This window comes from Pongo abelii, chromosome 6, assembly GCF_028885655.2.
Source record: "Pongo abelii isolate AG06213 chromosome 6, NHGRI_mPonAbe1-v2.0_pri, whole genome shotgun sequence".
NCBI classification, from domain to species: Eukaryota; Metazoa; Chordata; class Mammalia; order Primates; family Hominidae; genus Pongo; species Pongo abelii.
In genome coordinates this window covers 40,976,657-41,252,639 of record NC_071991.2, presented here as the reverse complement: position 1 = coordinate 41,252,639, position 275,983 = coordinate 40,976,657, and the positions used below count along the sequence as shown (strand labels likewise).

Here is a 275,983-nt window from a genome sequence, read left to right as displayed (position 1 = left end):
ATCCTGATTTTTAACCCTGAAAAAGTTATTTATCTCTTACAGTATGTCCTGTTTAATGTAAAGTTAATGCTTGCTCTACATGTTTTTTGTTTTTTGCTTTTGTGTTTGCTTTTACATGTACTCCAAGCACATGCTCTACATGTTTGTTATAGGAAATAATGTGCATCTCCTATAGTTTTGTTATAGGAAATTGTAGTTGTTCAAATATGCTCATTGCAAAAAATAAGGGACATTTTATAATAATAATTGGGTTAGATCATCAAGAAGATATAACAGTCTTAAATTTGTATGAATCTGGCCAGGCGCAGTGGCTCATGCCTGTAATCCCAGCACTGTGGGAGGCTGAGGCGGGCGGATTACGAGGTCAGGTGTTCGAGACCAGCATGACCAACATGGTGAAACCCCATCTCTACTAAAAATACAAAAATTGGCCAGGCATCGTGGTGCGCCTCTGTAATCCCATCTACTCAGGAGGCTGAGGCAGTAGAATCGCTTGAACCTGGGAGGCAGAGGTTGCAGTGAGCCGAGATCGTGCCACTGCACTCCAGCCTGGGCAACAGAGCAAGACTCCATCTCAAAATAAAAAAAAAAAATGTTTGGAACTAATAGCAGAGCTTCAATAAATGTGAAGCAAAGACTGACAGGACAATTCAAAAAATTGGAAATTGTAGGCTGGGTGCGGTGGCTCACGCCTGTAGTCCCAGCACTTTGGGAGGCCAAGGTGGACGGATCGTGAGGTCAGGAGTTCAAGACCAGCCCAACCAACAGGGTGAAACCCCGTCTCTACTAAAAATACAAAAATCAGCCAGGCATGATGGCGTGCACCTGTAATCCCAGCTACTCAGGAGGCTGAGGCAGGAGAATTGCTTGAACCCAGGAGGTAGAGGTTGCAGTGAGCCGAGATCGTAGCACTGCACTCCAGCCTAGGTGACAGAGTGAGACTCCATCTAAAAAAAAGAAAAAAAAGAAAAGAAAAATTGAAAATTGTAGTGGAGATTTTAACATTCATCTCTCAGCAATTAATAGAAAAACTAGACGAAAAATCAGTAAGTGCATAAAAAACTGGAGCAACACTATTAACCAACTTGACCTGTTTAATATTTATAGAACACTCCATAAATAGCTAAATGCACCTTTTAAGTGTGTAGAATATTTTTATGCCAGTTCATAAAATAAACATTGATAAATACATTGAAATGGTATAAAGTTTGTTGTCTTAGCATAATTATAAATTAGCAACAGATATCTGGAAAACCCAAATATTTTGAAATTAAGTAACACATTCTTTTGAAATTAAGTATACACTTTGACTCATGGGTCAAAGAAGTAATGGTAAAGGAAACAAGCATATTTTGAACTGAATCAAAATAAAAATATATATCAAAAGGCATTGAATGCAGTTAAAGTAGTGCTTTAGAGAGGAAAATTATAGCATTGCATGCTTAATATAAGGAATAAAAATATAAGAAAAGAAAAAGTATAAGTTAAATTATTTTAGCTTCCACTTTAAGAAGTTAGGGGGAAAACTAAAAATAATAGCAAATGAAATAATAAAGATAATTTTGGAAATCAATTAAATAAAAGAGCTAGTTCTTTTTTCAGTTTATTTATTTATTTTTGAGATGAAGTCTTAACTATGTTTCCTAGGCTGGTCAGAAACTTCTGGGCTCAAGCAATCCTCCTACCTCAGCCTTTGGAGTAGCTGGGGATTACAGGCACTCAACACTGCACCCAGATAAAAGAGATGGTTTTTTTAAAAGACCTGTAGGGTCTAGCCCTACGAGGCTTAGCGGGTGTTCTCCCCGTGTGTGGAGACAAGAGATTGTAATAAATAAAGACACAAGACAAAGAGATAAAGAGAAAGCAGCTGGGCCCGGGGGGCAACTACCATCAAGATGCAGAGACTGGTAGTGGCCCTGAACGGCTGGGCTCGCTGATATTTATTGCATACAAGACAAGGGAGCAGGGCAAGGAGGGTGAATCTACGAAGTGATTGACAACATGAAGCAAGTCACGTGATCATAGGACAGGAGGCCCTTCCCTCTTAGGTAGCCAAAGCAGAGAGAGAGAGAAGGCAGCATACATCAGCGTTTTCTTCTATGCACTTAAAAGAAAGATCAAAGACTTTAAGACTTTCACTATTTCTTCTACCGCTATCTACTACGAACTTCAAAGAGGAACCAGGAGTACGGGAGGAACATCAAAGTGGACAAGGAGCATGACCGTTGAAGCACGGCACCACAGGGAGGGGTTTAGGCCTCGGGATGACTGCGGGCAGGCCTGGATAATATCCAGCCTTCCACAAGAAGCTGGTGGAGCAGAGTGTTCCCTGACTCCTCTTAGGAAAGGAGACTCCCTTTCGTGGTCTGCTAAGTAACAGGTGCCTTCCCAGACACTGGCATTACTGCTTGACCAAGGAGCCCTCAAGCGACCCTTATGCGGGCGTGACAGAGGGCTCACCTCTTGCCTTCTAGGTCACTTCTCACAATGTCCCTTCAGCACCTGACCGTATACCCGCCGGTTATTCCTAGGTTATATTAGTAGTGCAACAAAGAGTAATATTAAAAGCTAATGATTAATAATGTTTATAATAATGATTGATAATTGTCCATGATCATCTCTATATCTAATTTGTATTATGACTATTCTTATTCTAACTATTTTCTTTATTATACTGAAACAGTTTGTGCCTTCAGTCTCTTGCCTCGTCACCTAGGTGATCCTCTGCCCACAAGACCAATAAAATTGGTAAACCTGTAGCTAAACTGATCAGTCAAAAGAAAGAGAGAGAACACAAATTACCAATATCAGGAATGAAAGAAGATAAATCAGTAGAGATCAGTAGAGACATTAGAAGAAAAATAAGGAATTCTGTTTCTAGTTACAGCTGCGTACCTCCTATTGGACCAATCTTCCCATAGATAAAAACTAAAAGCTCTGGACCAAGTACAAAAAATAACTACCTAAAAGGTACTGGAGAACACCCTAAGAAGGTAGATACCAGAGGGAAGAAAAGAATGGGACCCAAGGGGTTTCCCATTGTCATGGGTTTTCTGCTTGAGGACAGGCCCCAGTTGTTACTCTCAATCTTACTGGCTTCAAAAACCAGAGTTTTTGATACATAGTGCATCTGGAAAGTGGGGGGAAATCCAAGAAAGGAAATCCTCCAAAAAGGAAAGAAGTAAGAGAGAAGGAAAACCAAACTATTTGTGTGTATGAGTTGCCCACATTTCTGGCTGACACCTGAAACATACGTGTGTCAAACCTTTTGAGCCATCTAAGACTCAAAAACTGAAAGGAGGCCAGGCACAGTGACTCACTCCTATAAACCTAGCACTTTGGTAGGCCAAGGCAGGAAGATTGCTTGGAGCCAGGAGTTCAAGATCAGCCTAGGCAAGATAGCAGGACCTCATCTCTAAAAAAATAAAATAAAATTTTTTTATAGCCAAGCATGGTGGTACACGCCCATAGTCCCAACTACAGATGTGAGGCTGAGGTGAGAGGATTGCTTGAGCCCAGGACTTTGAGGTTATAGTGAGCTATGATTGCATCATTGCATTCCAGCTAGAGCAACAGCGTGAGATAAGGAAGGAACGAGGGAGGGAGGGAGGGGAAATTAACAATATCAGATATGAAAGAGGAGGAGTTATTACAGATCCTATGAACATTAAAAATTCTGAAGATGGTATGACCTTCACAGATGTCCTGAAATGAAGCAAAAGGTTAAACTTTAACACCTCCACATTGTATATCAGCCACTCCAGGAGGGAACCACGACCAAGAATGAAACAGTTCTTTTCCACCGAGGCAATTCCTGAAGGAAGCGCCTAAGCCGGTGGGGTAATGAGCATTTCATTCCTAGGCTGTGCACCACAGCAACCACCATCCACCTATGAGAGGAAGGGAGGGAAATATTTGGAGAGAGTCTGATTAGATCTAAGATGTATCAGTAGCTCAACAAAAGAACAAGAAAAAAATTAATTAGGGAAAGCATCCTGGAAGATGTCCTAAAAAAGTAGTATTTAGGCAATGGAAAAGAAGAGCATTTCCAGCCAAGGAAATATTGAGACAAAGCACGGAGTTACAAAAAGGAGGAGCTAATTTCTAAAATTATTGAAACTTTATGTGGATTTCCAAGTACCTTGTTTTTAAAAAAAAAAAAAAAATATTTTGAAATAATTATAGATTCACAGGAAATTTAGGAGAAAAAATGTAAAGAGTAGTCCTGTGTACCCTTCACCCAGTTCTGCAGTGGTAACATCTTACATAGCTATACAACAGTGTTGAAACCAGTGATGGCAGTGACTGCTGCCATCATGGCGACTGCAGCTGGGAAGTGTGGCTGGAGCTGCACATGCCATGGAGCCAGTGGGAGCCCTGCCCCTTCTGAGTTGGGACAGCTCCCAAACTGCAGCTGCAGACCCAGGCCTCCTGCTCTACAGAGCAGGCAGGAACCCTGCTCTCCTGGGCAGAGCTACAGCCACCCAAACTGCAGCTGTGGATCTGAGCTTCCCTGGGCTGTTGGTGGAGCCAGGAACAGGCAGAATCTGCTCTCCCAGGTGCAGCTGCAGCTGCCCATGCCCACGGCTGCAGACATGGGCCTCCTGGCTCCAGGAAGCAGGCAGGAGCTGGGGATAAGCAGGAGCCCTGCCCCATCTGAGTTGGCAGGGTGGGAACTCCCGGGTGCAGCTGTGGCCGCCCCCTTTCCTCCGCCCAATCCCAACATTCCTGCAGGCTCGGGGGTGTCTTCTCCTGCTGCCTGGCATCTCTCCACTCCCAGCGCCTGCTCTGATCTCTAACTGGGGATTGGGGCCGAGCCCTAGGGCCATAAATGGCAGCAGGAGGCAGATTGATTCTTGGGCAGAAAAGGACAGGTCCCCAGTAAGGCCCCACCTTCAGGCCAGGGAGGGCCTGAAGACTGGGGGCCAGGCTGCCAGTCCCATCACTGGAGTGGGGACTCATGGTGCCTCTTCCGGGTACCCATGGCTGCCCATGGACCAATCAGCAGGCCCTTCCTCCCCTCTGAGGTCCATAAAGCCCTGGGCTCAGCCAGAGCAGGGTAGAGGATGGCCAGAGGAGGAAGAGGGCAGAGAGAGGATGGGAGGACCAGCTGCAGAGAGGAGTACCTGCTCCACTGAGAGCTGCAGAGATGACCTGCTGGCAGAGAGGAGCCACCTTCTCTGGAAGAGCTTCAGAGACCTGCAGAGACATTCAAATGACTTGCCTACGGAGAGGAGCCACCCTCTCCAGGGCCTTCTCTCTGCTGAGAGCTGAACAGTCAATGAGAAGACCTGCCTACAGAGAAGAGCTACCCACTCCTCTGAACTATTCTAACACTAAATAAAACTCTTCTTCTTCACCCTTCACTTGCCTGCATACCTCATTCTCCCTGGACGCAGGACAAGGACTCAGGCAAAGGCGCCTCGGCCACAGAGGTTTCTGACCAGAAAAGTTGACACCCCAGAGATCCTGTAACACCAGGAAGTTGACATTGGTACAATCCACAGAATTTATTCGGATTTCACCAGTTTTATATGCACATTTGTGTGTGTGTATGTGTGTGTGTGTGTTTGTATAGTTCTATGCAATTTTATCACATTTCTATTCATCTAACCATCACCCCAGTTAAGATTCCAAACAATTTCATCACAAGGATCCCTGCTACTTCCCTTTCATAGCCACAGTCAGTTCCTGTCTTTCCTGCCAGACCCTATCTGTAAGCCCTAGCAACCACTAATCTGTTCTCCATCTCTATAACTTTATGGCAAGTATGCTGTCTTTTCAGTTACAATATAGCTTTCATTACAGCCAATGTTACTTTGTGAGAAACTTAGTAGCATCTTCACCTTGGATTTTTAAAGCTTCTAATAAATTCTTTCATTTAGTAGTCAGATTATCCAAGACACTTTATACCAAGGTTATTGCAAACCTACTGTCGTTAAATTTCTATTCTCCAGTTCTTCCTCTTACTCTGAAGGATGATTTTTTCCAATGCTTTACAAAGCAACTATGACAAGCAGATGTGAGTGATTTTACTTACTTTTTTTCTTTTTCTTTTTTTCTTTTTTTTTTTTTGAGACAGGGTCTCACTTTGTCACCCAGGCTGGAGTGCAGTGGCAAGATCTTGGCTCACTCGAATCTCCACCTTCCGAGTTCAAGCGATTCTTCTGCCTCAGCCTCCTGAGTAGCTGGGATTACAGGCGCCCACGACCACAACAGGCTAATTTTTATATTTTTAGTATAGACGGGGTTTTCCCATGTTGTCCAGGCTGGTCTCGAACTCCTAACCTCAGGTGATCCACCCGCCTCGGCCTCCCAAAGTGCTGAGATTACAGGTGTGAGCCACTGCATAAGACTGGGTAATTTATAAGAAAATGGCTCACAGTTCTGCAGGCTATACAGGAAGCACAGCGCACCTGCTTCTGGGGAGGCTTCAGGGAGCTTTCAATCATGGCAGAAGGCAAAGGAGGAAGCTAGAGTCTTACATGGCAGGAGCAGGAGCAAGAGAGAGAGTTGGAGGGAGGTGTTACACACTTTTAAACTACCAGATCTCTTGAGAACTCACTATCACGAGGACAGCACCAAGAGAATGGTGCTAAACCACATTTTCTTAATCCAGTCTATCATTGTTGGACATTTGGGTTGGTTCCAAGTCTTTGCTATTGTGAATAATGCCGCAATAAACATACGTGTGCATGTGTCTTTATAGCAGCATGATTTATACTCCATGCAGCCATAAAAAATGATGAGTTCACGTCCTTTGTAGGGACATGGATGAAATTGGAAATCATCATTCTCAGTAAACTATCGCAAGAACAAAAAACCAAACACCGCATATTCTCACTCATAGGTGGGAATTGAACAATGAGAACACATGGACACAGGAAGGGGAACATCACACTTTGGGGACTGTTGTGGGGTGGGGGGAGGGGGGAGGGATAGCATTGGGAGATATACCTAATGCTAGATGACAAGTTGGTGGGTGCAGCGCACCAGCATGGCACATGTATACATATGTAACTTACCTGCACGTTGTGCACATGTACCATAGAGCCTAAAGTATAATAATAATAATAATAATAATAAAATCAAAAAAAAAAAAAAGAGAAAGAGAATGGTGCTAAACCATTCATGAGGAATCCACCCCCATGATCCAATCACCTCCCACCAGACCTCACATCCAATACTGAGGATTACTATTCAACATGAGATGATATACAAACTATATCACCATTCTACTGGAAGCAAAGTGATATTTCATTGTGTTTTATATTTGCATTTCCTTGATGAGTACGGGTGTTGAGCATCTTTTCAAGTGCATATATATATCTCCTTTGGAGAAATGCCTGTGTAGATCCTTTACCCCTTTTTAAATTGGTTTCTTGGTCTTTTTTTAAAAATGAGTTGCAATACTGCTTTATATATTCTACATACAAGTCCCTTATCAGATACATAATTTACAAAAAAAAATTATCTTATTCTATGAGTTATCTTTTCACTTTCTTGATGGTGTTCTTTGAAGCACAAAAGATTACCAAAATTGATCACATTCTTTGTTATAAGAAAACTTATTTCCATAAAAGAAGTAGAGAATATTAGTAAGAAACTACTCCCCAAAAGCACCAGGCCCAGATAGTTTCATAGAGAAATTCTACTGAACTTTCAAAGACCAAATAGTCCCAATGTTTTCTACATTATTCTAGAACATTGAAAAGGAAGAAAAACTTCTTAACTCCTTTTATAAAGCAAGTATAACACTGATACCAAACCAGATAAAGTCAGCGCTAAGAAAGAAAACTACAGGTCAATGTCATGAATATTGATGCAGAAACATAAATATTAGCAAATGGAATCTAACAACACATTAAGAAAACAATGCACCATGAATTAGTGGATTTATTCCAGGATGCAACATTGGTCCAATATCAGGAAAAATTCACATGGTTCTTTCCATAAATGATGAAAAAGCCTTTGATAAATTTTCATACCTTTTCATTATTTAAAAAAAAAAAAAACCTCTTAAGAAAAAAGGAATTGAAGGAGACTTTCCTAATATGACAATGTTTACACACATATGTACATATACACACACATTTTAGTTTTAAAGTCAATATCTTACTTAATGGAAAACACTAGAAGTATTTCCACTAGGATCAGAAACAAAATAACTATTTTCACTACAGAGAGAAATCCAATCAGTCAGAAGAATGAATAACGTATAAGTAACCCTATTTCCTTTTCTTTTTCTTTTTCTTTTTTATTTTTTCTTTTTTTTTTTTAGGCAGGCTCTCACTCTGTCACCCAGGCTGGAGTACAGTGGCGCAATCTCAGCTCACTGCAACCTCCGCCTCCCAGGTTCAAGCGATTCTCATGCCTCAGCCTCCCAAGTAGCTGGAACTATAGGCACATGCCACCACGCCCGACTAATTTTTGTATTTTTCAGTAGAGATGGGGTTTCACCATGTTGGCCAGGCTGGTCTCGAACTCCTGGCCCCAAGTGATCTGCCAGTCTTGGTCTCCCAAAGTGCTGATTACAGATGTGAGCCACTGTGCTCAATCGTAACTATTTTTGTTTGCAGATGATATGATAGTAAAACCTGAAAACCCTCAGAAAAACAAGGATAAAAATAACTCAAGTAGTGACATGATTTATTAAAAATGCAGGCCATAAAGTTAATATATGATGATCATATCATATATGCCTTCATAGACACAGACATTAAACAGAGGACAAAAAGGCAGAGAAAACCCTATTTATGATAGCAACAAAAAAGATTAAATACTTGGATTGAATTTATCAAGAAATATGCAAAACCTATATGAGAAAGATTTGAAAACACCCCTGAAAGATACAAACACAGACTAGAACACCACCATTAAAAAAAAAAAAAAAAAACCTCAACATTATAAAGATGACAGTTCTCCGTAAGTTAATTTATACATTCAATGCAATCTCAAAGAAATTACCAACAAGCTGTTTTAGAGCATTAGACAAGTCAATACTTAAGTTTATATGGAAAAGTTTATATGGAAAAGCAGAGATTCCAGAGTTGCCAGGAAAACAATGAAAAAGAAAAATTGTGAGGGTAGCCTTATTAGACATTAAAACATACTATAAAGCTGCCGTAATTAAAACAGTGATACAGGCACATGAATAGATAAGTAGATAAGTGGAATATTATGGAAAGCCTAGAAATAGACCCAAGTACTGTACATATGGAAATTTAGATAGAAGCCATATCTCAAATCACTGAGGTAGACATTTTAATAAATGGTGCTGAGAAAACTAGGTAGCCACTTGGAAAAATGATAAAATCATATTCATACTTCACACCATAAATGAGAAGAAACTCCAAATGGATTAAGAATCTATATGTAAAAAATAAAACTATACAAGTAAGAGGGGAAAAAAAGACCATAGGTGAATTCCTATTACACTTTGGAGTAGGAAAAGGTTTTTAAAACTATGACTTCAAATCTAGAGGCATTAAAAGATTGATAAGTTTGGTCAGGTGCAGTGGCTCATGCCTGTAATCCCAGCACTTTGGGAGGCTAAGGTGGGCAGATCATGAGGTCAGGAGTTGGAGACCAGCCTGGCCAACATGGTGAAACCCCATCTGTACTAAAAATACATAAAATTAGCCAGGCATGGTGCCAGGCACCTGTAATCCCAGCTACTCGGGAGGCTGAGGCAGGAGAATCGCTTGAACCTGGGAAGCAGAGGTTGTAGTGAGCCAAGATCATGCCACTGCACTCCAGCCTAGGCAACAGAGCAAGACTCCATCTCAAAAACAAACAACAACAACAACAAAAAAGATAAATTTGACAGAAAATTAAATTTTAAAATTTTGCATGACAAAAGCACCAAAAACAAAATCTAAAGACAACTTTCAAAATGTAAGAAAATATTCAATTTGCAATATATCTTGTGGCTGGGTGCACAATATATTATGTGGCTGGGTGCAACATATCATGTGGGTGCAGCCACATGATGTATTGTAGGGCACTTTAGGAGGTTCAGGAGGGAGGATCATTTAAGGCCAGGAGTCCAAGATCAGCCTAGGCAACATAGTGTGACCCCTTCTCTATAAAAAAAAGAATTAAAAATTATCCAGCCATGGTGACATGCACCTGTAGTCCCAAGGAGGCCAAGGCAGGAGGATCACTTGAGCCCAGGAATTCGAGGCTGCAGTAAGCTATGACCACATTGCTGCACTCCAGCCTGGGTGACAAAGTAAGACCCTGTCTCCAAAAATAAAAATAAATATATCATGTAAAAATGACTAATATCCCTAATTTATAAAGAAATCTTGTCAGTTGAGGGACAAAGAGCCAAAAATCCAATACAAACTTGGAAAAAGACATGAACTGACAATTCACAATATAAAGGCCATGAAAATTATGAAAAAAAAGTGTAAACTCATTCACTATAGAAAAATACAACTGACATAATACTTTACACTTAGGCAAAAATGTTAAAGTATGACAATACATCCTGTTGGTGAGGCTGTAGGGAAATAAACCTCATTGCTGGTGGATTTTCAAATTTGTGAAACTCTTCTGAAAGGTAATTTTGGCCATGTCTAACAAGCTAATAGGTACTTTTTGACACAGCCATCCTACTTCTGGGAATCTACTGTGAATATACAACTTTAAGCTGCGTATTATGAAATATGAAAATATACATCCATGAGCATTGTTTTTAATGCATAGCATTGGAAATAACCTAAATTCCCATTTTATAGGAAATAGGGGAAGAACAGAGAAAAGGAAACAGAGATGGAAAGTAATCCTCTGAAAATACCAAGTTTTATGGTTTTTATTTTGGAACCAAATATATGTTATACATAATTTAAAACAAAAATTTAAATTAAAAATACATTTAAACATCAAACTCTAAAAACAAAGGAAAATTGAAACAAATGAGACTAATTCTACATAAAGTTAGGACCAGGTGCAGTGGCTAACGCCTGTAATCCCAGCACCTGGGGAAGCTGAGGTAAGTGGACTGCTTGAGTTCAGGAGTTCGAGACCAGCCTGAGCAACATGGTGAAACCCCGTCTCTACTAAAAATACAAAAATTAGCCCAGTGTGGTGGTGCACACCTGCAGTCCCAGCTACTCAGAAGGCTGAGGCAGGAAGATTACTGGAATCTGGGAGGTGGAGGTTGCAGTGAGCCGAGATCATGCCACTGCACTCCTGCCTGGGTTACAGAGTGAGACTCTGTCTCAAAAAAAAACAAAAAAGAAAAGGTAGTGGTATAAACACTTTAAGAAAGATTATCGTGTATTTATGGTTTTTTTCCTTTTCTTTTTTTTTTGACACAGAGTCTCACTCTGTCACCCAGGCTAGAGTGCAATGTTTCGAGTTCCGCTCACTGCAACTTCCGCTTCCCGGGTTCAAGCAATTCTCCTGCCTCAGCCTCCCGAGTAGCTGGGACTACAGGTGCCCACCACCATGCCTGGCTAATTTTTTTTTTTTTTTTTTTTTTGTATATTAGTAGAGACGCGGTTTCACCATGTTGCCCAGGCTGGTCTCGAACTCCTGAGCTCAGGCAATCCAACCACCCTGGCCTCCCAAAGTGCTAGGATTACAGGTGTGAGCCACCACGCCTGCCTTTTTTTTTTTTTTTTCTTTTGAGACACAGTCTCACTCTGTCGCCCAAGCTGGGAGTGGAGTGGCTCAGTCTTGGCTCACTGCAACCTCCACCTCCCAGATTCAAGCAATTCTCGTGCCTCAGCCTCCCAAGTAGCTGGGATTACAGGCCAAGTGCCACCACGCCCAGCTAATTTTTTATTTTTAGTAGAGACAGGGTTTTACCATGTTGACCAGGCTGGTCTCGAACTCCTGACCTCAAGTGATACACCTGCCTCGGCCTCCCAAAGTGCTGGGATTACAGGTAGCATGAGTTACTACGCCCAGCCATGATTATCATGACTTTAAAGCACTGTATTTTAACTATACATCTCATGACAAAAATATCTGCAAAGAAATTATAAATTGAATTCAGTACATTTCTATTTGGAGTAATATTATCATTTTGATGTTATTATAATAGTTTATATATTTAATGTATATGTGTGTATTAGGATAAAAGACAATAAATAATTATGTAAGTGTTGCTGGGAACTAATGTTTTCACAACAAGAAAATGGGATGCAAATACAAAATCAAAGAATAAAAACCTAGTAGTCTTTATTTTGAATTAAAAGTATTGGTAATAAGTCTAGAATTAACTTATTTTTTCTCCCAAATAAATAAATATTTCCAGGCCAGGCATGATGGCTCATGCCTGTAATCCCAGCACTTTGGGAGGTAGAGGTGGGAGGATTGCTTGAGCCCAGCAGTCAGAGGTTATAGCGAGCTGTGGACACACCATTGCACTCTAGCTTGGACGACAGAATAAGACCCTGTCTCAAACAAACAAACAAATAAACAAATAATATCCTAGCCCTATTTACTAAAAAGTCCTACAAATAATGATAACCCATTAGCAATGAATATCCCTAGTGCTCGGATTGTGGTCTTTTTTTTTTTTTTTTTTTTTTTGAGACGGAGTCTCACTCTGTCGCCCAGGCTGGAGTGCAGTGGCACGATCTCGGCTCACTGCAAGCTCCGCCTCCCGGGTTCACACGATTCTCCTGCCTCATCCTCCTGAGTAGCTGGGACTACAGGTGCCCGCCACCACACCCGGCTAATGTTTTGTATTTTTAATAGAGACGGGGTTTCACTGTGTTAGGCAGGATGGTCTCGATCTCCTGAACTTGTGATCTGCCCGCCTCGGCCTCCCAAAGTGCTGGGATTACAGGCGTGAGCCACTGCGCCTAGTCCGGATTGTGGTCTTTAATACCATTCCTCTCCAAGAGAAACCAGGGCTCTTTGAAGAAATTATCATCTCCAGATATGGAACGGGAAATATGAAAAATGAACCTGAAATATCTTGTTATATCTGAAAGCAGGAAAGTTATCAAAGGCTACTGGAATCACGTTAAAAGAATGCAGACATCAACTGGACCCGGCCAAATATGAGGCAAATTTGAGCATCAAAATAAATAATGACTATCTTGAATCAAAATTCATTAAATCTATATGAAAACCGATGAGTTCATAGTGATAACTACAGAAAACACATTTCCTGATTCTTTTTGGTGGTTGTTAGAACACCAACAGTGTTCTGAATATAGGTAAGTAAGGAAAAACAAGTAAGCATTCATCTGCATTTTCTGCATGTATTATATTTCATGGTAACCAAATAGCTGATGAGGGAAAATTCTTCTGAATAGAAGAATTACAACTAATAAACAAAAGGAGAATGACAGATTTATTTTATTTTATTCTATTTTTTTGAAGCAGTCTCACTCTGTTGCCCAGGCTGGAGTACAGTGGCGCCATCTTGGCTCACTCCAACCTCTACTGCCAGGGTTCAAGTGATTCTCCTGCTTCAGCCTCCTGACTAGCTGGGATTACAGGCGTGCACCACCACACCTGGCTCATTTTGTATTTTTAGTAAAGATGGGGTTTCACCATGTTGGCCAGGCTGGTCTCCAACTCCTGACCCCAAGTGATCAGCCCACCTTGGCCTCCCAACATGCTGGGAGTACAGGTGTGAGCCACTGTGTCAAACCCAAGAATGACAGATTTAGAAGATCACCTGGAACAAAATAGGCAGTTGGGCATATAGGTTTGAGCTTCAGAGAGCAATCTAGCCTGAAGGTACATATTCAGAAGTCATTAGAATATGACTCATGATGAAAACTTGAGGAATTTGTGGGAATCCAGGAGGGGACTGAATGAGAACCAAGGGTGCAACTGGCCATACTGTCAACACAGAGGGCCAGGCAGAGGAAGAATAACTAATGAAAGTGGCTAAGCTGAAGTAGGCAAAGATGTATGAGGAAGAAACATGGAAGGATAGGTTAGTGCTGCATAACGCAACGGGGGAGAGCTTCATGAAAGCAGGAAGGAAGGGGGCCATGGGGAGAAGGGGCTGCAGAAGCGGTCACCATGGCAGATGCAATGGTAAGGCTAAGTAGAGTGACACCTGGGAAGCCCACGCTGGCAGTAGGGATCTTCAGTTACGGTGGAGGACGGAGGTAGAAGCCAGACTTTAATACACTGAGAAACACTGAGGAAAGTCTGTTGGTAAAAGAAAAAAAAAACAGGGAGAGTGGCCTGAGAGCTATGTAGATTCCATGAGAATTTCTAGGAGTCAAGCCAGTTTATAACCTCACAGGGTCCTGTGAGGACAGAGTCAGACAGAATGAGCGAGAAGGACTGCGCTTTGTGGTCCAAAAAGTTAAGAAGAGCCTGGGTGTGGTGGCTCATGCCTGTAATCCCAGCACTTTGGGAGGCCAAGTCAGGTGGATCATCTGAGGTCAGGAGTTTGAGACCAGCCTGGCCAACATGGTGAAACCTTGTCTCTACTAAAAATACAAAAATTAGCCAGACATGTTGGTGGGCGCCTGTAATCCGAGCTACTCGGGAGGTTGAGGCAGGAGAATCACTTGAACTGTGAGGCAGAGGTTGTGGTGAGCCAAGATTGCGCCACTGCACTCCAGCCTGGGCGACAGAGTGAGACTCTGTCTCAAGAAAAAAAAAAAGATTCTGGCTTGATGGTATCAAAAAAAATAAACATTATTAAGATACAGCTGCTGAAACAATGATTCCCCAAAATACAGTGGCTTAAACAAAAGAGATCTCTCTATAGAAGACCAGTTAACTCTCCCCTACCCCTCATACCTTGATAGTGTTGGGGACAGAAGCTTTTTATTATCTTTTTTTCTTTTTTGAGACAGGGTCTCACTCTGTTGCCCAGGCTGGAGTGCAGTGGAACGATCTCAGCTCACTGCAACCTCAACCTCCCAGGCTCAAGTGATCCTCTGGCCTCAGTCTCCCGAGTAGCTGGGACTAGAGGCATGTACCACCACACCCGGCTAATGTTTGTATTTTTTTTGTAGAGACAGGGTTTCGCTACGTTGCCCAGGCTGGCCTCCAACTCCTGGTCTCAAGTGATCGGCCCACCTCAGCCTCCCAAATCGCTGGGATTACAGGCGTGAGCCGCTGCACCTGGCCCCACTTTTTTTTATATTGTTGCCTTATTGTGTTCTAAATTTGGGGTCAGTCAACTGTAGCCTGCAGAGAAAATTCAGCCACTCCCTGTTTTGGTAAATAAAGTTTTCCTGGAACACAGCCATGCCCATTGTTTACATATTGTCTGTGGTTGCTTTCCCCTACAACAGCAGAGTTAGCAGCTGTGACAGAGCCTAGGTGTCCCATAAAGCTGAAAATATTTACCATCTGGCCCCTTACAGAAGAAATGTGCCATTCCCTGTTCTAGGGTGTCGCCCTCTTCCACAAAGGCAAAAGAGCATGCCACCATGTCCACTGGATCTACATTCCAGCCAAAATGGAAGGAAACATGAGCAGTTGCAGGAACACTCTTGTCTTTTAAGGGAATGCCTTGGAAATTGTACAAGTCACGTCAATTTGCATACTTCCAATTAGAACTTAATCTCATAACCACATTTTGCTGCAAAGGAGGCTATGCAACATGGTCTATTCTGGGCAGCATGTGTCCAGCCAACATCTGGGGAACCAAAAGCAGGAGAGTAGATATTGAGGTTGATTCCTTGTTTTTACCGCAGTATTGTATTAAACAGCCAACTTCACTGGGTGGACAACTACTACACTACAAACACTTAAAGAAGTGGACAAAGTCGAGTTTTCCGATGCAAATAATAGGAGATGGCTAAGTTTCCATATGTAGCTTAGACAAAAATTAAAATTTAAGTTCAAAAAGACAAAAAAATCAAGGATAAGCATTAAATGTATAGATTCATGAAGTAGTTGATACTTTACCACATCTTGACGTCCTGAAACTGAGAGGGAACTTTGAAACTTGAAGGAGGCATTGGACTGAACTGGAGTGGTGGGTGGGAGGGATGGGCTGATAATGGCCCTAATAGCCAAGGACATTGCCAGGCAATTGGAAGAGCAGGACTGGATGCGGGGAGATTCGCCACATTCTGGCCTGGCAGATGAGCTGGGTTCACAGCTGAGTATTTAAAGCCAAAGGGGGCTGGGTGCGGTGGCTCATGCCTGTAATCCTAGCACTTTGGGAGGCCAAGGCGGTCAGATCACCTGAGGTCAGGAGTTCGAAACCAACCTGGCCAACATGGTGAAACCTCATCTCTACTAAAAATAGAAAAATTAGCCCGGTGTGATGGCGGGTGCCTGTAACCCTAGCTACTTGGGAGGCTGAGGCAGGAGAATTGCTTGAACCTGGGATGCATAGGTTTCAGTGAGCCGAGATCGTGCCACTGCATTCCAGCCTTTGCAACAGAGCAAGACTCCGTCTCAAATAAAATAAAATAAAACCAAAGGGAATAGCAGAGTTGGGGGAATGCCAGGAGCGTCTGCCCTAACAAAGGCAGTGCTCTCACTAAAGCCAAAAGGGAAGCTGGAGTTAAGGGTTTGGGGTGGAAGACACTGCAGGGAGTCAGCTAATCCTGATTTCTTACTAGACATCACCCTCAGAGCTAGTGTATGAACAGTTAGTGTTTTTAGCTACCCAGAATCCATTTCCCTTGCTCTCAATACTGTTCCAGTTTCTCTGGAGAGAACTCCCTTGCCCCACCCAGTGCACATGATTTGTGTGGAGCATCAGACCTACTCCCTCCAAATCAAATCATGCTTTCCTCTGGGACACTGATTAACCCGGAGGTAGTTATGTAGCCTAATCAGAATGAAGGTGTATTAGTCTGTTCTCTTGCACTGCTATAAAGAAATAACTGAGACTGGATAATTTATAAAGAACAAAGGTTTAATTGGCTCATGGTTCCACAGTCTGTACAGGAAACATGATGCTGGTGTTATGGGATCTTTGGGGTGTCAATTTCCTGGCCAGAAACCTCTGTGGCCAGTGGCACCTTTGCCCAAGTTCTTGTCCAAGTTCTTGTCCTACATCCGGGAGGAATGAGGTATGCAGGTAAGTGAAGGGTAAACAGGATGAAGACAAGCTTTATCAACTGTTAGAAGAGCTCAGAGGAGACCAGCAGGGGATAGCTCCTCTCTGTAGGGAGGTCATCCCGTGGAGTGTCCAGCTCTCAGCAGAGAGGGGGCCCTGGAGAGGGTCACTCCTCTCTGCAGCTGGTAGTCCCGACATATCTGCAGGTCCCTGAAGCTCTCAACAGAGAGGGTAGCTCCTCTCTGCAGCTGATCGTCCTGTCCCGTCATCTCTCTCTGTACTCCCCACCCTCTGCCCTCCTCTGGCTGAGCCCAGGGCTTTTATGGACCTCAGAGGGGAGGACGTGCATGCCAGTTGGTCCATGGGTGGCCATGGGCAGCCAGAAGAGGCACCAAGTCCCCACTCCAGTCTGCAAGACTGGCAGCCTAGCCCCCAGGCTTCAGGCCCTCCCTGGCCTGAAGGAGGAGCCTTACCAGGGACCTGCCCCCTTCCACCCAGGAATCTGTCTGCCTCCTGCTGCCATTCATGGCCCAGGGGCTCAGCCCCAACCCCTCTCCTAGATCAGAGCAGGCCCCCAGAGAGGAGAGAGGCCAGGCATCAGAGGTAGACACTCCCAGCCTGCAGGGAAGTTGGGGGGCTCTTCCTGGGCCACTGAGGGTGTAGGGTGCAGAGATGCCTGGGTCCTGAGCCTGGGAGGGAGGCCACAGCTGCACCCCAGGAGCTCTTGCCCCACCAACTCAGAAGGGGTAGGGGTCCCCTTTGTCCCGGCTTCTGCCTGCTCCCTGGAGTGGGAGGCCCAAGTCTGCAACTGTGGTTGGAAGGCTGCATCTGCACCCGGGAGGGCAAATCCTACCTGCTCAGGGTCCCCACCAAGAGCACAGGGAGGCTTGGATCCACAGCTGAGGTTTGGGTGGCTGCAGCCCCACCCAGGAGGGCATGGCTCCAGCCTGCTCCATAGAACTGGAGGCCTGGGTCTGCAGCTACAGTTTGGGCAGCTGCAGCGGGACCCAGGGAGCTCCCTCCGCAACTCAGAAGAGGCGGGGCTCCCACCAGCTCCATGGAGTGTGCAGCCTCTGCTGCAGCTGGCGTGATGGCAGCAGCCGCTGCCACTGACACCTACTTGGCTTCTGGGAAGACCTTACGAAACTTACAATCCTGGCGGAAGGGTTAACAGACTCAACTTACATGACCAGAGTGGGAGCAAGAGAGGCTGGGGGGAGGTAAGGCACACTTTTAAATGACCAGATCTCATTACCAGCACCAAGAGGAAAATCTGCCCCCATGATCTAATCGCCTCCTACCAGGCCCCATCTCCAACACGGGGGATTACAATTTGACATGAGATTTGGGCGGGAACACAGATCCAAACCATATCAGAAGGGGATGCAAGAAAACATTTTACAGGGCTCCAAGAGGGGCTTTAGCAGGCACTCTTTGCCACTGAATTTGAACTTAGGAAGATATGGCGGGGGGGAAATGCCTGCTGTGCACATCTTGCCAGAGAGATTGTGTCCAAGGATTAAGCCAACAAGGAGTAGTTGACAGATGTACACAGAGAAACCAGGTTCTGGGACATCACTTGCAGGACTGAGACTAGCTGTGTCTGGAGCCAATGCTCCCTTAGAATTTCGTTATTGCCACAAATCAATTTATTCTCTTTTTGTTTAAGCCATAGTAGATTGAGTTTTCTCCCACTTTAAGTGGAAAAACATCTAATACTACTAGACCGCTTAAATTCATTGTGTCACTTAATTTCACAACACCTGTGGGTCGTAGGTATTATTCTTATTTTATACAAATGAGGAAACTGAAACTTAGAAAAACTTAGTACCTTGCACAATATGCACAGCTCCTTGAACAAACTTTCAAACTCATATCTAGTTCTGAAACCCCCAAAACAACACAATAGAGGCCCTCTTATCCATTTAGTCTGCACATAGATGATCAGCTAACCACAAAAGTCAAAATGAAGAATTACTTAAAAATTCTTACACGGGTTGGGCACGGTGGCTCACGCCTGTAATTCTAGCACTTTGGGAGGCCGAGGTGGGTGGATTGCCTGAGGTCAGGAGTTCGAGACCAGCCTGGGAAACACGTGAAACCCCATCTCTACTAAAATACAAAAAAAAAAAAATTAGCCAGGTGTGGTGTTGTGCGCCTGTAGTCCCAGCTACTCGGGAGGTTGAGGCAAGAGAATTGCTTGAACCTGGGAGGCGGAGGTTGCAGTGAGCCGAGATCACGCCATTGCACTCCAGCCTGGGCAACAGAGTGAGAATCTGTCTCAAAAAAAAAAAAAAAATTATACCCATGCCGAGTGCGGTGGCTCATGCCTGTAATCCCCGCACCCTGGGAGGCTGAGGTAAGAAGATCGCTTGAGCCCAGGAGTTCAAGACCAACCTAGGCAACATAGTGAGACCCTGTCTCTAATTTTTTTATTAAAATAAAATTTTTTAAAATGACACACGCATACCTCACATAATTTAAGCTAAAACACATAAATACATATTTCATTGTCAATCTTTTCCATAGATTCAAAGCATTTATTTGAATATATAACTGATGATTAGAAGTTGGTGCGCGTGTGTGTGTGTGTGTGTGTGTGTGTGTGTGACAGGTTCTCACTCTGTCACCCAGGCTGGAGTGGAGTGGCGTGATCACAGCTCACTACAGCCTCAACCTCCCAGGCTCAAGCTATCCTCCCACCTCAGCCTCCCAAATAGCTGGGACTACAGACATGCACCACTACACCTGGCTAATTTTTGTATTTTTTGTAGAGACAAGGTCTTGCTATGTTGCCCAAGCTGGTCTTGAACTCCTGGACTCAAGCGATCCATCTACCTCGGCCTCCCAAAGTGCTGGGATTACAGGCATGAGCCATGGCACCTGGCCTAGAGTTTCATATCATCATTTCTGCATGACCCACACCAGGCATCATCAAGGATTTCTAATATTTATTTAAAGGAGAACTTTAAAATACTTTCAGAGTATTTTGAGTGCAGAATCTACATTTTTTCTTTCCAGCATTCTACAGTTGCTTTCCCACTTCTAATCCAACAGCAATTTTTTAAATGATCCTCTTCTATCAAGTCTTTCCAAAGCATTTAACTTAATTTTCTTAGAAATAACTTCTTTTTAAATTAATTCATGAGCTTATATATTTACTTAAATTATATAATTACAATAAAAAATATAACTGGCATTGGCATACATAGGCTGCATTAGTTTGTAAGGCCACCCAACAAAGTTCCACAAACTAGGTGGCTTAGAGCAACACAAATGTATTGTCTCAGCTCTGGAGGCCGGAAGTCTGAAATCAAGGTGTCAGCAGGGTTGCACTTCATCTGCAACCTGGAGGGGAAGGCTCTTTCACTGCTTCTTCTTGTCTTTAAGTCATTTGCTGGTAGTCTTTGGCACTCCTTGGCTTGTAGATGCATCAGTCTATTTCTCTGACTTCATGTGGCCATTTTCTCTGTGTGGGTGTCTGTGATGATTAATATTGTCAACTTGATTAGATTGAAAGATGCAAAGTATTGTTCCTGGGTATGTCTGCAAGGGTGTTGCCAAAGGAGATTAACATTTGAGTCAGTGGACTGGGAAAGGGAGACCCTCCTTCAATCTGGGTTGGCACAATCTAATCACCTGCCAGTGGAGCCAGAATGAAAGCAGGCAGAGGAACATAGAAAGACTAGACTGGCTTAGCCTCCCAGACTACATCTTTCTCCTGTGCTGGATGCTTCCTGCCCTAGAACATTGGGCTCCAAGTTCTTCAGCTTTGGGACTTTGACTGGCTTCCTCGCTCCTCAGCTTGCAGATAGCCTATATTGTGGGACCTTGTAATCATGTAAGTCAATATTCCTTAATAAACTCCTATATCCTATTAGGTCTGCTCCTCTAGAGAACCCTGACTAATACAGTGTCTGTGCATCCAACTTTCCTCTTCTCATAAGGACACCAGTCATACTAGATAGGACTCCCCTAATAAACTCATTTTAACTTGATTACCTCTTTAACGACCTTATCTCCACAAACAGTCACATTCTGAGGAACTAAAGGTTAGGACTTCAATGTGTCTTTTTGGGGGGGACACAATTCCACTCAGGGTAGTCCATTCACTACCCTGACTCTTAGTGAGTCCATCACCCAGGTGGTGGGAAAAAAAGTGGGTGTGCCATCCTAAAGCTGTGGGTAATTGGCATGAGTTAGCACATTTTGCAGAAGAAAAATAAAATACTGGTCAATAAAAGGAGTCAATAAAAAAAACCCACTGCAGATTACAGAGGAAGCCAATAGGGGTGGAGAGGTAAATGATGAAACAGATAGTTGAATTATGTTTCTGGTAAACATTTTAAATAGCATTTTAGATCACTGCTTCCTTTTTCAAAAACAAGGAAGATTTTCCTGGGCAGTCTCTTCTGAGGAAGGAAGAGTTCCTTCAAATCTTTTTTTTTTTTTTTTTTTTTTTTTTTTGAGATAGAGTTTCACTCTTTTTGCCCAGGCTGGAGTGCAATGGTGCGACCTCGGCTCACTGCAACCTCTGCCTCCCGGTTTCAAGCAGTTCTCCTGCCTCAGCCTCCCAAGTCCTGGGATTATAGGCATGTCCCACCACGCCTGGCTAATTTTGTATTTTTAGTAGAGACAGGGTTTCTGTATGTTGGTCAGGCTGGTCTTGAACTCTGGACCTCAGGTGATCCGCCCACCTCAGCCTCCCAAAGTCCTGGGATTACAGATGTGAGCCACCGCGCCAGGCCATTCCTTCAAATCTTAAAGCGGATCCAGATGCATCTCTGTCAAGGGTATATGGGTTGTTGTTGTTGTTTTTCTGCTATAATGGAAAATATGGGAATCCTTCCCCAGCTGTGTGTTCCTCACATTCAGAATTTTAGAAGATACATATATTTTTCTGATGTTTTCAAATCTCTCTCCCCTGTACTTATAAATAAGTTCACATTTAGATTTATTCTCCTTTTTTTTTTTCTGGATAATTATTTCTACCTGTACTTGCAGAACCTTACTCAGTGGCCCCCTCTCCTGGTGGCATCTCAGAGGATTTCATAAATAGGCTAATGCACGCTAAATACTGTACTGTCCTGCTTCTGCCTGAGATCCTTTCAAAACTACAACATCTTGGTTGGGTGTGGTGGCTCACCCCTGTAACCTCAGCACTTTGGGAGGCCAAGGCAGAGGACCTCTTGAGTGCATGAGTTTGAGACTAGTGCAGGCAGTATAGCAAGGCCTTGTCTCTACAAAAAAATTTAAAAATTAGCTGGGTGTGGTGGCACGCGCCTATAATCCTAGCTACTCAGGAGGTTCCACGGGAGGCAGAGGCTGCAGTGAGCTGAGATGAGCCACTGCACTCCAGCCTGGGTGACAGGGTGAGACACCATCTCAGAAAAAAAAAAAAGTTGAAGGGAGCTGGCTTGCCCCTTGCATCATGTAGGATGCATGAGAAGGCACCATCTTTGAAGCAGACTGAGCCCTCACCAGACACTGAATCTCCTAACACCTTGATCTTAGACTTCCCGGCCCCTAGAACTAAGAGCCATAAATTTCTGCTCTTTATAAATTACCCAGTCCAAGTATTTGTTATAGTAGCCTGAATGGACTATGACCATACATGATGTTATTTTTTGGACTGTAGTGTTCATCAGCTCTTTGGAGATGACCATGCCAGACCTCTCTCCAGCAGTTCTCCCCGTGGGTACATGTACTGTGACTTCTTCCTCACCTCTACATATCTGGCATTCACCGCCAGCTTCCTGCCCTTCCAGGCAGCCTTACTGGACCGGATCCAAGGGCACTGTCTCCTGCATGGCCCATATCTGATCCATGGGAAACACAAATGCATCTTGGGACCCCTCGGCATGTGTGGGCTGACAGCCGACCACTGCATGCCTTTTTCAGGTGGGAGGTAAGTGACCAGAGAGTCTCCACGTGCACCAACATACCTGACAAGCTCCCCAAGTGGCTGGAAGCCTGTAGGCATGAAGTGAAGAAAATGGGCTGCGGAAGCTTCCCTTAGTGGGGAGGAGGTAAACTCACAGCACAGCAAAACCTCTGTCAGAGATTTCTTTTTTTCTTTCTTTTTTTTTTTTTTTGAGACGGAGTCTCGCTCTGTTGCCCAGGCTGGAGTGCAGTGGCGCTATCTCGGCTCACTGCAAGCTCCGCCTCCCGGGTTCATGCCATTCTCCTGCCTCAGCCTCCCGAGTAGCTGGGACTACAGGCGCCCGCCACTACGCCTGACTAATTTTTTGTATTTTTAGTAGAGACGGGGTTTCTCCGTGTTAGCCAGGATGGTCTCAATCTCCTGATTTCATGATCCGCCCGCCTCGGCCCCCCAAAGTGCTGGGATTACAAATGTGAGCCACTGCGCCCGGGCTTTTCTTTTTCTTTGATATGGAGTCTCACTCGTCGCCCAGGCTGCAGTGCAATGGCACGATCTTGGCTCACTGCAACCTCTGCCTCCCAGGTTCAAGCAATTCTCCTGCCTCAACCTCCCGAGTAGCTGGGATTACAGGGACGCACCACAATGCCTGGCTAAATTTTTTTTTTTTTTTTTTTTTTTTTTTTTTGTATTTTTAGTAGAGACGGGGTTTCACCATATTGGCCAGGCTGGTCCTGAACTCCTGACCTCAGGTGATCTGCCCACCTCGGCCTCCCAAAGTGCTGGGATTACAGGTGTGAGCCACCGCGCCTGCCCCTTTTTTTCTTTTTTTGAGACGGGAGTCTCCTTCTGTCGGCCAGGCTGGAGTGAGGTGGGGAGATCCCAGCTCACTGCAATCTCTGCCTCTCAGGTTCAAGCGATTCTCCTGCATCAGCCTACTGAATAACTGGAACTACAGGTACGCCCCACTGTGCCTGGCTAATTTTTGTATTTCTAATGGAGACGGGGTTTCACCGTGTTGCCCAGGCTGATCTCAAATTCCTGACCTCAAGTGATCTGCCTGCCTCAGCCTCCCAAAGTGCTGGGATTACAGGCGTAAGCCACTGCACCCAGCCTCTGTCAAAGATTTCTTCACCAAACCCTCCTTCCACTCTCCAATTCCTTCTTTTTATTTCTTTATTTTATTTTTTACTTTTATTTTTTTTTAATTTTTTTTTTTAGATGGAGTCTCACTCTGTCGCCCAGGCTGTAGTGCAGTAGTGCTATCTTGGCTCACTGCAACCTCTGTCTCCCGAGTTCAAGTGATTCTCATGCCTCAGCCTCCCTCCCAGAGTAGCTGGAATATAGGCACACGCCACCATACCTGGCTAATTTTTGTATTTTTAGTAGAGACGGGGTCTTGCCATGTTGCCCAGGCTGCGACCTGCCTGCCTGGGCCTCCCAAAGTGTTGCGATTACAGGTGGCTCCCGCCTGATTCCTTCTTATATCCTTGGAGATCTGTTCCTAGAATTTCACATTAGTATATCTTGTTGTCCTAATCAAAATCTATACTTTCATATCTTGTTACACATAGGAGAAAAAGAGCTAAAAGAATGACACAAAAATGGAGCTGGAGCCTTAATACACCTCCTAACTGTTAATCTGTTTGGGTGGGGTTTCTGTCACTTGTGGCCTACAGCAGTCTTACTGTCCCCCCAACCTCCCACAGAGTTCTTCACGTTGAAGAGAGTGACTACTTTGTAGAATGGGAAGCTCTTACTCAAAAAAGTAGAAACTGAATACAAAACTAGAGTTTAGAAGGATAAGATAAATAAATCAATGCATTCATAACACATCATTACAAGAAAGTGAGGGGGTTAGAGGTCTCATCTTTAAATTCTACTCTCAAGGACATGGAGAGCCCTCTCACAGGCTTTCCCAAAGCTCCTCTGGGTGTACTGGTCTGACTCAGCAAGTGAACATCTGTGGTTTTGCCTAGCCAGCATCCCTTCTAGCAGCAGCACTCAGCATGTCCTTTTGGGGAATCACTCTTTCCTCTTGTGGTTTATTTAAAGTGACTGCGCAATCAGACCCCAGAGTTTGGCTTATGTCCTAGGCCTTGCCAGTGAAAATATGGTACCTCATCAGTGGCAGTTATTTTTCCAAGAAAGGACATATCATGGCCCAAAGGGCAGCAGCAGGGAGGGGTGGATGGAAGAGACAGATAACGAACAATAAGCTAAATAAACAAATTCAGTCAGGAGCTAAAGAAATAAGTCACTCAGGAGTGGGGCAGGTGGCAATTTTGAATGGAGCGGTTAGGGTAGTTCTCAATGAGGCAGCATTTGAGCAAAGATCAGGAAGAATGAGAAGTAGTCAAGCATTCCAAACAGACACGAGCCTGTGCAAAGACCCTGCAGCAGAGCCCTGTCTGCCTTGCATAAGAAATAGCACGGAGGCCAGAGTGACTGGACCAGAGTGAGCCAGTGGGGAGGCAGTAGCAGATGAGGTTGCAGGGGTAACAGAGGAACACATCAGGCAGGGCTTTGGCTTTTACTTTGAGTTTGGGAAACCACTGGGAAGGTTTTGGGCAGAGAAGGAATTGATCTGGCTTTCTTTTTTTAAGGTCACTCAGGCTGCTGTATGGGGACAGGCTGCAGGGATACCAGGGAAGAGACCACTGTCATGACCCAGGTAGGAGATGATGGAGGCAGAGGTAAGAAGTGGTCAGGCTCTGGGTATGCTAGGGAGATCCAACCAACAGAATTTTTGGGCCCTGGAGGTGGGACGTGAGAGAAAGGTGAGTGCCAGATAACAGCAAGGTTTCTGGCCTTGACAACTGGAAGATGGAGTTGCCATCGAGATGGTAATGCTATGGGGAAGAGATCAGGGGCACAGATTTGGATGTGTTGAGATTGAAATGTATTTTAGAGATCCAAGAGGAGGTATTAAGTAGGCAGCTGGATAGAGGAGTATGGAGTTCAGGAGGCAGGTCCCACCTGGAGATAAAAATTCAAAGCCAAGCCTTCTCTCTCTGCACTCAACAAAACCTCACTTAAACAGGCTTGTCAGGTCATGGAATACAGTACTAGAACTCTTTGTTGGGGAAAATGCCAGTCAATCTTACCCATCAGAACGCTGCCTTTAAGATCAAAGAGATCTCTTTCCTTCAGCCTAATCCACCTCTCTCCCTGGTTTCTCCCCTAGCCCCACTAGGCTAGAAGCTCCTTGGCTTCCCCCACATCAGGATCCCCAACAAACCCATTCCCAGGTGGATAAGAGCCCAGGAAGTTCCCTAGACCACGTTCACTACTTCCTAGTTACCCAAGAGCAGGACATCGCAGACACCGGCCTCTTGGAATATTCCCTCCGCTCCTCACATTTACAGGAAGGACTCAAGCAAGCCTCGGCGCCAGTTCAGTCGGCCCGGGGCCACTAATACCAATGGGATCCAGCGGGTTCTACGAGGTGAGCGGGGGGCGGATAAGAGAGATGCGACACCCCCCCGGCCCTCCCTCACGCCGGGGCCAGGCACACCGTGAGGGGCCCAGCCACTTCCATACGCCCTCCGGTCGGCGGGCACCTACCACCCACCCCTCGCCACCAAGCTGGGTGCAGAGAACAGGGCAGGCGCACGGACGGTTCTTACGGCCCCAGGCGCCAGACCCAGGGCACAGAGGCCGGGATCTCACGCGCGACCGCACGAGGCCGGGACCCTCCCTCCCCTTCCGTCCACTCCTTTCCCCACCGCCTCCGGTCCCCTCCCGGTCTCCGCCACCCCGCTTCGGGGCCCCCGCCCCCCAGCCGGGCAGCCAATCGGAGCTGGGATCCCGCCCCGGTCCGCAAAGCCGGTGGCGCCCGGAGGCTGCACGGAGAGCGGTGCCCGCGTCAGGTGAGGCGCGCGCGGGGAACGGGGGTCGCGCGCAGGGGAGCGGGGGTCGCGCGCGGCTTCCATAGAGCGCTAGGGCCTGAGCTCGAAGCCCCAGGCCCGCAGGAGGCCCGGGCCCGCGGCCGCCAGAGCCGGGACGCAGCCTGGGCGCCGCCTGCCCCGCCCCGCCCCGCCCGGGCCCGGAGTGAGGAAGCGGTCGGAGGCCCAGCAGCGCGGGTCCCGGCAAGGGGCTTTCTCAACTACACAAAAGACAGTCTAGAAAATTAAGTCTCCATTTCGGTTAAGACTGCCCGTAGTTTCGGTTTTTATGTAGAGCCGAGAGGGCAGGCTCGGCGTCCGCGTGCCGCGTAGTCCGGCGGCTCCAGGAGCGCCAGCGGCTGGGCCCGGGCGTAGCCACCGCAGGGCCGCTAGCTCGGCCGGGATCCGCCTGGGATGCCCTGGGGTCTGCTCCGCTGGGGCGAATCCTGGGGCGCCGCGCGAGGCACTTGGCCTCTCCTAGCCCCGCTTTCGTCTTTGGAAACTGGAAACTATCACTTATTTCACAGACGGTGTGAGGGTTACATGACGGTGTTCTGTAAAGTGTACTCTACATATGAAGTGCTCAGAAATATGGCTAATAATGAGGGTATGTATAAACTACTTAAATTATAAAAAGAATGAGACATCAGACTTACAATTTTGGATACTAATTTTTTTCACTTAACGTTCATTATGTGATAGGAGTTTTCCATCCTATTATACCGCTGTGCGATCTGATCTTGGGCAAGTTAACCAACCTCTTGGTGCCTCGATTTTCTCACCTGTAGAAGTAGGGTAATCATAATGCTTACTTGGTAGGATAGCCCTGAAGAATAAGTGACTTAGCGAACATAAATAGCTTACAATAGGGCTTTCAGCATGGGAAGGATTCAGTAAATGTTAGCTGTCATCATCACCACCTACAAAGGAAGCAATACTGTGCTGAAAGTTTTTCCATCATTAACGTAATTTCTATAGTACGATTTCCAAGAAGATATTAAAATTATGGAAATAAAGGTATTGGTATATTGCTAATTATTTCCTAAAAGATTGTATTGATAAATACGCACATCCTGCCCTTAACGAGATGCATTCCAGAAAAACAAACTTAAGTCAAATGTTAGACAAAGTATCAGAAGGGAGATTCTGTAGCCAGAGAGCTACAAATTACAATAGGGTCTGTAATTATCCTTCAACTTTTTTAGGAATAATTCTCAGTGTGTTTTCCCACATTTCATATGTAATTTTTTTTTTTTTTTTTTTTTGAGACAGAGTCTTGCCCTGTCGCCAGGCTGGAGTACAGTGGCGCGATCTCGGCTCACTGCAACTTCCACCTGCTGGGTTCAAGCAATTCTTCTGACCTCAGGTGATCCACTCGCCTCGGCCTCCCGAAGTGCTGGGATTATAACAGGCGTGGCATAAGTCACCGCGCCCGGCCGATCTTTACTTTTTTATTCTTTGTACCCCCTGCCTATCCAGTTAGCATCTGATTAAAGTCAAAGATTTGCCACTTTGGGCCACATCTGTTAATTTTCATCTTTGTTATAATTGTATTTAGTTTTTGATCTACACTGCTTATTACTCCCAGTCATTTTTTATAGAACTGAAAATCTGGTAAAATACTCAAAATTGCACGGACTTCTATGTAGAGGCGACACTCCATCAGAACCGTGGGCCGACAGGGAATCCCACTGTGCAGGAGCTGCGTGCATTTTCATTTCTGATTTTCTTTGGCGTATCCAGGACTCTGATGACATGATCATATATTTATCAGTAGTAACAGGTTGGGCCATTTGTTTTTTGTCATAAATCATATATTTAAGATTTTAGAAATAAGTTGATAGCCATGTATTTTGGAATTTGAAAAAGACATTTCATTACTCAGCTTCAAATTAAGCTTTAATCAAATAGTGAAACTTTCCATTAATGGACAGTGTATACCTTTTTGTGTATTTAAAAAAAAACAAACACTGAATATAGTGCCTTTGTGACGGGATTTTAGTTCCTGACAATGTTCTCTTGAGTCTTTTTTTTTTTTTGAGACGGAGTCTCACTGTGTCGCCCAGGCTGGAGTGCAGTGGCGCCATCTTGGCTCACTGCAACCTCCACCCCCTGGGTTCAAGTGATTCTCATTCCTCAGCTTCCTAAGTAGCTGGGATTACAGGCACGCACCACCATGACCAGCTAATTTTTATAGTTTTAGTAGAGACAGGGTTTTGCCATGTTGGCTAGGTTGGTCTCGAACTCCTGACCTCAAGTAATCCACCCACCACGGCCTCCCCAAAGTGCTGGGATTACAAGCGTGAGCCACTTCACCCGGCCTCTCTTCCGTCTTTGAGCTGTGAGCAAATAGCTACATTACATGAGCTGCTAGATCTGCCTTATGGTCAGAAATGAAGGTTGAACTCTCAGGAACAGTGATATATATACACACTGATAATTCCAAAGTACAATGCCCCAAATTGATCCACAAAGGAATTAAGGTCATTTGCAACAAAATCACAGAATAGTAACAAATAAATAGAAGATAAATATGGCCAGGAATTGAGATGAGAGAAAGTATAAATACAAGAAACTATTCCAGGGGAAAAAAAGAATAAAGTGTTTCAGTCCTATCCAAGAGAATTTTCTGTGATTATGAAAATGTTCTATATTTAATTAATTTACATTCCAGTAGCCACTCTGTGTAGCGGCTCCCTTATAGGTCAGTGCAGGCCTATATTTTTATAGTTGAGTCCCAAATTTGTTTCTAGAAAGGTAAACTTGGTCAGTTACATGGTTCTTGTCATTTGAAAGTAAAACATACATGGCAACTTCATTCATTCATTCATTCATTCATTGATCCCCCAAGTGTTAATGGCCTTGAAGGAAGCAGAGCCTTTCCTGATTCTCAGCTATAAGGAAAATTTTCTGTGGACTTCATTATCAGAGCACCTTGAAATGTTATTGCCCTGTGAAAGTCTGTTCAGTTTGGGGCTAGGAGGGATTCAGTCAGTGAAAGTGGCATAATTTGTAATGTTTTTTAGAGTTTTGAATAATTATGCTAACTAACCTTTATAGAAAAGTTTAAAGTATATAGATAAGCAAAAAGAAAGTAGTCACTAAAAGTTTCACCACTTAGAGACATAATTACTGGTAATATTTTGATGTATATATTTCCAGACTTGTGTCCCATGTAGCTATTATATTTTTCTCAATAGATCCCAAAGTATCCAACTCCCTCCTGGGCAAGAGTTGCTTTTACTTTTACCCTTAGGCCTCTGAGGCTGGCAGCTGGCCCCACCTGAGAGGGTCACCCTCTCCCTAATCCTTCCCCATACTTCTGCGAGTCGCCTGGCTTTGGAGCAGTAATAGGTACTTGAGAGGGCCTTTGAGGAGGAACGAGGAGGAAGGTCACAGCTGTAGTTCATTCTGTGTGATGCGTAATCCAGGCTTTTTCAACTCTGGCACTGTTGACATTTTGGGCTGGATAACGCTTTGCTGTGTATGTGTAGTGGGGGTAGGAAGGTGTCCTGTGCATCACAGGATGTTTTGCAGCATCCCTGGCCTTTCCCTACTAGATGCCAATGGCACATACCCTTTTCCCCCCGAGTACAACAATCAGAAATGTTGGCGAGAACTACTGGGTTAATGAAAATCACTAATTTATTGCTGACAAAGCTCTAGAGTTTCAGATTCCAATTTGCATGTGGGAGAGAGACTGAAATCAAAAGGGAAACATAATGTAAGCCAAGGAAGCTGTTTAGTCCTGGCCGTGCTATTAATTTACTGTGAGATTTTGCATCTCTCCCACGTGCAAATTGGAATGTGAAACTCTAGAGCTTTGTCAGCAATAATTTAGTGATTTCCATGAACCCAGTAGTTCTTTTTTTTTTTTTTTTTTTTAAGATGGAGTCTTGCTCTGTCACCCAGGCTGGAGTGCAGTGGGACGATCTCGGCTCATTGCAACCTCCACCTCCCAGGTTCAAGCAATTCTCCTGCCTTAGCCTCCCGAGTAGCTGGGACTACAGGTGCACGCCACCATGCCCAGGTAATTTTTGTATTTTTAGTAGAGATGGGGTTTCACCATGTTGGCCAGGATGGTCTGGATCTCTTGACCTCGTGATCAGCCCCATGGCCTGCCTCGGCCTCCCAAAGTGCTGAGATTATAGGCATGAGCCACCGTGCCCAGCCCTTAACCCAGTAGTTCTTACTGACATTTCTGATTGTCATGCTGGGGGGAAAAGGGTATGTGCCACTGGCCTCTAGTGGGGAAAGGCCAGGGATGCTGCAAACTGATATACTGCCAAGTTTATCAGTTGGGAATCCCAACAGTGAAAAGCATAAAAATGAAAGGAATTTTAAGGAGACTTTTTATAGAAGAGTGGGCAGGATTGGAGGAGCCAACAAGTGATGGTGAGGCACACAGGGAAGAGCATCAGTGGGCACCATCCCCTCTCTCGTTTAAAGGGGTAGGGAGAGAACCAGAGCTGGGAGGAGGGGGCTGGAGTACTGCTGGAGGAGCCACCCCCTTCCAGAGCTGCTGTGGCCATCACAGAATGCAGCCACTGCCAGAGCAGCAGCCTGAGGAACCAGGCAGGGGGAGTACAAGTACCCCAGCCTGTCTCTTTCTGTTCCTTGCCTGCTGATCTCCTCCACTGGCTAAACCCAGGTGGATGCTAAGAGTACAGTCAGCCTGCCTGCTGAGGAGGGACCACCGGGGATCACCATCCCCAAGTGATCCAATGTCTTTCTGCCTCTGCAGAATGAAGACTAGGGGGGGCTCTACTTCTTAGGGATATTGTGGGAATAAAAGGAAATAGGCAAAAAATGTTTTTAAAAAACAAAGCACATACTGCGCACCCGTGGGCCACTACTGCTTTTGACCCCTGGCTTTGTTTTCATGCAGTAATGTCGTGTCATTCTCTTTTTAGGTGCTACAGGATTTCTTTAGGTTTTTTTTCTGTCCACCATATTCAACTCATGTGTGCTGTTTGTTGTGCTGAAACAAATATTTGCTGATGCTTGAGTGAATAGTTGAATATTTTATATAACTCACACTTATACGTAATGATTTTTCTTGTAACTTAGCTGTTTCTCTTTTACAAACTCAGAAAACCTCAGACTTTGAAAAGGCCTTGAAGTTCCTCATCTGAAATCTGAGAACTTGGAGCACCTTAAAAAATCTAAAGGAAAACAAAACAGTGAAAGAACATGATATAGTCAGTGTAGAGAATAAAATTATTTATGTAATTAATATTGAGGATGCAGATAACACATTGTGAAATCTTGCTTGTAAAAAATCTTGATCTGCTGAAGAAAGATGTTCTCTCTAGAGATCTTTGAAAGCATAATTATTGAGCTTTTAAAATGTTAGAAACAAAAGTTAGACCCACACATATTTTGGCATGTGGAAGATTTGCATTCCTTCTCCTGCCCACCCCCTCCCACCCCCGCCCCCCGCACTTGTGAGTTGTGCCTGTGTACGCAGTTCCTGTAGCACTCGGCTGGGCAGAACTCATCTTTCAGCACTAAGGGAACATAGTTATGATCTGGACCTTCTGGGGGTGGTCAGTGCCCAAGAACAGGTATGGGACTCCAGAAAGTTCTGCTCTCAACCCTATTTTGAAATAGAATTACGCATTGCTCTACAATTATTTGAGTTAATAAGCAGCTCTTTTCAAACGTGATTATGCCCTTCCAAGTTTAAATACACTAGACTTTAGTGAAAGTAATTGACCTCATCTCATTTCGCTCCTGTTATATTAAGATCACTTTCAGTAAACGTAGAAGCTTTTGAAGTGGTGAGGAGGAGGTAGAGGAGGGACATAGAGCAGATGGGGGCTGGAAAAGTGGGGCGGGGAAGAGAGTGGCTTCTCTTTGGCAGAGTACCAAGGAAAAGCCCTATCTGTACAGCACCTTTGTGCCTGGGACCTTGATGGCTGCAACCTGAGCCTCAATCTAGTTTGCTTGCGGAGCCAGAAGAGAAGCTAAAAACCTTCAGTTAACCAAGCCAGACACCAAGAAAGTTAAACCGAAAGAGAACCCCCCACCCCCCCACAAAAAAAAGAAGTAAAGTGGGTTAAAGTGATACCATGTTAGCACAGAAAGAGAACATAAGGGTCATCTAAGTTCATCTGCCCCCTCTTCTATTTCAAGGTGCAGAAACTAAGGCACAAGGGACCCCGCGTCCTGCTCTTGATCACATAGCTAGTGGATGCCAAGCCAGGTCTAGAACTCTGTTCTCTGGCATCACAGGCTGGCTCTTCATCCCCTAGAGAGATAGCTCATCTGTGTGCACCTGAGCCCGTTGTGTTTTGGAGTCAAAGCAAATAAAGGCTCAAACTCCAAGACTGTTTTGCAGACTGGCTGCAGGAGATATGGGGGGAGGAGAAACCTGCTTTAAATTGCTTCAAGCAAGTTGTTTCTGCAAAGATGTTGACTTTATTCTTCCAACTTTCTAGTCAGCCATTGCAGCCTGAGCTGTTATTTGTCATTATGCAATAATTCAGGAACTAACTCAAGATTCTTCTTTTTAAATTATTTGTTTATTTAGAGACAGAGTCTTGCTCTGTCGCCCAAGCTGGAGTGCAGTGGTGTGATCTCGACTCACTGCAACCTCTGCCTCCTGGGTTCAAGCAATTCTCATGTCTCAGCCTCCCGAATAGCTGGTATTACAGGCTCGTGCCACCACCCTCTGCTAATTTTTGTAATTTTAGTAGAGACACGGTTTCACCATGTTGGCCTGGCTCGTCTTGAACTTCTGGCCTCAAGTGATCTGCCCGCCTCGGCCTCCCAAAGTGCTAGGATTACAGGGGTGAGCCTCCACACCCGGCCTATTTATTTATTTTTAAAGTGGCTGCTCTTAGAAAGGCATACCATGTTTCTGGATGGGAAGGCTTATTAATTCACCCTAATTTAATGTATAAATTTGATGCAATCATAGTCACAGTCCCAGTGGAATTTTTTAACTTGGTAAGATGTTCAAAAATTAATGAGAGAACTTGAATTACCAGGTATTGAAACACTGTAAAGCCACAATCATATAAACAGTATGTTATAACCATGGGAACAGAGGTCTGTGGTACAGCAGAAAAAGTGAAAAAAAGAATAACTGTATTCATAGAAATTTAAGTGTGGAGTCACTGGGGGAAAGGATTAAATATTCAATAAATATTGTAGAAACAACTCAACTATTTGGAGAAACGTAAATTTAGAGCCTTATCTCATGCCATATACCAAAATACTATTTAGATTTGATTAAAAAATAAAAATGTAAATAAAAGTTAAGGCCAGGCGTGGTAGCTCATGCCTGTAATCCCAGCATTTTGGGAGGCCAAGGTGGGTGGGTCACCTGAGGTCAGGAGTTCCAGACCAGCCTGGCCAATATAGCGAAACCCCGTTTCTACTAAAAATAATTAGCGTGGTGGTGTGGTGGTGGGCGCCTATAATCCCAGCCACTCAGGAGGCCGAGGCGGGAGAATGGCTTGAACCTGGGAGGCAGAGGTTGCAGTGAGCCGAGATCCCACCATTGCACTCCAGCCTGGGTGACAAGAGTGAAACTCTGTCTCAGGGGGGAAAAAAAAAAAAGTTAAAAATCTAAAAGAAAATAAAAATGTATCTATTTAATATAAGTCTTTTGGGAAAATATTTCTCAGCATAATACTAAAAGTTAGAAAACAGAATGTTTTTGTGTTTGACCATTTAAATACTAAACCTTTGAAATTTAAATAAAAAAAGAAAAACTAAACAAACCAAAACCTTTTTGTTACAGGATTAGGTCTTAAATATTTTAAGATATATTAAAATACAGAATAAAGTTCCTCCTTGATTCTGTTTAGAGTTTAACTAGTCCTGGCCAGACGATGGGGAGGAAAGGAGAGGGAGCTGTGTGATGGGCAGGCAGAGAGTTGGAAGGTGGAGCCAGATCTCGCTTGGCCTGGGATTGCTGCCTCTCCTGACAGTGCATCTTATCGTAAGGGGGAGTTGAAAGCAGAAGGGGAAACAGCACAGAAAGGATCTGTCTGGCCTTTACAGTTATGTGACCATGGCAGGTCCTGCCAGTCACTCACAGCTCTGTGAGCAACTAGCTGGGGTACCCCAGCTGAATGTGCTTTAAAAACAGCAATATGGCCAGGTGCAGTGGCTCATGCCTGCAGTCTCAGAACTTTGGGAGGCTGAGGCAGGAGGATCACTTGAACCCAGGAGTTCGAGGTTGCAGTAAGCTGTGATCACGCATGCCACTGCATTCCAGTCTGGGTTAAAGAATGAAACCCTGACCCTGGAAATTAAACACATAAACAGCAATGCCATTTATTCTAGGTGGTACACCCCTGATGCCCAGTGTACGAGTTCCATTTAGGCTTCTTTCTTGTGCATACGCATCTCTCCACATCCTTTCGTTTGTTTGTTTTCTTTTGTTTTGCTTTCCCCAGATTATGTAGGAAAACAATAAAGTTCATAAGTAATGTTTTGTAGACCACTTTTATAGGAAAACTTTCCTCTAAGATCTCATTAGAAAGGAAAAGCAAGTAGCCTGCCACCAAGCACCTGTGCCAGCACAACTACACTATGGAGCACCCAGATAAAGTGGCACTGAACGCACTGCAGCCTCCTAAGTTCAGAAAAGAAAGCTCATTAGCATCTACACTGAAGATGCTCCTGTTCTTCACAGCTTTAATGATCACTGTTCCTACTGGGTTATTTATATTTCACAACTAAATCTTATATATTTGGAGGCACCCTTGGGATGTCCAATAGGGACAGCTGTTTTTATGCTGCTATTGTTGCAGTGGTCACCGGCCATGTGGTGTTGGCCCTCTTTATGTATGTGGCCTGGAATGAAGGCTCATGACAGTGGCATGAAGGCAAACAGGATTAAAGTGAACATCACCTTTTGATAGCATTAAATTCATTTTTTAAAATGATAAATGCTGGAGGGGGGACATCTGATTTGAATAAAGTTGAAAGAACATGTTAAAGTCAGTCTTTAAGGAGTCACCTTTGAGTAGTGTAAATTTTGATCCTCCTAATATGTTGGTTTGTATATTCAGTTTTAACTATATGAATCTCATTTGCAAATGAGAATTTGGAAAAGTTAAATTAGTTACAAATAGATGTGTTAATTACAAAAAAAAAGAAAGGGAGAGCAAGTAGTAGTGAGATTTCTGCAAGGTCAAAGGACTCAGGGCAGTTTCTTCTGAATGTAGTTTGGGGGCTAGAGAAAGAAATAGGAAGCAGTAGAATTGCTAGGTCAGATTGGAAGTTTAAGAGCTATTGCTACACTACCTTCCACAGAGATGCTACCCACTTGTAGTCCCCCAATAATATCAGAGTGTATTCCTGACCACACTTTAACCAACACACTCTGGCAAACATTTTGATCTGTCAGTCAGATAGGCCTTCTTGCTATAATCATAATTTACATTCTGTGATCGTGATTGAGGGTATCATTCTGCCTGTTATAAGAGTTAACTGAATTTCCTTTTCTGGGAACCAGAGAGCAATTTAGAGCTGGAGCAGACCTTAGAGATGAAGTCCAGTCATTCAGCCTACAGCCTATGACCCGTTTGACCGTCTTTGTTGCTTGGGTAGTTCAGGACTGACAGGACTGGACACCAGGTCTCCTGTTTATCATTGAAGCTGTCTGGGTGAATGTAAGACAGGACCTGTCAAGGCCTCTGGCACAGCCTGGGTTTGAGTCTAGAACCAGAAAGTCTGGAAACTGCAGGGCAGTGCCACAGTGCCTTGGCTGTGAGGCAGGGTGCTTTACCCTCCCTGAACTCCAGGCATTTTGTCTGTAAAATGGAATTAATACTAGCTTTTTTTTTTGCCAGAGTTCTAAGGATTAGGGTTAATGTGTATGAACTAGCTGACCCAGAGAGGCTCACATCTGTTCTCATCCTCCTCACATTTGGGTGTTCTGTTATCTGACTCTGTCACTCACGTGCAAGCTCCAAGGGAGACTTGAACAAAAGTTCTTAAAAACAGAAGTAAAGCACAGTAGGGTGTTGGGGAGGGCATCTCTGTGGGGCCTCCAGGTAGCCAGGGGAGGGCGAGCAGAGCGTGCTTGCTGGGGACCCTCTGCTCCTGTGTCTTCACGCACCCTCCACTTAGTGCTGGCACTCTCACCCCACCCACCACGTGTGGGTCAGCTCTCAGTGTCTTAGTTATCCTTCTGAGATTTTTTTTTTTTTTTTAATGAGACAGGGTCTCTCATCTGGGTACAAAATAGTTTGGGGAAAAAAGAGATAGGGTCTCTGTCACCCTGTGAGTGACAGAGGTGATGACATGTGACGTGTCAGTGACTCATGTCACTATCACTCTAGGCTGGAGTGCAGTGGCATGATCATAGCTCACTGCAGCCTCAAATTCCTGGGCTCAAGCAATCCTCCTGCCCCAGCCTCCCAAGTAGCTAAGACTATAGGTGTATGCCACAATGCCTGGCTAATTTTTTAATTTTTTAAGTAACGACAGGGTCTTGCCATGTTGCCCAAGGTGGTCTTGGACTCCCGGGCTCAAGTGATCCTCCCACCTCGGCCTCACACAGTGCTGGGATTACAGGTCCTTTCTGAGATATTTTATGCATAAAAAGACATCGTACCTATACTGCCTCCCCAGGATCTGAGAAGAAAGTCCACTTTCTTTGTCACATTCTGCTTTTTTGGAATTTTTCTTCTAGTAGGTTCCCTTTTTCAGATTTTTTTCAGATGTGAAAAAGCTCCAGACTGCAAAAGGAAAGGCATCATGTGTGCTGGCCAGGTTGGGTCATGAGACCCGCTCTCAAAGCAGGAAGGAGCAATGGGAAGAGAGAGGGGAGGGGAGTTGCTGAAAGCAGGCTATTTTCTTTTTTTTTTTTTTCCTTTAAGACAGAGTCTCACTCTGTCGCCCAGTCTGGGAGTGCAGTGGCTCGATCTTGGTTCACTGCAGCCTCCGCCTCCCGGGTTCAAGCAGTTCTTCTGCCTCAGCCTCCCGAGTAGGTGGGAATTACAGACATGCGCCACCAAGCCCGGCTAATTTTTGTATTTTTAGTAGAGATGGGGTTTCACCATGTTAGCCAGACTGGCCTGCAACTCCTGACCTCAGGTGATCTGCCTTCCTTGTCCTCCCAAAGTACTGGGATTACAGGCGTGAGCCACTGCGCCCAGCCCCAAAAGCAGGCTATTTTCAACACAAAGCCTACACGATCACCCATGCACCCTTCCCCGTGTAGTCTTAAGGTTGCCAAGGTTTGGTTTGGTTTGTTTTGGAATGGGGGTGGTTATTTCACTGTCATTCATGGTTCTCATCCCTGTGCTTAACCAAAGAGAATAAGATCAAATGCTGTGCTGGGTCCAAGGGCAGGGGTTGCCACAGCCTTCCCTTTTCAGAGGCCCTCTGCCCTCTGCAAGCTAGGAGTGGTCATCGGCATTGGCTTCCTGGACAGCCTATGCAGGTGGAGGGGCTGGAGAGGCATCTGTAGTGTATTTTTCATCACCTCTGGTTATCCATTTGCCTGACCTTGCCTGCCCAGTTTTAGTTAAAATACAGTGGCAATTCTAGTGGCTCTAACAAGTGAGGGAAAAAATTAATCTTTACAGGCCTCTGTTCTACTGTCATTCCAGTGTTTGTCCAGGTGTGGCTCCTGACTGTCTGTGTGCATTTACCTGGATGCTTGGTGAAAATGCAGATTCATGGCCTCCCCCCCGACTCTTGGCCTTCCAAATCAGAATCTGGGAGTGAAACCCAGAAATACGCATTTTCAACAAGAATCCTAGGGGTACATTAAAGTTGAGGACCCCTGTTAAGCTGTGCTGTTGCTGTCTTTCTTTTCCTTCACTCTCTGGTCTCCCCTCATCTCCTCTTGTCACCCCTCCTTCCTTGCTACCCCTGCTCACCTGTTTGCCCCCTCCTTCCTTTGTCTTAATGCTGAGGGTCCGGAGTGGCTTCTTGGACTATTCTTTGAACATATTAAATTGCCGTCCTCCAGAAACTCAGCTAGGAAGAAAAAAAAAGTGTATATTTTTTATTGCCTTGCTTGTCCCCATTTAAAAAGCCAGATAAAAAGCTGTCCTCTTCAAGCACCAGTTTTGGGAAGTGCATCCTTCCCATGGAGGCATCCCGATTGCAGCTGCTCTTCCAATGTAGGAGACAGACCTGGGCTTGGAAATGCCCTTCTCTAAGGAAGCATTGCTGGTGTGACATCCCAGGGAAGTCAGCTACCACCAGCCCCAAAGTAGACACTGGCCTGGGTATCCTTGCTGGAAGGCACAGGTGGTGAAGGCATTTGGGAAAGATGAGACCGATGGGACAAGAAGCAGTGGGGGAGCGTGGGGTGGAAAGGGGAATGTTTGCGTGGAGTTTGGGTGCGTGCCACCAGGGACCTGAACCTCTGCTTTTGTCTTTACAGTGACCAAAGGAAGAGACCAAGATGAATACAGAGGTGAGTTCTTTACAAAGACCAGTTTAAGGGATGCTTTTCTTATTGTGTCCTTCATTTCTCCTTTGCAAAGTCTCCATTCCCCTTCAGAAACATCAGCACAAACTTGAGAACACTTCCCCTCTAGCCTACTGATGTGCACGTGGTTCTGGTTGATGCAGGAAGAACTAGGCCCCTCTAAGTTCTTATCTGTGTCTGTCTGGCTTCATTCGAACTTACCCACTGCAGCTAATCCTGAAACAACCCTCCCTAGCTCTGGCTAGTAGTGGGGCATGGAGGTTGCTGGGCCCAGATCCCTGCTTTGTGTTATTCTGGAAACACTTTCTCTGCATTGTCTCCTTGGTGCTCTCACTTCCAGTTCTTTGATGCATGGAGATGTCTAGCTCCTTATCCTTTTGTTTTTTCCTTTTGTTTTACCCATCAGCCCCTTCCTCTGTTCACTCCCTTCCAAGTGGAGCCTAGACCTTGAGGTTCATCACTTCAACCACTGCTGTGCTGATGCCCACTATGCTTTTCCCACTTGTCCTGTCCATCCACACAGCAAACACAGAGGCCGTCCCCACAAGAGGGGGGTCTTGGGTGAGTGGCACAGCCTTGTGCTGTTTGCAGCTGGCAGATGTCTCAACACCCTTATCTGGTGCTCAGCACCACCTGCCAGGCCGCCTGTCACTCTAGGCAGCTCCTTGCCAGTGCCCTGAACCCCCAGCTCCAGGCTTCATCCCTCTCCCTAAGCTCTGTCCTCCTTGAAGGTCCCCCTCACTCTTAGCATCAGGATCCCTTTTCATTTTACAGAGGAAAATGTAAACATTCCATCTGACATCATCTCCCTCAATTCCTGCCTCTCCATTTGTCCTATTCCTCCTGTCACAGTGCAAGGGATGTTTGTCAGTGAGAGAGTTCCAGGTTGTGAACACCAGAAAGCCTGACTTAATGTGGCTTTTTCCTGGAAGTCCGGGTGAAGGGCAGGCTTCAGGGCTGGTGGATCCTGCAGCTCAGTGACTGCCTCAAGGATCCAGGAGCTTTTCATCTCTCTGCTCTCCATCCAGCTGTTGGTTGCATCCTAGGGCAGGTGCCCATGTGGCAGCAGGATGGCTGCAGTGGCAGTTGGGGCCACACATGTTCGCATTCCCTTTCATCAGCAGGAAGAAGTGGCTTCCGGCAACTCCTTCAGGGGAGTGGAAGCCTTATTTGAAGCCCCATCAAATGTCTCCTTCGGTCTTATTGGCCAGAATCAGGTCTTGGACCATAGTGTGTCTGAGGAGCAGGGATTTTGTGATTGGCTTCAACTACTCAGGCCCATCCTGGAGCAGCTTCCCCCCTGCCCCAGGGCTGGGTGTCGAAAGAAGAAAGGGGGATGTATCCCTGTCTGGTATGAGACATTCCTGGTCCATTTTCATACTGCTATAAAGAACTGCCCAAGACTGGCTAATTTAAAAAGGAAAGAGGTTTAATTGACTCACAGTTCAGCATGGCTGGTGAGGCCTCAGGAAACTTAACAATTATGGTGGAAGGCAAAGGGAAAGCAAGGCACCTTCTTCACAAGGTGGCAAGAAGGCAAAGTGCTGAGCGAAGGGGGAAGACCCCCTTATAAAACCATCAGATCTCGTGAGAACTCACTATCATGAGAACAGCGTGGGGGAAACCACCCCCGTGACTCAGTTACCTCCACCTGGCTCCTCCCTTGACACACAGGGATTATGGGGATTACAATTCAAGATGAGATTTGGGTGGGGACACAAAGTATAACCATATCACCTAGTGACGGTATACCCTTCTCCTGCTCTGAAACTGCACACTCCTGCCTGCTCAGACCTTGCGCCCCCTCCTTAGTTATCTCCTTTGCCATCTGCATCATTAACCTAATTCCCACTACCTCTTTCTCATCGATATTTCAAAATGCTTTCTTCAGAACAAAATGACACCTCACATCTTGTCAAGTGACTGTTATCCTTTCTTTTTTTTTAAATTTAATTTAATTTTATTTTATTATTATTATACTTTAAGTTTTAGGGTACAGGTGCACAATGTGCAGGTTTGTTACATATGTATACATGTGCCATGTTGGTGTACTGCACCCATTAACTCGTCATTTAACATTAGGTATATCTCCTCATGCTGTCCCTCCCCCCTCCCCCCACCCCACAACAGTCCCCAGAGTGTGATGTTCCCCTTCCTGTGTCCATGTGTTCTCATTGTTCAATTCCCACCTATGAGTGAGAACATACGGTGTTTGGTTTTTTGTCCTTGCGATAGTTTGCTGAGAATGATGATTTCCAGTTTCATCCATGTCCCTACAAAGGACATGAACTCATCATTTTTTTATGGCTGCATAGTATTCCATGGTGTATATGTGCCACATTTTCTTAATCCAGTCTATCGTTGTTGGACATTTGGGTTGGTTCCAAGTCTTTGCTATTGTGAATAGTGCCGCAATAAACATACGTGTGCATGTGTCTTTATAGCAACATGATTTATATAGTCCTTTGGGTATATACCCAGTAATGGGATGGCTGGGTCAAATGGTATTTCTAGTTCTAGATCCCTGAGGAATCACCACACTGACTTCCACAATGGTTGAACTAGTTTACAGTCCCACCAACAGTGTAAAAGTGTTCCTATTTCTCCACATCCTCTCCAGCACCTGTTGTTTCCTGACTTTTTAATGATCACCATTCTAACTGGTGTGAGATGGTATCTCATTGTGGTTTTGATTTGCATTTCTCTGATGGCCAGTGATGGTGAGCATCTTTTCATGTGTTTTTTGGCTGCATAAATGTCTTCTTTTGAGAAGTGTCTGTTCATATCCTTCGCCCGCTTTTTGATGGGGTTGTTTGTTTTTTTCTTGTAAATTTGTTTGAGTTCATTATAGATTCTGGATATTAGCCCTTTGTCAGATGAGTAGGTTGCGAAAATTTTCTCCCATTTTGTAGGTTGCCTGTTCACTCTGATGGTAGTTTCTTTTGCTGTGCAGAAGCTCTTTAGTTTAATTAGATCCCATTTGTCAATTTTGGCTTTTGTTGCCATTGCTTTTGGTGTTTTAGACATGAAGTCCTTGCCCATGCCTATGTCCTGAATGGTATTGCCTAGGTTTTCTTCTAGGGTTTTTATGGTTTTAGGTCTAACATTTAAGTCTTTAATCCATCTTGAATTAATTTTTGTATAAGGTGTAAGGAAGGGATCCAGTTTCAGCTTTCTACATATGGCTAGCCAGTTTTCCCAGCACCATTTATTAAATAGGGAATCCTTTCCCCGTTGCTTGTTTTTGTTGGGTTTGTCAAAGATCAGATAGTTGTAGATATGCGGCATTATTTCTGAGGGCTCTGTTCTGTTCCATTGATCTATATCTCTGTTTTGGTACCAGTACCATGCTGTTTTGGTTACTGTAGGCTTGTAGTATAGTTTGAAGTCAGGTAGCGTGATGCCTCCGGCTTTGTTCTTTTGGCTTAGGATTGACTTGGCGATGCGGGCTCTTTTTTGGTTCCATATGAACTTTCAAGTAGTTTTTTCCAATTCTGTGAAGAAAGTCATTGGTAGCTTGATGGGGATGGCATTGAATCTATAAATTACCTTGGGCAGTATGGCCATTTTCACGATATTGATTCTTCCAACCCATGAGCGTGGAATGTTCTTCCATTTATTTGTATCCTCTTTTATTTCATTGAGCAGTGGTTTGTAGTTCTCCTTAAAGAGGTCCTTCATGTCCCTTATAAGTTGGATTCCTAGCTATTTTATTCTCTTTGAAGCAATTGTGAATGGGAGTTCACTCATGATTTGACTCTCCGTTTGTCTGTTATTGGTGTATAAGAATGCTTGTCATTTTTGTACATTGATTTTGTATCCTGAGACTTTGCTGAAGTTGCTTATCAGCTTAAGGAGATTTTGGGCTGAGACAATGGGGTTTTCTAGATACACAGTCATGTCATCTGCAAACAGGGACAATTTGACTTCCTCTTTTCCTAATTGAATACCCTTTATTTCCTTCTCCTGCCTGATTGCCCTGGCCAGAACTTCCAACACTATGTTGAATAGGAGTGGTGAGAGAGGGCATCCCTGTCTTGTGCCAGTTTTCAAAGGAAATGCTTCCAGTTTTTGCCCATTCAGTATGATATTGGCTGTGGGTTTGTCATAGATAGCTCTTATTATTTTGAGATACGTCCCATCAATACCTAATTTATTGAGAGTTTTCAGCATGAAGGTTGTTGAATTTTGTCAAAGGCCTTTTCTGCATCTATTGAGATAATCATGTGGTTTTTGTCTTTGGTTCTGTTTATATGCTGGATTACATTTACTGATTTGCGTATGTTGAACCAGCCTTGCATCCCAGGGATGAAGCCCACTTGATCATGGTGGATAAGCTTTTTGATGTGCTGCTGGATTCCATTTGCCAGTATTTTATTAAGGATTTTTGCTTCAATGTTCATCAAGGATATTGGTCTAAAATTCTCTTTTTTGGTTGTGTCTCTGCCAGGCTTTGGTATCAGGATGATGCTGGCCTCATAAAATGAGTTAGGGAGAATTCCCTCTTTTTCTATTGATTGGAATAGTTTCAGAAGGAATGGTACCAGATCCTCCTTGTACCTCTGGTAGAATTCGGCTGTGAATCCATTTGGTCCTGGACTCTTTTTGGTTGGTAAGCTATTGATTATTGCCACAATTTCAGAGCCTGTTATTGGTCTATTGAGAGATTCAACTTCTTCCTGGTTTAGTCTTGGGAGGGTGTATGTGTTGAGGAATTTATCCATTTCTTCTAGATTTTCTAGTTTATTTGCGTAGAGGTGTTTGTAGTATTCTCTCATGGTAGTTTGTATTTCTGTGGGATCGGTGGTGATATCCCCTTTATCATTTTTTATTGCATCTATTTGATTCTTCTCTCTTTTCTTCTTTATTAGTCTTGCTAGCGGTCTATCAATTTTGTTGATCTTTTCAAAAAACCAGCTCCTGGATTCATTAATTTTTGGAAGGGTTTTTTGTGTCTCTATTTCCTTCAGTTCTGCTCTGATTTTAGTTATTTCTGGCCTTCTGCTAGCTTTTGAATGTGTTTCCTCTTGCTTTTCTAGTTCTTTTAATTGTGATGTTAGAGTGTCAATTTTAGATCTTTCCTGCTTTCTCTTGTGGGCATTTAGTGCTATAAATTTCCCTCTACACACTGCTTTGAATGTTTCCCAGAGATTCTGGTATGTTGTGTCTTTATTCTCGTTGGTTTCAAAGAACATCTTTATTTCTGCCTTCATTTTGTTATGTACCCAGTAGTCATTCAGGAGCAGGTTGTTCAGTTTCCATGTAGTTGAGCGGTTTTGAGTGAGTTTCTTAATCCTGAGTTCTAGTTTGATTGCAGTGTGGTCTGAGAGACAGTTTGTTACAATTTCTGTTCTTTTACATCTGCTGAGGAGAGCTTTACCTCCAACTATGTGGTCAGTTTTGGAATAGGTGTGGTGTGGTGCTGAAAAAAATGTATATTCTGTTGATTTGGGGTGGAGAGTTCTGTAGATGTCTATTAGGTCTGCTTGGTGCAGAGCTGAGTTCAATTCCTGGGTATCCTTGGTAACTTTCTGTCTCGTTGATCTGTCTAATGTTGACAGTGGGGTGTTAAAGTCTCTCATTATTATTGTGTGGGAGTCTAAGTCTCTTTGTAGGTCACTCAGGACTTGCTTTATGAATCTGGGTGCTCCTGTATTGGGTGCATATATATTTAGGATAGTTAGCTCTTCTTGTTGAATTGATCCCTTTACCATTATGTAATGGCCTTCTTTGTCTCTTTTGATCTTTGTTGGTTTAAAGTCTGTTTTATCAGAGACTAGGATTGCAACCCCTGCCTTTTTTTGTTTTCCATTTGCTTGGTAGATCTTCCTCCATCCCTTTATTTTGAGCCTATGTGTGTCTCTGCACGTGAGATGGGTTTCCTGAATACAGCACACTGATGGGTCTTGACTCTTTATCCAATTTGCCAGTCTGTGTCTTTTAATTGGAGCATTTAGCCCATTTACATTTAAAGTTAATATTGTTATGTGTGCATTTGATCCTGTCATTATGATGTTAGCTGGTTATTTTGCTCGTTAGTTGATGCAGTTTCTTCCTAGCCTTGATGGTCTTTACAATTTGGCATGTTTTTGCAGTGGCTGGTACCGGTTGTTCCTTTCCATGTTTAGTGCTTCCTTCAGGAGCTCTTTTAGGGCAGGCCTGGTGGTGATAAAATCTCTCAGCATTTGCTTGTCTGTAAAGTATTTTATTTCTCCTTCACTTATGAAGCTTAGTTTGGCTGGATATGAAATTCTGGGTTGAAAATTCTTTTCTTTAAGAATGTTGAATATTGGCCCCCACTCTCTTCTGGCTTGTAGAGTTTCTGCCGAGAGATCTGCTGTTAGTCTGATGGGCTTCCCTTTGTGGGTAACCCAACCTTTCTCTCTGGCTGCCCTTAACATTTTTTCCTTCATTTCAACTTTGGTGAATCTGACAATTATGTGTCTTGGAGTTGCTTTTCTCGAGGAGTATCTTTGTGGTGTTCTCTGTATTTCCTGAATCTGAATGTTGGCCTGCCTTGCTAGATAGGGGAAGTTCTCCTGGATAATGTCCTGCAGAGTGTTTTCCAACTTGGTTCCATTCTCCCCGTCACTTTCAGGTACACCAATCAGACGTAGATTTGGTCTTTTCACATAGTCCCTTATTTCTTGGAGACTTTGTTCGTTTCTTTTTATTCTTTTTTCTCTAAACTTCCCTTCTCGCTTCATTTCATTCATTTCATCTTCCACCACTGATACCCTTTCTTCCAGTTGATTACATCGGCTCCTGAGGCTTCTGCATTCTTCACGTAGTTCTCGAGCCTTGGCTTTCAGCTCCATCAGCTCCTTTAAGCATTTCTCTGCATTGGTTATTCTAGTTATACATTCATCTAATTTTTTTTTTCAAAGTTTTTAACTTCTTTGCCATTGGTTTGAATTTCCTCCTGTAGCTCGGAGTAGTTTGATCATCTGAAGCCTTCTTCTCTCAACTCGTCAAAGTCGTTCTCCGTCCAGCTTTGTTCCGTTGCTGGTGAGGAACTGCATTCTTTGGAGGAGGAGAGGCGCTCTGCTTTTTAGAGTTTCCAGTTTTTCTGCTCTGTTTTTTCCCCATCTTTGTGGTTTTATCTACCTTTGGTCTTTGATGATGGTGATGTACAGATGGGTTTTTGGTGTGGATATCCTTTCTGTGTGTTAGTTTTCCTTCTAACAGACAGGACCCTCAGCTGCAGGTCTGTTGGAGTTTGCTAGAGGTCCACTCCAGACCCTGTTTGCCTGGGTATCAGCAGCGGTGGCTGCAGAACAGCGGTGGCTGTAGAACAGCGGATTTTCGTGAACCACAAATGTTGCTGCCTGATCGGTCCTCTGGAGGCTTTGTCTCAGAGGAGTACCCGGCCGTGTGAGGTGTCAGTCTGCCCCTACTTGGGGGTGCCTCCCAGTTAGGCTGCTCAGGGGTCAGGGACCCACTTGAGGAGGCAGTCTGCCCATTCTCAGATCTCCAGCTGCGTGCTGGGAGAACCACTACTCTCTTCAAAGCTGTCAGACAGGGATGTTTAAGTCTGCAGAGGTTACTGCTGTCTTTTTGTTTGTCTGTGCCCTGCCCCCATAGGTGGAGCCTACAGAGGCAGGCAGGCCTCCTTGAGCTGTGGTGGGCTCCACCCAGTTCGAGCTTCCCGGCTGTTTTGTTTACCTAAGCAAGCCTGGGCAATGGCAGGTGCCCCTCCCCAAGCCTCGCTGCCGCCTTGCAGTTTGATCTCAGACTGCTGTGCTAGCAATCAGCGAGACTCTGTGGGCGTAGGACCCTCCAAGCCAGGTGCAGAATATAATCTCCTGGTGTGCCGTTTTTTAAGCCTGTTGGAAAAGCGCAGTATTAGGGTGGGAATGACCCAATTTTCCAGGTGCCATCTGTCACCCCTTTCTTTGACTAGGAAAGGGAACTCCCTGACCCCTTGTGCTTCCCGAGTGAGGCAATGCCTCGCCCTGCTTCGGCTTGTGCACGGTGCACTGCACCCACTCTTTGGCACTCCCTAGTGAGATGAACACAGTACCTCAGATGGAAATGCAGAAATCACCCGTCTTCTGCGTTGCTCACGCTGGGAGCTGTAGACCGGAGCTGTTCCTATTCGGCCATCTTGGCTCCACTATCCTATCTTTCTCATCCCCTGCAAGGCAGGCTTCTTGAAAAAGATACCTGCAGTTAATTTCTCCATTTTCTCTTCCCTGGGTCATTCTCAGCCTGTTGCAGTCTGGTTTCTTTTCCCATATTATATACTGAAATGAGTCTTGTCAGGGTCAATGATGATCTCTGTAAATTTTACAAAAATTTATTTTGTAATAATGTAGACACATGTTCATAGTGTAAAACTCAGGCTACAGAATGGAAAACAGCCAAAAGTAAGTCTCCCTATTATGTTATCTCAACCAGCCCTGCCCCACTTGGGGCTGACTTCTGGTAACCACTTTCTTGTGCCTCTGACCTCCTTATCTGAAGGCCCCTGTGGCTCACCCTGTGGCTTGCTCTAATTCTTAGGGTCTTTTAAGTTCTAAAGAAACAATAGAAGCTTTGCATTAATATTAAGCTTATACACCCTGGTCCAGGAGCAGTTCCATCAGTCATCAGTGATCTCTTCTGTCCTCTTTGATGGCTTTTCCTCTTAACCTTGTAAGAACATTCCTAGACTTGGGTCCTCCTCTGCTGTTCCTTACATATATATATTATATATATATTTTTTTTCTTTTTTTTTGAGATAGAGCCTCACTCTGTCACCCAGCTGGAGTACAGTGGCATGATCTTGGCTCACTGCAACCTCTGCCTCCAGGTTCATGCGATTCTCCCACCTCAGCCTACTGACTAGCTGGGATTACAGGAGCACCACCACGCCTGGGTAATTTTTGTGTTTTTAGTAGAGATGGGGTTTCACTATGTTGGCCAGGCTGGGCTTGAACCCCTGACCTCGAGTGATCCTCCCACCTCGGCATCCCAAAGTGCTGGGTTTACAGGCATGAGCCACCATGCCTGTCACTCATCTCAGTCACAGCTGCCACAGGGACCCCAAGCCCGTTATAACCCAGGCTGGACTTTCTGCTTTCACTTGCCCCAAATCTGCTCCTCCTCGAAGGGCCATCCGTGGGCCAGGCGCTCCAGTCCCCTCACTCTGTTCCCACAAGCCAGCAGCCAGTGACCAAGGCTGTAAATCCTGTCATTGCCTTGATGTAGTCACCAATATTTATGTGACACCACACTGTACCAGACTCTAGACCTGGCTTGATGGCTCTAATGGTAAAAATGTAAGTGTGGTACTCATGCTCATGGAACTTATCACTAAGTGGGACCACCATATCTTTCCAGTTTGTCCCTTCCTTATCCTACTTCCTGCCTCCTCATCACTTCCTCACTTACCTAATTCTTTTCTTCTTCTCCTTTGCTTTCCTCACTCTCCTCTAGGCCATTCCCTCTCCCTTTTGGAAGGCAGGAGGAAGAGACCTCAGGCACAGGGACGGTCCACACACCCAGTTCCTGACACATTGCCTCTGTTGCGCTGTGCAAGGCCTCGCTCTCAGACTTATTTATATTTTATTCATTTTCTCTCCATCCCCATTCTCACCCTGCCAAAGCCAACTATTCTAATGAATTAAGTGGTTTTCCTTTTTTATTTGTGTATGTTCATGAAAAATTTTGTTTTTGTGCAAATACCTTCTAAATTTATATACAGTAGGCTGGGTGCTGTGGCGCACGCCTGTAATCCCAACACTTTGGGAGGCCGAGGCGGGCGGATCATCTGAGGTCAGGAGTTTGAGACCAGCCTAGCCAACATGGCGAAACCCCATCTCTACTAAAAATACAAAAATTAGGCATAGTGGCACATGCCTGTAATCCCAGCTACTCGGGAGGCTGAGGCAGTAGAATCATTTGAACCCAGGAGGCAGAGGTTGCAGTGAGCCAAGATTGTGCCATTGCACTCCAGCCTGGGCTACAGAGAAAGACTCTGCCTCAAAAAAAAAAAAAAAATTGTATGCAGTAAAACTGCCTCTTTTTTTTTTGGTGTAGAGGTTTACTCATTAAAACGCATATGTGTAACCATCACCCCAGGATGTCAGGATGCAGAACCTCACCCCAAAACATTCTTTTCTGTTGCCCCTTTATAGTCACAACTTCCCCTTGCTACTGACCCCTGGCAACATATATCACCTCCTGTGTGATATACTTCTTTTTTTTTCCTGAAACAGTCTCACCCTTGTCACCCAGGCTGGAGTGCAGTGGTGTGATCTCAGCTCACTGCAACCTCTGCCTCCCGTTTCAAGCAATTCTTCAGCCGCAGCCTCCCATGTAGCTGGGATTATAGGAGTGGGCCACCACACCCAGATAATTTTAGTAGAGACAGAGTTTTGCCATGTTGGCCAGGCTGGTCTTGAACTCCTGACTTCAAGTGACCCAAATGCGTCTCGACCTCCCAAAGTGCTGGGATTACAGGCATGAGCCACGGTGCCCAGCCTGATATATTTTTAATGTACACAATTGTATTTTATATCATTTATATCTCATTCTCCATTTTTCTGCATGTTCAACATATATAGTTAATCTGCTACACAGCAGCCCGGAATGTGCATCCATTTAGTCCTAACAAAAGGCCTAGGAACAAGATGCTATTATTACCCATTTTGTAGATGAGGAAAATGAGCAATAAGTCAATTGCTGTAAGTCACAGGGGGTTAAGGAGCATAACGGAGATCTAAGCCTTGATGTTTTTGACCCATGAATGCCTTTGCTCTTGTCTATATCCAGCTAATCCCATCCATCCAGTTCAAATGTCCTTTGTACTGCACGAACAGTTTTCTCAAGAGTCCTCTCTCGGGAAGTCATACCTCCCTCTTATGAATTTCCATTGCGCTTTATGTATCTTTTGTTACCTTCCCCTCCCGCTTTGACTGTAGCTGTCAGGGTGCCTCGCTCATCTTAGCATCCCCATGGCATCAGACTTGATGCCTCATGCATAGCTTATCTTCACTAATTATCAGTTGACTAAATGATAGGATGATTCAGAGACTGTTAAGTAATCTTCTAATGCAATCCAGAGCTTGGAAGGGTCCGTGAAAATGTAGAGGAAAGAAATCGTATGATAGAAATTTTCAAGCAAAACTAGTTGTGGCCCAGAGGCTGGCTGGAGGGAGAAAGACAGAAGCAGGACCATCGGCCACAGTCGGCCTTTGATCCCAGGATGTTTGTTGAATGCAGGAATGACTCCAAGCATTTAAAGCTGGGGGCTGCCAGGATTCCTAGAGCTACTGACTTTTGCCCAGAAGTTCAGAGGACAGCCCATCAGGAAGGGTGGATAATTGGAGTTTAGCACACAGCGTGAAGATCCAGGGTGCGGTGGGAAAGCCAGGTTGAAATGCCTTGGGAATGCGGCTTGGAAGAGAGGATGGCCCACAGCCCAGGATGGTAGGGTCTTTGGCATAGAGGTGGTCATGGAAACCCTGAGAATGAGGGACCCTCATACTCTGGGGATATGGGGGAGAGAGAAAAATAGAGGGATGAAGATTGAGCTTTGGGAAATATGCACATCTTGGGCAAAATTAAGAAAGAAAGTGAAATGTGAAAAGAAAACCTCAGTAGCATGAGGTGAGAGAAGAAAGGAAGGAGTGAGTTTGAAGAAGGTCCAGGTAAGGGTCGCCCATGTCTGAAGTCCAGGAGCATGTGGCTGAGAAGAAGCCCTTGAATGTGATGAGAAGGTCTTGGATGACCCATGGTGAAGCAGGGAGGTGTGGGAGTGAAAATCAATTGCAGCAGGGCCAGGAGGGGTGAGAGGAGTCTGGGGCACTTGGGGTCATTGGACGGGGCAGGGGCAGGGGCAGCAGAGGACTCTGAGCACTGTAGAGGGAACTCCAGGAAGGGAAGTGGGAGTGAGCCAAGGTGCTATACACTGCAGAGTTCTCACCTTCTTGGAGCAGCCCTCTGATATTTATGTCTGTTTTCAGTGATGGTTTATATTTTAGATAATGAATACATTTGTGTGATTCTAAACTTTAAAGAAGAAAAAAAGAAAAAAAAAATTTTCTATGAGAAGCCTTCTTCCCTCCTAGCCCTGTTTCCCAGCCACTCTGTTTTTCTTGCTCCCAGCAAGAGCATGTCACCAGTTTCAGTGTTACAGGTTTCTGGGCTGTCCTTTCAAAGAGATTCTAAACATAGACAGTATTTTTTCCTTTGGCTACCACCCCTCCTGTTACTACACAGACTGTAGCACACAGCGTACACTAGCCTGTCCTTTGCTTCTTTCACCCGATAATCTATCTTGGAGACCAGTCCCTTTCAATACATAAAGGGCTTCCTTGTTCTTTTATTTTTATATAGCCGTGTAATACTCTATTTCACGAGTCTATCATAACTTTCATAGCCAGCCTGTTATTAATGACGTATAGATTATTTCCATCTTTTGCTTGTTATAAGTAAGGCTGCAGTAAGCCTAAGTCACTTGACTTGTGTAGCTCTATAGGACACATTATCTTACAGTTGGATTTACCAGAACAAAGAGCATTTGCATTTTAATTTGTAATAAATATTTCCAAGTTGCTCTCCATAAATTAGGTTCTTCTCTCCCTCCTGCAACATATGAACATACCTGTTTTCCCAGGCCAACCAATGTGTTATCAAACTTTTTTTTAATTCTTGCAAATAGTGGATGAAAACGACTAGCTTGTTCTGTCCAACTGCCTGGACTCTCCTTCCACCTTTTCAGCACCTGCCCTCATGCCTCACCTTGAAGTTTTTCTACAGTGATTTTACATTTTCTTCTACCCTCTTTATCTCAAAAAAAATTTTTTTTCTAAGTTGGCAGAGCACATTCCTAACTCTATGAACTCCATTTTTGCATCTGGAGTGCCATACACCAGCTTCTCTGAGTCCAAGGGTCGGGGCACAAGCTCACTCTGTGACTGTGATTTGGACCTGAGTGAGGTTTTTACTCACTTTGCTGTGCTTATGTGTCCTTTTCTGCTGTCTCAAAACTGCTCCTGTTCTTTGTTCCTTAAATACCACCTCTATAGGGCTATTTGTAGTGGCATTTTCCCAAAGGTTTAGGATAGCAGAGCACAGAAGACAACTGAAAATGGAACTGTAGATGTCCTGGTTTCTGGAAGTCCATTGCTCCCTCCTCCACTGGGCATTTCTCACTGGCTTCCTTCTCTGCAGATTTCAGCCTTTTGCTAACCTGCGTGCACTTTCCCCTTTCCTCTGCCTCCTACTGGTTCCTAGCCCCAACGTTTTAGCTGCTACTACAGAGTGGTCTAGCCATCTCTGATTTGCAGTTTCCCTTCAGAACGCACCTTCAAGATCCCTCACGTAAAACGAAGAAGCTCACATTAAAAGGCCTAACAAGTGATTTTTCTCAAAAATAAAGTTCTTCCCCTAAGAGGAGCTTGACTATTAAGATACCAGTGTTTTCACTCATATCTTTTTTTTTTTTTTTTTTGAGATGGAGTGTTGCTCTGTCGCCCAGGCTGAAGTGCAGTGGTGCAATCTTGGCTCGCAGCAACCCCTGCCTCCCCAGTTCAAGCGATTCTCCTGCCTCAGGCTACCAAGTAGCTGGGGTTACAGGCACCCGCCACCACCATACCTGGCTAATTTTTTGTATTGTTAGTAGAGGCAGGGTTTCACTATGTTGGTCGGGCAAGTCTGGAAACTCCTGACCTCAAGTGATCCGCCCACCTCAGCCTCCCAGAGTGCTGGGTTTACAGACATGAGCCACTGCACTGGGCCTTTCACCCATATCTTGTCCCTGTGTGTCAGTTTTGCAAGGCAATATTCGAAACCAAATCCTAAAGCAGTTTATAATTTAGCCTGACACACTGTGCAAGCCAGGTTTTGTATGCAAGTTTGTGTGTATCATTAACTAATGAAATCTTAAAAAGCAATTTGGCTTATTTATAGATAATGGAGCTGTTTCTTAACCTTGTGGCTTTTTTTTAAGCTGGTAAAAGCATATCCTGGTTATTATCTGGAATGTAGTAATTCAGTAACCTTAAGAATGCCATAAATATTTACCTAATAAGGGGATTGCTAGTCTTCTTTTCTTGATTGAAAGAGAAACAAATATTAATATTTGATCATTAATACGGGTTTTGGCTGTACAGATTTCTCCAGAGGCTGTCTTACTGCTTTTTGGTAATTAGAAATTACCAAAAAAACAAAAAACAAAAAAACTAGACTTGTAACCCAAAAAGGACTTACTTGGTGAAATTGTCAATTGTCAGTTGGGCACTGTGGCCACTCCTTCCTATACTCTTCCGTGACTTCCAGAAGAAAAGCCAGGAACTAGGTCTCCCAGAGTCCCCTTTTATATGTGAAGTCCACTCCCAGGACTCCCAGGAAACTTGCAAGGCTGAAGAAAGAGAGGCAGTCATAGGAGACAATTCAGTCAGATGTGTGAGCCAAGGCCAGTGTATGGTTTAGCAGCAGTGGGCAGTCAGGCTCCTTGAATCACTCTTCCCAAGCTGCAGGCTGAGAGAGGCTGAGATCCTTTCCAGATGTCTTGGCTTCTGGGCAAGTTCTGGAGAATCTCTCACTTCAATATTGAATTGTATAACAACAGTACAAGGTCTAGGAGAAAAGAAATGGAAGTGTACTGTTGTCAGGTTCTTTATAGTATATGTGGAATAGTGCATAATATTACTTTAAAGTAGACTGTGGTAAGTAAAATATATAATATGAACCCCTTAACTTCTGAAAAAGAGTTATAGCTAATAGCCAACAAATGGGATAAAATGGAATCATAATAAATATTCTAATTAATCCAAAATAAGGCAGGAAAAGAGGGGAAAAAGAACAGATTGAACAAATAGCAGGATTTCTATAGAATTTGGATGGAAACCCAACCATATCGATAATCACAATGTAAATTGTCTAAACGTTTCAACTAAAAGGCAGAGATTGTTAGATTGGGTAAAAAAAAGCAAGACCTAACTATATGCTGCCTATAAGAAACTAACTATAGCTATGAAAACACATATAGATTAAATGTGAAAGGTTGGGATAAAATGTATTATGCAACACTGATCAACAGAAATTGGGAATGGATTGTTAATATCAGACAAAATAAATTATAGGGCAAAAAATATTACCAGGAATAAAAATGGTCATTTTAGAAAGATAAAGGGGTCAATTTAAAAAAAGGACATAACCATCCTAAACATGTATGTATCTAATAACAGAGTTTTGAAATATGTGGGTCAAAACTGATAGAACTGAAAGGAGAAATACACAGTTATATACAATTATATTCAGATATTTCACTACCCTCAATAATTGCTAGAGCAAGGAGACAGAAAATCAGGAAGGATATGGAAGACCTGAACGACACAATCAACCAACTTGATCTAACAGACTTATAGAACACTCCACCCAACAATAGCAGAATACACATTCTTTTCAAGTGTGCCCAGAACATTAACCAAGATAGACCACATCCCGAATCATAAAATACCTCAATAAATCTAAAAGGATTCAAATCATTTAAAGAATGTTCTCTGACCACAGTGGGATTAAATGAGAGATCAATAATAGAAAAACATTTGGCAAATCCCCAAACATTTGGAAGAAATCCTGGAAGAAGACAAGAGCAGTGGGCACAGGAAGAGGGGCAGAGTCAGTGGGAAGTGGTGACAACTGGGTACAGAGGTGAAGAAAAGGGGCAAATCTGAGATGACATTCATGTTTCTATGCTCAGAGGCATCCAAGAAGTGAGTTTAAGGGATGCATGAAGATAATTTTTTTTTTTTGAGATAGAGTCTCACTCTGTCACCCAGGCTGGAGTGCAGTGGCGCGATATTGGGTCACTGCAATCTCCACCTCCCAGGTTCAAGCAATTCTGCCTCAGCCTCCTAAGTAGCTGGGATTACAGGCACCTGCCAACATGCCCAGCTAATTTTTGTATTTTTAGTAGAGATGCGGTTTCTCCATGTTGGCCAGGCTGGTCTGGAACTCCTGACCTCAAGTGATCCACCTGCCTCAGCCTCCCAAAGTGCTGGGATTACAGGCGTGAACCACCGTGCCCAGTGCATGGAGATAAATTTTATCAGTTTTTATTATACTGAGTTGCTGTATAACTTAAAAGTCAGTTTGATTTTTCACTGTAATACTGTTCACATACAGCCTCCAGCAGTGCACTTAAATAATATTTAAGATACTGCAGTATCTTAAATGTGGAACTCAGAAGGCTGTAGTGAAGAGTCAAAGCCTGTGGATTCCAAGCTGAGTAAGGTGACCAATCATGGTTTGCCCATTTACCTCCTCTGCCAGCATCTGATGAAGAAGCTGTGCCCTCTGAATGACTCCCAGCAGTATCAGATTCACGTGTCCACTGGAGGAGGGACCCAGGGAGGGCAGAAGTACCAGGCCATGGGCTGGGTCTGGCTTAATGAGGAAAGCTCCCTCATTATTGGAGATGGGGCAGTAGAAGTAGAGAGCCAAATTGGGGGAACACTTTCTGTGGGTGCTCGGAAGGTTTTCAACCTACAGACATGGTGGAGCACCTTCAGGAACAGGTTTTGGCGAGACTGACTTCTCTCCAAGCCCCCATTTCGGGGACTGTCTCATCCCATCCTGATGCCGTGGCTTCCTGTGTGTTTTGGGCTGGCTTCCATCTTGCTCGTCGGGACCCTGCCAGGTCCTTTGTTTTGCAGTTTTCTGCTTGATGCCTACAGTGTTTTCAGACTCCACCTTGGTCCCTTGTGTTTCAGCCCGAGAGGAAGTTTGGCGTGGTGGTGGTTGGTGTTGGCCGAGCCGGCTCCGTGCGGATGAGGGACTTGCGGAATCCACACCCTTCCTCAGCGTTCCTGAACCTGATAGGCTTCGTGTCCAGGTGGCTCACACTGTCTTTGTGCTTCATAATTTGTGGAAAGCCCAGTGAGGCAGATTAGCCGCAGGACATGGAGATTTTCCAGACCCAGGGCAGGGAGAGCCATCTCCCGACTGAGAACTGTGCTTAGGGTCAGACCCACAAGATCTCAGGTTGGGATGGGTCTGGGAACTGAAGCTTGCTGGGCCTGCAGCTGGGATGCACAGTAGGTTGGCCTGGGAGACTGGAAGACAGAGGCAGGAGGGTGAGCTCAAGGCTGACAGTTAGAGAAGGGGCACAGAAAACACATGTATGGGGCTTTGGCCTGAAAGGCTTTCAGTGTGCACCAGGGAATCCTGACATAGTCATCATGACAGCCGTCCTAGGTGGTCCTGGGCTCTACATGTGATATTTCCTTCTAGGTAGTGTTATTAACCCCCCCAGTTTACAGATAAGGAGGCTGAACCACAGAAAGGTTAAGTAATCTGCCTGAGGTCACACAGCTGGAAAGTCTAAGAACTGAAGTTGAGCAGAAGTCTGTTTCCAAAGCCCATCTTTTAAACACCATGTGTTCTTTTGCCATTGGTAATTTTGAGCCTTACTTTTTTTTTTTTTTTTTTTTGAGACAGGGTCTCACTCTGTCACCCAAGCTGCAGTGCAATGGTGCAATCACAGCGCACTGCAGCCTTGACCGTCTGGGCTCAAGTGATCGTCCCACCTCATGGCTCAAGTGATCCTCCTGCCTCAGCCTCCTGAGTAGCTGGGACTACAGACACACACACCACCATGCCTGGAGAATTTTTTTTTTTTTTTTTTTTTTTTTTTGTAGAGACAGGGTCTCCCTATGTTGCCTAGACTGGTCTCAAACTCCTGGGGTCAAGTGATCCTCCTGCCTCAGCCTCCTGAGTAGCTGGGACTACAGACACACACACCACCATGCCTGGAGAATTTTTTTTTTTTTTTTTTTTTTTTTTTTTTTGTAGAGACAGGGTCTCCCTATGTTGCCTAGACTGGTCTCAAACTCCTGGGGTCAAGTGATCCTCCTGCCTCAGCCTCCTGAGTAGCTGGGACTACAGACAGACACACCACCATGCCTGGAGAATTTTTTTTTTTTTTTTTGTAGAGACAGGGTCTCCCTATGTTGCCTAGACTGGTCTCAAACTCCTGGGGTCAAGTGATCCTCCTGCCTCGGCCTCCCAAAGTGCTGAGATTATAGGTGTGAGCCAGCACACCCAGCCTCCCCCTTTTCTTTAAGGATTCATTTATCTCCAGTCAAAATCAAACTTATCACCTTGTTTCTTCTTCCCCCATGCTCAAATTTTCCACTCACCCCTGTACACACACACACACACACACACACACACGCACCACTCACCAGACTAATCCTGTATAACATCATTTGTCAATATGAATTGTGAACTAGATACAGGCACCAGACTAATCCTGTGTAACATCATTTATCCATATTAATTGTGGACTAGGTGCAGGCACTGGGCTGGGCCTGGAGACATGGTAGGGAGCAAGTTAGGCAACTCTTTTTCTAGTGCTTTAGAGACATCAGATAAATATTTACACAAAGCATAAGTAACAATTGTGATGGTCCATGCAGAAATTTTTTCATATTTTCATTCATGGGGCCATCCTCTTCCTGCCTGTCTCAAAATGTGGCCCCACTTTTAAGGATTTAAAATGGGCTTGGAGGCACCAGGGAGACCCAGAAGTGCTAGAATCTGCCCGTGGCCAGCCTTCTCCTCCCCATAAGATTCCAAGGGAGCTGCACACAAATGGGAGAGCAAAGTTAAGATCAGGCAGCACCATAACCCCCATCACACCCCTATCTGGAGCTGGGACCACACACAGCACTTGGGCGCAAGGCTGAAGTGGGACCTCTCCTTTTCCCTTAAGCCCCAGTCCTCTGCCAGTTGGCTTCCAGGATCAGCTCAGTGGGAACACCTACACTACCCAGGTTGTATGGGAGGATGGCCAGGTCACACCCCTGCATGACAGCCCTGCCAGTACTCACACTGTTTCCCTTTTCACATACCCTTCCCCTCCTGACCTACCTGCTAAGTTCTACCTCCTCCCCAGGAAGCTTTTCTGGTATATTCCTTTCCCATCCTGAGTCTCCATCTCCTACTTCCAAGCACCACGTTTCTCCTGGTAGTCTTGTGGTGGTGGTATGTACACGTGTGTGTGTGTGTGTGTGTGTGTGTGTGTCTTCTTCTAGCTGACTGAGCTTGTTGAAAGGCGAGGATTTTAATTTGTTCTCCATGATTTCTCCTACAGCGCCTAGTACATAATAGGCAAACAATAAATATGGCTGAAATTGAGCAATTTAGTTTGGGTGGCCCCATTAGAAGAAACCTAGCATAATACTCTTTGGGAACTAAATTTCCCTGAATGCTTTCTGCCTGCTGCAGCTCAGCTGGAGCTCTGAGCGGGCTGAGGGCCTTCTGCTTGCTGGCTGTCCCACATTCCCCCATGACTGCCACCCTTAGAGGGCTACTCGCCTGCCCCAGCCGCTGCACTGGGAGGTGTACGGACTGCTGGGGCTTTGGCTCTTCGAAGACTGCAGCTCCCCCATGCTCTAGAAGAGTCAGAAGGCCTTGGGTTCCCTTCCTGCTTCTGCTCCTGGTTAGTCAAGGCTATCACTGCCTATTATGTGCTAGGCATTGGAGAAATCATGGAGAACGAATTCCTCACCTTCCAATGAGCTCAGTCAGCCAGAGGGCGGAAGACACACACACACACACACACACACACACACACACACAGACACACACACACAGACACACACACACACACAAACGTGTGCATACATACTACTGGGCTTCCTTAGCTTAGCTATAAAGTAGCTTGAAGTCACATGCCAGTTTTCACCCTAAATGTGTTAATGTATTGGATTTGGATTAGGTTTGGTAGTCACAATGTTTGGCCAAGTGCTTGGAACTGGAAGTGACCATAGAGATCACTTCTCATGAGATAAAAGTAGATTGTTCCTTTTATTTTTATGTTATTTTATTTTTGAGGAGTCTCGCTCTGTCACCCAGGCTGGAGTGCTGTGGTGCAATCTCGGCTCACTGCAAACTCCATCTCCCAGATTCAAGTGATTCTCCTGCCTCAGCCTCCCAGGTAGCTGGGATTACAGGCGCCCACCACCATGTTTGGCTAACTTTTGTATTTTTTGTAGATACAGGGTTTCACCATGTTGGCCAGGCTGGTCTTGAACTCCTAACCTCAAGTGATCCACCTGCCTCGGCCTCCCAAAGTGCTAGGATTACAGGCTTGAGCCACCGCACCCAGCTGTTTCTTTTGTTTTGGAGATGAAGTAATTCAAGACTCTCCCAGGTCATACACACTGTGAATGGTACTGTTGGCACTCAATGCCAGATCCCCTGACTTGAACCCTGAGTCTATTTTTCTCACTCCACAATGGAAAATAGCCTGGAAGTGGGAGAGAAGAAACTCATTTCTTCATTTCTGGCAGCAGATCACCAGGACCTTGTCGGGAGTAGGGGAGAAGGATGGTGCTCCTTTCTTCTGTCTACCATTGAGTTCCATTTCTCTGTTACTCTGAAATAGAAGGGAGCTCGGGAGCATTGATGGAGTCCAGCAGATTTCTTTGGAGAACGCTCTTTCCAGCCAAGAGGTGGAGGTCGCCTATATCTGCAGTGAGAGCTCCAGCCATGAGGACTACATCAGGTGGGTTTTCCACACAGGCAGTCCTTGCCTTACACAGCAGTGCAGTACTGGAAAAATGAGCAAGCAAGCTGAAACACCCTGCAAAGGAGTCAGAAGAGCCAGTGAGAAAATTACAATTGCTCTGTGACCAATCACAGAAATGTCAAAACATTAAGAAATTCTTATTGCTGGTTATAAATATATAAGGAAATGAAAAAATAGTAAAATTAATATTTAGTATGTGTAATTTGAAACATTAGAAACATTCAGAATTAAAGTGTTTTATTTCTCTGTAAAAACCCATCGAGAGTAGTTTTCAACAGTAGTGGCCTCCTTCTTCTCACCAGACAGTTTAGGATGTGGAGCTGGCATCCCTGGCGAATTATCATACTCCTTTCTCAGTTTGGATCAGCTTCCAACGTTTTCTCCTTTGTGCTTTCAATGTCATAAAATAACGGTTGAGTTCCTTTAACCCTCAGGACCTGGCAGCTAACAGGGAAGTGCCAGCTGCCTTCCTCAGTCTAGCTTCCTTCTAGGTTCCTACAGCTGCTCCCACCATGCTGTTTCCCACGGATAAGATGCTTCCTCTTTATCAGTCTAGCTCTAGAGTAGGCAAAAACACCTTTCCTTGGCTTTCCTTAACCTTTTCTGGCACTAGAGTGTATTTCCTTAAGAAAAGTGATTCTGACATAAATCCCATGCTTATAAATATTTGTACTCTTGTATCCAAAGAATGAAATCTGAACTGCGGAGCACAGAATTGTAGGTCCTTCACAGTCAGGCCCCCAGCTACTTTTCCAACGTTATTATCCTCCACGGCCTGTAGTCCACTCCCCTGCCACACTGAAATTTGCCAATTGAACAAAACCCCACAAATGCCCGAGCCCCTGCATACACTGCTCACAGTGAAATATACTCATCATGTTGCACCTGGAAAATGTCTGCTCATACTTTGAGACCCAGTTCATAGGTCCTTAGTGAAATCTTTTCAGACTGCCTCAGGCAAAGCTAGCTGCTGTGGGTTTTTTAGCCTTTATAGCTACCATGTGGTGATAGGAAATTTATTTGTTAATGTGTCTTTATTTCTCCTCCACAGTAATTGGTAAATAGTACTTAGTTGAATAAATGAATGGTTGAATATTCAAATTAACACAGAAAGTCGTCTGTCACAGGATAGTAGAAAACAATGTGGGATACAGTTCTTCCTCCATATCCCGTGGCACTGACTCCTACCCCCAGTCATGACACATTCACACACAGAAACTCTCATGCCTTTATAACATTCTGTTCTCTATTATGCAGAGCATTTTAGTGAAGCTTATTCGAAGGGTTCTTTCTCTGTATTTGTCTCGTTTACCAAAGGCAGTTCCTTAATGCTGGCAAGCACGTCCTTGTGGAATACCCCATGACACTGTCATTGGCAGCCGCTCAGGAACTGTGGGAGCTGGCTGAGCAGAAAGGTAATGTATCTTACCAAGAGTTTCTGCCTCCAGGATTTCTGTGATATCATCTTTATGCCTTTAAAACTTAACCCCATTTCAGATAGCTCCTCCTGGCTACACTGGCACTGTGGGCTCCCAACTGCCTCCTCACCCCCACACTGTAAGCACACATAGTGGAGGGCAGAAGGATGGGTGGGAATTTGCAAACTTTCAGTCAAAGCTTATCAGCTTATTTTACTCACTCTAAGGAAAAAATATGAATTAGTTTTCACCTATGCTTATGTCATGATATTATTTTGGCTTTATTCATGTGATACTTATATTGCTAAATGCTGGGATATCCTAAAAATGCTCACATAAGAGAAACTGATTGTCTTATTTGCATAGTTGGTAGTTTTTGTTGTTTCTAAACAGGAATAACCATTTGTTAAATATTTAGTATATGCTAGGAACTTGGAAACTCTGCTAAGCACTTCATATGTTATTTTGCTTAATTCTTCTAGAATCCCTTGGAGGTATATATTTTCTCTAGATGCTGTATAGAAAAACATGGCTCAAAGAAGTTAATTTGTGCCAGGTCACAAAGCTAATAACATGACTACTAAGTGGGAGGTAAAGATTTTACTCAAATCCTACTGGGCTCTTAAGTTCACATTTGTTCCCCTAAGCCATACCACCCTCCAGAAGGGAGAAATTAAGACTTTCCCAGGCCAGACACAGTGGCTCATGCCTGTCAGCCCAGCACTTTGGGAGGCCAAGGAGCTCAGGACAACCCTGGGCAACATAATGAGACCCTGTTTCTACAAAAATCTTTTAAAACTTTTTTTTTTTTTTTTTTTTTGGTGGGGTACAGAGTCTCGCTGTGTCACCCAGGCTGGAGTTCAATGGCACCATCTTAGCTCACTGCAACCTCCACCTCCTGGGTTCAAGGGATTCTCCTTCCTCAGCCTCCTGAGTAGCTGGGATTACAGGCGCCCACCACCATGCCCAGCTAATTTTTGTATTTTTAGTAGAGATGGGGTTTCACGATGTTGGACACGATGGTCTCAAACTCCTGACCTCGCGATCCACCCACCTCAGCCTCCCAAAGTGCAGGGATTACAGGCATGAGTGACCGCGCCCGGCATACAAAATTTTTAATTACAAGAAAAAAAAAAGACTCAGCTGGGCACAGTGGCTCACACCTGTAATCCCAGCACTTTGGGAGGCTCTGATGGGTAGATTATTTGAGCCCAGGAGTTTGAGACCAGCCTGGGCAACATGGTGAAACCCCATCTCTACTGAAAATACGAAAATTAGCTGGGTGTGGTGGTGCACGCCGGTAGTCCCAGCTACTTGGAAGTTCACCTGAACCTTAGGAGGTTGAGGCTGCAGTGAACCATGATCGGGCCACTGCACTCTAGTCTGGGCAACAGCGTGAGACCCTGTCTCAAAAATAAAAATTCTTTAAAAGATCTACCCAGACAAACAAAAACCAAGTGAGTTGATCACTACTAGACCTGCCCTACAGGAAATGCTAAAGGAAGTCTTTCAAGTTAAAGTGAAAACACTAGACAGCGACACAAAAATATTGCTCTCTGGTAAAGGTAAATATATAGACAAATACAGACTTCCATAGTATTGTAATGTTGACATATAAATCACTTTAGGCCAGGCACGGTAGCTCAAGCCTGTAATCCCAGGACTTGGGGAGGCCGAGGCAAGCAGATCATTTGAGGTCAGGAGTTCAAGACCATCCTGGCCAACATGGTGAAACCCCATCTCTACTAAAAATAAAAAAATTAACTGGGTGTGGTGGTGCTTGCCTGTAGTCCCAGCTACTCAGGAGGCTGAGGCAGGAGAATCACTTGAACCTGGGAGGTGGAGGTTGCAGTGAGCTAAGATGGTGCCACTGCACTCCAGCCTGGGTAACACCGTGAAACTCTATCTCTAAATAAATAAATAAATAAATATCACTTTAAATGCTGGTATAGAATTTAAAAGACAAAAAAAATACAAACTATGTTAATGGATGTATAGTATAAAAAGATGTAATTGGTAACATTAATAACAAAATGGGGGGTCAGAGATATGAAGGAGTAGAATTTTGTATGTGATTGAGTTAAGTTGTTAGTAGTTTAAAATAGATTGTGCAGTCAGGTGTGGTGGCTCATGCCTGTCATCCCAGCACTTTGGGAAGCCGAGGCTGCTGGATCACCTGAGGTCAGAATTTCAAGACGAGCCTGGGCAACATGGTGAAACTCCGTCTCTACTAATAATACAAAAATTAGCTGGGCCTGGTGGCACGTGCCTGTAATCCCAGCTACTCCAGAGGCTAAGGCACGAGAATCGCTTGAACCCAGGAGGTGGAGGTTACAGTGAGCCAAGATTGTGCCATTGCACTTTAGCCTGGGCGACAGAGTGAGACTCCATCTCAAAAATTAAATACATACATAAATAAATAATAAAATAGATTGTGCCTATAATCCCGGCACTTTGGGAGGCTGAGGCGGGCGAATCACCTGAGGTCAGGATTTCAAGACCAGCCTAGCCAACATGGTGAAACCCCATCTCTACTAAAAATACAAAAATTAGCCAGGTGTGGTGGCACGCACATGTAGTCCCAGCTACTGGGGAGGCTGAGGCAGGAGAATTGCTTGAACCCAGGAGACGGAGGTTGCAGTGAGGGAGATCGCACCACTGCACGCCAGCCTGGGCAATAGAGACTCTGCTCAAACAAAACAAAACAATACAAAACTGACAAGATGTAATGAAAGCAGTACTAAGAGAGAAGTGGATAGTTGTAAATGCTTACATTAAACAAGAAGAAAGATCTCAAATCAACATCCTAACTTTACATTTCAAGGGACTAGGAAAAGAAGAGCAAACTCAATCGAAAATTAGCAGAAAAAAGCAAGTAAAGATTAGAACATAAATAAAATAGAGAGTAGAAAAGCAATAGAAGAAAATCAACAAAACCAAGTTTTTTAAAAAAAAAATCCATAAAATTGACAGAATTTTAGCAGATTAAGAAAAAAAAGAGTTGGCCGGGTGCCGTGGCTCACGCCTGTAATCCCAGCACTTTGGGAGGCCAAGGAGGACAAATCACGAGGTCAAGAGTCCAAGACCCGCCTGGCCAAAATAGTGAAACCCCATCTCTACTAAAAATACAAAAATTAGCCAGGCATGGTGGCACGTGCCTATAGTCCCAGCTACTCGGGAGGCTGAGGCAGGATAATCACTTGAACCCGGGAGTTGGAGGTTGTGGTGAGGGGAGGTTGTGGTGAGCCGAGATTGCGCCACTGTACTCCAGCCTGGGCAACAGAGCGAGACTCTGTCTCACAAAAAAAAAGAAGAAAAGAGTAAAGACTCAAACTAAAGTCAGAAGTGAAAGAGGAGACATTACAACCGATGCTGCTGAAATAAAAAGGATTATAAGAGACTACAGTGAACACTTATACAATTGTTATACTCCAACAATTGGATAATCTAGAAAGGGATAAATACCTAGTAGCATATAACCTACTAAGACTGAATCATGAAGAAACAAAAATCTGAACGGATTTATAACTAGTAAGGAGATTGAACCAGTAATTAAACACCTCCCAATAAAGAAAAGCCTAAAGCCAGATGGCTTCACTGGAGAATTCTACCAAGTGTTTCAGTCTCTTCAAAAAGTGGTCCCAGGAAAACAGGATATCCACATGCAAAAGAATGAAGTTGGACACTTACCTTACACCATATAAAAAATTCACTCAAATGGATTAAAGAACTAAATTTAAGACCTAAAACTGTAATATTGTTAGAAGAAAACATGGGAAAGCATCATGACATTGGATTTGGCAATAATGTCTTACATACAACATCAAAAACACAGGCAAAAGAAGCAAAAACAGACAAATAGACTAATCAAACTTAAAACCTTCTGCGCCTCAAAGGAAGCAATCAACCGAGTGAAAAAACAGTCTATGTAATGGGTGAAGATATCTGCAAATCTTATCTTTGATAAGAGATCAATATCCAGAATGTCTAAAGAACTCTACAACTCAACAACAACAAACCAACCAAATAAACTGATTTTAAAATGGGCAAAGGACCTGGATAGACATTTTTCTGAAAAAGTTATACAGACAGCAAACAATCATATGAAAAGATGCTCAATACTACTATCCTTATAGAAATGCAAATCAAATCCACAACCACCGTCAGTAACCACCAGCATCAGTCAGCAGCCATCAACATGGAAGCGAGACCTTCCTCCAGCAAAAAGATGGAGGATCAGATGGTAGCATTTTTTGTTTGTTTGTTTTTGGTTTTTTAAGACAGTCTCGCCCTGTTACCTAGGCTTGAACGCAGTGGTGCAATCTCGGTTCACTGCAACCTCCACCTCCTGGGTTCAAGTGATTCTTGTGCCTCAGCCACCTGAGTAGCTAGGATTATAGGTGCACACCACTACACACAGCTAATTTTTGTATTTTTAGCAGAGATGGGGTTTCGCCATGTTGGCCAGGCTGGTCTCGAACTCCTGGCCTCAAGTGATCCGCCCGCCTGAGCCTCCCAAAGTGCTGGAATTACAGGCATGGGCCACTGTGCCCAGCTAAATAACATATTTTTAAATTAAGGTACGTACATTGTTTTCCTAAACATAGTGTTATCACATACTTAACAAACTACAATATAGTATAAACATAACTTGTATATGCACCGGGAAACTAAAATATTCATGTGACTCCCTTTATTGCAATATTCACTTTATTGTGGTGGTCTGGAATGAAACGTGCAGGATCTCTGAGGTATGCATGTAACCACATACAACCATCAAAATCTGGAAATTGGCATTGGTACATTACAATAATCTAATCCTCAAACCTCATTCAAATTTCACCAGTTGTCCCAATAACATTCTTTATGGCAAAATGACTGAGTTCAAAATCATGTATTATCTTTTATTGACATGTCACTTTTAGTGTCCTTCATTCTGGACAGTTCCTCCATCTTTTCTTGACAATTATGAATATTACAGTTAGTTACTGTATAAAATGTCCCTAAATTTGAATATATCTGATGTTTCTTCATGATTAGATTTGGGGTATGCATCTTTCACAGAAATATTACGGAAGTGGCCAGGCATGGTGGCTCACACCTGTAAGTAATCCTAGCACTTTGGGAGGCCAAGGCAGGCAGATTACTTGAGGTCAGGAGTTCAAAACCAGCCTGGCCTACATTGTGAAACCCCGTCTCTACTAAAAATATCAAAAAAATTAGCCAGGCATGATGTGGGCACCTGTAATTCCAGCTACTCGGGAGGCTGAGGCAGGAGAATTTCTTGAACCCGGAAGGCACAGGTTGCAGTGCGCCGAGATCGCACCACTGTACTCCAGCCTGGGTGACAGAGCAAGACTCCATCTCACAAAAAAAAAAAAATGAAACGATGCTGTTTTTCACATTGTATTCTGTCAGGTAACATCCAATATCAGTTCATCTAATTACTAATGATATCACTTCATTAGGTGGTGTCTGACGGGCTTCTCCATTGAAAGTTACTTTTTTTCCCTTTGTAATCAGTGATGATTTTGTGAGAAGGTAGTTTATAACTAGTTAAATATCCATTCTTATCACACTTTCTGATATTCATTTATTATTTTATATCAGTAGGAACTCATAGCTTTGTTTTTCTATCCAGTGCTGTTGTTACTTTTTATTATTCATATTGATGTCCACATGGTTCCAAATTTGCTCAGTGGGGAACCTCTTCCTGCCAGCTCCCTTGTCATTTTGTTATGTTTCCATTATTCTTTGAATTCTTGCTTTCTGGCACAAAGTGGTTAAGGCTCATCTTGTACTTTCTCTGCCTCAGCCTTGGAATTAGTCAATTCTCCAATGGCTAATAACGTTTGATGACAAGATTTGGACACTGGGTGTGCTTATGGCTTTGGGCTATCTCTGCAAGCCCTTTCAGTGAACAGACCTGGGAATATATGGATACGGATGTGTGTGTGTACTGTGGTTACCATGTGTGTTTATCACAATCAGGCATTGAGTGAACGACAGGAAAACAACCAAAGACACAGTTGGAAAATACATAGTTTCTTTAATAACCATGGATGTGGAAACACAGAGACTGTTACATAATGCTGGGGAAAATACAACATGTTCCCCAGAGTTTCATGGTGGGATGGGGGGCAGTGGGCGAAACTACCTGTGAGGAGAAAAGCTTCTACTTGTTGCAAAGCATTTTGTGCCATTTAGTTGTTGCAAAGCCATTTTGTGCCAGAAAGCTTCTACTTATCACAAGAAGTTCCTTTTGCCACGTTCACGTCTTAGAGTGGGTGGGAAGGACCCCATCCTCCCACACACCTGACATTTCTGGAGACTCCTGCGACAGACATCCTCCTTGCTCCTGAGGTGCAGGTCAAGCCCAGAGCATTTGGCAGTATTTGCTGTGAAGCTGAGTTAGACAAAGGCAACTGTCCCAGGAGCATCTCCCACTGACCCAGATTTCTGTCTGTTTCAGTGAAACTGTAGATCATAACCACACTTTGTACTTAATCACAAAATAGTTCTGGTGTTTTAGGAAGCTTCTGGCCTAGAAATGAAAAAATTTTTGTAGAGTGAAAAAATTTTTATATAGCAAAAAAAAAAATTGTTAACAGCTTTCTTTTATAATCCAAAATTTATTTTATTTTATTTTATTTTTATTTTTTGAGACGGGCTGGAGTGCAGTGGTACTATCTTGGCTCACTGCAACCTCCACCTCCCAGGTTCAAGTGATCTTCCCAGCTCAGCCTCCCAAGTAGCTGGGACCACAGGTGCATGCCACCACACCTAGCTAATATTTTGTATTTTTTGTAGAGGCCAGGTTTTGCCATGTTGCCCAGGCTGGTCTCAAACTCCTGAGCTTAGGCGATCCACTTGCCTTGGCCCCCCAAAGCGCTGGGATTATAGGCATGAGCCACCATGCCTGGCCATGTTCTTACTCTGTTAGATTTTTATGCTGCACTGCCTCCTCCTGTCTAGAACAGTAGCTAACTGTCTCCTGGCCCACAGATGCATCCCTGATCTCATCTTGCCTTTGGACACAGGTAGATACCATCTTGTTCTCTTAGATTTTAATTTCATTTCTCAGGTTTTCATTTCATTCATTTCTCTTTTTTTCTTGTTCTTTTTGAAATGGAGTCTCACTCTGTCACCCAGGCTGGAGTGCAGTGATGCACTCTTGGCCCACTGCAATTTCTGCCTCCCAGGTTCTAGTGATTCTCCTGCCTAAGCCTCCCAAGAAGGTGGGCTTACAGGTGCCCACCACCACACATGGGTAATTTTTGTATTTTTAGTAGAGGTGGGGTTTCACCATGTTGGCCAGGCTGGTCTGGAACTCCTGACCTCAGGTGATCTGCCAGCCTCGGCCTCCCAAAGTGCTGGGATTACAGGCATGAGCCACCGTGCCTGGCCTTCATTTCATTCATTTCTGTTGTAGGCTTAGAAGTAGCAGCTTCTTCAGCTGGGGTGGGTGACAGTGGTAGGGAGGCCATCCTGGCCGTGTGCCCAGGGCAGTTATGAGTGCTTCATGTCCTGTGTTAGGGGATGACAAAGTACCCTCCAGGATGCACACCTAGACACAACTGACAACTGCCCTTTTTATTCCATTTTTGTCATTACAGGAAAAGTCTTGCACGAGGAGCATGTTGAACTCTTGATGGAGGAATTCGCATTCCTGAAAAAAGAAGTGGTGGGGAAAGACCTGCTGAAAGGGTCGCTCCTCTTCACAGGTCAGTGCTACATGGGATCACAGGTCATATGTGAGGTCCAAAGACCAGCCAGATTCTTTCCTGGCTCTCTGGGACGGGAGTTTGTATTCATTTCTGCTCAAGACTCTCTGACTCAGGGCCAACTTAATTTTCCCAGATGGGATTTAATTCCTTGGTGGCCCTTGGGTAAAGAGTATATTAGAAATCTCAAGCATATTTATGCTCTATCCCAATCTTAACTAGTTGGAGATTATTTTTCAACAGGAAATTGTACAGTAAAACTCTTTTAAAAGGACTGAGAGATAGGTGCTTGGAGAGGAGAACATTTTTGTACTTCCTTGCAAAGCAAATATAATATGAAGAGCTCCCTTCCTCCTCTAGCAAGTTACAAGGACATTGGCAGCAACCACAGTATTTATTTATTTATTTATTTATTTATGAGCCAAGGTCTTACTCTGTTGCCCAGGCTGGAGTGCAGTGGTGCAATCATAGCTCACTGTATCCTCAAGCTCCCAGGCTCAAGCAGTCCTCCCACCTCAGCCTTCCAAGTAGCTGGAAACACAGATGTGCGCCACAATACCCAGCTAATTTTAAAATTTTTGTAAACGGTGTCCCCCTATGTTGCCCAGCCTTGTCTCAAACTCCTGGGCTCAAGTGATCCGCCTGTCTTGGCCTCCAAAGTGCTGGGATTACAGGCATGAGCCACCGTGCCCAGCTGACCACAGTATCTGATCTGCTGTATTTGTAGCTGTTTACTTGATGTTGGTCACTCTTTGAGCAGCTCCATTAGCAATAGGAAATGGGCATGCAGGAAGCTCCTGCTCTTGTGGCCACTTTTGGATGGGCTCCTTCTCTGGCTATATCGTTGAGCACCTGGGCCACCATTCCTGAGGGCTTTCATTACAGAAAGGAGACCCTGACATGACCTGGCACTTTTGCATGGTAAAGCCACTGATACATAGTAGAACCTCATTTCAAAATCTGTCTTCATCCTTGAAAATGGTAATATAATGAGAGTACAAACCATTAATTTGTACAAGAAACTGTGTTAAGTATGTGATGTGCATTAATCCATATGACAATCCTATAAAGTGGTATTCACTACCCCCATTAGACAGATAAACTGAAGTTCAGAGACATGAGTGGCTTCACAGAGGTAACATAGTGGTCATGAGACAGAGCTGGATTGGAGCTCAGCTCTCTAAGTGGCTGGAACTGTTGTGGGTGGCTGCTTAGTATTCTGTCCAAAGAACTAGGCTGGGCATAGTGGCTCACGCCTGTAATTCCAACACTTGGGGAAGCTGAGGCGGGTGGATCACCTGAGGTCAGGAGTTCAAGACCAGTCTGGCCAACATGGTGAAACACCGTCTCTACTAAAAGAAAAATTACAAAAATTAGTCGGGCATGGTGGCACGCACCTGTAATCTCAGCTACTTGAAAGGCTGAGGCAAGAAAATCACTTTAACCCAGGAGGCAGAGGTTGTAGTGAGCCGAGATCGCACCACTGCACAGCCTAGGTGACAATGAGACTCTGTCTCAAAAACAAAAAACAAACAAACAAGAACTAGAGCAGACAGTAACCAGCCCTGGGGAAGTCTTTTTGTTTTGTAAGTTTGATACTTAGGCCCCAGTGATTTCAAACCATATTGTCTATGAAAATTCTAATTTTTGTTTGGTTTTATATATAACATTACTTTTTAAGAATATACTCATTGTTATTAGTCATTGTTTTAAGTGAATATCAAGGTCATAAGAAATGTTTTGTTTATAATGTAATGTAACAGATATGAAGTCTTTTAAACTTAGGTTATGTTTAAGATTTTGGCTGGAGGCAGACGGGAGCAGTATCTTGACCAAATGGATTTCTCACACCAGTACTCTTTTTTATATTTATATATATATATATTTTTGAGATAGGGTGTCACTCTGTCACCCAAGCTGGAATGCAGTGGTACAATTATGGCTCACTGTAGCCTCAAACTCCTCAGGCCCAGATGATCCTCCCACCTTAGCCTCCTGAGTAGCTGGGGCTACAGGTGTGCACCGCCACACCTGCCTAATTTTGTGTGTTTTTTTTGCAGAGACAGAGTCTTGCTATGTTGCCTAGGCTGGTCTTGAACTCCTGGGCACAAGCAATCTGCCAGCCTTGGCCTCCTGAAGTGCTGGTATTATAGGCATGAGCTACTGTACGTGGCCTTTTTAGGCTTACTGCAACCTCCGCCTCCTGGGCTCAAGCGATTCTCCTGCCTCAGCCTCCCAAGTAGCTGGGATTACAGGCGCCCATCACTATGCCTGGGTAATTTTTGTATTTTTTTTAGTAGAGACGGGGTTTTGCCATGTTGGCCAGGCTGGCTCGAACTCAAGTGATCCACCCACCTTGGCCTCCCAAAGTGCTGGGACTACAGGCGTGAGCCACCGCACCTGACCCCAATACTCTTTTGAGTGTACTTTTTTGTTCACAAGATTAGGAAGACTAAGAAAACATTTAACATTGTATCAATTTTCTTGATATTGAAATAGCTCAAAGGTATTACCATTTTCTCCATAGCTATTATAATACCTTCACACCTTATTGCCACTTACACATCGGGTAGTTATAAGAATACAGGCTTGCAGGGCTAAAATACTTTGTTTCTTCTTCTTTTACCAGACTACTTTAAATCACTAAAGAGGATGTATATATATATGTATATGTAGGTACGTGTTGTGTGTGTGTGTGTGTATGTATGTGTATCTACATATGTATACATAGATGTATATATTAGAAGCCTGAAACTTTTTTATTATCTTGTTTGGCTGGATTGACTGCTGTTTCCAGTAGAATGTTTTACTAAAACTGAATTTAATAAACAGGAAAAGACAGAGATGCTTTTATGATAGAGTTGAAATTCAGCCACCTGAGTTTTCATCAGTATCATTAATCACTTGCCCGCCTACCACATAAGGCAAGGTCCCATCGTGCTGATCACTCGGCCACATCTTTTCACACCCCCGCCACCCCCGCCCCCGGGGTCCTTCTCTCCACCTCGCATTCCTGCTTCCCAGTTCCCACAGCATTTGTGATTTCCCACAGCTGGCCCATTGGAAGAAGAGCGGTTTGGCTTCCCTGCGTTCAGCGGCATCTCTCGCCTGACCTGGCTGGTCTCCCTCTTTGGGGAGCTTTCTCTTGTGTCTGCCACTTTGGAAGAGCGAAAGGAAGATCCGTATATGAAAATGACAGTGTGTCTGGAGACAGAGAAGAAAAGGTAAGTAATGAGAAGCCATGAGGAGGAGGAAATTTAAGGACATCCTAGTACATTCGCAGGTGTGATCCAAAGGGAGCCCCGAGGGGCTAGACCCTCACTCCCAGCTCCAGAATGGCCATCTGCTTCTGCAGATGGAGTGCTGAGATTGCACTTGTGTTGCCTCCTCTCATCCTCTCAGCAGCCTTGTGAGGTAAAGAAGACAAACATAATCCCATCTGCCAGTCAGTAGACAGAGGCTTACAGAATGCCAGCAGGTTGCCTAAGTCATGCAAGTCATTCATAGCATATTAGTAGTGGAAAATACATTACTTTGGCTAGGCGTGGTGGCTCAGGCCTGTAATCCCAGAACTTGGGGAGGCCAAGGGTGGTGGATCACCTGAGGTCAGGAGTTTGAGACCAGCCTGGCCAACATGGTGAAATCCCGTCTCTACTAAAAATGCAAAAATTAGCCGGTGTGGCGGTGCATGCCTGTAGTCCCAGCTACTTGGCAGGCTGAGGCAGGAGAATTGCTTGAACCTGGGAGGCAGAGGTTGCAGTGAGCTGAGATCAGGCCACTGCATTTCAGCCTGGGCAACAGAGCAAGACTCCTTCTTGAAAAAAAAGAAAAGAAAAAGAAATTATGTTAACTCTGTGACCTGATTTTTTTCCAGTGTTTTCTTATGAAAGTTTTCAGGCATATTGTGAAGTTGAAAGAATTTTTCAGTAAACACCCATCCACCTAATCCCTAGACTCTGCCATCAACAGTGTACATGTTCCCCGCAGGGCCACACATTCACCCCTCAGTGCAGCCAGAGTGTGAGGGTCTGTGTTTCAGCTTTAGCATCCCGTCACCCTGTCACGCTGTTCCCAAAACATTCTGACTTATTTCTCATACCAAGTCTTTTTTAACAAAAGCACATTCATTATTTTCCTCCCAAAGCACCTGGGCTCTGTAAATTATTTAGAACAGTAAGGGTTTTAGAGTGTTTCTAGATGCCTTTGCAGAGAGGTGGGTCTCCTGGTAGTAAAAGAAGCAGACATTGGGTATTTTACAAAGAAAAAAGAATTTGAGTTCCTGAATGAAGCCTGATCTAGTCCATTTTGAGGAGTTTCTTCTTCGCTAGGAAAAGGCAGAGAGGCCTGGCAGATGAAGGCAAAGCACATGGAACTTGGCAGTGCTGCCTATGGAGTGACCAACAGTGGTGGCCTGGGCTCTGGTGTGGCCATGTGAGTGTTAGGATCGCAGCCGTGGTCAGACCTATACACAGACAGTTGTAGCACCCTGTAATTAAAGGTAAAGATACTGTAGGGTGCTATAGGAGCACAGGGAAGGGGAACCTGGACTAGGTCAGCTTATGGTTCTGATAGGAGGCAGTGCCTTGTTTGGTCTTGAAGTTGAGTAGAAGTCAATGAGGAAGCAAGATGTTGGGGAGGCACAGGCTGACTCTCTCTCTCTCTCTTTTTTTTTTTTAATGAGACAAAGTCTTGCTCTGTCACCCAGGCTGGAGTGCGGTGGCGTGATCTCAGCTCACTGCAACCTCCATCTCCCGGGTTCAAGCGATTCTCCTGCCTCAGCCTCCCGAGTAGCTGGGATTATAGGCGCCTGCCACCACGCCCCGCTCATTTTTTGTATTGTTAGTAGAGACGAGGTTTCACCATGTTGGCCAGGATGGTCTCGAACTCCTGACTTCAAGTGATCTGCTCGCCTTGGCCTCTCAAAATGCTGGGATTACACGCATGAGCCACTGCACCCAGCCCTGACTCTCATTTTTGAACAGGAGAGGCAAGCATCAGATGAGGGGTTGGGACACAGAGCAGTTAATATAATATAATAATAACTTCTTAAAATCATAGTACTTTCTGTGTCCCAAATTGCATTTAAAAAAAATTTTTTTATGTATTTATTTATTTAATTTGATACCGAGTTAGGAGACTGGCTGACTTTCGTATTTTTGGGTAAGATGGGTTTTTGCTATATTGTCTAGGCCAGTCTCAAACTCCTGGGCTCAAGCGATCCACCCACATCAGCCTCCAAGCCTGGCCACAAACTGCATTTTTATCTCACAATGTCACAGCAAGATGGGTAAAGCTGTATACTTATTACCATTACTTATTTTTACTAGTGAGGAAATTGAGGTACAAGAAAGATCTTGACATTCTGCATTCCCTCAAATCCCAAGATTCCATATTATTTAAAAGGACATGAGAGGCCGGGCACAGTGGCTCATGCCTGTAATCCCAGCACTTTGGGAGGCTACGGCAGTTGGATCACCTGAAGTCAAGAGTTCAAGACCAGCTTGGCCAACATGGTGAAACCTCGTCTCTACTAAAAATACAAAAATTAGCCAGGCATGGTGGCAGTTGCCTGTAATCCCAGGTACTGGGGAGCCTGAGGCAGGAGAATCGTTTGAACCTGGAGGCAGAGGTTGCAGTGAGCCGAGATTGCACCAGTGCTCTCCAGCCTGGGCAACAAGAGCAAACATCTCAAAAAAAAAAAAAAAAAAAAAAAAAAAAAGACATGAGAAATTTTCTTAGGTAGACTATGTAGAATACCTCGTTTATTTTTATTCAGTGTCAAAATAAAAGTTAATCTTTGTTGCCATCTCCCAGAACATTTGCTAGACTGTACTATGAGCTTTTAAAACTAGTCATGGGAGGCCAGGTGCGGTGGCTCACACCTGTAATCCCAGCAGTTTGGGAGGCCAAGGCAGGTGGGTCTCCTGAGGTCAGGAATTCAAGACTAGCCTGGCTGACATGGCAAAACCCCATTTCTACTAAAAATATTTTTTTAAAAAGTAGCCAGGCACGGTGGCAGGCGCCTGTAATCCCAGCTACTTGGGAGGCTGAGGCAGGAAAATTGCTTGAACCCAGAAGGCGGAGGTTGCAGTGGGTCGAGATTGCACCACTGCACTCCAGCCTGGGTGACAGAGCAAGACTCCATCCCAGAAAAAAAAAAAAAAGTCACCAAATGAATTCCCCTGCCTGATGGCAAAATTAAATTAAAGACTGTTTGGCTGTGAGGTTGACACAGTCACCCACAGCCTCTGGGAGGCTGGTGGCTGCAAGGAGGATGGGTGCCTGACAAGGACATGTTACTAGGCGGTCTGGTGCCAGCAAGCACCCACTTGTGCTCTTGTGTAATCTCTAACATGATTCTTTTGTCTTTTGTCTTTGCAGTCCACTGTCATGGATTGAAGAAAAAGGACCTGGTCTAAAACGAAACAGATATTTAAGCTTCCATTTCAAGTCTGGGTCCCTGGAGAATGTGCCAAATGTAGGAGTGAATAAGAACATATTTCTGAAAGATCAAAATATATTTGTCCAGAAACTCTTGGGCCAGTTCTCTGAGAAGGAACTGGCTGCTGAAAAGAAACGCATCCTGCACTGCCTGGGGCTTGCAGAAGAAATCCAGAAATATTGCTGTTCAAGGAAGTAAGAGGAGGAAGTGATGTAGCACTTCCAAGATGGCACCAGCGTTTGGTTCTTCTCAAGAGTTGACCATTATCTCTATTCTTACAATTAAACATGTTGGGGAAACAAGAATCTTATTGTTATGAACTATGTTGGGATATTTGGGGTTAGGGGCTATGCGGTGGGGACAAAGCGAGAATGAGCGTTGGTTGAGCTGAACTAAATGCTTTGTATGTCTGATTTCACTTACTCCTCCTAACAGCCCTATGAGATGAGTACTAGCAGGCCTCTTTTTTTTTTTTTGAGAGTCTCACTCTGTCACCCAGGATGGAGTGTAGTGGCACCATCTCGGTTCACTGCAGCTTCCACCTCCTGGGTTCAATCAATTATCCTGCCTCAGTCTCCCAAGGAGCTGAAGATTACAGGTGTGTGCCTAATCCTGGCTAATTTTTGTAGTTTTAGTAGAGATGAGGTTTCGCCACATTGGCCAGGCTGGTCTCGCTCGAACTCCCAACCTCAGGTAATCCACCTGCCTCGGCCTCCCAAAGTGCTGGGATTACAGGCATGAGCCACCATGCCTGGCACCAGGTCTCTTTTCATTGTATACTAGAAAATGTTGTTTGAACAGAACCCTCTGAGATGATGGAGTCACCGCCCTTCTGCTCTCGTGTTCTCAGCTGCCCTCTCTACCCTGTAGGTTGCTGCTGCTGCTGCAGCCCACGCAGGTCATGTGCCACTGTGGCATTTCCTAAACACTCCTGCCTCTGAAGGTGGCACCCCATGCCCCAGTCACAATTCTTTAAGAGTGTCACAGAAGGAAAGAATCCACATGTATTCCTCAGCAGTCTGTCCCTCTGTCCAATTTTAAGGAAATAAAAGCCCTTAATCCCGCTGTACTAATGCTCGTAAGTGTTGGGGGGTCCTCCAGGAGGGCCTTGTGTCTCCAGGCAAGAGTGACCACAGCGGTGCCCTTTGCCCCTCAGCCCCTCTGCCTGTGGCAGCAGTGACCTGCCTGTCTGGTGAAGCTGGAAAAGGGACTAAACACATGACACCCAGCCACCTTCTCCCTCTGAACCGACATCCTTAGGATGCACCTGAGCTTGTCCATGTGGCAGGTGACTAAAGCAGACTCTTCCTCTGCAAGTAGGTGACCTGCAGCTGTGATGAAGAATTGAGTTACCCTAAGACAGGGCAGTTACCCTAAGACAGAGCCTAAGACAGAGTTACCCTAAGGCAGAGCCTAAGAGTTACCCTAAGAGTTTAAGAGCCTAAGATAGAGTTACCCTAAGAGCCTAAGACAGAGTTACCCTAAGGTGGAGCCTAAGAGTTACCCTGCAGGGAGCCAAAGGCCCGTGGGACATGACCAACTCAGCATTCCGCTGGAGGCTGTATGATCAAACAGCAAACTGTTTATCATGAATGCAGGATGTGGGCAAATTCACACTGCCTTGCCACCAAAAGGTTTGCTGAGGGACATCACGCCCTGGCGCCGGGCTCCTGGAAGTTATCTATTGAGAAATCTAGCGCCTATTGTTCAAAGGATGCGGTCTCACAAGCCTGCTGTGAACCAAACGGCTGACCGACAATTACCCGACAACCATCCTCCCACTTTCTTGCTGTCTCTTTCGCCTAATAAATACAGAGGGCTATGTAAAGCTCACGGCCCTTGTCCACTAGAGGCAAGATGCCCCTTGACCCCTTCTTCCAAATATACTCTTTTGTCTCTTGTCTTTTTATTCCCACATTCACCCCCCTTTGTTCAGTCCCCCGAGGTCCATGCAAGTTACAAGTAGCACCCCAAACAGCAACAGGATCGGGTGCTCTGCATAGTGGCATCCGAACACAGGACTTCGAGGACATGAATAAAGAAAGTCTGCTGGAGCAGAGGAACTGAAATTGACAAGGCGAATGGAGACCCCCAAACGAGTCTGCCAACAGCAGATATAAGGTCAGTGCCCTAAAGAGGTACTGATCAGTGCCGTAAAGAGGTACTGGGAGCAGTGCTTTAAAGAAGTACTAGGAACAGGAAGTTTTCTGAATCAGGGTAACAAGGGGAAGAATTTGTCTATTGAGGAAAAACGTTATGTGCAGTTGCTTAAAGTTCTGCTGAGACTGTCTGGAGCTCAGGTTAATTTGCAGACACTAACCTCCTGCAGAAGCCACAAAAGGTTATTACGCATAACCCATGGTTCCCACAGGCAGGCACTCTTGATGTGGAAAATTGAGACAAAGCAGGAGAAAGATTAAAACAGGCTCATCAAAAAGGTCTTAGCTGATTCTTAGTTGATTCTTCTGTTTTCTCCACTTGGAGTTTAGTTTGTACTGTACTTCTACCATTATCTCCTTATTATTCTGTGGGACAGCAGGCTGAATCTAAAAATCTGAAAGAATCTGTTGTCCCACCCACAGCTCCAATTGAACATAAAAAACAGGGAGGATAAAAATTGACCTATACCGCCTCCTCCAATTGCAGAAACATCTGTACCGCCTCCTTCAGTAGCATAAATAGAAACCCCAATACAAAGAATTTTACGCTCTGCTGTCATAGCTGGAGAGCCCTTAGGACCTTGCGCTGTTCCTGTTTCCGTAAGGCCTGATCCCAATAATCCACAGCAGTTTGTTCAGGAACACACCCCACTAGAATTTCAGTTGTTGAAGGAATTAAAAACTAGTGTGGTCAATAACGGAGTACAAAGCCCATGGTTCCCAGAGGAAAGAACACTAGATGTAGAACTCTGGGAACAAGTGGGGAGAAATCTTAAACAACATCAGGTGCAAAGGCATCAGGTCCCAGTAAAATCTTTAATGTTATGGGCTTTAATTAGAGCAGCCCTGGCTCAGTTACACACAGAAGAGCCTAAAAAGAGGAAGGAGGAGAAAATGTCACCTGCCTTATCACCTCCTCTTCCCTCAGTACCAATATCACCGGGTCAAAGTAACAGGAAACGGAGGTCTTACCTAAGTCTCCTCCTCCAATAGATAGGAAAAAGGACAGAGGATATGCTACAGCCATCAGTCTGTTAGATATGAGTTCTAAATTTCTCTTCAAAGAATCAATATGTCAGTATGTTCAATTCTTTGCCTTCTACTTGTAAACTTAACTTCCTCATAAAGCAACCTTTTTCGATTACCTGCTCCACCCTGACTCATTCCAGTTTCCTGCTCTGCCATAACCATTTTTCCTGTCAAACCACTCACGCTGTCACTCTCTTTAAATTAGCCAGTCGGAGTTAGTTTAGCCTGTGCGGTCTAACCCTAGCCAATAGGGGAATGACACAGCAGCAGGGGCCATGTGCATCAGGGATAAGAACCCTTTCCCCTCCCTTGTCCAGGTGTGCACTCACCATTGCTCCATCTGTAAGGGCACACCCTTCTATAGAAGTACATTGACTTGCTGAGAATTAAAAAGAAAATTTTATATTCGAGTGCTGTTTCTTTTGTGGCACCGAAACTTTACTTAAAACAACTTGGGGGCTCGCCTGTGATTACATTCCCCTCCAGGGGCAGTCTCAAGTCCTCTCTCATGAGGAGGCGCACCCCGCCCCCTTGTGGCGGCCTCGGGGTGAGAAATTAGGACCCACCCAGTGCAAGGAATAACCCAAGCTCTCAGCAAAGCAGAAAGAAACTGGCCAGCAACCTAGCTTAAAGGATCCTCCATAACAGCCATGCAAGTCTTGTGCACGGACAGAGGAAAAGACACCACGGGAGCCAGTAAAGTATTTCCTTGGTGGTCGGGACCAAGGTAAGAAAGCTGTGGGGGGGCAATGAAGTACTGCTTGGTCGGGGTAGCATAGAGGTTAAAAAGAGGCAAGATATCACACAAACCTCCAGTAGTAGAAAAGGCAAGAAATTTCCGGGGGGAAATTGGGAGCCTCACCCCAAAAGGCAAGAGATTTCCAGTGGGGAAATTGAGCCTCACCCCAAAAGGCAAGAAATTTCCAGTGGGGGAAATTGAGCCTCACCCCAAAAGGCAAGAAATTTCCAGTAAGGGAAATTGAACCTTGAACCTTAACCCAAAACCATCAAGATGGGAAATACCCCAAGCAAGACAGGGAGCAAGAGAAATAAAGATGGTAACAAAGATATCACCCTGGATAGCCCCCTAGGTCTCATGTTAAAATACTGGAAGGATAACGAAAGGACTAAACATAGGAAAAAGCAACAGATGATAAAATATTTCTGTTTTATTTGGACTCAGGGACCCATCCTCAAATCCTTGATCTTCTGGCCAAAGTTTATGTCGAATGAGGATGTAATGTGTCAGCTTCTAATCCGATATGTTAATGATAAAGGTCCAGTGTCTTAAGAATTAGGCTATGCCCAGGACTTCATGTCTAAAACACCAAAAGCAATGGCAACAAAAGCCAAAACTGACAAATGGGATCTAATTAAACTAAAGAGCTTCTGCACAGCAAAAGAAACTACCATCAGAGTGAACAGGCAACCTACAAAATGGGAGAAAATTTTCGCAACCTACTCATCTGATAAAGGGCTAATATCCAGAATCTACAATGAACTCCAACAAATTTACAAGAAAAAAACAAACAACCCCATCAAAAAGTGGGCGAAGGACATGAACAGACACTTCTCAAAAGAAGACATTTATGCAGCCAAAAAACACATGAAAAAATGCTCACCATCACTGGCCATCAGAGAAATGCAAATCAAAACCACAATGAGATACCATCTCACACCAGTTAGAATGGCAATCATTAAAAAGTCAGGAAACAACAGGTGCTGGAGAGGATGTGGAGAAATAGGAACACTTTTACACTGTTGGTGGGACTGTAAACTAGTTCAACCCTTGTGGAAGTCAGTGTGGCGATTCCTCAGGGATCTAGAACTAGAAATTCCATTTGACCCAGCCATCCCATTACTGGGTATATACCCAAAGGACTATAAATCATGCTGCTATAAAGACACATGCACACGTATGTTCATTGCAGCATTATTCACAATAGCAAAGACTTGGAACCAACCCAAATGTCCAACAATGATAGACTGGATTAAGAAAATGTGGCACATATACACCATGGAATACTATGCAGCCATAAAAAACGATGAGTTCATGTTCTTTGTAGGGACATGGATGAAATTGGAAATCATCATTCTCAGTAAACTATTGCAAGAACAAAAAACCAAACACCGCATATTCTCACTCATAGGTGGGAATTGAATAATGAGAACACATGGACACAGGAAGGGGAACATCACACTTTGGGGACTGTTGTGGGGTGGGGGGAGGGGGGAGGGATAGCATTGGGAGATATACCTAATGCTAGATGACGAGTTAGTGGGTGCAGCGCACCAGCATGGCACATGTATACATATGTAACTAACCTGCACATTGTGCACAGGTACCATAAAACCTAAAGTATAATAATAATAAAAATAAAAAAAAAATGCTGAGATTTAAAAAAAAAAAAAAAAAGAATTAGGCTATGCCCTTTGCTAGAGGCAAGGACCTGCTCTCCTTTTTCCCTTAAAAACAGATAGGGAAGAACCCAATCTGGCACCTCAAAATGAAAAGTCAGAGGAGCCAGTTCTCATGCCTAAAAATTCCAGCACATGGGATCCCCTAGACTATCTTTCCCCATTCAGTGTCCCCAATCTTTCCCCTCAGACAGCCACTGCTGCCTCAGATCCTGTTCCAAATCCCCCCCTCTACTCTCGTTATCCCTCCTCCTTAAAACCCTGACTCTTGGGAATTACCGTCCCACCCGCCTGTTCCCTCCCAATCTAAATACCCCTCTCTAAAAGGACTCCAGCGTGAGGTAGAACAGCGTAAAAAAGGATATTCAGAATTTCCCATTTCCCTCCGTATCTAAGGGTTCAGCCCCAACCCTCTTCCCTTTGAAAGAGGTACCACAAGGAGGGGTGGGGTGGGGGGCATTGGCTTTGTAAATGCTCCCTTAACCAGTTCAGAAGTCCATAATTTTTAAAAGGACCTTAAACCGCTACTAGATGACCCTTACGGAGTGGCGGACCATATTGACCAATTCTTAGAACCTCAGTTGTACACTTGGGTCAAGTTAATGTCCATCTTGGGCATCCTCTTTTCAGGGGAAGAAAGGAGTATGATTCGTAGGGCTGCTATAGTAGTTTGGGAACGTAAGCATGCTCCCGTTGAAAACGTTCCTACCATGGACCGGAAATTCCCCGCTCCAAACCCCTGGTGGGACAATAACAACGCAGATCACTGGGAAAATACGCAGGACCTAAGGGAGATGATAATAACAGGGATTCGGGAATCAGTACCCCGAACCCAAAATCTTTCTAAAGCATTTGATATACAACAGGAAAAGGATGAAGGGCCTATGAGATTCCTAGACAGACTGAGGGAGCAAATGAGGCAATATGCAGGCCTCGATTTGGATGATCCCCTCAGGCAAGGAATGTTGAAACTCCAATTTGTCACTAAAAGTTGGCCAGACATTTCAAAAAAGTTACAAAAGATAGACAATTGGGAAGACTGTCTCCTAAGTGAGTTTCTCAGGGAAGCTCAGAAAGTGTACTTGAAAAGGGACAAAGAAAAACAGAAACAAAAGACAAAACTTATGTTTTGGGGATAACAGCAGCATAAGCAGCTAACAGAGGCAGGGAAAGACCAGCAGAGAGGAAAGAGAGGGAGAGAGAGAAAAGAGGCAGAGAGAGAGAGGAAGAGACAAAGAGGGAGTCAAAGAGAGAAAGAGAAAGGCAGAGAGAGGAAGAGACAGAGAGGGAGTCAAAGAGAGAGACACAAAGTTAAACAGAGAAAGAGAGATAGAAGTAGTAAAGAGAAAACAGTGTACATTATTTCTTTAAAAGCCAGGGTCAATTTAAAACCTATAATTGATAATTGAAGGTCTTCTCTGCGACCCTGTAACACTCCAATACCACCTTTCTGTCAGTGTAAACAAGGGCGTAGCCCGAGAGCACTGAGGCCACTGATAATCCATAGCCTTCCTAATCAAAAATCCTGAACCTAGTAACCCATGGATGGCCCAAATACATTCAATCTGTAGTGACAACTGCTTTGTTAACAGAAGAAAGTATGAGGCTATTCAGTTAAAAAAAAAATGATTCAACATTAACTACTGAAAATTCCCTTAACCCAGCAGGTTTCCTAACAGGGGATCTAAATCTCAATTAATTACTATAAAAAGGTCTGACCAGACCTAGGAGGAACTCCCTTCAGGACAGGATGATAGATGGTTCCTCCTGGGTGTTTGAGAGAAAAAGACACAATGGGTATTCAGTAATTGATAGAGTTGGATATGAGTTCTAAATTTCTTTTCAAAGAATTAATATGTCAGTATGTTCAATTCTTTGCCTTCTACTTTTAAACTTCCTCATAAAGCAACCTTTTTCAATTACCTACTCCACCTTGACTCAATCCAATCACCTGCTCCACCCTAACTCATTCTGATCACCTGCTCTACCCTAACTCATTCCGATCACCTGCTCCACCCTAACTCATTCCGATCACCTGCTCCACCCTAACTCATTCCGATCACCTGCTCCACCCTAACTCATTCCGATCACCTGCTCCACCCTAACTCATTCCGATCACCTGCTCTACCCTAACTCATTCCGATCACCTGCTCCACCCTAACTCATTCCGATCACCTGCTCCACCTTAACTCATTCCGATCACCTGCTCTACCCTAACTCATTCCGATTACCTGCTATCTGCTCTGCCCTGACTCCCACCAAAGCACTCACCTCATCATTCTCTTTAGCCAATCAGAATTAGTTTAGCCTGTGCTTCTAACCCTAGCCAATAGGGGAACAACACAGCAGCAGGGGCCATGTGCATCAGGGATAAGAACCTATTCCCCTCCCTTGTCCAGGTGTGTGCTCACCATTGCTCCATCTGTAAGGGCGCACCCTTCTATAGAAGTATATTGCCTTGCTGAGAATTAAAAAGAAAATTTTATATTCGAGTGTTATTTATTTTGCGGCACCAAATCTTTATATATAACAATTTGGGGACTTGCTCTTGATTACATTCCCCTCCGGGGGTGGTCTCTGATTCTCTCTAGTGAGGAGGTGCACCCTGTCCCCTTTGGTGGCCTCAGGGGTGAGAAATCAAGACCCATCCAATGCAAGGAATAGCCTGAGCTCTCAGCAACATGGAAAAAAAAAAAACTGGCCAGCAACCTAGCTTAAAGGATCCCCACATACTGCGGTGATGACTCTGTGCACAGACCAAGGAAGGAGAAGCCATGGGAGCAGGTAAAGTATTTCCTGGGTGGTCAGAACCAAGGTAAGAAAGCCGTGGGGGTGGGGTGTGGTGAAGTACTCCTTGGTTGGGGTGGCTTAGAGGTTAAAAAGAGGCAAGACATCCCCACTGTGGGGGATTGAACCTCACATAAACCTCCAGTAGTAGAAAAGGCAAGAAATTTCCAGTAGGGGAAATTGAGCCTCACCCCAAAAAGCAAGAAATTTCCGGTGGGGAAATTGAGCCTCACCCCAAAAGGCAAGAAACTTCCGGTGGGGAAATTGAGTCTCACCCCAAAAGGCAAGAAATTTCCAGTGGGGAAATTGAGCCCCACCCCAAAAGGCAAGAAATTTCCAGTGGGGAAATTGAGCCTCACCCCAAAAGGCAAGAAATTTCCAGTGGGGAAATCAAGCCTCACCCCAAAAAACAAGAAATTTCCAGTAAGGGAAGTTGAACCTTGAATCTTAACCCAAAACCAACAAGATGGGAAATACCCCAAGCAAGACCGGGAGCAAGGGGAATAAGATGGTAACAAAGATATCCCCCCGGATAGCCCCCTAGGTCTCATGCTAAAACACTGGAAGGATAATGAAAGGACTAAACATAGGAAAAAGCAACAAATGATAAAATATTGCTGTTTTATTTGGACTCAGGGACCCATCAAAAAAACCCTCGATCTTCTGGCCAAAGTTTGTGTCAAATGAGGATGTAATGTGTCAGCTTCTAATCTGATATGTTAAAGGTCCAGTGTCTCAAGAAGGACTAGGCTATGCCCTTTTTTGGAGGTGAGGACTTGCCCTCCTTTTTCCCTTAAAAACAAATAGGGAAGAACCCAATCTGGCACCTCAAAATGAAAAGTCAGAGGAGCCAGTTCTCATGCCTAAAAATTCCAGCACATGGGATCCCCTAGACTATCTTCCCCTGTTCAGTGTCCCCAATGTTTCCCCTCAGACAGCCACTGCTGCCTCAGATCCCGTTCCAAATTCCTTCTCTACTCACATTATCCCTCCTCCCTTATAACCCTGACTCTTGGGAATTACCATCCCACCGGCCTGTTCCCTCCCAACCTAAATACCCCTCTCTAAAAGGACTCCAGCGTGAGGTAGAACAATATAAAAAAGGATATTCAGAATTTCCCATTTCCCTCTGTACCTAAGGGGTCAGCCCCGATGCTCTTTCCTTTGAAAGAGTTACCACAAGGAGGGGGGGTCATTGGCTTTGTAAATGCTCCCTTAACCATTTCAGAAGTCCAGAATTTTAAAAAGGAGCTTAAACTGCTACTAGATGACCCTTACAGAGTGGCAGACCATATTGACCAATTCTTAGAACCTCAGTTGTACACTTGGGTCGAGTTAATGTCCATCTTGGGCATCCTCTTTTCAGGGGAAGAAAGAGTAGCTCCACTCCTGCCGGTCCCTTCCCTAGGGGAAGGGGAAGGAGAGGAGAGAACAGCAGTGTAAGTGGCTGGCAGAGGCAGGGAAAAAACAGCAGAGAGGAAAGGTGGGGTGAGTGGAGAGAGAGGGGAAAGAGAGGCAGAGAGAGAGGAAGGGACAGACAAAGAGGGAGTCAGAGAGAGAAAGAAAGGCAGAGAGAGACAGGAAGAGACACAGACAAAGAGGGAATCAAAGAGAAAAAGAGACAAAGTCAGAGAAAGAGAGAGAGAGAAGTAGTAAAGAGAAAACAGTGTACCCTATTCCTTTAAAAGCCAGGGTCAATTTAAACCTATAATTGATAATTGAAGGTCTTCTCCATGACCCTATAACACTCCAATACCACCTTGTTGTCAGTGTAAACAAGGGCATAGCTCAAAAGCACTGAGGCCACTGACAACCCATAGCTTTCCTATAAAAAAATCCTTAACTCAGTAGCGGTGGTTCAAATGTATTTAATCTGTAGCGGCAATTGCTTTCCTAACAGAAGAAAGTAGAAAAATAGCTTTTAGAGGAAACCTCGCTGTGAGCACACCTCACCAGTTCAGAACTATCCTAAGTAAAAAAAGAAAAAAAAGGTAGCTTACTAACTCAAAAATCTTAAAGTATGGGGCTATTCTGTTAGAAAAAGATGATTTAACATTAACCACTGATAATTCCCTTAACCCAGCAAGTTTCCTAACAGGCGATCTAAATCTTAATGACCATACAAAGGCTTGACCAGACCTAGGAGGAACTCCCTTCAGGACAGGATGATAGGTGGTTCCTCCCAGGTGATTGAGGGAAAAAGACACAATAGGTATTCAGTAATTGACAGGGAAACTCTTGTAAAAGCAGAGTTAGGGAAATTGCCTAATAATTGGTCTGCTCAAACGTGTGAGCTGTTTGCACTCAGTCAAGCCTTAACGTACTTACAGAATCAGGAAGGAGCCATCTATACCAATTCTAAGTTAATTTGGACTAAACAAGGTCTTATTAATAGCAAAGAATAATTGAAATCCCAAACTTACAAGGTTTTTAACAAAAGTAAAATGTGCTAAAAGTTAACAGTGTAAGTGTATTATCCTAACTTATAATCTTGTGGCCTTAGGCAGTCTAGTCCACAGACATGAAAGAAGCTCACTTTGGAAAAGAATGGTTGTCATCTTTGAAAAAAAAAAAAAATAAGCCGGGGGGGGGAGGAGAATTTATGTTCAAAGAATGTTATATGATAAATTATTGTCCTGAAATAAATTAACTGGTTGTTTAAAGAAAGGGATGTTTGCAACAAGTCAGAAAGTTGAGGCATGTTGAAGAATTGTCTGTGAAAGTCGTGAAAAAAAAATGTTATAAAAGGGAATTTATGCAAGAAATGTTGTATAATTTAAAAGTAATTAGGCCTCCTGAATGTAAAACTATGGAAGAAACAGTTTATGTGCAAGGTGTATAAGGAAAGTAAAATATACCTTTGGTAAAAGGATTATAAGGAAGCATAAGAATGTAGATTTTTACCTACATTAAAAGGTTAAATAAATAAATAGATAAATATTTTGTTTTAAAGGTTTAAGCAACTTTTGAAATGTTAATTGTAAACGAAATTCTGTGTGTAAACATATTGGCTAAAGTTAAAGGGGTATCATCCAGTTTTTCTGTGAACTGGACCTTAAAAGCACAACAGGTTTTTCTTAAAGCACTAACCTGCTCTTTAACAAAAATTATAAAAGGTTAAAAAGTTTATAAAAATCTTATGGTCAGACATTAAAAATTGAATAAATATGTCTACAAAGTTTTATTAAAACTAAGCTTAACATTAATAACACACTAATATAAAGGTGAAATTTAGCTTATCTGGCATAAAATCATACACGAAGCACTGTCAAATATAAAATGGTGTTTGGCTTTCTTTGGTCTAAAAACTAATAAAAATAGGTGCTGAAGGAAATTTCTCAGTAAGAAGGCACCAAGGACTACAGAGTCCACTGCTGATGTCCCCACATCTAAAACAAAAGGTCAATTTCTTAGAAATTATATACTTGGTTTATCTTCCACTTTCCTTTCCCTCAAAACTGAAAGTCTTTTAGCACAGGTACCACCCCTAGTATTTCCTGTAAACCAGCAACAGACTGAAGATCACGGTCTCATCAAAGGGTGGAAAGAAGGAAAACTCCAGCCAGCCTGGGAAGGACCCCACCTTGTGCTGCTAACCACCGAGACTGCTGTTCGTACAGTGAAAAAAGGAGGGACTCATCACATCCGAGTCAAGAAAGCGCCACCTCCTCCAGAGTCATAGGCCATAGTCCTAGGGGAAAATCCTACCAAACTAAAGTGAAGAAAAATTTAACTCTTTTCATCTATTCTATTACTCTTTCATCTTTCCTAGCTTTATTGCTGACCATCTAGTTATTAACATAACCAAGTCAATTTTGCCTCAAACTATTGTATTTAATGCTTGCCTTGTTATACCCTGTGGGGACTTGCCAAGTCAAAGACAGCTCTCTACTTCAGAAAAGTACCTCTGGCCCTCCTTACTCTCCTCAGACTGGGCATTAGTGAATTGGGACCATTTAATCCGGGGAGACTTCGATAAAGACCCCATTGTCAACCAGGATTCTTGCCTCCGATGTAGAGCTTTTATGCTGTAGTTGATCCAATGTTCTGTGGACCACAAAAGAGCAAGGATGGACTGTCCCAACCAGTTTTTGTAATTTCCTAAAACCATACATTCTTTTTACTAAAGGATCATAGAAGTTAAAGACTTTAAACAAACTGTGGCAATTAAGACAGGATACCAAGATGCAAATGCCTGGTTGGAATGGATCAAATATTCCATCCACATGTTAAACAAAAGCAATTGTTATGCTTGTGTACATGGCAGGCCAGAGGCCCAGATTGTCCCCTTTCCACTAAGGTGGTCCTCCAGTCAACCAGGTGTGGGCTGCATGGTAGCTCTTTTCCAGGATTCTACAGCCTGGAGTAACAAGTCATGCCAAGCGGTCTCTCTGCTATATCCCTTAGTCCGGCACCCTGTGGGTCAGCCCCCGAGGGCCATTCAGCTTCCATCTCCCAACACTAAGTTTACTTCGTGTCTCTCACGACAGGGAGGAAACTTAGTGTCCTTGGAGACCTGAAGAGATGCAGTGAGCTTAAGAATTTTCAAGAGTTTATCAATCAGTCAGCCTTTGTTCATCCCTGAGCAGATGTGTGGTGGTATTGTGGTGGATCTTTACTGGACACTCTGCCGAATAACTGGAGTGGCACTTGTGCTTTAGTCCAATTGGCTATCCCTTTCACCTTGGCATTTCATCAACCAGAGGGAGGAAAAATAAGACATCGTAAAGCGAGAGAAACGCTTTATGGGTCTTTCAACTCTCATTCTATTTAGACACAATTAGAGTCCCACGGGGAATACCAGATCAATTTAAAGCCCAAAATCAAATAGGTGCAGGATTTGAGTCAATATTTTTGGTGGGTGACAATTAATAAAAATGTAGATTGGATAAACTACCATCTATTACAACCAACAGCAATTTATTAACTACACTAGAGATGCTGTCAAAGGAATAGCTGAACAATTACGGGCTACCAGCCAGATGGCTTGGGAAAATAGGATACCCTTAGACATGATATTAGCAGAAAGAGGAGGAGTTTGTGTCATCACTAAAACTCAGTGTTGTACCTTCATCCCAAACAACACCACCCCTGATGGAAGTATAACAAAGGCATTGCAAGGTCTGACTGCTCTGCCCAATGAGTTAGCCAGCAACTCAGGGGTAAATGACTCCTTTACAGGATGGCTAGAAAAGTAGTTCAGTAAATGGAAAGGAAAAATAGCCTTCCTCGCAGCCATAATAGGTGTACTTATTCTTGTTGGGTGCCGTGTCATACCATGCATCCTGGGTTGGTGCAGAGGCTCATAAAAATGTCACTTACTAAAACCTCCCTTAACTATCCTCCACCTTATCCAGAGAAGCTGCTGCTTTTGGAAAATCAAGCAAAACAACTAAGCCAAGACATGTTAAAAAAAATTTTGAAAAGAAAGCTGTAAGGAAATACTAGGGGAGGGGTTGTTAGATATGAGTTCTAAATTTCTTTTGAAAGAATATGTCAGTATGTTCAATTCTTTGCCTTCTACTTTTAAACTTAACTTCCTTGTAAAGCAACATTTTTGATTACCTTCTCGATCCTGACTCATTCCGATTACCTGCTACCTGCTCTGCCCAGACTCCCACCAAAGCACTCACCCCACCATTCTCTTTATATTAGCCAGTCGGAATTAGTTTGGCCTGTGTGGCCTAACCCTAGCCAATAGGGGAACGACACAGCAGCAGGGGCCACGTGCATCAGGGATAAGAACCCCTTCCCCTCCCTTGTCCAGGTGTGCACTCACCATTGCTCCATCTGTAAGGGCGCACCCTGCTATAGAAGTAACTTGCCTTGCTGATAATTAAAAAGAAAATTTTATATTCAATTGCTATTCCTTTTGCAGCACTGAAACTTTATATATAACAATAGGGACACTCTTGTAGAAGCAGAGTTAGGGAAATTGCCTAATAATTGGTCTACTCAAACGTGTGAGCTCTTTGCACTCAGCCAAGCCTTAAAATACTTAGAGAACCAGGAAGGAACCATCTATACCAATTCTAAGTTAATTTGGACTAAACAAGGTCTTATTAATAGCAAAGGATAATGGAAATCCCAAACTTACAAGGTTTTCAACAAAAGTGAAGTTTGCTAAAAGTTAACAGTGTAACATGTATTATCCTAACTTCTAATCTTGTGGCCTTAGACTAGTCCACAGACATGAGGAAGTTCGCTTTGGAGAAGAATGGAAAAAAAAGGGGGTTGGGGGGGAAGAATTTATATAAAATGAATGTTATATGGTAAATTCTTGTCCTAAAATAAATTAACTGGTTGTTTAAAGAAAGGGATGTTTGCAACAAGTCTGAAAGTTGAGGCATGTTGAAGATTGTGAAAGTCGCGAAAAAAAAAGTTATAAATGGGAATTTATGCAAGAGATATTGTATAATTTAAAAAGTAATTAGGCCTCCTGGATGTAAAACTATTGAAACAGTTTATGTGCAAGGTGTGCAAGGAAAGTAAAATATACTTTTGGTTAAAAGGATTATAAGGAGGCATAAGAATGTGGATTTTTACCTGCATTAAAAGGTTTAAAAATTTTGTTTTAAAGGTTTAAGCAAGCTTTAAAATGTTAATTGTAAAGGAAATTCTGTGTATAAACATATTGGCTAAAGTAAAAGGGGTATCATCCAATCTTTCTGTGAACTGGACATTAAAATAAAAGCAGGTTAAAGCACTAATCTGCTCTTTAACAAAAATTATAAAATGTTAAAAAGAGTCTATAAAAATCTTACCTTATTGTGAGACATTAAAATTGGATAAATATGTCTACAAGGTTTTATTAAAATTTAGTTTAACATTAATAACACTAATATAAAGGTGAAATTTAGCTTTTCTGGTATAAAATCACACAGGAAGCATTGTCAAATATAAAATGGTGTTTTGGCTTTCTTTGGTCTAAAAACTAATAAAAATAGGTGCTAAAGGAAATTTCTCAGTATGAAGGCACCAAGGACTATTAAGTCCACTGCTGATGTCCCCACATTTAAGACAAAATATCAATTTCTTAGAAATTATATACTTGGTTAATCTTCCACTTTCCTTTCCCTCAAAACTAAGTCTTTAACACAGGTACCACCCCTAGAATTTCCAGTAAACCAGCACCAGCCTAAGGATCACGTTCTCATCAAAGGGTGGAAAGAAGGAAAACTCGAGCCAGCCTGGGAAGGACCCTACCTTGTGCTGCTAACCACTAAGACTGCTGTTTGTACAGCAAAAAGGGGAAGGACTCATCATACTTGAGTCAAGAAAGCGCCGCCCCCTCCAGAGTTCTGGGCCATAGTCCTAGGGGAAAATCCTACCAAACTAAAGTGAAGAAAAATTTAACTCTCCTTCATCTATTCTATTACTCTTTCTTCTTTCCTCACTCTATTGCTGAACATCTAGTTATTAACATAACCAAGTCAATTTTGCCTCAAACTATTGCATTTAATGCTTGCCTTGTTATACCCTGGGGGGACTTGCCAAGTCAAAGACAGCTCTCTACTTCAGAAAAGTACCTCTGGCCCTCCTTACTCTCCTCAGACTGGGCATTAGTGAATTGGGACCATTTAATCTGGGAAGATTTCGATAAAGACCCCAGTGTCAACCAGGAGTCTTGTCCCCTCTGAGGTAGAGCTTTTATGCCATAGTTGGTCCTACAGTCTGTGGACCACTAAAGAGCAACAATGGACTGCCCCAACTGGTTTTTGTAATTTCCTAAAACCATACATTCATTTTACCAGAGGGACAGCCCTCGTTAACTGTCAGCTAAACCAGTGCAATCCTACACAGGTTATTATCTCAAACCCTCGAAGTTCTTCCCCTTTTCTAAGCGGTTCCCTTCTTTAAGCTGGTTTTATGGTATGGGGGCTGAGGTTTCAGGAACAGACCCTATTGAATTCCTTGAAGTGCATTTCTTTGATCCACTGCCGCCTGCACCTTCCTCTAAGCCTTTTCCCAAAACGTCTAGCAATGGAACAATTGTTCCTCCTCCATCTAATGACAAGACCAAGATAGCTACTGTAGAGGTTAAAGACTTAAACTTTAGCAATTAAGACAGAATACCAAGATGCAAATGCCTGGTTGGAATGGATCAAATATTCCATCCACACATTAAACAAAAGCAATTGTTATGCTTGTGCACATGGCAGGCCAGAGGCCCAGATTGTCCCCTTTCTACTAGGGTGGTCCTCCAGTCGACTGGGCATGGGCTGCATGGTACCTCTTTTCCAGGATTCTACAGCCTGGAGTAGTAAGTCGTGCCAAGCTCTCTCTCTGCTGTATCCCGAAGTCCAGCACCCTGTAGGTCGGTCCCCAAGCACCAACCAGCTTCCATCTCCCAACACTAAGTTTACTTCGTGTCTCTCATGACAGGGAGGAAACTTAGCATTCCTTGGAGACCTGAAGGGATGCAGTGAGCTTAAGAATTTTTGAGAGCTTATCAGTCAGCCCTTGTTCATCCCTGACTGGATGTGTGGTGGTATTGTGGTGGACCTTTACTGGACACTCTGCGAAATAACTGGAGTGGCACTTGTGCTTTAGTCCAATTGGCTATCCCTTTCACCCTGGCATTTCAACAACCAGAGGGAGGAAAAATAAGACATCGTAAAGTGAGAGAAAACCCTTATGGGTCTTTCAACTCTCACATCTATTTAAATGCAATTGGAGTCCCATGGGGAATATCAGATCAATTTAAAGCCCGAAATCAAATAGCTACAGGATTTGAGTCAATAGCTCGGTGGGTGATAATAAAAATGCAGATTGGAAACCTACATCTACTACAACCAACAATGATTTATTAACTATGGTAGAGATGCTGTTAAAGGAATAGCTGAGCAATTAGGGGCTACTAGCCACATGGCTTGGGAAAATAGAATAGCCTTAGACATCATATTAACAGAAAGAGGAGGAGTTTGTGTCATGATTAAAATTCAATGTTGTACCTTCATCTCAAACAACATCGCCCCTGATGGAACTATAACAAAGCCATTGCAAGGTCTGACTGCTCTGTCCAATGAGTTAGCCAACAATTCAGGGGTAAATGACTCCTTTACAGGATGGCTAGAAAAGTGGTTCGGCAAATGGAAAAGAATAATAGCCTCAATTCTTACTTCCCTTGCAGCCGTAATAGGTGTACTTATTCTTGTCGGGTGCTGTGTCACACCATGCATCAGTGGGTTGGTGTAGAGGCTCATAAAAATGGCACTTACTAAAGCCTCCCTTAACTATCCTCTGCCTTATCCAGAGAAGGTTCTTCTTTTGGAAAATCAAGCAGAACAACTAAGTCAAGACATGTTAAAGAAGTTTGAAGAGAAAGAGCTGTAAGGAAATGCAAGAGGAGGGAATGTTAGATATGAGTTCTAAATTTCTCTTCAAAGAATCAATATGCCGGTATGTTTAATTCTTTGCCTTCTACTTTTAAACTTAACTTCCTCATAAAACAACCTTTTTTGATTACCTGCTCCACCCTGACTCATTCCGATTTCCTGCTCTGCCACAACCATTTTTCCCACTAAACCACTCGCCCCGTCACTCTCTTTAAATTAGCCAATCGGAATTAGTTTACCCTGTGCGGTGTAACCCTAACCAATAGGGGAACGACACAGCAGCAGGGGCCACATGTGTCAGGGATAAGAACCCCTTCCCCTCCCTTGTCCAGGTGTGCATTCACCATTGCTCCATCTGTAAGGGTGCACCCTTCTATAGAAGTACATTGACTTGCTGAGAATTAAAAAGAAAATTTTATATTCGAGTGCTATTTCTTTTGTGGCACCGAAACTTTACTTATAACAAGTCCTTCTCCTAAGCAGGCAGCATTGGAAAGAAAGCTCTTAACCTGCTCAGTAATGCAAAATCGGCAAGGCAATCAGGTGTATGTTTATAAAAAGATAAGAAAAAAGGCATTAGAAGCTGAAACCGCATGGCCAAGCAGGCAGTGGGCGGAAGAAAATGCTCAGCGGCAGAAAAGCTCTCAGTGATCAAGCCGACAAGGTCCATCCAGGCTGGCAGCATCCCCCCAGCAAAGGAAGGAGGGAGCGGGGCAGACACAGGCAAAGCCTAAGCAAGTACAACATGGCCGACACCCAGGACCTGCACCGCTGCCCTCTGGCTCTGTGGGCAGCCCATAGCAAAATTTCATGTGTTATGTCCCAGGCTATGATTCTCTACTAAGATTTAAGTAAAACGTAAGAATTTGAAAAACCTCTTTTCTAATAACGGCCACTATTGTTCTCTCTCTCCTACCCCTGATGTAGCTTTCCAAATTCAAATTAAATATAACAGTAACCTCTGAAGGGAGAGAGACTATAGAGGGCCCATGAATTAAAGAGTAATTAAAAGCTAGGCATGTAAAACCACACATTACCCTTTAAAGGAGAACTGTAAACCTAATTAAATGATATTTGTTATAAGGGAGAAGATCACCCCTCATATTGTCTTATGCCCAATTTCTGCCTCCAAAGAAAGAAGAAGTAAAAACTAAAAGGCAGAAATGAAATCCACAGGCAGACAGCCCGGTGCCACACCCTGGGCCTGGTAGTTAAAGATCGACCCCTGACCTAATCGGTTATGTTATCTATAGGTTACAGACATTGTATAGAAAAGCACTGTGAAAATCCCTGTCCTGTTCTGCTCCGTTCTAATTGCCGGTGCATGCACCCCCAAGTCACATACCCCCTGCTTGCTCAATCAATCAAGACCCTCTCACACGGACCCCCTTAGAGTTGTAAGCCCTTAAGAGGGACAGGAATTGCTCACCCGAGGAGCTCGGTTTTTGAGACGTGAGTCTTGCCAATGCTCCCGGCTGAATAAAGCCCTTCCTTCTTTAACTCGGTGTCTGAGGGGTTTTGTCTGCAGCTTGTCCTGCTACAGTTAAATTAGAAGGTAAAAACGTTGTGTCCTACTCAGAAAGTGAGAAAAGTTCTAAGTGTAGTGAAAACTTATGCATGAGTGACTACCTTAACCCACTGATTACAGATAGTCTTTGATTTGTACTTGCTAAAAGAGTCCTAAATTGATTTCCCCAGCTAGTGAGTCACTGTTTTCAAGACTGTTTGCCAGATTAGAGTCTATAAACTTGGCCAGCCTGAAAACTCAATTATAAGATTTAAGCTACTCTGCCTATGGCTTTAAGCACATGGTTAAAGTTTATTATTTAAGTCTCTGCTTCTAGAGATGCTTTCAGGTTTTCTTTTTAAACTTCTTGTTACTTATTTCAGCTTGCCATCTTAATGATTAATGAAGTCAATTGCTAAGTTATGACCCAGATATCATCAGGATTCCTTTAAGTAAAAGGCAATTTGGAGCAGCATTGCACTCCCCAATACTTAATGCTTTAACACTGTTTACTGATAGGTCTGGTAAAGACGGAAAAGCGGCTATCTAGTAGAGACCACATAATTCAATCACTCGATCTGAGTTTACTAGCCCCAGAGAGCTAAGGTTATTCTGTTTATTTATTAAAGAACTTTTACAACCTTAAACTCGCTCTGGACTTTTCAGCCTTATGTTGCAGGTTACAAGTGGTGCCCCAAACAGCAACAAGATCAGGTGCTCTGCATTACCCTACGACAGAGTTACCCTAAGACAGAGCCAAACCTATTTGGTTGCAGACCCCCACATTCCCCAACCAACTTTACCATAAAACTATTTTTTAAAACTTCATCTCTCTCTCTCTCTCTCTCTCTCTCTCTCTCTCATCTATAGCTTAATTGGTCCCCAAAAATTGGGAGGAGAGAAAAAAATATTCCTTATTGGACCTTGAAATCCCAAAAATATACCTCATGATCCTCCACCTCAAGGAATCAAGTCAAAATTTTTTAAGTATTACATTTTAGTCAATGACACCTGAGTTCCTCCAGAAAAGGGTTGTTTTTGGAAAATCCTATGATAACCCAGCCAATTAGTTGTGACATTAGAGATGGAGGTATAAAAGGAGTAAGAGGCCCAAGAGAGCTAAACTTCTGCCCAGGCTGGAGTGCAGTGGAGTGATCTCAGCTCACTGTAACCTCAAATTTATGGGCTCAAGCAATCCTCCTGCCTCAGCCTCCCAAGTAGCTAGGACTATAGGCCACCCTAGCTAATTGTTTTTTATAGAGACGGTCTCAAACTCCTGGCCTTAAGTGATTGTCCCACCTTGGCATCTCAAAGTGCTGAGATTACAGGCATGAGCCACCATGCCTGGCCTACAAAGAGATTTTTAAAGGCTTAAGGTAGGGAGAGTTTTTTTTAGGCAAGTCAGGAGAGACTTCCCTAAAGAATGTGCAAAAACCTGAAGGTTGACGAGTTTCAGCAGGTGCCAGTGGGCAAGGGATGGGGAGAGCAGTCCAGGTAGTGGAACTAGTATGTGCAGAAGCCCTGCGTACAGCCACATCTGAGGCCAGCACTTTCCCTGAATGTAACAGGTACCTTAAATTCTCTAAACCCAGCTTTTCTTTTTTTTTTAGTTGTGGAATAAGAATGAGCTACTAAGAAACAGGAAAGTCTTGAAACCACCCAGCATTGCCTGTGTGGCTACCTGCCCATGGTTCAGTGGCCCCCTCCAGTGATGGATCCAGAAGCAAGCCCAAGCAGCCACCTGGTTCTCTTGGACTGGGGGCTGTCTCTGGTACTCTCTCTACTGGCAGGATGCTGCCAACCCAATGTGCATGGGTTTAATTGCAATGGAGTAATAGTCCTGGGGAGATGTCTCTTAACTGTAGCCCTATCACAAGGTGTCTGCTTGTAGCCCCATGGTGGATGTCTGTCTGCAGCCCCATTGCAGGGTTTCTGGATTGATGAGTATCCTAGGCACTGCCAACGCTGCTTTCCTTCTCCTGACTGGTTCTGTAGCCCTATGGTTGGGTGTCTGTAGCCCCATTGTGGGGCATCTGTTTGTGGCTCCACCATGGGGGCTCTGTGTCTGTAGCCCCATTGAGGGGTGTCTGTTCAGCTCCTGTGAGGGTCTCAGTTGGCTCTTTCTAACTAGTAGGAAGAGTCCTGGTTTGGGAGACTTCTCCTCAATCAGGAAGATTTCAAGGAGGTGTCTCAGAAGGAAAATAGGAGGACAGTTTGGAAGGGATACTCTTGGAGTTCTTGGTTAGGGATCTGATTTGGAAGGCCTTCTGTCCATCTCATCTTTGTGTGTGTTTGTACATGTGAAAGGGATCTCAGAAGGGGTTGCTGATGGAAGTCCAGCAGGCCCAACTCAGAGAACCCTCCTTATTTGTCTGGTCACATTCAATGAGCCCTAAAGGAGGCTCAACAGGTGACTATCTCTTCTTTGCCTTGCCCAGAGACCCCAACTGTGAATTACCATTCGGAGGTCATCCCTCCCCACCTAGAGTGGATCAAAGACAACAGGGACCAACGGGAAGAAGTTTGAGCTTTGCTAGGTTGATTATGGGTGCTGAATGAGGTAACTAATGTCTGTTTTGTTATGCGTATTTTGCTGCGTTGGAAAATGTTAATTCGGCTCCCCACGCAGCCCATTGGGCAGCATCTTGCAAATTAAGAATCTTGTCTATGGTTTCATAAAACAGTAAAGGGTGATTTTCTCTTGTAAAGTGGCTTGAAACCCACATCTATAGCACAAGCAAGCAGGGGCATCAGAAGCCACTCCATTCTTCTGGAAGCTGCAGAGAAAGGGAACCCGGAAACCTGATATGCCAGCAAAAAGCGTAAGAAATTCTTATTAGCCAAGTTTCTGGTCTCTCTCTCTCTTTCTCTGTCTTGGTAAATAGTAAACTATTTGTCTTCTCTGCGAGGGTTTGATTAGGAGAAAAAAGGATTTGCGAGACTAGTCTCAGGCTGTAGCAAATCTGGTGTCGTTTGTGCTAAGAATTTGTCCTTCTGTATTCTGTAATGGAGAAAGGGGTATCACAGGATAGAACGTGGGTTTAGGACCCCTATAAGCCTGCTTTTCAAGCCAGCTCAGCAGGCTGGTCAGTTACAAACTTTGCTATGGGTTCCTGAAGCCAATACTGTATGAAATTTCTCTGTCCTGTTTTGTGTCCTTAAGAGCTTAACCTTATGACAATGTGGAGATACTTTCTTTTGGTCTCCACCATCCAGAAGACAGGAATTTTGGGGTTCATATCATAGTCCTAAAAATTTTTCTTGAACAGTTAAAAGTCTTGCAAATTTGAAATTGGCTTCTTTAGGCTCCTTCTGGGGAAAGCTAGAAACAGCTCAATGCTGGATAGCTCAGTAGCTAAGGCATTATCTTTTGACAGTGGTGTCCTGGGTTCAATTGTTGGCGTCTGGAATGATTCCTTTCTCGTTTGTTATTTCTGTAACTTTGCCATTTATTGAGGTTCCCCCCCCCCAATTGATAGCTTCTAATTTCCTCTCTTGAATTTTCCTTTCTCTGAGCTATTTTGTGGAGATTCTAAATCTTGTAAAAAAGAAACTGCTTACCATGTCTTTGAAGCACCTAGGAGTTTACCTCTGGTAAAGTTCAGAAACTAGAAATATCGGCTGGTTGGCATGGCTAAAGTTGGGTAATAAAAGATCTGAAAGGATTTCTTTTTTAAAGAGCACTATGGTTAAAATTCAGCTTAATTAAAAGTGGATAAACAAGCTATAGATATATTTTAAAGTCCTTTAAGTTTTTCTCTTCTTGGACCTTGTTTTTCTGGAAAAAGGTTTTTTTCTTCTCAGTCGACTGAATTATTTTCCTCCAATTTTTTTTTTTTGTCTTGCCACTCTTCATGCACACATGAGAGGCTCTGAGATAACTTCTGGTAGCCTGGGACTCATTGGAAAAACAGAGGAGGTACCACAGACCCCGTTTTGGGGAAAAACCTCTGTTTTCCTTATAAAACCCCAGGAATTAAAAGTGGTTAGCTCCCTCTCAAAATCAAAGGCTCTGTTCTGTTTTACATTGTATTACCTGACGGTTTTGAGTTTTGGGGGTACAGAAATTACTTTGCATTATGAGAGAGCTTTGGTGTGTAACCACTAGGTAGGAAATACACTTTAAGGGATGGCTAATAGTACTTATGGAGGGATACTTGACTCTTTGCACACTTGGATCAGGGAAGCATGCTCTTGGCCACCTGGAAGATAAGGGAATATCCCCACCCCACACTGGGAGATGAAACTCCCATGAAGGATGGGCTAATTACAAAATGGGCTGATTAGCTTTGGGTTACCTGCAGTGAAATGCAGAGCAGAAGCACTGCACTGTCTTCTCCTTTTGCTGATCCAGTATAAAATGGCACCCTTAATTTTAGGGCTCTGTCTTTGCCTTCAGCTGCTTATTTGCTGCTTATTTGGCCCCAGAAATGGATGCTTTCCTGGTCTTGTTCCTCCAAGGGCTCCAGCCTGAAGCCAGTAATCCAATTAAGAAACTGGCAAATGAAAAATCTTACAAGTGCTGAATCTTCTGTCTGTCTGTATTTATATGTGTTGCGTGTGTGTGTGTGTTTATATATAAAAGAACTCTTGATTACTTGGCTTAGAAAAATAAGTGCCCGGCCAAGCGCAGTGGCTCACATCTGTAATCTCAGCACTTTGGGAGGCTGAGGTGGGCAGATCACGAGGTCAGGAGTTCAAGAATCTATTTTGTGACATCCAGTGTTTTAAACCTTTGATATTTGACAAATTTTCCAAAATCAAATTATAAATTATGTCTCTTTCTAACCTAATATTTTAGATATTAGGTCCTCTAAAGTCCAAAAATGACTGTGTGCCACAGAGGTAAATTTCCTTGTCAATTGTGCCTTTAACTGTGGCTGCCCTAAAATGTTTTTGTCATCCGCAGATAATTGTTGTCTCACTTTGCTCCTCTTTAAAAGGTAATTTTATAATCAGCTATAAAATTTAACAGGTGCTCTTTTTTTTTTTTGGAGACAACATCTCACTCCCTCTTGTCCCCCAGGCTGGAGTGTGATGGCACAATCTTGGCTCACTGCAACCTCCACCTTCTGGGTTCAAGCAATTCTCCTGCCTCAGCCTCCCAAGTAGCTGGGATTACAGGCACCTGCCACCACACCTGGCTAATTTATGTATTTTTCAGAGAGACAGGGTTTCGCCATGTTGGCCAGCCTGGTCTCGAACTCCTGACCTCAGGTGATCCACCTGCCTTGGCCTCCCAAAGTGCTGGGATAACAGGCGTGAGCCATAGTGCCTGGCCTAACAGGTGCTCTTAAATCTAGGTTTCTGATTAATAACTGGGAGATTGTGACATTAGAATAGAAAAAAAAACTTTCAAATAGAAGAGTGAATAGTGTTTGGTTTTCTTTGGACTGTATTTGTATAAATATGTTATTGGTGTGTGTTCCAAAATTATGAGAAACTTCTATAATGTTGATACAATTTAGTGTACTTTATTAATAATTATAATTGTTACCTAAAATTGTTGTATGCCACAGAAGTAACCAAAATTCCTAGTAAATTGTAGCTATAGACTTTTATCATCCACAGACATTTTGTCTTGCTTTAGTCCTTTCCAAAAGGTAGTTTATAATCAGATACAGGACTCTGAGTTCAGGTCTCAGATAACTTTAAAAACTGTGCTATTGGTCAGGTGTGGTGGCTCATGCCTGTAATCCCAACACTTTGGAAGGCCAAGACAGGCAGATCACTTGAGGTCAGGAGTTCAAGACCAGCCTGACCAACATGGCGAAACCCCGTCTCTACTAAAAATATGAAAATTAGTTGGGCGTAGTGGCATGCACCTGTAATCCCAGCTACTCAGGAGGCTGAAACAGAGGAATTGCTTGAACCTGGGAGGTGGAGGTTGCAGTGAGCCAAGATCATGCCACTGCACTTCCAGCCTGGGTGACAGAGCAAGACTGCATCTCAGAAAAAAAAAAAAATGTGTTATTGGAATAGAGGAAAAAAACCAAACTTCTAGGACTCTCATGGAGAGCTAATGTGTTAAATAAACATTGCTAAACCTTTTGTGTTCAGTCAAGATAACTTATTTCTTTAGAGTTATTTGCAACTTTTAACAAGTGAGTAAAATATACTTCTGTGAACAAAACTTTGAGCATATTTGTTCCTCTCTGCCTGATTTCTCCAGAATTTGGAAACTATTTGTGAGTATTCTCAACTTATGGCAGTGTAGTTAATTGCATAAGTGCAATAAGAATCTGTTTTCTTTTGTAACAGGACACAACTGGAGAAATTGGTTATTTTACCAAGGCTTTGACTTGAATGGCATGCTTCCTTTAAAGAATCAAAGTGGACTTTTAGAGCCAATTAAAGCCCATTGGGGCATCTGGCCTTATACCGTGTCCACACAGGGTCCCTGTACAAGGTTTCTGATCTGTGGTAAGTAAAGAATGTCATTTTCTAACAAGCCCAGGAACACCAAGTTATCTTGGGACCTCAAGAGGAGAGGAATTCACCCAACTCATAGGTATTTGAGGGTACAAATCCATGGCTGGGGTTGGCCTTTAAAAAGTCTTATCTGAGATTCTTCATGGAAGAGAGTTCTATCAAAGCCAATTTAAAAAGCCTAATTGAAAAATAATTCTTCTTGCTGCACTTTATGCAAATAATCAGGCCAACTACAGTTAAGACTGAAGTTTATTTTGTAAGCAAATCAGTTCTATCATGATTTGTTTTTAATAAAAATGGGCACTGGAGAGAGAAAAATTGTGCTTCAAAAGAAAAACTATAGTACACTGTTGTTAGCTGTTCTTGAGGTTTTTTCTGCAGTTTAGACTAAATTCTAAATTCTTTATGGGTTAGAAGTCTCCAAACTAATGCTTTCAAATCTTTGCTTTTAAACTTGGGAATTGTACTCCTCATCCTAGGGCTCATTTACCTTATAGTATGCTGTTCACATAAATACTGTACTAAAACTCTAGATGAGAATACTAATGTTTTTGCCTTGCAAGCCTTGGAAGCTCAACCATGCCTGCATGAGTATGCTCAGACAATTGCAAAGCAGTTCCACTCTTCCCACCTTGGGGTTCACTCTCATTCCCACTATGTCCCCTTTCAGCAGGAAGAAGCCAAAGTGATCAACAGCCTTTTCCCATCTTCATAGCCTACACCTTAAGATTGAGGTGTTATAAAACCCAAAGGGAGGGATTGAAACTACCTTTGCAAAAGTATGGCTGAAACAGTGAAAGGGATCTAACCTAACTGACTCCATCTTGCTTCTAACCTCCAAGTTGTCCTTGTTCATTCCTGGGCATAGGCTGAACTAACTTTGGGAGAAACTTAGTTTATAGTTTAAACAAAGATGGTAACAGCCCTTTCCCAAAGCAGACCTTCTTCTTGCCTGGGGACTAGATTGCCTTTGTAGGACTAACATTAGCCACAAGATTAGAAATTATGGTTTAGGAGTCATGAAGCTGGAGGCTACAAAATTCTGACCCTCCCTAAACTGCTCCTAAGATCAGGGCTTGAGATATTTTGCAGACCCTGTACTTGATGGATCAGCTGGCACCACCCAGATCAATAAACTGGCTCACCTGATCTTGTGGCCCCCACCCAGGAACTGACTCATCACAAGCACACAGCTTTGACTCCCTACGATTTCATCCCTGACCAATCAGCACTCCTGGCTCGCTGGCTTCCCTCCACCCACCAAGTTATCTTTAAAAACTCTGCTCCCCAGGCCAGGCGCAGTGGCTCACGCCTGTAATCCCAGCACTTTGGGAGGCCAAGGTGGGCAAGTGCTGCGGGAGACTGATTTGAGTAATAATAAAACTCCAGTTTCCCCCATGGCCGGCCCTGTGTGAATTACTCTTTCTCTATTGCAATTCCCCTGTCTTGATGAATTGGCTCTTGTCTAGGCAGTGGGTAAGGTGAACCCCTTGGGCAGTTACAGTCTCTTTTGCTAACTTCTAGAAATTATATTAACTACCATTTATTAAGCAAGCTTTATGTTCCAGGCAAGGTGCTAAGAGTTTTACAGACCATATTTCTTTCTTTCTTTTTTTTTTTTTTTCTGAGACAGTTGAGACAGTCTCACTTCTTTTGCCCAGGCTGGAGGGTAGTGGCGTGTGGCTCACTGCGGCCTCAACCCTCCAGGCACAAGCAGTCCTCCCATCTCAGCCTCCTGAGTAGCTGAGACTACAGGCATATGCCACCACACCATTTTTTTTTTTTTTTGGTAGAGACAGGGTCTCATTATGTTGCCCAGGCTGGTCTTTAACTCCTGGGTTCAAGTGATCCTCCTCTCTTGGTTTACCAAAATGCTGGGATCACAGGTGTGAGGCATTGTGCCCAGCCTACCTTCTCATTTGGAAAGAAATACAATACCAACTTTAATGGTAATACACTCTTATGTAATAAACAAAGACATTTACAAATATCAGAAACCCAGTTTTGAAACATTTGCATTAATTGTGAACTGAATCAACTTTTTTTTTTTTTTGAGACAGAGTCTCACTCTATCACCCAGGCTGGAGTGCAATGGCACGATCTTGGCTCACTGCAACCTCCATCTCCTGGGTTCAAGCAATTCTCCTGCCTCAGCCTCCCGTGTAGCTGGGATTACAGGTGCAGGCCACTATGCTAATTTTTCTTCCAGACCAGCCTGGACAACACAATGAGACTCTACAAAATTAATCAACTAATTAATTAAAAATAAAAGATGTTTCTAAAGAATGTAACTTACACACTATGTTGTTAACAGTGTTAACTCAGTGGATGAAAGTGGTTTGCCACACTCATGCATATAATAAATGACAAACATACTTGTTTGAAACATGCTTCTTTGAAAGCTACTTAGTGGTCAAGCATGGTGGCTCATGCCTGTAATCTCAGCACTTTGGGAGTCCGAGGCAGGAGAATTGCTTGAGTCCAGGAGTTCAAGACCAGCCTAGGCAACATAATGATACCCTGTCTCCACAAAAAATTTAAAATTAGCAGAGTGTGGTGGCATAGTCCCAGAACTCTGGGAGGCTGAAGTGGAAGGATCACTTGAGTCCAGCAGTTCTAGGCTGCAGTGAGCTGTGATCGTGCCACTACACTCCAGCCTGGCTGACAGAGCTACAATGTGTTATGAACAGTGTTATTTTAGTGAGTGGAAGTAATGTATGTAGTGAAGCGTCTGAAGACACATGTTTAAATAACGTTTCAGATCTTACGGACAGCTACAAACCTTATCATTCAGAATACACAATCTTCTCAAGTGCACACGGAACATTCTCCAAGATAGAGTATATATCAGGTCACAAAATAAGTCATAACAAATTAAGAAAACTGAAATCATAACAAGTATCTTTTCTGATCACAACAGTATGAAACTATAAATCAATAATAAGAGTAATTTCAGAAAATTCACAAATATGTAGAATTTAAACAACATGCTCCTATACAACCAATGGGTCAAAGAATTTTTTTTTTTTTTTTGAGATGGGGTCTCACTCTGTCGCTCATACTGGAGTGCAGTGACATGACAGTGAGATGAGAAGTCTTCTTCCCATCAAAGATTTTTCTTGATCGAAGGGTTTGTGGTCTCATGGGCTTCAAGGAATGAAGCCGTGGACCACAGTGGCGAGTGTTACAGCTCAATTAGAGAAATGTGTGGACCCAAAGAGTGTGTGGCAGCAAGATTTATTAAAGTGAAAGTGAAAGTAAAGCAAAAGTGAAAGTAAAGCTTCCACGTGGTGGAAGGGGACCTGGAAGGGTTTCCCTGGCTTGAGTGTCTTATGCTTATATGCCCTTATGACTCCTCCCCTTTTCCTTTTCCTGTCCTGTAGGATTAGCTTATTTTCTATCTGCTTGTGGGTTGGTGGGCCTGATTGGTTAAAAACATCAGGCTGCAGCTAGAGCTTAAACTCCCTATATGATTGGTTGAAGTTTCAATCCCTTAGCTTGCAGCTATGACCCATTTTGGCTTAGGAGAAAGTCCCCTTTGATTGGTTGAAGTTTCCCTTAGCTTGCAGCTATGACTCATTTTGGCTTAGGGGAAAGTCCCCTTAGGGAAGTCCCTATTGACCCAGGAAGTCCAGCCAACTTAGCCACTTAGTCCCTCAACAGCTCACCGCACCCTCAGCCTCCTGGGTCCAAGTGATCGCCCGACCTCAGCTTCCCCAGTAGCTTGGGACTATAGGCACATACCACCACGTCTGACTTTTTGTATTTTTTGTAGAGAAGGGGTTTCACCATGTTGCCCAGGCTGGTCTCAGACTTCTGGGCTTAAGCAATCTGCCTGCCTTGGCCTCCCAAAGTGCTGGGATTACCGGTGTGTGCCACTGTGCTCAGCCTCAAAGAAGAAATTTAAAAATCTATTGAGGCTGGGCACAGTGGCTCATGCCTGTAATCCCAGCAGTTTGGGAGGCCCAGGTGGGCGGGTCACCTGAGGTCAGGAGTTCAAGATGGCCAACATGGTAAAACATGGCCAACATGGTGAAACCCTGTCTCTACTAAAAATACAAAAATTAGCCGGGTGCAGTGACACACACTTGTAATCCCAGCTACTTGGGAGGCTGAGGCAGGAGAATCACTTGAACCGAGGAGGCAGAGGTTGCAGTGAGCCAAGATCGCACCACTGCACTCCAGCCTGGGTGACAGAGCAAGACCCTGTCTCCAAAACAAAAGAGGAATGTTGAAAAAAGAGTAATGTTTCTCAGCACAACAAAACTATCTCTGACAAGCCCACAGCTAACATTATATTTAACTGTGAAAATATTTTTTCCTCTAAGACCAGGAACAAGACAAAGATGCCAACTCTCACCATGTCTATTCAATATAGTACTGGAAGTCCTAGCCACAGCAATCAAGCAAGAAAAAGCATGACAGACATCCAGATATGAAAGAAGTAGAAGAAAATTTTTAAATGCTACTTACAAAGTTTGTTGTGAACAGTGTAACTTCCATGTAAGGAAGTAATGAATACAGTGAAGTGTTTGTAGTCATGTTAAACAGGCTTCTGAAATGTTATTTATATACTATTTTAAAAAGACGTTTCCATAAATGTTACTTATGCAGTGTGTTGTGAAAAGTATTACTTTGGTGAAGGAATGTGGTTACCATACTGAAATTGATGTAAAATATTGGTCCAAACTCCTGACATTCCCTGAAAAGATTCATGGGAATTTATTTGCTCTCAAGAGATTAATAAGAAATGGAATGAAGCCGGGCACAGTGGCTCACACCTGCAATCCCAGCACTTTGGGAGGCTGAGGTAGGCAGATCATTTGAGGTCAGGAATTCAAGACCAGCCTGGCCAACATGGTGAAATCCCATCTCTACTAAAGATACAAAAATTAGCCAGGCGTGGTGGCAGACGCCTGTAGTCCCAGCTACTCAGGAGGCTGAGAAAGGAGAATCGCCTGAACCCAGCCAGAAGATGTTGCAGTGAGCCGAGGTCAAGCCACTGCACTCCAGCCTGGGCAACAGAGTGAGACTGTGTCTCAAAAAAAACAAAAACAAAAACAAAAAGAAAGAAAAAGAAATGGAATGAGATCCTAAACTCTAAAGCCATGCCAAAACAACCTTCCTTTGAGGATTCCAGCTGACTATATTATGGCTCATTCTCATGCACATTTTGAAACAGATGGGCAAATTCTATCAAGGAAAGTTCAGAGCTCAGATGGTCACTAAGAAAACTACAACCAACTATGTGGTTAACAAGCAAAATCTTCGAAGTTCTCTATCTCTCTATTTTATTTTTTTCCTGCCTACTTTCAATCTGCTGACTTTTCTGCTGGTGTTGAGATAAAAATCACTGCTTATGATATTTGAGCCAAGATTTTTAAAAGAAAGACTTAAAGCCATTTCAAATTAATGACTTTACAAATAACAACAGCTCCATGATAAACAACCTAGACACCTGAACTGTCCCTTTCAGAAATGTAAATTTAGGTTTGCCTGCCTAACAATTGTGTATGGTGACAAAACAGGTAACTCAAAGATTAATAGTCTAGAAGAATTATATAAATGTTTAGAAAAGTTAGGCTCTCAGATCAGACAGGTTAAAATCTTGAGCTTAGAGCCATAATGTAACTATCAGTGTCTGGCATAAAAATTGCTTTATCTGCCACTCAAAGAGTTAGAAAAAAATTTTTTAAATGCAGATAATCTTTTTCCCACCCACACTGGAGCAGGTGGTGAAGCAAAGTAGGTCTGAGGACTGGATTGTCATGTGGACACTGTGTTAATTTCTTTTTCTTTTCTTTTTCTTTTTTTTTTTTTTTTCTGAGACTGAGTCTCACTCTGTCCCCCAGGCTAAAGTGCAGTGGGTCCACCTCTGCTCACTGCAACCTCTACCTCCCAGGTTCAAGTGATTCTCCTGCCTCAGCCTCCTGAGTAGCTGAGATCACAGGCGTGTGCCACCACGCCCAGGTAATTTTTGTAATTCTTGTTGATTTCCTGATGAGGGGGTGAGTGATTGTTACCTGGGAGAGTGTCCCTGCTTTGGGTAAAAAAACAAGTGTTTTGTGTGAAATTACAAATCTGGTACAGCAATAACCACTGGAGACTTTGATAGAAAGGACAGGGATTTGTATTGCTATTGCAAGTTTTCCATAAGAATGAAATTATCAAAAAGTAATTACTTTTATTTATTTATTTATTTAAGACAGTCTCCCTCTGTCGCCCAGGCTGCAGTGCAAATGTGCAATCTCACTGCAACCTCCATCTCTCAAGTTCATGAGATTCTCTTGCCTCCGCCTCCCGAGTAGCTGGGATTATAGGTACACATCACCATGCCCTGCTATTTTTGTATTTTTTGGTAGAGACTGGGTTTCACCATGTTGGCTAGGCTGATCTCAAACTCCTGGGTTCAAGTGATCCTCCTGCCTGGGCCTCCCAAAGTGCTGGGATTACAGGCGTGAGCCACCACGCCCAGCCTCAAAAAGTAATTACTTTTTTTTTTTTTTTTTTTGAGACGGAGTCTTGTTCTGTCACCCAGGCTGGAGTGCAGTGGCTCAATCTCAGCTCACTGCAACTTTCCCCTCCTGGGTTTAAGCGATTCTCCTGCCTCAGCCTCCGGAGTAGCTGGGATTACAGGCACCCGCCCCCACACTCGGCTAATTTTTGTATTTTTAGTAGAGACGTGGTTTTACCATGTTGGCCAGGCTGGTCTTGAACTCCTGACCTCAGTAATTACTTTTTTAAACAACCATGTGGGCTGGGTTCGCTTGCGTGAGGAACGCTTACATCCAGGAGCTGAAGACCAGCCTGGGCAACATAGTGAGACATCTTCTCTACAATAAAATTAAAAATTAGCCAGGCTTGGTGGTGCATGCCTGTAGTCCCAGCTACTCAGGAGGATGAAACGGGGGGATCCTTCAGCCCAGACATTCAAGGCTACAGTGAGCTATGATCGTGCCACTGCACTCCAGCCTGAGTGACAGATTGAGACTGTCTCAAAAATGAAAAATAAGGCTAAGGCATGGTGGTTCAGGCCTGTAATCCCAGCACTTTGGAAGGCTGAGGCGGGCGGATCACTTGATGTCACGATTTGGAGCCTGGGCAACATAGGGGGACTATGTCTCTAGAAAAAAAAATCAATCAATCAATCAATCAACCACGTCAATACCGCGTCAGTAAAGCAGAGGTAACATCATACTTCATTCCAGAGGCTAAGCCTGACCCAAATCCAGTTCAGCCAAACCTAGGAAACCAGTCTCCCTGGTAAGCCTCTGAATGTGATGTTAGTATTAAAAGGCTGCTGCGTGGTATTATACTAGCAGCCACTGTGTCTTAGCTGTTGAGAAGGACCTCCTGTGTGGTGGAAACCGGGGTTTTTTATTTCCAAAATTCCACATGAAGCCCTTCCTCTACTGGGGGCTCTGAAGACCGACTGCTCCTCAGTAGTCAGGACTGTGACAGGAAGGATTTTACTCACCATTGACGCAGCCTCAAGTTGTCTCAGAGTGAGGCGGTGTCCCCTTAGATCTGTGCTGAGGAAAATGAGGTTCTCGTCCTCACTGTGGGCCCGGCCCGGTGCTGGCGGCCACAGTAGGAGGGAGCACGGAGGGGGTGGGGGCTTCTCAGGGGTCCGACAAGGTGGCTCGCACGCCCCCTGCTGGTCATCTGGGGCAGCGCGGGGCCCTCGGCGCTCGCTCACTGTTTAGCGGTGGGCGCGTGCCCCCTCCTGGCTGTCTGGTTGAATTAATTAAATTCAGATTGTTCAATGCCATGATTATGGACGTTCAAAATAAAATGGGACCCACTATCCTGTGTCTTTCTCAAAAATGTTAAAGAAATAATTAATCGGAACGAAATAAATGTAGATCTAAACTTTACAAGTTTCACAAAAATTCATTAAAAATAATCCATTGACTTAATTTTAAAATACAAAGCTGGCCGGGCGCCGTGGCTCACGCCTGTAATCCCAGCACTTTGGGAGGTTGAGGCGAGCGGATCACCTGAGGTCGGAGTTCGAGACCAGCCTGACCAACATGGAGAAACCCCGTCTCTACTAAAAATACAAAATTAGCCGGGCGTGGTGACGCATGCCTGTAATCCCAGCTACTCGGGAGGCTGAGGCAGGAGAATCGCTTGAACCTGGGAGGTGGAGGTTGCTGTGAGCCGAGATCGCGCCATTGCACTCCAGCCTGAGCAACAAGAGCGAAATTCCGTCTCAAAAAAATAATAATACAAGCTATAAAAATTCTAAAGTTACATTAAATCACATGGAAAGCAATGTCAAATGAGAACTACTTAGCCAGGCACAGTGGTTCACACCTTAATCCCAGCACCTTGGGCAGCTGAGGTGGGAGAACCGCTTGAGCCCAGGAGTTTGAGACCAGCCTGGACACCCCTGCACCCTGCAACCAACCCATCTCTACAAAAAATACAAGAATTAGGTTGCTCTGCCTATGGAGTAGCCATTCTTTTGTTTCTTTACTTCTCTAATAAACTTGCTTTTACACACACACACACACACACACACCCCGTAGCCGGGTATGATGGCACACATAGTCCCAGCTACTAGGGAGACTGAAGTGGGAGGATCGCCTGAGCCCAGCAGGTCGAGGCTGCAGTAAGCCATGATTAGGCCACTGCACTCCCACCTTGGTGGAAGAGACCTTGTCTCAAAAAAGAGAGAGAGAAAGAGAAAAAGAGATACTAACCTTCTCTAGGTTATATTTGTATGGGTAAAATACTATTGTTTCAGAAATTGTGTCAAGTCCCTGGAAATTTGTCAATGTCCTCCCTATCCAAGATATGTCCCAGTGTAATGTTATAAGTCATAATTTCAGTTAGTATTTTAAATGTTGTATGCCACAGAAACAACCAAATTTCCTTGCATTATAATGAACTTTCATTAGATCTTAACCATAGCCAATTTATACCTTTTTTTTTTTTTTTTTGAGGTGGAGTCTCACTCTGTCACCCAGGCTGCTGGAGTGCCGTGGCACAATCTGGGCTCACTGCAACCTCCACCTCTTGGGTTCAAGCGATTCTCCTGCCTCAACCTCCCCAGTAGCTGGGACTACAGGAGCCTGCCACCACGCCTGACTAATTTTTGTATTTTTAGTAGAGACGGGGTTTCACCATGTTGGCCAGACTGGTCTCGAACTCCTGATCTCAAGCAAGCCACCCACCTGGGCCTCCCAAAGTGCTGGGATTACAAGCGTGAGCCACTGCACCTGGCCTGTTATTATTATTTTTAGAGACAGCATCTTGCTCTGTATCCCAGGCTAGAGTAAGTGGCACCATCATAGCTCACTGCAGCCTTGAATTTTGGGGCTCAGGCAATCCTCCCGCCTCAGCCTCCCAAGTAGCTAGAAATACAGGCACGTGCCACCACGCCAGGCTTTTTTTTTTTTTTTTCTTTTTTGATGGATTAGAGATGGAGCCTCACTATGTTGTCCACACTGGTTTCAAACTCCTGGGTTGAAGCATCCTTCCACCTCAGCTGCCTGAGTATTTGGGATTATACGCCACCACACCTGACTATTGCTGGTTCTTTAATGTTCTATTTTCTGGATTTAAAGAAACTTTTTCTCTTATGCTAACTGTATCTTATAACAATTTAGGAGACTATACTTTTATAAACAGAAATGAAATATTTATCTTTTTCTCCCTGCCTGATCCCTCCAGAATTTAGAAACTCTTAATTGAATATTTCTAGTTTCATGGCAATATAGTTATTTGCATAAATTCAATAAGAATCTCTTTACCTTATAACATGACATAATTGAGAAAATTCGTAATATCACGAATGTATTGACTGTAATGTCCCATTTGAGAATGATGTACATAGGATCAGATATGACCAGACAATGTTAAGGAACTAAGGTTGACTTTACAGAACCAATGTTCACCAAAACCTCTAGGTTACAAAACCCTCTGTGTGACAGGGAGCCTGATACCTGAATTACAGAGTTCCAAACCTAACAAGTGAGTAGAGATGGTCACTTCCTGAAAAGACCAGAAAACAGGATATTTTGGGGTCTTCAAGAAGAGGAGAATTCACCCAAATCTATAGTTACTGCAGGTGAAGTCTGGTGGTAGATTCTTGGCTTGGCTTCCTAGCCTCAAGAGGGCTTTTAAAAGTCCAACCTGACAGTCCTTTTTTTTTTTTTTTTTTTTTTAATTGAGACAGGTTTTGCTATGTGGCCAGGCTGGTCGAACTCCCAGGCTCAAGTGATCCCCTGACCTTGGCCTCCCAAAGTGCTGGGATTACAGGTATGAGACACCATGCCCAGCCTCAACCTAACATTCCTTATGAAAAGTTCCAGTAAAGCCAGCTTAAAAAGACCTATATGGTTACCATTCTTACTGCACTTATGTAAATAATCAGGCAAACTCTAAGTCTAATCTAGGCTTATTTTGCAAACAAGAATAATTTTACTTTGATTATATTTCATCAAAAATAAGGGTGACTGTACAAAAAATTTTATGTTTCAATGGAAAACGATAACTCACCCTTGAGATTTTAGAATCTCACAGGATCAGATTCTAATCCTGTGCATTGTCTTTGAGCTATTTTCACCTCTTTGAAAACTGGATCCTGCCATTTGGTACATTATGTCCTACAAAGATACTTGCAGGAAAAGAAGCCAAGTATTGTCCCCCTGCTAATGTGTCTATTGTCAGTTAACTTACAGATCTTCAACCACTGGAACAAAGTTAGAAGAGGCAAGTTTTGCTCTCAAAAATGCATGGGCAAATTGGGATATATTCATGTAATAGAATACTAATCAGCAATATAAAGAAACAAATTAGACTAGGCATGGTGGCTCACACCTGTAATCCCAACACTTTGGGAGGCTGAAGCAGGGTTGCTTGAGTCCAAGAGTTTGAGACCAGCCTGGGCAACATAGTGAGACCCCATCTCTATCTAATTAATTTTTAAAAAAAGAAAAGAAAAAGAAAATCTGGAAAGCCAGATTTGTTATTATTATTATTGAGACAGGGTCTCACTCGGTTGCCCAGACCGAAGTGCAATGGTGTGATCATGACTCACCGCAACCTCAAACTCCTGGGCTTAAGAAATCTTCCTGCTTTCTAAGCAGCTGGTACTACAGGTGTTCGCAACCATATTCAGCTAATTTTTTTTTTTTTTTTTAGTTTTTGTAGAGACAGGGTCTCACTACATTGCCCAGGCTGGTCTTGAACTCCTGGGCTTCAGTGATTCTCCTGCCTCAGCCCCCTAAAGTGCTGGGATTACAGGCATGAGCTGCTACGTCCAGCTAATATCATTCTTTTTTTTTTTTTTTTTTTTTGAGAAAGAGTCTTGCTCTGTCACCCAGGCTAGAGTGCAGTGGCACATTCTCGGCTCACTGCAACCTCTGCCTCCCTGGTTCAAGTGATTCTCCTGCCTCAGTCTCCCGAGTAGCTGGGATTACAGACACCCGCCACTGTGCCCAGCTGATTTTTGTATTTTTAGTAGAGACAGGATTTCACCATCTTGGCCTGGCTGGCCTTGAACTCCTGTCCTCGTGATCTACCCACCTCGACCTCCCAAAGTGCTGGGATTACAGGTTTGAGCCACCGCGCCTGGCCATCATTCTTTAATAAAAGGAATCAGGGCTGTTTGAGGAAATGGCTGGTACTAGGGCTGGGACAGTAAATATATGAGCTAGGATAATCTTGAACTATCAAAAAGTGTGGTCTTCAGACATTCAAAAAAGGATGAAAAATAACAAACAAAAAAAGTTAAAAAGTGTTCAGGAAAAATAACAGATGAAATAAATGATATTGGAGTTAAAAAGAAATTATTTAGGCAGATAGTGAGGATAAGGAAGTCCTCAGTAAGGTTTCCCTTTTAATGAAAAGCAGCCCCAAAATCATTTATTTTCTAACAAAGAGCAGCCTGTAAAATCGAGCTGCAGACATGGATAAGCAAGCTGGAAGCTTGCACAGGTGAATGCTGGCAGCTGTGCCAATAGGAAAAGGCTACCTGGGCACCAAGCATGTTCAACATGGAGGCTCCATCTTCCCTTTGCCTTGCCAACCACATGTACAGTAAGGAGCAGACAACATGGCGCTGGCTGAATAGAACATCCATTTGCATAATAAGAAGATTAGGGTGGGGTAGCCAACTTCTTCACGCACTATGTATATGTCACCCATGGTCCAACCGATCTTTGGGCCCTAATGTACATCAGACATCGCCTCCTCAAGCCAGTCTCTTTCTTTCACCTATTAAACCTCTGCTCTTAACCTCACTCCACATGTGTCTGCATCCTTGATTTCCTCAGCATGAGGCAATGAACCTCAGGTATTACCCTAAACGAACAATGTCGCTTCATTAAGTCAAAGTAAAACAGGAGCCAATGGCTGGACATGGTGGCTCATACCTGTAATCCCAGCACTTTGGGAGGCCAAGGTGGGTGGATCACCTGAGATCAGGAGTTTGAGACCAGCCTGACCAACATGGTGAAACCCCATCTCTCCTAAAAACTCAAAGATTAGCAGGGTGTGGTGGCGTGCACCTGTAATCTCAGCTACTCAGGAGGCTGAGGCAGGAGAATCACTTGAACCTGGGAGGTGGAGGTTGCAGTGAGCCAAGACCGCGCCATTGCACTCCAGCCTGGACAACAAGAACAAAACTCTGTCACAAAATGAAAAAAAAAAAAAAAAAGGGAGCCAATAGAAAGAGCCCCCAGTCACCAAAGCAGGCCTGAATTCCTGAGAAACAAAAGACTGCAGTATTGGAGCTTAAAGTTACTATCTGGATGTCTGTATGTGTATAAATAAATGGATAAGCCAATGGAGTTGAATAGAAATTTACTACACAAGCCAGGCATGATGGCTCACTCCTCCAGGTGGAGTCACCACTCTTCTCTTGGTGCCAGGCTGGTCCCTGCCCACAGCATGGCATTGTAATTGTTTGAATGTGTGTCTGTTTCTTCCAGAGACCAGGAGCTTTATTGTAACCATCCCTGAGAGGGATCCTCTCAATGTCCTCAGAACACCAGCTAGATCATGGCACATCATAAGTTCTCAGTAAAGAGTCATCCATTGAGTGAGCAATGAGCTTGATGGGACTCTCCTGGATCTGCTCTGTGCCACTACACTGAGTCATATACCGGAGACACTGTAACAACAAGTTCTGTTACAGCAAATGATATCAGTGACAATGCAAACTATTTGTTCAGGGACTGGAGAGAGCTTAGAAACATCCTCATTCTGCTACTACTCATTCATCCTTATAATACTCCAGGACATTCTTCCTGTGAGTGAGCCTGGAAGTCATCACTGTTTGCGTCTCATTCTGCTCAAAGGTTTCTTTTTGAAACAGTGATGACCTCCAGGGTCACCCACAGGAAGACTGTCCTGGAGCAGGGAGGGCTGTAAAAGACAAGGTTCTGTATATAAGGGTGGGGATGGGGGGACATCCCTCACCAGTGCAGTGCTGCCCAGTGGGATGGGGGCGATTCATCATTGTAGTCATTATTGTCATCATCACTACCATCATCATCATCATCATTGTCACTGTCACTGTCACCATTTCCACCACCAGAGTGGCTGCCAATAGCTAAGTGCTCTGAATAGGCCTTACTGAAATGGTTCTTGCAAAAACTATGACAGTGAGAGACATAACTGATTCCATCTTGCTTCTAACCTCACAAGCTGATTGTCTTCGCTCATTCCTGGGTGTAGGCCAAGCTTACCATGGAAGGAATTTAGTGTGCAGTTTAACCTTAAAGCAAAGATAGCAATAGTCCCTTCCCAAAACTACCCCCCTACTTGTCTGGGGATGGATGTCACCTTTGTAAAACTAATAAAAGACCACAAAGTTAGAATTATAGGAGGGGTCTGAATTCTGCTAAGACCTATGCATAGATAAATGATAACTAGGCAAGCCAGGCAAGGTGGGTATGCCTGTAATCCCAACACTTTGGGAGGCCAAGGCAGATGGATCGCTTGACCCTAGGAGTTTGAGACCAGCCTAGACCATATCTCTACAGAAAACACAAAAAATTAGATAGGTGTGGTGGCATGCACCCGTAGTCCCATCTACCCAGAAGGCTGAGGTGGGAGGATTGTTTGAGCCCAGAAGGTCGAGGCTTCAGTGAACTATGATTGTGCCATTGCACTCTTGCCTGGGCAACAGAGTGAAACCCTGTCTCAAAACAAAACAAAAAAATTAAATTAAATAAATGACAACTAGTCATGTTTTGTAACTTGCTTACTGCTCAGGAGTCATGTAGCCAGTGGTCACAAGATTTATAATTTGTAATGTCCCTAATTGCCCCTATTGATAACATTGCTATTGTAAGACCTAAGACTGGTGTTTGAGATATTTTTCAGACTTTGCATTCTGGTGGAACAACTGATGCCACTAAGACCACTGACCCCCACCAGGAATTAAGTTCCTATGAGTTTATCCCCGACCCAGCCAATCAGGATTTCTCACTCTCTGGCCCCCTGCCCATGAAAAAAGTCCTTAAAAACCCTAGCCTCCAAATTCTCAGGGAGACCAATTTGAGAAATACCTTCTGTCTTTCCACTCAGCTGCCTTGTGATAATCAAACTCTTTCTCTGCTGCAATGCCACTATCTCAATGTATTGGCTTTATCTGTGCAGCAGGTAAGAAGAACCCATTGGGCCATAACATTACCATCTTCACAATAGTTTGTAGAAGGAAAGTGACTTGGTGGGCCAGTGACCCCCATCCAGATCAGTCTGACTTGGAAACTCTTTCCACTCTCTCAAAACCAGCCAGCCACCCCCCACCCCCGACCCCATTGCCTGCTGGAGATGCCAATCTCTGAGCCATGCACACCTTCTGGGGCTCTGGCAACTGTGCTCTGGGTGAAAAGGCAGTGGATTGAGGATAGGAAGATCTAGGCCCATGACCTAAAGCAGGGTCCAGGCAGCCCACCTAGGGGCTGGGGCCATGCTTTTGGACTCACTGATAAACCATTGTGGGCATCTTCTGAGCCAGGCAGGATAAAGGGAGGACAGCCCCTGGGGCCCTAAAGTCAAGGCTGCCACTGACAGTGAATGAGCTTCTGTCACTGTTGTCACTGTCCTTTATGGGGACACTAAAAACTCAGCTTACCCAATGGGCTCTGGGCCAGAAAACAAACAGAAACATGCATTTCCAAATGTGGTCTGTTCACCAGGGTAGCCTGTGCTTGAAACTAGCATGTGGAGGTGGTGCCCATGGGACATCCAGGAGGAGGCATGGGAGAAAGGCCTCTGCTCACTTCTCAGATGCTGACCACTGGAAACAAGAGGCCAGATGGGCTGGTGAGGTCTGCTCTTACTCCTCTTTTCAAACACAAGCCTAGAATCTATTTAAATATATATTTGCAGGCCGGGCACAGTGGCTTGTGTCTGTGATCCCAACACTTTGGGAGGCCAATGTGGGCTGATTGCTTGAGTCCAGAAATTTGAGACCATCCTGGGCAACATGGTGAAACCCTGTCTCTACACAAAATACAAAAATTAGCCAGGCCCAGTGATGTGTGACTGTAGTCCCAGCTACTTGGGAGGCTGAGGTGGGAGGATCACTTGGGCTTGGGAGGCAGGGGTTGCCGAGATAGTGCCACTGCACTCTAGCCTGGGCAACAGAGTCATCTCAAAAAAATAAATAAATAAAATAAAGTAAATATGTGTTTGTGGTCAGGCGCAGTGGCTCATACCTGTAATCCCAGCACTTTGGAAGGCCGAGGCAGGCAGATCACTTGAGCCCAGGAGTTGGAGACCAGCCTGGCCAACATGGTGAAACTCTGCCTCTACTAAAAATACAAAAAATTAGCTGGGCGTGGTGGTGAACGTCTGTAATCCCAGCAACTCAGGAGACTGAGGCAGGAGAATCGCTTGAACCCAGGAGGTGGAGGTTCCAGTGAGCAGAGATTGTATCACTGCCCTCCAGCCTGGGTGACAGAGCAAGACTCCATCTCAAAAAGAAAATATATATATATATTTATAATATAAATATCATATTATATATTATATTTATATAAATACATATATTTATAATACTTATAAATATATATTATAGTATATAAACATATAAATGTATATTAAAATATATTTTTAAAATATATATATACATATAAAATGTTTGCTTATATTTGGAAATCTTTGCCAGACATTTCATTGCTTGTCATATGGACAAATGATGAAAGTAAATAATTTTGTGGAGTGGAGTGCTGAGGCTAGCTTATACCGGCTCACAAGAGGAAATTGTTAAATTTTAAGGACTGTTGTGAACTGACAGTTCACCACCAAAATGAGTGATTTAGACCTAAGTCATGAATCATCAAAGTTTATTCAGCCAAGTAGAGGTTATGCCTGGGAAAACAGGAGTCACAGAAGCTTCTGTGACTGTATTTTCCCAAAGAGGTTTATTATTTATACATTTTCCTTTAAAAAGGTTGGGGGAGGGCCAGGCGTGGTGGCTCATGCCTGTAATCCCAGCACTTAAGGAGGCTGAGATGGCCTGATCACTTGAGCCCAAGAGTTCAAGACCAGCCTAGGTAACGTAGCAAAATTCCATCTCTCCAAAAAAAAAAAAAAAAAAAAAAAAAAAGAAACTTAGCTGGGCATGGTAGTGAACACCTGTGGTCACCAGCTACTTGGGAAGCTGAAGTGGGAGAATAGCTTGAGCCTGGAGGGGCAGAGGTTTCAGTGAGCCACTGCACTACAACCTGGGTAACAGAGCGAGACCTTGCCTCAGAAAAAAAAAAAAAAAAAGGCTGGGGAGGCAGCAGCAGTGAGACAAATAATTACATGTTTGTGAGGCTTTTGTTAGTACCCAATAAATCTACATTTTACATAAGATAAGGTGAACATTTGAAGCTAAAGGGAACAGATGAAGCAGCGGGGCTCAGGGAGGAATGAAGAATTGATTACTTTTATCTTGTCTTTGGTATGTACCTGGGAAGATAAGCTAGTAGTATTTGAAAGAGATGGTTTCTGTTTAGTCCTTACAGAATAAAACCTAATAGCTATTAGTAAGGGAGGGGGTATAATGAGGTATTTCTGATCTCCCTTCCCGTTGTGGCCATTAATTCAGTCTTCCAAGGTTTCTCTGGGGTTCCCTTGGCCAAGAGAGGATCCATTCAGTCAGTTGGGGGCTTAGAATTTTATTTTTATTTCTTGCAGTTAACCTATTATTAATGATTAAATTGTAAAACTTGCAATTAAATTATTTTTAAAACAAAAGTAATATCTATTTAAAACCAGTCACATCTCCAGCCTGGGCAACATGGCGAAAGCCCATCTCTATAAAAAATATAAAAGTTAGCTGAGCGTGATGGCGTATGCCTATAGTCCCAGCTACTTGGGAGGCTGAGATGGGAGGATTGCTTGAGCCCACGAGGCGGAGGTTGCAGTGAGAGATCACACCACTGCACTCCAGCCTGGGCAACAGAGCGAGACCCTGTCTCAGAAAATAAAATAAAATAAAATAATACCAATCACATTTAATTTTTTTTTATTTCAACCACCTGGTCAGTTTCCATAATTATTTTAATTTAATTTGAATGTGACTATTTTCTTGAGGGATATTTATTCATGCATATTGCAGTAACGTGCTGCAGCATATCTTTTCCTATGGTGTAATACAAAAATATATATACATTTGGTCTTTGTACACTAGCACACAGCTCCTAAAATACTTAGAATTTCCTGAGTGATGGAGTGTCTTTTGTTATTTATAACGAGTCCTTTTTGATAACCTGAGTTTATGCTAATGAGATGAGCCCCACTTATAGCCTCGGGAGGGGGCTGGTCACCAGAAAGACCAAGTGATTAGAGGGTGGGAACTTTCAGCTCCACCCACTGACCGCTGGGAAGGAGGAGGGGGAGCTAGAGATTGAACTCTGTAAAAGCTCTTGAACAATGAGACTCCAAGAGCTTCTGGATTGGCAAACACACTAAGGATACGAGGGTGGTGCCTCCAGAGAGGGCATGGAAGCTTCATACCCCTCCCCACATAGCTTTCCCTATGCATGCTTTCCATTTGTCTGTTCCCAAGTTGTATCCTTTATAATAAACTAGTAGGCAGGGTGCAGTGGCTCATGCCTGTAATCACAACATTTTGGGAGGTGAGATGGGAGGATCTGTTGACCCCAGGAGTTCAAGACCAGCCTGGCCAACATGGTGAGACCCCCATCTCTACAAAAAATACAAAAAAAAAAAAAATAGCCAGGTGTGGTGGCATGTGGCTGTAGTCCCAGCTACTTGGGAGGCTAAGCTGGGAGGATCACTTGAGCTCAGGAGGTTGAGGCTGCAGTGAGCCATGATTGCACCATTGCACTCCAGTCTGGGTAACATCACACAGCGAGACAAAAAAAACAAAACAAAACAAAACCAACTTCTGTCCTTTATAATAAACTTGTAGGCCAGGCACAGTGGCTCATGCCTATAATCCCAACATTTGGGAGGCTGAGGTGGGAGGATCATTTGAGGCCAGGAGTTTGAGACTAGCCTGGGAAATATCCTGACACCCAATCTCTAAAAAAAAAAAACTTTTTAAATATAATAAGCCAGTAAATGTAAGTAAAAGTGTTTTCCTGAGTTCTGTGAGCCATTTTAGAAAATTATCAAATATAATGAGGGTGTTGTAGCAACCCCTAATTTGTAGTCAGCCAGACAGAAGTATGGGTGGCCTGGGTGTCTGAAGTGGGGGCAGTTTTGTGGGACTGAGCCATTTAACTTGTGGGGTTTAATGCTAATCTGGGTGATTAGTGTCAGAATTGAAATGAATTTGTCAACCAAAGAAGAATAATGAGATTGATAAATGTGGAAAGGAGAGCTTTATTTCTCACAAAGGTTTGCAGCCTCCAGGGTAGCCATTCTGAGAGGCTGGGGAGCATAGCATCGGTCCAGAAGCCAGAAACAGACACTTCGAAGGTAGAAGAGTGAGACAGGGATTTATGCTGAATGGTGTGGCCAAATATACATATTCAATAAGCTATAGAAGGAGTCATGAATATTTATGAACGTAGAACCATGCACACGTGCAGTTGAGCTTCATGCCTTTATAAGAAACCCATGTTCAAAAATGGTGGTGTTAGCATGATCTGAAGGTTGAGTTTTTCAGCACTCTGACATAAAAAAGTGAGGCAGAGGACATAAAAACCCTTACTACACATCCTCTGTAGACTGGCTGAAACCACTTCATGATTGGTGGTTCTGTTTAGCCCTTAGGGGAAAAAGCCTAATTGTGGTTAGGGAGGGGTATAACAAGATGTGTCCAACCTTCCATCCTGTCATGGCCTGGAACTGTTTTCAAGGTTTCTCTTGGGTCTCCTTGGCCAAGAGGGAGTTCGTTCAGTTGCCTGGGGGTTTAGGATTTAATTTTTATTTCTTAAATTGTTGGACACCCAGTTGGTATCAGAGAATCTGAAGAATTGGTTGGTATCAGAGAACACACTCTAAACTTCCCAACTCCACTTTCAGTAACATCACTGGTGTCTGGAAATCGGCCATGTCAGGAGCATTTACACCACAGAAATTGGCAGATGGCTTCCCTGCCCCCATCCTGGAGAGCCAGTTGTTACACACTGACACCCACACTGACTTCATAGGCCCAGGGGGGCTAGTGGCCTGAGCAGGTTTTCCCTTGCTCCTTCCCTTCTGCTCCCTCCAGGACAGAGCCTGGACAAATGAGAATCCAAGTGAGTCCTCACCCACCACTTTTCTTGTGCTGACCCAGGACCCAAAGCCCCACATTTAGCCCCTTCCTTCAGGTCTCCTGGAAAGTTGGACTATGGTGACTGTCCTCAAAGAGCCTACTGTCTAGGAGCACAGGGATACAGATATTAAACAGAAAGCCATCAGATCACTCTTCCATTAGCACTTGTGATTAGTGCTACAAAGAAATCTACAGGAGGGAGTCAGAGACAATGGAGATCCATCTCAGAACATGGTTGCTATAAGCCCAGTGGGTGTTACTGAGTGGGACTCAGTTAACATTTGTTTTACAAATTTAAACAGAAATGATTTTTAAGTTGACATCTAAAGGTTGAGTGGTATATTAGTTTCCTGTTGCTGCTGTAACACATTATTGATAGCGACAGGAGACAGACAAATTCCTAGGCAGACAGGGACAGGTCCCTGGTGAAACTCGATCTTCAGGCCAAGGACTGTCTGAAGCCTGAAAACTGAGCTGCCAGTTCTGGGTAGAGTCCACAACCAGAGTGAAAGCTTCTATCTCCATCTTACCCATTATCTCTTGATTGGTTCCTTCTTAATGATGCCTTTTAACCAAATGAATGGTTCATCTTCCAAGCCTACCCATGGACCAATCAGCATGCATTCTCCCATTCTAAGCTCCTAAAACCCCCAGATTCAGCCTCACAGACAGCAACGTGATTTTGGGTACCCTCTCACTGCTGAGAGCTTTCTTTCTGTTGCTCAATAAAACTCTACTCTGCCTTACTCACTCTCCAGCGTCCCCATACCTTATTCCTCTTTGTTGCAGGACAAGAACCCAGAACTCGCTGAACCACAGGAGCTAAAGGGCTGTAACGCTCTTGCTCACCTAGCTATGGGTGGCAGGAGTAAAAGAGCTGTAACATTCCCTCCCACTCACTGAGCTATGGAAGTGAAGAGTCCACTGGATGCCACTCCTTTCTGCTCACTGAGCTACAGAAGTGAAGAGGCCACTGGGTGCCACTCCCTCCTGCTTGCTGAACTACAGGAGTGAAAAACTTGATGGCCTAAACAACACACATTTATTATCTTACAGCTGTGGAGATCAGAAGTGTGGAGTCCTGAGAAGGTAAGTAAGCAACCAGGAGGAAGGGGCCCTGGGTTGGGGAGGGGTCTAGGTGGGGAAGAACAAGAAACAATTGCTCTGAGAGATGGCTAATTACAATGACCTCTACCTCATTCCATGGGCACAATGACCTTGTCCCCAGGGCACAATGACCTCATTCTGCCTGTAGCCCCCTCCAGCACAACCCATAAAACTTCCTTCCAAGGCCAGCACGGTGGCTCATGCTTGTAATCCCAGCATTTTGGGAGGCTGAGGAGGTGGATCACCTGAGGTCAGGAGTTCAAGACCGGGCTTACCAATATAGAGAAACCCCATCTCTACTAAAAATACAAAAATTAGCCAGGTATGCCGGCAGGTGCCTGTAATCCCAGCTTCTTGGGAGGCTGACACAGGAGAATTGCTTGAACCCAGGAGGTGGAGGTTTCAGTGAGCTGAGATAATGCCACTGCACTCCAGCCTGAGCAACAGAGTAAGACTCCATCTCAAAAAAAAAAAAAAAAAAAAAAAAAAAAAAAACTTGCTTGCAACCCCAGCCTCTTTGCAGGCAGCCCCTTCTCTGCTGTACTGCCCATTGCAATCTTGCAAGTATTTTCATGCCTTCTCTGATAAATCTGTCTTTATCTACAACAGATGTGGTAAATTCCTTTACCTCCTGCACCACTAGCCCTAGATAGTTACTACCCAAAATAGGTCTAAAATGGATCAGCAGGGCTGTATTCCTTCTAGAGGCCCTAGGAGAGAATTTCTTTCCTTGTCTTTTCCAGCTTCTAAAAGCCTCTTGCATTTCATGGCTCATCTCCCTTACTCCATCTTCGATGCCAGCAGGGAAGCATCTTCAAATTCCTCTCTCTCCTCCTCCATCTATTCTCTCCCTCTCTCTTTATCACTATTTTTATTCTAGTCCATCTTCTCTAACTCTGATCATCCTTACTCCTCTTTCCCTTAGGACTTGTGGTGATTAATATTTATGTGTCAACTTAGCTGGGCCATTGGGTCCAGATATTTCATGAAACGTTATTCTGGCCAGGTATGGTGGCTCACGCCTGCAATCCCAGCACTTTGGGAGGCCAAAGTGAGCAAATCACTTGAGGCTAAGAGTTCAAAACCAGCCTGGCCAACATGGTGAAACCCTGTCTCTACTAAAAATACAAAAATTAGCTGGGCATGGTGGTGCACACCTGTACTCCCAGCTACTGGGGAGGCTGAGGCATAAGAATTGCTTGAACCTGGGAGGCAGAGGTTGCAGTGAGTGGAGATCACACTAGCTATTGCACCCCAGCCTGGTGACAGAGCAAGATTCTGTCAAAAAAAAAAAAAAAAGAAAAAAGAAAAGAAAAAAAAGAAACATTATTCTGGATGTTTCTTGTGAAAATTTTTTTTTTATTAGAATAACATTCAAATCAGTGAACTCTGAGTAAAGGAAATTGTTTCCCATAATTCAGGTGAGCAGTTGAAGTCCTGAACATAAAAAAGACTGACCAACCTTCCTCTACCTAGAAAGAATTCTGCCAGCAGCCTGTTTCTGGACTCAAACTGCAGCTCTTCCCTGGGTCTCCAGCCTACCCTATCAGATTTTGGAAGCACAAAGTCTCCACAATCATGTAAGCAAATTTCTTTTTTCTTTTGTTTTCTTTTCTTTAACAGTTTTCATTCTTGTTGCCCAGGCTGAAGTGCAATGGTGCAGTCTTGGCTCATAGCAACCTCCACCTCCTGAGTTTGAGCAATTCTCCTGCCTCAGCCTCCCAAGTAGCTGGGATTACAGGCACCTGCCACCACGCCTGGCTAATTTTTTATTTTTAGTAGAGACGGGGTTTCACCATGTTGGCCAGGCTGATCTCGAACTCCTGGGCTCAAGTGATCCATCCCCCTTGGCCTCTCAAAGTGCTGGTATTACAGGCGTGAGCCACCATGCTGGGCCTAATTAAGTCTCACTCTGTTGCCCAGGATGGGGTGCAGTTCACTGCAACTCACTGCAGCCTCAACCTCCCAGGCTCAAGCAAGCAATCCTCCCACCTCAGCCTCCTGGGTAGCTGGGACTACAGGTGCACGCCATGACAACAGGCTAATTTTGTTGTTGTTGTTTGAGATGGAGTCTTGCTCTGTCGCCCAGGCTGGAGTGCAGCAGCGGGATCTCGGCTCACTGCAACCTCCGCCTCCCGGGTCCAAGCGATTCTCCTGCCTCAGCTTCCTGAGTAGCTGGGACTACAGGCGCCTGCCACCACGCCCAGCTAATTTTTGTATTTTTAATAGAGACGGGGTTTCACCATATTGGACAGGCTGGTCTCAAACTCCCGACCTTGTGATCTGCCTGCCTTGGCTCCCCAAAGTGTTGGGATTACAGGCATGAGCCACCATGCCTGGCCCACAACAGGCTAATTTTTTGTATTAAGACTCTTAACCATATTGGCAAAGTACCATATTCACAGGTTCTGGGAACTGGAACATGCACATCTGTGGGAGCCATTACTCAGCCAACCACAGTCAAGATGAGGTTTAGGGTCAGGGTCATGGTGAGGATAAGGGTCAGAATAAAGGTAAAGTTGAGAAAAGGGTCAGGGTCAGCATGAGGGCCAGAGTCAGTGAGAGTCACCATCAAGGTCAGCACAGGGTCATGGTGACTGTCAGGGTGAAGGTCTATTCCTTGTCAAGGTCAAGGTCAGAGTGAGGGTGAGGGTCAGGTCACACCTTCAGTTAGGTTCATGGTGCCAGCCAGGGACAAGGTGACAGTCAAATTCAGTGTCAGGATCAGAAAAAGGGTCATGTTGATCTTCATGGTCAGGGTCAGTGTCAGTGTCAGTGTCAGAATGTAGGTCAGATGAAAGCAAGGGTACAGTTAGAGTTGTGGTGGGCAGAATAATGGCCCCCAAAGATGCCTATGCCTTAATCCCTGGGACCTGTGAACATCCCATTACATGGCAAAGATGATTAAGTTGCTAATCGTTTTACCTTGAGGTAGAAAGAAGCCCTGGATTATCCAGGTGGACCCAAAATAATCCCAAATCCTGGCCACGCATGGTGGCTTACACCTGTAATCCCAGCATTTTGGATGGCTGAGGTGGGCAGATTGCTTGAGCTCAGGAATTCAAGACCAGCCTAGCCAACATGGCAAAACCCCATACCTACTAAAAATACAAAAATTAGCCAGATGTGGTGGTGTGCATCTGTAATCCCAGCTACTTGGAAGGCTGAGGCAGGAGAATTGTTCGAACCCAAGAGGCAGAGGACGCAGTGAGCCAAAATCATGCCACTGCACTCCAGCCTGAGCAATAGAGCAAAGCTATCAAAAAAAAAAAAAAAAAATCCCAAATCCTTAAAAGTGGTAGAGAAAAGCCAGAGAAGAATCTTCAGAGTGATATAAAGTGAGGATTTGACCTGCTACTGCTGGCTTTGAAAATGGAGGCAGGGGCCACAGACCAAAGAATGTAGGCAGCCGCTGGAAGCTGGAAATGGTGAGGAAACCGATTATCCCCTAGAGCCTCTAGAAAGGAATGCATCCCTGCCAACCCTTTGATTTTTTTAGTCCAGTGAAGCCCAGTGTGGCTGACTTCTGAACCACAAAACTCACATTTCAAGTGCAGGAACAAATTTGGGTGAGGGTAAGAATTAGGGTTAGAATCAGGTTAAGGTTAGGTACAGGGTGAGGGTAAGGGTCAAGCTCAAGTTGAGGGTCAGAGGGTGAGAGTGGGTGTGCGATTTGATGTCAGGTTCAGGTTCATGGTCAATGTCTATGTGAGAGAGTCAAGGTCAGTATGAAAGTAAGAACCAGGTGAGTGTTAGGCTCAGGGTCAAAGTCAGTGTCAAATTTTGTCAGTTTGACATCGGGATCAGAATTACTGCGAGGGTCAGGCTCAGGGTGAGAGTCAGAGTAAGGGTCCTATTCAGAGTGAGGAAAATCATCAGGTTCAAGGTAAAAGTCAAGATCAGAGTCAGGGGCATGGTGAGGGTCAGGGTCATGATCAAGTTCTAATGAGGTTCAGTATCAGTGATAGAGTAGAGCTCACAGTCAAGGTCAGAGTGAGGGTAAGGGTCAGAACACATTCATGTCAGGATGAAGATTAGAAGGTTCAGGCTAATGACCAACTCGTGCATAGGGTTGGGGTCAGTGTGAAGATTAGGGTCTGATTAAGCAGAAGGTGAGAGTGAGGAAAAAGGTGAGATGAGTTCAGGGTCAAGCTGAGTTCAGGATCTGGTTGAGGGTCAAAATCAGTCATGATGTACCCATGGATTATGGTCAGGTTGAGAATCTGATTCAGGCCAGGGTCAGGGTCCAGGGGGAGTCCTAGGGCCTGAATGACAACCAGGGTCAGCATTGTTGAGTGTGAGAATCAGGTCAAGGGCAGGGTTAGATCAGCGTGAGAGATAGGGCCAAGATCAGCGCCAGAGTCTGGGTTAGGGATGAGTGGGAGTCAGATTTACATGACTTCCAGGTTTATGGTCAATGTCATGATAGGCATCTGGGTGAGAGTCATGGTCAAAGTGAGTATCAGTACTAGGGTTAGGATGAGGTCAGGGTTAGTCATTGATATGGTTTGGCTGTGTCCCCAGCCAAATCTCATCTTGAATTGTAGCTCCCATAATTCCCACATGTTGTGGGAGGGACCAGGGGAGATAACTGAATCATGGGGGCAGTTTCCTCCATACTGTTCTTGTGGTAGTGAATAAGTCTCACGAGATCTGAAGAGTTTATAAAGGGAAATCCCTTTCACTTCGTTATTATTCTCTCTTGCCTGTTGCTGTGTAAGACGTGCCTTTTGCCTTCCACCATGATTGTGAGGCCTCCCCAGCCACGTGGAACTGTAAGTCCATTAAACCTCTTTTTCTTTATAAATTACCCAGTCTTGGGTATGTCTTTATCAGCAGTGTGAAAACAGACTCATACAGTACATTGGTACCAGTACAGTGGAGTGCTGCTGTAAAGATACCCGAAAATGTGGAAACGACTTTGGAACCAGGTAACAGGAACAGGTTCGAACAGTTTGGAGGGCTCAGACAAAGGAAAAGGTGAGAAAGTTTGGAACTTCATAGAGACTTGTTGAATGGCTTTGACCAAAATGCTGATAATGATATGGACAATGAAATCCAGGCTGAGGTGGTCTCAGATGGAGATGAGGAACTTGTTGGGAGCTGGAGTAAAGGTGACTCTTGCTATGTTTTAGCAAAGAGACTGGAGGCATTTTGTCCCTGTCCTAGAGATTTGTGGAACTTTGAACTTGAGGGAGATGATTTAGGGTATCCAGCAGAAGAAATTTCTAAGCAGCAAAGCATTCAAATGTGACTTAGGTGCTGTTATAAGCATTCAATTTTAAAAGAGAAACAGAGCATAAAAATTGAGAAAATTTGAGGCCTGACAATGTAATAGGATAGAAAATAATCCCCCACCTTTTTTTTTGAGACAGCCTTGCTCTTTCACCCAGGATGAAGTGCAGTGGCACCATCTCGGCTCATTGCAACCTCTGCCTCCCAGGTTCAATTAATTCTCCTGCGTCAGCCTCCCGAATAGCTGGAATTACAAGTGCCTGCCACCACACACAGCTGATTTTTGTATTTTTAGTAGAGATGGGGTTTCACCATGTTGGCCAGGCTGGTCCCGAACCTCTGCCCTCAAGTGATCTGCCTGCCTCAGCCTCCCAAAGTGCTGGGATTACAGGCATGGGCCACCATGCCTGGCCTTTTTTTTTTTTGAGATGGAGTTTCTCTCTTGTCACCCAGGCTGGAGTGCAATGGTGCGATCTTGGCTCACTGCAAACACTGCCTCCCAGGCTCAACCAATTCTCCTGCCTCAGCCTCCCAAGTAGCTGGGATTATAGGCGCCTGCCACTGCGCCTAGTTAATTTTTATATTTTTAGTAGAGATGGGTTTTCACCATGTTGGCCAGGCTGGTCTTGAACTCCTGACCTCAGGTGATCCACCTGCCTTGGCCTCCCAAAGTGCTGGGAGTGAGCCACCACACCCAGCTGAAAAGTACAGGCGTGAGCCACCACGCCCAGCTGAAAAACCCATTTTCTGAGGAGAAATTCAAGCCAGCTGCAGAAATTTGCATAAGTAACTAGGAGCTAATGTTCATTGCCAAGACAATGGGGAAAATGTCCCCGGGGCATGTCAGAGCCCTTTGCAGCAGCCCCTTCCATCACAGGCCCAGAGGCCTAGGGAAAAAAAATGATTTTGTGGGCCGGGCCCAGGGCCTCCCTGTTATGTGCAGCATAGGAACTTGGCGCCCTGCATCCCAGCTGCTCTAGCCATGGCTAAAAGGGACCGAGGTACAGCTTGGGCCATGGCTTCAAAGCATGCAAGCTCCAAACCTTGGCAGCTTTCATGTGGTATTGAGCCTGCATGTACACAGAAGTCAAGAATTGAGGTTTAGGCTGGATTGTACTGCCATGATCTCGGCTCGCTGCAACCTCCCTGCCTCGGGCTCCTGTGACTCTCCTGCCTCGGCCTGCCGAGTGCCTGGGATTGCAGGCGCGCGCCGCCACGCCTGAATGGTTTTTGTATTTTTGGTGGAGACGGGGTTTGGCCGTGTTGACCGGGCTGGTCTCCAGCTCCTGGCCTCGAGTGATCTGCCTGCCTCGGCCTCCCGAGGTGCTGGGATTGCAGAGGGAGTCTCGCTAACTCAATGCTCAGTGGTGCTCAGGCTGGAGTGCAGTGGTGTGATCTCGGCTCGCTGCAACCTCCACCTACCAGCCTCCTGCCTTGGCCTCTTAAAGTGCTAAGATTACAGCCTCTGCCCCGCCGCCACCCCGTCTAGGAAGTGAGGAGCATCTCTGCCTGGCCGCCCATCGTCTGGGATGTGAGGAGCCCCTCTGCCCGGCCGCCCTATCTGGGAAATGAGGAGCGCCTCTGCCCGGCCGCCCATCGTCTGGGATGTGAGGAGCGCCTCTGCCCGGCTGCCACCCTGTCTGGGAAGAAGTGAGGAGCGCCTCTGCCCGGCTGCCCCGTCTGGGAGATGAGGAGCACCTCTGCCCGGCCGCCCCGTCTGGGAGGTGAGGAGCGCCTCTGCCTGGCCGCCACCCCATCTGGGAGGAAGTGAGGAGCGCCTCTGCCCGGTTGCCCCATCTGGGAAGTGAGGAGCGCCTCTGCCTGGCCGCCACCCCGTCTGGGAAGTGAGGAGCATCTCTGCCCGGCCGCCACCCCATATGGGAAGTGAGGAGCGCCTCTGCCCAGCCGCCCCTTCTGGGAGGTGAGGAGCGCCTCTGCCCAGCCGCCCCTTCTGGGAGGTGAGGAGTGCCTCTGCCCGGCCACCCCGTCTGGGAGGTGAGGAGCGCCTCTGCCTGGCCGCCACCCCGTCTGGGAGGAAGTGAGGAGCACCTCTGTCCAGCTGCCCCATCTGGGAAGTGAGGAGCGCCTCTGCCCGGCTGCCACCCCCTATGGGAAGTGAGGAGCGCCTCTGCCTGGCCGCCCACTCTGGGAGGTGAGGAGCGCCTCTGCCCGGCCGCCCACTCTGGGAGGTGAGGAGCGCCTCTGCCTGGCCACTCCGTCTGGGAAGGGAGGAACACCTCTGCCCGGCCGCCCCATCTGGGAGGTGAGGAGCGCCTCTACCCGGCCGCCACCCTGTCTGGGAGGAAGTGAGGAGCACCTCTGCCCAGCCGCCCCGTCTGGGAAGTGAGGAGCGCCTCTGCCTGGCCGCCACCCCGTCTGGGAGGAAGTGAGGAGCGCCTCTGCCCGGCTGCCCCATCTGGGAAGTGAGGAGCGCCTCTGCCCGGCTGCCACCCCGTATGGGAAGTGAGGAGCGCCTCTGCCCGGCCGCCCCGTCTGGGAGGTGAGGAGTGCCTCTGCCTGGCCACCCTGTCTGGAAAGTGAGGAGCGCCTCTGCCCGGCCACCCCATCTGGGAAGTGAGGAGCGCCTCTGCCTGGCCGCCACCCCGTCTGGGAGGAAGTGAGGAGCGCCTCTGCCCGGCCGCCACCCCGTATGGGAAGTGAGGAGCGCCTCTGCCCGGCCGCCCCGTCTGGGAGGTGAGGAGTGCCTCTACCCAGCTGCCACCCAGTCTGGGAGGAAGTGAGGAGCACCTATGCCCGGCTGCCCCGTCTGGGAGATGAGGAGCACCTCTGCCCGGCCGCCCCGTCTGGGAGGTGAGGAGTGCCTCTGCCTGGCCGCCACCCCGTCTGGGAGGAAGTGAGGAGCGCCTCTGCCCAGCCGCCCCATCTGGGAGGTGAGGAGTGCCTCTGCCCGGCCGTCACCCCGTCTGGGAGGAAGTGAGGAGCACCTCTGCCCGGCTGCCCCGTCTGGGAGATGAGGAGCACCTCTGCCCGGCCGCCCCGTCTGGGAGATGAGGAGCACCTCTGCCCGGCCGCCCCGTCTGGGAGATGAGGAGCACCTCTGCCCGGCCGCCCCGTCTGGGAGATGAGGAGCACCTCTGCCCGGCTGCCCCGTCTGGGAGGTGAGGAGCGCCTCTGCCTGGCCGCCACCCGGTCTGGGAGGAAGTGAGGAGCGCCTCTGCCCGGCCGCCACCCCATATGGGAAGTGAGGAGCGCCTCTGCCTGGCCACTCCGTCTGGGAGGTGAGGAGCGCCTCTGCCCGGCTGCCCCGTCTGGGAGATGAGGAGCACCTCTGCCCGGCTGCCCCGTCTGGGAGGTGAGGAGCGCCTCTGCCTGGCCGCCACCCGGTCTGGGAGGAAGTGAGGAGCGCCTCTGCCCGGCTGCCCCGTCTGGGAGGTGAGGAGCGCCTCTGCCTGGCCGCCACCCGGTCTGGGAGGAAGTGAGGAGCGCCTCTGCCCGGCTGCCCCATCTGGGAAGTGAGGAGCGCCTCTGCCCGGCCGCCACCCCATATGGGAAGTGAGGAGCGCCTCTGCCTGGCCACTCCGTCTGGGAGGTGAGGAGCGCCTCTGCCCGGCCGCCCCGTCTGGGAGGTGAGGAGTGCCTCTGCCCGGCCGTCACCCCGTCTGGGAGGAAGTGAGGAGCACCTCTGCCCGGCTGCCCCGTCTGGGAGATGAGGAGCACCTCTGCCCGGCCGCCCCATCTGGGAGGTGAGGAGTGCCTCTGCCCGGCCGCCACCCCGTCTGGGAGGAAGTGAGGAACACCTCTGCCTGGCCGCCCCCTCTGGGAAGTGAGGAGCGCCTCTGCCCGGCCGCCACCCCGTCTGGGAGGAAGTGAGGAGCGCCTCTGCCTGGCTGCCCCATCTGGGAAGGGAGGAGCGCCTCTGCCCAGCCGCCACACCGTCTGGGAAGTGAGGAGCGCCTCTGCCTGACCACCCCGTCTAGGAGGTGAGGAGCGCCTCTGCCCGGCCGCCCCGTCTGGGAAGTGAGGAGCGCCTCTGCCCGGCCGCCCGGTCTGGGAAGTGAGGAGCGCCTCTGCCCGGCCGCCCCCTCTGGGAAGTGAGGAGCGCCTCTGCTCGGCCGCCCCGTCTGGGAAGTGAGGAGCGCCTCTGCCCGGCCACCCCGTCTGGGAGGTGAGGAGCACCTCTGCCCGGCTGCCACCCGGTCTGGGAGGAGAGGAGCGCCTCTGCCCGGGCGGCCCCGTCTGGGAAGCGAGGAGCGCCTCTGCCCGGCCGTCCTGTCTGGGAGGTGAGGAGCGCCTCTGCCCGGCTGCCCTGTCTGGGAGGTGTACCCAACAGCTCCGAAGAGACAGCGACCATCGGGAGCGGGCCATGGGGACAATGGCGGTTTTGTTGAAGAGAAGGGGAGGAAGTGTAGGGAAAGGAAGGAGAGATCAGATTGTTGCTGTGTCTGTGTAGAAAGGGGTGGGCATAGGAGACTCCATTTTGTTCTGACTAGGAGAAATTCTTCTGCCTTGGGATGCTGTTGATCTATGGCCTTTCCCCCAGCCCCGTGCTCTCTGAAACATATGCTGTGTCAACTCAGGGTTAAATGGATTAAGGGCGGTGCAGGATGTGCTTTGTTAAACAGATGCTTGAAGGCAGCATGCTCTTTAAGAGTCATCACCACTCCCTAATCTCAAGTACCCAGGGGCACAAACACTGCAGAAGGCCGCAGGGTCCTCTGCCTGGGAAAACCAGAGACCTTTGTTCATGTGTTTATCTCCTGACCTTCTCTCCACTATTATCCTATGACCCTGCCATATCCCCCTCTCCGAGAAATGCCCAAGAATGATCAATAAATACTTCATAAATTTAAAAAAAAAAAAAGAAAAAAAATAAATAAATAAATAAAATAAAATAAAAAAGAATTGAGGTTTAGGAACCTGTGCCTAGATTTCAGAGGATGTATGGAAATAACTGGATGTCCAGGCAGAAGTTGGCTACAGGGGCGTTGCCTTCATGGAGAGCCTCTGCTAGGGCAGTGTGGATTGGAAATGTGGGATTGGAGCCCCCACACAGAGTCCCCATTGGGGCACTGCCTAGTGGAGCTGTGAGTAGAGGGCCACCATTCTCCAGGCCCCAGAATGGTAGATACACCAACATCTTGCACTGTGTGCTTGGAAAAGTTACACTCAATGAGCATTCTGGAGCTTTAATATTTGACTGTCCCACTGGATTTCGGACTTGCATGAGGCCTTTAGCCCCTGTGTTTTGGCCAATTTCTCCCATTTGGAATGACTGTATTTATCCAATGTCTGTACGCCCATTGTATGGGGTACATTCTAGGAAATAACTAACTTGCTTTTTATTTTACAGGCTTATAGATGTAAGGGACTTGCCTTGTCTCAGTTGAGAATTTGGACTGTGGACTTTTGAGTTAATGCTGAAATAAGACTTTGGGGGACTTTTGGGAAGGCATGATTGGTTTTGAAATGTGAGGACATGAGATTTGGGAGGGGTTGGGGGTGAAATGATGCCGAGACCAGCTCAGTCATGGAGGCCCTAACTCAGCAGCACTAGAGGAATTAAAGACACACACACAGAAATATAGAGTGTGGAGTGGGAAATCAGGGGGCTGGCAGCCTTCAGAGCTGAGAGCCACGAACAGAGTTTTACCCACATATTTATTGACAGCAAGCTAATGATAAGCATTGTTTCTATAGATTATAGATTAAAATGGGAAACAAAGGGATGGGCCAAAACAAAGGGATGATCTCTGGCTAGTTATCTGCAGCAGGAACATGTCCTTAAGGCACAGATCGCTCATGCTATTGTTAGTGGTTTAGGAACGCCTTAAGTGGTTTTCTGCCCTGGGTAGGCCAGGTGTTCCTTGTCCTCATTTCAGTAAACCCACAACCTTCAGCGTGGGCATCATAGCCATCACGAGCATGTCACAGTGCGGCAGAGATTTTGTTTATGGCCCGTTTTGGGGCCAGTTTATGGCCAGACTTGGGGGCCTGTTCCCAACATGTTCCCCCTTTTGATTTTTGCAAGATGATAAAAGCAAAGGCGGCTTTATCACGGTGAGCTACTTCTTGCAGGAGTCAGGATCTGCATCTGCAGACTATACAAACAACACAGATTAATAGCACAATCATTATTGAAATCATAGAGCCTCCAAGTGTTTTTATCCATTTTAATGGGTTAATAGCTGCTAATCCATCTGCAGTTCCTTCAAGTACTCCAGTTCCTGGCATTAAGGTCAGGTGTGACTGGGATGCTTTAAATATTTGTACTTTTAATTTTGCAATATCCAAAGAGAAGTTTGTAGAGTGTCCTTCTAGATGCTTTTTAATTCTTTCTTAAATTTTGATCTTATTAAGAGCCATTAATAGTTTCCACAAATCCTCATGTTTAGCTTCTAGAGAGGGCTGTATCATTTGAGGTTGAGGTGCCACTATACCGCCATGTTTCCAGACAATAGGAACTCTTGCCGTATTTCTTACCATTTCTACCATCTGACTGTTTTGTTTAGACCAGCTGAACATAGTGTGGCCATGGCACACAGACTGAGAGGTGTAATTCAAGCTGAACATCCCCTTAGGGACCAATCAGTAATGATTCCATAGGAATCGTTGCACAGCACCTCTGCCTGTTCTGCAATGCAATCTTCCTAAACAAGTACATTCATTATTTCTGGCCAGGTCCAATTCTGTTTACAAATAGGTTTTTGAGGGTGGTATGCCTCAATTATAGGAGCAGATTCATTATGGTAAATATTGAGACTAGAAAGCATGTGTAAATGTGTCATAGAGTGATTACATCCAGGCATTATTGCTAGCCAAGATTGATAAATATGCCTAATAAGTATAATTGTTCTCTGTGTCAGCCCTTGTTGAAGGAATACTCATGGCAATGGTGATCACTGCTATCATAGCTACCATTAAATTACTCATTGTGACTGGTTGTCCCACTTTCCTCAGGTTTTCTTCTGCCATCTGTGACAGTTTCTTGATCTGTCCTCTGGTTGGTGGCTGTGTTCAATGGGTGTTGCTTGTGACAATTGGGGTCCTCCTTAGCATCAGTCTTGACATGGCTGCAACTGGGGGGTCCTCGGGATCCTCTCGGAATCTCTTCCTTGGCATCTGGCTCATGATAAGGTTTCAGCTGTCTTGATAGTATCTAAATTGGCTGTTGATTCAGTCCTGGAGAAACACAAGCATAACCTCTACCCCAAGTTATTATTTTACCTATTTCCCAAATTTTTGTCATCAGATCTCCCCACTAAACCAGTTGTTCTGCTTCTGTCTTTGCAGCTGGTTTTTGTAGATGCTGTTCAGCTGCTGATAGCACCTGGCCTTTAGGCAGGCTCAAGAAATTTAAAGTCAATAATGCTAGATTCAATTGTATATGAGGTATCCCGTAGTCCGTGTTTTCCCCCTTTTGCTTTTGCAACTGCCGTTTCAGGGAGAGATTCATTCTTTCCACTATGGCTTGTCCTTGAGAATTATATGGGACACCAATAATGTGTTTAATATTCCATACAGAGAAAAATGTAGCTAGAGCTTGGCTAGTATAGCCTGGGGCATTATCTGTTTTAGTAGAAGCTGGAATGCCCATCACCGCAAAACACTGCAAAAGGTGACATTTAACACAGGCAGAAGACTCTCCTGATTTGCATGTAGCCCAGACAAAGTGAGAAAAGGTGTCCACACATACATGTACATAAGCTAGTGTCCCAAATGAGAGAACATGTGTGACATCCATTTGCCAAAGAGAATTAGGTTGCAATCCTCAAGGATTAACTCCTCCTGTAAACGATGAGGAATTGCACCATTTGGCAAGTTGGGCGTCACTGGATAGAAAATAGATTACTCATGGCATAGGTAGGAATGCCTAGAGCAGGTTGTATCCAATTAATGACCCACAGTAATTTTTGAAAGTCATTTAATGTTTTCAATTGAGCCCTACGTATGGTTACTTTCTGTGGCACTATTGTAGTGTCATTTACTAAGGTCCCGAAGTAGGAGTAAGGAGTAGTAGTCTAAATTTTGTCAGGAGCTATAATTAAACCAGCATGAGAAATCACATTTTGCAAGTGATCATAACATTGGAGTAATATTTCTCGAGTGGGGGCAGCACAAAGTATATCACCCATATAATGAATAATGTAACACTGTGAAAATTTTTTACCAGTAGGTTCAATTGCTTGCCCTACATACATCTGGCAAATTGTTGGACTGTTTAACATGCCCTGTGGCAACACTTTCCAATGAAAACACTTAGCAGACTGTAGGTTGTGTACGCAGGAATTGTAAATGCACACTATTCACAGTCTTGCTCAGCTAAGGGGATAGTAAAGAAACAGTCTTTTAAATCTATGATTATTAAAGGCCAATTTTTTGGAATCATAGTAGGAGAAGGCAGTGCTGGCTGCAATGTCCCCATAGGTTGTATAACTGAATTAATGGCTCTAAAGTCAGTTAACATTCTCCATTTACCTGATTTTTTCTTAATTATGAAAACTGGAGAATTCCAAGGGGAAAATGTTGGAGCTATGAGTCCTTTTTCCAATTGTTCATTAACTAAGTCCTCTAAAGCCTCCAGTTTCTCTTTACTTAGCGGCCATTGTTCTATCCAAATTGGCTTATCTGTTAACCATTTTTAAGGTATAGGTTCTGGAGGCTTAACAATGGCCTCCATCAAAAATGTTATCCCAAACCTTGGCAGGAACTTTGTCTTTCCACTTGAAGCAGTTCCTTCAAATCTTGCAAATTTTTTCCTAGTCCCATACCAGGGACATACCCTATTTCATGCATCATATGTTGACTTTGAGGGCTGTATAATTGCTCTGGAATTAGAACTTGTGCTCCCCATTGTTGTAATAAATCTCTCCCCCATAAATTTATAGGTACAGAAGTTATAATTGGTTGAATAGTCCCAGGTTGTCCATCGGGCCCTTCACAATGCAAAATATAACTACTTTGACATACTTCAGGGGCTTTACCAACTCCAACTATATTAAATTGAGCGGGTTGAATTGACCATGCGGATGGCCAGTGCTGTAGAGAAATGATGGAAATGTCCACTCCTGTATCTACCAAACCTTTAAATTTCTTTCCCTGAATAGTTATTTCACAGGTAGGACGTTTATCACAATTTGATTCACCCAGTAAGCTGCTTTGCCTTGTTTATTTGTGCTTCCAAATCCTCCTGTTTGTTTAATTTTACTTTTCCCCATTTTCACATACGGCACAATCAGGAGCTGTGCTATGCGCTCTCCTGGCTCTGCTTTCCAGGGAACAGAAGTAGATATGACAATTTGAATTTCCCCATTGTAATCTCAATCAATGACTCCTGTATGTACTTGTACTCCTTTTAAATTTAAAGTAGATCTACCTAGAAGTAATCCTATCATCCCCGCTGGCAAGGGTCCACAGACCCCTGTTGGAACTTTTTGCAGGGGTTCCCCAGGCAGAAGACTGACAGATTTTGTGCAGCATAAATCTACCACGGCACTACCAGCTGTGGCTGGGGACAGACATTGTACACGGGTGAAGGAATGGCCTGAGCCTGAAATGCCCCGGTTTGCAACGGGTCCCGGGATGGGCCCCTCATGGCGTTTCCTGAAATCATGTTTCCATCCTTCTCAAATTTAGAATGACGCTGATTGGCCCAATGCTTTCTTTTTACACTTTGGGCATAGACCTGGTTCATACTGATTGATAGCTTGTTTAAACTCTTTGAGTAATTTAAAAGGAAAAGACTCAAACGTAGCTATAATAGTTCCCTGTTGATTAGGTGGATGTATTCTAACAGGGAACTGCCAAGCATTTATATCACCCTCTCGTCTAGCTTGCTGAATTCCTGCCTGAATAGAACTAAGAGCGGTCGGTTGAGGCGCTGTTTGAACAGTCACTGGGGCAACTACTTTTCACCCAGTGTCCTCTGGAAAAGAAAGATCTGAAGGGTCAGGCTACTCTTTTTCTTCAAAATAATGAGGGGGTGAAGAACGGTAGGGATGAACCTCTTCCTCCTTTGCCGCTTTAACTTTAGCTGGCAAACAAACCTGCTCTGTCACCTCTTCTGTTACTTCGTTGTACTCTACTTCCTCTTCATCATCAGTGTTAAAAGGTTCCAAGGTGGAATGAACCAGAGCCCACACCTGTCCCATTGTTACCCTGATGCTTCTGAACTCCCCTTGTTACTCATCACAAGGATTGCTTAAGAGTACTCGAGTGTCCTCCAGCTTAGTTCCACATTCTCTAACCGTCGCTCCAGCGACCCTCCAACCCAGGTTTCGAGCCCCACGTATGGGCACCACTTGCCTAGACCAGCTCGGTCGTGGAGACCCTAACTCAGCAGCGTTAGAGGAATTAAAGACACATACACAGAAATATAGAGTGTGGAGTGGGAAATCAGGGGGCTGACAGCCTTCAGAGCTGAGAGCCACGAACAGAGTTTTACCCACAATAAATAAAAAGTATTTATTGACAGCAAGCCAGTGATAAGCATTGTTTCTATAGATTATAGATTAAATGAAACGGGAAACAAAGGGATGGACTCTGGCTAGTTATCTCCAGCAGGAACATGTCCTTAAGGCACAGATCGCTCATGCTATTATTTGTGGTTTAGGAACGCCTTAAGCGGTTTTCCGCCCTGGGTGGGCCAGGTGTTCCTCGCCCTCATTCCAGTAAACCCACAACCTTCCAGCGTGGGCATCATAGCCATCACGAGCATATCACAGTGCTGCAGAGATTTTGTTTATGGCCAGTTTGGGGGCCAGTTTATGGCCAGATTTGGGGGCCTGTTCCCAACAGAATGATATGGTTTGGCTGTGTCTCCACCCAAATCTCATCTTGAATTGTAGCTCCCATAATTCCCACATGTTGTGGGAGGGACCCAGTGGGAGATAACTGAATCATGGGGGCGGTTTCCCCCATACTGTTCTCGTGGTAGTGAATAAGTCTCATGAGCTCTGATGGTTTTATAATGGGAAAACCCTTTGGCTTGGTTATTATTTCTCTTGCCTGCTGCTATATAAGACATGCCTTTTGCTTTCCACCATGATTATGAGGCCTCCCTAGCCATGTGGAACTCTAAGTCCATTAAACCTCAGTCTCAGGTATGTCTTTATCAGCAGCATGAAAATGGACTAACACAGTCACGGTAAGAGTCAGGGTAGTGTTAGTATGTTCTGAGTCAGGGTCAGGTTCAGAGTGAAGTTCAAAGTGACCATCAGAGTCAAGGTCAGGGTCAGACTCGGAGTGAGACACATGACCAGGGAGGGTCTAGGTGAGAGTGAGGGTGAAGGTCAGGCTGTGTGTAAAGCTTAGCAACAGGGTCACGGTTAGAGTCAGGGCCATTAACAAGTTCAGGGTAAGGGTGTGTTAGGCTGAGGCTCAGGGTCAGGTTAAAGATATCAGAGACATGGTCAAGATGAGAGTCAAGGTCAGGATAAGCAACCCCTGCCCTACTTCCTAGCACCAGGTGCTGGCTTTTGTGAATGCAACTTACTGAAATGCTCTTCCTCCATTTACCTGCATGTCTTCCTCCTTCACGTGCTTGGACCATTTAATGCTGTCTCACGCTCCCTGCCCTTTCACTAGGATGTGTCACAAAGACAGTGATCTTGGAATGAAATGTTTTGCTCACTAATGGGTCCCAGGCAGTTAGAAGAGTGCTTGGCCCAGAGTAGGCACTCAATAAGAGTTTAGTATCGATAAGTGTGCATAAAAGTATTCCTTGAAAACAGTACATCTGGGAATAAAATATAAAAGCTGTTCACAGTAGTTCACTCTGGAGTGGAATTATAAGAAAGCTTCATGGTCAATTTGATATATGTTCATATTGTTTTCTTTTTTTCTTTGAGATGGAGTCTCGCTCTGTCACCCAGGCTGGAGTGCAGTGGCGCGATCTCGGCTCACTGCAAGCTCCGCCTCTCGGGTTCGCACCATTCTCCTGCCTCAGCCTCCCAAATAGCTGGGACTACAGACGCCCGCCACCATGCCCAGCTAATTTTTTGTATTTTTAATAGAGACGGGGTTTCACCTTGTTAGCCAGGATGGTCTCAATCTCCTGACCTCGTGATCTGCCCGCCTCAGCCTCCCAAAGTGCTGGGATTACAGGAGTGAGCCACCACGCCCGGTCTGTTTTGATTCTTAAAAAGTAACACTGAATGGGTTTTTCCATCTTGAGAAAAAACAAAGAACTTTAGGTAAAGTGCTTGACAGAGTGATTGATTGGCACAGATACTCACCAAACTGTAGCTATGAATTAAACTTCAAACAACTGGCATCAGTCTTCCTGCAAACCCTGGAGCATCGTCAAAGAAACGCTACTCTAGTTCCCTCATCCAAGAGTAAAAACAGAGAGGCAAGACAAGATAGAAGGTCTTTATTCAATAGCAGCTGAGAGACCATGCCTCAGTCCTCTGAGGGGATGCGTTTCCCCCACATACCATTCCTTTCTCACGTTTCCATTCTCTGCAGGCTACAGCTTGATGGAAAAAAGGGGATTGTTCTAGAGGTACTTATACACAACCTTTGAGGGCACAGTTTGGAGGTGGAGTCGCACAGGACATTTGTAAAAGTAGGACAGCAAAGTTTCACTGTAGCCCACGAGGAAGTAGTACTTGTGTGGAGACAACTGCCTCAGGACCAGGGCACAGATCTCCAACTGGTTACCACGGCGCTTTAAAACCAGCTGGTCAGCCAGGCAGCCTGGGAAGGTACCCCACATGAACTTGCGAAGGAAAACATCCTCCACCGTTCGCTCTGCGGCATGGTCCTCTCCATCCAGGTTACCTGAAGAGGGAAGGGCATAACAGAAGAATCAGCCTCATTGCTCCAGGGCCCTGCCATAACTCCAGAGTCAACATCCAAAAGCGCTGAGCACAATCCCATCCTTCACCCCCAGCCTCTTCTCTTTTCTTCTTCTAATGGAATAAGAAAAATAACACTTTAAAGTTCAAAGTATGTTATGTCATTAATTCCCAAGCCAATTCAGTTTAGTAGGTATTATCATTATCCTTATTTTACAAAAAGGAAGATGGAGGCCTGAGTCAGGGTACAAAACTCAGATGACGCCACCACATCTAGCCCCTTTCCTGCTTTCTTGGCTGCCTTATAAAAACACTGGTCATCCCATGGGCCAGAAAGATGAGGCTACCAGCTATTTTTGAGATTAGGGACACGAGTCCTCTCATGAGCTAGGCCCAGGGCTTCCACGAGTGGGTTCCTCAGTGTGAACCCTGGATCCCCTGCAGCCCTTACAATGTCCATTAAGAGTCTGCACACCTACATCCAAACCTCAGACCAGAACCTGAAAGAGTGGGAGATAAGCATCTCTCTCTTTTTTTTTTTTTTTGAGATGGAGTCTCACTCTGTCGCCCAGGCTGGAGTGCAGTGGCATGATCTTGGCTCACTGCAACCTCCGCCTCTTGGGTTCAAACAATTCTCTGCCTCAGCCTCCTGAATAGCTGGGATTGCAGGCGCCCGCCACTACGCCCAGCTAATTTTTTTGTATTTTTAGTAGAGATGGGGTTTCACCATCTTGGCCAGGTTGGTATTGAACTCCTGACCTCGGGATCCACCCTCCTCAGCCTCACAAAGTGCTGGGATTACAGGCGTGAGCCACCGCGCCAGGCAAGCATCTGTATTTTAAGTAAGTTCTCTAGATGCATCTCAAACATCCAAGAACCTCTGTACTAAACAAAGCACAGTTAGTTATCAATTGTTCACAATAGTTATATTCTATAAAGTCACTGCCAACACTGAGTTAGTGAATACTGAACCATTGCTCCTAGGGGAAATACAGGGTTAGATTCCTTCCAGCCTCTGGGCACCATATTTTTGTTAACAAATCAATACAAAACCTAGTTTCCTTTGTGTTTCTATTTAAAGACACCTTGTTTAATACATATGGTAGATTCATTAACATTGAATTCAGGGCCAAGAGCAACTCATGACTGAAGAAAGATTCTCTAATACATGTATGTTCTCCCTAAGGCACGTCACAGTCTTCTCCCCCTTAGAACACTAGATAGCACTTCAGCATTGCAAGGCCATTTTAAACAGCAAAATCACTAACAAAAAGTACAAAAATGCAAATTAAAAAAAGATTCTAGACCATAAAAAGGACATCTTTTACAGTATGAGAGCTGAAACTAGGCAGAGCCTTGTAGACCTCAGCTCGGGACATGCACCTGGGGTGACAGCTCTACCCACATCTCAGAGTGACCTTGAGAGTGCCCAGAGTGTTGATTTGGGGCTTACAAATAAATTTCAGTGAGCAGAAGAATCTGAAAATATGGAATTCATGAATAATGAGGGTTGTCTGTATATATTTACAGAGAAAAATTTGTGCTTCAGTGGAAAACTGCATTCCTTAGAGCACACTCTTCAGGGTTATCAGATTCTGCAACGGTTTCACTCCTTTCCTTGACTCTGAGCTATTTTACAGCTCTGTAAATTACAGATAACTGATAGGAATGCAAAATAATTCTTGTCTGTAGACATGCAAATAATTTCTGTTCAATGGAGGATCAATTGAGTCCCTGCCTGCCATGGAAAAAGTCAGTTTTGCATCCATCTTCAAATTTGTTTCAACATCCTGATCTATATTATGTCTCTGCTTTTTTATGTCTCCCTTGAGTTGGTTTCATAGATTTCTGACCCTGGCATTATTTCCTGGGTTAAAGAAAACCTGTGACACGTGCTCATTTTGTTTACATGACAATCGGATTGAGTGCTCCTTTTGGAGGCCTGGGGTCCCCTCACCTGTGTGCAGCGACAGCCAGCCTTTACGGTGGGCGATGTAGTGCGGCGCGTGTGCCTCCTCGTAGGTCACCGGCTTGTCCCCCTTGCTTACGCGTACTCGGCCCGCCTGGTTCTAGGAGCAAAAGGGGCCGTGACTCCACGAGACCCCCGATCCAGACCCCTACCTCGCGCTATGTCCCCCCAGTCAGCTGGCACTGTTCCCCGGCCCCAACCCCTTGATCCCTAAGCCCCGACCCTAGCCCCGCCTCGGACCCCAGCGACACGCCCCCTTCAGCCCGACGGCTTCCCGGACCCCCCGGGCCCCCGGGCCCCCGGCCCCCAGGCCCCTGCCCCGGCGTTGCTCACCTTGGCGCAGACCGTGGAGGTGTGCAGGGCGCGCCAAGCGCAAGGCAGCTCTCGGCTCCAGGACAGCACCTGTGGAGGAAGGGCGCGTGAGGCGGAAACTAGGGACCCCACCTCCGACTCGCAGGGACCTGCCGAGTCGCCCCACTCACCCGTGGCCCCAGCAACCCGCTGCACACGGAGGCCGCCATCTTGGGCCAAGCGGAGCGTGGGACGTACCACAGCGCGCTGAGGGGTGGGGACGGCCGCGGACGAGACCAAGTCGGAGCTCGTACTCTGGCGGGGGCGGGGCAGCGCCTCTGCGGGACCGGGCCGCGGTATGCTGCGAGCTGTTACTCCCGCCTTCCCCGGAGCCCTGTGAATGCTCAGCCTTGTGAATGCTTATCCCCGGCTGTTCGCTCTGCCGCGGTTGCTGCTTGCATAGGGTTTCAGATCCGGAAATTTGAGAACGCGAAACGTGAAATTTCCTCTTCAACAACCTCACGCTAGTACGGGTGATGGGTGTGCGGCTCACCGGAGCCCGCTCTGCCCAACCTGCACCCTCGGGGCTCGAAGAGGAGCCAAGCGTTTCCCCAGGTCCTAGTTATGCCTCCAAATAATATTCGTAAAAAAAAAAAAAAAAACAGAAAAACCCTCCAGACTTTTATCCACAAATAAAGAAGAAACATATTTTGGTTAAAACGTCACCCAGTTCTTCAAGGATGACTTACGCAGTTATGCAAGAATGGGTTTGCCACATGTGACCACATTGGTGACTGGCCCCTGAGGAAGGAAAATTTTAAGTACGGGGAAAGGGTCGGAGGGCAAGGAAATTCATGAGAATATCGCAGGGCCTGTAATGCTGAAACCAGTGCGTCGCCACTATTATTGGTATCCGGTAATTATTAATGTCAAACGGAAAAATAGCAACGCGGGATATTTTATTTTAGAAGTCACCACGGTCATGGAAAAAGCACGGGCTCTGGAGTCGGACCCATGTATAACAATCTTTGCGCAGTTTAGACTCAGTTCTATTATCTATAAAATGGGCCTTAATAATAGTACTACCTTACAGAGCTATTAGGATCAAGAGAATATTTAATAAATGATGGGTTGTGTTTGGTTGAGTGATGTGAAATTGCCAATATTTTGGCCGTTCTCGGTCTACATCATTCCTCTTAATGGTACAGTACTTGCATACTGCTGCGGTTTGCTGTCAGGGGGAGGACTGGATTATGATCCATGGGAAGGGGAAATGGAAGACCACACTGAGGAGAGGGAGAGAGGGACCAAGACACAAGTCTCTTGACTTCAGTCCAGTCCATGTCCCATGACCAAGATTCCTCTGATTACATGAAGGTGGGTTCTCAAAAAACCCGTAATAAAAGGACAAGGTCTTCCGTGTCCATTTCACCAGAAATGTTTTATTCTTGCTTTTTAGAAACTGCGGCCCCCAACTGTTATGCATATTGAATAAAGAGACAGAACAGGGATGAGGTGCCCTCCAATCCATACTTTGCAAATGTAAGAACTTTCAACATTTCCTAAGAAATCCTTTTCAACTGACAATTATTTTTTAAAGTTTTCATAATGTTCAATAATTTTATAATTGTTGTTTCATTAATTTGCTCCAAGGTGGTGAGGAACATGGGATCTGGCATCTGAATTGCCTGAGTCCAAATCCTGGACCCAGTGCTTCCCGGCTGTGTAATTTGGGCAAGTGACTGAACCTCCTGAGCCTTGGTTTCTCTCATCTGTAAACTGGGGACAATAATGGTGGTTGTGAAAAGTACAGTGTGATGTGCCTGGCAGAGGGAGAGAGCAGTTGTGGGTTTTGTTGTTGTTTTTAACGAGTCCTTGATAGCCACATATCCCGTTAGGGAGATGAGCCAGCTATTGAGGGTTCTGTGAGAACTCATAGCAACACCACCCTAATCAGAGGAAAGGGGAAGGAGAAAGGGAAACAAGCTCCTTGGGCTGATCAGAGGCAGAGGTGGCAATGGCACAACACCTATTGGGGCCCAAGGTGGGCAGGGGCCGCATCACAAAGGCTGTGGTTGGGAATCAAGTTTAGCCCATAAAGCAGTAGGCAATCAAATGATCAAATTTATGCTTTCCTCTATTCAAGCCATTCTCCCTTATGCCTGAGGTCTCTCTCTGGAATTCCAAACCAATCTAGATCTTTCCAAGCATCACAATGGCCATTTCAGTGGCAGACATTTCTGGGGTTCAAATATCTTGTTATCTATCCTTTATTAGCTTTGTTTATACTGTGATTGGGGGAAAGGGGTCATGTCGGTCTTTACATGATTAAAATTACTTAAAATGACTTTTATACATCAGTATGAATGTTATATGTTTTAAATAATCAGCAGAAAAATCTGACTGGGGATGTTTTATTTTTCTGTAACTTCCATTTGTTGTTGTTTTGATGCACTTTCCTTCTCCTATTAATTCCATAAAGGAGGCAGTATTTCCAGGCTTCACAGAGCAGAAGATGGAGGCTCACAGACTCACCTGAGGTTACAGAAGCAGTAAATAGTAGCAGGCCTTTTTGCTCCAAAGCATGTGCTCTTTCAGTATCACTTCCTGGGGGTGAGGGTTCAGACCATGTTAGGATCAGGGAATGGCCTGGGTTTCTGTGGCTTGCTGCAGACAGCTCCCAAGTGGCCCTCAAGGACTGCCTGGACATGGAAAGGCCAGGAGCATATGACCCCATGTGAAAGACCCATCTGCACCCTTCCTGGAGCCTAATGCAGAGACAGGGATGTAAAACTGCTTTTTCTCTGACGTGAGCCTTTGTTCTGTACATGATAATCAAGAACCAGAAGTTGCTCCTATGCTCTCAAAGCAGTGATTCACAATTGCATGACAGAGCCCCCTGGGTTCCACACCACCTCTGTGGGGAGAGGGCAGGCACTCACACTTTTAAAATGTCCCTTAGGTGATTTCAATTTGCAGTCGGGGCTGAGAACCGGTGTCCTGAACTCTCTCAGTTTATTTGGGAGACTCCCAAAATGTGTATTTGCAGAGCCCCCTTTTGGGGAGAGTGCTGTTGGATGCTCCTGGAAGATTATGGCAGCTCTCTAAGGAACGTAGCCATAGTCCACGCCTACCACTCTTGGTCACAAGGGCAGAAGAAGGGAGGAGGGGTCTGCTGGGAGGTCAGGACTTCTTTGAGATGATCTGTCCAGTTGGGTGCAGCACAGCCACCATGGGCTCACCCAGAGTGCTCAGGGGATACAGCACTGGCTGGGCCATGGAGAGACGCTGTGTAAAAGGGAGCTGTCAGCCCCCTTGTACTTCCAGAACCTGAAGAGTTTCAGAATCCAGCCTGGGGGCAGTGGGGTGACATTTCCCTTCCTGTTGGCTGGAGGGTGAGCCGGTATCACTCCACTCATGGTGGTTCTCTTTACAGCTGACTTATCCTAACTCAGAACTGCTGACACTTTACACTTTGTAAACCTATGTTTTTTACATTATTCCTTGTGATTCTTTTTTTCCTAATAACTCGTTCACCAGGAAAAATCCCAGAGGCTCTCAGCTCTATTCTGAGAAATAGGTCAAACAACTGAAACCCTACGAGTAAAGCAGAGAGGCGTGTCAAACCAGATTGCCAAGACAGCTCAGTCGTTTTCCCTGTGAGCTCCTGCTCCATCCCCCTACCTCCGTTCTCCTTCTGTTGAGGCACAAGGGCTGGGTTTGGTGGGTGAGGTCCCCAGCTATAATTACTGACGTCAGCTCTGCAGTCCCAAGGAATCCACTCTCCTGTTATCAGAGCTGTGGGCAATTAGAAATGCCCAGTGCCACACCAGAACCCTGGGCTAAAAGTCAGAACCTGAAGAAGCCAAACTGGTGCTTGGGATAGGGGGGGGCGGACTCAAGAAAGAGAAGACTGAGGGATGGGCTCATGAGCTCCAGCCCCTGAGACTGCCACTCCCTGGCTCCCAGAAACTGCTAGATCTAGATATAATGGGCTCAGATGAGGAGACAATGAAAATGTGCTAAGGACCAAGAGGGGCACAGAAAGGCCCCTGAACCCTTGGGTGGGCACGAATGGAGGTGCGAATGGCACCAGAGGCTGTTCTGAGAGATGTGCCCGCCAGTCAGCCAGGGCCAGAGACAGGCAGAAGGGGCCCCCAGGCAGACAGCAGCATGGAAGAAGCCATGGCCTCCAAAGTGTGTATGTGGCGGGGCGAGGGTGTGGTTGACAAAATGACAGGAGACCAGGACCAAGGTCATCTTGGCTCTTGTACAGCCCTGACTCATCAGTGCTCATAAAGCTGCAATCTGGTGAAATTTTGTTGGAGTCTTAGAAGAAATCAGGATAGGTTTATGGCCAAATCATTTTATTAGTGACTCAGAAAGAGTATTTTCCCTTTTACTGGGCTAATACACCACACCTGAGGAGTTGGGGTAGCTACCAGATGAGGTTTATATTGTATAAACTGCACACCACCACCAGTTCTGCTAGGTGCTGTTTCAGTAAATTAAGATAATATCGATGAGAAGATGCTGTTTTACATACCATTAAGAAGGAAAACTGGCTGCAAATTATCTTAAGGTACCATTGATTGATTAAAAGATGAATCCTGATCTGACATGTTAAAATGTTTGAGACTGATGCAGAAGGCAGTTTCCTCTCCACAAACCTCATGGGTGTGCAGAATGGTGTAGACACAGAGATGGATGCCTCACTTATCTCACGCACAGACTGGCTTTTCCACCACGGGGCAGGCACTGTGTAAGCACCTTCCATTCCTACACAGGTGCTAGTAGGGGGAACTAAGGCTTGGAGAAGCCAAGTAACTTTGCTAAGGGTCATATAATTAGTAGGAAGTAAGGCTGAGGTTCAAAACCAGGCTGGACATCCAACATGCTGAAGCAAGCTACACCTCATCTCACAAGAGAGGTGAAGACACGCTTGTTCCTTGTCCCAAGCACTCTTCAGGCCCATTTCCAAGATGGTACTTGCTTGGTTTGACATTTTGATCAAACAGGACCCCTTGTGAGCACACGGCCATACTCTGGTGAGCAGCCTGCTGCCCTGTCCACCTTTCTGGGTGGCTCTCTCTCTACTAAGCTTGGCTCCAAGGACATGACTGTCCAGTAGCCCCATGGCAAGTTCTGGAGCTTCTCAGAGTGAGCATTTCATTCTCAGAGTGAGCTCAAGGTGAGCATTTTGAGCTCCAGATATGAAAGGGAAGTCCTGGGTGCTGTGTTCATTGGAATCCTAAGAGCAGCACTGACTGGAGGGCTAAAGGCAAGGCCCATCCACAGTTCACAGACTTGAAACATCAACCCTTCAAAAAGGGTGGAAGGAGGCTGGGTGCGGTGGCTCACTCCTGTAATCCCAGCACTTTGGGAGGCTGAGGCAGGCGGATCACTTGAGGCCAGGAGTTCGAGACCAGCCTGGCCAACGTGGTGAAACCCTGTCTGTACTAAAAATACAAAAATTATTTGTATTTTTGTGATGGTGGGCGCCTGTAGTCCCAGCTACTTGGGAGGATGAGAATCACTGGAACCCAGGAGGTGGAGGTTGCAGTGAGATCACGCAACTGCACTCCAGCCCAGGCAACAGAGCAGGAAAATGAAAAAAGGGAAAGGTTTTCCTAAACTTATTACCAAGAGACCAGGTTTACAGAGAACCAGGCTCCTGGAACGCAGGAGGCAACAGTTTGGATGTCCCGGGAGCAGCAGGTGGAGCATCTGGGGAATCCAGAAACCCACGGCAGGCAGGCTGCCAGGCATCTCCAGAAGAGGGACCAGGAAGCCTTTTGTTCAAGAAAGGATTCCAGTCTAGAAGGCTGGTGAGCTCCTGAGAGCTAAAGGCTCCCTTGCTGTGTCTAGTGAAAGGAGGACAAGAAACATGGTAGGAGCTCTTGGGGAAGGGCCTTGTTTCTCTGAAGTCAAGAAACACAAAGAGAAAGAGGCTCCAAGGTCTAAGCAAGGCCCAGAGATCAAGCAGAGCTTCCTAGAGCTGGTGAAAGGGCTCAGGTGGGGTTCTGAGGCCCAGTGAGGTGACACTGGCCTCTGGGAAGGGCCAGCACAGGCAAGGACTCCAGCGGGAGAACTGACAGGGCAGAAGTCCCAAGTCCTTGGCCAAGCCTCTGGTTCGAATGGTGGCAAGTGGGCTGTGGATGAGGTCGGGGAGGATGTCAGAGGAGGCGCTGGCACTGACATGGCTGCCCAGGGGTGAGCCCAGAAGCCATGGGAGTCTGGAGAGGATGAGAGGAAGAGATGCAGGGCTGGGCGTGACAGCACCACCCTTCATCCGCTCCAGCTCTGCCCATCCAGGTGTGAACTCTGGGGCAGGGGATTACCTGCTCTAGGCTTCCTTTTCCTCAACTGTGAAATGGGGTGACAGTGGAAAGACCTCAGAGTTACTGTGAAGGTATTTAGTTTTAATCCCCAGTAACAGCCTGAAGAATGGCACCTGCCTTAAAGAGAGGGAACAGGATGGCTTTTTTAAGTGGCGCATCTCTGTGCTATCTACCATTCCAGATACTGCCTGTACCGTACCCCCTCCTCAGACAGATGCTGCTATCCTCTTTGAGAAACAGGAGAATTAAGGCACAGAGAGGCAGAACCTGCCCATTACTATCACTTGTGCATTCATTCATTCAACAGACATTTATTAAGCGTCTACAATGTGCCAGGCCCTGGGGACACAGAGCTGGAGAATGTACAGTCCCTGCCCTCAAGGAGCTCAGTCTGGGGGACAGACATGTAAACACATGAGTTACAACGCGCTGCGTGAAGTGTGTGGCAGAGGTATAACAAAGTGCTGTGGGGGCACAACAGAGCGACCAATGAACTCTTCCTGGGCAGGGGTCAGGGAAGCCTTCACAGATCAGTCAATAAATATGGTGCCATGGGAGTGCCTTGCACACCACGGGCACTCACATCTCGAATGCTGGTCCACTGGAGGCCCTTGGGTTGGGCGGGAGCAAGGCCTACTTCTGCTTCCTCAGGACAACTTCCCCATCTCTGTCCTGGGACCACCTGCCGGCCTGGGCCTGCAGTGACTGAGGACGCTGCTCCCACTCCAGGGGCCAGTGACAGAGAGCAGCTATACAGAGGGCCCACCCCGCAGGATCCTTGACAGGAGCTGCGACAGAACAAACTGCTGCTTGTCTCCCTACCCTGGGGGCTGTGATATTCCTGGTAACATCTCTGAGCTGGTCTGTGAGGTCACTTCCTCTCTTAACACTGTTGAGGAGACTCCAAACCCTCTGTCTTTTGCTTGTCTTCTCATGTCGATTGGGCACCAGCCATTCTCAGGCACCAGGGCACAGCCCCACACGGGTGCCCCATCAGACAGGGCTGCCCACAGCAGCCTCCTACACCTGAACTGGGTTTCTCTGCACACTCACAGCCGTCTCACCAGCTCAATGAGCTGCTGGATGTTTTTGTTTTGGTTCGACAGGCCGTTCCTGATGTTTTCGAGTAGGCATCTCTTCAATTCAAATATGGCTTCGCTGTAGGCCAAGCTCACTGCGGCCATGGGAGGTGCTCCGTGCCACAGGCCAGGGATGTGCCAGATGTGCTGCTTCTCAGGGTCGCAGAAGGCCAGGCCTGCCAGTGCCCGGAAGCCGTCGCCCTGTTTCTCCATCTGGGCTGCAGCCCTGCTCAGGTCACCAGGTGGATCTAGGAGCTGTCTCTTGTCTCTGGGCCTGGGGCCGGGAACAGATACATCATGAAGGTTCTGGTATACAAACTGGTAGTTGGGCATGTGCCCCGTTTTTTCTAACCTCAGAAATGCATGCAGAATAGCTGCTGGAATGTCCTTGGTTTCAGCTAGGCTGATCACGGTGACATTGCTCAGTCCCATGAGCAGAGTGGCCAAGGAAGCCTCCAGCTCAAACCTGTCCCCAGCTGACATCAAGGCCCCACCTATCAAGCCCCCGGAGTCTATCACCAGGATGTGGTCACAGCCCAGGTCCTGGCTGAAGCCCTCGGCCACTGTGATGAGCTGCATGAAGGCCCCTCGAGGACTGCAGCTCTTCCCTGTGGCAAACCGCAGCCCAAACATAGTGTTGAGGAGTGTGGACTTGCCCGTGCCTGGCACCCCGACGGTTGACAGAACCACCAGCCTTGACCGTCTCTCCAGTCGGACGTGCAGCTCCTTCAGGAGCCCCGTGACCCAGCGGACGGGCATGCTCAGGGTGCTCCCATCGATTAGCTCCAGAGGCAGCCCTGTCAGCAGCAGCTCCGAGGCCAAGCCTGGGAAGTGGGCAAAACGCCTCTGGCCTGCCGGCAGCCTCCCCGCCTCCACAAGACAGCTCTCGGCCTCATAAAACTGTCCCATCTCCCGCAAGAAGTGTTCCACCCCTAGGGGCTCAGGCCAGAGTGGCTCCCCCAAGTCTGTGGTGCCCCCGTGCTTTGGTCTCAGGGTGAGAAGTGTCTCCGGAGGCTGTCTCAGTCGCAGCTGGGCCACCCGTGCCAGGCCCCACTCCATCCACCTCAGGAAGTACTGCTTCTCACTCAAGGAGGGGCTGCTGATCCCCGAGATGAACTCCTGCACCCCCAAGGAGGGATCGTGGCCGTTCTGCTGCATTCGAAGTTCTAGCAGCCGCCGCCTCAGCTCAGCCCTGTGCTTCTCAGGGGGGTCCACGGCCCACTGGAGCTGGCAGAACTCCTTCTCCACTTGGGCTGCCTTTCTCCAGGGGTCCCCCTGCAGCCTCAGCTCGTCCCTTCTGTAGGCATCCGAGTCTTTGATTTTCCTGGTAATCCTCTCCATCCGGTCTTTCGCTTTCTGACACTCCTCACAGTCCTCGTCGACCTTTAGGCCCAGCTTGCGGGCTGCGTGCGCCATGTCCTCCACAGATACCCGCCTGCAGGGTGCCCGCAGCACATTCCCAACAATGGCCCGGATCCTCTTCACGAAGCTGTCGCTGTCAGTGCTGCTGACCTTTACCAGGACATGCGAGTGGTCTATTTTCAGCACAGGAATTAACTTATTCAGAAATCTTAGGTTTGTGTTGCGCTTCCCACGGTAGGGACTCAGGATGAAGTAGTATTTTGTGGTTGACTCCTTCATGGAGTACAGCAATTTGTATTCCTTCTTACTGATATTGTCAGTCAATATAAACACAGCGGAGGAGATTTCTGTCAAGAGCTTAAACTGCAGCCAGTGAGACCCGATGTCACCTCTCAGGTTCAGAAAGGCCACAGGTTCTGGGAAAATGTCCAAGTCCTCCCTTCCGCTGGGAAAAAACCAGGAAATTTCTACCAACCCATCCGAAATCTCCCGGGCATTGGTGCCCAAGTTGAGGTCCCGATGCCAGAAGCAGTCCCACTGCCTGTGGCCCGGGCTGAGGACGGCGTTGAGAAGCTGGGACTTGGAGTTGCTACTGACGTCCATGCGCACGAAGGCGAAGGCGGGCGCCCTGGATAAGACCACACTGTCTTCCCGGAAGCTCCCCACGCCCCTTGGGGGCTGGGACCACCATGTCCTCATGATGCCCCGCATGGCCCACAGCAGAAATGTATGGTAGTGGTTCTCCGAGTCAGGCAACACGAGCGGGAGTGCAAACTGGCAGAGGGCCATTTTCAACGCTATTTCTTGTTGCAGGAAACTGTCTGAGGAGAGCAGCAGGGCACAGAGAAGGTCCAAGGGGTTCACTGGCGTATCAGGGGTGGGCAGCTCAGAAAACGAATAAATGTCGGCAGCAAGGTCATCAGCTGGGTCCCAGTAGATGATCTCCTCTTCCATCTGGCTCTCCTTCTCCACAGGCCTGGCATCTGGAAGCACGTCCAGCACCATGGTGGTATTCCTGGCATCAGCATTGAGGGCCTGCAGCTTCCTGAGGAAATTCCAGGGCAAGTCTTTGGGAACCTGAGGGGCCCAGTTCTTCATACTGTCAAAACTGATCTGCAGAGAGTCCTGGAGGCTGAGCTTCTGGACCTGGTACGTCTCTAGGCCCAAAAGTGACAGCATTTCTTGAAGCCTGCTTCTCTCCACTGTGGAAAGAAATGAAGACATAAGTGCTCACCCTGTGTTTCTAAGCTAGGGGCCAGGGAAGAGCTGGTGAGGGAGAGCCCAGCAGGATGGGGAGAGTGACGACCCCATTGAGAGAGCAGAGTACAGGCACAGGAGGCTCAGGGTGTGCTCAAGGCTGACCTGAGATCAAGGCAGGGCTGGAACCCTGACATCAAGGTACAATAGGTACCAACCTAACCACAGATATATGTGACATTAAACAAAAGAAAGAACAGAAATAGAGAAGCTACATTTAACAACTAGAAGAGTTCTTGCAAAAGCCAGATTTCTGGTCTTTCTAGAAACCTGTAAAATCTAACACTGAGCTCAAAATTAATTGGCTACAGTGAGCAGCACATGACTCCTAGAAGCTGAATGCAGGCCTCATCTCCCCACTGTGTCGCTTCTGTGGGCTACTCAGAGTCACCGGGAAGTTCCCACAGGAGTCATAATCACTGAATCACTCTCTGGCTTTCTAGTTAATGTTTTTTTTTCTCTCTAGAAATAAGAGAATATTTTAAAGGAACTAGAAAGAAATTACTAAGCATAAAGAGTCAGCAATTATAGCTAAACAACCATTTTGCAAACCTGAAATCAATAATGCAGGTTTTTTTTTTTTTTCCTCTCCCCTTTCTTTTTTTTTAGACAGGGTCTTACTCTGTTACCCAGGCTGTACTGCAGTGGCATGATTTCAGTTCACTGTAGCCTAAACCTCCTGGGCTCAAGAGATCCTCCCACCTCTGCCTCCCAAGTAGCTGGAACTACTGGTGTGTGCCACCACACCCAGCTCATCCTTGCATTTTTTTGTAGAGATAGGTTTTTGCCATGTTGCCCAGGCTGGTCTCGAACCCAAACTCAAGCAATCCACCTGCCTAGGCCTCTCAAAGTGCTGGGATTACAGGTGTGAGCCATGGTGCCTGGCTTTAATGCAGTTTTTAATTTTAAATGTATTAAAATATTCAGTGCAGACTGTTAGTAAGTGAGCACTTACTTGTGCAGATACTCAAATATCACCCTATACAATATAAAATCTCATAAGCTAGATGCTTGGAACAGTATTGCTACCTCTGAAGATTCCATTCACCATCCCAGGTCTTGGTCCAGCACCTTACTGATGTTCATGCTGCATATAATTAGTTGTCTTAAAATTTGTTGTTGTTGTTTGAGGCAGTGTCTCACTCTGTCACCCAGGCTGGAAGGCAGTGGTGTGATCACAGCTCATTGCAGCCTTGACCTCCCAGGCTCAAGTGATCCACTCATCTCAGGTTCTGAGGAGCTGGGACTACAGGTGCACAAGACGCTTGGCTAGTTTTTGTATGTTTTGTAGAGACGGGATTTTGCCATATTGCTCAGGCTGGTCTTGAACTCTCTGGCTCAAGTGATCTGCCTGCCTCAGCCTCCCAAAGTGCTGGGAGTGAGGCACCGCGCTGAGTCACTTTAAATGTTAATGCATGAAACAAATACAAATTCCACTGCCCTGCAGCATTTTTTCCAGTTCCTTTCTTGAGAGAGGAAGCAACGTGTATGATGCTACTTTGATGCTTAGATAAACCATGAAAGGAAACACTGGGTGACCCAGCCCTCTGCCTGTTTCCCAAGAAGGTCAAGTGATGGATTCAAGACCACTTCCCATACGACCAGCAGGACTCACAGTGCTGGACACTCTGCTCAGAGAGTTCCACAGGCATTCTGGCCACAGGACTGCCCCACAGAACATTAGGGGACCTATGAACTTGTTACAAAAACAAAAGAACTACATGGGAAGAGTCACACTGTGCCAAAATAGGTGTTACTCAGGTTTCCTAGCTTTGCCTGAATGAAACTAGGAACATTGTTCTTCTTGTCTAGACATAGAATAACTTTTTATTTTTTAAGTAGCATGGTAGTAAAAGGCAATGGGGAAAAGACAAACAAAACACTCCTGCCCAGTGTGTGTCCCTTGGCAGGTTGTTTGGAAGCTCTGGGCCCAGTATCCTGATCTGCAAATGAAGGCGTTGGACCAGATAAATCATTTTCAAACTGGGCTGTACATTAGAATCAATCACTTCAGGAACTTGTTAAAAAATGAAACATCTCTGGGTTTCACCTCCAAACATGCTAACTTATTACAGGCAGTGAGTATGTTGGGTGATGGGAGGGGGGGCCTGGTTACTCTATGTGGGTAGCAAGCTTCCCAGAGTTTCTTTTTTTTTTTTTAGCAATATCGTTAACAATGTATAAAGGGTTAATGAAGTAGGGCATCCTAAACCTGAGTGCTCTGCCTCCCCAGGTGGAACTGCCGGCCTAGATGTCAGGTGTTGGAACTGCCGGCCTAGATGATAACCCCCTTTCATAGAACAGAGAGAAAAGGCAGAGAAAATGCTTACCTGTTGGAAAATCATTGTCCTGAGCCTCATTCGTACCATCTATGGAAAAAGCAATGGAAAATGAAGTGTGAATCAAATAATGCACCCTTGGCTGACACAAATTAATTGAAGCTAAACCTAGAACCCTTCTTTCTCACCAAGATGGCAACTTCTCCCAATTGTTCTAAATATAAAATCCCGGTTACCTGTCACTTTACCCACTCCCCCTCTCCCCAGTCCAATCTGTTGCCAAATCCTGTAGTTTCTACCTCCATAACGGAACTCGCAATCATCTCCTTCCATTTCTCTCCATTCCAAATCTAGAAGAAAAAAGAAACCAAATACATTTAGTTTCATCAGCAAGTTAGAACCTTTCTGTCAAAAATTTCAAGTGCTCATGCCTGTAACCCCAGCACTTTAGGAGGCGGAACAGGAGGAGTGCTTGAGTCCAGGAGTTTGAGACCAGCCTGGGCAACAAAGCAAGACCCTGTGTCTACAAAGACTTTTTTAAAAAAATTAGGCCAGGCATGGTGGCTCATATGCCTGTAATCCCAGCACTTTGGGAGCCCAAGGCAGGAAAATCACTTGAGGTCAGGAGTTTGAGACCAGCCAGCCTGGCCAACATGGCGAAAAACCATCTCTACTAAAAATACAAAAATTAGCTGGGCGTGGTGGCGCATGCCTGTAATTCCAGCTTGGAATTACTTGGGAGGCTGAGACAAAAGAATTGCTTGAACCCTGGAGGCGGGGGTTGCAGTGAGCTGAGATCATGCCACTGCACTCCAGCCTGGGCGACAGAGTAAGGTTATCTCAAAAACAAACGAACAAACAAAAATTAGCTGGGCATGATGCCACGAGCCTGTGGTCCCAGCTGAGGCAGGAAGATTACTTGAGCCTGGGAGGTCAAGGCTGCAGTGAGCTGTGATTGCACCACTGCATTCCAGCCTGGGCATCAGAGCAAGACCCTGTCTCAAAAAGAAAAAAACACCAAACAACAACAAAAAATGTCAAGTGACAATATGGTGGCTGATGTTTTAGTGCTATTATTGGTTTCAGTTTTTCCTATGTAAATGTAATGTTTTACCAGCAAAAAATACATCAAAGGTAGTAATAGCTACACACAAGACACAGATTTGCTCTAGGATATATCTTTATAGAATTTTCTAAACTTTGGGAAAATAAAACATGAATAACCATAAAACTTACATAGATTAACCTTTGATTTTAGAAACTATTTAAAATGTAAGTTGACAGAAATTCCTTGACTATTTAAAAATTCAGCACCTATCAATGTTATTTTTATTCCAGCATAAGGAATTTTTGTAATCACTTAAAATTAAAATGTACATCAGAGCACAAATACACAGAGGTGAGGTGCGGGGGGAGGGACAGTGGGGAAGAGTTGTGACTTACAAGTGAACTGTTATTTGTCCAAAGTCTCCAAACATCATGAAATGTCCATCAACATTAACATCTTAATTACAAAATGTGTTTAATGTAGTGCTAGTCAGATATTTATGTATGAACGAAGACCTAAAACTCTAGATTTGCTTGCAAGCACACAATATAAAGGAACGAACAGGAGGCTTAGGAAGGAGGGAGCAAGACTTCTCAGTGCATGTTTTGACTATTTTGACTTTGATCCAAGAAAAAGTAACACCTAGGTTCCAAAATTTATATATATATATATATATATATATTTTTTTTTTTTTTGAGATGGAGTCTCGCTGTGTTGCCCAGGCTGGAGTGCAGTGGCACGATCTCAGCTCAGTGCAAGCTCTGCCTCCCGGGTTCACGCCATCCTCCTGCCTCAGCCTCCTGAGTAGCTGGGACTACAGGCGCCTGCCACCACACCCGGCTAATTTTTTTGTATTTTTAGTAGAGACAGGGTTTCACCGTGTTAGCCAGGATGGTCTCAATCTCCTGACCTTGTGATCCGCCTGCCTTGGCCTCACAAAGTGCTGGGATTACAGGTGTGAGCCAACGTGCCTAGCCCCAAAATTTATATTTTTAAGAGCTTATGAATCAAGATTCGGATATTTTCAGATTTATGTTTTCTCATGATTTCCATGTAATCAGGTAGATAAACCTAACATTTCAAACCGTCTTCTTTGATGATATCTCTGGGAGATGGACATGTGAAAAGCAGGAAAGAGAAAAAAAGAAAAAGAAAATGGGGTCCAGGAAGCATGAGAAGATCAGAGAAGGCACAAGATCCACACACATCAACCACAATGCCAAGCAGTCCAAAGATTACATTATTCAAGTGAGGAAAAGCCATCAGAACAAATTTTCCAAGGAACCCAAAATGCCCTAGGAGGACAGAAAATGGTTAGAGAAGAGAATGGGAAAGTCTAAAGATGCCAGAGATAGGGTTAGGGTGGTTCTGAGAGTAGTTTTAAGCTGGAGTCAGGAGTAACCTCCAGACCCAGAGAAAATAGGGCCTTGCTTGGTTAGGGGTGGGAAATAGCTCTGATGTGGATTTAATAGGTAGATAAGGTCAAGGATGCACAAAGTAGCCAAAGACTGAGGGTTACCAAACTAAGGAAACCACTGACTAGGGTTGGGAGAGAGCCTGATGTTCTGCAGCCATCAGCAGATTGTGGGGCAGGTGGAAGAGGAAGCAGCAGGGCTCCAGGCAAAGACACAAAACAGCAAACATGGGGGGCCACTGAGGGCTCAGCTCCATGAGCCGACGTCTCCACTATACTTCACATTGGGCAGGAAGTGACCTAAGGATGAGATAAGCTCTGACTCTGGGAGTACTGGGCTCACACAGAACACAGGGACAGAGGATAGGCCAGGCCCTACCACCATGGTGAGCCCAGGAAGAACTGTTATGAGCCCATTGTTGGAGAACTCCAAGTAAGGCCATTAAAACCATTTTCAGGCCAGGTGGGGTGGCTCATATCTGTAATCACAGCAATTTGGGAGGACAACGCAGGAGGATCGCTTGAGTTCAGAGTTCGAGACCAGCCTGGGCACAATAGCAAGACCCCCGTCTCTACAAAAAGTTTTTTAAAAAATTAGTAGGGTGCAGTGGCTCACACCTGTAGTCCTAGCTACTTGGGAGGCTGAGGTAGGAGAATCCCTTGAGGCCAGGAGGTCAAGGCTGCAGTGAGTTATGATGGCCACCACTGTACTCCGGCTTGAGTGATGGAGTGAGACAAAAATAGAATGAGCTATGAAGTAGAATCTTTAGAATTGAATAAGATAAATAAATTATATCGTGTGACTACATAAAGTATAAACCAGGCAAAGCTAATCTATCCTTTTAGAAGTCCAGATAATGACAGATGAGAGGTGAAGTAACTGGAAGGGACTTTGGGGGCATGGGTTTTCTTCAGCTTCTCGATCTGGTTTCTGGCTTACATAGGTAAGTTCATGTTTGTGAATATTTCTCAAGCTATTAATTGGAGTACTTTTCTGAATGCATAGTATACAACTTTTTTTTTTTTTTTTTAAAGACAGTCTTGCTCTGTCACCCAGGCTGGAGTGCAGTGGTACGATCCCGGCTCACAGAAACCTCCACCTCCCAGGTTCAAGCGATTCTCCTGCCTCAACCTCCCGAGTAGCTAAGACTACAGGCACCCACCATCCCTCCCAGCTGATTTTTGTACTTTTAGTAGAGACGGGGTTTCATCACGTTGGTCAGGCTGGTCTCAAACTCCTGGCCTCAAGTGATCTGCCTGTCTCAGCCTCCCAAAGTGCTGGGATAACAGGCATGAGCCAATGCACCTGGCCTGTATAGTATACTTTAATACAACTTGTTTTTAATCCTACAGGCTTCAAACCTCGCTTTAAGTCTTTAAAATGAAGCATATGCTCAAGAGGAACTCACATAACTCATGAAGAAGAACTAGAAAGAATAACCACTGGAGGTTTATTCAGTAGAGAGAGACACAGAGATCAAAGTTTGGGGAAGAACCAGAGTGTCTCTGTGCCTTGGTTTCCTCAAATGAAACAGGGATTGATAAGTATCTTAGAGGTCATTGTTAAAAGTAATTAAGACAATCTAGCTCACAATAAGCATCCAATAAGGCCATTCCCTCTCCTCGCCCCATCCCCATGCTTTCTTTCCCATTTGTCTAGAACAACACTCTCCAAGGGAACCTCCCAAGATGAAGTTCTCCATCTGCAATGTCCAAGCTGCAGCCACTCACCATGCAGGCTGCTGAGCAAACACAGCTAGAGTACTTAGGAGCTGAAGTTTTAATTCTGTTTAATTTTAAACAATGTGCCTAGTGGCTACTGTGTTGAATAGCATAATTCTAGATGTGGAGAAACTAAAGGGCTTTGGACAATTACTGCTTGATCCCAATTCTGCTATAAGCCTTGACCAACTGGCCAATAATCCCCATGGTGCCTACCTTCCAGAATTTAAGTTCCATGAAGGGCTTTGAGCCTTTTCATTTACTATTGTTTACAATATCGCAATGCTTACAACAATGTTAGTGCATGGTAAGTACTCAAAAAAATTTTGTTTGAATGAATAAAATAGTGATTTTTTCCATAGAGACGGTGTCTCACTACGTTGCACAGGTTGGTCTCAAATTCCTGGGTTCAAGCGATACTCTCGCCTTGGCCTCCCAAAGTACTGGGATTACAGGCGTGAGCCACTGTATCCAGCCTAAAATAAAACTTTATTAACCAAAACTTATTTGCATATTTTTGTGGATTTTTGTTTTTGCATAACTCTATTAATATCCAATAGAACACTTTTTTTTTTTTGGCAGTTAAAACATAGTTTATTTTTTTAGCACATTCATTTTAAGAAGAACCTAATTTATGAAAGATATATCTAAAATGAGTTACTGGCTGGGCACGGTGGCTCACGCCTGTAATCCCAACACTTTGGGAGGCTGAGGTGGGTGAATCACCTGAGGTCAGGAGTTTGAGACCAGCCTGGCCAACATGGTGAAACTCATCTCTACTAAAAATACAAAAAATTAGCCGTGCATGGTGGCGCATGCCTGTAATCCCAGCTATTTGGGAGGGTGAGGCAGGAGAATCACTTGAACCCATGAGGTGGAAGCTGCAGTGAGCCGAGATCACGCTACTGCCTTCCAGCCTGGGCAATAAAGGCGAAACTTGGTCTCAAAAAATAAAATAAAATATCAAATAAAATAATAAAAGAAAAGAAAATATAAAACAAAATAAAATGAGTTAGTAAGAGAACTAAAGATATCTGGAGTGTGGCCACCATACCTTAAAGGTGAATTTACAAAGGGTGGCGTTACAGCCCCACCCCCAAATCCTCAGAGAAAGAAAAACCAGCCGGTATGGACCATAACCAGGAAGACTACAAGCCCCAGTGTGCTCTGGGACAATCCCAATTTATACCTGTTTTCCCAACATTACATCCCTTTCACTCTCAGAAGTGCCCACTTTAGAAGATAAACTATACAGTCACCTTAACTATGACCTACAATGGCAGTTATGCTAAAATTGGGGTAATGTATTTCTGTTAAATTGTGTCATAATCACCTGTTTAACTGAATCCTCGGAACACTTATTCCATTTTCTAGAATAAAGTGTTGCCCATAAAAAAACAAACAAAAAACACTATTTTGAATATATGAGGAATGCTTAAAAGACCCTTAGATGGAATCTTCTTGTAAAAGGAAAAATAAAAGCCTTAAACTTATTTATTTTTGAGGTGCACAATCCCAAGTCCAGAGAGGGGCTGGAACCCAGAATCCCAAGGGGACAGGAGAAGGAGAAGTACTTCAGCTCCAGAGTGGGCCCACATCCAATTCATCCAACTTTACCTGCAATGGCCACAGCTGTTCGTCTCTCTGATGCTTTTATTTCTGGGGCTACTTCTCCCAAATCTGAATGCCTGAAACAATTTCAGAAGAAAATTATTATTAAAATAATGGAATACCACTTTCACCTATCAAACTGGCCGCATATAAAATCTCTTGGAGAGCTTTTAAAAACTATAAACCCTAGGTCACACCCCAGATCCATGAAACCAGAATCTCTGGGAGCTGGTCCTGGGTATCACTGCTTTTAAAAGTGCCCTCAATGATTCTGATATGCACCCACAGTTGAGAAACACTGGTCTAGAAAACCAGCACTCTCCAAAACTGCTGGCCAGAGCACAAATACAGTCATTCAGAAAGACAGAAAAATATACATACCCTTTGCCCAGTAATTCCACTTCTATCCTAAGGAAATAATTAAGATTTAGTTACAAAGATGTTGATGCCAGCTTTATATATAATAGTGAAAAACTGATGCCTTTTAAAATCAAACTGCAATAACGGAATTATGGTCGAATTCTGCAGCCATTAAAAAATACGCTATGGATTTCTTTTGTGGACAAAAAGATGCTGGATGAGACATTAGGGAAAGCTGTTATATTAATTAGTCGGGGGAAAGTCAGGCTACAGAAAAGTATACATAGTATGATTACAATTTAATAAAATTGTGTATGTTTATCTATAGGTATATATACACAACTCTAGAAGGATGTTCATCTGAAGTTAACACTGTGGTCTGGAAGGGGTGATCCTGAATTATTTTAAGTAGCTATGATAAGTGTAGTCTAATTAAGAATAAACTATTTTAGGCCTGGTGTGGTGGCTCACGCCTGCAATTCCAGCACTTTGGAAGGCTGAGGCGGGCGGATTACTTGAGGTCAGGAGTTCGAGACCAGCCTGGCCAACATGGTGAAACCCTGTCTCTACTAAAAATATAAAAATTAGCCAGGCCTAGTGGCAGGCGCCTGTAATCCCAGCTACTTGGGAGGCTAAGGCAGAAGAATCACTTGAACACAGGAGGCAGAGTTGCAGTGAGCCGAGATTGCACCACTGCACTCCAGCCTGGGTGATAAGAACAAAACTCCGTCTCAAAAAAAAAAAGAATAAACTATTTTAGATGTATCACAGAGTGAGCAAATGAGTAAATGTATTGATTCTGCCAGGAGCCAGGGTGCTAACTAACTGTTGAAGAAAGGACATACAAACATAGAATGGAGAGTTACAGCAGAACTTGCAGAGATGCAATGGAACTGGAGGCACTCATGTGAACTGTGATTTCTATATGCATGCTTATGTGCATATGTGTGTAAGTGTGTAGATGTAGATGTGCACACATATCTCTGTGTGTATACGAGTGTACACACGCATCTATTTCCTAACTGTCCACGGAAAGGGCCAAGAAGCAAAGACACTGTTGTGGCAATGGGCATACCTAGCACCCTTTAATACCTTCCACGCTAAAAGAAACGGACTCCTTGGAGATCCTGAATGATGGCTGGGGCAAAGAAAGAACAGGAGGAGCCTGAGCATCTTATTTCAGAAAGTAAGGAAATGCTCAAAAACGTGATGGGCACAAGAGCCAGACTGAGGAACTCTCACTGGTCAAATCTAGGACAATGTGAGCACAAACATAAACACAGTAACTGATTTAAAACCATCGAAAACCAGCATTATTGAGTCCACACGGATAATAAATACATGGGCAGAAAGAGAAGGCTCTCTTGCTCACATCAGAACATGAAATGTGGAGGGGGATGCTGCAGTCAGAATAGTATCATTTTAGAGCAGGGCGCAGTGACTCATGCCTGTAATTCCAACATCTGGGAGGCCAAAGCAAGGGGATCACTTGAGCCCAGGAGTTCAAGACTAGCCTGGGCAACATGGCAAAACCTCATCTCAACAAAAAATAATGAGCCACCGTACCCTATAGCCAGTAATTTTAAAAATTATAACACCAGCCAATCTGTCAACTCAGGCTCCAGCCCACTTCTAAGCCTTGCTAAGTTTCCTGTCTGTGCATCAGGCGGAGTCGGACCAAGATGGCAGAGAACAGCACTTCCAACAGCCCTACTCAGGGGCAAGGGAGCTCTCTGCAATGCAGTTTTTGAAAATTACTAATATCACTATATATTTTTTTCTGATTCCAGAAGTAAGATACATAAAAAATACAAGAAAGTATCATAAAAATGCTTTCCTGTCATATGTTTGAAAATTATACCCTATGTTAATCTGTCCTCTCCTCCTCTTAATCTACTCCCATTGCTCTAGCCCATTCTGTTAACAGAAGAGTAGCACATTCGCACACCCCAATTTACTCCCTGATGACCAGTGGCTGTTTAGTTTCATCTTCTTCTGGGGGCCCACCCTGGCCCTTAATTAGCATATTTACTGTACACACCCTACTTCCCTATTAACTTATAATCATGACCCTTTCCCCATATCCTTCACAATGCTGAAAAACATTCTACTTTTATTACTGGAAGCAATTTTTTTTTTTTTTTGAGATGGAGTCTTGCTTTGTCACCCAGATTGGAGTGCAGTGGCATGATCTTGGCTCACTGCAACCTCCATCTCCTGGGTTCATGAAATTCTCCTGCCTCAGCCTCCCAAGTAGCTGGGATTACAGGCATGTGCCACCACACCTGGCTAATTTTTATATTTTTAGTAGAGACAGGGTTTCACCATATTGGTCAGGCTGGTCTTGAACTCCTGACCTCAAGTGATCCACCCACCTCAGCCTCCCAAAGTGCTGGGATTACAGGTGTGAGCCACCACACCCAGCCACTGGAAGCAATTTTTTTTTTTTTTTTTTTTTTTTGAGACAGAGTCTCGCTCTGTCGCCCAGGCTGGAGTGCAGTGGCGTGATCTCGACTCACTGCAAGCTCTGCCTCCTGGGTTCACGCCATTCTCCTGCCTCAGCCTCCCGAGTAGCTGGGACTACAGGCACCCGCCACCACGCCTGGCTAATTTTTTGTATTTTTTAGTAGAGACGGGGTTTCACCGTGTTGGCCAGGATGGTCTCAATCTCCTGACCTCATGATCCACCCGCCTCGGCCTCCCAAAGTGTTGGGATTACAGGCGTGAACCACCGCGCCCGGCCATGGAAGCAATTTTTAAAAGGTAAATATTCTCTTGGTATTCAGAATACAGTCAGAACACAGGAAATAGCCAAGGTCCTCAAGCCCCCAGGGTGTGGTGTCAGACACTGCCTAGGGGCCACCTGCAGCAGCTGCTCACCTTCCCTCCTCTGGGCACTTCCCCACATAGACATCTCTCCAGGGCAGGGGTGACCTGATCGCCACGCTCAGGGTCCAGGGTGTCCACAGCTCCTTCTCACTAAGTTAGTCAGTAGACAGGCTGGTTTGTTGTCTGGCAGAAAGAATCAAGTCCCTGACCAACACCAGGGCAGCCATGCCATAAATGGCATGTGGCTGAACCCTACTTCCAGCAGGTCTGCTGATGGCCCACTGCTCATTCTGGAGGCCATCTGTCTTGCTGACCGTCTAGTCACAGAAGACAGCGCAGGGTTAACTTTCCTTGTCTTCTCATTTTTCCTTTTGTCGTTTCCTTCTTTTTTTTCTAACTGCCCAGCAGAATTATCTTAGGAGCTTTTCTGCTAAAACTTGGAGATTCTGATTTAGCAGACCTGGGCGTTCAGCACACAAGTAATTACCAACTAGGAGAAGTCACACCTTTGTTTTTCTGTTGACCTACCTCAGAATATGGCACTCCCTGGACAGTCCATCCATGCCCAGAATAGATAGGGCAAACCACGTGGGCAGAACCCAAGTTTTGCTCCAGATCAATCACTAATTTCTAGCAACAAAACTGGTACCTCTGCTGGGTGGTGCCCATAAAACAAGATGGCATAGGAAAACAATTCTGAACAAGGTGAGCACTAGACAAATACAGGTACAATTACTCACTGTATTATAATCAACAATATATTTTTAAATGTGGAGTCCTAATTAGGGAAAAGGAGTCAGGCTGGTGGGACCAAGGGAAAGCAAAGAGAAAGCACATAAGCTGTAAGTCTGCCTTTCTTCATGGTCCAGGACACATAATCCTCCTGCGTAAATAAGTCACAATCTTCCTGTGCCCAGCTATCATCAGACCCTCGGCTGATAGAAAAATGCAAATTAGCTCACTGCAACCTTGGCGTTATCAGTACTGCACATAGCTCTCTCCAGAAAACAGCACAAGCACCATCCTATAAAATCCACAGCAAGCCTTTGTCTCCTCACAGTCAGCTCCCTTCTTGCTGACTTGCCCACTGCTTTCTTGCAACGTCAATTTCATACTTGTGATTCTTATGCCTCAGCCATCCAAGTAGCTGGGATTACAGCATGTGCTACCACGCCTGGCTACTTTTTGTATTTTTTTCCCCCCGAGACAGAGTCTTGTTCTGTCTCCCAGGCTGGAGTGCAGTGGCGCGATCTCGGCTCACTGCTACCTACGCCCCCAGCTTCAAGCAATTCCCCTGCCTCAGCCTCCTGAGTAGCTGGGATTACAGCCGTGTGCCACCATGCCCAGCTAATTTTTGTATTTTTAGTAGAGATGAGGTTTCACCATGTTGGCCAGGCTGGTCTCAAACTCCTGACCTCATGATCAGGCCTGCCTTGGCCTCCCAAAGTGCTGGGATTACAGGTATAAGCCACTATGCCCAGCCTATTTTTTGTATTTTTTATAGAGACAGGGTTTCGCTATGTAGCCCAGGCTGGTCTCAAACTCCTGGGCTGATGCAATCCTCCTGCCTTGGCTTCCCAAAGTGTGGGGAATACAGGTGTGAGCCACTGCGCCCAGCCAATTTTTTTTTTTTTTGAGACGGAGTCTCACTCTGTTGCCTAGGCTGGAGTGCAGTGGCGCAATCTCGGCTCACTGCAACCTGTGCCTCCCAGGTTCAAGCGATTCTCCTGCCTCAGCCTCCTGACCTCATGATCTGCCCACCTCGGCCTCCCAAAGTACTGGGATTACAGGCATGAGCCACCGTGAACGGCCCCAATTTTTTTTTTTAACTCACCAGTTTGTGGTACCTTTGACAGGAACCACAGGAAACTAATACAGTGTATGTGTGGCTTGACAGCTACACCAACTTCCACCTCTGTCTTCACATGGCTTTCTCCCCTCTGGGTCTCTTCTCCACTTCTTGTAAGAATATCAGTCTTATTATATGTGAACCCACCCTAATCCACTGTGAACTCATTTTAACTAATCACATATAAGTTTTTAGAAATCACACCCTATCTCCAAAAAAGATCACAATCACAGGCACTGGGGGTTAGGACTTCAACATTCCTTCTAGGGGGACACAATTCAACATACGAGAAGATCTAAGCCAAAAATGGGGTGGGGGTGTCCCACCTCTAGAGAGTGACCACATGTTTAAGAAAAATTACAACTCCCTGAAGAAGAAAAGGAGAAATAAAGTGTTTCCCAGACAAGTAAAAACTGAGGGAATGCATCACCACTAGACTCGGCCTATAATAACTGTTTAGGGGAATGTTATATCCGAAAGCAAACAAATGGTATCTGCCACCAAGAAAAAACAGGAAAGTAAAACTGGACATTCCAGCCTGGGCAAGTGAACGAGACCCCTATCTCTACAAAAAAATAAAATAAAGCTAGGTATGATGGTTCACACCTATAATCCCAGCACTTTTGGGAGGCCAGTGTGGGAGGATCCCTTCATTCCAGGAGTTTGAGAGTGGCCTGGACAACATAGCAAGATGTCATCTCTCCAAAAATAATAATAATAAAAAAGCCAGGTGTGGTGGCAGGCTATAGTCCCAGCTACTCAGGAGGCTGAGGTGAGAGGATCACCTGAGCCCTTGGAAGGTCAAGGCTGCAGTGAACCATGACTGCACTGTTGCACTTGAGCCTAGAAGATAATGATTCTGTCTCGAAAAAAATATGTATTTTTTTAAAGTAAAATAAAATAAAAAAATTATCTGGGCATGGTGCATGCACCTGTAGTCCCAGCTACTCAGGAGGCTGAGGTAGGAGGATTGCTTGAGCCTGGGACATCCAGGCTACAGTAGGCAGTGACTGTACCATTGTGCTCCAACTAAACGGATTAAAATGAGACCCAACTCTATGTTGTCTACAAGAAACTCACTTCACCTATAAAGACACATACAGACTGAAAGTAAAAGGACAAAAAGGCTGGGTGCAGTGGCTCACGCCTATAATCCCAGCACTTTGGGAGGCCAAGGTGGGAGGATCACTTGAGGTCAGGAGTTCAAGACCAGCCTGGCCAACATGGTGAAACCCCATCTCTACTAAAAATACAAAAATTAGACGGGTGTGGTGGCGCATGCCTCTAATCCCAGCTACTTGGGAGGCTGAGGCAGGAGAATTGCTTGAACCCGGGAGGCGGAGGTTGCACTAAGCTGAGATCACACCACTGCACTCCAGCCTGGGTGACAGTGAGACTCCATCTCATACAAAAAGAAAAGAAAGTAAAGGGATGGAAAAAAAAAATTCCATGCAAATGGAAACCAAAAGCATGCAGGAGTAGCTATACTTAGACAAAATAGACTTTACATGGAAAAACAAAGACAAAGAAGGTCATTATATAATGATAAAGGGATCAATTCAGCAAGAGGATATAACAATTATAAATATATATGCATCTAATAGTGTAGCACCCAGATATATAAAACAAATATTAGAGCTAAAGAGAGAAACGCCAATACGATAATAGTTGGAGAATTCAATACCAATTTTCAGCACCGCAAATCATCTAGGCAGAAAATCAACAAAGCAACATCAGACTTAACTGCACTATAGACCAAATAGACCCAGACATTTACAGAACATTTTATCTAAAAGCTTCAAAATATACATTCTTCTCACCAGCACACAGAACACTCTCCAGGATAGATCCATGTAGTGGCCACAAAACAAATCAACAAATTTTTTAAATTTTTATTTAATTTTTTGAGACACTCTCGTTCTGTTGCCCAGGCTGATGTGCAGTAGCACCATCTGAGCTCACTGTAACCTCCACCACCAGGGCTCAAGCAATCCTCCCACCTCAGCCTCCCAAGTAGCTGAACTAACTACAGGTGCATGCCACCATGCCCAGCTAATTATTATTTTTTTTTTATTTTTTTTAGAGATGGGGTTTTGCTATGTTACCCAGGCTGGTGTCAAACTCCTGGACTCAAGCAATCTACCTGTCTTGGTCTCCCAAAGTGCTGTAATTACAGGTGTGAGCCACTGTGCCTGGCCAAAAAATTTTTTAAAAATCAAAATCATATCAAATGTCTTCTTAGATCACAAGGGAATAAAACTAGAAATCAATAATGGCAACTCTGTGGCCGGGCTTGGTGGCTCATGAATGTAATTATGACACTTTGGAAGGCTGAGGCAGGAGGATCGCTTGAGCTAGGAGTTTGAGAACAAGCCTAGGCAACAGAAGGAGACTTCACCTCTACAAAAAATTGGAACAATCAGCCAACCATGGTGGCTCACACCTGTAGTCCCAGCTACTTGAGAGGCTGAGGTGGGGAAATTGCTTGAGGCCAGGAGGTTGAAGCTGAGTAAGCTGTGATCACACCACTGCACTCCAGCCTGGGTGACAGAGAAAGACTCTGTCTCAAATTTAAACAAAAAAAAACATAGACAAAGGGACTATGTCAAACTAAAAGGCTTCTGCACAGCAAAGGAAACAGCCAACAGAGTGAAGAGACAACCTATAGAATGGGGGAAAATATTTGTACACTATTCATCCAATAAGGACTGATATCTAGAGTATACAAGGAACTCAAATAACTCAATAGCAAAAAATAATAATAATTTGACTGAAAAGTAGGCAAAGGATCAAACAGGCATCTCTCAAAAGACATATATATGGCCAAGAAATAAACGAAAAAATGCTCAACATCCCTAATCATCAAGGAAATGCAAATCAAAATCATAAAAAAAGATATGATATCCCAGTTAGAGTGGCTATTATCAAAAAAACCAGGCCAGGCTCAGTGGCTCACACCTGTAATCTCAGTACTTCTGGAGGCCAAGGTGGGTGGATTGTTTGAGTCCAGGAGTTCAAGACCAGCCTTGCCGGCACGGCAAAACCCTGTCTCTATAAAAATATAAAAATTAGCTGGGCGTGGTGGCACACACCTGTAGTCCCAGCTACTCAGGAGGCTGAGGCATGAGAATCCCTTGAACCCAGGAGGCAGAGGTTGCAGTGAGGTGAGATCATGGCACTGCGCTCCAGCCTGGATGACATGGCGAGACTCTGTCTCAAAAAACAAACAAACAAACAAACTAAAACCAATGCTGGTAAGGATGTGGAGTAAGGGAAATTCTTATACACTGTGGGAATGTAAGTTAGTACAACCTTTATGGAAAACCTTTACGGATGTTTCTCAAAAACTAAAAATAAAACTAGCATGTGATTCAGCAATCCCACTACTATTTGTCCAAAAGAAAGGAAATTTGTGTGTCAAAGGAATATCTGCACCCATGTTTAATATAGCACCATTCACAATAGCCAAGATAGGGAATCAATGTAACTGTCTATCAACATACAAACTGATAAAGAACATGTGGTATACATGTACAGGAATACTATTTAACCATAAAAAAGAATGGAATCATATCCTGTGTGGCAACACAGATGAGCCTGGAGAACCTTAAGTCAGGAACAAAAAGACAAATATTACATGTTCTCATTCACATGTGGGAGCTAAGAAAAAAACTGAGTGAATGGAAGTATAGAGTAGAATTGTGGTTATTAGAGACTGGAATGCATGGGAGAGGGGAGGATAGGGAGAAGTTGGTTAAGATACAAAATTACACCAGGCGCGGTGGCTCACATGGTCAGGAGTTTGAGACCAGCCTGACCAACATGGTGAAACCCCGTCTCTGCTAAAAATACAAAAATTAGCTGCGCGTGGTGGCACATGCCTGTAATCCCAGCTACTTAGGAGGCTGAGGTAGGAGAATTGCTTGACTCGGGAGGCGGAGATTGCAGTGAGCCGAGATTGCGCCATGGCACTCTAGCCTGGGTGACACAGCGAGACTCTGTCTCAAAAAAAAAAAAAAAAAAAAAAAAAGATACAAAATTACAGCTAGATAGGAGGAATGAGTTCTGGTGCCCTGCAATTCTGTAGGGTGAATATGGTTAACTACAATTTATTACATACTATAGTGTCAAAGAACTAGAAGACAAAACGGTTAGTATTGTGTAAGGTTCCCCATACAATGGAAAATAGGGCTTTAAAACACAGCCTTAATCCTCCAAGAGCTTACATTACCATTAGGTTGGAGAGAGAGGGGAACACTCACTGCACAAACACTAAACAAACAAAAAACACTACAAACACACATATACTAATCTATAAAATGAGGCTGATCATCCCTGACACACATGCCTCAGATGTGCTACAAGGATCCAAAGAGACTTACATACATCTTAAGCAAAGTTCTCTTGGATTTATCTACATATTTATTGTGGACTTATTATTTATTATTTATTGTAGATTTATCCACATATTTATTGTTCTCTTGAATTTATCCACATATTTATTGTTAGGAATCTTTCTAGGAATTTAGGATACATTAATGAGGACACAAAGGTTCTGCTCTTGGTTTACAATTCAACAAGGCAAGGGGATATTGGTAATCAACAATATCCCCTATATTTAAGAAGTGTAGGACTTGTAGCCCCAGCTACTGGGGAGGCTGAGGTGGGAGGATCACTTGAGCACAGGAGGTTGAGGCTGCAGTGAGCCGTGATCCTGTCACTGAACTCCAACCTGGGCAATGGAATGAGACTCTGTCTCAAAATAAATAAATAAATAAATAAATAAAAATTTAAAAGGCTATGCTAGAAGATGTTAAGTGCTACAGAGAAAACAAGGCACAGGTCAAGGTCAGGTGTGCTGAGAATCGTGGTGGGGAGGGCAGAGCAGGTTGGCTGGAGAAAGGGCCATGTTAGTACTGGTTTGGAAGGAGGTGAAGGCAGGAGCTATATGACTACCAGGGGAAGACTGCTGCAGGCATAGCCGGGGCAAAGGCCCTAACATACCCAGGGACCAACAGGGAGGCCCGAGTGGCTTGAGCAAGAGAGTGATCAGTGAGTAGGAGAAGGCAGCAGGAGAAGCTAGAGAAGATTGAACTTTATAGGCCACAAAAGACTAAGGCTTTGGGGAGGAAAAGGAAGAGAAAAAAAATAAAAATAAAAAAGATTTTTTAAAAAAAGGTTCTGGCTGTTCTTATTCTAGAGGATGGGGTAGCCATGAAAGGGCCCTGGGTGCAGGGTGACAGGCCTGTCTATGTTATCGGCTGCCAGGCTAAGAATAGACAAGAGATCACAAACGCTCAATTATCCAGCCTTATATTCAGGAAAACAACAACAACAAAGGCTCAGACCTGGGCAATAGCACCAGTAGCAATGGCATGTGGCTGGACTCTCAAAAGCATCTGTGAAGGACTGCAACAGACTGGACAAAGTGTCTACAGACACAAGCCAAAATAAGTTCAAGTTTTCCAGGTTCAATCAGTTGCTGCTGTCTCACATAGGGAGGTCTGTGGGTAAAGCAAGACTTGAGGGGATCGTGAGCAAATTGGCACTGACAGACTGGCCCGAGACCCCTACCCTTGGATATGCTAAGCAGGCACGTGAGCTGGAAGGGGTTTGGAGAGCTAATAAAGGCAATCCTTCACCGCCTATAGGAGAGACCACTGTCGGCAACTTCCCTAAAGATACATACTCTACAACCTCCACCTGACACCACAGTGTACTCACAACAAAGACAGAATCACCTTGCATTTTCTCCATAATGCAAAGAAATGATGGTGCAGGTAGACCTGGAAAACCCAAGAGATCAACCTGAAAACTATCATAAACAATGAGAGAACTCAGTAAGCCGGGGACATACAAAGTTAAAATCAATAACTGCCTTCCTATTACACAAATAGGTTAGAAACATGGAAGGAGAGAGCTCCGATTTGTAGTAGCAACAAGAAAAATAATATGTTACAAATGTGCAACACCTATTTGAGAAGAATTTTAAAACACTGAATCTGAATAAGACTTGAAGAACTGAAAAGGGCTGGGCACAGTGGCTCATGCCAATAATCCCAGGACTTTGGGAGGTCAAGGTGAGAGTATCACTTAAGGTCAGGAGTTCCAAGCCAGAAGTTTAAGACCAGCCTGAGCAACACAGTGAAACCCCACTCTACAGAAAATTTAAAAATTTAAAAATTAACTGGGTCCGGCAGCATGTGCCTTAAGTCCAGTTATTCAGGAGGCTGAGGTGGATCGCTTGAGCCCAGGAGTTTGAGGCTGCAGTACACTGCAGCCTGGGTGACAGAGCAAGAAGACCCTGTCTCAAAAATAAATAAATAAATAAATAAATTTTAATTTAAAAGAAATCTATTTCCGGATTTTCAAAAAGCAAAGATTAAAAAAAAAAAAAAAAAAGGCTGGGTGTGGTGGCTCATGCCTGTAATCCCAGCTCTTGGGAGGACGAGGCAGGCAGATTACCTGTCAGGAGTTTGAGACTAGCCTGGCCAACATGGAGAAACCGTTTCCACTAAAAGTACGAAAATTAGCCAGGCGTGGTGATGCATGCCTGTAATCCCAGCTACTCGGGAGGCTGAGGCAGGAGAATCGCTTGAACCCGGGAAGCAGAGGTTGCAGTGAACTGAGACTACACCACTGCACTCCAGCCTGGGCAACAGAGTGAGGTTCCGTCTCAAAAAGTATATATATATATATTTATATTTATATAAAAATATATATTTCTATAAAAAATTTTTATAGAAATATATATTTATTTATAATATATGCCTTATTATAATACAAATATAAATATTTATATTTATATATATATAATAAAAATTTTTTAAAAGGTGTATTCTGTCTTAGACAGAAAGGCTTAATTTTTTTTTTTTTTTAAGAGATGAGATCTCACTATGTTGCCCAGGCCAGTCTCAAATCCTGGGATCATGTGATCCATCTGCCTCAGCCCCCCAAAATGCCAGGATTATAAGCATGAACTACCATGCCTGGCCTTTAATATAATTTTAAAAGTCAATTCTCTCTAAATTAACCTATAAGTAAACTGAGGTTCAAAACCAGTTGATTCTGTCAAAAAATATTTATGAAATAACAATCAGGAAAATTTTGAAAAAGAACAGTGAAGGACAAAACTTCCCAGATAATAGAACATAATAATTAAATAGTCTAAAATAATTTAAGGTTGTTTATAAATATACAGAGAAATCACTAAAAGATCCCAGAAATAGGTCCAAATGCAGTCAAAAATTTCATCACTGATCTAGGTCGCTTTGAGTATCTGGAACTTATTCAATCACAAAAACCTAGAAAAAAAATTAAGGTAGGTCCCTACCACTTCATTCACCCAAATGAATACCAACTGGATCTAAGATTAAGTTTTTAGTGCCCTAAAAGAAAGCATTAGAGACTTTAAAAAGTCACAGTGGGCTAAGTGTGGTGGCTCACACCTATAATCTCAGCACTTTGGGAGGCTGAGATGGGAGGATCGCTGGAGCCCAGGAGTTCAAGAACAACCTGGGCAACATAGTAAGACCCTGTCTCTACAAAAAAAATTTCTTAAAATCCACAACAGCCAGGTGTGGTGGCATGCGCCTGTAGTCCCAGCTACTCAGGAGGCTGAGGCAGGAGGAATACCTGAGCACAGCAGATTGAGGCTGCAGTGAGCCATGTTGTTGCCATTGCACTCCAGCCTGGAAGACTGAGCAAAACTCTGTCTCAAAAAGAAAGAAAGAAAAAAAAGTCGGCCGGGCGCGGTGGCTCATGCCTGTAATTCCAGCACCTTGGGGAGGCCAAGGCAGGCGGATCACTTGAGGTCAGGGGTTTGAGACCAACCTGGGCAACATGGTGAAACCCCATCTCTACTAAAAATACAAAAATTAGCCAGGCATGGTGGTGCACGCCTGTAATCCCAGCTACTCAGGAGGCTGAAGCAGGAGAATCGCTTGAACCCAGGAGGCGGAGGGGGCAGTGAGCCGAGATCGCACCACTGCACGCCAGCCTGGGCGAGAGTGAGACCCTGCCTCGAAAAAAAACAAAAAAAAAAAAAAGAAAGAAAGAAAAAGAAAAAAAGTCACAATTTAGCGATTTTAAAACAGAACCACCACATCTGACCTGCAGTGAGAAGGATGCTCCTAGCATACAGGTAGGTCTCTCTCTCTTTTTTTAAAGACAGGAGACAGTCTCATTGTGTTGCCCAGGCTTGAGTGCAGTGGTGTGATTATGGCTCACTGCTGCCTCAAACTCCTGGGCTCAAGCCATCTTCTGCCTCAGCCTCCCAGAGTGCTGGGATTACAGGCGTAAGCCACTGCACCCGGCATTGAATCCTTTAAAGGAAGAGCTCCTTCTAAGTTATTCCATTTTCAGGCATTTTTTGTTAAGCCATAATTGAAGGTATTGTCCACTCTGTCAACACAGCTTCTTACTCATGTGGGCCATGTGAGCCCATCCTTACTTTAGCTTTATCAAAGGGTTCTGGAAGATACTGCATGTGCTCTGTAATCACAACAAAAACTACAGAATCCAACACTTTTGTTTGTGCCTCAGCAACCAAATTTAAACCAACTATAATCATCCTGAATTGGGTCATTTTGCATTTTATCTTAAACTGCTTAGCCAGGCCTAGGAGCCCTCCTCTCTATAATAGAAATAACAGTATTTATTGAATAGGTTGCTGTGAAGATTAAATAACTTAATATACGCAACAGCATTTAGAACAGGGCCTGACAGCACACTTGTTGGGGGTAGGCAGGATCTAAATTTAAAAGAACATTCCCTAGGACTGGAAAGTCCCTGCCACTTGTGGTTCCGGATGACAGGCTCTCCCCTGAGCTGGGGTGGGCTCTTCAGTCCACCCCCATGGAGAGGTCAACAGCATAGCTGTTGCATCCCATGAAGTCCTGGTACACTCTGCCACCCATGGGCAGGTGAGTGAAGTTTGGAGAGCTGTCCTAAAGAACCAAGGACACTTCTGGCCTTTTCTATCCCTGCTAGTTCTCCCGTACGTCCAGTGTAGGGAACACTCTGGGTGGCTGCTGGCTTTTTGGGCAATCCGACATCCGTGAGCAGAGAGCCAATACAAAGTCTCAGTCCTGCTGGCAAAGCTAGGTCCCTTCTGCAGAAGTCACAGCAGCTACTGAGCAAGATAAGGGTCCTGCTGGACTTCTCCCAAGAGCAAAGATACATCTTGTTTGAGTTCTTAATGCTTCCTTCTCAGCGTGGTTTACGGAGCCCCCTTTCCCCTTCCCCCAGTGTGGCCAGAGGACCCATCTCTCACCCAGTGTAGAGGGCCTGTGAGCTCTAGGGCTGTGGCCTGGCCCATTCAGACCAGGCTGGGCCTCCAATGGGAAAGCTGACCCTTTCCCTTCCCACAAAATGACAGTGGTGGGAGAGAATCTTCCTGGACAGCAAAGACAAAACGTTAAAAGTCAAGTCAGGTACTTTTGACAGCCAATGGATGTTAATGGGGGTGCTTTCAGCTTCCAAGGTAGGTGAGTCCTTGAGAATTCCCAGGAGCCAAGATGTTCCTGATAGGAGCAGCCAGGAGGGTGGATGAGGTCTCCAGCTAAATGTTTAAAGGAACAGTGGGCTGGGGAAAGGACCTGAGGAGGTCACAGGGGAGGAGAGAGGAGCGGGCGAGAGGAAAGAAGAGGAGTGGAGGGGAGGAACGGAGAAGGAAGAGAGAAGGGAGGAGGGGAGGGAGGAGGAGGGGAAGGGAAGGGGGAGGAGAAGATGGTGGAGAGGGAGGAGGAGGGGGGAAGAAAAGGGGCAGATGCCAAGGTGCATGTGCCCTCCCTCCTCAGGCAAGGACTTGGTCCACAGAGGAACAACTGGCCTTGGGTTTGTCGTCCAGTGATGGCTTCTCCTCTACCCCAATTAGCCACTATTCCTGGGTTTCAATCACTCAAGTCACCTCATCCACTACCATGAGTCCCACCTCTATACAGCTAAGCATTCTCCACAGCCCCATTCAGAACCCACAGGTCCTTCCACCCATCCTGTGTCCGAGCTCCTCCCTTCTAGGGCAGGTCTTACTCCATTTCTCCTGGCCAGACAGGGACCATATTTTCTGAAACAAAGCACTGAGGAGTGAGAGTTTACTTATGGAGATCAACTTACTCACTTGCTGTTACCTACTGGATCAAAAAAAAGAACTGAATCTTTCTAAGGGAATACAGAGGTCAGGGATGAAGTTTCTATCTTTAAAGACCGGGTAAGCGAAGATGCCATTAGCATACTATTTCTTGACTCAGTTATTCCATCAGACAGGCAAAACTTTTCATGTATGATGTCATCATGTGTTGGGAGGTACAGAGAATCCTTAAAATCTGGTGGTGGCAGGGAAGGCGGTACAATCATTTAAGAGGATCATTTGGCAGCATCAAGTTACAACAGGCAGGAAGAACAAAAAACAAAAGCAGGCCCTCTGCTCATGCAGTCCGAGTCTTTGCATGTACTCTATATGTCCAGAGTGAGACACAGATGGGCAGCATTATCTTAGAGAAAACCGGGAACATTCTTAACTGAATAATGTAACCATGCCGTGGAATATTATATGTCTGTCAAAATGTAGGTAGACTGCGCACTGTGTAATGTGCTTATAATTCCAGCAATTTGGGAGGCCGAGACAGGAGTATGGCTTGAGCCCAGGAGTTCAAGATCAACATAGGCAACATAATGAGACCCCCATTGCTATTAAAAAAAAAAAAGAGAGAGAGAGAGAGAAAATGTAGGTAAATCAAAAACAAAAAACAAATGTATGTGGATCTGTTCCTTGTTCTGGCATGGAAAGAATTTCAAGGCATATTGTTGGGCAAATAAAGCAAGCTGCAGAACAGTATGATAGCATTTATGTAAAAACAGAGGAAAGAACAAACTTAGTATGTAAATGCAAAGGAAAACATCCGTCAGGGTACCCCCCCAAACTCAGATGGGAGGGAGGAAGGATGCTAGTTATTTCTGTAAAGCTGTCTCTCTGATAAGAATAAGTGACTATTTAAAATCTTTTTAAGATTTTAAGATCGGTGGTCTATGTAAAGCCAATTACACTTGATCTTTATTTATTGTTTTTCAAATTATCCATCAGTAACAATCTGAAAAATACAGACTTCACACAGGCAACCCAGGTTAAAGAAACTTGAGGAGCTGTATGTAGTGTAGTTGGAAATGAAAATCTGGAAATTTAGGATGAATAGTTGTAACATTGTTAAGGGTAAGAGCCCCTTTGAAAATCTGTTGAAAGCTACAGACCTTGCGCCCAGGAAAATTACACACCACTCCCAATGCTGCATACAATTTCAGAGAACAAAGGGACCCCCAGAAGTCCATCCATGAATCATGAAGCCTAAGTTAAGAACCTCTGATTCAGACAACAGTTAAAGCCACTAAAACAGATGTGACCATGCAGAGAACATGTGTTGGGACTAGCAGAGATGGATTATAGAGCCCAAGGAAACCCCAACAGTGAAAGAGCAGGCAGAGGAGCTGACAGACAAGGGAACAGCTGGGCAGTTGTTGAGACAGCCAAGCAAGGGGCAAAGACAAGAGATGAGCTGTTGAGTTAGGCCTGTTCAAGAGAGGGGAGATGGCAGCATGAGCTGCTCCATGTCTTCTGCCCTCTCTGCCGTCTCTATACTGCTGTCACGTTGATTCTCTGAGAGCTCCACCAATGCAAATAGTGTCATTTACCTTCAGCGAGTGGTGGGCAGTGAGTCCATAAATGGGACCAGGTCCCATCATCTGGTCCCAGTCTCATCCTCTGGACTTGTCTCCACTTAGCTCCAAACACACTGGGCCATGGGGCATTTCTCAAACACATCTTTTCCTTGGATGCCTTCATTATTGCCATTTCCTTTATTTAGCACAATGCCTGGCATATTCATAAGGTCCTCAAAAATGGTCAGCGTCTCTTCTTTCCTTCCCAACTCATGGAGATTGTCACTTAATAAAAACATCAATTTGGAGACTCCTCTATGACTAGCCCAGTCCAGATCACCAGTGTCTTCCCATCCCTGCCCTTTATCTGTGGACTTGCTCCCTAAGACACCTAGTGCAGTAGCTTAAATGTTTGCTAGCTGGCTGACTGAGAGAGGGTCTCAGGAAGCACTGTCTTCCTATCTAGACTCTGATCTACCAGGGAAGCCTGTAGAAGTGGACACTTAGGAGCTATGTCTGCCAGTGTACATAATATGTACATAGTTTACCCCACAAAATGAAATAAAGCATCAGTCATGAGTCACTTAACAACAGGGATATATTCTGAGAAATGTGTCATTTGGCAATTTGGTCCTTGTGTGAGCATCACAGGGCAAACTTACACAAACCTACATCGTAAGGTGTACTACCCACCTAGGCTATATGGTACAGCCTGTTGCTCTCAGGCTACAAACCTGTACAGCATGTTACAGTATGAATACTGTAGGCAACTAACACAATGATAAGTATTTGTGCATGGGACCACTGTCATATAACGTGGTCCTCCGCTGTCATTATGTGGTGCATGACTTGTATACTAAAGGTTTTGAGACCTCAGCTTTTGCAATGGATATCCCGCAGAAAATTATAGATTACAAACTGCAGACTTATGGGGGTCACACAAATAATCACAACCGCAAATACCAAATGTCACCAACTACAGGGACACAGTTTAAGCCCTACTGGCTCACAGAAACACCAGTGAAGCAATAAGTCCACCTCTGACCCGTGTCTACAAAGTAGTGTACTTGGGCACCAAATGCACCACTATTTTTTTCTGAAAAAAGCTTCGTTCAGGGCAGCCCCACACAGGTTCAGCCACCCTCAACATTGCCTCCAGGAGGCTCTGCCCCACCCTTTCCTGACAAGTGGGAAAGGAATGCTGCAGGACCTTGAACCCCTAGGTCAATAAGCCTGGCCTTCCCAGGGATGGTTCCCTGCTTACTCTATTCATGAGCTGAAAGTGCTGGGTAGTCAGCTGGCAATGAAAAGGCCTGGTCCCGGAAATGACCACTGCCCCAAAGCCTAGAAAGACAGCAGGCGGGGTTCAAATTCAGCTTTCTTCATTCAGGCCCACTGTACTGAGCCAAATCACCCCAGGGCATGGCTCAGGCCTCATCTGGAGGAGGCATGAAATCCATGATTCCGGCCCCTTAGCACCGTCCCCTCCCCACCCCCACCACCGAACACACACCTGTAAAGCTCTTTGGAAACTGTTCTGAATGGCTATCACAGCCACTAGATCCAAGCCCCTCTGAATGATGGGTAACAGTCAAAGAAGAATTTTAACAACTAAAGCGATGACCTTGAGCCTAATTTCTTTCTTTGTAAAATGAAAGTGTTGGACTGTCATTCCCAGATTTCAGTGCCAGTAAAATTATCAAAACAAAAAAATAATGAATTACTGAGGTTTTAGTTTGCCAAGTGAGAATTTTTTCTCAAAAATTACAAACTATATGTGTCAGCATCATTTCCTAAAAGGAATAACGTTTAAATCAAAAAAGTTGAAAAGAGGTAGTATCAGAATAAGCGCTGCCACCCCAAGGCAGGCCGGTAGGCAATGGCCCCGACCAAGGAGATCCCAGAGCGGCTCTCCGGCTGTCAGCAAAGGGTCTGCATCTGCCCGGATCCTGACATTCTGGGTACGTCTCAACGACGCGGCAAACGAGCGTCCACTCCCAATGCGAGCAAGTTTAAAATCCAGGAACATCGATACCAGGCGCCGGAGTGAAGCATTTCCAGGCCTCCGCCGGTTGCCCCGGGCCGCGGCGAGGACCCGCACCCCGGTTCCCCAGCCGCTCGCCGGGCCCTCGCTCCCGCCGCGCCCCGGGCACCTCCGGGCCTCGCGCCCTCCCCGGATCCCCTAGGCCCGCGTATCCGGACCCCCGCATCCCAAGGGGCCGCTGTCCTCCGCCGGCGCCCCCGCCCGCCCCCCACGCCCGCGCGGCCGCGTCCGCCCAAGGTCGGCGCGAGCGGGCCGTGGGCCTGGTGGGCCTGGAGGGCGGGGGCGCCCCTGGCCGGGTCCAGGCCGCGTACCAGACCTGAGCCCGCAGGCCAGAGCCGCTCCGGGTCCCGCTTCCGTTCCTGCCGGCAGCCGCGGGGGCGCGGGGCCTGCGAGGCGGCACTCACCCGGGCGACGCCATGAGCGCAGCGAGGTCTCCGCTCCCGCCTCCTCCGCTTCCTCCGCGCGGCCGCGGCTCAGCGCCGGGGAGGGGCCTGGCCCGCCGGCCGCCCGCCCGCTCCGGGACGCGCTCCAGGGATGGAGGTGGGGTGAGGTGGGCCCGGGGTCCTCTCGGAGCAGCCCGGGGACGGCTGGGGCGGGGTGGGGGCGGGGCGGCCCAGGTCAGCCCGCAGCCCGGAGCCCGCCCAACGCCCAACGCCCACCTGCCCAGGTGCCCGGAGGCCGGAACTCGCCGGGCGGTGCCTGCGGTGCCAAAAGCTGCAGGATAACCTGCCCCAGGGCCTTACTGAACTTCACACCTTTCTGTAATTGGAGTTTAATTTCTGTAAGAAAAGCCTTTTCTTTAGCCCTGAAGCGTAAGGCCTTATTATTAAGCAAAACAATAACTTTCCTACTTCTTACTTGCAGTGCTGTGTTGGACGAGTTGCTGGCCTCTCTGAGACGGTACCCATTGTAAAATGTGTGTAAAGTGGCCTTGTGAAGCTCTAGGCAATGCGAAGCACTTTTATTATTCTTTATAGTGTGTTATTAAGTAAAAATAATGAATCTGCAGTTCCTCCAGTGAGGTTTCACAACTACTCTTACAAGTTATGAGTCCTTAGGCAGGTAAATTTTTCAGCTTCAGTTCTTGTCTCTGCAAAATGAGTTTCCAAAAATGATCTAAGTGAAAATGCTTAATAAAAAGCTCTGGACAATGTAAACCATTGTTGATAACATTTTTAGTGTTATATTAAATATCACTGGCCGAACGCAGTGGCTCACGTCTGTAATCCCACCACTTTGGGAGGCCGAGGCAGGAGGATTGATTGAGCCCAGGAGTTCGAGATCAGCCTGGGCAACATATTGAGACGACCCCCTGCCCGCCCCGCCCCTGTTTCATTTTTAAAAATAAAATTAAAGTTAAAAATAAAATATCATTAACAACCACTATTTAAAAATGTTTACTACTATTAAGAATACAAGACAGCAAAGCAGGGATTAAAACCTTAGCTCTGAAGCCAGAATACCTGTGTTGGAATCTGGGCTCCACCAATTACCAGCCCCAGGAGCCCCTGCAAGATAGAACCTTTCCAGGGCCACAGTTCCTTATTTGAAAAATAAGGCTAAAAATAAGTCCCTTCCTCTCTGTGAAGATTAAATGAATTAATATTTGTAACCATTTGTAACTATTTTTAAATGTTAGTAAACATTGCTTGATGCATGGTCTCTTTTCCTCCTGGGAGAATCCAGTCAATGTTTCTGAGCCTCCTTGTCCTCTTCAGTAAAGAAATTCATAACTGCTACCTTGAGTTCAGAAGATAATTAATGCTCTGTAAATGGGAGCTGATAAGTAAAGCCACGGGAACTTTTGACACTCAAAATAAGGACAAATCCAGGAGGACCAGAGTTAGGAAGAGTTTGAGGAGTGGGAAATCCTAAATCCTAAATGCCTGATTCAAGGGAGTAATGAAATGAAGGAGATCAGACTAAAAGAGCTTGTTTGTTTGTTTGAGACAGGGTCTTGCCCTGTCTCCCAGGCCAAAGTGCAATGGCGAGATCTTGGCTCACTGCAACCTCCACTTCCCGGGTTCAAACAATTCTGCCTCAGCCTTCCAGTAGCTGGGACTACAGGCGCCCACTACCACACCTGGCTAATTCTTCTATTTTTAGTAGAGACAGGGTTTCCCCATGTTGGTCAGGCTGGTCTCAAACTCCCAACCTCAGGTGATCTGCCTGCCTCAGCCTCCCAAAGTGCTGGGGTTACAGGCGTGAGCCACCATGCCTGGCCTAAAATAAGCATTCTTTTAAACATAAGGAATACATGTTTACTGACATAAAATCTGGTTCAGAAACCGATAACCCCAAAATATGGCACTTTAACAAGCTGAACTGAAGAAGCCTCAAGGTCTCTCTGATCTCCCTCCCCACTGGTTTCTCCCAAAACACAAGATGCCTTTATCTGCCTAAAGTCCAGACCCTCCAAGGAGAACAACTGTTTTTCTTGCCCTCCCTGTAAGACCAAGAATGTAACCACCCTGAAAAGACCCTTTCATAGGATAGCGTACAAGTTAATCTCTGTGCCCTGATCCATTCCTTCTCCCTAGTAATCATTTATTGCCCCTCGAAAGAATTCCTCTTTCTCCCCTCCTGTAGGTTGTTTTGCCAAGATGGTCTACAAGCTTCTGAACCCTGTTGGGTGGTGGGAAATCATTCTGTAATTCTCCCTGTGTACACATTCATAAAATTTGTATGCCTTTTCTTCAATTAATCTGCTTTTTGTGAGTTGATTTTTCAGTAAATCTTCAGAGGGCAAGGGGAAACTTTCCCGTGGCCTGTACACTTAACATGAATTTTAGCATCCCGCTATATGGTTAGAGCATCATGTTTAACCAACCCCTACTGTTGGACATAAATATTGCTACCAGTATTTCATTATTATAAGGAATGTAAGTAATAAATATCCTTATAGCCAAAACATCCCATAAACATCAATGATTATTTCCTTATGCCAAATTCTGAAGAGTTGAATTTCTAGATCAATAGGATATCAGTATTTTAAGGCTCTTCTGATACATATATACTCTGTGTATGTGTATGTGTATACCTACACACATACACAAACACACTAATATACTTAAATACATAATACACATACACACATATGTATACATATACCTGCACACATATATACACACAAATATACACATACACAACATATACACACATATATACAGATTGCCTTCCCAGCAAAATCACCTGATAGTCCTAGTTTTCCAAAACACTGTATAACTTTTACAATTTTTCAAAATATCATGGCCAATTTTATAGGTTAAAAACCAGTATTTTAGGCCAGGTACGGTGGCTCATGCCTGTAATCCCAGCACTTTGGGAGGCCAAGGCGGGTGGATCACTTGAGGTCAGAAGTTCGAGACAGCCTGGCCAACATGGTGAAATCCCATCTCTACTAAAAATACAAAAATTAGCTGGGTGTGGTGGCGTGTGCCTGTAGTCCCAGCTACTCAGGAGGCTGAGGCAGGAGAATCGCTTGAACCCAGGAGGTGGAAGCTGCAGTGACTGCAGCCACTGCACTCTAGCCGGGGTGCCAGACTGTCTCAAAAATAAAAATAAAAAATAGTTTAAAAAATAATAATAAAAAATAAAATTGGCCAGTGCTGTGCCTCATGCCTGTAATCCCAGCACTTTGGGAGGCTGAGGTGGGTGGATCACTTGAGGCCAGGAGTTCAAGACCAGCCTGGCCAACATGGAGAAACCCCATCTCTACTAAAAATACAAAATTAGCTGGGCGTGGTGGCGCATGCCTGTAATCCCAACTACTCAGGAAGCTGAGGCAGGAGAATTGCTTGAACCCGGGAGGCAGAGGTTGTGGTGAGCCAAGATCATGCCATTGCACTCCAGCCTGGGCAACAAGAGCCAAACTCTATCTCAAAAAAATAAAAGACACCCTGTTACAAGAGACACATAAGGAAATTGTAGGCTGGGCATTGTGGCTCACACCTATAATCTCAGCACTTTGGGAGGCCAAGGCAGAAAGATCACTTGAGGCCAGGAGTCAAGACCAGCCTGGGCAACATAGTGAGAACTAGTCTATTTATTTGTTTATTTATTTATTTATGAGACACGGTCTCACTCTGTTGCCCAGGCTGGAGTGCAGTGATGCAGTTATGGCCCACTGCAGCCTCAACTTCCCAGCTCAAAATGATTCTCCCATCTCAAACTCCTAAGTAGCTGGGACTACAGGCATGTGCCACCATGTCTGGCTAAATTTTTTTTTTTTTTTTTTTTGTAGAGACAGGGTTTCTCCATGTTGTCCAGGCTGGTCTCAAACTTCTGGGCTGAAGCAATAACCTGCCTCAGCCTCCCATAGTGCTGGTATTACAGATGTGAGCCACCATGCCTGGTCCCATCTTTTTATTAAAAATTTACACTAAAATTTTTTTTCGAAAAGTCTCGACATGGTGGCTCACACCTTTAATCCCAGCACTTTTAGAGGCTGAGGCGGGAGGATCACTTGAGCCCAGGAGTTTGAGATCAGCCTGGGAAACATAGTAAGACCTTGTCTTTACAAATAATTAACACAATTAGCCAGGTGTGGTAGTGCATACCTGTAGTCCCAGCTACTCAGGAGGCTGAGATGGGAGGATCTCTTGAGCCTGGAAGGCTGAAGCCTCAGTGAGCCAAGATTTCACCACTGCACTCCAGCCTGGGTGACACAGCAAGACTTTTTCTCATAAAAATAAATAAATAAAAAGAACACTACATATTGATGAGTCAATTCACTAAGAAGACATAACAATGATGAACATGTATGCACCAAACAAAAGATCCCCAAAAAATATGAAGCTAACATTGACAGAATTAAAGAGAAAAAATACAGACTTCTACAATAAAAGTTGGAAACTTCACTACCCCACTTTCAATAATAGTACAATCAGACAGGAGAACCATAAGAAAATAGACAGCCTGAACAGCACTATAAATAAACTGGACCAGCCAGGTGCGGTAGCTTACACCTGTAATCCCAGCACTTTGTGAAGCCAAGGCAGGTGGATCACTTGAGGTCAGGAGTTTGAGACCAGTATGGCCAACATGGTAAAACCTCGTCTCTACTAAAAATACAAAAATTAGCTGGGTGTGGTGACGCACACCTATAATCCCAGCTACTCGGGAAGCTGAGGCAGGAGTATTGTGTGAACCCAGGAGGTGGAGGTTGCAGAGAGCTGAGATCATGCCACTGATTCCAGCCTGGGTGACAGAGCGAGACTCCATCTCAAATAAATAAATAGGGCCAGGCGCAGTGGCTCACGCCTGTAATCCCAGCACTTTGGGAGGCTGAGGAGGGTGGATCACCTGAGGTCAGGAGTTCAAGACCAGCCTGGCCAACATGGTGAAACCCCGTCTCTACTAAAAATACAAAAAATTAGCCAGGCGTGGCGGCGGATTCTGTAATCCCAGCTACTTGGGAGGCTGAGGCAGGAAAATTGCTTGAACCTGGGAGGTGGAGGTTGTAGTGAGCCGAGGTTGCATCATTGCACTCCATCCTGGGCAACAAGAGTGAAACTCTGTCTCAAATAAATAAATAGGACCTAACAGACATATGCACAGCACTACTGAACAACAGCAAAATACACATTCTTCTCAAATGCACATGGAATACTCTCCAAGATAGACCATACATATGTTAGGTCACAAAACAAGCCTTAATACATCATAAAATAATAAAATCATATAAAGTATCTTTTTTGATCATAATGGAATGAAACTAGAAACTAGACCTCACAACAGGAAGAAAACTAGAAAACTGACAAATGTGTGGAAATTAAAGAACACCCTTAAGCAACCAATGGACGAAAAGAAAAAAAAACACAGGAAATTAGAAAATACCTTGAAAAAAAAATAAATATACCAAAACTTATGGGATGCAGTGCAGTCAGTTCTAACAGGGAAATTTATACTTTAGTGCCTATATTTAAAACAAAGAAAGATCTCAAATCAATAACTTAGCTCTATACCTTAAAGAAAAAGAAAATGAAGAGCAAACTATATCCAAAGCTAGCAAAAGGAGGGAAATAATAAAAATTAAAGTAATGTAGGCCGGGCGTGGTTGCTCATGCCTGTAATCCCAGCACTTTGGGAGGCCAAGGCTGGTGGATTACCTGAGGTCAGGAGTTCCAGACCAGCCTGGCCAACATGGTGAAACCCTGTCTCTACTAAAAATACAAAAAATTAGCCAGGCGTGGTGGCGCACGCCTGTAGTCCCAGCTACTCGGGAGGCTAAGGCAGGAGAATCGCTTGAACCCAGGAGATGGAGGTTGCAGTGAGCTGAGATTGCACCACTGCATTCCAGCCTGGGCAACAGAGCAAGACTCCAAAATCAGGAAGTGTAAGTCCTCCAGCTTTGTTCTTTTTAAAACTGTTTTGGCTATTCAGGATCCCTTCAGATTCCATATGAACTTTAGGATGGGTTTTTCTATGTCTGCAAAACCATCATTGAGATTTTGATAGGGATTACATTGTATCTGCAGATCACTTTGGGTAATAGTGACATCTTAACAATATTGTCTTCCAATTCAACACATCAACATAGGATGTCTTTCCTTTTATGTATTTATTCTTTAATATTTTGTAGCAATTTGTATGACTCCCTTCAGCATTTCTTGCAGGACCAGTCTATTGGTATGAATTCCCTCAGCTTTTGTTTTTCTGTGAATGTCTTAATTTCTCCTTCAATTTTTTTTTTTTTTTTTTTTTTTTTTGACACAGAGTCTCATTCTGTTGCCCAGGCTGGAATGTAGTGGCCTGATCTCAGCTCACTGCAACCTCCACCTCCCGGGTTCGAGAGATTCTCCTGCCTCAGCCTCCCGTGTAGCTGGGATTACAGCCGTGCGCCACCATGCCCAGCTAATTTTTGTATTTTTAGTAGAGACAGGGTTTCACCATGTTGGCCAGACTGGTGTCCAACTCCTGACCTCAAGTGATCCATCCACCTCGGCCTCCCAAAGTGCTGAGATTACAGGTGTGAGCCATCCCGCCCAGCCTCTCCCATACTTTTGAAGGACAATTTGCCAGATATAAGATTCTTGGTTGACAGTTCTTTTCTTTTCTTTTCTTTTCGAGACTGAGTCTCGCTCTGTGGCCCAGGCTGGAGTGCAGTGGTGAAAACTCGGCTCACTGCAAGCTCCGCCTCCTGGGTTCATGCCATTCTCCTGCCTCAGCCTCCCGAGTAGCTGGGACTACAGGCGCCTGCCACCACTCCTGGCTATTTTTTTTTTTTTTTTGTATTTTTAGTAGAGATGGGGTTTCACCATGTTAGCCAGGATGGTCTTGATCTCCTGACCTTGTGATCTGCCTGCCTTGGCCTCCCAAAGTGCTGGGATTACAGGCGTGAACCACCGTGCCAGGCCCCGACAGTTATTTTCTTTAGGCACTTTAAATATATCACCCCACTGCCTGCTAGCCTTAAAAGTTTCTGGTGAGAAATCTGCTGAAAATCTTATTAAAGAGCCCTTAAATATGATGAATCACTTCTCTCTTCACACTTTCAAGAATCTCTGTTTTTGGCTTTTGAAAGTTTTATTTTATTTCATTTATTTATTTATTTTTGAGATGGAATCTCGCTCTGTTGCCCAGGCTGGAGTGCAGTGGCATGATCTTGGCTCACTGCAACCTCCGCCTCCTTGGTTCAAGTGATTCTCCTGCCTCAGCCTTCCAAGTAGCTGGGACTACAGGTACACATCACCATGCCCAGCTAATTTTTGTATTTTTAGTAGAAACAGGTTTTTACCATGTTGGCCAGGCTGGTCTTGAACTCCTACCCTCAAGTGATCCACCTGCCTTGGCCTACCAAAGTCCTGGTATTATAGGCGTGAGCCACTGCACCTGGCCTATTTTGTTTTTTATAGACTGTCTTGCTCTGTCACTCAGGCTGGAGTGCAGTGGCGTGATATTAGCTCAAGCTGATTTCTTGGGCTCAAGCAATCCTTTGGCCTCAGCTCCCTGAGTAGCTGGTACTACAGGTGCTTGCCACCACACCTGGCTAATTTTTGTATGTTTTGTAGAGACGGGTTTTGCCAGGCTGGCTTTTGAAAGTTTAATTATGGCTGGGTGCGGTGGCTCACACCTGTAATCCCAGCACTTTGGGAGGCTGAGGAGGGTGGATTGCTTGAGCCCAGGAGCTTGAGACCACCCTGGGCAACATGGTAAAACCCCATCTCTAATTACCCTCAAAAAAAATTTAGCCAGGCATGCTAATGCATGCCTGTAGTCCTAACTACTTGGGTGCCTGAGGTGAGAGCATCTCTTGAGCCTGGGAGATGGAGGTTGCAGTGAGCCAAGATCATACCACTGTACTCCAGCCTTGGCGGCAGGATGAGAGTGTCTCAAAAAAAATAAAAAATAAGACAGAGTTTAATTATGTGTCAGTGTGGGTCTCCTCTCTGAGTTCGTCTCACTTGTGTTAGAGGCATTTGAACCACAGCAACTCCATCTTGAATACAGGCTGAGTAAAACAAGGCTGAGACCTATTGGACTACATCCCCAGATGGTTTTGTTCCTCAGATTTGGTAATTTCCATTGTCCTGTCTCCAAGTTCACAGATTCTTTTCTCTGTTCAAATTTGCTTTGAATCCCTCCGGTGCATTTTTTATTTGTTATACTTTTCAGCTCCAGAATTATTTTTCGGTTTCTGTGTAGGTTTTCTATCTCTTTACTGGTACTACTGATAGAGACAGGAGACAGCCATATGCCACACAGGTCATGGTGCACAGGGTACTTGCCTAAACATGCCCATGGTGAGAAATTCTGTCCCTTAACACATGTGCAGTAAGGGAAATCATTGTGGAGCGGCTCAGACTAACGGCCTGCATGCGCACTGGAAGAATGGGGGTGGAGCCACCAGGAATTCATGCCTTATGCTGGGAGAGGAGCCTGGCCTCTTCAGCTCATGTGTGTTGGCCTGGTATTCAATCTGTGAGGTGAGAGCCTGTTGGCAGGACCCTCTCTTTTTTGCTGAGAGCTTTCTTTTAATAAATTCTGCTCTCCTCACCTTTCACAGGTGTCTGTGTGCCTAATTTTTCCTAGTTGTGAGACAAGAACCCGGATTTTAGCGGAGCTAAGGAGCAAAAAATCCTGCATCATTTTGGTGGCCCATACAGGGACATGAGGAGGGATGAATAAAATGCACACCAAAAGAATCTGTTTCCCTTTCCTTTCTGAGCCTTCTTGTCCTCGGGCTTCTTCTGAGGATAGAGGAAACTGCACCCCCTCACGCCATTGCTCCCAGGGACCGGGAATGTCAGCTTTGGTCCAACTCAGCCTTTTCTATGGCATTTTCCTTCTTTTTGCAGGACTGTAATGGCACTTATCTTTTACAATATTGGGGGTATTCCACCCCCACCCCAAAGGCTGCAGATGCATGCGTGGGACGGACAGGCAAGTGGTGGCTCCCTGCCCCTCCCAGCTGGGGCTGGGGCTCATGGCCCAAGGGCCCCATGCAGCTGTCTGTCCAGTGTTCCACGCCACATACCATGGAGTCTTCCCCTCCTCCGGCTGAGGGGTCCAGCTCAGTCCAAACCCCAGGGTAGAAACAGCAATTAAAAGTTTCTTGGCCGGGCGCAATGGCTCACGCCTGTAATCCCAGCACTTTGGGAGGCCGAGGCGGGCAGATCACCTGAGGTCAGGAGTTTGAGACTAGCCTGGCCAACATGGTGAAACCCCGTCTCTACTAAATATACAAAAATTAGCTGGGCATGATGGCATGCACCTGTAATCTCAGCTACTCAGGAGGCTGAGGCAGGAGAATCACTTGAACCTGGGAGGTGGAGGTTGGAGTGAGCCGAGATTGCGCCACTGCACTGCAGCCTGGGCAACAAGAGTGAAACTCCATCTCAAAAAAAAAAGTTTCTCTCCCTGTTGGAGAAACTCATTTGCATAAGAATAAGAGGTTTGTTCCCCGGGCATCTTTTTCTTTTCTCCATCCTGTCAGCAGTTAACACAGCCCTGCATTTAAGCTGTTTTTCTTTTCCTTTTCTCCACCAGGCCAGGAATAGGCTGGTGCAAAAGTAGTTGCAGTTTTTGCTATTACTTAGAATGGCGAGGACTGTGATTGCTTTTGCACCAACCTAATAACATGGCCCTGTAAGTAGAGGGGGCTTCTCTACGCTAGAGGCTTTTTTCCTTTTAGAAGACGTTTTACTCGGCCAGGATCCCAACTCAGAAGACACCCTTTTCTCTCCCTTGTTGGAGAAGGACTCAATTCCACAGCTTGACCTGAGCATTCCACTTATGATAAGGAGTCCATGCAACATCCTGAGGCAGTTATTTTGACCCAAACTCAGTTCCAAGCTTTGGGTTGAAGCCCTAGGAAAGAAAACTGGATCTGAGGGATCCAGAGGCAGATGACAACAGAAGTGAAAAGGCACAGCACAGGTAAGCATGACTAATTTCTGCCGATTAAGCCAAGCCTCATTTCATGGATAAAGGTCGTGCTAGTATCCATGGCATAAATGAGGTCTAGGGAATGAAAAAGACTATTGACAGCAGAGGAGATAAGGCATATATGGGTAAGAGCAGATAATCCCACTCCCTACCTCCCCCCCACTTAACATGGGTGAAAGCCACTTTGACACCCATGGGAGGCCTCCTGTCATGGTTGCCGGGACTCAGCGATATAAGGAAAAAAGAAAGAGGGATGCCTTGCTTTCTCTCCCTCATGTACCCTGGGTATTTGCTAGGAAGAGAAGGGAACCAGGGACGCCTTGCTCCCCTTTCTAGATGAGTAGCCGTACATCTTTCAAATGCATCCTGAGTCCTGGGGCTCCTTTAAATAAATGCCTTCTTATTCCTTTCTCCTCCTCTGTCCTCTCTTTACAGATGGGTGATTGTGTCCCCATGCTGCGGGATGCTCTCCTGGGATGTATCCTCCAAACTGGGAGAAGTTAATTTCCTAAACCTTAAACTGGTTGGCTTGGGATTGAGCTCGGCAGGGAGGGAACCCAGAAGCCTGACATGTCAGCAAAAGGGTAGGAGTTTTTTTTGTTGTTGTTTTTTGTTTTAACCAGTCAGGATTTTGACCTCTCTACCCCTATGCAAACCAGAAAGGGAATGATAAGGATCACTGTTTATATTATCTGTAAAGTTTTAATTAATAAAAAAGGATTTGTGAAGTTGGTCTTAAGCTGTAGCCAATCTGGTGTGCTCTGCATGTCTCTCCGTATAGTTCTGTCAGAAAGAGGGGTACCTTGGGATGGGGTGTGGGTCTAGGGCTCCATAGGCCTGCTGTTGAAGCAAGCCCAGCAAACTGGCCAGTGGCAAACTTTGCTGCAGGCTTCCATCTGGTTTTACGTCCTTGGAAGCGTGACCTGTAACCACATGGCAGTGCTTTGTTTTAGCTTCTGCCATTTTACAGTGGCGGCCCGGGTTCAATCCTGGCTTAGGGAATGAGTCCTTTCTGGCTTGATATCTTCGTGACCTTTATCATTTGTTGATTCTCTTCCCCTTCATGAACCACCTTAAATTTTCCTTTCTCTGAACACCTGGGAGGTTACCTTTGGTAATGTTCAAAAGCCAGAAATATTGGCTGCTTGGCATGGCTAATGTTGGGTAATAAAGGATTTAAAAGGATTTTCTTGGCCAGATGTGGTGGCTCATGCCTATATTCCAGCAACATAGTGAGACCCTGTCTCTATAAAATATAAAAAATTGGCTGGGCATGGTGGCATGTAGTCCCAGCTACCCAGGAAACTGAGGAGGGAGGGTTGCTTGAATCCAGGAGGTTGAGGCTGCAGTGAGCCATGATTGTGCCCTGTACTCCAGCCTGGGCGACAGAGCAAGACTGTCTCAAAAAACAAAACAAAACAAAACAAAAAAAACACAGCTGGGCGTAGTGGCTCACGCCTGTAATCCCAGCACTTTGGGAGGCTGAGGCAAGTAGATCACTGAGGTCAGGAGTTCTAGACCATCCTGGGCAACATGACGAAACCCTGTCTCTACTAAAAATACAAAAATTAGTTGGGCATGGTGGTGGGTGCCTGTAATCCCAGCTACTCAGGAGGCTGACGCAGGAGAATCACTTGAACCCAAAAAGCAGAGGTTTCAGTGAGTGGAGATCACACTGCTGCACTCCAGCCTGGGTGATAGAGCTCAAAAAAAAAAAAAAAAAGAAAAGAAAAAAGAAAAAAAGGATTTCCTTTCCTTTCTTTTCTTTTTTAGATGGAGTCTTGCTGTGTTGCCCAGGCTACAGTGCAGTGGCATGATCTTGCCTCACTGCAACCTCCGCCTCCTGGGTTCAAGTGATTTCCAGCTAATTTTTGTATTTTTAGTAGAGATGGGTTTTCACCATGTTGGCCAGGCTGGTCTTGAACTCCTGACCTCAAGTGATCCGCCCACTTTGGCCTCCCAAAGTGCTAGGATTACAGACATGAGCCACTGCACCCAGACCCCAAAATAGGATTTTCCTAAAGAGCGCTCAGCTTAATTAAAAGTGGATATCTGGGGGGCTGGCAGGTGGCAGCGTTGCGTGTGGGAGCGGCTGCAACGCCGGTGCCTGAGGAGCGATGCCAAGAGAAAACATCACCCACAATTGGGCCAGTGCAGCAATCAGATTGGGTTCGAGTTCTGGAAACAGCTGTGCACTGAGCATGGTATCAGCCCCAAGGGCATCATGGAGGAGTTCACCACTGAGGGCACTGACCGCAAGGACATCTTTTTCTACCAGGCAGATGATGAGCACTACATCCCCTGGGCCGTGCTGCTGGACCTGGAGCCCTGGGTGATCCACTCCATCCTCAACTCCCCCTGTGCCAAGCTCTACAACCCAGAGAACATCTACCTGTCGGAGCATGGAGGAAGAGCTGGCAACAACTGGGCCAGCAGATTCTCCCAGAGAGAGAAGATCCATGAGGACATTTTTAACATCACAGACCGGAAGGCAGATGGTAGTGACAATCTAGATGGCTTTGTGCTGTGTCAGTCCATTGCTGGGGGGACAGGCTGTGGCCTGGGCTCCTACCTCTTAGAATGGCTGAATGACAGGTATCCTAAGAAGCTGGTGCAGACATACTCAGTGTTTCCCAACCAGGACAAGATAAGCAATATGGTGGTCCAGCTTTATAATTCACTCGTCACACTCAAGAGGCTGATGCAGAACGCAGACTGTGTGGTGGTACTGCACAACACACCCCTAAACCGGATTGCCACAGACTGCCTGCACATCCAGAACCCACCCTTCTCTCAGACCAACCAGCTGGTGTCCACCATCATCTCGGCCACCACCATCACCCTGTGCTACCCCAGCTACATGAACAATGACCTCACTGGCTTCATCGCCTCACTCATTCCCACCCCATGGCTCCACTTTCTCATGACTGGCTACACCCCGCTGACTATGGACCAATCAGTGGCCAGCGTGAGGAAGACCATGGTCCTGGATGTCATGAGGTGGCTGCTGCAGCCCAAGGACGTGATGGTGTCCACAGGCCAAGACCGCCAGACCAACCACTCCTACATCACCATCCTCAACACCATCCAGGGTGGACCCCACCCAGGTCCACAAGAGCCTGCAGAGGATCTGAGAACGGAAGTTGGCCAACTTCATCCTGTTGGGCCCCACCAGCATCCAGGTGGCCCTGTCGAGGAAGTCTCCTTACCTGCCCTTGGCCCACTGGTTCAGTGGGCTCATGATGGCCAACCACACCAGCATCTCCTCACTTTTCGAGACAGCCTGTCGCCAATATGACAAGCTGCGGAAGTGGGAGGCCTTCCTGGAGCCGTTCCGCAAGGAGGACATGTTCAAGGACAACTTTGATGAGACGGACACATCTAGGGAGATTGTGCAGCAGCTCATGAATGAGTACCACGTGGCCACACGGCCAGACTACATCTCCTGGGGTACCCAGGAGCAGTGAGTCCCCCAGGACAGGGACCCTCATCTGCCTTACTGGTTGGCCAAGGCCCTGCCTGACTGACCACTCACTTAGAGCACAGATCAGGGACCTCACACATCTCTTTCTCACATACATGCATTTTCTGTTAGCCTGCAAACACATTATTTCTCCTCTAATGAGACTATTTATCTTTAATAAAGCAGTGGATATAAATAAATTTTTTTAAAAAAGTGGATATCTGGGGGGAGTGCAGTGACACACTGGCAATCCCAGCACTTTGGGAGGCTAAGGTGGGCAGATCACCTGAGGTCATGAGTTCAAGACTAGCCTGGCCAACATGGTGAAACCCTGTCTCTTCTAAAAATACAAAAAAAAAATTAGCTGGGTGTGGTGGCACTTGCCTGTAGTCCTAGCTACTTAGTAGGCTGAGGCAGGTGAATTGCTTGAACCTAGGAGGCAGAGGTTGCAGTGAGCCAAGATCGCACCATTGCACACCGGCCTGGGCAACAGAGCGAGACTCTGTCTCAAAAACAACAAAAAAAGTGGATATTTTTAAAACCTTTATGTTTTTCTCTTTTTGGATCTTGTTTTTCTGGAAAAAGATTTTTTCTCAGTTGACTGAATTCCTTTTCTCCGTTTTGTCTTGCTACCTTTAATGCACACATGAGGCCCTATAATAATTTCTGATGGCCTGGGACTCCTTGGGAAGAACAGAAAAGGTGCCATGCATGCCATTTTGGGAGAAACCTCTGTTTTTCTTATGAAAACCCAGCAATTAAAAGCAGATAGGTCCCCCTCAAAATCTGTTTTTGTCTTCCAGCTATCCCCGTTTATTGGGTCCTGAAAACTGCATGCTTTTCTAGCCCTGCTCTTAAAGGGCCCCACTCGAGGCCAATAGTCCAATTAGGAGATTGGCAAACAGAAAATCTTGTAACTACTGGATCTACTTCTGTTTGTCTGTGCAGTTATACGTGTTGTGTGTGATGTTTATTAAAAAAGAGAGCTCTAGGCCGGGCGCGGTGGCTCACACTTGTAATCCCAGCACTTTGGGAAACCGAGGTGGGCGGATCACAAGGTCAGGAGATCGAGACCATCTGGCTAACACGGTGAAACCCTGTCTCTATTAAATATACAAAAAAATTAGCCGGGCGTGGTGGCGGGCGCCTGTAGTCCCAGCTACTCAAGAGGCTGAGGCAGGAGAATGGCATGAACCCAGGAAGCAGAGCTTGCAGTGAGCTGAGATCACGCCACTGCACTCCAGCCTGGGCAAAAGAGCGAGACTCCGTCTCAAAAAAAAAAAAGAGAGCTCTAATTAACTGGCCTAAAGGAAAATAAGTGCTTTGATCAGGTATTTTTGAAGGGAAAATAAAAGCTGTAATACCTTTTAGTTCGTGTGACTTTAATCCTTGAGAAATAAAAACAGTCTTAAAGATTACTGGTAAAATGCAAATGTTGTGAACAGGTGGTCTAAATTATATGGGACAGATATTAGGTTTGCTAAATGTTTTACAGTTATAAACTGCTTCTTTGAACTTTGAGAACTGTTCAACTTGCCTACTTTACAACTTGGCAAGGCCCAGGACTTGGCAAGGGACTCGGTAAGGCTCTTAATCTTAGCAAATAATCATTAATCATATAATCTCAGTAAAATGTTCTAAGAAGGAATGGACATGGAAATTTTTGTCTAGGGTTAAAGGATTATTTTAAATTAGATAAGATAAAGCTAAAGGTTTAAACACGTTGTGGAAGGTTTCTTGCAAAAGAAATTCTGTGTGTGAACACTAAATTCAAAAGGGTATTATATGTTTTTCTGTAAATAATTGGGCATTGAAATAAAAGCACAAGGTTTTCTTTTTCCCTTTTTTTTTTTTTTTTTTTGAGATGGAGTCTCGCTCTGTCGCCCAGGTTGGAATGCAGTGGCACGATCTTGGCTCACTGCAACCTCTACCTCCCAGGTTCAAGCTATTCTCCTGCCTTCGCTTCCTAAGTAGCTGGGATTACAGGTGCAGGCCACCATGCCCAGCTAATTTCTGTTTTTGTTTGTTGTTTGTTTGAGAGGGGGTCTCGCTCTGTCACCCAGGCTGGAGTGCAGTGGCGCGATCTCAGCTCCCGGCAACCTCCACCTCCCGGGTTCAAGCGATTCTGCCTCAGCCTCCCGAATACCTGGGATTACAGGCGTGCACCATCACACTTGGATAATTTTTGTATTTTTAGTAGAGACAGGGTTTCACCATGTTGGCTAGGCTGGTCTCAAACTCCTGACCTCAGGTGATCCACCTGCCTTGGCCTCCCAAAGTGCTGGGATTACAGGTGTGAGCCACCATACTTGGTATCACTTAACTTTCTGAGGAACTGCTAAACTGTTTTCCAAAAATGACTGCACCATTTTATAGTCGCACCAGAATGTGTGAGGGTTCCAACTTCTCCACATCTTTGTCAACACTTGTTGTCTGTCCCTTTAATTACAGCCATCCTAGCGGGTGTGAAGTGGTATCTCATTATGGCTTTGATTTGCATGTCCCTTATGACTTATGATTATTATTTTCTTGAGACAGGGTCTTGCTCTGTTTCCCAGGCTGGAATGCAGTAGCGTGAATGGGGCTCACAGCAACCTCAACCTCCTAGGCCCAAGCAATCATAGCTGGGACTACAGGTATGTGCCACCATGCTCTACTAATTCTTAAAATTTTTTCAAGTATCTGCTTTTGGTGAAGAAAAAAATTTTTTTTTCTTGTAGAGATGAGGTCATGCCATGTTGCCCAAGCTGGTCCTGAACTCCTGGGTCGGGTGATCCTCCCACCACAGTCACCCAAACTGCTGGGATTATAGATGTAAGCCACACCAGGCCTTTTTCTTTCTTTCTTTCTTTCTTTTTTTTTTAGAAGGAGTCTCGCTCTGTTGCCCAGGCTGCTGGAGTGCGGTGGTACAATCTCGGCTCATTGCAACCTCTGTCTCCCAGGTTCAAGCTATTCTCCTGCCTCAGCCTCCCAAGTAGCTGAGATTACAGGCATGCACCACCATGCCCAGCTGATTTTTGTATTTTTAGTAGAGATGGGGTTTCACCAAATTGGCCAGGTTGGTCTCAAACTCCTGATCTCATGATCTGCCCTCTTCAGCCTCCCAAAGTGCAGGGATTACAGGCATGAGCCACTGTGCCCAGCCTTTTTTTTTTTTTCCAAAGAGACAGGGTCTTGCTCTGTCTCCTGGGCTGGAGTACAGTGGCTCAATCATAGCTCCCTGCAGCCTCAAATTCCTGGAATCAAGCAATAATCATACCTCAACCTCCCAAGTAGCTGGGCCCTCAGATGCACACCACCACATCCGGCTAACTTTTAAATTTTTCTGTAGAATCAGGGATTCGCTATGTTGCCCAATCTGGTCTCAAACTCCTGGCCTCAAGCAATCCTCCAACCTCAGCTTCCCAAAGTGTTGAGATTACAGGCCTGAGCCACCACGCCCAGCCTGATTTTTTTTAAATGTGCTTATTGCCCAGTTGAGTATCTTCTTTGAAGAAATTTCTATTCACATCTTTTGCCCAGTTTTTAATTGGGTTATTTGTCTTTTTTATTGAGTTCTAAATGTTCTTAATATACTCTGCATCTTAGACTGTAGTGAGATATTATTATTTCAAACATTTTCTCACATTCTGTGTGTTGTCTTTTTGTTTTCTAGTTGGTATTGCTTGAAGCACAAAAGTTTAAACTTTCATGTAGTCAAATTTATCCATTTAAAAATCTTTTGTGTATTATTTTTTTTTTTTTTTTTGAGACACAATCTCACCGTTGCCCAGGTTGAAGTGCAGTGGTGCAATCTCAGCTCACTGCAACCTCTGTCTCCTGGGTTCAAACAATTATTGTGCCTGAGCCTCCCAAGTAGCTGGGACTTCAGGTGTATGCCACCGCACCTGGCTAAATTTTGTATTTTTTGTAGAGATGGGGTCTCACCATGTTGGCCAGGCTGAGCTCGAACTCCTGGCCTCAAGCAATCCACCCACCTTGACCTCCCAAAGTGCTGTGATTACAGGCATAAGCCACTGCACCTGACCAATTATGTATTATTCTTGCAACATTTCTGTACATCTAAAATTGGTTCAATGTTAAAAATGAAACATTACATATAAGCATACTAAAAAGTTTAGAAAACTATGCACTAAACTACCAATAGGGAATAGAAACAGAATTTTTCATTTTCTATCCTATGTTTTTTTCCTGAATTATACAAATGATGCAAATTCTCTGTAGGAATTTTAGAGATTAACACATTAGTAAACCTACCATCCAAAAGTAATACTTTTTGAGATTTGACACTTCAAAACCACCATATATATTATTAGCACATAAATAACCATTTATATATTCTTACACAAATATGTAAACATTTATAAAATCTAGAATCACTTGTTTTATGGGGAGAGAAGGCCATGTCAATAATGTAGGAGGATGGATGGCCCATGGACTAACAAAAATTTCTGTTGTAAATGTTTGACACCAAGGGGAAGTGCTTGACTTGGGCTGTTCAATGGGTGATGCTTGAGCTGGCTTTGGAAGGTGAATGCTCCAGTCAAGGAATGTACATGCTGTGGTGATAGAAACACTTGATAGGTGGGCTGGAGGTAGGAAGGAGAAGGTAAAGCTGGAGGATACTTGATTTTGTTTTGAGTTTTTGTTTTTTTGAGACAGGGTCTTGCTTTGTCTCCCAGCCTGGAGTGCAGTGGTGCCATCACAACTCACTGCAGCTTTGATCTCCTGGGCTCAAGTGATCCTCCCACCTCAGCCTCCCGAGTAGCTGGGACTACAGGCGCACACCACCATGCCCAGCTAAGTTTTGTATTTTCTGTAGAGACGGGGTTTCACCATGTTGCCCAGTATAGTCTAGAACTCCTGGACTAAGGGATCCACCCACCTCAACCTCCCAAAGTGCTGGGATTACAGGCATGAGTCACTGTGCCCAGCCGAGGATCCTGGATTTTGAAGGCCCCTGGATGACAGTGAATGTGATGCTGTAAGCCATGGGGCTTCCTTGAAGAGTTCTGGGTAAGGATACAGTGTGGTAAGCTTTATATTTCAGACAGTTCATGAAGTTGTGTGGAGGACAGATTGGGGGAATGGGAGCGTGAAAGCCAGGGACAAAGCTGGGCAACCATTGAAATGTCTATAATACATTTTATATGCTGACTGAGTACAAACATAGAGGTGACCATGTGTCTTGGCTGGCTGGAGACAATCCTAGATTACAGCTTTGGTCCCAGAGTAATTATATTAACAGCCACTTTCGTGCTCAAACATGTCTCAGTCTGAAGATTAAATATCATCTACATATACACACCAACAAAACTTCCACAATTCTTACCTTTACTATGTGAAATGCACTGATATTTTTTTTATTTTTATTTTTTATTATTTTTGAGACAGAGTCTCGCTCTGTCACCCAGGCTGGAGTGCAACAGTGTGATCTCAGCTCACTGCAACCTCTGCCTCCTGGGTTCAAGTGATTCTCGTGCCTCAGCCTCTCAAGTAGCTGGGATTACAGGCATACGTCACTACACCCAGCTAATTTCTGTATTTTTAGTAGAGACGGGGTTTCACCATGTTGGCCAGGCTGGTCTCGAACTCCTGACCTCAAGTGATCCGCCTGCCTCGGCCTCCCAAAGTGCTGGGATTACAGGCGTGAGCCACCTCGTCTGGCTTTTTTTTCTTTTTTTTTCAAAAAAATGTTGGTTGCAACCTATTAAATTGATTTCGTGACACACTAGTTCATAACCCTCAGTTTGAAGAACTCTAACCTAGACGTCTGCCAAGTCTTGGGAAAATAGGAAGGAGACAGATAATTAAGTTTGGGAAATGCATAGTCTAAGGCCTTGGTTCTCAACGTTGGCAGTGCAAGATCACGTGAAGTACGACTGAACACGGAGATCTCCAAAACTGCGGAGTTTTGCGTGTGCACGTATGCACAGACATATACATGGAAATGGCTGTAATGCATCCAGCCATAAGGCGTACAAGGGTATACATACTTACAGAGTTAAGAACCACTATTCTCAGGAGTTATACGACAGCCTGGGAAGACGCCCAGGATGTAGGAACAGGGAGCAAGCGAGCGTGTGGCACCTTGAGGGTGCTCTGCGCCTCTCCGTAAAGCCGAGCCCCTCCTCTTCGCTGGCCTCTCCGGGGCCTTGCTGACTAGTGGTCGAAGCCACAGGACCAGGTGCCAGTGGCCAGCGTAACCCGGGAAGCCCCGCTGCTTCCCCTCTGCCGCGCCAGGACGCTCGGCACGCGGCGACGACGGCCCCACAGTGCCCCGCGCGCGCAAGCGCAGGCGGCGGCTCCCGGCGTGCAGCTCGGTGGCGGCTGACCCGGCAGCGGGCCGCCTCAGGCAGCCCCGGCCGGGCCGCCCGGTCCCCGGCAGCGGGGTAGGATGGCGCTAAAGCGGATCCAGAAGGTACGCACTTTCCCACCCTCCAACTCTTTGGGTGTCCGAAGCGTCGAGGTGTGGGCGGGGCGCCGCTGCCGTGAAGTGAAAGGTGACTGAGGCTCCGTGAGTCGCGGATACACCTGCCTAGGAAGGAGGCAGAACAACCTCCCGCGCAGCCTGAAAAGCGAACGCAGCCTGAGAAGGGGATTGCGCGAGCGCGGGGCGGGGCCGGGCCGTGGCCACGTGGGCTGCGTCACGCGGGCGGGGCGCGGTGGGGCTACCTGCAGGCTTCTGGACAGCGGGTTGCCCCTGTAGGGTATCCAGAAGGGCTGGATGGGTATCCAGAAGGGTATCCAGGATGAAGCTGGGTCCTAAGGGATGAGTAGGAACTCGGCAGGTAGGGAAGAGGGAAAAAGGCTTTCTCAGCAACTGGGAGACCACGAGGCTTGGAGGACTGACAGGGTAGCGGGGAAGCTGAAGGGCAAATGGTGTGGACTCGGGTGGTCCTTAGGGGCAGTGCTGAAGTAACTGGTTTTTATCCTGCAGGTAAGAGGGAGTCCATGAGGGTTTAATGCATTCACTAGAATTTGGAAAACGCACAACAGTAGAAGAAAGAAGTATTTCTAATTCTGTCACTTTACTATTTGTTAACCTTTTAGCGTACCTACCTTCAGTTTTTTTTCTATATTTAAAACAATTATACTGCATTTTGTATTCCACTTATTCACATAATAGTAAATGTAAGCATGTTGTGAAGTAGTATTTATAACTTTTTTTTTTTTTTTTTTTTTTGAGACGGTCTTGCTCTGTCGCCCAGGCTGGAGTACAGTGGCACAATCATGGCTCACTGCAGTCTCAACCTTCTAGGTTCAAGTGATCCTCCCTCCTCAGCTTCCTGGGTAGCTGGGACTACATGCCACCATGCCAGCCAATTGTTTATTTTTTGTAGAGACAGTGTCTCGCTATGTTGCCCAGGCTGGTCTCATACTCCTGGGCTTAAGCGGTCCTCTTGCCTCTGCCTCCTAAAGTGGTGGGATTACAAGGTGAGACACCATGCCCAGTCCTATAACTAATTTTTAACATTAACTTTCCACAAGTACATGACTAGTAACTTATTTAGTCATTACCTGTAGTAGGTAAAAGTATGGACTTGAGTGTCAGACAGACCTGGGTTAGAGAATGTGAGGTCACTTATAGTGGGACCTTGGGCAAGGTACTTAATCATTCCTAGCCTCCCAGTCCTACATGTTTACAGAGTTGTTTTGAGAATTAAATGCTATGAAATGTGTTTAGCACATGCTTGCTGTATACCAAGCACTCAATACGAGTTAGCTGCTGTTATTGTTCAAAATTCTTCACTAAGTATTTGCTGTTATGAAGTTTGTATTAGTCTGTTTTGTGTTGCTATAAAGGAATATCTGAGGCTGGGTAATTAATAAAGAAAAGAGGTTTATTTGGCTCTCAGTTCTGCAGTCTGTACAAGAAGCATGGTGCCAGCATGTGCTTCTGGTGAGGCCTCAGGAAGCTTACAATCATGGCAGAAAGCAAAGGAGAAGCAGTCGTGTCACCTGGTAAGAGAGGGAGCAAGAGAGATGCCAGCTCTTTTAAACACCCAGATCTCGCATGAACTAATAGAGTGAGCACTCACGTATTATTGTGGGGGGGCCACCAAGCCATTCATGAGGAATCCGCCCCCATGACCCAGACACCTCCCACCAGGCCCCACCTCCAACACTGGCGATCACATTTCAGCATGAGATTTGGGAGGGACAGATATCCAAACCAGATCAACCAACATTGTACAATGAGCCTTTTCCTTAATTCACATTACTGGGTTTGATTGCCAGAGGTGGAATTACAGGATCTCTGAGAGTATGACTCTCTTTTTTTTTTTAAATAAATAGCTGTCCAAAAGAGAGATAATTTTGATGAGTTATTCTCTGAAAGGGGTCATCTGTCATCCTAGGACTTTGAAGCAGGCGAATGACATGCTGAGATCTGTGTTCTAAAAAGATCTTTCTGGCAGCAGTGTGGCCTGAAGTGGGACAGAGGGAGACTAGAGGCTGTGGTGAAGGTTCAGCAGAGGCTTTGTCCAAATTAATGACCATGGAATGGATGCTAGGCCAGAGCAGTGCCTGGACCACATTGCAGAAGTGGAATTGACAGGACTTGAGAGGATGTGGTGAAAGTGAAACAAGGAGGTGTACAAAATGGTCACTTAGTGGATGGTGGTGTCATTGTCTAGGATGGGGAATCAGAAGTTTTGAAGGCAGGGAGGAGGGTAGGAGAGATTAAGGAGTAAAGGTTTGAGCCTACATATTCAAATGTGTAGGCTGATAAGATTTATAAAAGAGAGGGTTTGGAAAAACAAGTTTGGACCTTGAGCATGAAATGTCAACTACAGATCCAAGGTAATTGAAATCATAAGGCCAGGGAGAACTTTTCCTTGATAAGTATCAAGGACAGGCTGGGTGCAGTGGCTCATGCCTATATCCCAGCACTCTGGGAGGCCGAGGCGGGTGGATTGCTTGAGTCCAGGAGTTGGAGACCAACTGGGCAACACAGCAAAATTCCATCTCTACTAAAAATAAAAAAATGGCTGGGCGAGGTGGCTCATGCCTGTAATCATAGCACTTTGGGAGGCCAAGGCGGGTGTATCATTTAAGATCAGGAGTTTGAAACCAGCCTGGCTAATGTACTGAAACCTCTTCTGTAATAAAAATACAAAAAAATTAGCTGGGCATGGTGGTGCATGCCTTTAATCCCAGCTACTTGGGAGGCTGTGAGGCAGGAGAATTGCTTGAACCCAGGAGTGGAGGTTGCAGTGAGCTGAGATTGCGCCACTGCACTCCAGCCTGGGTGACAGAGTGAGACTACGTGTAAAAAAAAAAAAAAGGTAAATAAAAATTAAAAAAAAAAAATTAGCCGAGTGTGGTAACACACACCTGTAATCCCAGCTACTCAGGAGGCTAAGGTGGGAGAATCACCTGAGCCCAGGAGGTCAAGGCTGCAGTGAGCCTCACCACTGCACTCCAGCCTGGGCAACCAGAGTGAGACCCTGTCTTAAAACAAAAACAAAACAAGAATCAAGGTCAGGGCTGGCTTCACGTGTGTGTGACGCATTCACTGTCACAGGGCCCCAGGCTTGGATGGGCTCTGCCTTTGGTTTTATGCTCTGCTGTCACCATCAGGAAATTCTTAATAATTATTGAACTTGAGACCCTACGTTTTCACATTCACAAGGCCCTGCAAATTATGTAGCAAGTCCTGGGGAAAAACAACAGAACTGTAGGAAATACAACTTTAAAAGTGTGTTAAGCCTGCAGTGTGGAGATTGCACCATTGGGCCACCACTAGTTAGGATGTCGTGGCTGCAAGTGACAGAGGCTGAGCTGCCCTTGTGCATGGAATTGGAGGTCCTGTGGCAGGACTTTGGGAGCAACTCAGTCCCCCTCTCCTGGTCTGTTCCTGTGTCACTCTGGGCTGAATGGCTCTGGGACACACAGCCTGCTGGACATCTGGGAGGAATAGAGACAATTGCTTCCAGAAGAACTGATGAGAATGTTCTCAGAAAGCCCAGAAGATCTTTTTTTCCCTTTGCCTTGTTATGAATTATGTCTCATGCTCATTCCAAAACCGATGAGTGGCAAGGGATCTGGTTACTCTTAGACCTGGAGCTGACAGTGAGTTGACCAGAACTGAATAGGAGTCCTTCAGAAAGGAGGAAGGTGGATGGGTGCTGAGCAGGTAGCCAGCAGTATGCGAGCCTGAGCCAGGTGTGTGGTGTCTACTAGCTGCCCCCTTAGTTTCCAATCCACAGTCCTTTCTAACCAACTTCAACCCTTAAAAAAATGTTTTCAAATGAATGTTTCAAATTGAATGTTTTTAGATGCACTTTTTAGTTAGTTAGTTAGTTAGTTAGTTTTTTGAGACAGGGTGTTGCTCTGTTACCTAGGCTGGAGTGCAGTGGCTCAATCATAGCTCACTGCAGGCTTGACCTCCTGGGCTCAAGCAGTCCTCCCACTTAGCTTTCCCAGTAGCTGGGATTACAGGTGCCTGCCACCACATCTGGCTAATTTAAAAATTTTTGTAGAGAGTGGATTTCACCATGTTGCCCAGGCTGGTCTCAAACTCCTAGGCTCATGTAATCCTCCCACCTCAGCCTCCCAAAGTGCTGGGATTACAGGTATGAGCCACTGTTCTCAACCAGGACAGGGTTGTATGTGGCAGCACTTCAATTTTTTAATGGTTTTTTTTTCCTCTTTGATACGTGTATTAGTCCATTCTTGCATTGCTATTAGGAAATACCTGGCCAGGCGCAGTGGCTCATGTCTGTAATCCCAGCATTTTGGGAGGCTGAGGCGGGAACATCATCTGAGGTCAGGTCCTGGTGAACATGGTAAAACCCCATATCCACTAAAAATACAAAAATTAGCTGGGTATGGTGGCAGGTGCCTGTAATCCTGGCTACTTGGGAGGCTGAGGCAGGAGACTTGCTTGAACCTGGGAGGGAGAGGTTGCAGTGAGCTGAGATCATGCCACTGCACTCCAGCCTGGGTGATAGAGTGAGATTCTGTCTCAAAAAAAAAAAAAAAGAAAAGAAAAAAAGAAATACTTGAAGGCTGGACGAGGTGGCTCATGCCTGTAATCCTAGCACTTTGGGAGGCTAAGGCAGGTGGATGGCCTGAGCTCAGGAGTTCAAGACCAGCCTAGGCAACATGGCAAAAACCCAGCTCTACCAAAAATAGAAAAAATTAGACAGGCATGGTTGGTGGCATGTGCCTATGGTCCCAGCTACTCAGGTGGCTGAGGTGGAAGGATCGCTTGAGCCTGGGAGGTGGAGGTTGCAGTGAGCCAATATCGTGCCACTATACTTTCCAACCTGGGTGACAGAGTAAGACCCTATCTTAAAAAAGAAACAAACAAACAAAACAAAGCAAAAAACCTGAGATGAGGCAATTTAGGAAGAAAAGAGTTTTAATTGGCTCACAGTTCTGCAGGCTGTACAAGAAGCATGGCACTAGTGTCTGCTCTGCTTCAGAGGAGGGGAAACTCACACTCACTATGGAAGGCAAATGGGGGGTGGGGGGTGGCAGAGCAGGTATGTCACATGGCCAGAACATGAGCAAGAGAGAGAACAAAGGGAGGTGCTCCACACATTTATTTATTTATTTTTGAGACAGGGTCTCACTCAGGCTGGAGTGCAGTGGTGCAATTTCTGCTCCCTGCAGCCTCTGTCTCCCTGGTTCAACTGATTCTCATGTGTCAGCCTCTGGAGTAATGTGTGTCACCACACCTGGCTACTTTTTTTTGTATTTTTAGTAGAGACGGGGTTTTGCCGTGTTGCCAGGCTGGTCTTGAACTCCTGAGCTCAAGCGAGCCACCCACTTGGGCCTCCCAAAGTGCTGGGATTACAGGCATGAACCACTGTGCCCGGCCATGACACAATTTTTTTTTTTTTTGAGACAGAGTCTTGCTCTGTCGCCCAGGCTGGAGTGCAGTGGTGCGATCTCGGCTTACTGCAAGCTCTGCCTCCCAGGTTCACGCCATTCTCAACCTCCCCGAGTAGCTGGGACTACAGGCGCCTGCCACCACACCCAGCTAATTTTTTGTATTTTTAGTAGAAACGGGGTTTCACCATGTTAGCTAGGGTGGTCTCGATCTCCTGACCTCGTGATCCACCTGCCTCAGCCTCCCAAAGTGCTGGGATTACAGGCACAAAGTGAGCCACTGTGCCCGGCCCATGACACACTTTGAAACAACCAGATCTTGTGAGAAGAGGATAATACCAAGTGGATGGTACTAAACCAATCACTTCCCACCAGGCCCCACCCTCAACATTGGAGATTACAATTTGACAAGAGTTTTGGGTGAGAACACAGATCCAAACTATATCAATACATATTTAACACATATATTTTGCAATACATATACTTTAAAGAAAATTTGGAAAATACCTGGCTGAGCAGGGTGGCTCATGCCTGTAATCTCAGCACTTTGGGAGGCCGAGGCGGATGGATCACTGGAGGCCAGGAGTTTGAGACAAGCCTGGCCAACATGGCAAAACCCTGTCTCTCCTAAATATACAAACATTAGCCGGGCATAGTAGTAGGTGCCTGTAATCCCAGCTACTCGGGAGGCTGAGGCATAAGAATCGCTTGAACCCAGGAGATGGAGGTTGCAGTGAACCAAGATGGCCCACTGCACTCCAGCCTGGGTGACAGAGCGAAATCCTGTCTCAAAAAAATAATAAAAATAAAATAAATAATAAAAAAAAGAATAATAAAAAGAAAAAAAAGAAAATTAAAGAAAATTTGGAAAATGCCCCCAAAATTTAGTTTTTAAAAAACTCATCTCTAGTCATCTAAAGTGGGTCACTTTTTCTTGCTGGAATGTGTGCCATCCAGTTCCCCTCCTGGGGGGCAATAAATGTTAAAGTATATATATGTACGTATATGTATATACACACATATATATGTGTATATACATAAACGTACGTGTGTGTGTGTATATATATATATTCTACCTATTCATGTAATTGTAGTTAACATTTTTGTGGATTTCTTTTCAGTGCCTTTGATGTGTATGTGTTTCAGATTGTTGTCGTCGTGTAGTGCATCACATTTTATACTCTGCTTTTTTCTTGCCCTTTTCCTCTAATGTTGTATCATGACATTTTCTCCTGTTATTCTGTAGTCTTTAAAAACTAATTTTCAGTGGCTGCATAATACTTGGTTTAGTTTCTCAAAAAAAAAGTTTAGTTAACTTCTGATTATAAAGGTGGTAATTGCTCTTTAAAGAAACTTGGGGCTGGGTGTGGTGGCTTATGCCTGTAATCCCAGCACTTTGGGAGGCTGAGGCAGGAGGATCGCTTGAGGTCAGGAGTTCGAGACCAGCCTGGCCAACATGGTGAAACTCATCTCTACTACAAATACAAAAATTAGCTGGGCATGGTGGTGCATTCCTGTAATCAATCCCAGCTACTCTGGAGGGTGAGGCATCAGAATTGCTTGAACCCAGTAGGCAGAGGTTGCAGTGAGCCGAGATGGTGCCAGTGTACTCCAGTCTGGGCAACAGAGTGAGACCTTGTCTCTAAGAATAAAAATAAAAAATAAAGAGGACTTGGAAGTAAGATAATACCATATTCATCTACTTCAAGATGAATATTTTTTCAAATGTTCACATCTCTGAAATTGGGATGCTCCTTACAATAGCTGTCAGCCAGGTTACCTTCACTTAGATGTCACTATCTGTATGAGTAAACTGGATCATGGCAGTTCATTATGAGGTAAGTGCATTGCTGGTACTATATTTGTTGAGTTTAATTATTTTAAAAATATTTTCAAAAAGATAGTGTGATTTAGCACTGAAAAGAAAAGCTTTTGTGAACACAGGCACAGAAACAGGACAATGAAGAGTAAATTTCATAATAGTGGAGCAAACATTTGTTGTTGGAGGAAGGACTGGAATTTCCTAATTCCATGTCAAGCAACCAAATTCTTCATAGCCCCAGAAAGGAAGGTACCACCTACTCTCAAGTTGGTGAGGCTGGGTCATTTTTTTTTTTTTTTTTCTGGAATACGTGCAAATAGTTTGTGTATCATGGGCCTTTGCAGAATAAGTATTGATGGCTTGAAAGAAAACTCCAGAAATAGTAGTAGAGGACTCTAAGAATTGTCACATTACCATTGTCTTGGAAGACACAGAGGATGATATTGTATAGACATCAATGACTCAGTGTTGGGCTCTGAATGGGAAGAAACTTTAGGAATACCTGAACAAACCAGTTTATTTATTTCACTTGTTTTTCCTTTTTTTTTTTTGTATGTTGAATGATACTTAACAAGAAACACACAAAGCTATGTTTAAGCCTAAAATAATTCTTTTGATAAAAGTAATTTTAATTTTTTAATTTTTTGAAACAGAGTCTCACTCTGTCACACAGGCGCAATCTTGGCTCACTGCAACCTCCACCTCCCGGGCTAAAGCAATTCTTTTTTTTTTTTTTTTTCCCCACAAGAAGAAAAGGTACATTTTATTTAATGACCAAGTACACACACATTCACACACACACACATATGTACATATAACTAAAAAAAATTTTTTTTCTCTTATCACATGGGATGCATTGTGAAATATTCTACATTCTTTCATTTAAAGAAAAATGCTGGTCACGTTTTAGTAAAAATCTTTCACAAATCACTAATATGTTACAACGCATAACTGCTCTAGAGCATTAACAATGCTAAGCTATAATTTTAGGGAAATATATAGTAGGGCTCCTTCTTAGAATTAGCCCATGTCGTATTTTAGGTACTCAACTCAGGGAAAAAAAAAATGTAACATAGCCTTATTACCATGTATCCAGCCTGGCCGTGGTACATGCTTTCAGTGAGCTTAAATCACCTACCTTCCTAGGCCCAAGATCTGAGGGAATGACTTCCAACTATGTAACAGGACCGTTTGTCTGTATTATACATTTTATATGTCTTTTTATGTACATTGTTTCACTTGTTCCTCACAACAACCCTGTGAGGTAGGGAGGGGAAAATATCAGCTACGCTTTATAGATAATGAAGTTAAGATTCAGAGAGGTTAAGTGACTTTCTCAGTTACCTAGTACAAGGCAGAGACAGAATAAGAGCTATTAACTTTTAGGTTGGGGGCCCTTTTCTCTAAACCACATAGTTTCGGAGAGTATAATCTAACCCAAAATATTTTTACTGCTTCATCCTCATTTTCTTATTGTTAATTCAACTTTTTACAGAATACCATAAAAGACCTAATTCTAAATTCATCATACTAAATTTATGCTTCTCTGTAAACTTATGGCCACAGAATACATATATTTTTTCTTTTTTTTGGAAAGCACTGTCACTTTGGCTCTAAAGGAACATAAGCAATATAAAAGGCCCCAGAGGCCAAGGAAATTGAAAAGAAGTCAGAAGAAGGGATATAAAATGGAATGTATTAATGGATTTTAGTCCCTTTAAGCTTGCACTTTTGTGAGAGGGTTCAATGGAGAGCTTTAATGCAGATGAGACTTGAAGCTTTTGAAGAAGATCTAAGTCCTGATGAGGTTATTCAAACTCAGATCTTGAATGCATAATGATGATAGGCCATGGTCTTCAAAAACGTGGTACTTGATGCTCTCCCACAGTGCCAGGACTGGAATTCCACAATGCATATTGATTCATGTTTTTGTGCATTAATGGTCTGTGGGTTTCTTTAAATGAAGTCCATTTTAGAGTCCATAGATATTAGTGTTCTGCAAAACTGTTGGGGATTGGAGGCTCCCAAAGACCCCAGATGCTCTGCCCTGCCCACGGCATCACCCTCTAAAGCGATTCTTGTGCCTCAGCCTCCTGAATAGCTGGTTATAGGCACATGCCACCAAACCTAGCTAAGTTTTGTATTTTTAGTAGAGGCAGGGTTTCACCATGTTGGCCAAGCTGGTCTCGAACTCCTGAACTCAAGCGATCTGCCTACCTCGGCCTCCCAAAGTGCTGGGATTACCGGCGTGAACCACTGTACACAGCCTGATAAAAGTAATTTTTAAATACAATTAAAGTTTATGTGCAAATAAAGCATTTGTGTTAGTTTATTTGCCAGCATGTTGTTGTTGTTTTTTTTTTTCCTAATTGTATGTAAAGTAAAATTGTGTCTTACAAAGGATGGAGTCTTGGAGTTGACGAAACACCATAAAGGAATAACTGAATGTGTACCATGGTTTGCTTAACTCTTCTCTACTACTATTCAATACTTTAACTTACTTTCTCTTTTTCGGAACTTCTCACTTTTATCATTGTTACTTGTAATAGTAATTACTATATAAACTTAACCTACTGAATCCTTTACAATTAATAAAATATTTATATATTTAATGATTTGGTAATAAATTCCCATGGTTCAAAAGGTGCACAGGATATACAGGGAAAAGTCTCTCACCCAAGACTGTCCCTAGCCATCCAATTCCCCTCCTGGCGGGGCAACCAGTGTCGAAGTATTCTTCTAGAAATATATATATATTCTACTTATTCCTCTCCCTTTTTATAGTACTAATTGTAGCATTCTCTATACCACTATTGTCTTGATATTTACTGGGTGCTGTTGCTTACATTATATACATTAAAAACTTACATGCAAAATTTGTAGCCACACAATAGTGCCGGCAAGTTGGCAGGCAAGTATGATTACAACTTAACAGATAATTACACTGAGGCCCAAAGAGGTGAAAGTGATTTCCTCAGTGACGGAGCTCGGACTCAGACCTGAGTCTTCTAACCCTGAGGTGAGCACAGGAATTCGATGTGTGAGTGGACTAGTTTCTTTCAAGTCACACCATTCTTCCTTGAAATACCAGTTAGCATTCGAAACCCCTGGGTGCTGGTTGGAGTCTATCAATAGGGATCCACACGTGGCCTTTCAGGGATCATTAAGTGCTGGTGTAACTGTTCATCACACCTCTAAAGGGGGAACATGGATTCTGCATATAGGCAGCGCAAATCATAGAGGTGTGGAAAACCTTGTGAGGTGGAGGGGAATTGGTCTGTACTGCTAGCTTTTCCTGCCCTTGGCTGTTCATATAACCTCTTCAGGATTTGCCTTAGCAGTTCTGTCATAGAGCTAATTTATCCATGCAGTATTGCAACAAATATAAACAATTCTCCTGCACAGTGATAGTGGAGGTGCTGAGGGGCACATAGCAGAGAGGTAAGCAAAAAGGAACTGTTCCCCAGAGATTTCTGTAGCTCTTGCATTTCTGAGCCTGTCCTCGGTCCCCTTGTATGACCTCAGTTGTTCCCCAAGTTAAATTCTCTTTTGGCCACTCCTAATGCTGCTTCCTGAGTGCTTGCCAAGTATAATTCATTTTACTTATGAGGAAATGGGTTCAGATATATTAGATACTAATCGAGAATTGGCCAGTGGTATACTGGTAGATGTTTAAAGATCAACCCTCGGGGAGAAAACATGGCCCTGATTTGTAGCATTTGCTGGCTTCTGTGATGTTAATACTTCCATCTTAGCTGATTAAATTTGAAGTGAAGGGGATAAATGCAGGATGGCCAGAGAGGTGGTTACTGAAATGATCAGCATGTCCAGAGACATATAGTGAAATCAGGAGAGTTTGTGTAGATAGGACAGTGTTTGGCTTAGTTCAGGGTTGGGTGTCCCATAAAGGGAATCTAGTTGTGGTATAATCCCTGATCCCCGCTGGTGCAGTGTTAGACTTTGGCTCACGTGCCAAAGTCTCCGCATTCAGAGCCCTAGGACTTGCCACATAACCAGTGGTGACTAGGGTGATTGGGATGGTGGTTGGGGAGGTAAAGTAGAGAGATTAGCACTTCCTTGGTGCTTCTTCCATGCATTAATTCATTAGCTTAGCAATAAAACCTGGCACCTATCCTTCTCCCAGAACTCTCTCCTGGGCTGCTTTTCTTCCATATCCTCAGCACCTGGGGGCCTGGGGATGTCCTCTACCTGAGGAGGTGGGAGGCTAGGCTTGGGGGTAAGGCAGAGCTACATGTGACTGACTTCTTGCCCTGCCCTCTTCCAGCTCTGTACCTTGAGTAGGTAACTTCATCACTTTACAATTCAATTTCCTAATGTATAAAATGGAAATGATCACACCTACTTCTCTGGTATCTTTATAGCAGGGAGTAGAGTCCTATGACCCACCGTGTCTCTAACCCCCTCCTGAGACCTAGGAGCCTCCTCCCACCAGGAGAATTCCTTCCAGCTACCAAGATTGGTGTGTAGAAGCAGCATCCCCAGCATACAGCAGCTCTGACCCACTCTCTCATGTTCTAGGAATTAACCGACTTGCAGAGGGATCCTCCTGCCCAGTGTTCCGCGGGACCTGTGGGTGATGACTGTAAGTATTTTGGGGGGGCTTCAGGTTGTAGGAGCATTGTAATTAAGACCCCCAAATTTAGGCCAGGTGTGGTGGCTCACGCCTGTAATCCTAGCACTTTGGGAAGCCAAGGTGGATGGATCACCTGAGGTCAGGAGTTTGAAACTAGCCTGGCTAACATGGCGAAACCCCGTCTCTACTAAAAGTACAAAAATTAGCTGGGCATGCTGGCACGTGCCTGTAATCCCAGCTACTTGGGAGGCTGAGGCAGGAGAATCGCTTGAACCCAGGAGGCAGAGGTTGCAGTGAGCCGAGATCGTGCCACTGCACTCCAGCCTGGGCAACAGCCTCCGTCTGAAAAACAAACAAACAAACACAAACAAAACCAAACAACCAAATTATCAGCCAAGCAGTATTTAAGAAAACCAATCAGTTATTTTCCCTTCATTTGCTTGTGAATGGCTTTTTCATTTGAGGTCTAGGCCATGAGTTCACAGCAGCTTGGCTGGTCAGCTTATACTCAAAGTAGAACCTGCATTGCCTCTCGTGTCCCATAGTCACCGCTTCCCTCTTCTGGCACATGAGAAAGCCAGCTTGGCCTGAGGAGTCACATCAGCTGCTGGAAAGTGCCCTTGGCCAAGTCAAACTTGGGTGCTGGTGTAAATATTGTTGGAGTTGGTCTAGAGGACCTGGTGCTGCTGCAGCTCCTGGGAGCAGAGCAGGACAGTGGAGGAGGGGCAGGGCGGAGTAGGGCAGTGGCCACTTGCCTCTGCCAAGGGGAAGGGCAATCCCTATTATTTTCTCCCACTTCCACTCTTCCCTGGCGGAGACTGAAGAAGCAGCTGTGGGCAGCTTCTCGGGAGAGAGAGGGAGAAGCAGCACTGCCTGTTCCAGGCCTCTGCCGTCCCTCACAGGTGCTGGCTGAGGCTGAGCTGCCCAGCACTAGGGTTTCCAGGTCTGTCCTCTGCCCACTCACCTTGTCTCCACTTTCTGGGCTTCTTGGGCTCTGTGACACCAATCCTTCCCTGTGAGGCTTCAGTAACTGCAGCCATAGGAAAATAGGTGGGGAGGGGAGATACTATGTGTTCAAGGAGAGTGGTGTCAGAGGTACATATACCAAAGAATCAAAAACAGAGTGAGACAGAATGTGTATGCCAATGTTCACGGCACCATTATTCATGATTTTCAGAAGCTGGTAACAACCCAAGTGCCCATCAGTGGACGATAGATAAACAAAATATGGTTCTGATACACATTACAACATGAAAACATCCCAAGTGAAATAAGCCGGAAAGAAAAGAATGACTATATGATTCCACTTACATGAAATATCTAGACTAGAGAAATTCATAGAGACAGACGGTAGATGAGAGATTACCTGAGGCTGATGGGGGGTGGAAATGGGAGAAATATTGTTTCATGGATACAGAATTTGTTGGGGGTGATGGAAAGTTTTAGAAATGGATGGGGGGATGGTTCTACAGCATTGTGAAGGCATTTAATGCCACAGAATTGTACACTTAAAAGTTGTTTAAATTGCATATTTTATTACATATTTTTAACTACAATAAAAAAAAGAAATTTCACAAAGCTGGAAAAAAGGAGGGCATGGCATCACATGTGTGCCTGCATGTCCTGGGAGGGGACTGAGCTTAGAGGAGCCAGCGGTAGGCAGATGGAGCCACTGAAAATGGAGGACTCTAAAGGTTTTGTGTGGGAGTTTAAATCTCATTTTTGGAGCAAAGCAGAAATGTTTCCCAGCTGCCTATGCAGAGTGTAAGAAACAAGAATGACTCTGCTCCACTGTCTCCTGGTACCTGCTCATCACTCTGCTCCCTGCTAATCAGTGTTTACCTCATGTCATCCTCATAAGCACCCCAGGTCTCCATAGCATGCTTCCCCTCTTACCTGTCACTTAAGGTAATATCAGATTAAACTGGGGTCGCTGTAAGCTTGAACTAGTTCTTGTTTAGCCTTACCTGTCTAGAGGCAGCTCCTTCATGCTCAGCTCAGCTCAGATTTACCTTGCACCAGAGCCCAGTGCTAAGAGAGGCTAGCATCAAGGCTAGCCACCACCGTCAGACCTCAGTGGATGAGGTTCAGACAGCATTGGAAGCTAGCCTTTGGGGCCATTTCACACCCGCCTCATGGGCTCACAGCCATTTCCAGCATCCCTCCTGTATATCCTTTCTCGTCCTCTTGCTTTTGAGGCCTTCTCTTCGGACTCTGCTCTCAAGCACTCTTAGTGTCTCAGCAGCCCTCAGGGTTAAAGTGAACAAGACCAGAGGATTCTAACCTTCCGTTCTGAAATATATTATCAAAAACACTTTTATTTAATAAAGATTCCATTCACATGAATATTAGGCAAAGATATGTCTACTTTCAACTAATGATTAGCATGAATTCGAATAAAAACAGTCAAAAGCAAAAAAAAAGTGATATTTTCATTAACTCAGGCAGCCTTATTACAGGTAAAGGTGTTCTCTTCAGCACCATTTCTTTGAAATATTGAAAAGGGCTCATGGGCCACCTTGACTACTTTTGAACACCTCTAGGGGCTTGGGAAACTTCTGCTTTAGTCCCTGCGCTTGTGCTCCCACCCCAAACCTTGGCGCTTTCCTAGGCCTCCTGTTGCGTAGAGCTTGTGGGGTACTTAAACAGGTGACAGGAAACCCAGGACAGGACCAGGTCTGAAACTTTGGGCTAATTCCATATCCACTATGAATCCATATGAGACAGAATTCTCTTGATAATAACAGGCCCTTCAGATGATCCCAGCAACCCACTCATGTGGGTGAGTAGGCATTTTCCACCAAGGCCCTAGAGTCAATATCCCTGGGACCATTTGTATGACTTGGGAGCCTTGAATGTGAGTGTTTGGGTCACACTAGGCTAGCCTTGCTGATATACAGGAGCTGTTCTGGGAATGGGTAGAGCAGTGAAAGTCACCTGAGATGCTGGAGAGGGTGTAGGGTGTGATGTGCAGCAAGAGGGAGCTCTAAACTCTCGCCAAATGGTGGTGACCTGGAAGAGAAGCATGAGAGGGGCTCATCATGACCTTGTTACTGAGTACCTAGAGCACAGGGCACTGCCCAGGGGAGGTTGGGCAGGAGAGGACTCAGATGGAGGCAGCACCCATGAGGCTCCAGGGCCACGGGCAGTTGGCTCCTGAGAGACACTCTTTGAAGAGGGCTTCACAGTGAATCAGGAGAAGAACCAAGGAATAGAAGGGTTTATAAAGAGCAATAAGGAAAATGGCTGAAGCGTAGCCAAGGCTTAATTCTGTGCAAAGAACTGACTGAATTGTAGTTACTGGCATTTGTGTAGTAAAGAATTTAATCTTGGCTAAGCACAGTGTCTCACGCCTGTAATCCCAGCACTTTGGGAGGCTGAGGCTAGCAGATTTCTTGAGCCCAGCCTGGGCAACATGGTGAAACCCCATCTCTACAAAACAATAACAACAAAAAGAATTTAATCTTGTCCCCAAAAGATCTGGCCTTCATCCTTAACACATAGGGGGCGATCTCTAAGATACCATACCTGATAGGAATGTCTTTGTTTGGCTGGAAGCTTTAATGCACACCAACCATATGATTTAGGGTGAGGAATGGCCACACCAAGTAGACCAGCCATGTGATTTAAGGTGAGAGCCTAGCCCGGGCAACATAGCAAGACCCCATCTTTACAAAAATGAAAAAATAAAAGTAAAAAAATTAGCCAGATGTGGTGGCACACACTTGTTGTCCCAGCTCCTCAGGAGGTTGAGGCAGAAGGATAGCTTGAGCCCAGGAGTTTGAGACTACAGTGAGCTATAATCATGCCACCGCCCACCAGCCTGGGTGGCAGAGTGAGACCATCTCAAAAAACTAAAAAATAAAATAAAGTGGGGGTTTGGATCACGCCTGGAGGAGCTGGAGACTGGAGCCTGAGATCAGCCCTGTGGGCATTCAGATAAGTCAGTCATGCTCTCAGGGTGGAGCTCCAATAAGAATTCTGAATACGGAGGCTCCGATGAGCATCCCTGATTGGGTGCTCTGTGTGTGTTGCCATACAGCAATGCCAGGAGAGTAACACATCCTGACTCCACGGAGAGAGAAGAATGGAAACTCTGCGTTTGGACCCTCCTGATGTTAACCTATGCTGTTTCCCTGTGATAACCGGCAATCTTAAGCACAACCGCTTTCAGTGAGCTCTGGGAGTCCTAGGCAGTTATCGCATCTTGGGTGGTTTGGGGAACCCCAGTCTTGCAGTTGGTGTCAGAAGTGAGTGCATCTCGTGTAGACAGTGCGCTGTAATTTAGCAGTGCCTTTTCAGTAGAATAGACGTGTTTCTTGGGGGGTCTCTTACATGCCCGTCTCTCTTTTGTTTTGTAGTGTTCCACTGGCAGGCCACCATCATGGGCCCGGTAGGTAGTAGCTGCTGAGCGCACCACTCCAGTTTTGCTTCTTGCACTTTGGGCTTAGCACATGCACTGATCTCTTTCTGTGTCTCATCCTTCCAGAATGACAGTCCTTACCAAGGAGGTGTTTTCTTCCTGACCATCCACTTTCCTACGGATTACCCGTTCAAGCCCCCAAAGGTGAGGTCCCCCTCACAACTCCCCTGATGTTTGGATGAAGGACAGCATGTGACAAGGGGCCCTTCAAGTCAGGTATAGGTAAAAAGAGCTGTACGTGGGGTTTCTCCGAGGGCCCACTGCTCCACCCTGTGGTGACAGTTTCCCAGGACTTTAATTACTGGACTTCGGGAATTAGCACCTGTTGTGATCAAGGGTCAGTGGGGTGAGCTGGTGCTGGCCTTACTGAGGCCACAGTTTGAATGCTTCTCCTTGTGACTGTAGCTGAGTCTGGTCATGTCTCCAGGCTCTGGCTCCCTTCTCTGCAGTCCCTTAGAGTTAGGACAGGGGTTCTCAGGCGGGGTGATTTTGCTACTGCCCCAGGGACATTTGGGCAACATCTCAGGATATTTTGGGTTATCAAAACTGTGGTGAGGGGGTACTACTGGTATCTAGTGGGCAAAGGCCAGGGTATTCCAGGGATTCCCTACAGTGCACAGGAGAGCCACCCTTCCCATGACAGAGAATGGTCAGCCCCAAGTGTCAGTAGTGCCAAGGTGGACACACCCTGGTTTAGGACTGGTGAGTCACACCTTCACTTTCCTTTATTAAGTTAAAAGAATAGCAAGCCTCCTTTGCCCTTCATGCACACACCATCCCATCAGTGGAGCTTTAGAGAGCAGTGCCACCAAAGGGAAGGAGAAGCCCAGGGAGCTGCCTCGACCACTCTGCCCTAGCATGTCTTGTGCACTGCAGGTCTTCTCACTCCCTGAACCCTTGGACCTCATACTCCTTCTCACCTGGGCTCTGCATGGGTGGCCGAGCCTGCCCTGAGGGTCATAGTCCTGTGGAGGAGACACGGCATTTAGCATGTGAGCTACTCAGCACTGGGAAGGAGCACAAGCAGTGGTTGGCAGCAGGAACCGGGGTGGTGGAGAGATCGCCCTGAGAAGGGGGAACTGCAGGAGCTCAGCAAGGGGGCGGACAGGTCCCCAGGAAACTGCCCCAGGGGAGTGAGCCTGTGAGGAGTTGGGAAGGAGGCCAGAGGGGTACGGATGGCCCCAGGAATAGGGTCTGCACGCCGTTGTGGGGATTGCCACACCGACACGATCACTCTGCTGCCTTGTGGAGAAGAGGCTGGGGTTCAAGCGATTCTCCTGCTTCAGCCTCCTGAGTAGCTGGGACTACAGGCACTCGCCACCACACGTGGCTAATTTTTGTGTTATTTTTAGTAGAGACAGGGTTTCACAATGTTGGCCAAGCTGGTCTCGAACTCCTGGCCTTAGGTGATCCACCCACCTCCGCCTCCCAAAGTGCTGGGATTGCAAGTGTGAGCCACCACGCTTGGCCAGGTTGTGCATTTTGTCAAGACTTACTCGAAAGTCCTGCATCTGCATCAGACCCCTTAGCTGAGGGGTTGTGATGTTGCTGTGTCTTACTACCTTGACTTGGCCTTGATGGTTCAATTTGAGTCAGAGGCTTAGCTGCTGTTTTGCATGTTGTTTATCTGAGTCAGTGTGAAGAAGCCCCTTCTGTGCTCACCAGCTGCAGCTCTGTCCAGACATCGCCACCAGAGCCTACCTGGTGCCTGAGCATTTTAAATCTTGGTTAAATATGCTTAGGATCCCAGAGACCTTTTAAGCTTTTGGCAAGGGAGTGGGGTGTGCTGAGCAGGGCAATGACAGATGCTAAAATAGCTTCACCACATTGGAGTACAACTGCTGTTCAAGGGAGTTTGGTTGAAAAATCATAAGCATGCTTCATGGTGCTGTGATCCACCCCTTCTCCCTTCCCCTCTGGAGAGACTGTGGCAGAGTCTTATCAAGTAGTAATTTTCTAGCTTGTCTCTTTCATTACCGTGTGAGCAGCTGAGGATTTTCCTTAAACAGATACCAATGTAGTCCTGAATGTCTGTTGGGTGTTTTCAGGATACCTAATTGCCCAAGGACAAAGGAGAAACTGTGATTATTATTATTGTTTTTTTAATTATTATTTTTTTTTTTTTTGAGACATGGTTTCACTCTTGTCTCCCAGGATGGAGTGCAGTGGCACAATCTCAGCTCACTGCAACCTCCGCCTCTCAGGTTCAAGTGATTCTTCTGCCTCAGCCTCCTAAGTAGCTGAGATTACAGGCACCCGCCACCACGCTGGCTAATTTTTTGTATTTTTAGTAAAGATGGAGTTTTGCCATGTTGGGCAGGCTGGTCTCGAACTCCTGACCTCAGGTGATCCACCCACCATGGCCTCTCAAAGTGCTGGGATTACAGGCGTGAGCCACTGTGCCCAGCCAACAGTGGTTATTATTAAAAAAATAAGAAGAAAGCTCTGTGGGTGAGTTGGGATTATTTTAACAAGGAGAGATGTGAGCTGAAAGGTGACAGTGACACTCTATGAGAGAAGAAAGTGCTTCTGTCTTTTAAAAATCTCCTTCCACAGGGGAACAGGAGCAACTGGATTTATGTTTTGGCACAAATTTTCTGACAATAGGAGGAATCTGGCAAGATTGCATGATCTGTATTGGAGATATTGAGGCAGATACTTAATGTCTGCGATGATTTTGAAGTTTGACCCTTCCTGGGAAAAATTATATGGTAATAGATGTTCAAGCTACATGCACACAACTCTCTTCTCATATTTGAAAGTAAGTTTAAAAAAAAACTATTAAAAACTATATCAAACATGCAAAAAATTGTAGATAATGATATAAAAGATGTTTGTGCATCCTCCATCTAGACTAAGAAGTACCAGTGAGTTCTCAGAGCTAGCGGAGGAGGCAAAATCCCTTTTTTTTTTTTTTTTTGAGACGGAATCTCGCTCTGTCACCCAGGCTGGAGTGCAGTGGCGTGATCTCGGCTCACTGCAACCTCTGCCTCCCGGATTCAAGCAATTCTCCTGCCTCAGCCTCCCAAGTAGCTGGGATTACAGGCATGTGCCACATGCCCGGCTAATTTTTTTGTATTTTTTAGTAGAGACGAGGTTTCGCCATATTGGCCAGGCTGGTCTCAAACTCCTGACCTTGTGATCCACCCACCTCAACCTCCCAAAGTGCTGGGATTACAGGCGTGACCACCGCGCCCGGCCGGCAAAATCCTATGTTCCTTTGCCCCAGCCCCTGCGTTGGGGTCACTGCTCACACAGAGGGAGTGTAGGTGAGGCGGATTCTTAGGCTCCTATAGCAGTGGAAGCTGCACCTGACTCAGAGCACCTTGCACATCACAGAGAGCGGACTCTTCATGGGTCCCACAACATCCCTGGGAGAGGTACCATGTACCTACTTATAGTGAAGGCTCTGAGGTCCAAGGTCATTTGAAGAAGTAATGTGTGGCTGTGGTTTAAAAAAGAAAAAAAAAAAGTCAAATGTAGGAGAGTATACAGTAGAAAATAGGACCTTCTTTAAACTTTGTCTCTCTAGCCACGCCTGGCCCCCCCGCCTTTTTTTTCACAAGGCATTGAGTCCTACTTGTCTTTTCATTTCTCTTCCAAGAGTAATCTCAACCTGGATAAGCACTTGTTTGTGCTTCCTTGTTTCTCCCATGAATGGAACAGACCTTTCCATGAATCTGCATCTTGCTTTTCCCATAGCAATATATCTTGGAAATTGTTCCATATGATCACATTCATGTTTTAAAAATTCACCCCATTCTTTTTAAACAGGTGTAATATTCTGTTGCTTATATATAACATTAATTTAACCAGTAATCAATCTGAAGACATTCAGGTTTCACATCTTTTGTTCCAGTGGGTATCCTTACATATTTGAAGTGCACAAGGGTATTTTAGGGCTAAATTCTGAGAAGGGGGTTCTTACAAAGGGTGAAATAGAAAGGTGGGGAGGGTTTGTGGCCTGGCAGAGGGTCCACGGCCTGAGCTTTTCTTTTTCTTTCTTTTTTTTTATTATTATACTTTAAGTTCTAGGGTACATGTGCACAACGTGCGGGTTTGTTACATAGGCATACATGTGCCATGTTGGTTTGCTGCACCAATCAACTCATCATTTACATTACGTATTTCTCCTAATGCTATCCCTGCCTCAGCCCCCCACCCCCCGACAGGCCCTGGTGTGTGATGTTCCTGCCCTGTGTCCCCATTGTTCAATTCCCACCTATGAGTGAGAACATGCAGTGTTTGGTTTTCTTTTTTTTTTTTTTTTTTTTGAGACAGAGTTTTGCTCTTGTTGCCCAGGATGGAGTGCAATGGCGCGATCTCGGCTCACCGCAACCTCCACCTCCCAGGTTCAAGCAGTTCTCCTGCCTCAGCCTCCTGAGTAGCTGGGATTACAGGCCTGCACCACCACGCCCGGCTAATTTTGTATTTTTAATAGAGACAGGGTTTCTCCATGTTGAGGCTGGTCTCGAACTCCTGACCTCAGGTGATCCACCTGTCTCGGCCTCCCAAAATGCTGGGATTACAGGTGTGAGCCACCGTGCCTGGCCTAGTGTTTGGTTTTCTGTCCTTGTGATAGTTTGCTGAGAATGATGGTTTCCAGTTTCATCCATGTCTCTGCAAAGGACATGAACTCATCCTTTTTTTATGGCTGCATAGTATTCCGTGGTGTATATATGCCACATTTTCTTAATCCAATCTATCATTGATGGACATTTGGGTTGGTTCCGAGTCTTTGCTATTGTGAATAGTGCCGCAATAAACATACGTGTGCATGTGTCTTTATAGTAGCATGATTTATAATCCTTTGGGTATGTACCCAGTAATGGGATCACTACTGAATCAAATGGCATTTCTAGTTCTAGAAATACCATTTCTAGAACTAGAGGAATACCTTGAGGAATCGCCACACTGTCTTCCACAATGGTTGAACTAATTTACACTCCCACCACCAGTGTAAAAGCATTCCTATTTCTCCACATCCTCTCCAGCATCTGTTGTTTCCTGACTTTTTAATGATCACCATTCTAACTGCTGTGAGATAGTATCTCATTGTGGTTTTGATTTGCATTTCTCTGATGACCAGTGATGATGAGCATTTTTTATGTGTCTGTTGGCTGCATAAATGTCTTCTTTTGAGAAGTGTCTGCTCATATCCTTTGCCCACTTTTTGATGGGGTTGTTTGATTTTTTCTTATAAAAATGTTTAAGTTCTTTGTAGATTCTGGATATTAGCCCTTTGTCAGATGGGTAGACTGCAAAATTTTTCTCCCATTCTGTCGGTTGCCTGTTCATTCTGATGACAGTTTCTTTTGCTGTGCAGAAGCTCTTTAGTTTAGTTAGATCCCATTTGTCTATTTTGGCTTTTGTTGCCATTGCTTTTGGTGTTTTAGTCATGAAGTCTTTGGGCCTGAGCTTTTCTGCTGATACATCAACAAAACATCACTGCTTTTTGTGTAAAACTTCTGGGCTTTTGAGTCCTTTCTACCACCCTTGTTACTCCTCAGAGCATACTGCTTTCAGGGAGATGGTATCAATCCCCCTATGTTCAGAATGAGAATCCAGCAGGGAATGGGTCAGGGAACTTCTGGGTGATCACTCACTTCCATATCCCATTAGAGTTTGGGAGTGGGGGTCTGGCTTAGCCTGCACTGTGGGGCCAGGTTTGCAGCACACTCCAGGTACAGCCCAGCAGCGGCTGCTTCTGCTTTACTTGGTTCATTTCCCAGACATCCCTGTGGTTTGTCTGATTTGGGATCTCTTGTCTTTGCAGGTTGCTTTCACAACCAAAATTTATCACCCTAATATCAACAGCAATGGCAGCATCTGCCTTGATATCCTGCGGTCTCAGTGGTCTCCAGCGTTGACTGTGTCAAAAGGTAGAGATGCTGATGGCATGCTCTGTGTGCTCTCTTACACATGTTTTTACCCCAGCACTGACTGAGTAGAAATGGAGGCTCAGAGAGAGCAGTCACCTTTCCCAGGTCACATAGCCCTGTCCACTGCTGTGCCTGTAAGTGGATATCCTAACACCCCTACGAGGCAGCACCAGCAGAACTTTGTGCCCCGCTCCCTGGCGCTTCTCAGCAGTCAATTGCCCTGGTGTGCTCAAGACTGTCACATTGGTGCAAGAAGAAAATACTGATTCTACTTATATTTTTTTATCCAAAAATAAGAAAGGCAAATATTACATTACCTTCTCTGTTCCCTCATTTATTTATCTAATAAGCACAAAACAGACTGTGAGTCAGCCCTGAAGGAAGATACAGGGCATGCCCCCGGGGGCCTCAAAGTTGGTGGAGAAATCCTCCCTTCCTAAAATAAATGATGTTGAGCACATGTCTCTGGTTGAAGTTTAAGAAACCAGTCTAAACTGAGCTTAGAAATGCAGATATTCCTTCTGAACTAAGATGGGCTGTGCATGGGCTATGTATGCACGAGAGACCTGAATGTAGATGGTGCAGTATCCTGGCAGGTGGAGCGTGGGTAGGATGGTGAAAAATCAACCCAAGAGAAACAGAGCCTGGCCTAATTTTTAAATTTTTCTGTAGAGGAGACAGGGTCTCACTTTGTTGCCCAGGCCATTCTCAAACTCCTGGCCTCAAGCAGTCCTCCCATTGTGGCCTCCCAAAGCACTGGGATTATAGGCATGAGCCACTGTGCCCAGCCAAGTATCTTAAGAAACGCAAACCTGCCCCTGTCATTTGTAGCTTTACGTGTGGGGACCTGTGGTCAGAACTTTGATGGATTCACTGAATCCAGTTTGTTTGGAATCATATGGTGAGTCGAAAGCAAAGCCAGGAATGAAAGTTTGCATTTCTCCCTGGGACCCCAAGAATCCAGGCACCACAGTTCCTTCTGCTCCTCACCACAGCCCTAGTGGGTGATTCCCTTCCCCTAGGGTTGCTGAGAGCCACACTGCGTGCACATCCTAGAGACAGTGCTGGCATCTCCTAGAGACAGGAGGATGCATCTGCTTTGCAGTTGGAAGGACCTGGTTCAGAATCTCTTTATTTTATTTTATTTTTTTGAGATCGAGTTTCGCTCTTGTTGCCCAGGCTGGAGTGCAATGGCGCGATCTTGGCTCACTGCAACCTCCACCTCCCAGATTCAAGAGATTCTCCTGCCTCAGCCTCCTGAGTAGCTGGGATTACAGGCATGCACCACTATGCCTAGCTAATTTTGTATTTTTTTAGTAGAGACAGGGTTTCTCCATGTTGGTCAGGCTGGTCTTGAACTCCCGACCTCAGGTGATCTGCCTGCCTCAGCCTCCCAAAGTGCTGGGATTACAGGCGTGAGGCACCACACCTGGTCCAGAATTTCATTTTTATCCATTTATTGGGTGTTCCAAGTCTGTGACCTTGGACAAGTTACTTGAGTGCTCTGAATTCTTGTTTCCTTGACAGTAAACAGGACCCCTAGGACTAAATGCCAGAGGTGCATGATGTAGGGTACAGACAAGGATGGGAGGGCAGTTGAAGACTAAGATGGGGTGCTTCAGTGGAGAAGGGGAATGAGAACCAGGATGCACCCAGGAGAGAAGTATCCTAGCACAGCATGCCTCAAGCCACACAGTGAGGACCGCCTCGGCTGATACATGGGACAGGGCAAGTGGTGCATCAAGAAATTTAGATTGGGCTGTTGAAGGGAAGACAACTGCTTGGTCAAAATACAGAGTGCAAGTTCAGGGAAGTTTACCCAGGGGTGACCCAGTAGCCTCGTGGCTACAGCTGACCAACCTTTTCTTTTCTTCCCAGTTCTCTTGTCCATCTGCTCGCTGCTCTGCGACCCCAACCCCGATGACCCTCTGGTGCCAGAGATAGCCCACACCTACAAGGCCGACAGAGAGAAGTACGTGTCCTCTTTGGGTTGCCTTTGCACCATGACTGCCCCAGGCAGCTCCATGCAGTACCTGTGCTCTGAGCTGGTGCTTCTGGGCTACAGGTTCCCACGGACATCTTCCTGCCCATGCTGAGCCATGTGCACAGCAGGTGTGCCCTGGGCTTGGACTCCTGGCTCTCTCACTAACATGTCCTTTGAGTCTAAGGAGGGAAAAGGAGATAAAAGCAGTTCACCCTCCTGGGTAACTCATTAGCTGCTGCTACTATATATGAAAACATTGCCAAGCCCTGCCCTCGAGACCAGCAAAATCAGTGGTCAGCCAAGAACAGACTCGGAAGAATCTGACAGCAAGAAAAATTCTGATTTAAATTCTAGGGTTTATAGCCTAAGACAAGGGGATGTCTGCTTGGCTATACCGAAGGTGAGGCCGAGGGCAGTCAAGGTGGGAAACACTGCTGTGGTCAGTTCGCTGGCTCAGCTCAGAAGTCAGCAGTGTGTTAGACCTTCATTGCCAGCTCTCTGTTTAAACACCAATTAACAGACCCAGAATTGTAAAATTCCGACCCCCTAGGCCAGGCACAACCACATGCACTGTAGCATGAGGGTGTCTGTAGTTGGTGGGGCAGGCACAAGGAGTCATCGCCAAGTGTTAGTCTCTGAATGCTGACAGCACTGTGAGAGAGGCCCAGGTGTGGCAGGGGCCGCAGTCCAGTGAGTGGTGTGAATCTCGGTTGTGGACCTTCAGGGAAGGTATTGCTAGCCCTTTTAAAAGACATCTTCAGTGAGTGCATTCTTCAGTTCATTACTCATTACTTCTTTTCTGTCTGAAGAGATTAGAATAGAGTATGTTTTTTCCCTTTTTTTTTTTTTTTTTTTTTTTTGAGACAGGGTCTCATTCTGTTGCCCAGTCTGAAGTGCAGTGGTGTGATCACAGCTTACTGCAGCCTCGATCTTCCGGGCTCAACCTATCCTCCTGCCTCAGCCTCCTGAGTAGCTGGGACTACAGGCGTGTCCCACCACACCTGGCTAATTTTTTGTAGAGACAGGGTTTTGCCATGTTGCCCAGGCTGGTCTTAAACTCCTGGACTCAAGCAATCTGCCCAGCTAGGCCACCCAAAGTGCTGGTATTATAGGCATGAGCCACCACACTCAGCCACATGTTTTTTTCAAATTATATTTTTCTTAAGACCGTTATAGATCTTATAATTTCCCTCATTGGAGTTTTCTCAATAACAGTCAAAATTTTTAATTGACTGGGTTTAACTTTTGTTTATTTTAACACTTTTTACGAGATATTTTAGACATACCAAAAGTGATTTTTTTTTTAGTGCCTCTTGTAACTATAAATCTCTCTAATTTATAGTCTCATAGCATCAGGTCTCATTACAATGATGAGAGTAAGTGCACACACCTGCATAGTCTTCAATGGATGCCTGGCCTGCTCCATGTGCTTTACATACAGACTTCTCTAGTTTCCCCACAAGCACACAAGGCAGATACTTTCCCCATGGCAAGCAATCAAAAAAGCCAGGGCACAGAGGGGCAGAACAGCTGCTGAGGATTGTATTGATGCACACCCCGGTAGGCAGATTCCCAAGCCCTTGTTCTGGAGTTTGTGTGCTGGACGGCCTGTAACTAGTACAAACTGACCTTTGTGTGTCTCTTCTCTGTCCTCCCTGCATCCATATTGTAGGACAGGAGAAAGAAAGGGAGGAAGTTTTGCATTATTAAATCTTCCACAGCAGATAGTTATGGAGAATCAACAGTTTGGGGTTTACACATGAGGGGTTCACCCAGCTGGGGGTTTACAGCCATGTCTGATGTGCTTCTGCTCCGGGAAAAGCCTTTATTCCACTCACCCATCAGCCGTAGACGTTTGACAAGCAGCAGCAGCAGCATTCCCCACATCAGTCCTGTTCTCTGCACCACATTGAAGGGAAGTGACCATTTCAAGTGAGGGTGTCACTCCCTCTGCTTTTTTATTCCAGGTACAACAGACTAGCAAGAGAGTGGACACAAAAATATGCTATGTAAGTGCCTCGGAGGTTTTACATGAGACATTGTCCAAGAGAAGCTGGCAGAGAGGTCTTCCCTTAAAACTTTGGACTGTTGGCTGAGCCATTCAAAGAGCATCATCTGTTCTTCAAACAAATGTTGGTCACCCACTCTCTCCAGCTGCAGCATGTTGGTGCCATTTTCAGCAGTTATGGCTTTGACAATGCCACCTCTTTGATGCCAAATCAGCAGCCATTGTTGTTATGATCTGCAGTCTTCCTGGTGACACTGGAATCTCTCTCTGTGCCGCCTCAGTTTGTCTGCTGGTCTCTTGGGGGGCCAGGCCCTGCACGTCTCTCCTACCTGGCCTCAAATGGTGCTGCTGCCCATGATGGTACCACACCAGGGCCTCAGCCTGGCTCCTCACCACATACCCTTTGCCTTTTAGAACTCAGTGCCATCCTGGGTGTCCACGGCAGAGCAGGCTTTCTTTGCACCTCATCTGCTGCAGAACCACATCCTGAGGAGTCTCAGCTTATCCTGGAGGGAATTGGGAACAGTGTCACTGGGAAGTGAAGGCCTAGCCCTGCGGCTTCCACCAGTCTCCTCCTGCAGTGCCACATGCTGGCATTTCTCGCCTCACACCAAGAAGCAGCAAGTGGAAAATTTCAGGATACAAAGCACATAACACCCCATAAGAGATGATTATGTTTTTAGAAGCAAGAGCAAAATTATGAAACCTCTAGAGATTTGGGTCATGTTACTCCATTTGATGAGGATTCTCACTACCGCCCGCTCCTCCCATAGGAGCCTACGCTAAGTCCAAGTGTGAGCCATTCAAAGACTAGAACACAAGGAGGGAGAGAGACTCTTAAATGTAAATAAAAATGCAATTCACTCACAACTCTAAATGATAATTGACATTTCAGCCTCTTTCTTTTAGGCAGAACAGAAGATACACACTTTTAACAGTTATTTGGAGCCTTAAATTACAATAGCCTGTTAGGTGATCGGCTTTCTGCCTTGGCTTTCTGATGCAACACATTTTAAGATTTGCCTTTAAAGCTTTGAGCCTTGAGATTAGGTTAGTTAGGAAGAGGACAACAAAGGGAAGAGATTATTCTAATAAAACTTCCACAGAGGGAAGAAAATTGAGGAGCTTCACATCTCTAAAGCCAAATTCAACCTGATCTTTCTAGGTTGGTTATAAAGCTGGTCCACTTCCAGGAAGTGATGTGTAGGGTGAATAGGAACAAGAGGTGAAGAAGCAGTAAAACTGTGACCAAGTGGCCAGATGGGGCTTTTGCAGGCTGATTGAAAGGAAGTCTGCAGACCCAACACAAGCAATCAGCCAAAGGTGGCTGTGGGAGGTTGATTTCTTCCAGAAACTTCCAAGTTGTGGCTACAAATTTATTGCCAGATACTTTCCCACTGAGAATACTGAGGTTATTCACATAATCACTTCCTTAACAAAGGAAGAAGCACTTTTAACTTGGGCTGCATTCCCTTTGTGAGGGTCCACATTTAGGATCCTCCTGCTACCATAAGGCCCCTTTTGGGGTCCTTTGGGTATGGCTGCGTCTCACCATGTTGAGGATTGCCTTTTTTGTTTTTTGTTTTTTGTTTTCAGCACAGAGCCTTGCTCTGTCACCCAGGCTGGAGTGCGGTGGTACGATCTTGGCTCACTGCAACCTCTGCCTCCCAAGTTCAAGCAATTCTCCTGCCTCAGCCTCCCGAGTAGCCAGAATTACAGGCATGTGCCACCATGCTGGGCTAATTTTTGTATTTTTAGTAGAGACGGTGTTTCACCATGTTGGCCAGGCTGATCTCGAACTCCTGGCCTCAAGTGACCTGCCCATGTTGGCCTCCCAAAGTGCTGGGATTACAGGCTGAGCCACCGCGCCCAGCAAGGATTGCCGTTTTAATTCTTGTATCTTCGCTGCTTCTTTGGTCTTTGCTTAAACAAAACAATAGATCTTAATAGTTGGGGAGAATGCTGTTACCAGTGTCCTCTAGGAAGGCTGTTAGCATATGGCTCTACTGAGCAGCAATGCCATCTGGTGCCTGAGATCATGTGCTTCAGGCAGTTGTCACACTGCATCTACAGCCAAGCATCACAGAACACTTTACTCATGTGGTCGGGGAAGGTGGGACTGATTCACATGTTAGAGACAGGTCAGATGGGAAAATTAAGGCCCAACTTGGTGTTGGGGAATAACCATACTCTGGTCTTTCAAGTGTAGTAGCTGATGATTCCCAAGAAACTGATGAATTTTCTGAGTCCAGACAAAATTTCCCCAAGCCTGCTCTCTGTGTTGGATATACGTAATAGAAAAAGTCAAATCAGCCCTTTGGGGTTCGTGGTAAAAATTCACTCATCCATTGAAGCCTAAGGTGGCTTTGTACCTTCCAGATCTCTCAGCAAATCCCCTGGGCAGAAATGTCACCTGCTTGCCATGTCTTTGAGGGGTTCAGATCAGCCTGGAGAACAGGCTCCTTAGGTCAAAAACCTTGTTTTAAGAGCCACTGTGGTACAGTCAATGTAACCCACTTGTGCAGAAGCCATGCTTCCAAGGAAGGTCTCAGGTTGACAACTAGACAGCAAATCTGAGAAGCCAACTGTGGAGTAATGTGTTTTTTTCTCTGTGGACAAGAGAGATCAGAAAGGTGCTTGATCTTGAACAATTGACCCATGATGAACAAATGAGCATTAGCTCTCCCCCAGAAGCGTCTGTGTTTGCTCAATGGAGCTGAGATTTTGATCCTCTTTCAGACTCCAGAAAGATCCAGGAGTTCCAAGAACATGGCAAAGAGTCAAAATCTCAGGACAAGGAATTAAAATGCCAGAATGCAAATGTCCAGCAGGCCTGGTAGCTCACAGTTATCAACACCCTAGAATTCCACACTGCCTCACGGCAGTTGCTCAAGGATGGGTATGTTTCTGTCTCTGAAATTCGGGAAAAAGGCTTAAGTGCCAGAGAAGGTGCTTCCAAGACTGTCTGCAGAATTCCTTTCCTAGGGTCTGACTCTGGTACCCAAAAGGGCAGAGAAGGAACCCTAAGATTAGCATAGAGCCACTCATCTCTCCTCCCCTCCCCACCCCTTCTTCCCGTGCTTCCATTCCCCATGGCTGTCTCCTCTGACTGTGACACACACTTCCTCTCCAGCAGTGTTGGGAAAGTTCTGGACCTCTACTGGATCTAGCCATAAATGGTGGTCTTCAGAATAATGGAGATTGTGGCTGCCAGCACCCACAAGACAGCAGCCTCATGCCATGCAGGCAGCAAGCCATCCTGAACAGCGTTCCTCCCAGAGTCTGCTTCCTCACCTGCTGTTCACTGGTGAGAGGAAAAGGGACTTGTTCTCCCTTGACCAGTTTTCTAGTTTTCCTGTTCCCACCCTGGTCTTTGCCTGATGACAGAGAAACTTTCTAAAAAAAACAAAAACAAAAAGCTATAAAAAATCTGCAAAACACTCCATCAGAAGTCAATGATTTCCTTAAAAATACATCTATTTCATTCTTGTCCTTCTTATCTTCTCCCTTGCCCCCAGACAGGTGTGCTTGCAGGCATCCAGCTGCCTGCATCAGAGCTCCCCTTGAAGGCAGGTGCTCAGCTGGGCTCCATATTGGAGGGCAAGAGCAGAGCTGCCCCTTATAGCCGGTCTCTCAACCCTGCTGTCCCCCAGCCCACCCACAATGGCTCAAAAGACTGGTCTTCTGAGAAAGACTTGCTGCTAGCCAATCATCACAATCACTTTCCAGTTATGTTAAGTGGCATCAAAGCATTGATTAGCACTTACAGTATGCAAGATATGGTAGGAGGAAAAGGGAATTATAGAAAGAAACCATGTGAAAATATAAAAGTCACTGATAGACTAGATACACGAATGAGAAAGAAATCAAGCATTATCATCACAGAAAACCACCAAATCGCAAAAGATAAGAAAGGGACCAGGCATGGTGGCTCAACCCTGTAATCCCAGCACTTTGGAAGGCTGAGGTGGGAGAACTGCCTAAGGTCAAGAGTTTGAGACCAGCCAAGGCAACATGGTGAGACCCTGTCTCTTATTAAAAAAAGGAAAGGAAAAAAATTTTTCAAGAGGAAGAAAGTAACAAAGGACATACAAAACATCAGAAACCAATTAACAAAATGACAGGAATAAGCCCTCACTCATCAATAACAACCTTGAATGTAAAGAGTTCAAACTTCCCAATTAAAATATATAGCCCTGTTTAGCCGGGCATGGTGGCACATGCCTGTAAGCTCAGCTACTCAGGAGGCTGAGGCAGGAGAATCACTTGAACTCGGGAGGTGGAGGTTGCAGTGAGCCGAGATCATGCCACTGCACTCCAGCTTGGGTGACAGAGTGAGACTCTGTCTCTAAAAAAATACAATAAAAAAAATGTATATATACACACACACATACCCTTGCTGAGTGGGTTAGAAAAACAAGATCCAGGCGAGGCATGGTGACTCACAACTGTAATCCCCATGCTTTGGGAAGCTGAGGCAGGAGGATATCGCTTGAGTTCAACACCAGCCTGGGCAACAGAGCAAGACCACTAGCTCTAAAAAAAAAAAAAAAAAAAAAAAAAGAAATTAGCTGGGCCTGGTGGCATGTGCCTGTAGTCCCAGCTACTCGGGAGGCTAAGAGAGGAGGGTTGTTTGAGTTCAGGAGTTGAAGGCTGCAGCTGAGTTATGATTGCCACTGCACTACAACCTGTGTGACAAAACAAGACCTTGTCTCTAAAATAAATTTTGTAAAATGAATTTAACAAAAACAAGATCCAGCTATATGCTGCCTATAAGAAACTCACTAAAAAGATGCATATAGACTAAGTGAAGGGATGAAAAAAGATATTCCACTCAAATGTAAACTAAAAGCATGCAGGACTAGCTATACTCATATCAGACAAAATAGACTTTAAGTCAAAAAACAAAAAGAGAAAAGGTCATTATATAATGATAAAGGGATCAATTCAGCAAGAGGATGTAACAATTGTAAATATATATGCACTCAACAATGGAGCACCCAGATATATAAAGTAAATATTACTAGAGATAAAGAGAGAGATAGACCCCAGTACAATAAATTGGGGACTTCAGCACCTACTTTCAGCATTGGACAGATTATGGTCTAGAAAATCAACATAGAGGCATCAGACTTAAAATACACTATAGACCAAATGAATCTAAGAGACATTTACAGACTATTTCATTCAACAGCTGCAGAATACATATTCTCATCAGCACATGGAACATTCTCCAGGATAGCCCATATGTTAGGCCACAAAATAAATCTCAACAAATATTTAAAAATCAAAATCCTATCAAGTATCTTATTAGACCACAATGGAATAAAAAGCAGTATGTTGCAGCCTCCAGAACTGTGAGAAACAAATTTCTGTTCTTTCTAAATTAAAAAAAAAAAAAGGCACTAGAAGTAAGTAACACAAGGAACTCTGGAAACTGTACAAATACATGAAAATTAAACAACACAGTCCTGAAAGATCAAGGGAACAGTGAAGAAATTAAGAAGAGGCTGAGCGAAGTGGCTTACACCTGCAATCCCAGCACTTCGGGAGGCCAAGGCGGGCAGATCACTTGAGGTCATGAGTTCAAGACCAGTCTGGCCAACATAGCAACACCCCATCTCTACTAAAAATACAAAAATTAATGGGCCAGGCGTGGTGGCTCACACCTGTCATCCCAGCACTTTGGGAGGCCACGGTGGGTGGATCACCTGAGGTCAGGTGTTCGACACCAGCCTGGGCAACACAGTGAAACCCCATCTCTACTAAAAATACAAAAAATTAGCTGGGTGTGGTGGTGTGTGCCTGTAGTCCCAGCTACTCAGGAGGCTAAGGCAGGAGACTCTCTTGAATCTGGGAGGCAGAGGTTGCAGTGAGCCAAGATTGCACCACTGCACTCCAGCCTGGGCAACAGAGTGAGACTCTGGCTCAAAAAAAAAAAAAAAAAAAAAAAAAGAAAAAGATACAAAAATTAGCCGGGTGTGGTGGCGTGCACCTGTAATCCCAGCTACTCGGGAGGCTAAGGTAGGAGAATCGCTTGAACCTGGCGGGGCAGAGCCAAAATTGTGCGACTGCACTCCAGCCTGGGTGACGGAATGAGACTCTGTCTCAAAAAAAAAAAAAAAAAATTAGTGCTGGGCACAGTGGCTCACGCCTGTAATCCCAACACTTTGGGAGGTTGAGGCAGGCGGATCACGAGTTCAGGAGTTCGAGACCAGCTGGTCAACATGGATAAACCCCGTCTCTACTAAAAATACAAAATTAGCCAGGTGTGGTGGCGCATGCCTGTAATCCCAGCTACTCAGGAGGCTGAGGCAGGAGAATCACTTGAACCCAGAAGGCGGAGGCTGCAGTGAGCCAAGATTGTGCCATTGCACTCCAGCCTGGGCAACCAGAGCAAAACTCCATCTCAAAAAAACAAAAAACAACAAAACACACAAACCTAAACTGCCTCTGTAACACTAATGAAAGGCCACCAGGTTAGAAGAATGAGAGGGGCCTGAATTTGTAGTTAAATGATTACTGCCATTATTCCAAAGGTCACAAGATTTACAACTTCCCCAATAACTCCTGTAAATAACATCACTATTGTGGAACCTAAGATTGGCCTTTTGAGATGTCTTTTCAGGTTTTTGCATCTCTGATAACTGGATGGCCCCAGTTAGACTCCTGTGGCCCCACACAGAAGCAGACAGCACATGACCATTTTCCACAGCCCTATGACTGCACCCCAAACCAATTAGCAGCACCCATTCCCTAGCCCCCTGCCTGCCAAACTATTCTTTAAAAATCTTAGCCTCCAAATTTTGGGGGAGGCTGATTTGAGTAATAATAAAACCCTAGTCTCCCATTTAGCTGGCTCTTTGTGTATTATACTCTTTCTCTGATCTTGATAGATCAGCTGTATCTGAGCAACAGGAAAGAAGAACCCATTGAGTGGTTACAGGACAGCCAACAGGAAACTTAAACAAGAAAAATGGGAGCATGAGAGGGATAAGGGTGAGGTGGTCTACATATGGCAGGCCACATCCTCTCCTCTTTAAAACCCATCAGGGTTTCCATTACACATAGAATAAAACCCAAAGCCCTTCCCTTGGCCTCTCCTTCTCCCTGTGTCCCACTTCTCAGACCAATTAAGCTGGCTCCTACCTCAGAACCCAGTCTCTGCTCCAGGGTTAGTTACCTCCTCTGAGGCTTTCCCTGGCCTATCAAGCTGAAACAGGTTTCCATGTACTACAACAGGAAGCAGTATCATGCTCCCTCAAAGTTCTCACCACCAGAGAGACTCCTCCTTATAGTCTTCTCTACATGGAGTCTGGTCACCTCACTGAGCTGATCTAGTTCCAGAACACAGAGACCTGCTTCTTTGGCCTGCACAACCTGGTTTCAGGTAAGGGTAGCTTCTCCTCAGGTAGACTAAAATTTGAAAAGTGCTCCCAGACCTCCTAGGGCTTCCACCTGGGACTGGTGGCCAAGCGGGTGAAGGAACCTGACAACTAGAAGGTGATTAAATAGGAGTATTCCCAGACAAAGAAGAGAAAAAAAGATATGTTCACCAAAGAGAAGACGGTATAAGTACCATAAGACTGATGGCCAAACTCCTCTAGAATATGGAGACCGGGGGCAGAGGGATGAGGGGGCAGAAAGTCACCTGAGGGTCTGGTCTGAGGGAAAAACAAGCAGAGATGTTACTGAAGTAAGGGGGGAAAAGACTGAAAATTAGGAGATCTGGAGAGCCTCTATTTATGTAAATTCACTTTTTCTAATGTAAACAGTAGTGAAGTCAAAGTAGAGAATTAGGGAGACCTGCACTGTGGAAAAGAGAAAAGATTGAAAAGAAGATCCAAGACGAATTCAAAGGAGGGGTGAAGGCTGCAGACTGGACTGCTGAGGAGAAGAGATATTTTGCCAGAACTTGAGACTTCTCCAGGTCAGGATGAAGTAACTGTTTTCCTCTCAGAAATGTCAGAGCTTCTGCCTGTAAGACAAGGCAGTGGTTCAAATGTATCCACCAAAGTTCATATCTTAGAGGCTTGATCTCCAGTGTGATGGTGTTGAGTGGTGCGAGGTGGGAGATGCTGAGGCTCTCATGAATGGATCAATGCCATTATTTTGGAAGTGGGTTTGTTACCCAAGAAGGGTGTCCAGGTTCTTGGTGTCATGAACAAAGAATTGGACAAAATGCACAAAGAAAGCCAGGAAAGAATGAAGCAACAAAAGCAGAGATTTATTGAAAATGAAGGTACACTTCACAGGGTGGAAGTGGCTTGAGCAAGTGGCTCAAGAGCCTGGTTACAGAATTTTTGGGGGGTTAAATATCCTCTAGAGGTTTCCCATTGGTTACTTGGTGTACACCCTTGTAAATGAAGTAGTGTCCACAATCAGTCTGATTGGTTGAGGGAGGGGACCTAGCAGAGGCCAAAGTGAAGTTTCAAAGTTACACCCTATACAAACCTCTGATTGATTGCGGAAAGGCTGAAGTGAAGTTACAAAATTATACTCCCACGCAAATGAAGACTTGGCCCATGACCAGCCTGATTGGTTGTGGGAAGGGACCAATCAGAGGTACTTTCAATTTTTCATCTACCATGCAGAAAAAGGTGTGGGGGTGGGGGTTGCAAAAGAAGTAGCCTGTGGTCCTTTTGTTACTTGGTCATAAGTAGGCGTTTTCCTTTTGGTTTGGTTCTAGGAGGTTAGTGTGAATTGGCGTTCTGTTCCCTGCTTCCAGCCCCTATTCTCCTGCCTCAGGTTCATTAGAAAAGACTGAGTTTTGGGCCGGGCAGGGTGGCTCACATCTGTAATCCCAGTACTTTGGGAGGCCAAGGTGGGCAGATCACGAGGTCAAGAGCTCGAGACCATCCTGGCCAACATGGTGAAACCCCATCTCTACTAAAAATACAAAAATTAGCTGGGCATGGTGGCACGTGCCTGTAGTCCCAGCTACTCAGGAGGCTGAGGCAGGAGAATTGCTTGAACTTGGGAGGTGGAGGTTGCAGTGAGCTGAGTTCGCAGTCACTGCATTCCAGCCTGGCTACAGAGTGAGACTTCATCTCAAAAAATAAAAAAAAAAGAATGAGTTTGGCCCCTTTTTTTCTCTCTCTCATCCTCTTTGCCCTTTCACCATGTTATGATGCAGCAAGAAGCCCCTCACCAGATACTAGTGCCATGACCCTGGACTTCCCAGCCTCCAGAACTGTGAGAAAATAAATTTCTGTTCTATGTAAATTACATAGTCTGTGGTACTTTGTTACAGCAGCACAAAACAAACAAGACAACAAGCAACAATGATGTGAACAGAAAGAAAAATGGGCATAACAAGTGAACCATGTTTTTGTCCAAATTAGGTCCACAAGTCCTTATCTGCACCATCCAGACTCAAACACCTTAAGATTTTGGTAGTTCATTTGGTAGCAAAAACTGACCTTAATTGCCATGAGGATATTTAGAGTCTTCTTATATTCCACTTTGCTGATTATTCACACATATCACAGCAAAAGCATGAACATGTGTGATTACCAGTTCCTCTCCAGATCCTGTGATAAGGGCTTACAGAGTATACAGGACATACATGGTATAACTTTTCTGAAATCTTAGATTGAATTCCAAAGCACATCTGGATTTAAGGGACTGTGGATATATATACACACACACTATATATACTATATATAGTGTATATATATATACACTATATATAGTATATATATACACATATATACTATATATAGTATATATACACTACATATATAGTATATATATACATAGTATATACTATATATATACACTATATAGTGTATATATATAGTATATACTATATATATATACTATATAGTGTATATATATAGTATATACTATATATATATATACTATATAGTGTATATATATATATTTTTTTTTTTTTTTTTTTGAGACAGAGTCCCGCCCTGTCGCCCAGGCTGGAGTGCAGTGGCGCTATCTCGGCTCAGTGCAAGCTCCGCCTCCCTGGTTCACGCCATTCTCTTGCCTCAGCCTCCCGAGTAGCTGGGACTACAGGCGCACGCCGCCACGCCCGGCTAATTTTTTGTATTTTTAGTAGAGACGGGGTTTCACCGTGTTAGCCAGGATGGTGTCGATCTCCTGACTTCGTGATTCGTCCACCTCGGCCTCCCAAAGTGCTGGGATTACAGGCGTGAGCCACCGCGCCCGGCAGGATTTATATTTTAAAGAGGCAGGGGAGTTATTCTCCATGGGAGGAAAGAAGCTGTGAGCTGCCTTGCGCTTTGGCATATTTCTCTATCATGCAGATAAGAAGCTAGTTCAGTCAAGTGTATGCAGATTTGTGGATGGAAAAACTGGTGCTCCCAGGAGGAGGGGAGCAGATTGAGGAATTACTGACACCTTCTAGGGGCGACCAGCCAGATGTGCAGGTGAAGCACAAGACAGGTTCTCTTCATGCCTCCACTATCCTGGCCTCGACCAAACTGCAGAGGGAAAAACTCAGGTGAGAGTGAGAAAGCACAAAGTCACTTTCAGTTAGGTTTGTAGCGGTGTGATCGTCACTTAGCACTCATTTATTCGTGTATTCATACATTTATGCATGTTTCATTCACAGATCAAATTGTTGAGGGTCCACAAACAGGCTAAAGACCTCGTCTGGAGGGAGACTGCAGTGAACCCAAGATCTCTCAAATAAGCGCATCGACATAACAAATTTAGAAAACAATGAGCACGGTGCTGTGAGAGCAGCTAGCCAGGGCTGGACTGGGTCCCCGCGGCCAGGCTTCCAAGTCGAGCTACCGTTTGGGTGGGACCAGAAGACGGGCTAGTCTGCGCCCCAGGATCCCTCCCTGAGGACAAACAGAAGGCCGGGTCCTCCCTTCTCCTGCTTGTCCTTCGGCATTCGCGGGACCCTGATGCTAGACTAGCCGGCCGGACGGCTAGCTAGGACCCGCGGGTGCAGCTGGCCCCTGCCATTTCCGCTTCCTGCCGTGGGGCGGGGTTTCCGGTTGTCGGAGGCGAGGCTTGTCGGCTGTCAAAGGGGCGGCCCGGCCCGGAAGCTACAGCAGCGGCGCGGAGACTGCGGGGCGGGTCATGGCGGCGAACCTGAGCCGGAACGGGCCAGCGCTGCAGGAGGCCTACGTGCGGGTGGTCACCGAGAAGTCCCCGACCGACTGGTGGGCGGCGAGACGGGCCAGGGTCGGGCCAGGGGCTGCCTCAGGGGTGGGTCTGTCTGGGGCGAGCCGGGGACTCGAGGGGAGCGGCAGCGGGAGCGCGAGCGCGGAGCGGCGCCCAGGCAGGTGGCCTGGGGCTTACCTGTCTGCCCCTCCACACCGCAGCAGGAGTGCTGTCTCACCCTCGTGACCCCTTGCCCCGCCGATCGTGGACAGGTTAAACCCGGCTTGGGGGGACCCAGTGAGTCCCCGCCCCTCCCCCTGCCGCTCGCCACCCACTGTGGGCTCTGCGGGCTTCCATGTTGGATCCTCGGCCTGGTCGTGCTTGCTAGCTTCGCCAGGTTCTTCTTTCCAGTTCTGGGACTTCCCTGTAGAAGGGGGTCCTGCGCAGCCCTCTCTGAGAAGGCGGAAGCCACGCCCGTTTTTTTGCAAATGCTGTGTTCAGGGATGGGCATTTGAGAGCGGCCTGGTAGCCGGGCTGTGAATGTGAGCCCTGCCCTGGGGGCTTCAGACGAGGAGCTCAGGGATCTGGGTCCTTGACTCTCTGTGAACGTGGACTTCAGAACTTTCGTTTCTCCAAAAAGTGTACTCTTTCCTGTGCCTGAGCCATGGGAAGATATACGAAAGTAGGATGCTCGCTATCTATTTGGGAAAAGGTCCCATTTTCCCTCTACCACCCAAGATATCCTCACTTTCCCCTTTGCTTAAATTGTTTTCACTGACCAGTTTTGAGAAATCCCAGTTCTGAGAAATATGCTGAGTATGGTGGGCTAAGGTGACCAACTTTGGGGAATAGAAACTGGGCCTTGGAGGCTGAGTCGTGGTGGGGCCACCCTGTGGTCAGCACTGAGGCCCTCCCAACTGTTTTCCCCTTGTGTGGTGGCCATCTCCACTTGTATAAGTGCTTTCTCATCTCCTCTGCTCTCCCTAGTGCTCAGCACAGAGCGGCTTTTATGCAGTGTACTGTTGTGACCCTGAGGATGTTATGACTTTGCCTTTTCCTCAGCCCTGGGCCATTAGGGGAAGAGCTTTAGAACACCAGTTGCTTGGTTCTGTGGGGTCTCTGTAGACTCTCCTGTCAGGTCTGGGTGCCGTGGATGGCACCTTATGCCAAACAGCACATATTCTGTTGGGGAGGCATCTAAAGAAGGATGTCTCGTCACTTCCTTGGTAGGGTTTTCTGCCTGCTTTATAATCCCTCAGATTTACCCACGTCAGTCAGTGTTATTTTTCTCAGGAGAGTTTCTAGATGTCAGCCCTCTGTTTTGCCTCTCTCCTATTCCTGTTCGTGTTTCTCTTAGACCTCTCCTGTTACTTCAAACCCAGTCAAAAGTATCTCTGCAATGAGTGCCCCATTATGTCCACATCATACCACTTGGCTTTAGAACCCAGAATAATCTTTGCCCCTCTCCAGCCCTGCCAAATTAAAGATTTTGCTTCTTAACATGCTCTTGATCACTGTTTACCCTGGCAGACTTACCTAGGAGCTTCCTGGCACTCCTGATCTATCTGCCTTCCAGGTCTCTCTTCATCATCAGTCTTCTCAGGAACCATCACTGGTTTGGGATGATGCCTCCCAGCCCACCTGGCAGTTTGGGCTTCCCTCTTCAGACCTGCTATGTTCCTATCCTTTCCTTGGGCTGCTTACCAGAGCTGTCTGCTACCACTCCTGGCCCAGTGCTTACCCACCCCATCTACTCTCTGTCCCTCATGAGGGTTGTGGAGCCTCCTCTTTCCCCTTATGAAGTCAGAACCCACCCATCTCACTGAACTCATCTGCCCAGACAGCCATGCCATGCTCCCTCCCTACCTCCAGGCTCCTGCAGCACTACAGATTGTGTCACTCAGCAGCATAACCCACTGACCTCCACCCTCATCGTCACAGCCATTAAGGTAGTTGCTCAGCAGATACTGTGTGGCAGATTCCTGCACACTGCAGAAAAATATCTGGACCATGTCACTTCCGTGTCTGTAACTCTACAGTGGCTTCCTGTTGCATGTTGAATAAAGCCTAGACTCCTTCCCCTGCTGATGCCCTGCATGACCCAGAACCTACCACCCCTTTCATTTACCACACTGTGGCCACACCTGTTTGTCACCACTCTGGCCGTCTTTCTCTTCCTCAAACTTATAAGCTGGTTCCTCTTCAGAGTCCTTGCTCTGCTGCTTCCTCTGCATGGAGCACACTTTTTCCACATCGTCCCAAGTGGCTCCGCAGCCTTCACTTCTTGGCCCCGAGGTTGCCTTCTCAGAGAGGCCTTCCTTGATTCCTAGCTCCTTGTTTGTAGGCACTTTTTCCCATCTTTCTGTTTGACTTCCTTCAGACACACACCAGACACAATATGCTGGAAATCCTTATGGGTTTTCTTGTCACCTTTATCTCTTACTAGAAGGGGTGGGGTGGGCTCTTTTTCTGTCCTTGGTGCCTGAGGCACGTTTGTTATATGTGGCAGATGCTTAAATGAAGGATGGACCGAGTCATACAGAAAAAGTGGTAGAGGTATCAGAGGGAGAAGAGGTGGTCTCTAGTTTGGTGGGTCATAAGAGGTTTCACACACACAGTGCTGGCATTGGGGAGGGCAGATAGAATGGGGAGCAGCCATGACATCAGCTCTCCGTCTTGGATCTGTCTCCTGCCCCTGCTTACTCCATATCTTGGAATGGTTTCTTGTCACCTGGTTCATGTGTCACCTCCAGCACCTGTTTCACTCTCTAATAGTACGTTAGTGTTAGGTGTGTGTTTTTTCTCCTGTTAGAAAGTAAGTTCCATGGGCAGGACCTTTTAGGGATTGTTCATAGCTGCATTCCTGTAACTAGTAAGCAGTAGGCTCTCAGTACTTATTTTCAAAGGCATGATTGAATTATAAGATGCTTGACACTCCATATTCCTTGCTGTTCAGAGGCCAGTGCACCATGTTTTTTCATGTTGATTTGAAACTTCTTTTGCCCTTCTTTCAAAAGGCCTCTGAACTGGGAATGAGCCTCTGTGCTGGGAACATTCTTAAAGGTGGCCTGGGGTAGACAGGGATCAAGTCAGAGAGATAGGTGGCAGGCATTGGGCTTGGCTCTTATATTAGCTGCTGAGTCCCTTTTTTTTTTTTTTTTTTTTTTTTTTGAGACAAGAGTCTTGCTCTGTCGCCCAGGCTGGAGTGAAGTGGCATGATCTGGGCTCACTGCAACCTCTGCCTCCCAGGTTCAAGTGATTTTCCTGCCTCAGTGTCCCAAGTAGCTGGGATTACTGGCACCCACCACCACACGCGGCTAATTTTGTATTTTTAGTAGAGACGGGGTTTCCCATGTTGGCCAGGCTGGTCTCAAACTCCTAACCTCAGGTGATCCGCCCACCTCGGCCTCCCAAAGTGCTGGATTACAGGCATGAGCCATCGCAGCTGGCTGAGTCCCTTCTTGCAAGAGCTGGGTTGAGCTGCCATCTTCTGTTACCTGCTGCTTGTGCCAGCTTTGTGGCTTTATTCAACATGCAACAGGGCTTTGTGGCCATCAAGAGTAATGGGCTTCTTTCCTCCAGGGAGTTCCCCTAGCTCATGCTGGCAGTGTGCCACCTCCCAAATCTTTCTCTTGTTTCTCTGTGTTCTTTTCTCTAGTTCCTTTTCTCTGAGAGTTTCTCATTCAGTGTTTCTCTCCTGTATTCTGTCTCCCCTCCTGGTAAGCAGTGCCTTTTCCCGGAGGCCTGTCTCCTCCCTACCAACCAGATCCACTGGGCCTGGGTCTAATTTCTTCCATTTTTCTCAGGCATAAGCATCTCTGCCCAGTGGCATTGGCAAAGCCCTGGGGAGGCCAAATTGAAGCTGATTTGGTTCCTGTCCGACTGTTTATCCCTGCAGCTTCTGTCTGGCCTGCCTCAGCAGGCCTGTGCTTTAGAGCCTGGGGAGATGACACACACTGGACTGAGTTTTGCCTTTGACTTACAGTCCAGTGGGTCAGTGCCTCCAGCCCATGTCCAGCAGCCCTGCTGGGGATGTTGAGTTGCTGCAAGGTTCATGCTATTAGCAAGCCAGAATGAATCTTTACCGGAGTTTTGTTTTTGTTTTTAAGAGTTGGGGTTTCACTCTGTTGTTTGGGCTGGAGTACAATGGCATCATCATGGCTCACTGTAGCCTCGACCTCCCAGGCTTAAGCAATCCTCCCACCTCAGCCTCCTGAGTAGTTGGGACTACAGGCATGTGCCACCACGCCTGGCTGATTTTTGTATTTTTGGTAGAGACAGGGTCCCACCATGTTGCCCAGGCTGATCTCAAACTCCTGGGCTCAAGTGACCCTCCTGCCTCAGCCTCCAAAGTCCTGGGATTACAGGCATGAGCCACCACACCTGGCCCAGAGTTTTCTTTTTTTCGAGATGGAGTCTCACTCTGTTGCCCAGGCTGGAGTGCAGTGGCGTGATCTTGGCTCACTGCAAGCCCCGCCTCCCGGGTTCACGCCATTCTCCTGCCTCAACCTCCTGAGTAGCTGGGACTACAGGTGCCTGCCGCCACGCCCAGCTGATTTTTTGTATTTTTAGTAGAGATGGGATTTCACCGTGTTAGCCAGAATGGTCTCGATCTCCTGACCTCGTGATCCGCATCCGCCCGCCTCGGCCTCCCAGAGTGCTGGGATTACAGGCGTGAGCCACTGCGCCCGGCCCAAAGTTCTTATGAATAATTAATCTTACAGGAAAAGAAAGCCATGGCCCCATGTCACCCATGGAGAGATAAGGCTCTGCTAGATAGAAAACTTGCTCATGGGTACCTGTCCTTGAGGGGCTTGGTAGGTTCATGGTTTTAACTGTGTGATTTCATGTCGTGTCATTCCCTTGTGGTTTCTGATAAACACAACCTGTAGTAGTCTGTGTTTACCAAAGAGTCTCAAGCCTGGAAGGACCTGCTGCCCTACCCACCAGGCTTCACTGGAGCCAGGGCAGACGTGCACAGGAGTGGTGGGCAGCCTTCCAAGGGGCCCAGTGCGTGTATTTCTCCGACTTGCTTCTCCTTTTCAGTGCTCTAGGTTCAGGAATATGTAGATATGTTTTGTCTCTTCAAATCCGTATACCTGGTGGCCAGGTGAGTATTTGACACACGAATGTATAGCAGTCATTGGGAAACTCCACAGCTCATGTTTTCCTCATAGTAGATGTGTGCTCCCATCTCCATGGATTTGTCCCTCACAACCCCCACCCCATGGTAAGTCAGGCCAGTGTCCTCCCAGCTGCAGAGCTGAGAAGGCTGCACAGTTGCCTACTGAGAACCTGCCTGCAGGTCAGAGCAAAGTGAGAACGGGCCCGTGCCCACTCACAGTGCTACTGTCGGCCCAAGCTCTTTGGGATGTAGTGGAAAGTCATGGTGGGTGCAGTGAGGAGAGATGGAACCCAAGGTGCTGGCTACAGAGCTCACTTGTGTTTCGTTTCAGGGCTCTCTTTACCTATGAAGGCAACAGCAACGACATCCGCGTGGCTGGCACAGGGGGTGAGTATGACTCCAAATGGACTCGGGGACACCAGGAGATAGGAGGGTGACGTGCGCAAAGGAGAAAGGATTGTGACCATCAGCAGTCCATCTCAGCTGGCATTTCAGCTATTGCACAGGAAGAAGGAGACTCTATCACACAGGTGGCCTCTGCCAGTGGCCCAACACCTTCTTCCACTGAGGGTGGGAAGTGGGCCGGACCTGCCTCCTGCAGACCCACCCTACATTAACTCCGTTGGGGGTTCCCTGGCCCCTTGATCAGGACATGAGCCAACAACAGGCAGGACCAGGGGTCAGCGCACTCAGCCGTCTTGGTCCACTGAGCCACATGGGGCTTCCAGTGCTCACCGGCCACTTCTGGCAGGCCTTAGGTTTCAGATATGTGTAAGTGAAAACATTCCTCCTTGGCTCTCCTTCCCTCTGGGTGCAGGGGAGTGCTTTCTCTTTGTCTACTTGGGGAGAGCTGAGAGGGAAACAGGCCTCTCCAGCTTGCGGGCAGCCTGCGTAGGGAGCTGCAGCAGGAAGCTCACCAGTCCCAGAACTGGTGCTGGTAGAAAGAAAGTCCACAGACATATCCTCTTCTCCCTTTGTCCTGCCCTGGTCTTGTGCTGAGTGCTTGCAGGGGCCCCATCCTCACTGGGAGAGGCAGTATCACTGCAGATAGTCACAGGGGAGGCTCTGGGGGTCTCTACAGGAAGGACAGGCTCTTGGCCAGCACAGAGCAGAGGCTGTCAGGGTAGGCTTGGTCAGAGTGTGACCTGTGGGCCCCCCAGCTGACACCCCTGACTGCTCCTCCTCCAGAACTTGCCTGACCCCTCCCTCTGTCCTGAGCTGGACATGGCTTCATTGTTCAATGAACACTCGGAGTGTGTTTTCCACGGTTTGATGTCTGTTGTTGGTAGAAAGCCCCTTCCTTTCACAACCTTTTCGGGAGGTGTCCCCTTTCTAGAAGGATTGCCACTGAACAGTAGACATGTGGTGTGGCAGGTGACTGGGAGTTGCAGGGATCAACAACTCGAGAGTTTCCTGTCATCATTCTTAGTGGCACAGGATAGGGCTCTGCCACAAATGCAACAATTTGGGGGGAGGGATAGCATTGGGAGATATACCTAATGCTAGACGACGAGTTGGTGGGTGCAGCGCACCAGCATGGCACATGTATACATATGTAATTTACCTGCACGTTGCGCACATGTACCATAGAGCCTAAAGTATAATAATAATAATAATAATAATAAAAAGAAAAAAAAAATAAAAGAGAAAAAAAAAAAAGCAACAATTTGCTGTCCCCAGAGTGGGGCTTATGACTGCCTCCACTCATACGGAGCCCTGTAGCTGAAATACCTGATCAGCTCTTCCTCCGTATAACCTGGGAAAGCTTGTGGGGGCTAAGCCTCAGTGTCAGGGAGAATCGTTTAGAGCTGCCCACTCCTGCGCTCCCTCTGTCCCCATCACCCTCTCTTCTGGAGTCTGAGGTCTGAGCCAGTTATGCCACTGCAGGATGTTCAATCCGGTCTGGCGGTCTGGGTGGCCCTGGAGCTTGAGCAGACACAGGTGCAGGCAGTGGTGACTCTACAGGCCCTGCTATTCCAGGCCCCTTTGCAAGGTTGCGGCAACAATAAAATTTTGACGTAGACATCCTCCATTTGGAAGTCTGGTGGCTGGTTTGCCGTGGAAATGACCCTGTTTTTATTTCCAGAATTACCTCTGGGTTTAGAGAAGTGGTTTTTAAACGAGTATGGGTAAAAAAGATTACCTGAGGTACTTGTCAGAATCACAGACTCCTAGGTCCCACCCAGCTCTCATCAATCAGTTTAGTGAGGGTGGTGCCCAGGACTCTGATTTTAAACATACCCCTAGAAAGATTCTGATACAGGTAGAGGTGAGAAGCCCTGGTTTAGAGGCAGCTCGGCCTCCCTTCCTGGTGGGACCAGGGCCAGCAGGGAATGTCAGAGCCACCCCTGACCTTCATTGTGACTCTGTTGCAGAGGGTGGCCTGGAGGAGATGGTGGAGGAGCTCAACAGTGGGAAGGTGATGTACGCCTTCTGCAGAGTGAAGGACCCCAACTCCGGACTGCCCAAATTTGTCCTCATCAACTGGGTATGTGGAGCCCGTTTCATCTAGGTGTGACCCAGGAAACCCCACTGTCTTCTTTCCTGTTTTGACTTGGCTTCAGGAACAAAGTGTTTTACTGGCATGACTTAGTAGATCAATAGAACAGCTCTGAGCTGGTGAATGAGCAGAATAGTTGACAGATTCATTGTGGCCCAAAGAATAACTGTGGCTTTGCTATGCAGAATTCACCCTCCAAGCCTAGAGTTCTTCCTGCAAAATGGATTAAAAGCAGTCACAGGGAGTCCTTGCTCCATGCTCTTGAAGGTGGTTGTTCTGATGGAGTAGAGAGCCTGAGGGAGTGTTTAGGAGCCTGGGAGTACAGGGACAGGGCCTCCTTGATCCCTTAGTGGGGATCAAGAAAACTCTTGAAGGCTGGGTGCAGTGGCTCACACCTGTCATCCTAGAACTTTGGGAGGCCGAGATGGGTGGATTGCCTGAGCTCAGGAGTTTGAGACCAGCCTGAACAACACGGTGAAACCCCATCTCTACTAAAATACAAAAAATTAGCTGGGCATGGCAGCGTGCACCTGTAGTCCCAGCTACTCGGGAGGCTGAGGCAAGAGAATTGCTTGAACCCAGGAGGCAGAAGTTACAGTGAGCCAATATTGCGCCACTGTACTCCAGCCTGGGCCACAGAGCAAGACTCCATCTCCAAAAAAAATGAAAAAAGAAAATTCATGAAATGCCCCCACAGCAAAAGCTGGTAGCCATCCTGCCCAGGGAGCGTCCATGAGCCCCTTGGAGGCATGGGAACTTACCTCACCCATGTGATGCAGTCAGAATAATAGGTTCTGCTTTGGGGGTTGCAGTTTTCTCTTTTCTGGGACACAGGGTAGATGTTGGGTCCCCAGGGGTGGGAAGTGGCTTTGAGGGAGGCCTGGGTCAATCTGGGCATACTTGTGTTGCAGACAGGCGAGGGCGTGAATGATGTGCGGAAGGGAGCCTGCGCCAGCCACGTCAGCACCATGGCCAACTTCCTGAAGGTAAGGCCAGGCGAGGCCCGCTTCACTGGGAACAGGCCTCACAGGCTTGAGGTCTCGCAGGTTCCTGGGTGCGAGCAAGTGGGAATCAGAACTGGAGTTGGGAGTGTGCTCATAGCTAATGCTCTCTGCCTGCCCTTCAGGGCATGACCAGAGGCTGCTTCACTCTTGGTCAGTGAGTGCATGGGAGGTCAGGATGTTGCCAGGGCCACCTACAGGCCTGCCTCAGTGGGGCAGGATAAAGGACCATGCTGGAGCTGGTGCCGTGAGAAGGGTGGGCCCTGGTTCTGTTTTGTTTTATGATCCCTCTAAATAGCTTAGTAATACCATCAGGATTTGGAGGAAGGGGAGAATGCCCACCATCTTAGCACGCATGTGCCCTTTTGATGCATTCCTTTCCAGCCCCCTCTACATGGATTTATGTCAGTCCTATAATAGAACTTTTTTAAATTTTAAAAACTATTTGTAACAAAAGCATTTGTTGGTCACTTGTCAGGTAACTTTTTGCATTTCTCTGGTTGCATTTCTCTGGCAAAGGAGACTCAGAATTTTGATTTCTTGTTCTGCCAACATTTCTTCAGCTATACCTCAGTTTCCATCTAGGAGCTGATAAGAGAATTCCCAGCTTATCGAGTATACAGGTTTGAGTATCCTTTATCTGAAATGCTTAGGACCAGAAATGTTTTGGATTTTTTCAGATTTGGGAATATTTGCAGTTCAGCATCCAAAATCCGAAATTCTCCAGAATCTGAATTTTTTTTTTTTTTTTGAGATGGAGTCTCGCTCTGTTGCCCAGGCTGGAGTGCAGTGGCGTGATCTCGGCTCACTGCAAGCTCTGCCTCCCGGGTTCACACCATTCTCCTGCCTCAGCCTCCCAATTAGCTGGGACTACAGGCACCCGCCACCACGCCCAGCTAATTTTTTGTATTTTTAGTAGAGACAGGGTTTCACCGTGTTAGCCAGGATGGTCTCGATCTCCTGACCTTGTGATTTGCCCGCCTCGGCCTCCCAAAGTGCTAGGACTACAGGCGTGAGCCACCATGCCCGGCCCAGAATCTGAGATTTTTTGAGTGCTGACATAATGCTTAAAGGAAATGTTCATTGGAGCAGTTCAGATTTCAGAATTTTAGGTTAGGGATGCTCAACCTGTATAGTAACAGTGAATGAGGTCATGGGTCTGGCTTCTCATGAAGAAATCATTGGCTTACTTTTTGTAGAAAACATGCATGGCATTCTTTTATCAGAGTTTTTTGTTGTTGTTGTTTTGTTTTTTGTTTGTTTGTTTTGAGACAGAGTCTTACTCTGTCACCCAGGCTGGAATGCAGTGGCACAATCTTGGCTCACTGCAACCTCTGCCTCCCAGGTTCAAGTGATTTTCCTGCCTCAGCCTCCTGAGTAGTTGGGATTACAGGTGCCTGCCACCATGCCTGGCTAAGTTTTGTATTTTTAGTAGAGATGGGGTTTCCCCATGTTGGCCAGGCTGGTCTGGAATCCCTGACCTCAAGTGATCTGCCCTCCTCAGCTTCCCAAAGTGCTGGGATTACAGGCGAGAGCCACCGCGTCCGGCCCAGAGTTTTTATAAATTGATATATAATAGTTGTACGTATTTTTTGCATACATGTCATATTTTGATACCTGTATACAATGTATACGATGAATCAGGGTAATTAGCATGTTCATCACCTCAAACATTTATCTTTTCTTTGTGTTGCGAACATTACAATTTTTCTCTTCTAGCTAATTTGAAATACACAAAATTATTGTTAACTATAATTTCCCTTCTGTACTATTGAATACTAGAATTTATTCCTTCTATTTAACTGTACTTTTGTACCTGTTAAGCAACTTCTCTTCATTTTCTCTCCCCCATGCCCTTCCCAACCCCTGGTAACCACCATTCTACTCTCTCCCTCCATGATACCCACTTTTTTAGCTCCCACATATGAGTGAGAACATGCAATACTTGTCTTCTGTGCCTGGCTTATTTCCCTTAACATTATGACCTCCAGTTCCATCCATGTTGCTGCAAATGACAGGATGTCATTCTGTTTTATGGCTGAATAATATTCCCTCATGTTTATATACTAAATTTTCTTTACCCTTTCATCCATTGATGGACGTTTTGGTTGATTCCGTATCTTGGCTATTGTTAATAGTGCTGAACTTCAGAGTTGGATGTATCCCCAGCAGTTGGATTGCTAGATCATATGGTAGTTCTGCTTTTAGTAGGACTAAAATACTGTTTTAAAAACCATACTGTTGTCTGGGCACGATGGCTCACGCCTGTAATCCCAGCACTTTGGGAGGCCAAGGTGAGCAGATTACCTGAGGTCAGGAGTTTGAGACCAGCCTGGCCAACATGGTGAAACCCCATCTCTACCAAAAAAATACAACAATTAGCCAGGTATGGTGGTGGGCACCTGTAATCCCAGCTACTCAGGAGGCTGAGGCAGAGAATCTCTTGAACCTGGGAGGTGGAGGTTGCAGTGAGCCGAGATTGTGCCACTGCGCTCCAGCCTGGGCAACAGAGTAAGACTCTGTCTCAAAAAAAAAAACCCCAAAAAACCATACTGTTTTTATAATGGCTGTACTACTTTACATTCCTACCAACAGTGTATAAAAATTTCCCTTTCTCCACATCCTTGCTAGCATTTTTTTTTTATATTTTTTATAATAGCCATTCTAACTGTGGTGAGATGATAGCCCATTATGGTTTTGGTTTGCATTTCCCTGATGATGGTTAGTGATGTTGAGCATTTTTTCATATGTAGTTAGCCATGTGTATATCATCTTTTGAGAAATATCTGTTAAGGTCTTTTGCCCATTTTAAAATCAGATTATTATTTTTTTGCTACTGAGTTGTTTGAGTTCCTTATATATTCTGATCACTAATTCCTTGTCAGATGGATAGTTTGAAGATATTTTCTCCCATTCTGTAGGTTGTCTGTTTACTTTGTTGATTGTTTCATTTGCTGTGCAGAAGCCTTTTACCTTGATGTAGTCCGATTGGTTTATTTTTGCTTTTGTTGCCTGGGCTTTTGAGGTCTTAACCCAAAAAAAACTTTGCCCAGACCAATGTCCAGGGGCATCTCTCCAATGTTTTCTTTGAGTAGTTTCATAGTTTCAGGTCTTACATTTAAGTCTTTTTAATCCATTTTGAGTTTTTTTTTAATATGGTGAAAGATGAGATTTAGTTTCATTCTTCTGCATATGGATATCCAATTTTCCTAGCCCTGTTTATGAAAGAGACCGTCCTTTCCCCAGTGTATGTTCCTGTCACCTTTGTTAAAAATGAGTTGGCTGTGTGTGTGGGTGCTCTGTTAGTTTCCATTGTTCTATGTATCTGTGTTTATGCCAGTACCATGCTGTTTTGCTTACTGTAGTTTTGTAGTTTCATTTGAAATCAGGTAGCGTGAAGCCTCCAGCTTTGTACTTTTTGCTTCGGATTGCTTTAGCTATTCAGGGTCTTTTGTGGCTTCCAGATGGCATTTAAAATTAGTTTTCATTGATTAGAAGGAAGGCCTTTGATGCAAATCATGCCTGGGCTGTCTACTGATATACAGCAGGGAACAGCTACAGAAGGAACCACTGGATAGCACAGTGGAGGGCAAGGGTCTCACGTGAACTGGGACAAGAATGAGGGGTTTGCTCCAAGTTGGTTTGTTTGAGCCCTTGAGGGGAACTCGTGCCTCAGTTTTCAGCAGCCAGACAGGTGCCTTCTGGTTTCCTGATTCCAGTCCTGTGTGGTGTAGTAGTGGCCCGTGCTGTGTGGACTGACAGGAGTTTGGCCCATCTCCTGCGCTTGCAAAGCCCGTCTTTCAAGTGCTGCTCCTGCTGCAGGGGGCCCATGTGACCATCAACGCACGGGCCGAGGAGGATGTGGAGCCTGAGTGCATCATGGAGAAGGTGGCCAAGGCTTCAGGTGCCAACTACAGCTTTCACAAGGAGAGTGGCCGCTTCCAGGATGCGGGACCCCAGGCCCCAGTGGTGAGTGCTGCCTGCCCCTCGCCAACCCTTTTGTTGCTCAGGGCCTGAGGGCAGGGGGCCAGGAATATGCACTTCCCAGCACCCAGGCTGGCTGGGCCCATGCCTGCTTAGTTTCTGCAGATGGTAACCCCTGAGCTGTGGTGATTGCCCACTGACCAGATGAGCAGGAATAGCCCTCTGACCTTGCCTAGGGGTTGGACTAGCTGTTCTGCAGCCTTCCTCTGGAGCCCAGCCTGTGTGGTCAGAGTGGAGGCTCTGCAGGATGCATGGCTATGATAGTCTGGCTGCCCTCAAAGTCGTGGCACTGGCACATCCTGGGCTGCCCCTGGAGGTAGCCACTGTGGAGGAACTAAAAGAGGCATCAAGGCGGAGCCTGAAACCAGAGCAGGACCCTTGGAGTCACGGGAGATACCTGTGGGCCTGTGGCCCCAGTGCTGTGTGGAGCTGATGGCTGGGAGCTGCGTCTGCATATGTGTGGTTAGACGTGATTCCTTGGATCCTCTTGTGCTAGTCAGCTGTCTGAGTGCCCCTGGTCAGAGGCCTGCCTCAGAACTGTCCAATGTCTAGGAGTTTGCAGGTGGGGTATGGGGGCCTTTCTTGCCCTGGCCCCCATCCATGAGGGACAAAGACCACCAGACCCCTCTAGTGTTGTCTGGGATTGAGCATCCCCCTTGGGGCAGTGTCCTGGGCTTCTTTCAGGTCATCTTGGTGTGTGTCTCCTTGAGGGTCACTGGGCAGTGCTCTGCTGCCTCTGCTGGGTCCAGTCCTAGCAGCACTCACCTGTGCTGTCACAAGTTTAGCGTATTCTCTCATCTGGTGCCTGTGGGCCTGGCCTTCCACCTGGGTCCAGGTCTCTAATGAGTGCTGTCTCCTACAGGGCTCTGTGTACCAGAAGACCAATGCCGTGTCTGAGATTAAAAGGGTTGGTAAAGACAGCTTCTGGGCCAAAGCAGAGGTGAGTGCTGCCCCGGGGCGTGCTGGGCACGTGGGAGTGTTCTGCCTGCTGTGGCTCAGCTTTCCTCACAAGTGAGCTCGTGCAGCATCCACTCTCCTTGGTGCCCATTACAGATGGTCACACTGAGGCTCGGGTAGGTTAAGCCACAAGGCTAATGAGCGACTGGCTCTGGTGCCCGTCTTTGGCCATGTGCCTAAAACCCAGTCCTGGGCAGGGGATTAGGCTGAAGTGTCAGCACAGGGCTGAGCGGGCAGTGGCTCTCCCTGCAGAAGGAGGAGGAGAACCGTCGGCTAGAGGAAAAGCGGCGGGCCGAGGAGGCGCAGCGGCAGCTGGAGCAGGAGCGCCGGGAGCGTGAGCTGCGTGAGGCTGCACGCCGGGAGCAGCGCTATCAGGAGCAGGGTGGCGAGGCCAGCCCCCATAGGTGAGCCAGAGGTGGAGGCTGGCCTGGGGGACCCACCCTGAGGCATTGCTGGGCACCCACTCCATCCCATGGAGGCGAGGAGGACTAAGGGGTGTGGCATGAGAAGCTGTGACTGTGCCTCAGCTGTGCCCCACCCGGCCCTTCCCAGCAGGACGTGGGAGCAACAGCAAGAAGTGGTTTCAAGGAACCGAGATGAGCAGGTAAGATGGGGGTGCTCTACTTGTTTGGACCTGTCCTGGCCACAAGCAGAAGTCCCTGATCTTGGGTTGAGGGCCCAGCCCAGACCTGGGCAGAGGCTGCCCTGCAGTCAGCTGGGGCAGTTTGGAATCTGGGCACCTCAAGAGGTGGCAGTAGACAGGAAAGCCAAAGGCGGAAGCTTCGGGCTTGGACCACACCTGGTCCTGGGGGAGGCCCTGTGAGCCCCTCGGCTTCTGTGTTTTACTTCCTTTTTTAAAGTTACTTTTTATTTTTAAATGACTTCTCACCTGAGAACATGTTTTCCCTCCTGGCCCCACACTCACTTTTGAGGGGCTACTGGGCCGACAGCTGGAGGGGCTGTGATCTGGGGAGAGGTGGTAAAAGTTTTGCCCACTGCAAGGGTCAACGTGTGCTTCCCTCCAGGAGTCTGCCGTGTACCCAAGGGAGATTTTCAAGCAGAAGGAGAGGGCCATGACCACCACCTCCATCTCCAGTCCTCAGCCTGGTGAGATCTCCCTTTGGGCCTGGCCATGAGGCAGCAGCAGGCTGAGGGGGAGCCTGGGGTCCTATGTGGGTTCCCCCAAGGCTAGTGACAGATGTATCGGTGACAGGGGTGAGTGAGTGAGGGGAAGGGACACCTGGGGTCGTTGACCTCATCAGTGACCACACTGGTCACCAGTTTGGCCTCCAAAAGATATTGGGCTGCGCTGTCTACCAGGTCACCACATAGCACATGGCCCTGGGGTCTCTGTTCCTGCACTAGCCAGAGCAAGCCCCATGAGACTGCCTCGAGCACACCAGGGCGGAGGGTGCTGTGGGGTGCGTGTGTGTGTGTGTGCATGCATGCGCGTGCACAGCAGGTGGTGTTTCTGAAGTGATGTATATATTTACCCGGGTTTGCAGGCAAGCTGAGGAGCCCCTTCCTGCAGAAGCAGCTCACCCAACCAGAGACCCACTTTGGCAGAGAGCCAGCTGCTGCCGTCTCAAGGCCCAGGGCAGGCAAGGCACTTGTCACCCCATGGGGACCCTGGGGGACAGCAGTGGAGAAAGGGGATGTGTGGGAGTGAGAACCTGCTCTGTTCCCTGGTGCAGATCTCCCTGCTGAGGAGCCGGTGCCCAGCACTCCTCCATGTCTGGTGCAGGCAGAAGAGGAGGCTGTGTATGAGGAACCCCCAGAGCAGGAGACCTTCTACGAGGAGCCCCCACTGGTGGGTTCCTACAGTGGGGCTGGGGCCAGGAAGGGGCTGCATACTCAGGAACACTTATCACGTGCCGTCTGAGTTTTCTGGGGGCATGCAACAGGTTTTAAAGCGCATGCATTTTTGGAGCAGCCCTGTGTTATAAATTGTCAGGGCATGCCCCACTCTATAGGAGGTGCTGGGTGGGAAGAGGACCTTGCAGCCTATGGCTGAGGGATTTGTGCACTGTCCTGTGGCTTCTGTACTCTGGTAGGGCAGGGACAGCAGCAGCCCCCAAGCCTGTAGACTGCTTGCCCTCTGCATACTCCCAGCTTGACCTGAGCCATGTGGGGCAGAGCAGCGACTGGGTATAAGGGCTGAGTCTGGGGTAACACCTTTGTCATCTCTGGGCAGGTGCAGCAGCAAGGTGCCGGCTCTGAGCACATTGACCACCACATTCAGGGCCAGGGGCTCAGTGGGCAAGGGCTCTGTGCCCGTGCCCTGTACGACTACCAGGCAGGTAAGGTGCCCTGGCCTGGCTGGCACGGACCACAGGGTCCTGAGGTTAGGAGACAAGAGGGTCTGGGATTTTATGGGAAGATGGCACCAGGGGGTATCAGGAAGAGAAGACAGGAGGGTGGGCGGTGCATTTAGGGGTAGAAGCACCTCTGGAGTGGGGGCGACTGTGGCACTGGAGTGTCCTGCACAGCCCAGACCTCCCCATGTGTTCCTCGTAGCTATTTGCTGGCCGCTGATGTGAATCCCACTTGCTATCCTTGTCGCAGAACATGGGGTCTGAGCAGGGAGGTGGGCCAGGCCTGGATGCTGGTTCACCAGGCATCCCTGGGTGGAGGCCTTGGAGAATGGGGTGGAGGCTCCCCACGGAGCAGGCTGGTGTTTACTATAGCCTTTTTCGGGAATGCTCTGTAGGAGGGTATGCCCTGGGGGTGTGGTCACTGGAGCAGCATTGGGACGGGGTGCAGTGTTGGCCAAGGCTTAGCAGGGTGGCAGGGATATTTCTGAGGAGGAACCAGAGCTGCAGCGAGCAGCTCTTAGCAGGGTGGGGCTGCCGTGGGCTGCCCGAGCAGGTGGGATGTGGGAGGGAGCCCCTGATATGCATCTGGGCTCATCCTCTTTGCAGCCGACGACACAGAGATCTCCTTTGACCCCGAGAACCTCATCACGGGCATCGAGGTGATCGACGAAGGCTGGTGGCGTGGCTATGGGCCGGATGGCCATTTTGGCATGTTCCCTGCCAACTACGTGGAGCTCATTGAGTGAGGCTGAGGGCACATCTTGCCCTTCCCCTCTCAGACATGGCTTCCTTATTGCTGGAAGAGGAGGCCTGGGAGTTGACATTCGGCACTCTTCCAGGAATGGGACCCCCAGTGAGGATGAGGCCTCAGGGCTCCCTCCGGCTTGGCAGACTCAGCCCGTCACCCCAAATGCGGCAATGACCTGGTGATTCCCACACATCCTTCCTGCATCCCCCGACCCTCCCAGACAGCTTGGCTCTTGCCCGTGACAGGATACTGAGCCAAGCCCTGCCTGTGGCCAAGCCCTGCCTGTGGCCAAGCCCTGAGTGGCCACTGCCAAGCTGCGGGGAAGGGTCCTGAGCAGGGGCATCTGGGAGGCTCCGGCTGCCTTCTGCATTTATTTGCCTTTTTTCTTTTTCTCTTGCTTCTAAGGGGTGGTGGCCACCACTGTTTAGAATGACCCTTGGGAACAGTGAACATAGAGAATTGTTTTTAGCAGAGTTTGTGACCAAAGTCAGAGTGGATCATGGTGGTTTGGCAGCAGGGAAGTAGTCTTGTTGGAGCCTGCTCTGTGCTCCCCACTCCATTTCTCTGTCCGTCTGCCTGGGCTATGGGAAGTAGGGATGCGGAGGGCCAAGCTCCCACCCTGGGTATTCGAAAACAGCAGACACAACATGTTCCTCCACGCGGCTCACTCGATGCCTGCAGGCCTCAGTGTGTGCCTCAACTGATTCTGACTTCAGGAAAAGTAACACAGAGTGGCCTTGGCCTGTTGTCTTCCCCTATTTTCTGTCCCAGCTCATCCGTGTCTCTGAAGAACAAATATGCTTTTGGACCACGAATTCCCAGTTTGGTCTACACAGGCTCGCAGCTCTGACCTGCCCTGCTGTAGCCTGAATGCTCCCATGTGGGAATACCACCCCGCCACCTGCCCGGGGTCTGCCTCTGCTCTGTGTCTGGGGTGAGCACCCTCACCCTGAGACTGCAGCTGATGATGATCAGCCACCAGGAAGAGGCTAAATGTTAAGATGGGACTGAATTTGGAGCCTTCCTGTGTTCCACTTCCTCTGGGAGAGGCCAAGGGCTGCCCTGCTCCCAGCTTCAGGGAGCCTCTGCCTACATAGGATGGCCCACTGTGTGGCGTCAGGTACCTGACACCCACCGAGCATCCAGGGAATTAGGTTCCTCCTGTGCCCCAGAGCTGCTAGGCAGATGTGGTTGACTTGAGGTGTCACCTGCTAGTGCCTGGGGTGAAGGCTGCATGGAGCCCAACCTTGCTCCTGGCCTTCCTGTGCTCAGGCCTCTCCCCTTTTCTCCAGGGCTTCCTGGTGCCTCTCCCATGAAGAGGGAACTTCCCCTCCACTCCCATGGAAGACCCAGGTTTGGGCTGTTGCCAGCTTTGAGGCCCCCTGTGGGCTTGCCTGTCCCCACTCAAGAGGCAGGGCTCAAAGTGCCACCCGGGGGTTGCAAGGACAGCAGATGACCACCTGCCCTCTGCAGGAAGCTGTCCGGGAAGCTGTGTCCTGGCTGTGGTCCTTGCTTCCAATGGGGAGAGCCGGGTCACTTGGCTTCTTCTAACTGGCCCCAAGCACGCCAATTCTAGAGCATGGTTACTAAGTGGCTCTGAAGCTTCAGGGTCACCACAGGCTTGTCCTGACTGCAAACTCATGGAGTGGTTGCAGCCCTGGCTCAGTGTCCTGATGACTAGGGGTGGGTAACTAGGCTCCTGCCCCTGGTGACACAGGTATGGAGTGGGGGAGGGTGGGTGGCTGCACCCCTGGTTCTGGAGTCCCCACAGCTGATGGTGGGGTGCACCTGGCATGCACGGCTGCACTGGACTCCAGGCTGTGGGGGGAGGTGCCTTTATTGCCGAAGCCCACCCCTCACTTGGCCTTGCCCTGGGCAGCCACAGCCTCCATGGCCTTCCGCACCGTTTCCTCATCACCCAGGAACTGCATGGGCTTGGTGGGCTTCAGCTCCTTGTTCAGCTCATACACAATGGGGATCCCCGTGGGCAGGTTCAGCTCCATGATCGCCTGGTCTGACATCCCTATGCCGGAAGGAATAGGTGTTCTTAGCCCCTCTGTCCCCAGCCTGTTCACACAGCAGACACTATGTGACCTTTATGGGCCACAGAGCCAGTTCCCCTGGCACCAATTCCTTGCCAGCCCTGAGAACGAGGCCACAGAAATGTTGCCGAAGGTCAAGGCGTAACTGAGTTAGACCAAGCAGCCTACAGAAATAGCCCAGTGGTGAAACAAATGGGGACTTCAGCCCCACCCAAGTGGCTATGATCTGTGGTGGTACTGTCCATAGTTCCCTCAGCCCAGTGTGACTCCAGCCAGACTGAAGTTGAGGGTCAGGAAGGACACCCGCCCTTTGGTTTCTTTTTTTTCTTTTTTTTCTTTTCTTTTCTTTTTTTTTTTTTTTTTTTTTGAGATGGAGTTTTGCTCCTCTTGCCCAGGCTAGAGTGCAATGCCACGATCTTGGCTCACTGCAACCTCCACCTCCTGGGTTGAAGCGATTCTCCTGCCTCAGCCTCCCAAGTAGCTGGGATTACAGGTGAGCGCCACCACACCCGGCTAATTTTGTATTTTTAGTAGAGACGGGTTTCACCATGTTGGTCAGGCTGGTCTCAAACTCCTGACCTCAGGTGATCCGCCTGCCTCAGCCTCCCAAAGTGCTGAGATTACAAGTGTGAGCCACCATGCCCAGCGCCCTTTGGTTTCTAAAGTGCTCTAAATTCTAGACATCCTGAACAGAGGAGCAAATGCGGAATGGAGCTGGAGGAGGGACAGGGAGGCCGAGCGTGGTCGAAACCTGACCCTGCCTGCCTCCTGCAGCCCCTGAGCTGGGAATAGCAGCTCGACCTTTGATATTCGCCCCACTCCACCCCCCCGCTCCGTGCAGGAGGGTGTAAGAAAATGTTCTCTGGGGAGTCAGGGGCTCCCCTGAAATCCCTCATATTCACCACCAAAAGTGTGTCCCCTTTCCCCAAACCAGGCTGTGGGAGGGTCATGGGGCTGCATGAAGTCTCCGGAAGCGGGAGGAGGCAGGTGGTCCTTCCCTCTGCCTGGCCCCAGTGCCAGGTGCCAGGTGTCTGTGTTTGGAGTGGGCAGGCTTGGGGCTGGCTGGGTCTCCGGGGCCTGCTGGTCTGGGTGCTCTGGCCAGCCGCCCATCGGCCCTAGGAGCAGGAGGTCTGGGGCACACCCTTCTAGCCTTTCCAGGACTCAACAAGCTTTGAGGTCATTCAGATGCTAATTTAGACTGCCCTGGTGTCAGAATACTAAGGTGGGAGGTGGAGTGGAGGTGCCAGTCACTCTGGGCAAGGCCTCACTGCGCCCATGCATCCCAGGCCCATTTGTCAGCCCTTGCTCTTCAGTGGGAGCCCAGCTACAAGCCCAGAGTCTGGCCACTCCATAGTCCTGCACCCCTCTTTTGATTGGTCTTTCCTTTGCCCAGGGAGGGGCTTCAGAGGGATAGGTGGTGAAGCTCATGCAGGGATACTGAGGACCTGATGGGGGAGGGCCCTGCAAGGGGTCCAAGCCTACATCAAGAGGCATTCAGTACCAGGGGGAGCTCCCCACCATCCCGGAAAAGGGAGAGGCCCAGAGATGGAGATGGCTTGTCCAGGGCCCCACAGTAAGCTGGGATTTGGAGCCAGATGCTCTAAGCCCAGCCCTTCTGTTTCCTAGCTGGGTGTCCCTGGGCAGATGCCACCTTTGGAGCCTGCCCCGCCTCGGGACACAGCGAGCTTCGAGTGCAGTCATCCCCTGTGGAGTGTGTCCCAGTTACACAGAAATGGGGAAAATTTCACAAAACTAAAAAATGGCTTCTCAGCCCTCCTTTTTCAGTGAATGACGTGGAGCCCCACGCCTAGAAAGCAGCCTGGTCCATGGGCAAGAGCCTTTGCTGAGATGAGAAGCCAGCTGGAGCTGCTGCCCACCCACCCTGCCCAGGCTCCTAAAGGCGGCCTCACCTTCCAGGTGCTTGACAATGCCCCGCAGGCTGTTCCCGTGGGCTGCAATGAGCACTCGCTTGCCAGCCTTGATCTGGGGAACAATCTCCTCGTTCCAGAAGGGCAGGGCCCGGGCAATGGTGTCCTTGAGGCTCTCGCAGGTGGGCAGTTCCCCGGGCTTCAGGCCTGCGTACCGACGCTCCTGGGGGACACAGGCACGCTGCTTTCCCTCCCAAGCCAGTGGGCCCCCACCTGACTCCCCACCCTGCAGCTTCCCAGCGGAGGCAGCCCACCTTGCTAATGGAGTTGTAGTAGGGGTGCTTCTCGTCCATCGGGGGCGGCGGGATGTCGAAGGAGCGCCTCCAGATCTTCACCTGCTCCTCCCCGTGCTTGGCGGCCGTTTCCGCCTTGTTGAGGCCTGTGAGGCCCCCATAATGCCGCTCATTGAGGCGCCAGGTGCGCACCACAGGCAGCCACATCTGGTCCGTGCCGTCCAGGATGGCCCAGAGGGTGCGGATGGCCCGCTTCAGCACCGACGTGTAGCAGATGTCAAACTCCATCTTGGCGTCCTTGATGGCCTTGGCTCCCCGCTTGGCCTCCTCGGTCCCCTTTTCACTCAGCTCTGCATCGAACCAGCCACAGAAACGGTTCTCCTGGTTCCATGTGCTCTCGCCGTGCCGGACCATCACGAGGCGGTGAGTGGCCATGGTGGCAGCAGGGACCACAGAGGACTCTGGACGGGGATGGCTGCTTCCCAACACTCCCAGCTTTATAATAGTGTCTTCCCAGCCCCCACCCCAGCCAACTGCCAATCAGCATTCCAGGCGGTGGCAGGTGACCAGTAGCTGAGCTGCTGGGGGCCAGGGGAGTGTGCAGGCCAAGAAGCTGTGCTTAAAATAGCCCCACGCATCCACCAGCTCCTGGCCTGGGTTCAGGTGGCATGTCCATAACCAGCTGGCACCCAGAGCCCAGACTGAGTGGGGCTGCTGGTCAGGTATGGGCATGAAGGGCAGACAAGTCTGGGCCAGGGGAGATGGGGGTAGCAGGGACAGAGGGGCTCTCCAGGGCAAGGCTCAGTGGCCTCGTCAGCCATTCTCTACTCAGACAGAGGCACAAACAAAATCCCAACCCCTTTATCCTGTGATTGGCAGCCAGGCTAGGAAGGGGCCCTCAGCAGGCAGAGGAGGAGAGCCAGAGGAGCTGGTGCAGGCCACAGCTTTGCGGAGAGGAGTCTGGCCTTGTGGAAAGTACCAGGCAGCAGCAGCAGAATGGGCAAGGGCTGGGGCTGAGCCGGGTTTCCTGGACAAAGGGGGAAAGGGCCCCTGTCTTTCCTCTGGGGTCCCTTTGTCAAGGCCTCATCCATACATGCCACATGCTCCCACCCTATCTGCCCTCACCCAAGCCACGCTCACCCTCCTAGCTGAAACCACCTTGAAAAGGAGAAATCCAAGGGGGTTTGGGGGTAGGACTGAGGACTGTCAGAAGTCTTGATTGTTAGGTAAATGCTCCGCTTAGCAGGAACCCACAACGTAGGCTGAAGGGTGGCATGGAGTTGAGTCCAGGACCAAGACTTCTGCATTCAGGTTGGGGGGATGAGGGCCACCAGGGCAGGGAAGAGACGATGAGCAATAAAGTAACAGTTGGGGCCCTAATGAAGGGGCTGTGGCCAGACCCTTGGGCATGGGCCCCACCCAGGGCCTCCCACCTCCTCCCACCCCAGTGACCACACTGTGACCTGCAACACTTCTGATAACAGGAGAGCGTAGGTGAGAGGCCAGCAGAGGGACACCACTCTGAGACTTGGATCTGAGTGTACAAGAAACCCTCGACAGGCCTCCCTCCATCCCTGCTGGCCCACCTGGGGAGGGGCTCCTGGCTTGGGGCCTGTGAAGCTGAGGCTCTGTACCCAAAGGTTGGCACACAAGTCCCAGTGGGCAAAGTCCTGTCGGCTGCCGGGACCCCCAAGGCTGGCAGGTGGAACCCATCCCTCCTAGCAGTGCCATGCGCAGGTCTCACTGTTCCACACTGATCCTGATTGAAGCCACGTCTCCTCATCTGCTTTTGTCCCTTTGACCAAAAGAGTTGACTCACTAGCCCAACTAAACATGACTGAGGACCAGGCTCTGGCAGTCCTACAGGGGTCAGACATGAAGCCCATATTTCAGTGGAGGAGGGATCGTACCAGCAGCTAAACATGCCTACCGTAGATAGCACCAGATGCTAGGAAGGGAGGACCATAATGTACTGGGAGAGATGGGAAAGGAGAGGCCAGGGACAGCCCTGAGGTGACATGTGAGTGGAAAGAGCGGAGTGCAAAGGCCTCAGCTATGATGAGTCCTACAGGGAGAGCAATTCAGGTAGAGGGGTTGGCAAAGACCCAAGCCCTACAGAAAGCAAACAAGCTGGGGCAGCGACCATCAGGGGCACTTGGCAGAGAGGTGGGCTTTGTGTCCCAACACAGTGGGAATCACTGGAGACTTTGAAGCATGGTCATAGTTTCAAGTCACTTGCAGCTGTGTAGGAGTGGAAGTAGAAGCTGAGTACCCTGCAGATCTCAGCAGCTTTGATGAGAACAAGGCCGCTTAGCCAGGGCTGGATGCAGAAGCAGTGGCAAGGATCCCCCAGACCTGGGAGACCTCACTGCCAACCAAGCAGGAGGTGTCAAAAAGGAAAGGGGAGCCCAGAGAAGAGCTGGACTTCGGGGAAGCAAGCCCCTGCTTCTGACCCTTGGCTCCAGCTTGACTCTCCTTTGATTCATTTGACAAGTAGTTGCTGGCCTCTGCAGTGTGCCAGAGCTTTCTTGGAGGGGTACAGGGGTAGGAAAACCAAAAGCCACCCTCGGGGCCTCCATCCAGGAAGGCATGGCATGGTGGGCCGCGAGGAAGGCTGCTGAGTCAACAAGGTGGTCCCAGGAAGGTGGAGGGAGCATCTTCCCATGTCTCTCCCGCTGACAGCCACCAATCCTGGACAGATGCAGGAGCAGCTGTCAGTAGGCAGATGAGAAAAGGAGATCAGATTCAAAGTTCCGCAGAGAAGTGGTGAGGTAACCAGTATTGCCTAGCCTGGACACACAGGCGGCTTGAAACCTCAAGTGCACCAACAGAAAGAGCTCCAGGAAGAATCAGAGGAGTGGGACGTGAAGCCCCTCGAGGTCAGTGAGTTGGGGGAATCCCTCCAATTTTTCCTTTATTCTCTACCCCAGCTCCTGGGCAGTAACATGGAGGTGGCAGTGGTGGCACAGTGATGGTAGTGTGAGTTGGGTAGGCACCTGAAATCTGAGAGGGTAACGCTACCCTCTGCCTAGTGGAGCCATGGCCCCAAAAGCATGGGGCAACCGCCTTCTGCGGCTCCTTTCTGCCCCTGTGCTGGGCCCTGGATGCAGTTTCAGGGAGTATGCAGCAGGGTAGGGAAAGAGCCCCATATTTGTGGCTGGAGGTCTTGGAAGGGATGTCGCAGGGAGCTGTTGTGTTTCAGGAAGAGTACAGAGAAGGGAGAGATGAAGTGAGTGATCCAATAAAGTGATATGTGAACTCATCGGCTTGCTGCCAAGCTGCGCACAGGGCTGACCCTAGATGCACATCGCAGGTCCCAGACTGACCGGTGTAGACACAGGACTAATGTGACTAGTAGTGCAAACACTTTAAACAGTCAACATTCTGCTTAGGATTTAAACAAGGTCCAGAGTCTCAACATAATATTTAAAATATCCAGGATATAACCCAAAATAACCAAGAGTATGAAAACCAGGAAAATCTCAACATGGGAGAAAAGATGATGATCAATACATGCCCATCCTGAGATGATTCGACTATTGGAATGATCAGATACAGACTTTAAAGCAGCTATTTATAACCAGCCTTCAGAAAGGGTTGGTGAATATTCTTAAACAGAATGGAAATGACAAAGGATGGAGTCCATAAATTTGATGATAGTTTGGAAAAAGATATAAACTTACAAGCCATGAAGCTCAGTGAACCACACAACTGGATAAATTAACAACAAAAGTCCAAGCTTAGACACATCATAAAGAAACTTCTGAAAACTAAAGACTAAGAAAAATAAAATCAGCCAGAGAAAAATGATACATTTCATTCAGGTGAACAATTCTTTGAAAGGCTGGATCTTCACCAGAAACTACAAAGGCCAGAAAGAAGTGGAACATTTTTAGTTTTGAAATAATTGTCACCCAAGAATTCTATATCCAGTAAAAATTTCTATTTTACTGGAATAAAAGAATGAAGTGAAATAAAGACATTCTCAAATGAAGGCAAGCTCAGGAAATTCATAACCAAAGAATCTGCTTTAAAAAAATGTTAAACCAAGTTCTTCAGACAGAGGAGATTACTGGGGGAAATTCAAAACTTTGGGAATGCAGGAAGAACATCATAAATGGCAAAAGTCCACATAAATATGAAACTATTCTTTACTTCTTTAAGAGTTATGTGATGGCTGAATTAAAAGTCATGATACTGTCTGATGGAGGCTTCAATGTATATAGATTTAAGACAACTAGAACATGAGGGGAGGAGGGTGAAGGGACCTAGATGGTAGTGAGGTTTCTACATGCTACTTGAAATGGCAAAACATTAATTCTAAATTGACTGTAAGAGCATGTGTATTTGGCCGGGCAGGGTGGCTCACGCCTGTAATCCCAGCATTTTGGGAGGCCAAGGTGGGTGGATCACCTAAAGTCAGGAGTTTGGGACTAGCCTGACCAACATGGCAAAACCCCGTCTCCATTAAAAAATACAAAATTAGCCAGGTGTGATGGTGCATGCCTGTAATCCCAGCTACTCGGGAGGTTGAGGCAGGAGAATCGTTTGAAATCGGGAGGCAGAGGTTGCAGTGAGCCAGATTGTGCCATTGCACTCCAACCTGGGCGACAAGAGTGACCATCTCCAGGAAAAAAAAAAAAAAAAAAAAGTATGTGTATTAGAACCCCTAGAACAACCACTATGTGTGTGTGTGTTGGGGGGGGAGTGTGTGTGTATAGGGAGAAGGAGAGATAGGAGGGAAGGAAAAAAGGAAAGAAGAAACAGCAATGGAAAACAGGGAACAAACAGAAAACAACATAATGGTAGATCTAAAGCCAAACACTTCAACAGTTGCATTAAACATAAATGCCCTCATCACGCCAATTAGACATATTATCAGTCTGGATTATAAAAACCTAATTCTATGCTGTCTTTAACTAAGTAACTCACATTAAATATAACAGGATACAAGTAGGTTAAAGTAAAAGGTAACAACTCATTCTCTGAGGGCAGTATTACCCTGATACCAAACCCAGACAAACAACCTAAGAAAACTACAGACCAACCTCTTATGAGTACATATGCAAAAATTGAGAGTCCAGGGAAAAATCCTTCACACTATGGTTAATTGATTTTTGACAAGGGTGCCAAAATAATTCAATGAGTAAAGAATAATATCTTTAACAAATGGTGCTGGGACAACTGGATTTCCACATGCAAAACAATGAATCCCCACTTTACACTCATATAAAAATTAACTCAAGGCCGGGCACTGTGGCTCACACCTGTAATCCCAGCACTTTGGAAGGCCGAGGCAGGCGGATCACGAGGTCAGGAGATTGAGACCATCCTGGCTAACATGGTGAAACTCTGTCTCTACTAAAAATATAAAAAATTAGCCAGGCGTGATGGTGGGTGCCTGTAGTCCCAGCTACTCGGGAGGCTGAAGCAAGAGAATGGTGTGAACCCGGGAGGCGGAGCTTGCAGTGAGCCGAGATGGCACCACTGCACTCCAGCCTGGGCAACAGAGCGAGACTCCGTCTCAAAAAAAAAAAAAAAAAAAAATTAGCTGGGCTTGGTGGCTTGTGCCTGTAGTCCTAGCTACTTGGGAGGCTGAGGCAGGAGGATTGCTTGAGCACAGGAGTTTGAGACTGCAGTGAGCTATGATCATACTACTGCACTCCAGCCTGGGTGATAGAGCAAGACCCTGTTTCTGGGGAAAACAAAGAAACAAACAAACTATAAAAGAAAGCAAAGAAAATCTTTGTGATTTGGGGTCAGAGACAGGACTCCAAAAATATAAGAAAAAAACTGAAAACTGGATAAATTGATAAACTGGACTTCACAAAAATTAAATACATTTACTATGGAAAAAAGCAGTGCTAAAAGAAGAAAGATAGTCTACACACTGGGAAAAAATATTTACCAATCACCATAGTGGCACATAAAGAACTCTCAAGATTCAACAGTAACAGATGGGCATGGTGGCTCATGCCTGTAATCCCAGCACTTTGGGTTTTGCCATGTTGGCCAGGCTGGTCTCGAACTCCTAACCTCAGGTGATCCGCCCACCTTGGCCTCCCAAAGTGCGGGATTACAGGTGTGAGCCACCGTGCCTGGCCAACAATTCCATTTTTAAAAATGAGACTTGAACAGCCACTTCACCAGTGAGGACATAGAAGCCAGTGAACAGATGTTCAACGTTATCAGGCATTAGGGAAATGAAAATAAAACCACAGTGAGCTACTGTTATGTACCTACTACTAGAAAAGCTAAAGTTAACAAATACTCAAACTATCAAGTGCTGACAGGGATACAGAGCAACTGCCTACTGTGGTGTTTAACTTACAGGGGTGCTCACAACGCTGGTGGACTGCAAAATGACAGACACACTTGGGACAACAACTTGGCTCTTATGAAATAAACATACTTACCAAATGACCCAGTAATCCTGTGCCTATTTCCCCAAGAGAAGTGAAGACCCATGTGTTACACAAAAACCTGTACATGCATGTCTGTAGCAGTACGATTCATAATCTCCAAACCCTGGAAACAACCCAGACTTTTTTTCTTTTTAGGCAGACTCTTGCTCTGTCGCCCAGGCTGGAGTGCAGTGGCACAATCTCAGCTCACTGCAACCTTGGCATCCCAGGTTCAAGCAATTCTTATGCCTCAGCCTCGCATGTAGCTGGGAATACAGGTACGAGCCAACATGCCCAGCAGATTTTTGTATTTTTTGTAGAGACGGGGTTTCGCCATGGTGGCCAGGCTGGTTTCAAACTCCTGGCCCCAAGTGATCCACCCGCCTCAGCCTCCCAAAGTGCTAGGATTACAGGCATGAGCCACGGCATCCGGCCACAACCCAGACATTCAACACCTGAATGGATAAACTGTAGAACACCCATGGCATGGAATAAAGTACAAACTCAACATACTCAGCAACCTGCAGGAACGTCAAAGGTATTAGGCTGCGGGGAGACGCCAGTCCACAGGTTAAATATAGTTTGGTTCCATTTACATGACATTCTAGAGAAAGCAAAACTATAGGGATGTAGCACCGCTAAGTGGGTGGGGGTGGAGAAGCACATGACCACAATAGGACAGCATGGGAAGTGTTCTGGGGATGGGCCTGGTGTACCCTACGTGTGCAAAAACTGCACCCCAAAAGAATCAACTTTACTGCATGTTCATTTTCAAAATATTTTTTAATGTGATGAGTGGTCTGGGAAATCCTCGCCTAACAAAGTGACTTTTGATTCAAGGCCTGAAGAAGGGGAGGGCCCACTCCAGGTGGATGACATGGCCAGGGCAAAGCCTGAGGCCAGAGCGCGCCTGGGGATATGAGGGACGTGGAGGGCACCCATGTCCAGCCCACCTCAGTGCTTCTGCCTCAGTGTGAAGGGGAGGGAGTTGGCCACAAGGGGGCCTGGGTGCATCAAATAGGAAGCCGGTGAGTCAAGCAGCTTGGGGCCAGTGGGGCTGGAGAGATGGGGCTATGTGTGGACTTAGGGTTTGGAACCGTTAAAGGGCTCTGCGACGGGAATGGCAGGATATGACCTGTTTTTGAGACATTGTGCTGAGAACAGGCCTTAAAGGCAGAAGCACAGAGCCTGGCTTGGGGCACTGCAGTACTGAAGCCCCATAGTTGAAAATTATCTTCCTCCTAACTCCTACCCAGGCCCTCTCTCTCTCCAGATGCCTACAGCACACCAAACAGTAGGCTCCTTGCTGGCAAGAACCACAGCCTCCAGCTCACGGCTCTCAAACGCAGCGCAGGTATGCATGGTTCTCTTCTGGGCATTCTGGGCAGGGTGCCCTGCAGGAGCCACAGTAACTGCAGTGCAACTGATGGGACACTGCACATCAGGGACCACTTGCCATTCATGACTGCAGGCCCTGCCACAGCTCCACGAAGTGGGCCTCGCTCACATCCCATCCAGGGCAGGAACGTGAGCCATGGGGAGGCTAAGAGCAGACCCAGGGTCACACAGCGATGAGGCTGGCACCAAAGGCTCCCACCTCACCACACCCTGCAGCACACCAGCAGGGGCTCAACTGATCCTTCAGGCACAACTGACCTCCGGCAGAGCCAGGCCCTGGCGGGGAGGGGTGAAGGTGGGGGTCGGGGGGCAGCATATCTGCCTGGAGACATTCAGTGGCCAGGTTGGGGGCAGCCCGATTTCCTGAGTGGAAGTGGGGGACACAGGCCGGCTCAGGCGTTTCTCTGCTCTGGAGGAAGGTACTCGAGGCCCAGGTGTCTGAAGATGTCTTCCTCTGAAGCCGCATGGAAAAATGTCTTCTGCAACGGAAGCAGGACTTCCGTGACCTAGGAGTCATGCCACTGCTGCTTCCCTGCAGGAAGACTGAGGGCGGGGAAGAGCCCAGCGCCAAGGTGGGGTGTGCTCTTGAGGGCCAGGAACTGCGTGTGGAGACCCAGATTCGGGTCCTATGGGTTTCAGGCTGGAGGGGTCCGGGGCCATTTCAGATTGCAGGTCAGGGAGAGGACTATGGGTGCTGTTTGCTGTCCCCAGTCCCCAACAATGTACCTGCTCCGGGTCAAACAGCCCATGGCTGTTCAGCCACAGGCCCTTCTCCTTCCGGCTGAAGCGGCGCAGCTCCCGCTGGAAAAGCTGTAGGGAAGGGATTGTCCTCAGCAGGGCTGGCCCAGCCCCACCCCCAGGAGGCCCAGCGGCACACTGCCTACCTTGGAGCCAGTCCAACCGAGCAGGGCGAAATGGAACTGGCTGATGGGTGCGACTACCAAGTCCACCCTCACGGCCTTCCAGGATGGGCAGGGCCTCGTGGATCCCCCCACGGCAGCCCCTGGAGGTTGTGGTAGGCGGAAAATGCAGAAACTTCTCTCAAAAGCGTCCATGTGGCTCTGTTGGGCCAGGCAGGTAGGGGACTCCCAGCTGCTGTGCTGGTGCTGGTGGTACAGGATGAGGCCCTGTGGGGAGAGGCGGGCGTGGCTGAGACCACCCCGTGGTGCGGAGAGAGCAGGAGGCGGTGGCATTGGCCAGCAGTGGCTCTTGGGGAGCAGGGAGGCCCTCACCTGGTCCTGCAGGCAGCGCATCACTCTGGGCAGCAGCCCTGCCTCCTGACCCTCCTTGGGGTGGCTGATGAGGAAGTCCACGTCATGGCCCTGCAACTTCCCCCTGAGGGGGTCAGTCTGACTCTGACTCAGGGACACGGCCTGCTCACTCCAGCCCCAGGCCACATCCCTTCCAATGAGTGGGCCCGCTTCAGGGTCCCCGACTCAGGTCCCTTCATTGGGGAGGGGTCTGAAGCCAAGCCAGAGGGGCACGTCGGGCCTTCTTACCTGCGGAAGCCGCCGGTCAGCGTGACGGTGGCCCCAGGCAGGACCTGCCCCACAGCTTCCTCCACCGCCTGCTGCAGGGCATCTACATCGGACCGCAGGACTGGGGTGCTCAGGTCCCGGTGGTGCTGGAGCCCTGGGGGCAGCACCGGCCCTCCTGACTCACCCAGCCTGGCCACCACACCGAGCCCCCATCCCTCACCAGCATGAGGTGGTCACCCTGGGGCCCCGTTGTTGCAGGACTGGGAGAGGCCTCCGAGGAACGTGAGGCTAGGGCAGGGAGCAGAATGAGATCCCAATCTAAGCATGACACTATTTTCTCTCCCCCTTTAAATATTAAACTTTTATTTTGAGACAGTTGTACATTCACTCGCAGTTAAAAGAAATAGCACAGGGAGATCCCATGTGCCTTTTACGCAGCTCCCCCAAAAGGTTAACCCCTTGCAAAACTATAATTTTGCAACCAAATATAAGGATACTGATGTTGATACAGTCATGCCACAGGCTATCTCTTTTGAGGCTTGTTTTTCCTTATGCATAAAGTGGGACCAAGAGGTGGTAAAAGGATGGAAGATGGCTTTGCCACGACGAACACCTCACTCTGGCCTACTTCTGTTTCCTCACCTATCAGACTCCCACACAAAGTTAAGGAGAGGTTTATTTATTTATTTATTTGAGATGGAGTCTCGCTCTTGTTGCCCAGGCTGGAGGGCAGTGGCGCAATCCGAGTTTACTGCAACCTCCGCCTCCCTGGTTCAAGTGATTTTCCTGCCTCAGCCTCCCAAGTAGCTGAGATTATGGGTGTCTGCCACCACACCCAGCTAATTTTTTATTTTTAGTAGAGACAGGGTTTCGCCACGTTGGCCAGGCTGGTCTTGAACTCCTAACCTCAGGTGATCCACCCGCCTCGGCCTCTCAAAGTGCTGGGACTACATAAAGATGTGAGTCATTACACCCAGCTAAGGAGAGGTTTAAATATGAGGAACAGCAGCACCTGGCACAGTGAGCTCTCAGTAAACGCTGCTAACCATTCCTGACTACTCTTGTCATGGGGAGAGGCGATCAAGAGGAACCAGCTCTGTGGGTCTCACTTCCTGTCAGCTGAACTGGGCAGTGGCCCGGGGGAAGATGTGCGAAGAGGCAGTGGAGCTGGCAGTGCCTGCTGGGCTGGGGGGATTGCTTCAGCAGAGCCCTCAACCCAAGGGAGGTCCCATATGGTGTGGCCAGAGTAGCCAGGCAGGCCATGCAGAGAGAACAGAGTATCTGCTCAACACCTGCCACTTGCCGGCTCTCACAGGGGAGCTTACGAATTCATTCCTTCCCACCTTTTTTTTTTTTTTTTTTTGAGATAGGGTCTTGCTCTGTCACTCAGGCTGGAGTGCAGTGGCTCAATCTCAGCTCACTGCAACTTCCACCTTGGCCTCAAGGCTTGACCTCTGGGGCTCAAGCGATCCTTGTACCTCAGCCTCATGAGTAGCTGGTACTACGGGCATCCACCATCACGCCTGGCTAACTCTTGTATTTCTTGTAGAGACGGGGTTTCACCCTGTTGCCCAGACTGGTCTTGAACGGCTGAGCTCAAGCGATCTACCCACCTTGACCTCCCAAAGTGCTGGGATTACAGGTGTGAGTCACCATGCCCAGTCTTCCTTCTCCATTTTACAGAAAATGTAACAGACTCAGAGAGGTTACTTCTTGGGCAATGGTCACCTACCTGGCAAATGGTAGACAGGACTCAAACCCAGGCCTAACAAACTCGAAAGCTGATGTTCTTTCCCTTGCTCGGTGCCAGGCACCACACTGGGCAGTGTGCCCAAGGCCCAGGCTGTCCCCGGTCACTGGTCAAAGTCTAACCAGTAGGTGGACACAAGCCCCTGGCATATCATGGAAATTGCTGTGGTCAGCATCGTCCACTGAGAAAGGGCTGTGATAGATGCTGACTGCACTGGGTGGAAACCCCAGGAAGCCCACCACACAAGGCTGCCGCCAAACCCTCTGCACCAGCCTGCTCCCTTCCCTCTAGGGAGTTGATGCTGAGGGATCCAGGGTGCAGTTTAGGGAAGCCCAGGGCCCAGCCTCTCTGGAGGGCTCACCCGCTTTCTGCTGTTGGGTTAGTTTCTGGGGCTGCTCTCGGAGGTCATCCAAGGTTCGTAGTCCTTCCCGGTACCACCGGTCAGCAGTCCTCACACCGACCCCGAAGATCTGGGTGAAGAGCTGTGGGGAAGGAGCATAGCCCAGTTGGGCAGAGCTCTCATGGCTGGACTCGGATGATCACCGGCTCCGGGACGGTGTGGCCCATGGAGTACCATGCACCAGACAGGCGCCGTCCCCACTCGCAACCTGCCGTAGACCACAGGGCAAGGATTCAAACCTAGAGCCTGACTACCCAGCCTGCCGTCTCGGGGAACAAACCCACGCACACCCCTCTCCTCTCCTCTATGAAAGGACTTACACAGCTCTAGCCTGTGATTCCAACATAATCAAAACAGTCACCCTAACACATCAGCATGAGGGGCTCCTAAGTCACTGGAAAAACCATGCCTCTCCCACCTAACAGAAGGTGGAACAAATTTCTGTGGTTCTCCTTAGCAAACAGCAAAAAACAATGACGAGTTAACAATCAAAAGGGTGGATTTAGGAGCAGAGCTGGCAGGGCTGGCTGGGGTGCTCACATATCTTCCCACAGAGGGTGGGCCCCAGCCCAAGCATGTCACCTGCTTCAGGTCAGCCCCTAGAGTCCCTCCCTAGGAATTCTGGATCTGAGACTGAGGGCAGGCCCACACAGTGGCAGAAGCTGTAGCCTGTGGCAGCCAAGCACCTTTTGTAGCCACATTTCCAACCGATGGAGGAAGCTGGTGCGTTGCAAGAGAGGGCGAAGCCATCGTGCAGAGGGGCAGAGGGGAGGAGGAGTGGCCTGGTGATACCCAGGTCGCTGAGCTCAGTTCTCCTGCAGACCGGCCACAGCCCTCCCCATCCTGGGCTCTGCTGGCCCTCCTTTCCTTGATTTTGTGAACCAACGGTGAGGGGTGGGTCACTGTCACTTGTAACACAAAGAATCCTGACTAAAAATGATGAGATTAACCCAATTATATTGTTAATAAACTTCTCATTACTAATGTAATTTTCTGCCAGCCTAGATGCCTTCAGGGCTGGGGCTGAGGCTGACAGTGAAAGCACTCACTAACCTCCCTCCACTTCAAGGGATTTCATCATCTTCAGGCCCCTCGCTCCCACACTCACCACGGTGGCCCCACTCATCTGGTCCCCTGTCCCTGCCAGTGCCCCTTGCCCCTTTCCCTGCATATTTGAGCCCATTTGCCCTGCACACATTGCTCAAGTCTCTCCTCTTCGAAGCCCTCCCTGTCAATCCTGACAACATTCTGCGTGACCTCCCAAGGCCCCATCCACCCAGGAAGCCACACTTCACTGACAGTTATCCATGTGGCCATCACTGTGACACCTCCAGCCACAAAGCCAGTTGGCAGAAGGGTGTCAAAGCAGGCACACCCGAGGCATCCAAAAGAGCTCAGACGGCATTTCCCTATCAGACCAGGAGTGAGCAGAAACAGAGGGAAGGTGGCCATGGAAACAGGCAGGCTGACAACACTGAGAAAATAACACATAAGGTCCTGCAGAAGGCGGGCAAGGGCAAGCCCAGGGCGCTCAGTGGCAGCACCCAAGGGTACATTTGGTTCAGAGTGCTCTGTTTAAGATGCCACAGCATGTAATCTACTTGAGAATATTCCATCAAAAACAGTCAAGGCAGAGCGAAGTGGCTCATGCCTATAATCCCAGCACTTTGGGGGCCAAGGCAGGAGAATCATTTGAGCATAGGGGTTTGAGACCAGCTTAGGCAACATTACCAAGACCCCATCTTTACGAGAAAGATTTGAAAATTAGCCTGGTGTGGTGGCGCATTCCTGTAGTCCCAGCTACTCCAGAGACTGAGGTGGGAGGATGGTTTGAGCCCAGGAAGTCAAGGCTGCTGTGAGCTGTGATCGCACCACTGTACTCTAGCCTGGGCAACAGAGCAAAACCCTGTCTCAAAAACAAAATAAAACAAAAACCCCCAAAAGCCAGATGGTGCTGAGTGATCTAGAAAATTCTGTCCTCAAAACAAGCTTCTTCCTTGCCTGTCTCCACTTGGCTGCCTTGTGCATATCAGGTGTCAGCTTAGCTGCCACTTCCTCAGCAAGACCTTCTCTGACCCCTGGGCTGGGTCAGCTGCCCCTGCTTGCCTCCCCGTGCATGGTGTGGACTGTGTTGTCATTCCCAGGGCAGGACATTCCTGGGGCAGGTCCGAGCCCCGCCCTGTGTACCTTCATGGTCTGGTACCTCTCTGAGTGCCGAACTCTCTCCACCTCCTCACACACTCCATGCTCCAGCAGCTCCTGGGGGAGGGAACAAAGCAGAACTCTAAGCCTGAGAGCGTGGGAAGAAAGAGAAGGGCAGGGAGTTAGGGTCAGGGCTGGGGGCCCAAGGACTGAGGCAGTCCCCTCCAACACCCTGCAGACACAACTTTGTGGGGTCAGGGTCCAGTAGGACTTGGAAATGGAGACTGTGCCCTGGGAGGTGACCAAAGTTGCTGCCACACAGCTAGGAGGCCAGGGCTCCAGCCTCAAAGCTCCTTCGGGCCTGGAGTTACAACAGCTGAGATGCCAGGTAACATGGATCATCTCTCAGTCAAATTAAGTCCCAAGATACATAAACAATTGCTTTTCAGAACATGTGAACTCAATACTACTTCATTTAAAAGCATCTTCTGTCACTATGTATTCTCGCAATGAAAGTGCACTAAAGGACAACTAAACACACTGGGGCACTGAAAAGAGATGCTCACACTCAGGGTGCTCTCTTTCATTCCACTGTGGAGGGGAGTTTGGGACTAATGACAATGACAACAGTGTCACCCCTAGCCCTGCCAGGCCCCTCGCAGCGCCATTCACTGGGTCCTCTAAGCCACCCAGGAGTAAATGGCTGGTGAGCACAGGAGAAATCTGAGCACAGAGGGTGGCTTGTTGAGGCCTTGGAGCAGTGTCAGCACCCACAACTGTCTGCCCCCACCCACCCCCACAGTACCCTCTGCTGTCTCACCAGGCCCCAAGGCCTCCCCACCCACCCACTCGCCCTGCTAGGATGGTAAGCACCTACCTGGACAACCCTAGAGGAGTGTTCTCCAAGGTGGGGAAGCCCCTGCAGCTGGCTCAGGGTTGTGACAGGGCTGGGAAGGGCCTTGAGCACCGAGGCTGCTCTGCAGAAGGTGAGGAGGCGGCCCTCACTGCCTTCAAAGCCCGCTGCCTCGGCCAGTGTCTCTAGAGCCTCCTGCAGGGAAGGGCCCTAGGTAAGGGGCAGGGTGGGCAGCTCCAATCCCCCAGCTACCACTCATCTGTACCCTTGTCCCCAACCCCCAGGGCTGGCCAAGGCTCATAGAAGCGGCTTACTGAGAGGCCAGTGTTGTGGTGCGTGAGGGGCGTGGGGCGCTGGCAGGCATAGGCAGGCATCCATGCTGGGCTCAGAGGCCCCTTCCTTGGCCCAGCCACCTGGGGATGGGCAATAAACAGGTCACTGTGAGGCTGCAGGGCTGGCAGGAGAGCCAGGCCGTACCCAGGCTTTGTTTCTCCTGAGGTGTCCAACTCGGGCCCTCTGGAACTCATGGGACAGAGGTGGGCAACAAAACACCAGCGGCATAGGGCTGAGGGAGGCACCGCCCTGCAAAACAGGCTGTGGATGGGGCTCCTCATGCCAGGGTAGCAGCAATCACATCTGCCAGCCCTGTGGGCACTTCTCCTGCTGCTGCACATGACGCATGTGCTCCATCACCCCAATCCTCACAACCAAGTGGGCTGGGGATGCTGAGGCCTCGGAGGCTAGGGGCTTGCCCCACAACCATGGCTCACAGGCTGGGCCAGGATTTGAACGCAGGCAACCTGGCCCCAAGCCCACACCTGTCAGAGGCCGGGAGCCTTATAGCATCCTGAGGACAGGCTCTTGCTAACCCATGGGTCATCCCGCTCGGAGTTGCTGTGTCATCTACTTGGTGAGGAAGAAAGGCCTGAAGAAGGTAAAAATAAGCAGACCCCAGAATTTGCACCAGTGGTGAGAACAGAAGCTGAGATGGCCTGGCCCCCTCAGCCCCTGCTGTCGTTCCTCTACTGGCTTATAGGGGACCCCTGGTGATCTGGGTAGAGTCTTCACTGCCCATCTCCTCTGAAGGACATTGAGGCATTGCTGCCATGTCACCTGTCCCAGCTGAGCAATGGCCTACACTGGGGCTTTCACTGTAGCCCCGACTCTAGTCTTCCACCCAGCTCACCTCCAGGCGGTGCCGGCACTCCACAGGTACAGGCTGCCCAGCTCCCAGGCTCTCTGTTAACCAGCTTATGTCCAGCAGAGCTGGGGGGGTGCAACCCGGGGGAGCAGCTGCCATCCTGCGCTCCTGCCAGCTGACGGCCTCCTCTGCTGAGGTCTCTTCCATCACAACATGTGTTGCTTCGGAGCTGGTGGAGGGAGTTGGGAGGGAAGGAGGAGGGTGAGGCCCAGAGCCTGTCCTGGTTGGCTCCAAGCCTTCATTCTTGCCGTCCCTTCTGCATGGTAAGTGACCATTCATCCTGCAAATGTCACCTCCTCCAGAAAGCCTTCCCAGCCCCTCCGCCTGGTAGATGAACACCTCTACCACTCAGCCCTCAGAACTGTAGTTCTCTGCCCAGGCTATGTTCACAAGCACAGCCCAGTCTGTGCTTTCTCCCTCCCTCTCCACCTCAAAGAAAGGAATTCCTTAGGGTCAGGACCAGGTGGTCTTCATCTAAGAGCAAGGGTTTCAGCAGAGATGCAGGAGCCTGTTTGGGTCTGAACCGCAGCTCTGCCTGCCACATACTTGTTTGGTTCTTGGGCAAGCCACGTGTCTATACTTTGATTTCCTCTACTGTAAAGAAGAGATAACATATCTACCCTGTGGGGTTGTTGTACAAAGATAGTGCCTTGTACACTCTAAGCTGCTATCATCCTCTCCTGAGTGGGTCTGGCGCACTACTGATCCCTGATAATGTTAAAAAATCAAACACAACTGTGGGGGAATATTAGCCCCAGGTTCGTTTGCTCTCTCAACCTCCAAACTAGGGGGCACCCCCAGCTCCCTTACTCTGGGTGTTGTCTCTGTAGCCGCCATTTTTTCTTCTCTTGCTTCCCTTCCTACAGGAGCGTCTCAGTCGTGTTATTTACTCAGGCCTGAGGACAAAGGAGCCTGCGGGCTTCGGGCCTCTTGAGAAGTCAGTCTCGCTCACAGGTGGGACACAGCCCAGGCAGAAGGGCTGTTAGCAAATACGACTGCTTTTTTTTTTTTTTTTTGAGACAGAGTCTCGCTCTGTCGCCCAGGCTGGAGTGCAGTGGCGCGATCTCGGCTCACTGCAAGCTCCGCCTCCCAGGTTCACGCCATTCTCCTGCCTCAGCCTCCCAAGTAGCTGGGACTACAGGTGCCCGCCACCACGCCCGGCTAATTTTTTGTATTTTTAGTAGAGACGGGGTTTCACCGTGTTAGCCAGGATGGTCTCCATCTCCTGACCTCTTGATCCGCCCGCCTCGGCCTCCCAAAGTGCTGGGATTACAGGCGTGAGCCACCGCGCCCGGCCTACTGCTTATTAATTACCCCTGACCTCTGGTTTTGATTCTCGCAGTGATCCTTTAAAACACGCCTCGCCCTAATTAATAGCACCCTTTACAGAAGAGGAGATGGAGGCTCAGGGAAAGGTCACAAGACAACGAAGTGCCACTGCAAACTTAAAATCGAAAACCACAAGTGCCACGGAAGACCTCGCCGCGCCGCGCCACGCCGCCCCGCACCTGCAGGCGTCAAGGACGCGGAAGCCTTTGGAGCGCGCCAGGCGTGTGAGGAAGGCCCGGCGGCTGCGACCCATGCGAGGCTCGACCAGGTAGATGGCGACTCCGGGGAAGCGCGTCGAGGGCGGCGTGGAGGAAACGGCATCGCCGCTAGGGGACTCGATCCGCCCTCGCCGCCGTTTGGGGAGCATTGCGACCACAGCCTCCAGCAGCGCGCAGCGAACGCAGAGGGAAACTCGGGGGGCGAGACGGAAGGAAGCCGCAGTGAGGCTGACGGAAGCGGGCGGGCGGCCGCGGGCTAGAAGAGGACGTGGCCCCGCCCTATGTAAATGAGGCCTCTCTGTGGGACTCGCTACTTGGGCCAGTCTGAGCGCTGGGGAGGGTCCGGGCTCCTACAGGATTGGGTGTCCCGGCCGCTCCGGAAGACCCGCCTCCATGCAAATAACAGCAGAGGACCCGCCTTTTATTTAAATTAATGTCTCGGAAAGCGCTGTTCGGCCCCATTGGCCTCCGGGAGGAGAGGCTGAGCTGGAGCGGGGCGGGGAGGGTGTTGGAGCGGGTGGAGGAGGGCGGGGTCAAGGGGGCGTCCTCGGCTTGTGAGGGTGGACTGGGACCTAGGCCCGGGCGGAGCGGGGTGGGCTGCGTCCTCGGCGCCGGGGCTGGGTCTAGGGTTGAGCCGGCGGCTCGGGGCGGACGCGTGCGGGCTCTGCCCGATCCCTCTGCGCTCGGGACTGTCACACGGAAACCAGCGGGCGCAGGACCGACACGTGGGTTTCCAATGCGCTGGTGGGGCAGTCGCTTCAAACACGCGGGAAGATTTTTCAGTCGAATGGCATTAGGACAACTGGCGGGCCATTTGGAAAAATAGAAGTTGGTGCCCTTCCTCATTCCTTTTTTTTTTTTTTTTTTTTAATTTATGAAGTATTTATTGATGATTCTTGGGTGTTTCTCGGAGAGGGGGATATGGCAGGGTCATAGGATAATAGTGGAGAGAAGGTCAGGAGATAAACACATGAACAAAGGTCTCTGGTTTTCCTAGGCAGAGGTCCCTGCGGCCTTCTGCAGTGTTTGTGCCCCTGGGTACTTGAGATTAGGGAGTGGTGATGACTCTTAAAGAGCATGCTGCCTTCAAGCATCTGTTTAACAAAGCACATCTTGCACCGCCCTTAATCCATTTAACCCTGAGTTGACACAGCACATGTTTCAGAGAGCATGGGGCTGGGGGAAAGGCCATAGATCAACAGCATCCCAAGGCAGAAGAATTTCTCCTAGTCAGAACAAAATGGAGTCTCCTATGCCCACCTCTTTCTACACAGACACAGCAACAATCTGATCTCTCCTTCCTTTCCCCACACTTCCCCCCTCTTCTTTTCAACAAAACCGCCATCGTCCTCATGGCCCGGTCCCGATGGTCGCTGTCTCTTCGGAGCTGTTGGGTACACCTCCCAGACAGGGCGGCCGGGCAGAGGCGCTCCTCGCTTCCCAGACGGGGCCGCCCGGGCAGAGGCGCTCCTCGCTTCCCAGACGGGGCCGCCCGGGCAGAGGCGCTCCTCGCTTCCCAGACGGGGCCGCCCGAGCAGAGGCGCTCCTCACCTCCTCCCAGACCGGGTGGCAGCCGGGCAGAGGTGCTCCTCACCTCCCAGACGGGGCGGCCGGGCAGAGGCGCTCCTCACTTCCCAGACGGGGCGGCCG

The 275,983-nt window shown here is 46.4% G+C and overlaps 7 protein-coding genes, 1 long non-coding RNA gene and 2 pseudogenes across 42 annotated transcripts; 6 read left to right on the top strand and 4 right to left on the bottom strand.

The window, feature by feature from the left end:
* The first annotated feature begins 25,121 nt into the window (after window positions 1-25,121).
* On the top strand, window positions 25,122-75,568 carry BLVRA (biliverdin reductase A). Of its 6 annotated transcripts, XM_054559266.2 has the most exons (10): window positions 25,122-25,305; window positions 25,454-25,521; window positions 26,035-26,295; window positions 39,102-39,134; window positions 55,856-55,977; window positions 59,536-59,655; window positions 60,997-61,094; window positions 68,714-68,821; window positions 71,874-72,045; window positions 75,203-75,568. In XM_054559266.2, the coding sequence occupies exons 4-10, from the start codon at window positions 39,123-39,125 to the stop codon at window positions 75,459-75,461; spliced, it is 891 nt and encodes a 296-aa protein (XP_054415241.1). In that variant the 5' UTR covers window positions 25,122-25,305; window positions 25,454-25,521; window positions 26,035-26,295; window positions 39,102-39,122; the 3' UTR covers window positions 75,462-75,568. The 6 variants fall into 6 exon arrangements, with proteins under 6 accessions (XP_054415241.1, XP_002818062.1, XP_054415239.1 ...); XM_054559264.2 differs by lacking the exons at window positions 25,122-25,305; window positions 25,454-25,521; window positions 26,035-26,295 and adding exons at window positions 26,664-26,719; window positions 28,007-28,100; XM_063726015.1 differs by lacking the exons at window positions 25,122-25,305; window positions 25,454-25,521; window positions 26,035-26,295 and adding exons at window positions 27,267-27,341; window positions 28,007-28,100.
* Window positions 34,542-39,028, top strand: LOC129060323 (vacuolar ATPase assembly integral membrane protein VMA21-like; annotated as a pseudogene).
* Window positions 75,569-139,278: 63,710 nt separating the features above from the next.
* On the bottom strand, window positions 139,279-142,717 carry MRPS24 (mitochondrial ribosomal protein S24). The gene is made up of 4 exons (XM_024249433.3): window positions 142,172-142,717; window positions 142,023-142,091; window positions 141,678-141,789; window positions 139,279-139,703 (listed from the first exon to the last, which is right to left on the bottom strand). The coding sequence occupies exons 1-4, from the start codon at window positions 142,208-142,210 to the stop codon at window positions 139,420-139,422; spliced, it is 504 nt and encodes a 167-aa protein (XP_024105201.1). The 5' UTR covers window positions 142,211-142,717; the 3' UTR covers window positions 139,279-139,419.
* Window positions 142,718-148,605: 5,888 nt separating this feature from the next.
* URGCP (upregulator of cell proliferation) lies at window positions 148,606-198,962 on the bottom strand. 7 transcript variants are annotated; one of them, NM_001133678.1, is given in 6 exon segments: window positions 148,606-151,964; window positions 154,350-154,388; window positions 154,598-154,648; window positions 160,100-160,170; window positions 160,475-160,501; window positions 179,232-179,260. In NM_001133678.1, coding segments are annotated over 6 exon segments (2,796 nt in total). In that variant the 5' UTR covers window positions 179,246-179,260; the 3' UTR covers window positions 148,606-149,370.
* Window positions 191,334-192,861, top strand: LOC100433156 (tubulin gamma-1 chain-like; annotated as a pseudogene).
* Window positions 198,949-228,679, top strand: UBE2D4 (ubiquitin conjugating enzyme E2 D4 (putative)). Of its 4 annotated transcripts, XM_009242830.4 has the most exons (8): window positions 198,949-199,100; window positions 210,885-210,948; window positions 215,301-215,332; window positions 215,429-215,506; window positions 221,139-221,244; window positions 223,123-223,216; window positions 225,196-225,237; window positions 225,651-228,679. In XM_009242830.4, exons 1-8 carry the CDS (start codon window positions 199,077-199,079, stop codon window positions 225,724-225,726), a joined length of 516 nt encoding a protein of 171 aa, XP_009241105.2. In that variant the 5' UTR covers window positions 198,949-199,076; the 3' UTR covers window positions 225,727-228,679. The 4 variants fall into 4 exon arrangements, with proteins under 4 accessions (XP_009241105.2, XP_009241106.2, XP_002818058.1 ...); XM_009242831.4 differs by lacking the exon at window positions 225,196-225,237; XM_002818012.6 differs by having other exon boundaries at window positions 225,196-228,679.
* Window positions 228,680-236,197: 7,518 nt separating this feature from the next.
* DBNL (drebrin like) lies at window positions 236,198-253,772 on the top strand. Of its 4 annotated transcripts, none has more exons than XM_009242829.3 (13): window positions 236,198-236,386; window positions 241,784-241,839; window positions 243,828-243,940; window positions 244,864-244,938; window positions 248,776-248,922; window positions 249,800-249,877; window positions 250,147-250,298; window positions 250,447-250,498; window positions 250,920-251,001; window positions 251,400-251,495; window positions 251,589-251,704; window positions 252,089-252,194; window positions 252,816-253,772. In XM_009242829.3, exons 1-13 carry the CDS (start codon window positions 236,304-236,306, stop codon window positions 252,953-252,955), a joined length of 1,296 nt encoding a protein of 431 aa, XP_009241104.2. In that variant the 5' UTR covers window positions 236,198-236,303; the 3' UTR covers window positions 252,956-253,772. The 4 variants fall into 4 exon arrangements, with proteins under 4 accessions (XP_009241104.2, XP_002818053.2, XP_054415233.1 ...); XM_002818007.5 differs by having other exon boundaries at window positions 236,203-236,386; window positions 250,450-250,498; XM_054559258.1 differs by lacking the exon at window positions 248,776-248,922 and having other exon boundaries at window positions 236,226-236,386; window positions 250,450-250,498.
* Window positions 253,773-254,776: 1,004 nt separating this feature from the next.
* Window positions 254,777-260,602, bottom strand: PGAM2 (phosphoglycerate mutase 2). Its single transcript, XM_002818006.5, has 3 exons — window positions 257,182-260,602; window positions 256,910-257,090; window positions 254,777-254,980 (listed from the first exon to the last, which is right to left on the bottom strand). The coding sequence occupies exons 1-3, from the start codon at window positions 257,593-257,595 to the stop codon at window positions 254,814-254,816; spliced, it is 762 nt and encodes a 253-aa protein (XP_002818052.1). The 5' UTR covers window positions 257,596-260,602; the 3' UTR covers window positions 254,777-254,813.
* Window positions 259,843-261,363, top strand: LOC134761757 (uncharacterized). Its single transcript, XR_010140840.1, has 2 exons — window positions 259,843-260,039; window positions 260,600-261,363. It is a non-coding gene; the product is annotated as an uncharacterized LOC134761757 (long non-coding RNA).
* A 2,965-nt stretch (window positions 261,364-264,328) lies between these two features.
* POLM (DNA polymerase mu) lies at window positions 264,329-274,741 on the bottom strand. 18 transcript variants are annotated; one of them, XM_063726007.1, is made up of 11 exons: window positions 274,295-274,741; window positions 272,772-272,955; window positions 271,900-271,998; window positions 271,610-271,795; window positions 270,778-270,849; window positions 268,552-268,672; window positions 266,462-266,594; window positions 266,195-266,297; window positions 265,847-266,089; window positions 265,689-265,772; window positions 264,329-265,441 (listed from the first exon to the last, which is right to left on the bottom strand). In XM_063726007.1, exons 1-11 carry the CDS (start codon window positions 274,480-274,482, stop codon window positions 265,355-265,357), a joined length of 1,500 nt encoding a protein of 499 aa, XP_063582077.1. In that variant the 5' UTR covers window positions 274,483-274,741; the 3' UTR covers window positions 264,329-265,354. The 18 variants fall into 18 exon arrangements, with proteins under 18 accessions (XP_063582077.1, XP_063582078.1, XP_024105959.2 ...); XM_063726008.1 differs by having other exon boundaries at window positions 266,195-266,258; XM_024250191.3 differs by having other exon boundaries at window positions 271,610-271,780.
* Window positions 274,742-275,983: the final 1,242 nt, after the last annotated feature.

Excerpts from the sequence above, each read along its gene's own strand:
- BLVRA (XM_054559266.2), top strand. Across the intron at positions 61,095-68,713 it reads GGAGCTGGCTGAGCAGAAAG|GAAAAGTCTTGCACGAGGAG; the intron begins GTAATGTATCTT and ends TTGTCATTACAG. Across the intron at positions 68,822-71,873 it reads AGGGTCGCTCCTCTTCACAG|CTGGCCCATTGGAAGAAGAG; the intron begins GTCAGTGCTACA and ends GATTTCCCACAG.
- MRPS24 (XM_024249433.3), bottom strand. The coding sequence starts at position 142,210 with ATGGCGGCCTCCGTGTGCAGCGGGTTGCTGGGGCCACGG. Across the intron at positions 142,092-142,171 it reads GCGGGTTGCTGGGGCCACGG|GTGCTGTCCTGGAGCCGAGA; the intron begins GTGAGTGGGGCG and ends CTTCCTCCACAG. Across the intron at positions 141,790-142,022 it reads CCTCCACGGTCTGCGCCAAG|AACCAGGCGGGCCGAGTACG; the intron begins GTGAGCAACGCC and ends TTTTGCTCCTAG.
- URGCP (XM_024249364.3), bottom strand. Across the intron at positions 154,649-160,099 it reads AACAGCTGTGGCCATTGCAG|ATTTGGAATGGAGAGAAATG; the intron begins GTAAAGTTGGAT and ends TTTTTCTTCTAG. Across the intron at positions 154,389-154,597 it reads TTGCGAGTTCCGTTATGGAG|ATGGTACGAATGAGGCTCAG; the intron begins GTAGAAACTACA and ends CTTTTTCCATAG.
- UBE2D4 (XM_009242830.4), top strand. The coding sequence starts at position 199,077 with ATGGCGCTAAAGCGGATCCAGAAG. Across the intron at positions 199,101-210,884 it reads CGCTAAAGCGGATCCAGAAG|GAATTAACCGACTTGCAGAG; the intron begins GTACGCACTTTC and ends CTCATGTTCTAG. Across the intron at positions 221,245-223,122 it reads AGCGTTGACTGTGTCAAAAG|TTCTCTTGTCCATCTGCTCG; the intron begins GTAGAGATGCTG and ends TTTTCTTCCCAG.
- DBNL (XM_009242829.3), top strand. The coding sequence starts at position 236,304 with ATGGCGGCGAACCTGAGCCGGAACGGGCCAGCGCTGCAGGAGGCCTAC. Across the intron at positions 250,499-250,919 it reads CAAGGAACCGAGATGAGCAG|GAGTCTGCCGTGTACCCAAG; the intron begins GTAAGATGGGGG and ends GCTTCCCTCCAG. Across the intron at positions 252,195-252,815 it reads CCTGTACGACTACCAGGCAG|CCGACGACACAGAGATCTCC; the intron begins GTAAGGTGCCCT and ends TCCTCTTTGCAG.
- PGAM2 (XM_002818006.5), bottom strand. The coding sequence starts at position 257,595 with ATGGCCACTCACCGCCTCGTGATGGTCCGGCACGGCGAGAGCACATGG. Across the intron at positions 257,091-257,181 it reads ACTACAACTCCATTAGCAAG|GAGCGTCGGTACGCAGGCCT; the intron begins GTGGGCTGCCTC and ends TGTGTCCCCCAG. Across the intron at positions 254,981-256,909 it reads CATTGTCAAGCACCTGGAAG|GGATGTCAGACCAGGCGATC; the intron begins GTGAGGCCGCCT and ends CTTCCGGCATAG.
- POLM (XM_054559250.2), bottom strand. The coding sequence starts at position 274,482 with ATGCTCCCCAAACGGCGGCGAGGGCGGATCGAGTCCCCTAGCGGCGAT. Across the intron at positions 271,999-272,771 it reads AGTGCCGGCACCGCCTGGAG|GTGGCTGGGCCAAGGAAGGG; the intron begins GTGAGCTGGGTG and ends GCCCATCCCCAG. Across the intron at positions 270,850-271,609 it reads ACTCCTCTAGGGTTGTCCAG|GAGCTGCTGGAGCATGGAGT; the intron begins GTAGGTGCTTAC and ends TCCCTCCCCCAG.